The sequence below is a fragment of the Leuciscus leuciscus genome (genome assembly GCF_965113295.1).
Source record: "Leuciscus leuciscus genome assembly, chromosome: 3".
NCBI lineage: Eukaryota > Metazoa > Chordata > Actinopteri > Cypriniformes > Leuciscidae > Leuciscus > Leuciscus leuciscus.
In genome coordinates, this window is record NC_138727.1 from 15,697,963 (window position 1) to 15,986,320 (window position 288,358).

Genomic DNA, 288,358 nt, shown 5'->3' on the forward strand with positions numbered 1-288,358 from the left:
CTGAATCAGTTTAATTTTCCATTTGGGACAACGAACCATTATTAGTACTTTTAAAAAGGTTATTCTTTCAGATCAGTTTTTTTTTTTTTTTTTGAAGGTTGTGCTATTATATTTCTAAACAATCAAACTTATGACTTTTGCCTTGTATTTAATAAAATGGATAAAAAATATATCATAGGAGACTATCGAGCCATATTTATGTACCGGAATATCATATAGATAACACTCTTTGCACACCTCAGTAACCGCATAGCGATCAGAGCATATGAACGGAGTGGAGCGGTGAGAATCTCCGCTCATCGCTCACGGAACTGTTCACCCCTCCGCTCCCCCGCTCAAAGCTACATCAGGCCGCAGTTTGCTTCGCGCTCCACTCAAATCGCCCCCAGCTCGCTCCAAAAAAGGAAAAAAATCTACATGTATATCACTTGTAGCGGTCCCCAACCTTTTTTGCGTCACGGACCGGTTTAATATCAGACAATATTTTCACGGACCGGCCAAGGTGTGGCGGATAAATACAACAAAATAAAATGATACGAACGGCATAAAAAATGGGGTATTTTTTTTAAATAGCCTATAATAATAAACGTGAATCCAATATGTGAAGGCCATACTAGCAACTTTATTAGCAGCGTCCTCTAACATAAAGACAACTGAGAAAGTCTGAACACAAACAAAATGCCCCCAAAAGAAAAAAATCTCCATGTTTTCGGTGCTGATGCGTTCATGTAACATAAGGGTGGCACTGCCAATAACGCACCTAAAAGCTGTCACAACGAGCCGGCAAAATTAATGATTATGTAAAATATAGCAGGAGACATTTTAATTGTTTACTAATAAACCATTTTTTTTATGTCTGTGTCGGCTGGAAAAATACTGACTCGCGATCTTCGCAGTATTGAACGCCCCAGAGAGAAATGCACATTTCATACGGATTACATAAGAGAGCAGTCTGTTTTCTTTCGTTTTGAATTGTTCTATTTAAAAGTAGACATTTCAAGCTTTATATATATGTCCCAGGTCTGTCAGGCAAGTAGGCTATACGCTGAGTTTCGGTTCATTTATGAGACAAACTCCAGGTTCACCCGCCGGCGCCTTCGTGTCGTGATTATCTATTTTGTAATATATTTACTTATTTATTAAATCCAGACAATTGGTTGATGAAACACTGATCAAAATTAAGATACAATTAATACAAAACAAAATTAAATTTAAATACAGGCTTTGTGCTTTCTGTTTGAGGTCTCAGTGAAAGTTTTAAAGCAGTCTTTTAGTGCCGCTGTCAGAGCGCTCACGTCCATAACGGAGAACTGTCCCATCTGTAACATTTTTTTTTTTTTTTTTTTTTTTTGTGAAATAAATTTCTAAATAAATGCGACTTATAGTCCAGTGCGACTTAGGCTATGCCTATATATGTTTTTTCTTCTTCATGGCGCATTTTTTGACTGATGCGGGGCGTGAGCGGAGCGGAATTGGAGCGGGAAATAGGGCGACGCTCCGTCCTTTTGAAATTGCCGCTCTGCTCTCTGTCCAAGATCCGCCCGCTCGCGCTCCCCGCTCGCTCCCGCTCCACTCCGCTCACATGCTCTGATAGCGATGTACTGGCAACATTTTCTTCAGAAAATGTAAATGTCTAGTTAGTAGTGTTGATGTATTCATGTATTTTTATCTATGTTGCTGTATCTTTATCTTTAATATATAAAATGGGAATCACTTTGCAACATGGTTTGTTATTCAGGGAAGAAGGAGGCTGGAACCGGAGAATGTTCATCCTCTTTAACCCTCTGAGGTCTGAGGGGTTTTTGGGGTCCTTGAGATGTTCTGACATGCCCTGACATTTGTGCTTTTTTCAGTTGCTTATAAACATATTAATGGCAAAGGTATAATTACACTCTATTTAGCACAAACAGGGCTACCATAATATGTGAGCAACATGCATGTACATGTTTGTATTTTTGAGAGAATAATGTTTATGCATGGTTATTGAAAAAACTAAAAACTAAAGTTTCTGAAATAAGGCCACAAAACACATACTAAATACGTGTCAATAAGACTTTTGACTAATTGATGTCTTTGCCTAGAGTTTTTTCTTCAAAATGATGTGAAAATCATCCTGCCCTTATCATTCACATAACACAATACATTGATTTAAATCTTGTAAAACACTTTTTGTTTGTAAAGGCAATATGCGCAAGGGGCGTCAACCATTCAACAGCATCATGCATATGTAGTGGTTCACACCTTAGGAGACAATGGGGCCCGCATACTTAATGAGCCATTCATTCAGGTGTGTCACCTATAGCCACAAGAAAGAATGCAAGAGCAATATATATACAGTATATATATATATATATATATATATATATATATATATATATATATATATATATATATATATATATATATTCTACCAAATTGGTTCACAGTTGGAAGCATGTCAATTATTTTTTTTTATATATAAATTTTGCTTGCAAATTGTATAATATCCAAGGAAAACATGTCTGTTAATTGTGCAGTTAATTCTCATACTGTATTTTCAGTTTTGGAATATGTATCCTCTCCCCAAATTTGTCAATAATAAAACACAATAAAAATCATTTAAAGAAAATGCTTATATTTACCTTTTAAAATTTGTTTACATCTACCTTGTAAATATATATTTTTTTATTAAAAAGGTTACAATTACAACAACAATTGAAGTGTAATCTTTCTTTGTAAAAACTAAAGTATACATTTTATCATACATATTTCAAACTTCGAATATAGCCTACATTGACAAAACATACTATATTTAACATATTAGTAAAAATTGGCAAACAAAAGCTTATTTGAGGTGGCAGATATTTTACAGTAAAAATGTGTAATCTATCCAAAACTAATCAACGAAATGTTGTCTTTCATATGTCTGTAACATAGGTCTTTCGTTTTTATTATAAGGAATATAAATGTTAATTTGCAGTTTAATACGTTGCTTATACAAATAGGCCTACATTTTATTTCAACATATTTCAATCGATTTTACTCAGTATAGCAAAATAGTTTGCTAAAAGCAGATAATTTATTCACACACAGAAACGCAATTCAAATTTAAACCGTCTTTTTGCGAGTTGTGGTAAACAGCGCATCTCTGCCGTTCATTCATTCACACAGAAACGCGATTTACTTGAGAATGAAAAAAAAAACTTACTACATTATTCCATCCGTTGCTCCTCGAAATACCAGCACTTCTGAGGTAAGTTTTCCATTATTATTATTCCTCACAGCGCTGCGAGACAGTATAGACAACTACACTTATCTGAATAAACTTGATGTGTTTTCTCGAGCTGATATGTGGGCGTTCACAGTTTGTATGGGATCGTCTCAGTCATTTGCGTTTGAATAGCGCGCGCTCTCCGTGGGCGTGGCCGATTATAACGTAATGAGATGAGATGAGCTCGACTGGAATCGCTCTCTTTTAATACAGATTTCACAAGATGAGAATATTTGTTTTTTATATAAATTACTTCATTTAAAAGAAGAGAATTCAAGCTTCATGCCTGTGTCTCTGTATGCCTGTTTGACTGAGTATTCGCTCAGTTATTGTTCATTTTCGGACGCGTTTCAGAATGGACTTCACTGGCAGAGAGAAGGCAGAACTCGCTTCGTGTTTATTTTTCTTTATTTGGCAAAAAGCACAACACTTTGTTTTTATTGTGAGTATACACAAAAATAATACACATTTAACAGAATCGATTGATGTATGAAACTCCTATGGAAAATCAAAGTCAACGGAGTATTTATGAGTTTCTTTTACATTGATAAAAAAAAAAGCGAGCTGGTATCGCCGGCGATACCGTAGACCTCAGGGGGTCAATAAGCCTATTTCACACTTCCGGGTGTGAAATAAACTTACTTCCGGTGACAACAACAATAGCCGAGTCCAAGAATAAGTGTTGCTGTAGCGTCCCTCAGTGCAGCAATTCTATAGCCTGGTTAAAACCAGACCATTCTCAGTAGTAACTGAGTTATGGTCTGGCAAAGCTCCATAGACAAATAATTTCCAAAGGGCCAACGGACGTCACTCAAATGCCTCTGGGCACAATTGGATAGACCTTTAGACCTCCCAGTTTTATCATCACTGCATTGGTTACCTATAAAGTTCCGTATTAATTACAAGGTATTGCTACTGACTTAGCTCCAGTCTATTTAACGGATCTTCTATCACCCTATAATCCATCGCGCTCTTTAAGATCACTAAATTCAAGGCTTTTGGTCATACCTAGGATATCCAGAACCACCAAAGGAGGGAGAGCATTTTCACATTTGGCTCCAAAACTCTGGAATAGTCTTCCTGATACTGTTCGTTGCTCAGACTCGCTCTCCCAGTTTAAAACTAGATTAAAGTCGCATCTCTTCAGCCAGGCATTCATGTAATCCTACAGATCAAACTACAATCCGTCCTCTAGCTCATAAATGCCAGAGGAGAACTGGCCCCCGACTGAGCCTGGGTTCTCCCAAGGTTTTTTCTCTCCATTAGGTCACCTGATGGAGTTTTAGGACACCATTAGGTGACTTGATGGAGTTTTTCGGTTCCTTGCCACTGTTGCCTTTGGCTTGCTCAGTTGGGGATATTTTGGGGATATTTAATCTGATTTTATCAATCAATAAATTCCTCTTGAAACAAACTTTGTTGTATTATTTTAATTTAATACTGTGAAGCTGCTTTGATACAATCTGTATTGTGAAAAGCGCTATACAAATAAACTTGACTTGACTTGACTTGACCTAAAACTCCAAAAACCAATCAGAGCGATCGTCATGTGTAAAGCCATATGCTGCGTCCCAATTCGCCTATGTTACACTACGCCATAAAAGTACTCTTTTTGTGAAGAAAATGTATTTACTTTTGAATGTGTAGCAAAAAAGTAGGCAACTTTAGGACATACTACTTCGTCATCTTTATCGGACGGATCTGTCGCGTGCATCCCGTCATGTAAACTGCCCTGTCAATCATCTTGTCACAGATAAAATCCTCTATTAAATCTAATTTAATTTCCTACCGTTTCGGAGAGAAATGTAGTAGCATGTTCATCTGCCAGTGGGTCTTTCATGGAGACTGTCCTCATGTGTTTGCAATTTGAATATAATAATGCTGCATTTAAAAGTTGGTGCGCTTCACCAACGGAGTGGACGTCGCTCAAATGCCTCTGGGCACAATTGGATAGGCTAGACCTAAAACCAATCAGAGCGATCGTCATCGTGTAAAGCCCGCCTCAACGTTTCTGATTGGTGCCGCGATTTCCACGGCATGGAAATGGCCTTGAATGAGCTCTTTGCCAGACTTACTTGCAGAGCAAATCTAAATTTGCCGGAAGTTGTCTGGGTTTTCCCAGGCTAGCAATTCTAAGCAAAAACAACCTTATTTAAGTTCCCCTTCGTTACGGGGAACTCCCGCTGCGTCTAATATAAATGCTACGGGGAATGCCTTCGGCATGCGTTATCTGAAGTCACTATACAACTATTCCAATCTGGATTGGTGTGCGTCATCGTGCGTCATGACGTTGCATGTGACGGTGACCCGGACGCTATATAAGGGTCACAGGAACAAGGAAATGACAGCTTCTGTTCTTCAGCAGCGTTCTATGTCAAACTGTACGTCTTATTTGGTGTTGTCTGTCAAATCTACTATGGCGAAGGCAGTGTGCGTCTCCTTGATTTAAGAAAAATTAAAGAAGCAAGGATGGCGCACACTTGCTTTGTGGTGTTGGGTTGTGAGCGGAGCTTGCACGGACAGTTCTCGAGGGCACTGTCTATTTTGTGCAAACTGAAAGGATTCTGTGACTGGGAATCTCGTGTCTGCCGAGGCAGCGCGTAGATTACAGGTCTGCAGGGTGTAGAGTTTACTCTTCCGCTCCCGCCTAAGCCTGTTTAAAGGGGTGGTTTACTGCTTTTTTTCTTTGCATGATTGTGTTTATGGGGTGCAATATGACATGTCTTCGGGTTTTTTTTTTTTTTTTTGTCTTATTTTTCATAAATTTCACCTTTATTGTAAGCTGCTTTCTCCTCTGTCATTTGAACGACCGGTTGACTTCCTGATTCTATGAAACCACTCCCTCAGAAACAGGCAATGGGCTCAGATTGGTTAGTTGGGCCGGTGTGTTGTAATTGGCTAAACTGTGTAGTGCATGTTGTCCGGAAACTTCACGCCCATTACCTTTACGGGCGAAAGTTGCATGTGCTCCGGTCAAATGTAAATAATGGTGTCAATACTGCCGTATCAGTTTGATCAGAATCAGACCCAGAAAGCGGCAATGAAGAGAATCAAGCAACCTCAGCAAACACGGCTCTTACAAAACGTTTCTGAATGGTACATTTTTTATTATTATTATTCTATTCTATTCTATTCTATTCTATTCTAATCTACTATTATTATTTCGATACGCTGTTACTTGAAAATGCTACTGCTGCTTGTTAGCTTTTGAGATACGGTTTTCTCCTGATTAAACATTTAATATAACTGAATAAATGACTGAGTAATACCGTTTTTTAAAGTTATTGTTTTAACTTCAGCAGCTGAAGTTGGCTGTTGCGATTACATATATTTTTTTGAACTTTATACACGTTTGTCTTATACACACAAAATAGCATCGAACTAACTGGCTATAAACAAACAGCGTTGGCATTGGTTTACGTTCTTGATCAAATCGAAAAATTACGTCATAAAATATACATGGAAAATACATTTACAAAATTAGTACATAATTACAAATTCAGGTCCAAAATGTTTGTAAGCGTTTGTACGTGTAAGTGGCTACTAAAGCCAGCGCTGGCATTTGTTTACGTCCTTGATAAAACTAAAACATTAACTTACGTCTGAAATTATACATGCAAACAATATTAAGTCTTACTTACAGGTTGTGGCCCAACAACTGCTGCCTCTGGTTTTAAAGTTGGAACTGCTTCATGTTTTAGTAACAGTTTCTTGTTGAATCCGGCATTGAATTCGTGGAGATTCTGGAAGCTGTCTTCCGTAAAATGCGCAGCACAGAGAGCTATTACGATTGAAATTTTCAGGAACATAATCAAACATAAATTTTAGCCATTGTTGATGAACTACAGCGTCCGTATGAAGCCCGAACACAGAAGACCTGGCAGCTGGGTGAAAATAACACACTTTTGACGGCATGGCTACAGCTCTCCACTATAACTCTTCCTCTTCGACAAAGCCGCAGAAATATGGCCATGCCCCCTTTTTTGCATGGGTTAGTTACGTATAAAACCCGGGAAGTATCTCGTTGTAGTCCCATTCCAGTCGTTTTTGTAGGCATTAAACTTCCTGATTTTTAAAAGACGATATCTCTGCTTACGTTGAACTTTCAGCGCAGCAACTTTGCAGATACTGTTCATGCACCAACAGCAACATTACACACCATTTAAAATGAAAAAAGTGAAATCACAATCAACCACCCCTTTAAAAAGAATAAAATAGGCTTGCGTTCCTAGTGCATCAGCTCGCGTCTGTCGAGGCAGCGCGTTGTCTGTTTGCATTGGGTTCGCACGTGGAGCAGTGTTTACAGGTCTCGCGCACGGTTCGGAAGCCCGCGTCACTGCGGCTTCTTCCGACCGTGTTAAAGACCCGGTGTTTGATTTATCTGATTCTGAGGAGTCAGATACTATCAACACTGAACCACGAATATTCACCACATTATGAGGAGTTGCTGGAGAAAGACTGGGGCTGTAATGAAATTAAATGTTTGGTAATTTAATAAGAAGGAAGCGACTAAAAAGAGTGCCTCCTGCAAACCCAGTCAAAATCCTTGTGTCAGAGTCTTCCTTTTTCAAACGATCTCCATACTGAGGTATTGAGATTGTGGAATAATTGAAGAAGAAAATTAAAGGGGAATTTAATGATGCAGGGGGTAGAATATTTCTCCCAGATATCGTATTACCTCTGATGACTCAGACACATCCCTCCAAAATTAAAGTGGAGCTAATATAAATATTATCTCGAATTTGGTAGGGAAGGCTTATATGGCGGCATGTGAAAAAAAAAAAAAAAATGCATACCTACATATGGTAGTCCAGGTCCCCCGGGGACAGTCACCAGCTCCTCATATTCTGGGAAGTCACCTCTCCCCCTCCCCTTCCCCCTGTACAGGGCTCGGGGTCAGAGGAGACGTTCTCATAAAAAAAAGAAAAAAAAAAAGCCCCGAAGTCAGGTCTGAGGACTGCCTTTCGGGCTAAGAAAAAATAAATAAATAAACTATGAGGTCCTGGCGTAAAAACGCGGACCCTTATGGGCACTTCATATTATTTTCGGTTAGTTCCTGCCGATCTATCGCTTCAGGTCACCGAATCTCAAAACCTGAGGTCAGTCTCGAGGGACTGATCTCCCTATTAGATTATTCATCGGTTACGTCCTGCCAGTAAACTGCTTCAGACCACCGATAAGCACATTATATCACCTGAGACTAACCCAGAGAAATTGATTCCTCTTGTAGATTGTTTAGACGCCTGGTCAGGCCTTCCGAATATATCTAAATGGACCCTGGGTATAGTTAAAGGATATAGAATCCAGTTTAAAGTGAGACCACCCGATTTTAACGGGGTATTTCACACACTGGTTTTCTCACATCAGCGCCAGGTGATGGAAAATGAAGTTGAATCTCTTTTAGCAAAAGCAATAGAAATTGCCCCTAATCAGGAGAGGGATTCAGGTTTTTACAGCCGTTACTTCATTGTTCCGAAAAAGGATGGTGGACTTCATCCTATTGTAGATCTTAGAGTATTGAATAAATCTTTGAGGAGATTTAGTTTCAATATGCTCACTATACCCAGTATCATTCAGCAAATCAGATCTGAAGACTGGTTTGTGGCAATAGATCTCATGGATGCTTATTTTCATAACTTCATCATCCATTATCATAGGAAGTTCCTTAGGTTCGCTTTTGGGGGGGAAAGCTTACCAATATAGGGTTCTTCCTTTCGGCCTAACTCTATCCCCTTGCACTTTCTGTATGGATGCTGCCCTTGCTCCACTGAGACTTCAGGGGAACCGCATCCTAAATTATTAGATGACTGGCTTATTCTGGCAGAACCAGAGACACTAGCAATCCAACATCGAGATGTTGTTTTGCGTCATCTTCAGTGCTTGGGGCTAAGGCTCAATGTCAAGAAAAGTTCTCTGTCTCCTCTTCAAGGAATAAAATTTCTTGGAGCTGAGTGGGACTCGCAATCTATGCAAGTTCACTTGACCCAGCCACGTATTTAAAGTATCGTGGCTGCAGTTAGAGCTATCAGGTTAGGCCAGGCCATCACTGTCAAACATTGAAAAAACAAGGAATTTTGGGCCTTATGGGGCCCTACAGTGGTAGCTCGGGACCAGGGGGTTTCCCCAAGGGGCAACCCCTTCCGTATGATTAGAGTTACGATCAGGTACCTTCGTTCTCTAGTCATATGGAAAGACATACGGTTCCTGTCCCAAGGCCAGGTGCTTGGAGCTTCGTGTCCCAGAAAAATTCTGACCACGGATGCTTCCCGCATGGGCTGGGGTGCGGTCATGGAGGGCCGGTACACCCGCGGGGTCTGGAAGGACCATCACCTCTCATGGCACATCAGTTGCCTGGAGATGCTGGCAGTATTCCTTGCCCTCAGGCATTTCCCTCCAGACCTCAGAGGCCATCAGGTCCTTATTAGGTCTGATAATATATCGGTGGTTTTCTATATCAACCATCAGGGGGGCTTGAGGTCTCGTCCTCTGTGCAAATTGGCCCATCATATTCTATTTTTGTCTAAGGACAAATTTCTCTCTGTGAGGGCTATGTATATACCTGTGGTTGATAATGTGGGAGCAGACACCCTGTCGAGGCAGGGGCTCAGGCCAGGGGAATGGAGGTTCCACCCCGAGGTGGTGGAGCTTATATGGGAGAAGTTCGGCCAGGCGGAGGTAGATTTATTCGCTTCTCATGAGAATTCTCATTGCCCGCTCTGGTTCTCTCTCTCGCATCCAGCCCCGTTGGGTCTGGATGCCATGGTACAGACGTGGCCGAGGCAACGTCTGTACGCCTTTTCCCCCGGTCGCTCTACTCCCTGGAGTTCTGGAGAGGGTCAGAGGATTTTGAGTAGATCTTATTCTCGAAAAACCACACTGGCCTTCTCGAATAGGGTGATCTGGTGGCCGAGGTCATCAGATCAGCTACCTCCAGAACTCCCCGGCTCAGGAAGTTTTAATTGAGTTAGCTGGACCCAGCCTTTTACTGCCCTATGGCTTCAGTACTAGGATTCTTCTATACTCTAATCGGGACCTCTCGTCCACGCTCAGAGCCGCTATGGCGCCTACGGCCTCCGTATGCTCTCAGAGTGGTCCACCCGGGTCGTCCCATGACCTCCATATTTCCCTGTAGCCTTCTAGGATGAATCCTGTTATCCTTGCAGGCTGACAGGTCTGTGGAAAGAAAAGCCCCTGTCGGTTCTGCGGGATACGTGTATATATGTTAGATTAAAAGAAAATCTACATATTTTGGAAATCTGTTAGCTTTCTAGTATGAAATTTCCCCGGTCACCAATAAGGGTACCGGAGGCTATCTTATGATTTCCTCTGGCTCTTCATCCTTCGTTGCTATAAGTGTGACAGGAGAGCCTTCTAGGCTTTTAGGGTTATCCACTAATGGTGCCTTGGAGTCAGTGTCCTGCCTTTTTAGGCATATGTATATATTGGACCTCACTTCTGAGGCTGTTAACTCAGCCTTTTTCTTACACCAAAAAAGACAAGAATAAAATTCTTAGTATAGTGGGTTCTATAAATTCTCCCCTGTCCTTAGCAATGATCCTCACCTTCAGAGTGCTTTCTGCCTCTGTATGCTGCGTCAAAATCTGGATGAACCCTGTCTCTGCAGGCTATCATATTAAATTGCTTCGAGCCTTTATTCGGCTCCGCAGAGTATATCTATATAGGGTATTAAATGGGAGTTTGTTAGCTTTCTTTGAGATATTTCTCCCCGGTAACCAAGGTACCGGAGGCTATTCTAAAAATTCCTCAGGCTCTTCATCCTTCGTTGCATGTGCGGTGTAAGCAAGAGAGCCTCTTAGGCTTCCAGAGATGATCCACTAAAAAGGTGTTAGGAGTTAAGTGTTCTGCCTGTCATTAATCAGGCCTATCTACTTGGACCTTAATATCGAGGTTGTTGATGCAACCTTCCCTTTGTACACCAAACAAGAAAGAATAAAATTCTTAGAACAGTTGGATCTTTCACTCTCCCTTGCTTTAGTGCTCTTGAGTGTGCCAGATGTTTCACACCAGGGGCGCCTGTTCTCGGTGGGGGCTAGCTGGTACTCGTTCCCCGTAGCATTTATATTAGACGCAGCGGGAGTTCCCCGTAACGAAGGGGAACGTCTCGGGTTACTGGATGTAACCCTGGTTCCCCGAGAGAGGGGAACGAGACGCTGCGTCCCCTCTCCCCACCTTCGGGGCGCCCTGAGAACAGCTGCTTTGAACCTTTTTCGAAGCTGTCATTTCCTTGTTCCTGTGACCCTTATATAGCGTCCGGGTCACCGTCACATGCAACGTCATGACGCACGATGACGCACACCAATCCAGATTGGAATAGTTGTATAGTGACTTCAGATAACGCATGCCGAAGGCATTCCCCGTAGCATTTATATTAGACGCAGCGTCTCGTTCCCCTCTCTCGGGGAACCAGGGTTACATCCAGTAACCCGAGACGTTTTCACCGGTATCCTTTGAACAAAGACCAAAAAAAGAAATGGGTCATCGCTATTAGACGGGACGAATGGTCTACGTTCATCATTCGGAGAGGCAGCACGTATGTCTGCAGTCAGCATTTTACCGCTGACGACTACATTCCAGGAAGTTCGCGACTGAAGGTTGGTGCCATTCCCAGTCATTTCCCTTGGAACAATTTCTATGTACTCTGTAGATTTAAAAATCTTGTTTTCCCCTGTTGTTTGATTTCATGGAAACAGACACCAGTGATTTTGCCAAGAGATCTCTTATTTATTTTATATAAGACATAGGAAGAAGAGACAATGGATAAAACGAAGGTCTTGATTCAGCAGCCTTTCCATCTCTTCCTGATTTTCGAACAGAAGGGCTTGGTTTTTATACCATTAGCATCTCTCTGCCATAGACAAAGACTATCAGTTATTGTATATGTTGACCAGAAAACTGCATTATCAGAAAAACACATGATGTGAGACACATGATTATAATGTGACTAAAACAGTACATCACCAGAGAAACATGTGGTTTCCATTAACATATGAATGTATCTCCTTATACTATGCTCGGTGAAAACACTGCACATACATTCCAGTCTAACTTCAACACGCACTCACCCAAAGTCTCTTCTCCATGATTCACAAAATACAATGATTACAAATGATTATAAATGTATATAAAAATTATATCACAGATACATAATACTACTGATTAATAATACTAATAAAAGTAATAATAATACTAAAAACAATATTAGATCAAAATCTTCTTAGATAAAAATTTGAGTCTTCATACTCCCTCAAAGGCTGTCAGCTTTTGAGAGATCTGCCGTTCGACTTGGCGCCGATGTACGTGTTCAGGATCAGCCGGTGGTCTCAGAAGATGCACCCAATGAATCCAGTCATATTGAGGAACATGACTACGCGGCACGCCCACCTGCCAGTAAGCACTTATGTTGACTTTTGCTTGTGTATTTCGGTGATAACAGTGTAGACTGTGCTGTGACGTAAAAAAAAAAAATTGTATAGGTGCATTAGATGAGGCTCTGCTGTACATTGAAGAGCTGGAGGCTAGGCTGCAGAAAATGTCACTAGAGAAACAAACAATAATGAGCAGATTTTGTGTTTCTGATCACACAATCAAATACTATACAAAGTTTCCCTCACAGGAAGTTTTCCAGGTGTTCTGGGAGTCTGTTTGTCCATCTGCCAGCAATCTTGTGTACTGGACTAAAGCACAGATGATGGGACAGGAAGCATCCCCAAGCCCTTGCCCTGCACGGAAGATCCAGCTCATAGATGAACTGTTCATGTATTCCTGTCGGGTAGCTGCTGGACTGAGGGAACAAGTAATCGCTGACATTTTCGGGGAAAGCGTGGCCACGGTGAGTAGGGCCATTATCACCTGGGCTAACTACCTGTTCTTTGTGTTGGGTTCAGTACCCATTTGGATGTCCAGGCAACAAATATGCTTCTCCATGTCAAAGAAGTACAGTTTGTTCTGTCCAAACCTGCGAGTCATCCTGTATTGCACAGAAATCCGCTGTGAGAGCCCCACATCTCTGACACTCCACTCAGAGATCTTCTCCAGCTACAAGAGCACTACAACATTTAAAGGTCTGGTTGGAGTAGCTCCGTGTGGTGGAATGACTTTCATCTCCCAGCTTTACACAGGTTTAATCTCCGAAAAAGAGATCACAAAGAAGTCCGGCATTTTAGACCTGCTTGAACCTGGAGATGAGGTCATGGCAGACAAGGGGTTCACAATCGAGGATATGCTCTCCAGTGTTGGTGCTAGACTGATCATTCTACCTTTCAAACGTGCTAAGCAGTTCAGCAAACAGGACTGTGAAAAACACAGGCCATTGCACACCTCAGAATTCTGGTGGAAAGGGTAATTCGAAGGGTCAAGGAAAACCACATGTGCGATTCTGTTGTGCCACTCACCTTGTCAGGAAGCATCAATCAGATCTGGCATAATTGCTGTTTTATGGTTAATTACCAGGGACCAATGTTTCTTGAGCAGTGAATGTAGGCTATACAAGTAAATATGTATAATATAATAAATATTAGATATTTACACTGACAGTGTGATTGATTTTTACAATAGTAGTGATAGACTTTCTATATTTAACATCATTAAATATATATATTTTTCTTTTTTGTACTGTAACATTTTATCAAATGTATATTGTCATTATTTATACTAAGTTTCCTGAAAATAATTTGACAGACACAATTAAAATAGTTGACAACAAAATGCCTTTTTTAAAAAAAAAAAGAATTAATTAAAAAAGATGTCAACTCAGTTCTGCTGTTCATTGTTATTTCACACAATATAAATACATATACAATTAGTAAATGTGTATGCATACATATAAATATAACACAAGATCAAATTCAAATATAAGCATGTATTCACCATTATGTACATAAATGTGAAGATAAGAATAAATCCAAAGGTCATGTACTATAATTTGAACAGAAACTGCCTATACCACTGAAAGATACACATCCATGTAAACATTACAATAGTACATGTCTAGCTTGTCTTTCATTGATGCTATGAAGGCATCATCTCACCAGATCCTCTGTATTGTGAAATCTGATTTTGTGTCAGTCACAAAGTCACACCACTGTAGACCAGTCACTGCAAGCTGGCATTGAACCTGCCAGTAGGACTTGTGGGTCTCTTTGAGTTTGGCTTGTCCTCTTTGAAGTTTCATAAATGGAACCTGGGCAATGTTATCAACAGATGTGCTTTTTACCTCCACTAGTCCAAATTGGAAGGTTTCAGATGGATCATGCACTCGTCCATCTGGACTGGCTCCTAGACGTGGGACTTCTGGATTTATAATAAAACCATATGGTAGGACACTAACACTGGCTGTCTCAGACTATTTTCTCAAAATATCTGGCTCAAGTTCGAGGCCACGTTTCATAGCACTTGTCTGCCTCGTGCCCTTGATGATTCTTACCTCTAATGACTGACCAGCTGAATCCCCAACTACATGAAAAACCTCCCGGAACCTGCTTGCAGTAACCCTTGATTGCCGCATTTGTCCCCAAGCAGTACATTTTGACTGTAGTCTTGTGGCCTCTTCAATCTGACAAGCGGAACAATGCTAACCTTTATAGACACCAGATGAAGTGATTGATGGTGTGTGGGCACATATTTAAAATTACAGCTAAACTGATAGCCAAGCACAGGTAGTGGGGGGAAATTAACAACAGGAACATCTGCAGCTATAGGGGGACATTGGTATGAAAGTGGACTACCACGAGGTACAGGACCAAACTGTGAGGGGACCAACTCTATTTTTGACATGCCCTCTAGTGTGCGTGCCAGCAAAGGCTGGGGATGGATCTGACTCAGTTTTTTACCAGAAGCCAAGACATCAGGATCTAGAAGGGGACCTAAATAAATGAATACAAACTATTAGTCTTGAACACATTAAGTTGTAGCTGAGGACACGTGTACACATACAGGTTTGTGTATTACCTGTGTAAGCCCTGTATAGGGTAGACTTGACTCCAGTCTTCCCAACTGACTTTGGCTTCTGGACAACAAGTTCACTCACTGCATCTGGATGGACTCCCTTAGTACAAAACAAACAAATGCAGTGTTAAAATATTCTGGAAACACTTTATAATAAGGTTATATACATTGACATTAGTTTATGCATTTAGTCAATATGAAATAATAATGAGTAATAACAGTTAACAGATTGTATTAATATTGGGTGATGTTCATTACTTAATCTGCAATCTTGTGCATTATTAGTCCATAATGCTGTGATGTTAACATGTACTTACTTGTTTGTTTGAGTTGATACTATAGTGTTCTTACCAATTGCAGAAAAGAAAAAAATACATGCCTGTGTTCTTGGACGATGCCATCTGTGTCTCACTTGTACAGGCCAGTGGTGGTGGGACAGACTGTAAATTCAGCTGCACATAGTGGGCCGTCTGATACACAAGTGCTGTCAGATGGTTGCACAACCCTTTACCAGCTGAACAGCTGCACATATAGGCAGAAATACAACAACTTCTGTCTCCAATGACACCTGTTTGAGAAGACAATAGTTTCGCTAATGAATTGTAATTTAATGCTGTGATCTACATTAAAGGGATAGTTCACTTCAAAATGTAAATTAATACCGAAAAAGTTTATGTTGTCCTCATAGTACTTGTTGCCATATTTGTCAACACCCACTAAGGCTCCTGTCTTGATATCATTTACCCTGAGAAAGACATTTCAATTATGTCTTAAATCCCATTGACTTCCATAGTAGAAAAAAAAAAAAATATGGAAGTCAATGGGACCAGTAAACTGTTTGATTACTGTCATTCTTCAAAATCTCTTCCTTTGTGTTCAGCAGAAGAAAGAAATTCATACAGGTTTGAAACAACTTGACGGTGATGATGACAGGATTTTCATTTTGAAGTGAACTATCCCTTTAAGTGTTGTTAATTGAAAGCTGCAAAGAGCAGCAAAAGCAAGAAATAAAGCTGTAGTCTGCAACCGCAGAAGCAATGAAAGAGACATAACTAAAATCCAACAAAGAAAACATTAAGACAGGTGAAACTAAAATAAAGGGAAATAAAAATCTGCAACCGCAGTAACTTGATATCAGAACGATCTGACTAACTCATATAAGCCAACAGGCATATTACATATAACCTCAAGAGTGTGGGGTTCCTCATTTTTCCTCATAGACCGATAACACCTAGCTCTTATTACCACCTTGAGATCAACAACATTAGAGACTGAACACATAAAAAATGGTTAGCAATTAGCATTCATAATGTTGCAAGTGCTAGCGCTAGATAGTTGTCAACTTACCTTGATAATTGTGAATAAATTCCTCAACGAAGAATTTATAGCCCTTGCTCAGCCTTGCTTCTTTAACTGTTCAGTGCCTTCCAACAATTCTGTCAACATCCTCAAATCTGAGTCGTGGCAGTGTCGAGAGAAGTTTTGAAATAACGATCCATGTTCACTCTATATGAATCCACCGTAGCTGTTCAGCTGTGGTGGAAATCTGTTTACCCGACGTGATGTAGTTTCCGGTTGCGTGTAAAAAAGGCGAATTCCAAAATAAACAAACACAAATCGAAAGTAAAGCTTCAAATGAAAAGTCCAGGCCTGGTCCTCTCTCGTCCCTCACTATCCTCGCTCCTTCTTTTATGCTTCCGAAGCTCATCTTTGAGACTCTGTCAATCGTCAGCGCCAGCAGCCTCGCTCCGTTCTCATGGCCCTCGCCCGCACTTTATTAAGGTTCCATTTGTTAACATAAATTACATTAGTTAACAAACGCTAACAATAAAAAGTACTTCCTTAGCATTTATTAATACATTAAAATCAAAAGTTGCATCTGTTATTATTATTTAATGGACCTGAGAACAATGAACAGTTGTATTTTTATTAACTAAACACCAATTAAACAAATGCTGGAACAAATGTATTGCTCATTGTTAGTGTTACTTAATGCATAAATAACTAATGGAACCTTATTGTGAAGTGTTACCAGATTGTTTCTACTGTTTCCCCTGACATTCGATGGAAAGCAAATGGACACTTTTATCTGAATATTTTGCTTTTTAGATTTTTTTTCTCTAGGTCTACTGATTCAGATTGAATTTGATGTTTGTTATTTAGTAGGCTTGATCACAATGTGTTAAAAGGCACTGATCCAAAAAGATTTCCATTATCCAACTGCGAGATGGAACACTGTATGCATCTAACATGTCCCAGATTAGAGCTCAATGGTTCAGGGAGTGTTCATGAACACACAATCTGTCCATCTGAATATTCAGAAAGGTATTAAAATAGTTTTCTGAAAAGCAATCCAAAGCATTTGCCAAGGAGTTTATTAATAACGTATTATAGTGGAAGCCATGGTAAGCAACCACCATACAAATTTATGGAGAAAAGAGATATTTGCTTCAGACATTGACTTTGTAATTGATCCACCCTGATTGAAGCTGAATTATATTAAAATAAAGACAGTTCTAACAGAAAGACTTGGGAGGCAAAATTACGTAACAAAGCATTAATTTATTAACAGACCAGCAAGCAAGTATAATCTTATGAGGTTCTTTGGCGTAGCTGCATTTCCTGCCTGAAGACGAAGGCAGGGGCGCAGCCGACCCCTTGGGAGGTATGGGTAGGGACCATCCTGGTGGTGGTGGGGAGGATGGAGGTGAATGTTGGCATCAGCATCTGTGAACTCAGACATGTGTAAGTACTGATCTTTTATACTGCAAGTATTAAAACACGATTGGTTAGATGTGAAGGTAATAAGTGACGTAACAATTAAGTCTTCCTGGCAGAGCTTACGCTAGAGCTTTCATTTCTGCTCATGTTATGAGTGCGCAGATTCACTAATTTGCATATCATATGTCAAAGATAAAACAAGTTTTTTTGAGTTTGCACAAAGTATTCTGTTTGGATAAAAGATGTCTACTAAGTGAATGCATGTATGAAAAAGTATGCATAACCTCATATTGTTCATGGTTTTGATAGTTTTGATGGAAGTCCATGGTTTTTCCTAAAAAGAAGTTGCCTGGGACCTCATAAATAAAATGATGCGTAGAAACCATCCTACATTTGTGGATCTTACGATAATTTCTAAATTGTGCATACGTGTGATTCAGAGAATGAACGTATACACTAAAAATGTGCGTACACCTCTATTCCAGATGTGAAATCTATTAATCACAAATTATCTTGAAATTGTTCGTAGCCGAGATGGTTTCAGATCTCTGCCTTGTAAATGTCGCCTAATGAATGTCATTAACATATAAAAGAGCACAAGTCAACATCCAAATCCTTTTCTTGAGATTGGTGAGCTGCAAGAATTGCTTAGATTTCCAAATACCAGTGTGGGAAACAATTTCTCAGTTTGTGTAAATCCACTTGGGGTTCAGAGTATTTATTTTTTCCCCCACATTAATTTCCCGAGTCTAGTACAATTATGTCGTTTTGTTTCTTTAATACAGTGTATACTTTTTTTCTTTATTTACCCTGAAAGAATGGAAGTGAAATGTAACAACATGCCCCATGTGGGGCGCTTTGTAACATGTGAGGGGCACATTGTGACATGACCATATGACAGCTTAAATTATTATCTGATCTAATAAAAAAAATTATACAAAAAAATTATACAAACTAAACTTTTGTCAATAAAATACAATTCACTTTTTCATATAAAATAATGGCATTTTTAATGATTAAAAATGAACTTTTGTTTGAGTTGACAATGAACACACCGCAAAACACAACTACACAGCATTGTTTAAAACAATAATAATTAATCATTTCTGCATTGACTCTCATCTTTATTCACCTATTTCTCATGGTTTCTTAATAGAATTCATAAAAGTTGTTAATATGAGTTATATCGCTAACATTATAGAATACCATAGTTCTAGTTACAACGTGCCCCACCTACGAAACTGGGATTTAAATCCGGCTAGTATCTTCTGCTTTCTTGTCATAGTCGCAATGTTGCCCATCACAGTTCGGTACAGGCATCAGAACCGTGTGTCTCCTCGCAGCAGATCTTTGTTTGGGTGAGTGACGGAGGATTTCTGCAGCTGATTTTATTGCTTTACACATTTTATAATGCTTCACAAGTTGGTCAAAACACCATCATATCTATAGCACACAGAACGAGCACCTTTGGCCCAGCATACAGCATTGTTTTGGATGTTCAGTAAGTTCACGAAATATGCATAATAAAAGCTTAGGTTTAATCTTTAGGTTTGGTGTTAAAATGCCCATGTGAACGCTAAGCGGATCAGGACTAAATGGTCAGGACCAAACGAACCAACCAAACTACAAGAGTGAACACACCCTAAGTTTTTTCATCCTGGCATGTATGGAAACTTTTAAACCATGTGGGTTACAACTAGCCTTGCGTTAGGTTGTGCCTCGCTCAACCATACTCCAACTCTGGCACAATGAATAGTGTGTACGTCTGCTAGAACTTGACATGGCGCTAAGCACTTTTCCACGTCAAAGACCGTTTTTATGAACGTTGGCTTGGATTTTAGTACTCATGTACTGCATGCACTTTTATAAATGAGGCCCTTTATGTTCTTGACAAAAACGTAAATCCTATAAATTCTCCCAGCAAGCTCTGCACATTTTAGTCTTTCCCCACAATAACTTTAGGATGTTGAGGTCCAGTTTTGCAACTCACTTAGGACAGCTGAGGACAAGTACACAACATTATACACAACATTCACAAAAGGCTGCAAGCAGTTATTTATGCTAAAGGAGGGAAAATGCAAAATAAGAAAGTTATAAACTAGACAGAATAAATGTGTAAATTAAGTTATTATGACTTATGGAAAATAGATAAATATCTGTTATGTGGCTTATTCGGGGCAGTGAGCATAAAAACATAATTTATTATGTTTTTTTAAAAAGATTTCTTCTTTTCTTAAAAATGCTAAATATCTTACTCAGTAGATCCTGCAGGGGGGGTTATGTAGATGAATGGTCACAACTTTGTATAAGAGGAGTGGTTGTGTGAGAGCCAAGCACTTTTGTTTAACACTTTTTTTTCCTAAAAGCTAAACTGTCATACTCTGCAAATCTCATTACATTAACAAGGGTCAGAGTCTCCTTTTGCTCTCATATTACTCCAGCTTTTCTCAAGTTTGATATGTCATCTCCCTAAGACATAACTACTGTCATTTTGACTCTTTTAATCTGTCAATCACTTCTCGAGGAAGAGAGACAGTGTGTTAGTGTAACTGAACAAGAGACAAAAAGTTGCGTGTTTGCTTCCAGATCCCATCAGACCTCTGGCTGTCTCTCCTTTCCCCATCATCATGTCCATGTCACCCTTACATAATAGCTACACATAATCTCCTGTGAGTATTTATAGTCCATAGAATCTGCCTGTTTGAAGAACCTTTATCTCCACAAATCCTGCTTAAAATTACTTCTAACCAAAAAAAAAGAAAAAAAAAAAAGAAGTATCCTACCCTAATTAGAGACTCTCGGCCCAATTGAAAACAAACTGGATCAGTTTGGTTGTGGTGAGAAACCAATCCAACAAACCATCGAACCAAGATGTATCATAATTCACAATTGGAAATGTGTACATAAAAAGAAGCAGTGTCTGATTCTGTGGATGAGCACATTAGATATCGCAATTAAAAAGCGCCTCTTTATCTTAAAATGTTGTCTAATTGCTCTTCTGCAAAACAGGAGCATTGCAAGAATTCTGTCTTGACATGAATATGAACTGTCTGCTTCACGTTGTGCCGCAACAGCTCAATTGGAATTCAGTCAAGACTTTGACTTGATCCTTCTTTCTCATTAGCCATCTTAGATTTGCTTAAATCCTTTCGGTCATAGGAAGTTGTTGGTCATTGGTTGTTGGAAGACCCATTTTTTGTCCAAGTGGTTTCTGGCAAAAATTAAGGCAGATACTATTTTGGTTCTAGTAGGTTTTTTTCGCCACTAGGGGTCGCTAACCTCTTACAATAACAAAGGTGTAGGTTGATGACGCATAAGCGGAATTATAGAACTTGTCGTCATGCTGATGGATCTAATAATGTTTATGGATGAGTGAAAACATTGATGTTTTTTAACCTGACTGTGGTATGAAGCAGATTGCGATTGCTAATAAGAGACAGATATCAGCGCCACACGCGATTCCCACAGATCTAAAGGAATAAGGACATTTCATTCTACTGAACTACCCACAAGTGCAGAATTACTACTCACATAGGTCAGTTTATTTGACAAATTCAACTTGTGAGGTAATGCAGCACTTTTTCACTTGGTCTACTCTACACTATCACACTAAACTGCATTTGAGTGTGTTGAAAGTTATAATGTTATTATGTGTTAGTTTGTTGGCTGTATGAGACTAGCAGTAAGCTAGATCAACATTAGAATAACATACTGATCATATTCTAACATTTCATCATGTTGAGCTATATAACATTAATTCGTTTTATGTACATTTGCTCACCTGTCAGATAAAGTACATGCAAGAGCATGTCAAGTCGACTCTGTCAAGTCGAAGTTAGTCGTGGACGTGAAGCACTCTGCATCTTGAAAACAACACGCCGATATTGATCCTCGGTTTTAGTTCTCCTTTTGTCCCAAAGTCTGCTTGCCATGGTCCATAATGTTTGAACAAAACCGCATGCCGCTAGACGTAACGCAGTTGTCCACGTCTGTCGCCAAAATATATGACACTGTGCAAGTGATTTTTGGATATTTTATTACATAAATCTTACATATTGTACCTTTAGGGGTCAATACAAGAAAGTTCAGCAAAGTACTAAATGTTAACCCTTTATGCGTATGTCACGGGGTGACTAAAAACGGAACCTTATTTGCGGAAATTGTGTACGGAGAGTGCTTCCGGAGTAACACGAGGCCGGTTCTGGGAAAACAAGGAAGTAGGGAGAAGCAATGAAAGAGAGAGGGCTGACGAGCGCGATTGATGAGTACGATTGCTGTGAGCTGTGCGGCGGGAAAGATCCTGAAGGGGCGATTGGACCATGAGGATATAAAGAGGTTTGTGTTGAGAGGAAGGTGTGTGGTGGGGGAGCGGAGAGCGAGCCGAGGAGACACAGCGGAGTTCGGGTGAAGAGACAGCAAAGAAGTGGCCAGCGGTGGAAAACAAGGGGCTTAAGGAGATAAGTGACGGTCTTCTTTCACTGAATCTATACTGATCCGCTCTGCCTACCAGTCTATGCTGAAGTCAGTGAACCGAGCCACATCTCCGCTGCTGCATCCAGTCCTGTATCCAGGAAGAAAGAGTGAGCATACTGAATTCATACTAATCCACTCTGTTTACCAGTCTATGCTGAAGTCCCGCTGAGCCAGTGAACCGAGCCACATCTCCGCTGCTGCATCCAGTCCTGTATCCAGGAAGAAAGAGTGAGCATACTGAATCTATACTGACCTGCTCTGCCTACCAGTCTATGCTGAAGTCCCGTTGAGCCAGTGAACTGAGCCACATCACCGCTGCTGCATCCAGTCCTGTATCCAAGAAGAAAGAGTGAGCATACTGAATCCATACTAATCCACTCTGTTTACCAGTCTATGCTGAAGTCGAGCTGAGCCAGTGAACCGAGCCCCATCTCCGCTGCTGCATCCAGTCTTGCATCTAGGAAGAAAGAGTGAGCATACTGAACCCATACTGACCCGCTCTGCCTACCAGTCTATGCTGAAGTCTCGCTGATCCAGCGACTCAAGCCTAATTCTTACGGCTGTTGTCCAGTCCTATGTTCAGGAAGAAAGAGTGAGCATACTGAACCCATACTGACCCGCCCTGCTCACCAGTCTATGCTGAAGTCTCGCTGGTCTAGCGACTCGAGTCCAATCCCCACTGCTGTGATCTAGTCCGGACTTGTCGACGCAGGAGGGGCGGTTGGCCTGTTCTTTCTCCTTGAGATTGCCTTTTAATTAAATAAATAAACTTGAGATTCCTTTTATTCTGTTGTCCGTTTTCCTTGAGCTGCGGGGTAGCTCCTCAGGGAGGAGGTACAGTAGAAGGGAGGGAGTGTCGGTTGGCAAGTAACGCCTCCACACCCCCGGCCTGTGACACGTATACATTATTATTAATCACACCTTTCCTACTTGATTTAACTAATGCAAATTGGGGTTCAATTATTTTTTTTATTTTTTTTTCACACATGATTTCTTCCTACAACAGAAAAAGGAAACTGTATGCAGCAGTAGGATGACTATAGGCTATAATTTAGCTATTGAGTCTTTGATTTTACCACATGCTTCCATTTGATAGCACAGACATTATGTACAGAAAAGGCAAAAGGAAAAAAAAAAGGTCAATGGAGGTCAGATAAATTATAATTGAGGAGAATATCAATGATAAACTTCTCACCTTTTTTAATGAAACCTTCTGATGCCCTCCAATATTAGGCGGAATATTGCCCATAACCTATACATTTGCCATTAAGTGAACTGTAAAGGTAATGGCCGTTTTGCCAATGTCATATTTTATTAAGCGCTGCTTCATCCTTGAGTGACACACTTATCCTTTTTGTGCTTCTCAGCCTGAAAGATTAATTTACAAAAAAATGTATTAAAAATGGAGAACCAAGTAACTAGTCTAATGCTGAAACTAATAATAAAATCTCTGCCATTTGCGTTTAAATGTGACCAGTTTCTCATTAATTATTGCGGTTTATTGGCCTTGCAGCAGACCTTGAGAGATCTGTAAGAGATGCTCATTTCCTTTTGAAAATGAACTGAATGTTTTATTTTTCACCACAATAAATATATTTGTTAATCCGTCTCCAACAACTGTTGTTGTTGTTTTTTTAGCGTTATTGGATAATTGTTCCATGACTCTCAGGTAAAGTGGTCCACTCATGCTGACTAGTGTCAGTCTGCTGTTATTGGTGCAAGCGTGTTGTGCTGCTCCATTAGCAAGATACCAAGTGATTAACATGCACAAGGAGTGGCAAGTTGTCAGACTGAGCCGATAGCGGGCTGGAAATGTTGAGGTATGACTAATTAGAGAAACGAGGGACCTGGCATGATGACAGGCCATAGCCTGGGCAAGAAGCTCAGAGAATTTGAACCTTTGAACAGGGATTTCTGAAACCTAGCAGGCCGTGGCAGAGTGTTAATATATTTACCTTCCCAGGGCAAGGATTTTACGCTTGAATATTCCACTCCTGGAAAGTGTGCTTGGAAGTTGTAAGCTTGATTCACCTCAACCTATGTAAATGTGGCATCGAGTAAACTCCAGCTCGCCATGCTAGGATGTACATACTGTCACCCCGTCCTTACTGGATACTGTTACATTCAGGTAGTTGTTAACTTGCTGAAAAAGCAGACCGTAATAATTACAATCACGACATCCATGGTTAGACATCCAGTCGTTTAGAAAACCCAAACTGTCTTGAAAAGGAAATTCACTTGAAAATAAGAACTCATCATCTTGTGTGTCATGCAGTTTCAAGCTGATCCACATACAGCATTGTGTTTAATATAGCCTTGGGTTTGTATGAGTCCTATAATCATCCTTAACCATACTGGGTCGCACAGGCCAGTCTGAAATCCCAACGGTTTAAGCCTCCGCTAGTGGAACTTTAATTGGAAGGTAATGTCTCATCTGGCCTTATACCCTAGGAGTCCATAAGGAATGATCCCTTACAGAATGGTATGATCTGGGATTGTCAGGAGAAAATCCCCACAAGAGCCACAGGCTGTCAGAAGCCTACTTTATACCTTAACTGAACAGGCTAAACACTACATTGATTGGGTGAGTCAGGAAGAGCTGAATGTTTTAATTGTTAATTACGACATAAGCTTCTCGCTCCAGTATATGGGGTACATTTTGGTTATTTTGGCTAAACCTTTTAAAAAGATGCTGAGGAATTATCCACACCACATTACAGACAGTGAAGCCAGTTGAAAATAACAATCCAGAAAATATTGAATATGGATAAGTTTTGGTATTAATAAAGCACTCTTTGTATCAGGGGCGTTTTCTCAGAGGAGTGTCTCCTCAAAAAAACTGGATGAGAAAATAATCAATATTACAAATATAAAACAATGCAAATATTATGAAATGTGACATTAAAAAGTCACTCGTTTTTATAAAGTAATATTGTCCAACAGTGACACCCACAGGTGAAGTTACAGTGGGAGGTACGCCTTCTCTCAGCTCATTGAATTTTAAAAGACCTCCCAAAGGGTGCAGTGGGTTTGATGGGGGGTAACTGAGAATGAATTGGGGAAAGTCACGTGAGAGGAGGCAATAGGCTTGTTCGACTTCATGCAGCTCTGCGTAGACCGATCGGCGGCTGACTTGAAGCAGTGCACGCCGGTTAGAAATTTTGTCTGACTTGATACAGCGCCGACACCACGTGACTGTGACATATGCCATCAAAGTACCACGAGAGCGATTCGAGAGTAGCCGGAGAACTCAGCCAGCACAGCTTCTCAAGAGCGGCTGCACTGGGCTGCACGAGCTCTGATGACGACACAGCTGTTGGCCGGATTCACCGCATGACAACGATCACGTGTTTCATGTTTATTCGAACACCTTTAGTTCCTCTAAAGCTCACAAATCAGTTTTTTTATAACAGTAAACACTCTTTTCATGTAGTTGCAAGATTATATTGTGTCATGTTTATCAAATTAAAACTGATTAAAAAACGTAGACTCCACTTCATTGATAGTAGCTTATGTTGAACTTTATTCTTGTTCAAACAGACGCTGTATGAAGCAGTACATAAAGTATTGAATGGAAATGTCTCTGAAACATCTGTATTATTTGGCAAATATTGCATTTATTTCACTTCAGCTGTGGTAAAGTATGCAAACACCACGTGAGCGGTCACTACGGGAACCAGAAAGTGTCCGACTTCACGTCTCCGTTTGCAGCTCCTCCCTGCCTGCACGCGGCTACTCTCGCCGATCGGTTACATCCAGCCGCTGCCGATATGCCTCCATCGCGCTATGATTGGATATGAGTGGTCCGTGCGATATGTCCCGCCTCTTGTTTTCAAGCACATTCTCGAATCGGACTGAATGAAGACAATGGTGGCATTAATGGAAAGACTATTTAAAAAGTAAGTAAACGACTCACTTATTTTGATATCACCACTTTATGTCACGTCAAAATCAATAATTGAAATGGCCTGAAAACATGACGACTGTGAGGGTTTTTTAGTGAGCAATCAGCTTGGTGAAATTAAAGGTACATTTTCGTGTCTGTGATCAGTGTGTACAAGATGGATAACTAATGATGATCTGAAAATAAGTAGAGCGTTAAAGGAACACTATGTAGCTTTTCAACCTTCATAATATATTTCCAAGACTCTTGTGATGGTACATCGACTTACAATAGGTTGAATGACACGTCTGCCAAAGCCTGACGGGGTCTGTATCGCTTTTACTGGCACCACGTAACTTCAGGGTTCGGGTAGTAACCTGGCACAAAAAGAACTACAAAATTCGACTGCTTTACGGCATACGTCACTTCCCCCACCGTTTATATACTGTCTATGGACGTGAGAGGCCAACCAGCATTTGTTTTCGGCTTTCGTGCGTATGTTTTTGTCATGGGGGCTGTTTACACCAGGCCTTACACGTTTTCTCAGATCGGATAGCTATCTGATCGTGAAAAGACCAGGTGTAAATGCCCTCCGAAACGCATTCAAGACGGATTTGAATCCGACCGCTCAAACCACTTCAGGAGGAGGTCTGAGACGCATTCTAGACGAAACTGGACAAGTGTGCATCTGGTTGTTGAAACCACATATGTAAATTGTACTCCTCCCAAAAATTTTAAAAATAAATACATTTAAAAAACGTGTGAGAGCGTGTTATAGACTATAGGCCTATGTTATTGCCAGATATGATGACGCGCTGGAACACGCATTACCGCAGCTGAGCATCGATTCATCAAGACAACGTGCAAACTATTGCCAATCAAAGTGAAAGTAAGTCGCAGACGCTTATCACACAATCATCATCATTAAAAGTAAAGAAACGAAATGATCTTACCAGGGCTGTTGTCGCTCTCTCTTATTGCTGTCTTTGATTTAGAAATTTTAGCTGATGATCAATAAAATGCAGCTCATATCTGTTGCTTTCGGTGACGTGCACTCCATTAAATCTGCATATAGCGCGAGAATTGAAGATCGGATTTGCCAGCTGAACTCAGGTGTTGTGAGGTGTATTTATCACGTAGTCCTGAGAGATATCAGATGGTGCTGTTGACGTTGATTCTTGCGACTATCATGAGAACAGTTTTCAATATCTCACATAAATATCAAGACATAAATAAGTCTAACGTAGAGGGTGGGGGGGTGGAGGGGTATTTACGACAGTGCTCTAGGGGTCGCTGTTTGACAAAAACACAATTTCTCCACAGTGTGCCTTTAAAAAGAAAAGCTGAACATTACTTTACAAATAATATATTGTTTAAATCGTAAAAACAGTAACTTGATGAAGTTCATACTTGGTTTTAATAAATAGAACATTACATAGTGTAAAAATCTAAAATAGAATTATATATGGTCCCACTTTTGTATGTAGTATTTATTTAACCTTGGAAACCTAACGTTAAGTGTAACAGGGACATACATTTAAATTTGATATGTAAAAAAAAAAATTGCCTCCTCATTTTAAAACACCACCGCACACCACTGCTTTGTATACAGAAAATGAGAAATGAGTGGTTCCCCGTGGTATCAAAAATGCTATCAAATATTGATATTTTTAGAAAGTTAGATATTCGATAAGTTCGAAATTCCAGTATCGTGACAACACTACAAAGTTGGTTCCGATCTATCTGCATGGTCGTCCGCATTTCCAGAATCAGACTTGGGCTCGAAATGGTATGATAATGCCGCGTTCCAGGCAACCTGTAACCCGTGTTTTTCCAACTCGTAACTGGGAGTACATCGATCTAGTACGAGTTCACGGGTGGGAAGTCACGGGTTTGACTGCCGTTCCAGTGCACTTTCACGGGTATAAGGTTGGAAAAACACGGGTTACAGGTTGCCTGGAACGATGTACTCCCAGTTACGAGTTGGAAAAACACGGGTTACAGGTTGCCTGGAACGCAGCATAAAACCAAGGACATTATTAACTGTTTTTGTTTACAATTGCTTTAGAAGTCTTGGAAGCTGAAGCTCACAATTATGTTAAGGCGTGTAAGGTGTTTGGCCAATCACAACGCACTATGTCAGCTGGCTCTGGGCTTTTCGGAAGGAGGTGCTTTGTAGAAACTAGAACTTTTTTTTGTTGTACATTAAAGCATGTAGCAACAATGACATCCGGCCAGCTGCTTTTCACATTAAGTGAATCATGAGGGTGTCGAACACATCTTCTTTGTCCTTAGGAAGACAGCTCTGGTTATTATTATTCCCTACGGGGTAATTCACCAGCGCCAGGGTGACTGGAATCCCCCCCAGTTCAGCGTGAACTCCCCGTGACTTTATAGACTCGTGACATTCCACTCCACACACAAACACTCGTGGACTTTGAAACAGACATTTCCACACATGTGATCCAATAGCAGTGTTTTTGATATGTATTTTTATGTGTGTATAATTGGCCAGATAATGTCTGAGGTATCTATGCAACGTTATTATGTTAATCAAAATCACTATGCTAGTGATTATGAGGGAATTATGTAACCCTGTATTTCTTTCATGCAAAAACGTCATTCGAGGTGTCAATGTAATGGGAAAAACATGTCGGAGTCGAATCTTAACTGCAAAGTACAATAATATGCATTTATTCCAGGAAATACCATATTTCTAAATATGAATGTTATTTTCGATCTCTCACATGACAGTCAAAGTAGGCGTTTCTTCACAAACAAAGAAACCTCTTTCCCGCTTCAGATCAGAAGATCCGATTCGCTGTTGTCCCAAAAAGAGGGCGTAAGCAGATGTCCTAAAAGCAAGAGACCCTCTCACCTTGCTCTCTCTTGCTCTCGCTCTGACCTTCTTCTTCTCCACGCGCAGCGCTTCTCCTCCCAACGGAACCAGCTGGACCAGGCCTTGCCTTGGCTTCTCCTCTGGGACGCATACCCTCGCGTCATGTAGAAGCTGCCGTTCTTTGCAACTAAGTTATATATATTTGCCTCTCCCTTCCCGGGAGATGAATCTTATTTTCTGGTAACGTTACATTCAGTGAGCCTTTTAAGCTTCCCGCGACACCGGAAGACGCAGCACAAACAGGACACCATCCGCGCTTCCTGCCTTTCAGCCACACCCGAACAGAGAACAAACTTGCAAGTATTTTTGATCTCCCTAAAAGCTGATTTCAGGTGTCTAGCTCTTAGGTCTGTGAATTAAGTTACCCTCTTTTCTCTTCTCTCTATTCTTTCTTTCTTTCTTTCATTTCACTTATTCTGATCACGTTTTCTTATGTTTTTGTTTGGTTAAATGTTTGTTTGTTTTATTGTTTGCATTTTTACGTACGTTCATATTTGTAGCTCATATAATCTCTCTAGTTTTGCATTTATTAAAATCCATTTATACTTTATACGTAAATTAATATATATATATATTTATACTTAATAGCAAAGGAAGTGGTAAGAAGCCTTGGTGTCCTAATAGATAATAATCTAAATTTTAATAATCACATAAAAACAATCACAAAATCAGCGTATTTTCATCTTAAAAATATTAATAATTTTTAAAACTAGATTAAAGACCAAACTTTTTTCAGATGCTTTTTACAGTTAATAATAATAATAATTCATTACATTTATATAGCGCTTTTCTCGGCACTCAAAGCGCTTTACATAGAAGGGGGGAATCACCTCAACCACCACCAATGTGCAGCATCCACTTGGATGATGCGACGGCAGCCATACTGCGCCAGAACGCCCACCACACACCAGCTTACTGGTGGAGAGGAGACAGTGATGAAGCCAATCAGTATATGAGGATGATTAGGAGGCCATGATGGACAGAGGCCACTGGGCAAATTTGGCCAGGATGCCGGGGTTACACCCCTACTCTTTCGAAAGACATCCTGGGATTTTTAATGACCACAGAGAGTCAGGACCTCGGTTTAACGTCTCATCCGAAGGACGGTGCTCTTTTGACAGTATAGTGTCCCCATCACTATACTGGGGCATTAGGACCCACACAGACCACAGGGTGAGCGCCCCCTGCTGGCCTCACTAACACCTCTTCCAGCGGCAACCTGGTTTTCTCAGGAGGTCTCCCATCCAGGTACTAACCAGGCTCAGCCCTGCTTAGCTTCAGTGGGCAACCGGTCTTGGGCTACAGGGTGACATGGCTGCTGGTAAAAAAAACATTTATTTATTTATTTGGTTGGTGTCTTATATATTGTAAAATTGTATGTAGTTTCATATTGTTGTTTTTATTTTTTACATTTTTGTGTGAAGCGCATTGCATTGCTGCTGTGTATGAAATGCGCTATACAAATAAATTTGCCTTGCCTTGCCTAAAAACGTAAAACTTTTTATGCAGTTTGGCCGTTCATTTACACGAAAACTACGTTTTGGGTGCAAACTTTTGAAAACGGGTTTCAAAGTGAAACTCTGAAGACGATGACATCATGCACATGCGTATTACCTGTTCAGTCTATTGTGTTTCATCGCCATCTAATGGCCTGGCAGCTCATTGAATTCAGCGTTTTAAGTCATTTTTGCGGATCCGTGTGAATAGAAATCGTTTTGACAATGGTGTCGTCTGTACACAGAAAACAGAAATGAAAAACTTCTCCGTTTTAAGAATATCGTTGTCGTGTAAACGCACCCTTAGTTTCACTTTCTCAGACTTTTAGTTAGTATTCATTGAGTCCAGTTTTCCTTTGTTCTGTTCCTACCACTCGTTTGTCCTCTTGGTTACTAATATGATTTGTCATTTTGTTCAGCTGTGTTCACCTTATCCTCATCAGTGTATAAGTTCTTGTGTTTTCAGTGTCCTTTGTCCAGTCTCATTAATGTCTGAGTTGTGTTTGCTTGCCTGTCTGTATTTGAGTTAACTCAATTGAGTGTGGATTATTAAAGACTTTCTGAACCTATTCTTCTTCTTCATTGTGTGTTCTGCAACCAGGTGTGACATTTTCAAAAATGAAATTTCTGTCATTAATTACTCGCCCTCATTTTTTCTGAATTTCTTTTTTTCTGAACCAGCCATAGGCAGCTCATTATTGGCCAGTTCCTGCGTCAGTATCACACACATACATCGTGGTGCTTACGTTAACAGCGTCTGCCAATAATGAGCCGGCGTTCTGACGTAGAACCTGGAAGCGCTGCACTGTATTTACTATGTGATCAGTGTAGCAGACTGACATGGAGAAGATGAGATTGTTGAATAAAGTCGTTATTTTTGTTAGTTTTTTTTTTGCACACAAAGAGTATTATCGTCGCTTCATAACATTAAGGTTGAACCACTGTAGTCACACAGACTATTTTAACAATGTCTTTACTACCTTTCTGGGCCTTAAAAGCTGCAATGATGTTGCTTCCTATATGGCTGGTTCAGAAACCTCTAAAATGTCATCAAAAATATCTTAATTTGTGTTCTGAAGATGAACAAAGGTCTTACGGGTTTGGAACGACATGAATGACAGAAATTTTATTTTAACTTCTCAGGGAGTGCTTTATGTTATGAGTTTCGGCTGACAAAAAAAGAAAGCAAACTATGCACCCTAGAGAAAATAAATGTAAAAACTTGCACATCTTTTAACAATATCAGTGGAATATTTGCGATCAGACGTTCACGGAGGATGCTCCTTGTGGCAACAATTATGTGGAATATTCAGTGTACCAAGCCATAAAAGTGAAAAGAAACAACATCATGCTAAAAAAATAGCTGAATAAGCCTGTTGTCATAAACTAAAAGTAATACTAATAATTTGTTATATAATGAAAAAGTAGAATCAGACCCAAAGCACGCACATCCAAAGCAAAGCAATATGTTGCTCAAATTGGGTGCTCAACAAGGAAATTAATAAAAAAGGAAAGAAAGTCGGCACACCATGGCTCCAAAAAATTTGAAAAATGTAATGGTAGACTCAAACACAGGTGGTAACGTTTTGAGCAAGGCTCTTCGTCAGACAATTAAAAGTTAAACACACCACGCCTTTATACTCACAGGTGACAAAAAAATTAAATAAAATACATACACATAAATAAATAAAAATAATAATAATACCAATATCACCCAGAAGAACAAAGAAAGGCAAAGGAAAAATACAAAATAATGCATACTAAATGGTAAAGTCAAATTAAACATACAAAATTAATATCAATTTAAGTAATAATACCTGCATAAAGCAAAAAAACAAAATCAAGAGCAAATCTTAAAGAAACGAACGAATATCAAATTTTCCATTTAATCCACTAGGTAGTATCTAATGTGTAAATCCAGAGGGTTTCGCGTTTTAGAAGTAAATTATTGATGTCGCCTCCGCGCCGTGGACACTTCACCAATTCTATACCTAAGGTAGAAACAGAATGTCTAAAAGTAGCAAAATGTTGAGCGACCGGACTTTTAAAATCTCGATTTCTGATAGCGCAACAATGTTCTGAGATGCGGGTTTTTAAAAATCTACTAGTTTTGCCCACATAGCAAAGGCCGCAAGGGCAGCGCAACATGTAAATTACATTAGCCGTTTTGCACGAATTTGTGCCTCTTATACTGTACATTTTTGCAGTGTGAGGATGTTTGAATGTTTTAGTTTTGTAAGTGAAATTACATTTTTGACAATTACCACATCTGTAGTTACTTAAGGGCACCTTGTCTAAAAAATGTGGAGGAGGAGTAACATTATTTTTTTTCTATTATGAACAAACAATAGCATCGCTAGGCTTTCTTTAGGTGCCTCTTGTACAGTTTAGCTCTGGGTAGCTGACCATCAGTATAATGTACAGTACTTCTGAAGCCACTGCAGCCCTCCTCATCCATTCACCCTTGTTTAAATAATTCAGACTGACATATCATTCTGCCTGCTCTGGACTTTAATCTTAATGACATGAGAGGAATGTTAAGTGAAGCGAGGGGAGAGGGAAATGGAGAAGATGAGTAAGACTAAAACAAAAAAGATGGAAAACAGAATAGAGAGGAGTGGGATGGGATGGGATGGGATGGGAAGAACAGAATGGAAAGAAAGGCTTTGGATGGAGATAAAATTGGGTTCCATACTATGGAGCTTATAATATGACAACATGATTTGAATTTGAATTGTGTAAATGTGAATTATTTGCAAGTGTAATCTAACTAAATTGAATTTTAGGTGGTAGTTTAAATAGTTCTGAATTTGATTTTTTTTAAACGAATATTGAACGTTTGAAATTTAACAAATTGAAATGTTTTTATGGCTGAATTTTATAGACATGTATTTTCAAACAGCTAGTTTTTTTGTTCTGAATTCGTATAGTGCAAATATTCAGTTTAAAAAAATACAGATTCAAGTTTTCAAGATGAAGAAATTCGGAACTTCAAATTCAGTTTTCTAAAATTCAAGTTCAAAAATTCAAGTTCAAAAATTCAGATCTTACAGAAAGTAGGTCACAGGTCATCCACAGGGAAGAGTAAAGGATCTCAGATAAGTCGAACAGAGCATTTTGGCTGCACTGCAGTAGTTTTCTGCCGCAAATGCGGTGGTGGTTCAAGAGAATCCGTGTATCTTTCGTTCAGTCGTTTTTTTATTTAATATTAAGAGTAGAAAAATGAGAAAACAGCTTGAGTATTAGATTTCTTCTAATATTCTAGTAATAATAGTCCGCTGCAGCAGTTGCACGGAGCTTACAAAACGCGTGTATTGCAACTATAGGCTACATTTAATTTTCTCATCAAACAACTAGACTAACGAATGGCTCGGCACAACAGAAGAGCTTAGACAGGGCTTTCTCTCTGTGTACACTCTAAAAAATAATTCTGTGGCTTAGTAAATATTACAGAAATATTTAACTTTATTAACTTAAGAAAATCTCTGAATATCGTTTACTTGATTGTTTGAGTTAAACATACCAAAATAATTGAGTAAAAATCCAAAAGGTAATTTTATCTAAAATTTACAGATATATTTAATTTTTTTTCAATAAAATGATTTAGTATTTGACTAACTAATTATTTCTTTATAATACACTTAATATATTTGTGAAATTTCTATACAAATATTTGAGAATGTTGAATTAAACTGATCTGTTTCAAGAAACAAAAATATTACTTAATTTAATATTATTAATATATTTAACACACTCTTAAGATATTTAGTAAGTTTACTTAAAGCCACAATATGTAGCCTAACTTTTTTGCTTAAAAATAGCAAAAATCACTATATCTATGTTATATATATATTTTTAGTTGTGTACTATTATTATTCAGACTGTTTCCAACAACTTTCAAACCAGGAGAAATTTGTAATTTAATTCGAGAAACGTCCCGTTTCTTTATTTCCGTTTTGTCGCCGTCAATGGCGTCATATCCGCGTTGTCCCTGGTTTCCGCTCGTACTGCCATGGCAACCAGAGCTATGAACCAGAGCCCTCTGATAGTAACCAAAGCGACTGACGGTATAGTTCGCAATGTCTATTTGCACGCTGTTGTTGTTTCGTTCAAACATTATGGACCATGGCAAGCAGACTTTGGATACAAAAGGAGAACTAAAACGAGAATCAATATCAGCGCAGTGTTTTCGAGATGCCTAGAGCTCCCATAGACAGTATATAAACGAGAGCTCCACGTCCGAGACTTCGACCGCTTCTACATGTACTTTATTAAACAGGTGAGCACATTTACATAAAACTAATCAATGTTATATAGCTCAACATGATAAAATGTTAGAATATGATCTGTATGTTATTCTAATGTTGATCTAGCTTACTGCTAGTCTCATACAGACAAACTAACACATACATTTCAACACATTCAAATGCAGTTTAGTGTGATAGTGTAATGTTAGACCAAGTGAAACAACGCTGCGTTACCTCACAAGTTTAATTTGTCTAATAAACTGACCTGTGACTGTGAGTAGTAATTCTGCACTCGCGTGTAACGTTAGTTCAGTAGAATGAAATGTCCATATCGCGTCGCGTGTGGAGCTGATAGCTGTCTCTTAGCAATCCCGAACTGCTTCATATCACAGTCATGATAAAAGCATTGATGTATTCAGTCATCCATAAACATTATTTGATCCATAGATTAGATCGGTTGGCTTGACGTTGACGACAAGATCCATAATTCTTAGCAAATGTTGCGTCATCAAACTTTGTTATTGTAAATAGGTTAGCGACCCCTAGTGGCGAAAAATTCCATACTGTACGTTTGATAAAAACAATTCACCCCTCCCCACCTTCTGACGTGACGACAACTCAATACGCTGATTTCACGCAGCCGTTATTTTGAAATCGAAAGCGAGGCTCCGGTGGGAAGAAAACCGGAAGTGTCGCCTTTAATCACAGGAGAGTCGTGAATGCGATGGCGTATTGTTGTGTTTAATGATGTTGTGTCAATTCTAAAAATGTACATACATTTCTTTCATACTTTAGACTATATACAGTGAAATTCATTTATAAATAAAATATTTTTTTTATATATAATTCAGAATGTAAAAAAAGAAGCAGGAATGAACTATATATATATCCTATATTGAATAGTAACATCCAATAGTGTAAATCGCGGCAGCAGCTTCAGGTTGGTAATCCAAGGCATTGTTGTTTATCTTTACTTCCGGGGTTCTTCCCACCGGAGCCCCACTTTCGATTTCAAAATGGCGGCTGCGTGAAATCAGCGTATGGTTTGAGTGAGCGCGGGCTGTTTGAATTCTCTCCAGTCCAGAACAGTTCTTCTCTTCTCAGCGTCGCAGATTTGGTGCATTTCCTCTGTGAAATTCAGGTTTGTGTATATTTTATTTTATCTATAAAATCATTACTGTGCTTTAAATCATTTTATTTAATGCAAAACAACATACAGAGGCGTAATGTGACACCTAAACGCGAGTCACGCCTGTCTTTTCGCGTGATTGAAACGCCTTGCATAAACACACGACTTTATTCCTAATGATAATGAATATAATTAATTTGGATGATAAAATGTCCTCAGAACTGTCATTTTTTGTTTATTGGCAGGGTTATGGAGTCAGTCGCTCGCAGTATCTTTCAGCTGTGAGTGAAATGCAGGACGGCGGTCTAAAGTTCGAAGTTCACCCGCAGAGCGCGAGTCCGTCTCCGGCACGAGAATCAGCGCTGATCTGGTGGATATTGGATAACAGACTGATTGATTAGACTTGAATTGGGCTACCTGAATGTTTAAATGTTTCATTTTTACTTTTAAAATGTTTGTTAAATGAGAAAATGTAGGCAATATTGTATACATGTTAAAAACAGTGTAAAATGTGCTGTATTGCTGTAGGCTACTCAAAGACAATAAAGGCCAATGTCATGTATACTGGTGGTTGTATGGAATAGGCTACTATTTTACAAAGGTTAAGAGAAAATAAAAAAAGATAATATTACCCATAAATAAAAACAGTTAATATTACTCATAAATATATTTTTTAAATGTTAAATTATTTCTACTCAATTTTATTTGTTAATGTACCAGATGCAGTTACTCAGATTTACTTAATTTTTTTACTTGCATTTACTCAATTCATACAGTATATTTCATTGATTTCACAGCTTTAAAATTTACTAAAAAAATTTGTGTAAAAATGTTTCACCCAAAAAATTTAGTAAATAATAGTTAAACTTTTTACAATGTAGCAGGAAGCAGAAAGTGTCCGACTTCATGTCTCTGTAAAAGTCGGATCACCGTTGATCACGTGGCATTTTTACAGCTCAAGTGATTGGCAAAAAAAATGGATGCAAAACTAAGTGCCCTAAACAAAGACAGTAGATTTCAACTCACCAGCTGAGCAATTTATTTTCAAGGTATTATATAGACCTCCTTAGGTCCACAAGTGTGAATTATAGGGATAGTTCACCCAAAAATGAAAATTCTATCATTAATTACTCACCCTCATGTCGTTCTAAACCCGTAAGACTTTCGTTCATCTTCGGAACACAAAATCTTTTGGATGAAATCTGAAAGCTTTCTATCACTCCATTGACAGCTTATGCAACTAATTTGAAGCATTAAAAAGTTCATAAAGAAATCAGAAAACTAATCCATATGAATTGAGTGGTTTAGTCCATATTTTCTGAAGAGACTCAATCGCTTTATATGATGAACAGATTGAATCTAGGCTTTTATTCACGTGTAAACATTCATCAACGCACACATCAGTTATGATAAATGGAAGCTCAAGCATGTTCGCTTGACGTGCGAGAACCAACGAGGTTCATTCTCATGTGTTACACAGCACGTTTGAGCTTCTGCAAGAACCAATGAGGTTTGTGCTTGCGTGTTCGGTTAAGCTTCTGTTTATGTTAGCTGATCAGTGTTTATATGTAAATAAAAGCCTAAATTAAATCTGTTAAGTGATCAAGAAAATTTGGACTAAACCGTTCAATTCATATGGATTAGTTTTACGATCTCTTTATGAACTTTTTGAAGCATCAAAGTGGTAGTTGCGTAGCTGTCTATGGAGGGACAAAAAGCTCTCAGATTTCATCAAAAATATCTTTATTTGTGTTCCAAATATGAACGAAAGTCTTACGGGTTTGGAAAGACATGAGGGTGAGTACATGAGGGAGTAAGAAGGGTGAGTAATTAATGACAGAATTTTCCTTTTTGGGTCAACTATCCCTTTAAGAAGCAGCAAATTGTTGGTTGAGTGATAGACCAATCCGAGCATAACTACACATCTTGTGCCCCAGGTTGTTGTTGTTGTTGTTTTCAACATGAGTTTACTGTACATTTACACAGGGCTATGGTTATCCCTGCATGCTGACATTGGGTTTTTGTGACAGAGTATTTCATTCAAAGGTAAAAGTAGGTTCCGGACCCAATCCTGGGGATGCTGGATTCAGATCCACACAGTTCCAGCACAAATTAAAAGAATTGGAATCTAGACTTGTTGGCTGATATGTAGGCTACCCTTTTTTCTTTTTCTTTTTTCCAGATTACAATGACAAACCTCAAGATACAGATGATTCTCACATTAAGAAAAAAATAATATTTATGTGTTCTTTAGTGGCAATACGCGAAACTAAACCCATACACATACAACTTGGGTTGCTTAGACACAGAATAACAGAAATGGGTCAAATTACTCTATCACAGGTGATTCTTCATTGGAAATGCTTTGCAGTCTAGGAATATTCTTAATCTGTGTCTGGGAAGCCAAGGCCTGCTCATCTGCAAATCACCTCAAATTAAATTGACTATTTTTGAATCAGCTCTGATATCATCATATTACAACAGCCTAAACCCTGATCAGCCTGTGTCCGGCGCTGAAATCTCTGTCTCACGTACAAGAAACAGCAAATCAACACAGATTCATTAAACTTAAAATTGCTGTTCGTACCAAAAAAAAATCCATACACTGTGAATGATAACTTCCACAAAATTGACCACCTATTATGTTCCAACCATAACCACACCTGGACAGGGTCAGAATAAATCACCCCTCCTTCCACATAAAGTGTTCAGTTATTTTTATAAATAGATATGAATCCCTTGGTCGCAGAGGGCGATAAAGGCAGGACAGGTACAGATTAATGCATAATTCTGTTAGAGGGCAGTGTAAATCCTGGCATTTTTATGTTGTTCATTCAGTTGGGTTGGATTACACAGAGTGATGTCACAACAGCATGTTTCTCTCTCTCTTTATCGAGCAACAGTGGTGGGCGTTCAGCTAGAACTATTGCATAAGCTTCAATCTAATACTGTACTTTAATACTTTTATTGGAGTGTTGATGATACTGCCTGCTTTTTGCCCCAGAAAAATATCTGCACCCGTTTTTAAGAAGAAGACATTTTTTTCTTCAAAATGTTAGATTTTATGGTTAGAACAAGATTTGTTTATTTATTTATTTTGCTAATGGTATAAAAGTACACGTTCAGGGTTTATTCTCTGGAATAAAACGTATACAAATGTTATTTTTTAAGCAGCTTTTATCTTGTTTTAGCTGTTTTACTTTTTTTTTTTATATTGTTTTAAGAATGATTAAATCATTTTACTAGAAAATAAATAAAAAATAATAACATCATTCTCACATATTCAAGATATATAAAATTCCATCATTTTATTTTTTATTCATCAAACATTTTTATTTTAACATTTTTATTCAGTTTGCATATAAACTTGTCATTAGATCCATGCATACAAAGAGTGGAGAAGGACAGATAAAAAGAAAAATAGAGGGAGAGAATAAAAGTTTAAAAAGACAAAGACAGATAAAGCAAAAAAAAAAAAAAAGCAAAAATAAAAGTAGCAGGAGGAGAGGACAGAGACCCTAAAGAGTAGGAATCCCATACTTTCATACATATTTGCAGGGGATTGTGGGAAAGCAGCAATCCAGGAGTATTGCTTTCTCAAATGGAGAGTAACAGTGGCAAACCAGGTGAGGTCATTTCAAAGCAGTAAACCTCTTTTGTAGAGTGTTTGTAAAGTTTAGGTCAAATTTGTGACCAGGCATTGTAGAGATATGCTGATGTTCATGGCATAATTTTGACAACGTTGTTATTCATTCTTCACTGAATTATCAACATCAGTGAAACACACTCAATATATATTTATATACAGTAATAGTGCAACAGTGTCCACCCCCGTTTTTAGCGGCGTTGGTTCCAGAAGTATTTTTCCCTTTTATTTTTCCCATTGGGATTTGAAACAATTCTTTGTTAAAGCGTTAAACCATAAACCAAGCCAACCAGCTATTAGATGAATCACAACATTACAAACTTTTATTTACTTGAAAGTACTCAAGTACTTGAAAATCAGACAAAAAGACAATACAAGACGGTGTACTTAACAGCTTTATTGAGGGAAAGAACTACAATCCCATTAAGCATTGCAAATGACATAATCCCTTGGCATGTTTCCCAGCAGAGCTCTTTTGGCACAATTTGATTGCTACAATTTTCTGATTGGTGGAATTTTCTGTATCATCATGGGAAATTGAGTTTTTCACCAGGAATTCAGCTGTTAAACATAATTTTTTTTAATCAGTCAAAATAATAATGCAAGATGGCTTCAGCAAAAGCATATACCATTGCTTACCAACCTCAGAGCTCACAACATGTCTGTATTTAAAAGTTTATATCATTACAAATGCATTTCCCTGGAGAAAATGAATAGAGTTTATACTTTCGGAACCCGACTGTTGCACTTCATATTTATCATTCACACCTTCATATTTTTTTTTCTTTCAGACAAAGATATTGAAATAAAATCATTACACAAAGTATGTTTTATAATATAGATTTGTTGATATAATCACTGTAAATATTAAAACAAGAAATTCATACATACTTACAAGAACTTCTGACCAATGATGAAAAAAGTGCTTTATAAAAGACAATGATAATAATTTCCTGTTTGTTTTAATTGTGTTGAGGCAACAAATCACAGTTTCAGGGCTGCATCTTAACAACATATTTGGTTATCAGGTTTGTTTTTTCTAAATCAAGTTTGCTTAGTTGTGTTCTCTTCACCTCACATGCACTCACGCTGTTCACACAGAGTCCACCTTGACCTGATTGTTGTTGGTCATGAGTGGCGAAGGTTTGCTCTTGAGTCTTTCTTGCGCTTCATTTGAACTTTCCCCAAATAAGATCCTCGCAGTACATACCGACACCACGATGCGCTTATATTCGCGACGGAAGTTCTGGTTCAACACTCCATAGACGATTGCATTGAGGCAACTGTTAAAGTATGCCATGAAATAACTTGCCACAAAGAGCCATTCAGGTATTAAAGGAACCACACGCTCTGGAGAAATCGCTACCGCCAGCCCGATGAAGTTTAATGGTGCCCAGCACACGGCAAAGAGCACAAAAACAACAAACATTGTGACGAAATTTCGTATGTCGTGAGGCGTGAGCTTGGGACGATTGTCAGGCTTGACTCGTCGACGCACCTGTATGACAAGAACCCAAATTCGTAGGTAACAGTAGGTGACGATCATGATAGGAAGGATGAAATGGAAGAAGACAACGGCGATTGTGTACGCCGAGCTCGCTGACTGCTCAAACGTACAGGAATAAACCCGTGGGTCATACTGCAAGGAGCCCACAAACAAGTTGGGCACGATTGCGAGCACCGTCAAAGCCCAGATTAACAGTACGTAGCAGACTGAGTTTTTGTCACTGTAGAGCTTGTCATACTTCAAGCTGTGGCATATATAGCAGTAGCGATTAATTGCGATGCCGGTGATGTTGAAAATGGAGCCGATTACACTGACGCCCATCAGGAAGCCGCTAATTTGGCAGTGCATGTATCCCAGGTTCCAGCCCTGGTTAAATATGGAGGTCAGGACCAGTGGATATGGGTAGATGGCCACCACCAGGTCCGCCACTGCCAAACTCACCACAAAGATGTTACCTGAGGGACAGACAGAAAGAGAGAATAAAGGGTAAGGAGTCGATGACTGCATCCAAAAGCTTAGACAGCTTACAGGTTGACTTGCTGTCTTTACTGTAAAAAAATAAGTTGAGTTACCTTAAGTTAACTTAAAGCAGCCAGCTGCAAACCTTTTTTTGAGATTTTCAACTTAAGTAGTTTTGACTAAACACAGAAAATGTTATTATTCAAGTGCATAAAAAATAAAAGAGTAAAATAGAGTGTCTAACAAAATATAGGTTGGATTTTTTTTACAGTCAGGCAATGACTTTACAGGCAGCGTTTGTGCATTAAGGTTCTTCCTGAATGAAACGGATTTCGGACAGATTTCTGAGGCAGCATAACCGTTTAATGATCTACAGCAGAATAGAGAGCTTTGGTGATTATTGTAATACAACACTAGAAATGACATGAAAAGTGAAAAAAAAATGGTCAAACATTTTCATTTACACAAACTGACCACTAAACGCCATTTACAGATGCCATTTTTATAAATTTTATCGCTTTACTGTCGCAATAATTGAACACACAGAAATGTGGAATATCATAGGCAGTGAAGGATACGTCTATGCTGACTTCAAAAATCAATCAGGATGTGCATTGTTGCCTTCCTACCTCTGTAAAAAATGTTTTAATCAAGTAAACAGAATATGTTTACTAAGTCTTTCAGGAGACCTTTTATTGCCCCATTAACAAATGCATGAGCCGCACTCCAAACATTTGCCTCCTTCGATCCACAGAATGCATTCTCTAAAAAGGAGGGTGCACATGTGTGTTTAATGTGAGAGTGTGCAATTATTAGTTTCCCCCGTTGTGTGGATGGTTAGGCATGGCCTAGAGCTGATGGCTTCATTAGTGAAAGAACATGGTAGGTTTTAATGAATGCACATCTCTTATTGCCGCCAGACACAAGGACTTGACATTGTGTATAAAGCTGAAATAATTAACTGACATCGAAGAGGGAAACACTAAAGGCAGTTACAGCTGAGCTGAGTTGTACTCTGTATTGCTCCCTTCTCTCTGAAGATTGCTTAAGAAAACACATGTGAATGGCAACACAGAGGCTTTATGTCTCATTCATGAACACAATACCATATCTGGAGTTATTGCATTACAATAGCACTGGATTCAATTCACAAAAAGGAAAGAAAAAGCACAAAAGAGAACTCTTTAATATGTAATTTATCTCCCGTAGACAACAATGAAACTATTTGGAAAGCAAAATTTTCCTCAGATTCTTCTACTGAGCTAAAGTCATGAATAGTCTCACATGCTTCATAAGGGACCAGTTTACCAAGATACCAAAGTCTGCCATCATCAACTTGGACCATCTAATGCTTTTCTTCCTGTTCGACAATTGTCTCCTTTGTGTCTATATCCTAATTCAGGGGTTATGAAACTGGGGTCGCCACAAGAGGGTGCAATGGAGTTTGCAGAAGAAAAGCCAATTATTTAGTTTTGAAACAACATTATAATGTCAATATTTTCTCACACAGTATAAATAGATCGTTGTAGATGAATATTTTTTCATGAACATATTTGTACATGCAATTATACATTTTAGGAAGGGGGTTACTCACAAAGAGATCACATTTATTGTAAAAAAAAAAAGAAAAAAAAAAGTGCTACTTAAAAACAACTGAGAATCACTATGTCTCGTAGAGTACTTCAACTCTCATTAGGGGTAACTTCACTAGAGTGCATATCATCTTTAAGGTGGATTTGCAGTGAAAAGGACTTATTTGACTTTGAGACAAACCTTCAACAAACCCGTCCTTGTGTGTCAGCTGTCTTGCAGCCCCCTCGCAACGTCAGCATGTGACAGTAGTGTTGTCAAAGCGTAGAACAGAAGCACTAATTTGCGAGTAGTGGCAGTCGGTCTTGACGATTAGCTTGCAGTGGCCTAAAGCAAAGCTGTCACTCAAACATCCCCTTGAGCACAATGTTGACATGTCATCCACATAGGGGCACATTTCACAAACATTCTCAACATTTGCACAAATATCATCTATGCTTTTCAGGCAAATAACCTTGGCTGTTCTTAAATACCAGACGTCATTTCTTAGAGCATCCTCCTTGGAGGCAGAATACAGCATATCATGTGGCATATAGAGGTTCCGCCTCCATTTATTCTATACTTACAATCTAATGTAAAGCTTAAAGGGATAGTTCACTCATCATGCTCTGTCATTTACTCACCCTCGATCGCGTCGTTCTAAGCTTCAAGATCATAAAGGAAGATATTTTGAAAACATTTATTTTAGTTTTGGCCTAAATTTTTTCTTTTTTTATTCTTTTTTTTATTATAGAGAATGTGAAGCTAATGTCACGCCGTGTTGAGTTCTGGGTAACTGCTTTGCTTATATGTCATATTGGGAGGATTGTGCTGCCTTTCTGCTTGGGACTTTAGGGCAGTATTATGATTTTCTGTCGCCATTGTATACTGTAAAAAAAGTTGCCGCCGTAAATTTTTAAGTACAATCAACTTGGATGCTTAAGTCATTTCAACTTAAATTACATTAAACTGACTAAATACATTAGTTGAATCTTGTATAACTTGTGAAAAAAAGTTGAAAATTGCTTAAGTTATTTTGATTAATTAAAGCAATATAAAAACATGTTGTCATAACTTATTGATCATTTCATTTTTTTTAGAGTCTAGGTCATTCATGCTGCATTGAGAATTGCCATAGTAACTCATATCATCGTTCAGGGAGAAAACTGGACAATGTAATACATTTTTTTCACCTTTTTTTACATTTAAAAACACCAAGGCAGGAAGTGACGCCGGATAGTAAATCTACTAATAATGTCACTGATTAAACCCACTGCCCATCACTCAATAAAATAATCACATTGCTGAGTGTTTTTGAAAGTTTTGTATATTGTTTGGTTTAATAATTAGCATCGCTCAGCTTGTGAATTAGCAGAACTTGCACGCAGACACTTCAAAACTGTTCACAATCTTCTATGGATTTGATTTTGGTTGTCGTTTGTTGAAATAAATACAAAAAAATAGAGTGTGATGGTGTCTGTCCGCTGAATGTGACCCTCTCAGATTCTCCTCCATGGCCCTATATGGGAAAGTGAATATTTACAATGATGACAATAAAACTTTAGTTACATTTACATATTTCCAACAAAGAAGAGCTTGAAACTGCAGTGAATTGTATGTTTAGGTACGGTTTTGTAGTTTTTGAACAAATGTATATAGAGACTTTTTTTTTTTCAAAAGGCATATGTTGTCAAAAAACATCATGTTCCACGGAAGAAAGAACGTCATACAGGTTATGGAATAACATGAAGGAGACTTGATGATCACAGAATTTTCATTTTGAGGTGAACTATCCCTTTAGAGATCTCCTATCTGAATCTAAACATGGAGACATTCAAATGTTCACAAAACAAGTTTGTTTTGAATCTCAATACCTCGAATGGAGCCATTACAGGTTAAGTCTTGATGCACACTGACAGCAGAGGTTACTTGGGTTGTCTCCATGACAACTTCACTGGTGCACTCAGCTTATTTGTGACTAAGAGGGGTAGGCGATGGAGACAAGGCAGCCTTCATTCTTACGGACGGAAGGAGGAATGGAAGAAATCAAAGAATTGCCCTTGACAAAGTCAAACTGTCAAGTCCCAGGGGAATGTAATGCCATCGGCCTGGCTTTTCTTCCATTCCGCAAGTTTGGGTTATCGAAGCGATTAAGGTGCCACTCAAACCATTGTATTTAGCTTAGAGGTTGATAGGACTCTGAACTTGTTCCAGTTGGGTCCCAAACTCTGAAATGTTTTCCCTTGTGGGATTTCAGGATGTGAGTGGTACCCAGACTGACAAGTGACGGAAGAATATTACCGGAAAGATATGAGACTCAGTACTTTTAACGAGCCTGTGACTGCCGTGAAACAAATGGCCCCTGACATTCCCTCTAACCTCTAGACACTTTGTAATCTTCCAGCTTGGGTGAATCACATTAGCATGTACATATCATCTTCTCTTTTCAGCGTCTTCCATCTAACATATGGAATGGCCATTAACGTTAAAAGTCAGGGCCGTGTCAGGCATGGCCCGACTCGTCAGGTGCGGCCAATATCCTTGTGACCACATTGTAATTAGAGCGGGATGCCTTGGGTCAGTGCTCAACAGGAGATAGGTCAGCAGGTCGCAATATCGACAAGGTCAAAACGTCTGGCAGCTTCCTTCCGGCAGGTCATTATGTAAAACCTTCAGGATAATGCATGTTAATATATGTTAAATACCTCACAAATATGACTACATTTCAATATGTCAAGGCATGCCGTTTTAAAGATGCATCAACTGAGGATGACAGCACTGTAATTGCACACATACATTACATTTACACTCGACTATCCTTTACAATTAAAGGGGACATATCAGGCTAAATCCACTTTTTTAGCCCTTAAATGCATTTTGTTGTATATTTGGAGTGTTTAGAAGTACAGAAAAGTTGAAATTATTCTCTTCAGGTGCTTCGTTGATATCTTTATATTCTGTTTTGGTCATATTTTTCAACCTGTTCCGATTTTTCTGTTCTCTATGGCGTTTTTTGAACTATTACGTCACAGTATTTGCAGCGGAACTGCCAAATAAGGACACTAGCAGCGTTTCCACTGTCGGGCCAGGGCCGGGCCGTGCTAGTGCGTGCCAGGGCCAGTCGCGTTTCCACTGTCACTTCCGGGGCTTGATCGGGGCTTACTCGGGGCCAACGAATACCTTGGGCCAGAGCGGGCCAGCTTGGGCTAGAGGAGTGGTTACGAACAGAGGCGGAGTTCACCTGAGTCGGGAGACGGCAGCGCCGGATGATTCGGTCAGCATTAAAGACTTGTAAAATAATTTAACTCCCGTTCATGTTTGAATGCCTTGTGTTTGTGATGCAAAAGACCATTACCATAGTAAACGCTTGAAGATACGCATAGTAAAAAAACATTGAACGCTTGAAGAAATCAGACCAATCATAAAGGCTATCACAGTCATGTTTTTATTTTATCTGTCAGTAGCCTACGTCTCGTCTCTTTATACCGGACTATCATAAAATAAAGCAACTTTTTTTTCGGGAGCTTCCTCTGTTTCTCTGACTGAAAATATCTGTATGGGAGTCGAGAGAGTGCTAAAGCTCCTCAGGTCGTATTTTTGGTTGCATATATTTGTAGAAATTATCATTCTTTCTAAATGTGACGTAAATATGTCCTGTAACTACCAGATAAACAGAAACAGACGCGACTGAAGTAGTAAGTGTGTCCTCTTTCTTTTGGGAAATAGACCTAACGGTAATTTATTTCTGAGTGACTAATGTGCAATTTTGACATAAATTATTCATTATGATCAATCATGTATCACTTTTTATTGTAAACCTGTGGTAAAACATCGATGCTTGGGTTTTAAATATTCAAGTAAACAACAAAAATGCCAGCAAACGGCCGCTTTTATCATGTTTGTTTTCAACGCTGTTTCCAGTGATTTCTGATTAGTTTTCTGATAAAACTTCCATTTGTTGGTGAATGGGTTAGTGTGACGTTGTTCTAGAGAGGCGTGTTACGGGCGTGTTTTAGTGAAGCGCTGTGGAGCTTCTGGCCCGACAGTGGAAACGCAGGCCCGGTGCTATTAGCCCGAGGCTATTAGCCTGGCACGGCCCGTTTAGAGCCCTGGTTCGCACTGGCCCGACAGTGGAAACGCGGCTATTGACTTCCGGCCCACCACTTCGAGCAATCCGCCATTTTTATTTCTCGCTGCAATTTTGTAGTCCAAGCTAAAGGATGCAGAAGTTACGAGAGGGTAAGTTAAAATGTTCGGTTGTTGGATGTAGTAACCCACACGCTTCATTACACCGTCTAATGTAGATGAACTGCCGCGCTTGTGACAGGGCGCATGTTTAACTGAAAGAACGAGCAGAGAGAGAGACCCGGTCGCGCGCGCGCGCACTCTCTCTTCAGAGCCAGGCGAAAGTGTAAACAAGACTTCACCGTCTCCAAACTAGGCGCTGTCTTGCTCTCTCTCCCTGGCACATATTAATCTAAATAAATCGACACGGTGGTAAAAGGTCGGAAGACCAAAGTTTCATGTGTAAATACAGTAACACACCATTGCGATGCATCCATATGAAGACGTTGTTCTGCAGGTTCGTCGTCTTCATTTTCATCTCGCTCCGGCTCCGACTCTGGCTCGAACATGTAAGGCTGGCTGGACAAGTTTTTGTTAATAAAAGGTGGACATTTTGTTAATAACGTGTGAATAAAACGTTTCTGTGCCGCTAGATAATCGTATCTCTGCTATCAAACTACAAAAATGGCCAAACGGGGTGGAACCGAGTGTCCCCGCTACAACCTGGAGAGGGGGCGGGGTATGAAGTGTCTCAATTGTATTTAAAGAGACCGCACCAAAACGAGTTGCTCTCAGATGCACATCAGAAAAGGGGTAGAAAAGGGGCCTGTGGAGCTATAATAATGAGGAATTCAGACCCAAGCATTGCAGTTCCGCTTTATATAGACTACAAATGTATGATTTATATGTAAAAAGGAACGATTTAAAAGCATGAAATGTCTCCTTTAAGATTCTGAAAACTGTTTAAGTGTAGAAATGCATTATTATGAATGTTACTCTACTGTACATATAAGCAATGTTCTAGATCGCTTCCTGGGGTGTTGAAATTTGGAGGTTTTCCAAATTAATTGGGTGAAACATTTTATTTTAGTGGATTCAGTGATATGTACATTTTAGGGATACCAGCATAACTGAATTTCATTCAAAAGTCAAACTATTTTCATGACATTTGGTTCCTTCAATATTTCTGAAATGTCTGCATTCTTCCAGAGATGCAGATGGAACACCATAATAAAATATATGCGATTGGGTATCCAATCCTGCTCCTGGAGGGCCAACAGCCGGCAGAGTTTAGCTCCTACTACAACACATCTGTCAGGAAGTTCCTAATCCAAGGCTTTGTCCGAAATCACCCCCTATACCCTAATTCACTTTTTCCAACATCAGTTCTCTAATATAGTTCACTTGAGGGAGTGAATGAAAACGATTGAACGAATTCGGACACTGAGTGTGCTGGAAGGTCTGCAGCTTTTGAATAGTTTGTGCTTGCAGATTAATAACTTTTTTTATCTTGAACGTTGTCATGAAATATGTATAAACCTTAATTAAACAATATAATAATCAATTAAAAGGGAAGTTATACCTGTATGATATTATGCTGTAGCCACATTGGACCAGCGGTTTAAAAAATGGCCGAAGATTCAGCTGCGGGCGCCACCTTCTGGTCAGACGCGGGAATTAATTTGGCACACAACTCTCAAAGTGCATTATTATGTGTATTCTCTAGCCGTTGAGCGTACATCAGTTGTACACTCATTATTGCGATGCATTGTGGGGTTGAAAAAGTGCACTCGATGACATCCACTATGGTTTCAGACACCACTGCAAATGGCTGTCCCCTCAAATATTGCCCTATTTAAGGGTATAAGGGGCGATTTCGGATACAGCCCAAGTAATCCTGAAGACCTTGATTCATGTGTGTTTACTTGGGGTTTGGAACTAAAGATAGTTGCCCTCCAGGATCAGGATTGGACACCTTGCTGTCATCATGACAACCTGCATATGTCTTATTTTCTGGAAATCAACTGTCAAGTGTGTGATTCATTGCTCACGTCAATTTAAAATAGTGGTAGACCAACATGGGTTTATCAGTGACTGATGTCGCTGAATGAAAGCAGAATGGCTGATATACTGTAATGCTGACTATGCATTTATGTGATAATAAAAAGTAAAAACTAGCCTGGCTAACGTCAGACCTCTTCTCATTGAGACGTGGTCTGGGAACCACATGTTCATTTTCTCGTATTTGAGGCGTGGTTTACCAATGCCCAGAGCCGTTTATTGGGCGCTACGAATGTCTATCAAATGCGCCTGTACGTAGCTCATAGCCAATCGTTTCAATTATACCAGATAACGTATGTAGAGCGACAGAAATTCGACGAGGAAGAAGACGATGGGTTAGAGATTTATGTGTACGCGATGGCGTTCAGCGACTATTGCCGTTTGTGCAAGACAAACATGAGGGTAGAAGGTATATATGGATATAAACAAACTGCTTCGGTGTGTCGCATAGACGTCATCATCGTCTTGCTGCTCCCTCCGCGTTCTGTGATTGGTCCCCTCGCTGAGGCGAAAATCTGGTCCATGGAATCCAGGCTGCCTAGCAGCGTGAATAAAATCGCGCAGCGCGCAAGGCAGCATAGGGAAACCCAGGCTAAGTAAAAACAGTAATATTGCTAAATATTATTGCTATTACTTATATATTATTTAAAATAACTGTTTGCTATTTTAATACTGTATGTTTTTAAATGCAATTTATTCCCAAGCAAAGCCATGAATTTTCAGCAGCCATTACTTTTTCTCAAGAAAAAGGACAAAAACAACTGTAAATGGAATCAGTAATTAACTGGAATCAGAATCATTATGAAATTCTTTATGATTTACTATTCAGTTAGAGGTTATTTTTGCATGAATCACCATCTGTCTTGTGAATGGTCCTCATGCTACAAGCTTTAAGTAACTCTGGAATTCTCTGCATGACATGGCACCGAATGGCACCTTAAATGGGCCTGTGTGAACTCGGTGAATGAGAGAGTTTTTTTTATTTTTTTATAATAATAATAATAATTATTTGTTACATTTATATAGCGCTTTTCTGGGTACTCAAAGCGCTTTACATATGGAGGGGGAAATCTCCTCAACCACCACCAATGTGCAGCATCCACCTGGATGATGTGACGGCAGCCATATTGCGCCCAAACCCCCACCACACACCAGCTTACTGGTGGAGAGGAGACAGAGTGATGAAGGCAATCTGTACATGGGGATGATTAGGAGGCCATGATGGACAGAGGCCAATGGGAAAATTTTGCCAGGATGCCGGGGTTACACCCCTACTCTTTTTCGAAGGACATCATAGGGATTTTTAATGACCTCCGAGAGTCAGGACCTAATTTTAACGTCTCATCCGAAGGACGGTGCTTTTTGACAGTATAGTGTACCCGTCACTATACTGGGGCATTAGGACCCACACAGACCACATTGTGAGCACCCCCTACTGGCCTCACCAACACCTCTTCCAGCAGCAATCTCGTTTTCCCAGGAGGTCTCCCATTCAGGTACTAACCAGGCTCAACCCTGCTTAGCTTCAGTGGGCAACCAGTCTTGGGCTACAGGGTGATATGACTGCTAGCAATAATGTTCTCCAATTATAATGATATCAAGATTTTTACATCAAAAAGAAATCTATATGGAAGTAATAAGCAATTTTCTATCCTGTTTTTGACCCACTCTTTCAAACATTCTGTTTTGATAGGCAGGTCACACTAAAGACTTGGAAGTCAACGGCCACTGCTATGATTGGGTAACAGTTTTGCATATTAAAATAATTTTAAAAGTCCCCGCCATTACATGTGTGCAATTGTTTTGAAAACTTCCGGTGTTTAAAAATATCTCGTTACATAGTTGAAACATTTGCCAATGATGTGAAACATTTTTGCGTATTACATCTGTTTATAAGTCTTGGTTGTGGCAAATAAAGTTTAAGTACTTGTAGTTTCCACAGTTATAAGTGACAAAGGATGACTTGCGGTGTTTTGTGTAAACAGAATAATGAATGAATGTATAGTAGAATAGAATAGTTTAAGTGAAAAATTTATACATTGTCATTTTCAGTGTTGTGTTTTAATAAAATGAAACGTTGTAATGTCTTACTGATGACAAAACAGATGCCGCTCACTGAAGATTTTATTCAGCATTACAGCAAATGGCTTAGATCAAAAAGCAGTAATAACAAAAGCAGCGTTCTCAACGTGCTTTCTTCTGTATCCGATAATCCAATGCATTAACCCCATAAATGCCAAAGCAAATGAAAGAACAGAAAATCACAACTATTTAGTTTGAATGCGGCGCTACAGTATAAATACCGGTACTCAGTACATATCAAACGATCTGTAACAGACAAAGCAATATTGACAGATATTAAAAAATATTGTTACTCACTCATGTGTGTTGCAACATTATTCTCGGATCCAATGTAGTTGGCACTGAATCATCTTTTATTTGCAGTCTCTCTGAAAAGCCTGCATCAAACTGTCTTGTTTAAAAACAAAGGATCAGTGTCTTACCGACGTGATTTGACTGGAACTAAAGTTCATCCATGCTTTCTTAATGTTAGAATCACAAGGATGGCAATCCAAAGACTGTTTTCCACAGGTTGCACTCCCCCCCCAAAAAAGAGCCTTTTTTTAAGATTTACGCATTTCAATTAATAGTAAAATTACATTATACTATGAATAATATGTAACGATTAATCGATTTGAATTAAAGATTGAAAATCATGCTTTTAATGTTGTTTATATGTCTATGTGGTGTTTTTAATATGCTTTAAGACAAACCTTGTGCAAATTCATAAATCAACACCATACATACAGACGGTTGGTCTGGGAACGCCCCCGGGAACGCCCCGTCACGTGATGTGAATTTAGCCCGTGGGGGAAAACATTGCCTTGGCGCTAATTGAAATACACGGGACAATCATGCCGAAGAATTGCTGTGTCGTTTTCTGTACCGCCAATAAACAAACAAATTATGAATTGAAGTTCTACATCCTTCCTAATAAACACACAGAACCGGAAAGGAGGACAAAATGGCTACAAGCAATAAGGCGTGAGGATGATCAAGGGAAGTTGTGGAATCCAAAGACTAATTTTTGAGATTACTGTGTGAGTAGATCCCTGTGTGATATAGTAGTGGGTGTTAAACTCATATTAGGCAGTGGACCAGATTTGTCTACATCCCTTACGAAAAGAACTATAGTAATCCTATAAGATTTCTATAGTAGTGTATAATACTTCTGTGATGTTCTGTAATACCTCTATAGTACTTCTATAGTATGTCCCAAAATACTATAGTATTCCTATAGTATTCCTATAGGATTACTATAATATTTTGTCCCAAAATACTACAAGATTCCTAGTTGTTTTTCATAAGGGATGTCTCATTCACATTACCGTTATCAGCTGAAGGCTCGCTTGATAGGCCAATTGCTACGTAATGACGCAGGCCGTGAACCTATGGAGTAGTTCGAGGTCTACACTCAATACAGACTGCAGTCTGTGATTTAGGGATAACTGTCAGCACAGTCCCTCTGCAACTTCGTACTAATGATCACCGTTTTACAAAAGGATTAATAGTTTGGAGTGAAGCATACGTACAATTGGTAAGTGACAAGGTTTTATGGAGTTATGCAACATATACGAAAGTTGATTGAGTTATAGGCTAATGTTACCGCTACAGCTGCCGCGATGTCTTACCTGGAGATTCAACCAGATAACAAAATATGTCTGGAAACGACACCTCCGGCCATTTGGTTGGGTCATTGACCCAGTTTTTAATTAAATAAGGGCAATCATAACCTATTGCTGTTAATTTTGCAATGTACCGTTGCCGGTCGGCAGGCGTCAATGACTCGCAATACGACATTTTTTGTCATTCAAATACACATGATGTTCGCAGTGTTTTCCCCCCCGCCAACAGACCACGCCCGCCACGCCAGACAACGCCCCCAACTATGACTAGATGCCGACTGTATGTATTGCAGAGTATTTTCTCCTTAAAACTGCAGTGAACCAAAGACAGTCTCAAAATCAGAGCTGTTTTTGGACTAACAAGTAAGTTTTGAGCTCTGGATATTTTTAGTATAACGTATATATAGTATATATATTTAGTACAATGACGTCCTCTTATATATCAAAAGATCGAGGAAAATGTGATTTCTCAATTCATGACACCTTTAACACTTCATTGATAAAGATTAATGCTGCAGTAAAAAAAGAATGGCAATACAGTAAAACTAAATGAATGGCAATGACTGTGAGTGAAAAACTGGTGGCTTTGAATGTAACATTCAAAAAGACTCCAATACAGTCAATAAAATGAAAATGAAAATCTAGGTTTTCAGCTAATTATCCTCCAATTACCCTCTCTTTTCAGCACCCACATACAGTAGTTGGCTATGGTCTTTCTGAGACAAAAATAGGACAGGGAACCTGTGACAGAAATAGTCTCCAGCTTTTTTTCCAAACTGATTACTGTGTCAGCAGAAGCCCTTTCAACCTATGCAGTTTACCATAGCGGGAAGCCTGCATGATGTTATTCGATTTGGGCTGACACTGATATCATGTTTATCAACGAGAAAGGCAGTCAGACAGTAATGATGAGCCTCAATCTCTCCCTCATGCTCTGTATACAGTGATGGGGAATTTTGAGTATGTTTGAAAACAAAAGAACCACCTTGAAGGCTTTATGAATATCAATAGAAGCACCTCAGAAGTTCATACATAGGCTGAAGAGAGGAAAAGAAGCATGACAGGACACTGAATTTTTCTTATGCATCTGAATGGAAATGGTTATCTTTTACGGTCATGGACTCCCCCAAGGGCACACATACAAAGCACGCAGATGTCTTCGATGTCTGCACTCCTAAGATGCATTTATTTATTCACACTGAAGGTGTGCATGTATAGCGCTCAAAAAAAAAAGTTCCTATGTCTTTGTTTAATAGTCATTATTATAACATCATTACACATTTAAAGTTATACATTTTTCATTTTAAATGAAACAAGATAAATAAACATTTGAAACCTATATCACTACAACCAATATAATTTATTTAAAGCAATATGTTTATTTTTTTTCGCTGCTAGGGGTCGCTAACCTCTTACAATAACAAAGGTGTAGGTTGATGACGCAGTGAACAAGCGGAATGATGGGACTTGTCGTCATGCTGATGGATCTAATAATGTTTATGGATGAGTGAAAACATTCATGTTTTTTAACATGACTGTGGTATGAAGCAGGGCACGATTGCTAATGAGAGACAGATATCAGCGAGTTCCGCTGAAATAAAGGAATGAGGACATTTAATTCTACCGAACTACCCACGAGTGCTGAATTAATACTCACACAGGTCAGTTTATTAGACGAATGAAACTTGTGAGGTAACGCAGTGCTTATAAAAAAAAGTTATAATGTTATTCTATGTGTTAGTCTGTCTGTATGAGACTAGGAGTAAGCTAGATCAACATTAGAATAACATACTGATCATATTCTTTCCTGTAGCTTTCCTGTAGCTCAGTGGTAAGAGCATTGCGTTAACAACGCACGGTTGTGGGTTCGATCCCAGGGGATTGCACATACCTATGTATAAATGTATAGGATAATGCAATGTAAGTCGCTTTGGATAAAAGCGTCTGCCAAATGCGTAAATGTAAATATTCTAACATTTCATCATGTTGAGCTAACATCAATTAGTTTTATGTACATTTGCTCACCTGTCTAATAAAGTACATACAAGAGTGTCTCTGTTAAGTCCAAGTTAGTCGCGGACGAGGAGATCTCAGCATCTCGAAAACGCCACTCTGATATTGATTCTCATTTTATTTATCCTTTTGTCCCAAAGTCTGCTTGCCATGGTCCATAATATTTGAACGAAACAACAACAGCGTGAGCGTGCCGCTAGACATCACGCAGTTGTCCACATCTGTCACCATGGTTACCATGGCAGTACGAGCAGAAACCAGGGATAATGCAGATATTACGTCATTGACAGGCGACAAGTGAACAGGGAGTCAGGGATGTGCCATTATTTAAAATGGGAATTTCTCTGAAATTAAAAATCTTTGGGAACTTTTGGGATATAGTAAGTACACAACTGCAGGAAATATATCACACTGTGCAAGTGATTTTTGGATATTTGATTACAAAATTCTTACATATTGTAGCTTTAAAAAAAGCCATCTACATATTAATTAATCGTTTTTTAAATGATAAGATAATAAACCATGACGTACGAGTCATTAGCTTTATATTTATACATTTTGGCAAAAGCTTTCATCCAAAGAAATTTACATTGCATTCGAAGTGGACATTCCATCAATTCATGCATTCCCTGAAAATCAAACCAATGGCTTTCATATATTTAAAAACTATAGAAACTACCGTTAAAAATATATTTAGGTATTTATATTAAAGGTATTTAAAATTATTGTTTTCTTTTTAAATGTATTTTAAAATGTTAATTATTTCCTGTGATGGTATAGCAGACTTTTCAGCATCATTACTCCAGTCTTCATATATATATATATATATATATATATATTGAAGGGGGTGGATTCTGGAGTGATTATAAAAATAGTGATTTTTTATATTTTTCCTTCTAAATATCAAATGAGTTGAATGACTTCTCTAAGCTTATGAGATTTTACTTAGTTAGAAGTTACCAGTGTGATTACTGAAATGTTCCTTTCATGTATTCTCTAATGTCTGTATTTGATATCTGAGAGGTGACTTAAGGGATGGTCCTCGGTCATTTCTGACCGAATAATTTTCTGTTTTGAATTTCTAAAAATCACAGCTTCATCGGAAGGTTATGATACTTGGTGACTTTTCTGGGATTAGGTATGTGAATACAAAAAAATTGAGGTCATGATCCGAGCATGCTAAGTGGTCGTAAAAAAAATAGTCACACTCGTGGTCTTCGGTCAAAAATGGCCGACCCATAGGAAATGAATGGGAAATTTACAAAAACACAAAAATTCTCTGAATTTTTGTCTGTACAATCTACAAATCGGACACGATTCTAAAAAAAAGTACACCGTAGTAAAGGGGTGACACTCTACAACATCAAGAGTGCAAAAAATTCACACCCACCCACACACACACACATACAAACACACGTTTATACACATACACACCAATAAATTCAGATTACAAAAATCTGTTTTGAATTTTTAAAAATCACAGCTTCATCAGAATGTTACGAAACTTGGTGACTTTTCTGGCATTAGGTATGTGAACACACAAAAAAATTGAGTTCATGATCCGAGCATGCTAAGTGGTCGTAAAAAAATTTGTCATGATTTTGGTCTTCGGTCAAAATTACCCCCATAGGAAATGAATGGGAAATTGACAAAAACACAAAAATTCTCTACAAATCAGCCACGATGCAGAAAAAAAGTGCTCAGCAATGAAGGGGTGAAGCTCTAAAACATCAAGAGTGAAAAACATAACATAATTAATAATTATAATTAATATATGTATATATAATTAATATAATAATTATTAAAATTATTAAAATAATAATTAATAAAATGTTATAAACCTTGGCAAAAAGTATTATTTGAGAATTTCTAAAAAAATACATTCAATCCACATCTTAAAAGTAAGTAATTTGGTCCAAAAACAACTAGAATTCACAAACATCTCCATTTAGAGCTATACAGGCATCTAGTGGTAAACCCATGCAATAACATGTTTTATTTAATTTTATGTTTAATAAATTGATTAATTTTATTTATTTTTTTTTTTTTTCTGAAAGCCTAGTCTCTATTTTACCCGAAAATACTGCATAGAATTATTTTTTTTTTTTTAAATCATTATTTCCAATGGCAAAAAATGGACTATGAATATTGCATAAATATTAATAAGTTCAATCAAATTGTCTCAAAATTCTAAATTAAAAAGAATAAATATTATAGAACAAAAATAAATTGCATTGGTTTTTACTGGGATGGAGGAAGTTTCATTTTTAGGTGTCCGGTCATTTATGACCGGGAAGGCCCCCACTGTGACTGCTAAACGAAGACCATCAGAGGTTTAAGTAACCATTTCTTAGTTAAAGCATTTACTTTACTGTTCTATATTAAAGTGTCCTCTCACTGAGAAAAAGAACATGTTCTTTCTGGTTCTGGATGTTTTGGGAAGAGTCTCCTGTTTATAGTTAGAGCCTGACCAAATCCAACCTTGAAGAAGCTGTGTGTCCGTGTGCGTGTTAGTATTCTTGGTTACAGGTTAAGGAACAATTGGCGAAAACATTTTGGAGATTGACTGACTTGTTTTCTTCGACATGCTGGCGCCTAGACACACAATCTTGTGACCTCGGAGGGCCAATCTTACCTAACTCATGGTCCTGGACTCCTGGTGGCAGCTGTACAGACAATGGAGATGTGCTTATCAGTCCATGTGTGGAAATTGACTATGCTTATCTATTCTTTAGCCAATCAGAATCATTCAACCTGAAGTAATGACGTAGCTCAGACATAGTCATGAAGCTGACTTATATATATATATATATATAGTTGTGCTCTTTGATAAATACAGTTCAAAAGAACAGCATCTATTTGTAACAATGTAAAAGCCTTAACTGTCTTTTTTTGGGATCAATTAAATGCATCCATGCCCAATAAAAGTATTAATTTCATTTAAAAAATATTACTGACTACAAACTTTTAAATGGTAGTGTATGTATTAAAGTGCAAATCGAACATTATCATTAGAAATAAAAAGTAAAAACAAAAATTTATAACAGTTTTAAAAACATTTTAAATGTTATTCTACATAAAATTAGTGATGGTAATTTCAAAACACTGCTTCATGAAGCTTCGAAGAGTTTACGAATCTTTTGTTCCGAATCAATGGTTTGTATCAAACTGCCAGAAGTCAAGTGATTTCAGTAAACGAGGCTTCATTACTTCATAACTGTTTTGAAACGTTTCGGAAAACGTAGAAATTTCAATGGTTCACCGCTGGGGGCAATGATCTCTGTCAATGATTATACATTAGTATAATTAAAATGAATAATGGTGGTTAATAGTCTTAATGGCCTGTTTAGCTGTCCATTCATAGAACAAACAAAACAAACCCTGACAATTGATAAAATAACATATACACTTGAGAATCTTATTAGATGATTAGATAATTGCATTTGAAAGATTTTACTTTCAATAAAAAAAAAAAATGCAATAGATTTGTAAAAGGTGTTTTTATGCATGGTTATCCAGGATTTTGTTGAATTTACACTGTTCTGACCCCTAGGGGTCACCGTGGAGACTGGTGTCGGATTGTTTCGAAGCCTCGACACAATACGGCACATTTGCTTCAACTGTTTCAGTGTTCCACGAAGCCTTAATCTGCCCACCACTACATAAAATAGGTGTAACGTTGTCAGTCCAATGATGAAGAAGAAAGGCAGAGAAGATCAAATAGAAGTCCTTTTATATAAATAAAGAAACCAAGGTAGACTCAGATAATCTAAATGTTAGCAATAGCAACGAGACAGCATGTAACACGCAATACACCAACAATACCGGACAACTGAAGTGAGCACACAGAGGAAATTAAATACACAGTTATAATGAGACGATGACAAACAGCTGTGATAATTAATGAGTGTCCATGGAAACTGATGAGTGGCGGGAAACTGAACAAAGGAAACAGGCAACGGATGAATACAAACTAAAAGTCCATGAAAACAAAACTAACGAAACATAATTGTGACAACAGGGTCCTGAGTTTGAATTACAGAGACTTCCTATTGTGATTATTGACTTGCAATAAGTCTAAGTGAAATTACCATTACCATCTGTTACTACACAGAGATGATTCTGAGATGGGATTTTTCTGTAATTCAGCCCAAGTGGACCCAAACCCAGAGTAACATAATGATTTAAAAAATAATAATAAATAAATAAACAAAATCACCAAAATAATGTACATACGTGTATGTATATCAAGAGATTGATTTCCCTGGAATGTATAGTGCCACATAAGTGACAGTTCACTGTGTGCCTAAGAGAATACGGTCATCGCTGATGACAACCACAACATGCACGCTGCAAAACGTTCAAAGCTTCAAATTCAAGCACTGACATCACTAATCGTATAAATCGCAGTAAAATACATCCTCATTGGAGGACCCAGCATAGGTGACATAGCTAACTGCCTAGGGAAGCTTATAGGGTGCTCTCAGATACCTTTTCTAATCTTTTGCACATTCAAAGCAGTTTCGCTAGTTTGCAACCACCACTCACATTGATACATCGGGTAACGTTTGAGTAGCTTATGGGCGTTTTTCAGAAGCAGCTCCCTGTGCTTTACTCCCTCTCTGCTGCCAGAGGTCCCTTCCACCTCTGTCCACAAGTGTCCTCACCTGCTAGGAGCCAAACATGGACAAGCATTCATGTTATAGCACAGGTAATCAAGTCAGTAAAATGCAATTACTTTGTTAGGGTTAAAAATGTAAATTTTTATTTATTTTCAATATTGAATATTTAATTTACAGTCATAAACATTACATATATTAAGATTTTGCAATTTGAAAGTGCTGCCTGTGTCATGTAAAATGGCTATTTAAAGGGTGAGCTCGATGATTTTCAACCAGCTTAGTATTTGTATTTCTCTTGCCTATTTCTCTTGTGTTACTTGCATCGAGATATCTCCACTTATTTGTCAGCAAAAATATGCAGTCGGATGACAAAGCGCACCATCTGACGGACTTTTGACAGCTTCAGGGCTTTTGTGAAAACTACATATAGCATTTCCTCATTCTTGTATCCCTACTCACGGAGTGCAAATGCAATTATACAAGTGCATTTTGGGCATTGAAATATCCCAGCTTTTTCGACACAGCCCTTTTCTCTATTTCCTGTCTAGTCATGTAGCACAGATTTAAAAATATATATATATACTGTGTAGACAGCCAACTTTTATTAAAACCTCATCTTGCCAGTCGTGAATTACCCTTTAGGACATCAAAATAAAGTTGAAAATCAATCAACTATGTAATACAGCTGGGGAGATGGCATTACATGTATGTGATAACTAATATAATGAGAAATTATCCACAGTGAGTTGCCAGAATAGGCAATAGGCAGTTTTTGAGGCCAGAAACATGCAGTATGAAGTTTGAAAAGCCAAAAATAGACTATTCTTTGTTTCCTATCAGGGCACAGGGCCCACCCGTGGGCCTTAGCAAACTTTTAAGGTGGCCACAGAATGACTAAAACATATTTAAATAAATTGTTTTTGACGTATTAAAATAATCTAACTCTAACTATAAATGTATTATTATTATTATATTTCCCCCTCAATTAAATAGAGTTTTTATTTTAAGAATATACAGTTCTTGAAACCAATGGAATCACAAAACAAATCATACTCCCAATTCATGTTACAATTTTTTGTGTGGAAAACAAGCAGTTTTGTCAAATTTACCGCAAAATTGACCAAATATCAGGCATTTTATGTTCAACAGCAGGGGCTCTTTGAATCAAAAACCAGTCAAGAACCACTGCTATATAAAAAACAGTTCAAGGATGCTATCAAGCATTTAAATTTTCAAAAAGACCAGAACAATTCATATCATCTCTGCTCAGTCATGTCCTTATCTTCTCTCTTTTTGTCTCCTGGCATTGCTTGCCTGCTTGAATTAAGGACAGCAAAGATTGCTGGGGTGAACACATTTCTTCATGACGCATGCACAGACATCTCTCTCTCTCTCTTTTTTTTTTTTTTTTTTTTTTTTTTTTGTTGCAGGTCCATTCTCCTTTTACTTTTTCTGTCTGTATGCATATGATGAAACTTCTCATTCAAACGACACTGAAGTAGTCAATTGTGCTGGGGGTGGAAAAAAAGCTCGACCATTTGAACTTTCCAATAACACACTTTCATGCACTCTTATTCTTCATGTACGATCACAACCTCACACCCACACGCTCTCATGGATCGTTTGCGGCCAGTGCGTTACGACCTCGTGTCACGGGTGTTATGCCACAGATTGTGGACGGTGTGACGGTACCTGTCGTACAAGCTCAGCATCTCCCCAGAGCAAATAGGGATGACAAAACACCACAGGTGGTGTCACACTCCATGTCAGGCAAGTTCGGAGCAAAGTTGGCAAGACACGAGGTGACAGATCCGTGCCACAGACTCTGAAACATACACACACGCACATTCACACAAACACAGAAAGAGAGGTGGAGAAATACGCATGGTAGTGAGGCCTTCACCCTGTCAGATGTCAGGTTTGAGCCCAAGTCACCGCACACACACACACACACGCACACTCATATACTCCGGCAGTCCTCATGCTGACAGGACTGTCAGTTCTACTTCTCATCCACCCGAGTGTCAAGCATTAGGCTGTCCTATTCAAACAAGCATGTCCTCCAAGAGCAGTGGCGTGTGATGGTCTTCTGAAATGAGGAGACGATGTTTTATCTCTGCACTTGTTTTTAAGTCCGGTGTAAATTAATGATGTTTTAATGGTTTTATGTGACACATAATGACTGCTGAAAATTCAACTTTGCCATCACAGGAATAAATAGCATTTTAAAATATATTACAATAAAAAGACAGTTTGGTAACACTTTACAATATGTACTCATTTGTTAACATTAGTTAATCCATTAGTTAACATGAAGTAACAATGGGAAATATATTTTTCAAAGCATTTATTAATCGTATTTAACGTCAGTAAGTAAAAATCAAATTGTTCATTGTTTATCTTAGTTCACAGTACATTATCAAATATTAACAAATATAACTTCGTTTTTTTAAAATTGTATTAGTATAAAGTATTGTTAGTTGTTAGTTTATGTTAACTAATATAGTTACCTAATGTTAACAAATGAAACCTAAAAGTGTTAGCAAAAATCTTACCAACCCCAAACTTTTAAATGGTATCAATATTCAAATCACATTTTAATAACATCTGTTTTGTATTATTTTTTGCATTGTTGATTTTTCATCAGAATTTTTAAGGCAATTTAATTCACAGCATGTGGTTGGAAGGGGAGGTTTTACAAGAGCAATAAGTCTTATTTTCTTATATCATATATATATATATATATATATATATATATATATATATAATATATATATATATATATATATATATATATATATATAATATATATAATATATATATATAGACATATATATAGACATATATATATAGACATATATATAGACATATGTCCCGCTCGCACTCGTCCATATAATGGCAGTGAATACCTGCCAGCATAAAGCTTTTTTTTATTAAAAAAATTAAATAAAAATTGTATCACAGAATTATCCCATGCCACACGTGTCGTATTCCAAGTGTTCTGGGGGCATATGAAATTAAATTTAATGTATTATTTAACGAAAATCCTGATCTTGGCCGTTGGTCTGTGTTTGGCTATGCGACGTGCTCGTTCGTGTGACTCTTTTAGCGTCGCAGTTCATTCCGTCTTGCCTAGAAAAAGTTGTGAGAAATCCGTGACACGAAATTCAATGTCTAGAAATCCCAAAAATGCTTCTGTGTACTTTTTGCACTGACCTGATGACATGTGAACAGTGAACACAATAACTTCTTGTAACAACAAATGCAGCGGATATATTCACCTCTAAGTAGAAGGTATAGTGATTGTATTTCTTGTCGCGTTTTTGTTCATTCTTTTGTTAATTATTTTTTTGGCCTGGTTTGAAGTCAGCCGTTACATTTCTCCGCTTATGTCATACAGCCAATTAGCGGGAAAACCAAGACCAGACCATACTGTTAGCTCCTCTTAAACCGATCCCGCTTTCTCTTTGGTTTGCCTAGGGTTATTCTATCAGAGCAGGGTTCCAATTTTAAATCAAAAAGTATTTACACAGATGCTGAATTAATTGGGAGTTAAGCATCAATTGGCGAGTATGTATCATCCAGCGTCTCACAATGCATTAGAAAGATTTCACAGCGACTGGTTGAGATTGGGTGGAAGGTCTACCATTGACGATGTTCGCAATAAGAGAGTTCCCTGCAGCGTTTGACCTCTTTCCATATGAGGTAAGATGAAATCTCGAGGTGTGAGCTTCAGCCTGGCGAGTCTGTACTGGCTCTACTTCCTGTGCCTGGAACAGCCTTGAAAGCGAAGTTTTCTGGCCGTTATGTTGTTGAGAGAAGACTTAGTGATACTAATTACGTTGTTGGCACTCCTGATTGGGGACGTAATAGCAGAGTTTGTCAGGTAAATATGTTGAAGACATACAGTACATCACTCGAAATGTAACTTCAGATGCTCCTGTTGTTAAACCGTTGTCTGCAGCAGTTTTGCTACCTGTTGAATGTCCTAAGGAGGACGGACTGGTTGCAAAAGATGCTCAAACTTTGTGTGCCCACCTGCAGAATTCAGTTATTTTGAGTGATCTGCAATCTTAATGTATCTCTCCCACTTAACTGAAGAACAGAGCAAAGTTAGTGACTTTATTGTTAAATATCCTGACCCGTTTTCTGATGTTCCTTCTCAGACTACATTGATGTGTCATGACAGTGATGTACGGGATACCCAGCCGATTAAACAACACCCGCATTGAATAAATGCAAAGAAAAGGGAAGTCATGAAATCTGAGGTATTGTAACTTCTAGAGCATGGTTTTGCGACTCCTAGTCAAAGTCCATGGAGTTGCAACCCTCATCAGAGCTATGTTGGAGGTGGTTTGGCTGTGTGCATCAGTTTTGAGTTCTCATCTTACAACCCCAACCCCAGAGTTGTATGTTGTATTAATGTAAGTAGTTGTAGGCTTTGTGTACTTTTACCTCATTTGCATTGTGCCTACTGAAGTCGATTTCTTCCCTCTGTCTCTCTGACTACAACCTATTGTTGAGACCTAAAATGGGGTTATATAATGTCTATCTAATTTAATAAAAACATTTGTATTCTGCCTTTCAGCTGATAAAAATTGTGTTCTTTAGTCCCTTCCAGAAAACACCATTACATCACAATGTAACATAACTTTATTTTACATGTCAATGTCATTTAAATTCAACATCACTGAGCCCAAAGGTAGCAGGCATCATGCAGATAACTATTTTTGAAACAGTTCTGACCAAGTCCAACTAAAATCAAACAAAATACACAATGAACAAATAAAATATAAAACAACAAGAAAGATCATTGACAGTCTTATATATTACGAATATATTAAACCAAAAACTTTCATATTTTTAGAAAGGATGTGAATTAAAGTCGACATGAAATCAAAATTGACCCTATTTACTTTGTTAGCGCATATTACTAGTCTTGTGTTGAACAATTAATCCGTGCAAGTTAATACACAGAAAAAAAAATAGCTTGCCGTGGTAATCTTTAATCAAAATCTGAAAAGTTACTTCCGGTCTGGAATGGCGTTCCTTTTCTGATTTATTGACGGCTTGGGTTGAAAACGCTCAACCACTCCCCTCAAACCGTTAGTCTGCTATGAGCAATAGCCTCTGCCTCTGTTCAATATTCCGTTTCACTTGGAAATACGTCACAACACTGGAGAAAAGTTTGCAACTTCCGGTTCACAGGGACTTTAAAACAACTACAGCAGGCAACAAATTGATAAATTCTGTTAAATTAAAAATTGTATTTACCGATTTATCCGTTTGTTTTCTGACAGTGAACACATGGAACGAATCACCACTCCACATTTTGATTGACAGCCGTCACAACATACAAGTGACCGCGTTTACTCCTTTCTTTTCAACCATTGGATAGGATTTAAAAAACGGCTGTAGTATTTGTAGGCTACTTCTGACGAAGCGCTGTTAAATATAGGTGAAAAACTACGCCGCAAAAAGAATAAATAAAATAAAATAAATGCATGCACGTTTTCTTAATGATAATTAAAAACCAACAGACTGCTGAAAATGCGGGACATTTTCTCAATATGCGACGTGCGGGACAAGGGGTGAAAATGCTGTGCGGTAGGCTACAACGCAAAGCGGGACGGGTGGTCACCCTACTGTAGCCTACAGCCTTCCCTATAAATAGCGTAATTGGATTTAACATTAGTTTCTGGAATAGAAGCAGCCCACAGCTTCACTGAGTAACAATTACGAGAGCAGCAGGGAAATGTGTGCAACGTTAAATACAAGCATGAAGCATATACGAAGTAACTGCTGACAGTCGAGCATGGAGAAGTCAAGCATGCCTTTTACACATTTCTCATATTCATTGTGTGAGTGTGTGTGTGGGTGTGTGTGCTTGTGAACTGTTAGGCCGCGGGCTGAAGAGCTGAGTGTATTATGAGGGTCAGGAATACAGCGCTTCTTCATTTCACCTTATCAGCTCTACAGAGAGTAGCCTACCGCACATTGGTATATTAAGTATATTCATCTGATACTAATGAATCTAACGCACATGAGCATACAGACATTTACACAAACACCTGCTTAGAAAATTAGCATAAATTGACAATTATCTTGTTTTAAATAAAGGCACATTACTAGAAAAAAAAAGATATATATATAAACGCATTATATTAATTTTGAGTTATTTTTAACCTTAAATAATACTACCTTGAGAAAAATGAACGCCTATCTTGTGTACCTAATATTTATCCAAATGAGTCAACATTAAATCAAATCACAAGAATTGAATTGAAATCGTGAAATTCGTGTCAAACAATAATTTAAAAAAACTTAGCCTACCAGAAATTGTACCATGTAAACATTGTAACATGTTGTCACTAAACTTAATAAAATTCAGTTTAGTTATGTTTATAAAACCTATATATATATATATATATATATATATATATATATATATATACACACACACTGTATATATATAGGCTATACATTTTTATAATATATTCAACATTATTTATTTATTTAAGAGCATATAAATACATAGACACATCATTTTATAATTTATAACACATCGAGTGGTTAGAATCCACGGTTAATGGTTACTGGAACGCGACAAGGGTCACCATGAACAATATAGTTTCTGTTGCCCTTTTGTGCTGCTGAATAATAGTTATGATTTGAGTTGGAGAGGGTCCTAGAAAAGCATTAAACACATTTATTGAGCATGGACAATAAGAAAGCTTGTTTCCAGAACATTCCATGTTATGATTCCATGATTTCAGGACAATCAACCTTTAAGAGGTGCTCAGTGTCAGCAATTCCCACTCCCAGTGAGAAATGTTACACAGCTCGCTTCAGGAAAAGGTACAGAACATCATAACATGAGCAGTAAAACCCAGTGGTAGATGGGACTTAGAGACTTTTCCAGGCTTTACATTACAATTATGTGTGTGTGTGTGTGTGATAAGATGTAGATCACAGTACCTGCAAAAGACAGAAATACTCTTATTTCTCTTTTTCTTGCTCTCTGTGTGTGTGTGTGTGTGTGTGTGTGTGTGTGTGTGTGTGTGTGTGTGTGTGTGTGTGTGTGTGTGTGTGTGTGTGTGTGTGTGTGTGTGTGTGTGTGTGTGTGTGTGTGTGTGTGTGTGTGTGTGTGTGTGTGTGTGTGTGTGTGTGTGTGTGTGTGTGTGTGTGTGTGTGTGTGTGTGTGTGTGTGTGTGTGTGTGTGTGTGTGTGTGAGAGAGAAGAGTATAACTATAACACAATAGCATGCATGTACTCTGAAACCACAAAGCGAGCTATCAGGCCCATGCTGTATATCCGGAGTGGCAGTTACTTTAACACCTTACATTTGCCATTAGTTTCTCTGGAATCCCCATTAAGAGGCAGATATCAGATGAGACACAGTTCAGGTCTGACACGATCCCCTATATAAGGGCCTGGTCAGCGTTTGTATGTGTGTCTGTGGGAGTGGTTTGGGACCTACAGATGACAGTTTCAGAAATGTTGCCTCCAGACAAAGAAACGTCTTCACAACTGCTAGATCAGGTAGAGTGTTAGGGAAGAAGCTTTGAAACTTTTGCTTTGCAATGTACTATAGCTTAAAGTAACAGTACTCTTAGTTGTGGTTATTTAGAAATATTTAGAATATTTTAAACATTTTATACACTGAATTGGTTTATACATTTTATAGAGTATAAATGGACACATTACTGGAAAGTTCCTCAGAAGAGGATCATCAAGGGACCATGGTATTACTTTTCTTTTTTTTAAATATCTTAAAATCTTTAGACTTTTTCTACAAGCTACTAAAGAAATGTAGTAACTACACTCAAGCCATTTAAGGGGGGAATGTTTTCAAATATATCTCATTTTAGAATTTCTTTCACAAAACAATGAGGTGAATAATTTTAGTGCATTGGTTTGGTCGGGTTTGTAAAATGGATAGATGGATGGTTTGGGCAGTTAACTGAATAAACAAAAAAAAGTATTCAGAAAAAAAAAAGGCTAAATGAACTGACTCACAAAAAAAAAAGCCACATATTGTACAAAAGATAAGGCAGTTCATAAGAGCGCGTTTCCTTATTCCTTTAGTTCATTCAGCTGCAAAGCATGTAACATCTCAGTTACATATGCAAACGCTCGTTCCCCGAAGGAGGGAACAGAGATGTACGTCGTGACTGACTGATAGGGAACACCGTGTCATAAAATATATGCAATTGTAAATGTCACACTAAAATGTAACAATATTACATTGCTACTTGAAAAAGTTTTCCTTTAAAAGCTACACTGACAGTTTAGGAAAAAAAATGTATTTCCCAACACTGATCAGGTAAAGCTATTGACAGTTAACCTGGATTCCCGCAGATTCTCAGATTGTAAACACACACCTGTGACAAAAAAAAAAATAAAATAAAAATAAAAATAAAAAAATAAAAAAAAATAATACATTTTATTTATAGGCGCCTTACATGACACTCAAGGACACCTTACAAACACAATAAAACAATCAACAATAATCAAATACTCATTATTAAACCTTGGATACCAATATTAAAAAAATAAAAATATTTTCACATAAAAGCCTGCCGGAAAAGATGGGTCTTAAGGCGAGATTTAAAAACATGAAGACTTCCACTGTTTCGCACATCCTGTGGCAGCAGGTTCCATAAATAAGGAGCTGCATAACTAAAAGCTCGGGACCCCATAGAAGTAGTGCGAGTTCTAGGGAGAACAAGTGTGAGTGAAGAAGACGATCTTAAAGTCCGAGAGGGAGTATAAATATGAAGAAGGTCTAATAAGTATGAAGGGGCAAGGTTATTGAGTGCTTTGTAAGTAAGAAGAAGAATTTTAAAATTAGTACGATATTTTACCGGGAGCCAATGCAAGTGTTGTAGTACGGGAGTAATGTGTTCAGGTAGTGGAGTTCTGCTGATGATTCGGGCAGCCGAGTTCTGTACTAGTTGGAGTTTGTTGAGTACCTTTGAAGGCAATCCAAAAAAAAGACTGTTGCAAAAATCAATACGGGACGTAACTAGAGCATGGACTAGAATTGCTGTGCTCTTTACTGAGAGAGCCGGACGAAGTCGATTGATATTGCGTATATGAAAATAAGCAGAGCGAATGACACTGTTTATATGTGCTTCAAATGAGAGTACTATCCAAAATGACCCCCAGACTTTTAACTTGTTTAGATATAGAGACTGGTAAATTGTCAATTTTCACAGATGAACATGTAGATTTCGACAAATTGTTTTTTAAGCCAACTAGAAGAATTTCAGTTTTACTGGTGTTAAGTTTAAGAAAATTTGAAGTAAACCATTCTTTAATACAAGCACAGCAGAATAAAGAAATGAATACCACATAGGAAGGTTCCATCATTCAATGCTCAACTATTCAGCACACTCTGACCTTCATTATTGGTGCTTACAAAGCAAAACATTGCTATTTCTACCGCTCCTTGTTCTTCCGAACAAAACTCTGGGCTATGTACATGATTGATACCTTAAATCATGTGGCTTACATAGAAAGCTATGCTATGACAGTTAAAAGCACAACGTAAACCCTATACACAAAAAAAAGGTGGAAAAATGGCACACAAAAAAAATATATACATATACAATGTACTGAGGCCCATGTGGGATCCCTGGAGGCCCTTGCCATATTTCAACAGAATCAGCACCAAAACATCATAGAGACGTAAGGGGTGGCCGGCAGAGAACACAGACAAACATCAACAACCTGGCAGCGAGATCTGAACCCATGCAAGTACCAGCGAAGATCCTTATTTAAACACTATTCAGGTTGAGAATACTGTAATATAGTACAACCCTTTAAGAAATGGCTACACTGTTAAAAAAAATAAATAAATAAAATAAATAAATAAAAAGGGTAATTGACTAAAATATTGCAAAAACGCTAAAGGGAAAAATTGTGAAAGACCTAACTATAGATTTCATACTGTTAAAATAGTTTACTAAAAAACAAACAAAAAAAGGCAAATTAAATTATAATTTAGAGTGAAAAACTGTAAACTGACATTCCCAGAATTCCCTGGTTGACACTTCACATTTGAAAGTATTTCTGTCAGGTTTCGTATAAACGAAGCAGGCAAGATGGTAAGTTTGATATTTTAATAACAGAATGGATCGGACACAGCGTGAAAGGTGAGTAAACAGGAAGTAGATAATTGGATGAAGCTTAACTGAATAACAAAGTCTCTCTTTCTCTTGCAGATGCAGATGATGAAGATTCTCTGAAGATGGACTGAAGATGGGCTGGAACGGTAGGTAATGAAGAGAGTCTGTGTGTCATGGAATGACATGTATAGATGAGACCAGACAAAGAGTGAGTGACTGAATGCTGAATATAAAGGGTGAGCTGGTGATGGGATCCAGGTGGCGGTGATTACTAATTAGGGGAGAGTGAGTGCAGGTGTGCGCCAAGGAGGATTCTGGGGAGTGTAGTGCAGAGACAGATAAGGAAGACAGACGGTGGATGTGACATTACTCCCCCCTCCCGGAAGGCGCGTCCTCGTGCCGCAGATGACCAAGGCGGAGCTGACGGAGGGAGGAGCCATGGAGGAGGAAGGGTTGCAGATTCCAGGGGGATGACAGACGGAGGCGGAGCAGAAGGGAGAGGAGATCCGGGGGGAGCCGGAGAGCCGACGAGCCCAGGCGACGCCGAAGATACAGCTGGACATGGCGGGACCGCCGGCTCTGGTGACTGAAATGCAGACGGGGACACAGAAGGGCACAGTGAAGGCAGAGGGACTGAGGACCAAGGAGGAACTGAAGGGAGTGAGGAGTCCAACAGAGCCGGGGGGACGAAGGGACAAGGCGTAGCCAGAGGAGTGAAGTCTAGAGGTGAGGGAAGGTGGACGAATGACCAAGGTGAATCCAGGGGGACAAGGGAGCCTGGCGGAACTGGTGTACTGATGGGCCACGGAGGAACTGAAGGAGGTAGGAGCCAAGGGGACGGTGATGAACAGATGGGCTGAGGCGGAGTACTGGACACGGAGGTTGGAGGCGAAGAACGGAGATCCACCGACCCAGCTGGCAAAACAGGATGAGAAGGCTCTGGGCTGGACAGGAATTGTGACGAATGCGGCTCTGGGCTGGACAGGACCAGGGGCGAAGAAGTCTCTGGGCTGGACAGAACCAGCGGCGAAGGCGGCAGGATCAGCGATGAAGGCCTTGTGCTGGGCAGGACCAGCGATGAGGGCTTTGTGCTGGGCAGGACCAGCGGTGAAGGCTTTGTGCTGGGCAGGACCAGCGGTGAAGGCTTTGTGCTGGGCAGGACCAGCGGTGAAGAGGGCTCTGAGCTGGACAGGACCAGCGGTGAAGGCTCTGTGCTGGACAGCGATGAGGGCTCTGTGCTGGGCGGAACCAGCGGCGAAGAGGGCTTTGAGCTGGACGGAACCAGCGATGAAGAGGGCTCTGAGCTGGACGGAACCAGCGGTGAAGGCTCTGTGCTGGACGGGACCATCGGTGAAGGCTCTGTGCTGGACGGGACCAGCGGTGAAGGCTCTGTGCTGGACGGGACCAGCGGCGAAGAGGGCTTTGAGCTGGACGGAACCAGCGGCGAAGAGGGCTTTGAGCTGGACGGAACCAGCGATGATGAGGGTGGGCTGGGCGGGACCAGTGGAAAAGGGGGACCGGAGAAATCATCGTAGTGTTGCGTTCTGGATCCGAACTGAAATGCCGGCTCGGCAAGTCTCAAGATCCAGTGGTCCACAAGGAGAAGAACAGCAACCATGTAGCAAAACTTTAGAGTAACCTTCACCCTTTTAAATGATGTACAATGTATGCAGTGGCTCAAAAGGCTTCTTGAAACTCCACACATCATTTCCACTCAATACACGATGCAGTGTTTTGGACAATAGGTGAGATTTCAAGGCCCACTCAATAAGCTTAGACTCAAATGTATATTGAAGTATGTATTTTTATTTTATTTTTATTTTTTCTATTTTTTATTTATACCTATGTTACTTGTCTTGTCACTTTATATTGTATGTGTACTGGAAGCTACTGTCACCAAGACAAATTCCTTGTATGCGCAAGCATACTTGGCAATAAAGCTCTTTCTGATTCTGATTCTGATTCTGATTCTGAAGGCGCTATCGGGGTGTTTTAAGTCCACAAGTCCATGTCTATTCTGACATCCTTATGGATGACTTATGGATGACAATACTTTTATATTAAAGTTGGAAGGACCTTTGTGCTGAAACTGTGCTTCTCTCAAACCATACAGCAAAAATGCTATAAAATTCTATGCGCTCTACTCCCGGGATATTATTATTATTTAAAATTTTTTCAGTGTTGAATTGTTAACCAGATTTTAGGAAATAACTTTCAAAACAATCCAATGTCTCTCTCATATAGAAATTTAAAATAAGAAATAAAGTCACACTGTGAGGTAGGCCTATATATTTGCAATTATGAGAAACAGTTGCAATTGCAAAATATAAAGATGTAATTTAAAGTTGATTTATTTATTTATTCATTTATTTATTATTGCTCTAAGAATAATTTAGGTTTCTGAAGAATAAGGATGTAAAACCTTTATTTCCTGATTATAAGTGAAAGACAATTGTGCTAAAGAACATTTTCAAAATTATCTCACATAAACTCTACACCTGCTATTTAATTTATTTCCCAAAATCAGATTCAACAGAAAAGTATAAAATCCTCCACTCTTCCTAATAGGATCATATCATGATTCATGTACAATGTAATGTTCCTTAATGTTTTGAGATAAAAGAGCTTGGGATTGTAAAACTTCCTCCCCAGTCCAAAAAGACTACTGGAAGTGAGCTGCAAAAATGCAATAACTCATTCTGAACTTATGCGGCACAGATTGTTTTGTGAGACTTGCACAATGTAATGCAAGCTTCTCAAAGTGGCTGTTACTGAAAAATGGGGGAATTAAAAAACAGGTTATTCCGTCTCATCTCAATGGCATTTGCTCAGATGGCACATGATTTTAAAATTCAGCTTTGGAAATGTTTTTGACTCAATCACCAGATACATAAATGCTCTCAATTACTCTTAAGTTGAGGAAAAATTACAGTACGTTATAACAACACTAAATTACTGATGACACCACCCAAACCATTCAACAGCTAAAACTATCCTAAGCCAAAAGAAGTAGACAGGGGAAACGTTTTATTTTATATAAACATCTGACTTCTATACTATAATGAAATCTTGGCAGTATATGTTGCTTGGAAAAAATGGATTTAGTCAGACAACACAGATTTTTGAAGATTGCTCATTAATGTAGAAAGATGCTTTTTAGTCAAGAGTGTCATCTACCTGTATCTACAGCATCTACCAGCATCTTACCTAGCTAAACCTTGTATCCCACTAAAGCTACATGTACATCTTTGCTTCTCTAAAATACAGACACATGAATCCAGGTGTTCATCATATCTTATATGGCTTATATGCAGAGAAAGGATGATTCCTTGCTTTTCCTCTTTCATTCCTTCTCTTCATAAAACCAATTACCAAGGCTTGAGCTTCAATTTGCAATTACTGGGCCATGCAGATTCTTGACAAAGATTGGATTAATCCTATTTCTGACAGCTAGCTTTTCAAGTGCACTCCATATAGGAAGCACTTTATAACAAACCACTTATATCATGTTTCTTAAAGTGGACAAAGTCTCTTAAAACGCCATTAGTATACATATCCAGATTCCATTCAAATTTCCAGTCAGCACAGCAGCTGCTAAGAAATCAAAAAGGCGAGAAATTATACCCACCTTTAAAGAAACTATCTGCCTCTTAAAAATCATTATTATCAGTATCAGCAGTATGGTACTAAAAAGTCTTCCATAATAAATTACTGCTATAGGTTTTATTTGGGAGGAATGAAAAACACCTCATCATCTTCCAGGAAGAGAAATGACCAGATAGCCACTCTATTCCCCACACAGAAAGATGCATTGAACATTGAGACTGAACCCGTAGTCGGCAGGAAAAATTATAGTAACTTCCTTTAAGTTTCTGGAGTCATTACAGGAGGGCAAAACCATTCAGCCACTGTACAAATCTTATTCCCAGGGCAAAATAATTTCAATGATTCAGTGCTCCTGCAGATGGGATTTCTCATGATAGGCAGAAATGTGGAATAAATGAATGCGTGCAATAGAATATGGGAAAAAACAAGATGGAGAAAACAGAAGGAACAAACAAACACATTCTCATTTCCAAAGACAAGAAGCTTTTAGTGTATAATTATGGCTTTGTGATGATACTGATGTGCATTTAACTTGTAAATACCATCATTACGACATGCATTAATCTCTGTATATAGCTAATATTTCATTAGGTGTACAAATTTGTCATTTCTTTCATTCTACATTTAATTGGCCTTCCTCTAGCTAAATCAGTAGAGCATGGCGCTAACAATGCCATGGGTTCAAGGTCATGTGCTCAATTTCCAGAGAAAGCAAGAACTCATTACATTTGTACCTTGAATGCAATGTAAGTTATTTCACACAAAGTGGGGCAGTACAGAACTGCTGACTCGTTACTCTCTGAGGAAGGTGTCAATCTATACCATGTTAGAGCTGATTCCAAAATAATATGTGATGTTCCCATGCATTTTAACAGCATGTTTACCCATATGGATCCTCACTGGCAAACCCTAGACTGATTACATTTTTATCTTTTACTGTGTGTGTGTGTGTGTGTGTGTGTGTGTGTGTGTGTGTGTGTGTGTGTGTGTGTGTGTGTGTGTGTGTGTGTGTGTGTGTGTGTGTGTGTGTGTGTGTGTGTGTGTGTGTGTGTGTGTGTCCTTGCTGAGTTTATCAATACACATCTGACAATGATGAGCAAAACACACACCCACGAATAGACTTTTCCAGATGCATTTCACCCAAATATGCTGTATAATGCATAATACAGCTTGCTTTTATTTGGGCATGTGTGTAAAGTATGCAGGTGATTCAATGTGTCACCTGGACACCCTGAGTCACAGTTATTCATATGCTTTACTCAGATAGAGATGAAAGAAAGCAGTTACTTCTTTAAACACTTGTGACTCATGCACACCAGCACACTTCACCTTATATCCTGTTATTTTAAATCTCTTTGTGGTCCAAACCATGAATATGATTAAGTAAAACATCAATGTGACTCATCCTTCTGAACAGTGAGCATGTGATCAAGGTGTGAAGTGTTTATATGTATTATATGTTTACATGTTTATATGTCAGTAATGCTAAAATTACTGAATTGGAACAGATGGATTAGTGTGACTTTAAAAGGACTTAAACCTGCGATAAACAGATATATAAATAAGACATACAGACAGACAGATATACTGATGGACAGACAGAAAGATGTGTTCATGTGTTCATCTGTCTAGACACATAGATGGACAGGCAGACAGATGCAGGTCTATCTGTCCAGACAGACAGACAGAATGATAAAAAAGCACAACAGACAGTCAGACCACGCGTGCCGCACAAGTCCTGAAAAGTGAAGCCAAAGTGTCTCGATCGCCCCCCGGTGGCTGGTCCCAGTATAGGTCATAAAGCCCGCCTCCCCATGAAGACTAATGAACGCGATGGAAACTAAACAATCAAATTACACTTCAAATAATTATTTTCCAGAGATGTTTTTCTGTCATGTTAGGTAGTTTTTTTTACCGCTGATGTAAATGTAAGTGTTCGTTTTTTTTAAATAAGTTTGTCTTAGTTATTTGATGCTATAAAAACGGGAATGTGACATCATGATTGACAGCTGTGATTGACAGCATTTCTAAACGAGGTAGTCATTGAGGCATGAACTGACTTTTTTGCCGATTTTCGGGAGGAGATTGGAGCTTCAGCTTTAATTTCTACATGTCCATAACTGTTTATTTCACACAGACATAATGAGTTGTTCTGCAGTAAACTGTACTAACAGTTTCTGCGAGAGTGAGGGCGGGACCTTGATATCGCGGCTTTAACTTCCTGCTCACTACTGCGCAAAAGCAGGTCCCAAATCTGTGCAAGATGTCAGCACCATATTAGGACTTTGGCGGCTTCAGTTTTCACCAATGGAGGTTTTCACCATCCATCTTTTTTTACAGTCAGACAGTGACAGAATGATAAAAAAGAACAACAGACAGACATAGTGCCAAACAGAATGATCAAAAAGAACAACAGACAGACATAGTGCCAGACAGAATGATAAAAAAGAACAACAGACAGACATAGTGCCAGACAGAATGATAAAAAGAATGACAGAGAGACAGACAGTGACAGTATGATAAAAAAAAATGCCAGACAGAATGATAAAAAAGAACGATAGAGAGACAGACAGTGACAGAATGATAAAAAAGGCAGACAGAATGATAAAAAAGACAGAGAGACAGATATAGATAAACAATTTTTGAGGTCATTGTTTTCGGCCCAAATGAAAATTCTCAGTGTATAAGCCCTGATTTAGAGAGTCTATCAGCTTTTAAATCCCCAGGAGTGCGGAACTTAGGTGTTCTTGTTGACCAGCCCTTAAAATTTGACAAACACATTTCATCCATAATCAGATCCAGTTTCTACCAACTTCATTTACTGTCTAAAATCAAAGGCTTTCTCACTCCGAAATCTCTGGAAATGGCTGTTCTTGCATTTATAACGTCTCGGCTAGATTACTGCAATTCCTTAAATTGCGGTATATCAAGTTCTCAAATTGCTCGTCTTCAGTTAGTCCAAAATGCTGCGGCCAGACTCATTCATAAGTGTCGCAATTTCGCAAATATGACCACATCTCTCCAATTCTCAAATCTCTACACTGGCTGCCAGTTCGACAGAGAATAGATTTTAAAATAAATTCTACTCTTGTTTTTAAATCTCTACATAACCTAGCTCCTGCCTATCGCTCTGAACTTGTTCATCCTTAAAGTCCATCCAGAAGCCTAAGATCCTATGACCAGGCTCTGCTGGTAGTCCCTCGCGTTAGATTCAAGCGTATAGGGGAGTGTGCATTTGTGGTGGCAGGGCCACGACTCTGGAACACCCTGCCTCTAGAGATTAGAAAGGCCCCTACCCCTACCCTTATATTTGAGTCTGAGACTGTTTCGCTACTCCGGTTTTAAGGTTGCTCTTAGCTTTGCTGCTTTTATTTGTGTTTTATGAGTTGAGTTATGCAGGTATTATTTTCTTATTATTTATCTGATTGTTCTGTAAAGCACTTTGGTCAACCTAGTGGCTGTTGTAAATGTGCTATATGAATAAAGTGAACTTTAACTTGAATTTTTCTGAGATGGTAATGGAAGCCTGCCAGTGATTTGCTGTATTATACTAGAGCCCATCTATTCCTGCAGCTTTGTCCCCAAAGCACATTACAAGGCTTATAGCACAAGGCTCTAAGCACGTCACCCTCTCTCATACATTTATTTCCCTGGTGTCTCCTTATCCCTCTTGCACGCACCTAGATGGATGAACACTGACACACACACACAAATTAATACACAAACACATGCAATTATGCATTTTTTTGTGTGTGTTGGAAAAGAGATTAAAAACAATTCAGAACAATGGTTCTGTCAAATGCAACGCCTTCAAATGGAGAAAAGAACTGGGCCGTAGGCTAGATAATATAAGCTTGTATTAGAGCGTAGTAATAATAATAATAATAATAATAATAGTTTTCGGATAATATACCTTATAATGAAATAGTTTTTTTCTTGTTTTAAGCATACAACTCAATGCATTCTGTTAGATTAATGCAAGAAACATGTGAAAAGAAAATTCTGTTTCAGGCTTGAACAAAAAGATATCAGCATTGAGCAATACTGAATCTTACATTGAACATGAAGGGAAATGGGTGATATCAGAAGTAGGCTCCGATCAGGATTTTTGCAGCCCGATACATACAACCGTTTTCTTATAATCATGAACGGCAGATACCGATACTGATTATACATGGTGATTGTTTTTACGCCATGTTTTGGACAGTTTTTTTTAGGTATCTGCTTGCAGCAGATTATATTTAATATGTACATTGAGCACATTATGGTTTTTTTTTATTTAATGAATGATTTAATGAATGATGCTTCTTCTATATATTGTTTTGTGTTACTCTACGTGAACTCATAAATTGCCCATTGGGGACAAATAACGTGTTTGAATTAAATTGAATCATTCAAGCATTATATAAGTCATATACAAGCTCTGTTGACTGTCACTCTTAACTCCTTTACCCTGAAGGCAGTTTTAATGATTTCACGTCTAAGAGGCATACTTTAAAGTAATGGCTCATAACTTCAAAAAAATACAAAATAAATACAAAATAAATAAAACAAGGTTTCATCAAGTAGACTACATGGTCTCATTTGATATAAAATAGATTTATCATGTTTAGAGGTTCTTATATTACAACACTGCTAAGAAAACCCCATGCAGACAAATTGCAATTTAACTAGATGTACCGCATCGCGGTACAAAATATGACCGCCGCTCAGGCCTGCACTGGCTTTCCACAAAAATAAATGACGTGGAGTAATTTGGCTGTATTGCGTGTTTATGTATATACCTAAAAAAAGTAATAGTATGTGCATGTCTGTCTGTCTGTCTGTCTGTCTGTGTGTGTGTGTGTGTGTGTGTGTGTGTGTGTGTGTGTGTGTGTGTGTGTGTGTGTGTGTGTGTGTGTGTGTGTGTGTGTGTGTGTGTGTGTGTGTGTGTGTGTGTGTGTGTGTGTGTGTGTGTGTGTGTGTGTGTGTGTGTGTGTGCATGTGTGCGCGTGTGTGTTTGTGTGTGTGTCTGTGCATGTGGATTTGTATGTGTGTGTATGGGTGTGTGTCTGTGCGTGTGGATGTCAGTGTGTGTGCATGCTTGCGTTTGTTTGTATTCCTGCATGTGTGTGTGTGACAGTATCATCCTAAACCAGCAACCCTTCGCTCAACAGCACCATCTACAGGCCGATGAGTGTACAGTCACTAAATGTGCACATAAATGAATTTATTTTATACCCCCCCATGGATGAAATTCTACAAAACTTAGCAGAGGATACCCCCAGAGGTTGTCAAGTTAATCATACACATGAAATATGGTGCAGTTCTGAACATCTCCACTGAAGATAGGGGCGATTAAAGCAGAATAATATTGCATTTTCATTTTTTATGGGAGGGGCGCAAATCACAAATGAGTGATTATGGGCTAGGTTGATGTGGGCCCTTAAGAGCAACATACCATAAAAATTTCTTCATCCTCTGTGCCACGGTTCAGGTAGTTATTTAGGAAAAACTGCATTTTTGAGGGTGTGGGGGGGCCCAGCGCGGGGGGGGGAGTGGCCCCCGGGGACCAAACGAAATTTTTCCGTAGAAGTCTAGTGGGGCTACATGCCCACCAAATTTCATGTTCCCCGGTGCTTCGGTGTCCCTGGTATCGTTGACGAAAAAATTACGGGGGCCCCAGCGCGGGGGGGGAAGTGGCCCCCGGGGACCAAACGAAATTTTTCCGTAAAAGTCTAGTAGACCAACATACCATAAAAATTTCTTCATCCTCGGTGCCACGGTTCAGGTAGTTATTTAGGAAAAACTGAATTTTTTTGGGTTTGGGGGGGCCCAGCGTGGGGGGGGGAGTGGCCCCCGGGGACCAAACGAATTTTTTCCTTAGAAGTCTAGTGGGGCTACATGCCCACCAAATTTCATGTTCCCCGGTGTTTCGGTGTCCCTGGTATCGTTGACGAAAAATTTAAGGGGGCCCCAGCGCGGGGGGGGAAGTGGCCCCCGGGGACCAAACGAAATTTTTCCTTAGAAGTCTAGTGGGGCTACATGCCCACCAAATTTCATGTTCCCCGGTGCTTCGGTGTCCCTGGTATCGTTGACGAAAAATTCAGTAAGGTGACAAAAAAAACAACAAAAAAAAACTTTGACAATCCCTATATGACCGCTTTCGCTAGCTACGCTAGCGGCGGTCATAATGATTTATTTCATTATTATTGGTGCTTGACATGATGACCATTAGAAAATATATATGACAGGTCATAAAATTAAGTTTGGGCTTGTTCACAATCATGTCAACTGCATCTGGAACAAATCTTGTGTTGATATCGCAATCAAATCAAAAGTTATGACATTTGGAACTGTGGTAGCCTTTTTAATCAAAGTCTAAAAACCTCCACAAACAAGTGATCTGAGTGTTTTATTGAACATTAGAGCTACTTACATGTGAAACGCCACAAAGCCTAAAAATATTTATAATTACATAGAATAAGTAACAAGTTATAAGGTCCTGGTTGATGAGTGATGATCTTCCAGCACTTTAGCTCATGTGCGCTCATATTCTATGGTGCATGGTAAATCAAGATCTGTCAATCTGAGCGATCAAACCAATCAAAGCGTGCTCCAGTGGTAAAACAGTGTCCGGTTGATCTCTACATATAGTCCCTACCCTAATGATGGGAGAAACAAAGTTTTCAAATCTTCTAATGAATTGCCAATTGCTTCGCAAAATGATTCACTGTTTCGAAGCGTTCAAAACACCACAAGCTGCTGGTCAAAACAGAGTGCAACAAAAACTCAGGCCAAACATGCATAATAACAGCTTTAAAAAACCGAATGCAAATGTTTCATTGAAAGTATAATCTATCAACTGCAATTAACTAATCATCTAATTCCATTAAATATTAAGTGTCTTTATAATATGTGTTTTTTAAAAATAAATTTTCAGGGCTTGTTTTGTGTGTTCTATGGATGGCTCAGCTAAACAGGCCAAAAAGAGACTATTAATGACTATTATTCCTTTTAATTATACAAATGTCTCATTAAAACATCATCAAATGTAAAAAATGTGCATGATTAATGGTTTCACAGAGATCTCCCCCTAGCAGTGAACTATTGAAATTTCAAAACAGTTATAACATAACGAAGCCTCGTTTACTGAAATCAGTAACTTTTACAGTTTGATACACGCTCTGAACAACTGATTCGAAACAAAAGATTCATAAAGGTTTCAAAGCTTCATGAAGCAATGTTTTAAAAGCGCCCATCTCTACCCTATACCCACCATACCCGAGATCTAGTTTCAAACTCACTTTCAAATGACGTTGGAAAGCACTACTCATGGTCATGCATCTCTATTATAGCTACTAGTGGAGGAAAGGGGAGGAAAAAGAGAAGGAGAAGAACTATGCTGAGAATAACATCATCCACAGTCTTTGAGATTCACAGGTAATGCATCAGCTACAGGAATATATGACCTATTACTGACTTCCATTTTGGGCCACTCTCATTATACAGCCTGTGGAAAATAAGCTTCCTCTTCCACTCTCACTCCTTCTCTTTTTCATATACACAACCTCTTCCAAAATGACAGAGAAACAAAATAACAAGAGCACTTGACTTCAAAATGAGACTTTTATGGGAAAAATAGAGCTATTGTCCTTTTAGTTCTTTGAATCTTTATTTGTCATCCCTTTCTCTTCCTTTCAATCTCTCTCTCACTGTCAGTACAGCGTCAGCAGTCAATCCTGCACATGAACATTGGTGCTGTACAGCATGTGCGATGCGTGCGAGATCCTGAGACAGGAAGAGATGGATAAATGATTGGATAAAGGGATAAGGAGTGTTTCCTCAGCACAGTCTGTTCGCAGAGTGGGTGGGCTGGATGAGGGAGCTAAAGAGATTCGCACGTGCAAACATGGGGGTGTTTAATGTGTTCAGAAGCACTTATCCAATATGCTGTATATAGAAATAAACAACTATGTGCATTAATACCTCACTGAGATGGGCTTTGACATTCACACGCAGTCAAATTAGATGAGGTGTGAGTGCTTTTCACAGATCAAGTGAACAAATACGCATGAGAGCGTTCCATCAGGTAGCATATTGAGATGATAGTTAGTACTGCAAATTCTGTAGAAAGACTGGCATCAATACATTTTTGACAGTCTGGAAAAAAAAATGCAGATAAAAATATCCTTAAATAGCATTTAAAATACAAAACTTTAATTTAGGGGTTGTCAACTCTGGCTCTCGAGATCTACTTTCCTCCAGAGTTTAGCTTCAACCCTGATCAGACTCACCTGCCTTTAAAGCAGCACTATGCAGCTTTGCCGATTTCTTCGCTGTTTTCTCGCTTTTTGCTCGCGGGTTTCTCTATAATGCTCCCCCTACAGCTTCGGAATAGATATTTGACAACACTGTCGTCAAAACTCGTTGGCGACTCTCCCCCCTCCCATCTTCTCCCGCTGGTCATGTGCATTTTGTTTTCAAAGAATCCGGCGAACGCATGGAGCCATGTCCACTGAGGTATGTATGATACACAGAAGGCTAGCATATAAATGTTTAGATAGTGTTTGTTCGCAGTGCCGTAAAGCAATTTGTTACATCGCGAGACCTGATATCACGCGATACTTCCTGACGTTGAGGCCGGCGGCCACCATTCAACCCGAAAAAAGTCATACAACTATTCCAATGACTCCGAAGCTGTTCGGTTAAGGTAAAAAAAAAAAAGATACTTAGTTCACCTTTAACTTTCTTGTAATCCAGAAGAACTTTATTAGCTTGTTCAGGTTGTGTTTGGAGCTAAGCTCTGGAGAAAAGTGGATCTCGATCTTGAGTTGAGAACCCCTGCTATAATTGGTAGATTTACATGTTAAAGTTGCATTTAATAGTTTGTTGCTAATTTAAAAAGTTTAACTATTTATTTCTCCATATTCTCCATGTAATTTCAATAGATGAAAGTGCAGTAATCACTTTTTCTATGTAATCAAATTTTGCAGGCAAAAAAGTTGGCAATAGTGCAGCAAAGTGTGAAGCACAGCTTTCACTTTCAAACCAAGCAGCTTTCAACACAAATACATTTACATGACCACCTTGAAACCGGGGCGAAAACTACATGGGGAAAGGCCGTACCTTAACACCATTGTGGTAACAGCACACAAAGAACAGTGTTTTTAAAGTACACAAAGAACAGTGATCTGCCTCCATCCAATCAACAACTGATCGATAGAATCAAATCCATTTTTTTTTTAAAATAATACATTTCACTCTGATGTGCATCACAATACAGAAGAAAAGATCTGTCGCTTTCTTTCATCATGAGTTGTAAAATTTGTCATGATATACTACCATTGTATTGATTTCCCACAATCGGATATTCATTCAATTATCTGCAGGAAAAAAAAAGTCATAATGGCATAGAACTGCATAAGGTTGAATAAATTATGACTATTTTCATTTTAGGTGACCATTGCCTTTAAGATTTCTTGTTCTTCTGATAAGATAGCAGTAAAGTAAATAAAAGGCAGAGAATTAAATTCATTACATTTAAAAAAAATTAAAAGAACTCACCTCTTTTTATATTCAGAACATGTACTGTTGAATCATGCAAAATAAGCCTTTAATATTATTAAACTACTTGCTTGTGTTGATGTGATTGTGTGTGTGTGTGTGTGTGTGTGTGTGTGTGTGTGTGTGTGTGTGTGTGTGTGTGTGTGTGTGTGTGTGTGTGTGTGTGTGTGTGTGTGTGTGTGTGTGTGTGTGTGTGTGTGTGTGTGTGTGTGTGTGTGTGTGTGTGTGTGTGTGTGTGTGTGTGTGTGTGTGTGTGTGTGTGTGTACATTCACTTCCTCCAACAGCAGGGGGCTAAAGACTGAGAGTGATGCACACAGACAAATATGTCACAAAGAATGAGTACACCCCAACCAAAATATGTCAGTGCAAAAGAACAAATGGGAGGGAGAAGGGGGTCACAAAGAGGTAAAACAGAGAAAGAGGCAGATAGAAACAGATGGAAGAGGTGGGGGAATGCAACCCAAAAGACTGAAAGAGGGGTCCTGAGGACAAGTAAACAAGTGTGCATCCAAGAAGCATCTCCGCACAAACACATCGGGTTATGCGTTCCGCGTGTTGTGCCTTTTAAAGAACATGTTTTACGATGCCCACAGCAGGCATGAGTGATTTCAGTGCCTTTCATGTTGACTGCTTTTCGGGTCACTGACTCTAACCTCTAGCAGCAACACATGCACACACACATAACTCCTTTCAGTCATCACACTACACTTCTTCTGCTCTATACACATGTATATACACACAATTCTCAACACACTACCACCTATCCATTAGCACAAACCCACACGCTTGCCATGCTCACAAACTCACACGTACTGCTCTGTTAGCTCAACTCACACCACACCAGAGACACACACTTCATTTATTCACTTCATATGTAGCGGTAAGGAAGTTACCACTTAATCGCAGCAAGCAGAAAGCTTAAATCGCAGCAAGCTGCTAATTGCTCAAAAACAGCATTAATAAGATAACAGGAGAAATTATCACGCTGATCTTACCGATGTGGAGCAGACCGTTAAAAAACTGTATGGGTCAGAGAACCTGACTCTAAAGTTCTATAATTAACTTTCACAAGTTAACATGCTCATTTAATCCTTGAAAGTGGTAAATACATTTGGCCATGAAATATTGGGTGCCTGGATAACAGAAAACATCTTTTGTGAAATAGCAATTTGAGATTTTTTATCGGTTTTCAGCAGCAATGATTCGAAGTAATGAATTACATGTTGACTTTACATCATTACTTTTTAAAACCCCTTATTTTTATTTATTTACTGACAAATTGAATAGAAATTTCATTATTTCACACTTGAAATCAAATACTCTTATTTTTTTTATTGAATATTGCAGTATTTATTATAAATGATTTATCTGTGCACAAATAACTTCTCCCTCCTGCAACATCTTTTCTCTAATGACACATTTACTGGCGCAAGGGTGAGACAGACAACCAGCCACTCACATCGCAGCAATAGCAAAGAACAATCTAGTCTCAGCCTCAGACGTCACACCCACAGACCGTTGGCTGAATGTCTGATGCATATGGCACACTTTTCTGGAAACACTTCAGGAGTTTCAAAGTTGCGATCTGATTGGTTGAATTATACAGGATGTCCGGGAGACGTGCGTGTCGCGCTATTTATCGGTTTATCTTCACCTGGAAAAAAATGCAGTGATGTCAAAACCCCTCGTGGAAGAAGAAAACCATTGTGTTTACAACTGTGACAATGAGCGCTTACCAGGATCAACTAAACGCTGGATTTTCAAAAGTATGTGAATTGCGTGGCTCCATTGTTGCAGTAAACTTGCACAACGTCCTTGAATGAATAATTTATTAGATGCATGCCTGTCTGTTATTGTAGGGACATCGACATTATATTGTCACACCCCTAATCATGACGCAGAACAAAACGAACTGTGATTGGTTGTGTTACACGTCAGTCAAACGTCCTCTTGGGCGGTCCTTAGCAAAGAAAAGCTGCAATAGAGTCCAGAGCGTCAGTCTGAAGGTCTGGCCATGTAAGACTAACAACAATACAATCTATTCCAGACAAACAAAATCAAGTCCCACCCTTAATTTTTTTTTATTATTGTTTTCCTGGACATTCATCACAATGGGGAAGCAAAGACTATCACAACTTACGTTTCATGCGGACTTTAAACTCCACCTAAGCCTACGCTCTACAAGCCAGCAAAATACAACAACTGGATTGTTCCCATTATATAATCAACAAAGCTGTAGACTTTTACACTGCAAGCAATGTGGGATGTATAAAAGAGCATAGTCATTGCAGACGTACTATGTTAAGGAAACAAACAGTTGTCCAGTATAGATATATATACAGTACTGGGCAAAAGTCTTAGGCAAGTTAATACCCCCCATTTCCAAACATTCTTTTTGCCATTAATTGTAATAATCCAGTGAGATTTGTGTATACACAAGGAGTCTGACAACAGCCGGTATGATCTGATCTCACCATCATCGAGTCCGTCTGTGATTACATGAAGAAACAGAAAAAACTGAGACAGACTAAATCCAAAAGAACTGCGGGAACGTCTCCAAGATGTTTGAAGAAACTTTCCTGCAAAGCTACCTGAAAACTATGCGCAAGTGTACCTGGACAAAAGCCGTTTTAAACGCAAAGGGTCGTTACACCATATATTGATTTGAATTAGTTAATAGAAGTTAAATCATAAATAAATTCAATTTATGAATTTATTTTTGAAAGCATTCTCACTTTACAGCATTTTAACACAAGTGGCAGTACTTTTCACAGTACTGTAGCTTTGCTGATAGGTTTCTTCAAGCATCTTGGAGACATTCCCACAGTTCTTCTGGATTTAGTTTGTCTCAGTTTTTTCTGTTTCTTCATGTAATCACAGACGGACTCGATGATGGTGAGATCAGATCATCCTGGCTGTTGTCAGATTCCTTGTGCATACAGAAATCTCACTGGATTATTACAATTATTGACAAAAAGAATGTTTGGAAATGTAAACAGATATATCCTACTGACACACTACTACAACAACTTGCATAAATATAAATAATACCAGTAAAATATTATTAGTGAACTATTTATAATGCATATTGTGTTTTATTGATAATAATCTTTTCTATAATGTCTAATGACTCCTTAGCATATGGATTGCTTTTTGACACAATAATAATTGTTTAATCTGAATATACTTTTCTGGAAGAGAGATCACACAAGTCAGCTGTCGGTGAGAAAAGTAATGCAAAATTAATTAACTACTTTCCATAAAAAGCAACAATGTAACATAAATAATTACATATTTGGGAGTAACATAATAAATGTAACATGACTTTTGAAACAAATGTTCTCCTACACATGCTTTGGGATTCAGTCCCTGAGTGAAAAGCTTGTGATCTTTATTGGAAGCGCTGCTCCAGGTATTGTGTGTTTGGGTGTGTATTCATCTATGTGTGCAAGACTGAGCACCTGAGCTCTACAGGGGGTTACAGATGCAGCCGTGTATACAAACACTAACACTTGAGCACAGCAGGACGTGACAGAACCGAAACACACATCACCAACTTCCTGGAATTTACCAGCCTGTCAGCTTATTATCGCTAACAATGGTGGAAAAGGGCCTGTAAGCACAGGGAAAAAATGCAAACATGTTACCAAAAAGCAGACAAATCAGCAGTGATATGATGGCATTTCAGCACATGGATGTGATTATGATTCCCTCTATGATGTTCATCATGCTGCTAATTAGTAAATGTGTGCATGCTAAGGAAAACCGCATGTAAAAGATGATGATATTACAAGTAATAAAGCAAGATCTGCATTTTTTCCACACCACTACGGAAGTAAAACTTAATTGTTAACTTGATATTTTTGAAAGATTAAATGTGTAAGATCTACCTAGGAAAGCAATAAATGTTTCACAAAGAACAATCAGTCTGTCCACTCCATCCATCTTAGAAATGGATAAAAAATTCAGCTGAACTGAGGTGACTTGAGTTTTCTCTTAAATGCTTAAAGCTACAATATGTAATTTTTTTTCGCTGCTAGGGGTCGCTTACCTCTTACAATAACAAAGGCGTAGGTTGATGAACAGTGAATAAGCGGAATCATGGAACTTGTCGTCATGCCGATGGATCTAAATATGTTTATGGATGAAATAATACATTGATGTTTTTTAACATGACTGTGGTATGAAGCAGGTTGCGATTGCTAATGAGAGACAGATATCAGCGCCACACGCGAGTCCCGCAGATTTAAAGAAATGAGGACATTTAATTCGAACGAACTACACGCAAGTGCTGAATTACTACTCATATGGGTCAGTTTATTTGAAGAATTAAACTTTTGAGGTAACGCAGTGCTGTTTCACTTGGTCTACACACTATCACACTAAACTGCATTTGAGTGTGTTTAAAGTTATAATGTTATCCTATGTGTTAGTTTGTTTGCTATATGAGATAAGCAGCAAGCTAGATCAACATTAGAATAACATACTGATCATATTCTAACATTTCATCATGTTGAGCTATATAACATTGATTTGTTTTATGTACATTTGCTCACCTGTCTTAGCCTGGCAAGCCAGATTCACATCAAGATGTTGGGTCTGGGAACTCACCATTGGCAGGGCTCAATCCGAGGGGCGGGATAAACGGTTGTCTTTCAAATTCCCTCTGCACGCAATAGGATAGCGCTACAACCAACCAGAGCGTTTCCCACCAGCAGAGCTGGTGCTTCCCACCAGCAGAGTTGATAGATTAAACTTTTGCCGTATTTGGTCGGCAAAACTACGAACACATCTTCCTTTTTTAAAAATGACTTAAGTGCCGTTCTTTGTTCTTTTCTCAAAGAAAAGCTTAACTCCAAGTCCTCCAGAGTTGCGGCCAAAGCCGATTCGAAAGACCGCTGTTTGCCAGGAGCAGCAGCAATCTTCTTTTTTTTCAAGTAGCAGGGAATTCACACAACCGTCGCAACTCTGTCGTCATTATGTCAAGCCCGCCCGCCGACTCTATACACGATGTGATTGGCCTGACTAGAGTTTGTTTTTTCCAGCTCGAAAGCCAACAGAGAGTTGCTAGACCACCCTGGCTGCAAAATAAAATTTGCTGCCGCTAGGGTGCGTCTAGATTTCTAGGCTACACATGCAAGGGCGGCGTCCCTGTCAAGTCGTGACTCGTGAAGCTCTGTCAAGTCGAAGTTTGCCGAGAAGCACTCTGCATCTCGAAAACGGCATGCCAATATTGATCCTCGTTTTATTTCTCCTTTTGTCCCAAAGTCTGCTTGCCATGGTCCATAATGTTTGAACGAAACAACAACAGCGTGAGCGTGCTGGTAGACGTAACGCAATTGTCCACATCTGTCGCCATAGTTACTATGGCAGTACAAGCGGAAACCAGGGATAACGCGGATATTACGTCATTGACAGGCGACAAGTGAACAGGGACGGGCACTATTTAAAATTGTGAATTTCTCTGAATGTACAAATTATTGGAAACATTTAGGATAATGTAAGCACACAATTGAAAGAAATATATAACACTGTGCAAGTGGTTTTTGGATATTTTGATACAAAATTCTTATATATGTACCTTTAAGGTTCAAATATGGTTAGTAGGGCACACATTAGACAAGAACAGAAAAGTTTTACCAAAATGTGCAGAGGGGTCAGACTCATGGGGACACAAACTGAGAGGATGTTTGCACAGTAGAGTGCACTCTTACTTTAACTCTCCCTTGAAACACGTTATACGCCTGTAAAAGCTTAACGAGTCAAGATGGGACAGTTACCTTGTTCAGCTTTACAGCCTAATGGATACACATTAGCTCTGATTCCTAGAATCCATGTTATTGAATGTGGATTTTAATAACAACTGACAGATTAATACAGTGGCCCTAAAAAATATTTAGAAAATACTAATGTTTAGATAATTCAGCTCACTTAAAAATGCATGGCACTGCTTTAGATCAAGGTTTTTTTTAGATGTTTTAATTGCAATAAGAACCCCCATCATGAAGGGACCCCCGCTGTACATTTATTTTAAAAAAATGTGTGATGTTATAGACAACAAATTGTTTCCTACAAAAAATAATTGGTTTTATACTGTCATTGTCCTAAAGCATAACAGAAAAGGAATATGTATAAAAGTTATGTGAACCTGTCAATTCCACATATTTTTTTTATTTATTTACTTAATAATTAAGGCAATGGGTTTCCTCACTTTAAAAAAAAAAAAATGTAAGTCAACTGAACACTTACAGTGTTTCAAAACAAAACATTTCCTTCCTCATTAAGTGTGGTCCAAAAACTTATGAGGACCAGTACAAACATGTAAAGTAACCAAGCAATAGTACCTAGCGTACTTCTTTCCATGTAGAGTGTAAAAACCTCTTTCAAATCTCAAATCCCCCAGGTGGTCTTTTTGAAGCCAGTCCCACACATTTCTCCACTGGACAGAGCTTAAAGTTGCAATGAAAAGGAAGTGTTGGGGTCTTTGATTCTTTCCCTCAAACTCAATAGCACACGACCAGTTGTGACCTACCACTGTAAATCCATTTCAATCCACTGAGAACTATAAACACTACATCTGTGAATGAATTCCTTTTAGACTTTGGAAAGTCTTCAGAAAGGATATCATTGGGATCATCTGCACTAATTTCTTGGCTACACTTATTAGAGATGGCAAACTCTTCCCACAATTCACTTACAGTACAGTAAAGGCCTCATCACTCCCCACCCACACATCAAAATAAACAGCAACAGTGAAGTGAATGAATCAATGTTGTGTGTGCATAAACCCAAGCCACAAAATAGCAAAGAGCATAAAACGGAAGGGAAAACAGGTGTCAGCCAATACAAACAGAGAATAATTTGTGACCAGAGGGAAAACACTGCCAACACCTCCAGCAGAAATGAAGCTTACAGTACATTTATCCAATCTACAAAAAACAAACAATAATAATAATAATATATATGTATGTATGTATGAAGACCTCCGATGTAAAAGCCTCTAAAAGCCACCTATGTCAAAAATGAGATAATGATATTGAGTGAATGCTCTCCGTACATAGTACACATTCATCAAATACTTTCACTTCAAACTCACTAAATCCCAGCCTCAGCCCATTCAGAAATGTCGGTAGAAACCTATACATAGGAGCCTGATTAAAAATGTTAATATTAAAGAAAAACGTTAGACGGACTTAGAGGCTTTTGCAGCTGAAGTCTTCATATTAGGTGATTTCCGAAAGTGAATTTTTTATTTATTTTTAATGAAATAACTTTTATTCAATAAGAAATTGATCGAGTGGAAGTTAAGGCATTTAACAACAACAACAAAAAAACTATTTCAAATAAATGCTGTTCTTTTCAACTTTCTAATTACCAGAGTTTCCACAAAAATATTAATCATAATAACAAATGTTCCTTTAGCAGAAAATCGCCATATTAGAATGATTTCTGAAGGGTTGTGTGACACTGAAGACTGGAGTAATGGCTGCTGAAAATTGCTTTGACATAACAGGAATAAATAATATTTTAAAATACATTAATATGAATATAATCATATTTTACAATATTACAGTTTTACTGTATTTTACTGAGCATGAGACTTCTTTCAAAAACATTAAAAAAATCTTACTGACCCCAAATACCATGCCGCATATGTAGTATAGACAAATTACCCCCCCAAAAAAATGTATTTGCTTTCATTAGATTAAGAACACTGAAACTGTTGTAAAAAAAATTTTTTTTTTTTTTTTTTAAATCATCCCCCCATCCAGCTACTACCACACTCCATGTCTTCACTGCACACAACTCTCTTCACCCAACAGAAGTAAAAGTGTGCTTGTGAATAGCAGCACCAATTGTGCAAATACTATAAAACCACTCAAGTTGTAAAGCTGAGCTGTGTGCTAAAGCCTGTGGGTTGCATACAGTAAGAGCTCTCCGTGACTACACACACCACTCACATCCTCCTCTGACCTAAAAACAAGGCTCCGATTGCCCGCTACACGTACAATGATTTGAGAGAGAGACATCCCAGATTATGGGTGAGCACTGCAATCACACAGGCAGCGGCACAGCACTCCTCCCCCATCACACACTGTCACTAGAGGACAGCCATTTGTCCAGGCTGCTTCGATCAATCTGAATTTCAAACAGGGACTTTATGGTAATTGTTCGTCTTATGTGTGTTTTCTGTGCATTTCTTCAGATGTGAAGCGAGCACAGCAGGTCCAGAGTGGCTGGGGGGGGGGGGGGGGGGGGGGGGGGGTCCATAGTAAGTGTTCTCCATGTTTTATCCTGCTCTGCTAGGTTTGCCTCCGGGCTACTGGACAAAATCCAGGTGTGACACCATCATAAAAGTAGCACTGAATGAAAACAGGTGAGGGAAGAGCCATTTTTAAACGTGCTGATTGTGTGATTAATCAGCACAAAAAAAAAAAAGAGTCCTTTTAAAAGGTATAAAAACTGACATAATGCCGCATATGTAGTATAGACAATATGTAGTATAGACCATAGTAAGTGTTCTCCATGTTTTATCCTGCTCTGCTAGGTTTGCCTCCGGGCTACTGGACAAAATCCAGGTGTGACACCATCATAAAAGTAGCACTGAATGAAAACAGGTGAGGGAAGAGCCATTTTTAAACGTGCTGATTGTGTGATTAATCAGCACAAAAAAAAAAAAAGAGTCCTTTTAAAAGGTATAAAAACTGACATAAGCTCTATTTGACAAATTACATTATTTTTCCAAGGACACTAAGTGTTCAAGACAAGTGCTCATCAGTTTAAGATTTGCACCTTAATCTAAGCTTTACATGTTAATGCATGTGTGTGTGGTCCTGGTAAACCATATGTTATGGGGACATGCCCGTGAGGAAAACAGCTTATTTAAGTGTTTGTTTGTTTTTTTGAGAAAATGTAAAAAAAATACTGAAAGTTTTCTGTGATGGGTAGGTTAAGGGGTAGGGGTAGGGGAAGGGGAAGGGGAAGGGGAAGGGGAAGGGGAAGGGGAAGGGGAAGGGGAAGGGGAAGGGGATAGAATATACAATTTGCACAGTATAAAAAATCATTATGGACAATCCCCGTAAAACATGGAAACACAACAATAATGTCAATTTATTTAATTGCAAATTGAAAAGTCAGAGTAAGGTACATTTACACTGCATTTAAAATTATTAATATTTTATAAAGCACTTAAATTATTTTTTTATTTTTTTGGGGTTAATTAGCCGTATAAATTGTTGATAAAAATGGATGAATTTGGATTAAAGACATTTTACAGCATTCATATGGACTATATTGCGTAAGCACGTGTAGGCTATATTTGATTCGTTTGATTCTTGAGGATTAGAAATGAAATAGGGGATTATAATTGTTACCAAATGAATGAAAGTATGAATCACATGTTCCGCTGGTGAAGTACAGACACACATGCTGCAGTGTAATCTCTGTGATAGCGTTGGTCAGCGCAAAGGCGCACGGGAACTGACAGTGTGGAGCGCGTGAACTCGACACTGAAACACCCCCCACCGGCACGCGAGCACAACATAGCCTACTTGTGAGCGCGGATATCCGTCGAGCTTTTTCCATATACTTCTCTTACGTCACAAATATCCGCGCTCTTAAAGGAGACATATCATGCTTTTAAATTGTTCCTTTTTACATATAAATCATACATTTGTAGTCTATATAAAGCGGAACTGCAATGCTTGGGTCTGAATTCCTCATTATTATAGCTCCACAGGCCCCTTTTCTACCCCTTTTCTAATGTGCTTCTGAAAGCAACTCGTTTTGGTGCGGTCTCTTTAAATAATATTGAGACACTTCATACCCCGCCCCCTCTCCAGGTTGTAGCGGTGACACTCGGTTCAACTCCACCCCGTTCGGCCATTTTTGTAGTCTGGTAGCAGAGATAGGATTATCTAGCGCACAGAAACTTTTATACACACGTTATTAACAAAATGTCAACAACGGAAGACTTGTCCAGCCAGCCTTACATGTTCGAGCCAGAGCCGGAGCGAGATGAAAATGAAGACGACGAACCTGCAGAACAACGTCTTCATATGGATGTATCGCAATGGTGTGTACTGTATTTACACATGAAACTTTGGTCTTCCGACCTTTTACCACCGTGTCGATTTATTTTGATTAATATGTCCGAGGGAGAGAGAGCAAGACAGCGTCTAGTTTGGAGACGGTGATGTCTTGTTTACACTTTCGCCTGGCTCTGAAGAGAGAGAGTGAGCGCGCGCGCGACCGGGTCTCTCTCTCTGCTCGTTCTTTCAGTTAAACATGCTCCTGTCACAAGCGCGGCAGTTCATCTAAATTAGACGGTGTAATGAAGCGTGTGGGTTACTACATCCAACAACCGAACATTTTAACTTACCCTCTCGTAACTTCTGCATCCTTTAGCTTGGACTACAAAATTGCAGCGAGAAATAATAATGGCGGATTGCTCGAAGTGTTGGGCCGGAAGTCAATGTCCTTATTTGGCAGTTCCGCTGCAAATACTGTGACGTGATAGTTCAAAAAACGTCATAGATAACAGAAAAATCTGAACCGGTTGAAAAATATGACCAAAACAGAATATAAAGATATCAACGAAGCACCTGAAGAGAATAATTTCATCTTTTCTGTACTTCTAAACACTCCAAATATACAACAAAATGCATTTAAGGGCTAAAAAAGTGCATTTAGCATGATATGTCCCCTTTAACACACATTTAATGAGCGCCTTGAAAAAAAAAAAAAAAAAAAAAAACCTTTCCACAATGTGGGTCAAAGCTTAATTAAATTGAGTCCGATGTTATTCTAACGACTCGAGTCTATATGAGTCACGTTTCCCAGCACTTATCTGCTGATATTACGATTTTGGACAGGTTTCCGTCCGTGTGTTATTTTCCCACTCTATGATTGACATGCCAAGAAATACAATCCCATGGCACTTCATACTGATGTGGTTAGATGAATGCCAAAACAAACTGCCGTATATCCGGCTCAGCATGTCAATCAAATCCAACGAACGAGTTCATTTTCCCTAATAGAGCCAAAAAGCCTCTCTTTAGGTTCAGTCCAGCGTTTAACACTCGGATAGGCTACGTGCCAGCCAGACAATCTCAAAAGATAACACAGCAAAACAGAGGGAAGACCCGACGCACAACTGCTGACAGATACACAGATATGGAGTCCCTAAAATAATTCATTTAACCCGTTCAGACCTGGATAAAAAAATAATAATAAAAAAAAAGTTAAATATTTGTAACAGTTATTCTAATGTCCATTATAATGGAAATTGGTTCTGAACAGTAGTAGCAACTTACAGATATATCTGTATATATGTATTTTTTCTAAATAATGTAGAAGTATAATTATACTTCTACATTATTTAGAAAAAATACATTAACAATCATTGCAGTGTTTTTTTTTTTATCACTGAATTAAAAAACAAACAAATATTAAACAGTCTAATAGCTGGTATTCAGTTAGCCTACTTGTTCTGAATGGTAAAAGATCATCAAAAACAAAATTTAAAATTTAAATCTGCAGCAATTATGTAGACAAGTATACACTTAATGAAGGGAGAATGATGATGGCCCTTGGATCGCCTTCTGTGGGGTTCAAACCTGCAACCTTTCACTGACCAGCTATATATATATAGGCCTATATATATATATTATCACAGTGCCATGCCACCTCCAACTTTGCATCTTACAAAAGAAAAATACTTTAGAAGTTTCGACTAAGCATGAAGAAGATTGATAAAATGGCCTTTTTCTGTTAAAGGCAAATTGTTTTGAAAAAAAAATAGGCTTATATTTATAATAACTTTATATAAGACATGGTCTGAAAGGCACTCAGATTTGATGAAGACTTAACAAAATGTGTAGTAGGATTATTACTGAAATCCCATCTAGCTGTATTGCAATAGCACAAAGTACACATCTTTTGTTTACATTGAGACCACTGTCCATTATAATCGAGATCTCAATCTATGATGATATGATTATGACTAGCTTTACTAATGCCATATTCAGGCTTCATTTTAATATCGTATTATTGATGTAAATTTAATGGCAGAATTCATTCAAAAACATAACGTCCATTGGAATGGACACTGAATGGGTTGAAGCATCTCTAGAGTTACTGCTTTATATTTGATGTACTCCACCAAACATGCATTACAGGGTCCATATTAAATTTAAAGTCATAACATTAACGAAGTGTGTTTTCAATTTTACAAGTAGATATTAAGCAAATGTCGCACATTTGTATGACTCTGTATTTATAATCAATCACATTGTAACATGAACACTGGAATAGCCTAGCGAAATCAACCAAAACATAACGTTTTATTGGCTAAACACTGTCTAGGTGTGAGCACTGGTATTCCTTTTCGACATGATGGCACGTTTGCAAACAGCCATGCGTAAAAACACGCACACATTTGTAGTTTGAAGTACAATTTAGTTGTTTTTTAAACAAAATCTTAAGTATATCAATAATATCAGCGAGCGTTAAGGGCAAACACGAAATGTAGGCTATATCTCGGAATAAAACCGGCGAGTTGATTTGATGGAAAGAAACGTGCGCGCATATCAGAGATGAGTGCGCGCTCATCTTTCTGAATCCTGGCTGTCAGTGGTGTATCCTCTTCTGTCTCCATGATTCGAAACAGCACTTTTAAGCATTTCATGTGAAATAAATGTGACAAGCGTGGCAAACGTGAATGTAGGCTACCTGTGCTGGCTCGCGCGCGCAACTCACCTGCGTTCCGTAGTTTCTTGTTTCTGTAGACGGAGAAAATCACCAGCAGGTTTCCTAAAATATCCACCACTATAGTGAATATGAGGAAACACCCGAGAGTAGTAGTGACCCAGGGTGGACGGTGAAGTGCTTGCTCGCTAGGGTCCAGTGCAGAGCTGTTCAGAGAACTCCCATTTATAAACATTGTATATCTTCATGAAACTTTTTCTCAATCAACAAAATAAACCGTGCCGTTCAGGCGGCGCGCGTCTCTCCGGTGGGATCTCATCTCTTCGTGGGGTTGTGCGCCCCGGACAACTTTCCTCGGTTCTCTCGTCGGGGCTACCGTGTGTCGGGGTCTGCACTTTTATGGCTATGTGTGCACCCATCACAATGTTGGTACATGACATCCACGGGCAACTTCAAAGCTCCAGTGAACATGTGATTAACTGCAGAGTTGTGTGTGTTGCCACCCTGTGGTCGTCAACGGTAATGTTGCTTCATTCACCCATTTCATCTGACTGTAATGAGCCCTCTTTCATCCCCTGATGGCCTGATTCATTATTATTTATCCGCATTAAAAGAAGCTTTATTCCGTTTTTCATTCAGAAAAATGTAGGGTATTCGTGATGGAGACTCCCAGGCAGCTCTCTTAATATAATAATAATAATAATTATAATTATAATAATATTCACACCTGTTTTACAAATAATAATGTATAAAACAATAAAATAATAATTATACAATAGTTAGTTTCCGTCCTCTAATAATTTGATAGCCCAAGCAGCGTAATTATACAAAAATGTGTTCTTCTAATCCTCTCATTTGATTGGCTGAGCGTTCCAGTGAGGTGTTTTAGAGTCAGTGCATTGCTTGGCCACATATAAAGCAGTGGTTTGTTTTCATTGCTAGTGTGTGTGTGTGTGTGTGTGTGTGTGTGTGTGTGTGTGTGTGTGTGTGTGTGTGTGTGTGTGTGTGTGTGTGTGTGTGTGTGTGTGTGTGTGTGTGTGTGTGTGTGTGTGTGTGTGTGTGTGTGTATATATATATATATATATATTAACCTTACATTTTGTTAAAGTATACCTTAAGTTGTCATAAGTAAAACATATGTAGCCTAATGTACAGTAGGTCTAATAGCCTATCCCAGCAAATGTACTAATTCATTTTTTACTAGGGAATCTTTCAAAAGTTATAATAGAAAAGTTTGTAAATTTGCCATGCAGAATATGGATAATATAAATATCACCGTATAATCCAATCTTGCTTCTGTAATAGAATATCTTTTAAAGATAACTTATTGTGAAGTAGGCTATTTTAAAGTGTTGGCTACATCTTTTACTTTGTACTTTTGAAATTAACATTTAGATCTGTATATCCCATTTTTAAGCTGTGATGTATTGAATACTGTTTCTGGGTCCAAGCCTCTACTCTGTTTAAAAAATATATATATCTCAACAGCCATTTATGAGCATTATTCATTTAAGCTAAGCTTTTAAAAACTCACATCACATTACGTTACAATCACCCTTCACCACCAAGTTTTAGATCATTCAAATTATGTAAATGATAACGTTCAATGAATAGGAAAGCCTATTTTCAGACGTATCTACTGTAATCTAGTATCAGACACTGATTTGTCAGGAAATTTTTACTGGGGCACAGCAAAACATTACTGGGGCTCATGCCTCAGAAGAAAAGTGTCTAGCGTCGCCCCTGGTAGGGATTCTATAATGACACTCATACAGTCTAATTCCCTTTTGTGACTGCAACCTAAAAACTTAAAACGTCTCAAGGAGTACATGCTGTCTCCTCGCCTTTAGTTCAAAAACGTGAGCTTGTGATGTCCCATCAGCACTCTACTCCCAGCAGAACTCAGATGTATCCACTGTTCAAGCAGCCTGTCTGCCTCCAGCCATTACGATGCAATTTTAATGCAGTGCCGTGTTCCTAATGGCTCCAGTCGTGAAAGCAGTTAATTACTGTCTCTCATCCGCACGGCCTCTCTTCCAACAGTCTAAAGGGAGACTTAACTGTGAAAGATTTTTACATTTACAATGAATAGACTCATGCTAAACTATATGTGATCCTGTAATGTGGAGCATGAGACTTTCCTGACAAGGGAAAGTAAAGGCGAGGGGAAAGAGAGATGAAATGCTGTTGGGCAATGTAGAGATAAATACATGGAAACGGCATTACTGTTCAAACATTACTGTCCCATTGTACTTTGAGATTGTATGTTTGAAAATGGGAAGAAAGAAAGTCATACAAGTTTTTTTTTAGGGGTTGGGGGGACTGTATCCCCAAAATGGGGGACTGTATCCCCAAATGTACACTTTTAACCTGCAACAATTTTTATGAAATCCTCTATATAAAAACTTAACATTAAATCAAAATTGACGAAACTCAATTGTGTAATTGTTTATAAGGAGCCAAACGTATCAGTGAAGAGACTGAGATGAAAATTTGAATATTTAATTAAATAATTTCCAAACATGCAGAATTAGATTTTCTGGCACAGTTAGATAGTAGAAATCCGAAAAAACTAATGTTGCTAATCTTTCTAGAATATTAGCTTCTGTTATTATTTCTCTGTAATGTGAATGTGTTTAGTGTTGTTTGTAAGAGAGCAATATTTCGATGACTAATGTTGTTTCTATGAATGTCTGTTTTATTTTAATCTCTAAAACAGACCATGTGGAAGACAGCAAGGCAGCACTGTGAACTCAAAAGCCTTCACCCACCTGTCACAGCCACAGGACATCATCACCCATTTGTGCCCGTGTGTGTGTGTGTGTGTGTGTGTGTGTGTGTGTGTGTGTGTGTGTGTGTGTGTGTGTGTGTGTGTGTGTGTGTGTGTGTGTGTGTGTGTGTGTGTGTGTGTGTGTGTGTGTGTGTGTGTGTGTGTGTGTGTGTGTGTGTGTGTGTGTGTGTGTGTGTGTGTGTGTGTGTGTGTGTGTGTGAGACTCCAGGAGGAACACATGAGAGTCACATTAATAAATAATAACATACCTTATGCTCAAAACCACACGACAATAAAATAATCTGATCTTTGCCTCACTCCAGGTTAAATATGAGCTTCAAATCCACATGTGCAAAGTCTGCAAACATCTGAGCCAGTGCCCTTATCAGGAGCTGCTGTTGTTGACCTGACCTCCAATTTAGTTTTGATTATTGTAGCACACTACATTTTGCCATCTACTGGTGAATGACTGGCATAAGAATGCGAACACATTTAGCGCAGTGCCAAATGTAGCCTACTATCAATCAAGACAAAAAAGAAAAAGTGAATATATGTTGTAGCCTATACAATTCAACAAACGATTATTTGATTAAAGAATGACATTTGCAGAAATACATTTTGACAAGAAACTAAAATAGAAAATAACCTTTTCTCTCTACTGCTGTTTTCCACTGCACTTCAAGTTTTGACAACTATGATGCAATGACGCCCTCTGCTGTATATCACATGGCAGTACATCCCCTTCACCTCAGAACGGAAACTGCTTAGACTAGTCTTACAAGTCTTACTATTGAATTTTTTCTTCAAGACTGGTCATTTTATTTATTTACATATTCTTAAAGTCAGGTACATAAAAAAGTTGATTGGGCTAATTTAAATCCGAAATGTAGGACTGATTAGCCCTAACTAATTGCTAATTGGTCAGACTAGTTCTTAAAACGCGTCTTAACATAGCGGCAATGTTTATGCAACTGGTCCCAGGTCAGTGCAGAATGGATCAGGACGCTGTGTTGAATGGGCAGTGTTTCAGCAAAATAGTATTTCATTTGTCAGACAAATAAATGTACACATTTAGGTTTGCAGGGGTCTCAAACTTTTTTTTTTGGTCAGCCAAACAAACCCCTTAGACATAAAATATTTACTTGAAGTACCCCCTGCGATTTTAAGTTCACATTTCAATAATTTAACAAGACATTTACATTTCCATGGCTCTCAGATGTCAGTTAATGGTCACATGACGTGCAAGTAAACCAAAGTTATGCTGTGGTTATTTTGTCATAATATGCCACATATTGGCTATATTATAGCCTATGCTTTTTGAACTCTGATATGATATGATATTTTATTTCATATTAAAAATGTCTTCATATTGCTACTGCTTCTTCATATAGACATGCACAAAGACACACAGAACAAACCTGAAGGATGAACAAAATTATAAACGCAACACTTTTGTTTTTGCCCCCATTTTTCATGAGCTGAACTCAAAGATCTAAGACTTGTTCTATGTACGCAAAAGGCCTATTTCTCTCAAATATTGTTCACAAATCTGTCTAAATCTGTGTTAGTGAGCACTTATCCTTTGCCGAGATAATCCATCCACCTCACAGGTGTGGCATATCAAGATGCTGATTAGACAGTATGATTATTGCACAGGTGTGCCTTAGGCTGGCCACAATAAAAGGCCACTCTAAAATGTGCAGTTTTATCACACAGCACAATGCCACAGATGTCGCAAGTTTTGAGGGGAGGGTGCAATTGGCATGCTGATTGCAGGAATGTCCAACAGAGCTGTTGCCTGTGAATTGAATGTTAATTTCTCTACCACAAGTAGTGGTGGGCAGATCGAGGCTTCGTGAAGCAATGAAACAGTTGAACCAAATGGGCCATATTGTTTCGAGGCTTCGAATCAATCTGACACCCGTCTCAACGGTGACACCTAGTGGTCACTTGCAGGTGTTGATCTGAAACAACCTTGACGAGCCATTAAAAAAATGTGTTGTTTTTTTATTATTGTATTTTTCTAATATGTGAAGCTTGTAACCTATAGGCTCCTCACTGTGCATAATGTTATTTTGGTCCTGCAAAATGAATATAAATAAAAGAAATCAAGCCACAATGTCTCACTTTTTTAGAGATTTTTATTCAAAAATATTAATTTCTCTGCTGTGGAAGGACTTAGCCTACTTCTTTTTTTACAGATAATTTCTCCAGCCTTTGAAAAAATCCTCTCACAAGGGACACTTGTTGCTGGCATGCAAATATATTTTTTAGCTAGGACATACAAATGAGGAAAGATTACTGCTCTCTCTTTCCAGTAAGTTAGTGGATCATGAGTTCTGGGCAAATACGCATTATGTATTTTTTCACTTCCACTGTGGCATCAGCCGTAGCATTGTGTATCATCTGGGTTTGATGGATACGAGTATCAAAAAGTCCCCATAAACTGTCCTGTGTTTCTACTGGTGTTGATGTTGATGGTGATGATGATAATGATGATGATGCTGATGATGATGATGATGATGATGATGGGTCTGATGTTGACACAATATCACAATACACACATCTCACTTTATTTGGGGTTTCTAAATGGAAATGCACCCACACCACAGATGTACGGCATCTCTTCTGGGGAGCCTCCATTTTATCTATCTAGCCTATCCAAATCTATCTATGTATCTATCTATATGAATCTATCTATGTATCTAGATATGTATCTATAATCTATCTATGTATCTATCTATGTATCTAGATATGTAGCCTACCTAGATATGTATCTAGATATAATCTATATATGTATCTATCTATAATCTATCTATGTATTTATATATGTATGATCTATAATCTATATATGTATCTATCTATTAATCTAGCTGTCTATATATTTATATCTATGTATCTATTAATGTGTCACTACTATATGTATACTCTGTCTGTCTCTAGCCTATCAGTCAATGTGTTGTGAAAATTTAAATGTAAGCCTAAATAGCCTATAACTAATCAAATCACACTATGTCACTATATCACCAAAAATCCGCTATCTCAAAATCAAACTCCTCTCACAAAAACCCACGAGGTCAATATGCGTTGATTTCACTTTTATACAGATGTGCAATTGTGTGGTCTGTTCCCAACCGTGTCAATCAAACGCAGGCCACAATCAACAAACTGATCAACTCTATGTGAAGGAGATGTGTTGCACTGCGTGAGGCAAATGGTGGTAGCACCAGATACTAACTGGTTTTCGGACACCCCCGGAGCCCCCGAACACCCCCCCAATACAGTAAAACTGCACATTTTAGAGTGGCCTTTTGTTGTGGCCAGCCTAAGGAACACATGTGCAATAATCATGCTGTCTAATCAGCATCTTGATATGCCACACCTGTGAGGTGGATGGATTATCTCAGCAAAGGAGAAGTGCTCACTAACACAGATTTAGACATTTGTGAACAATATTTGAAATAAATAGGCCTTTTGTGTACATAGAAAAAGTCTTAGATCTTTGAGTTCAGCTCATGAAAAATGGGAGCAAATACAAAAGTGTTGTGTTTAGATCCGTAAACTGTAAACTTCCATCACCACAAATGAAGGCCCACCACTCCATTCATTCGATTGGACAATGGAAAAAAAGGCGAAAGACGTTGGGTGCTTTTCTGCTCAGAGTTTATTTTTATTTTTTTTTTACTTCAGGCGCTCAGATCGCTCCTACAAAACGCGAGGCACAGCAGGCAGCTAAAACGTGAGGCACCCGGGGTGCATAAACTATTTAAAAAAGGCACCTCTCACTGCAAAAAAATGTTTGATAGGATTCTGCCTTAGGATGCCATCTGGGACAGGGCCTAATTCACCCCTCACCGGGAGTTTGATTGACAGATGATCTGACCAATCATAATCTGCTGAATCCGCCATTTTGTCCGACAAAGTAGTCAGGAGAGTTAGTAGATAAAAGTCGGTGGACTTGAACTTTGTGTACACGTTGTGTACTGACGTCTTTCCGCGGTTGAAACAACATTCCTTCTGATGTTCATTCATGTTTATTTGATGCTATAAATGAACTAGAAAGGAAGAAGTGATCGGTTCACAAGCACCTTTAACTGAGGCACTACAGCGATCTGTCACAACTCTTTAAAGAGCCACAAAATGGTATTTATTGTTTACATTTTTTACAGAAAAGACAAAATGTGAAAGTTGAGACTTTGTTTCATATTAAAAGTAACCTGCTCTGTCCTGTCTGTTGGCGCATTGTCAGTGTCCTCTCTGCTCCGTATTTATGTAATTTTCACTGCGTGCACATAATGGCCCTGTCCCAAATGGCACACTTCAGATGCACTTTCGGTCTTGTGGACTTACAATGGCTGCCGCGTACACGTGTCCATTAAGTCCATGAAACTGTAGGGTGTCCCATTTGTCTTTTTAGGTTTCAGAAGGGTGCTCTTGAGCGCCCCCTTTGCGGTTGATATGTGCCCTCGATGTGCTCTTTTGCCAAGCCCGCACTGATGCGAGCTCTGCAGCAGACTTCTACCCGACAGTCAAAGCAGCGTTACGTCACGAAAGTGCGGACTCGTAGGAAGACCGCAAGTACTTAGGGTGATATTTGGGACAGGGCCAATGGCATGAGAGCACCATTGCTTGTCGGATGTTTCAACAGTAGCTAAAGAGGCCGGGTATTTGCGAACTGTCAATTAGAAAAACAGAAGTATGAGCAGCCATATTGTGATTACCCACCACCAGAGGGCATCACTAACCCAAATGACCCGGTTTACAGGAGATAGTGATAGCTGCAGGTCGTAATGGGTGTGCCGAAAGGTAGGGGCGTGTCAAAAGGTGACACACCAGAAATGTACCCCTAACTCTAACCCACACCCTAACAGACAACACAAAGCATATCACTCTATGTAACTGTACAGGAAACAGTAAACATGAACTATACTGCACCATGAACATTTGATTATTAGGATAAATAATCAGATCTAATATATAATATTAAATTCAATATACAAAAAAATTATACAATACTCAACTATACTACTATATTGCACTATACTGTACTAAAATTAAAGGTTTTATACAATGCATCCCAAAAAAAAAAAAAAAAAAAAAAAAAAAGCTTTTTAAAAAATAAGTCCAAAATACATTTTTAAGTCCATTCGCAACCGTAAGAAAACAGTTGTGACGCATGAATTTTATTTCTCAATGTCTATGACCAGCATCCGCTTCACACACAGGAAGACTACAGATAAAAAATTAAAATAATAAAAAAAGAAAAAAAAAATATATATATAGGCTATATATATGTATATGGGACAGGGACTTTTTTTTACAGTATCTCATGAAAGTGAGTACATCCCTCACATTTCAGCAAACATTTTAGTATATCTTCTCAAGGGACAATACTATAGAAATGAAACCCTGATAGATTTTAGAGTAGTCAATCTGCTGCTTGTATAGCATATATGGCACCTCATGGCAAAGAACTCTCTAAGGATTTGAGAATTATAATTGTTGCTCTACACAAAGTTGACCTAGGCTATAAGAAGATTGGTAACACCCAGAAACTAAGTTACAGTACAGGCCAGGGTCATACAGAAGTTTTCCAAGACGGGTTCTACTCGGAACAAGACTCGCAAGGTTCAATCAAAGAAATTGAGTCCCCATGCTGTGCATCAGGTGCAGAAGCTGGCTTCAAAAAACAGACGCATGAGTGCTGCCAGCATTTTGTTGCAGAAGTGTAAGGTCAGCTTGTCAGTGCTCAGACCATATGCCGCACACTGCAACAACTCGATTTGCATGGCCGTCGTCCCAGAAGGAAGCCTCTTCTGAAACTGGCTCACAAGAAAGCCTGCAAACAGTTTGCTGAATGCAACCTGTCCAAGAGTATGAATTACTGGAACCATTGTCCTGTGGTCTGGTGAGACTAAGATAAACTTGTGTGGCTCAGATGGTGTCCAGCATGTGTGGCGACGCACTGGTGAAGAGTACCAAGAAAATTGTGTCTTGCCTAGTCAAGCATGGTGTTGGTAGCATCATGGCCTGGGGCTGCATGAGTGCTGCTGGTACTGGGGAGCTGTGCTTCATTGAGGGAAACATGGATACCAACATGTACTGTGACATTCTGAAGCAAACATGATGCCCTCCCTTCAGAAACTGGGCCGAACGGCTTGATAACGACCCCAAACACACCGCCAAGATGACAACTGCCTTGCTTAGGAAGCTGAAGGTGAAGGTGATGGAGTGGCCAAGTATGTCTCCAGACCTGAACCCTATTGAGCAACTGTGGGGCATCCTCAAGCAGAAGGTGGAGAAGCGCCATGTGTCTAACATCCAGCAGCTCCGTGATGTCATTATGGAGGAGTGGAAGAGGATCCCAGCAGCAACCTGTACAGCTCTGGTGAATTCCATGCCTTAAGGCAATGCTAGATAACAATGGTACTCACACAAAATACGACACTTTGGACACAGTTTTGACATGTTCTGATGTTCACTTAGGGTGTACTCACTTTTGTTGCCAGCTATTTTGACAATAATGGCTGTATGTTGAGTTATTTTCAGAGGACAGTAAATACTGTATACTGCTATAAAAGCAGCACATTGACTACTCTGAAATCTATCAGGGTTTCATTTCTATAGTATTGTCCCTTGAGAAGATATACTAAAATGTTTGCTGAAATGTGAGGGGTGTACTCACTTTCGTGAGATACTGTATACACATTGTTGGGAAGGCTACTTTGGAAATGTAATAGATTACTATTTCAATTACTTTATTAAAGTAATGTAACTGATTACATTTGATTACTTTTCTAATTTCCAGCACTGGTATGCATTTTTATCACTCGCCATGGTGGCAACAGATTGTAGCCTAAAGAACCAATCAAAAGATCAGAATAGCATCGCTTTACTAAATAGGCTTTAAATGACAGGAAGCATCATGCACATCAAAAACAGTTAAAGCAACAAATTAATATTACGACATTCAACATATCCTAGCTCTTTACTATTTAACCTAGCTTTGTAATCATTAACATTTTCATAACTAGCTGTAATTTAATTACAAATTTTTTTCAGTAACTGTAACTGATTCAAGTTACATTTATTTTGTAATTAAATTGCGTAACTCAGTTACGTGTAACTAGCATAGACAGTATATAAACTGGACACAGCGACCCCATAGGTTTCAACGGAGAAAAGTGAAGTCAATTAGAAGCACTCACTTCCTGATGGTCGAGCGTACTGCGCAGACTCAAACTGAGCTTGATGACATAGATGTCACTTGAGCAAACTGTCTGTCTTCTAGTAGCTGTGCCACAAGAAATCTGAATCATTCCCTTCCGAAACTTGCAGAGACGGAGAGTTAGTAGGAGGTGTCCATGAGCTAGGAGCAGGAGCAACTTTTGCTAAGTATTCTGATTAATTACTTTGTCATTTTGCCTCCACGTCCCCCCGATTGCCCGCGAGCTTCTCCTCCTGTCTATACGGTAATTTCTCTACTGTGCGACAGAGTCGCGTGGTTATGACGCAATCGTTAGCCTATTTTTACAAACACTGCATCTACGGGGCCATAACGTAAGATACAAAGTAATGGAGCCTTTTATACATTTTCGTGTTTCTTTAGAAATAAATAATGGACAAATGGAGTCTTTAAACGCCTCAGATGTAAGTGTGCATATCAAGAAGTTATTCGCTGTCAAAGTGACGTCAAAATGAATGGGAGTCAATGGAATGCTAACAGCAGGTGGGGGTCCGCTAATCAATGGCGGCGCCCGGGGAAGCTTCAATGTTTTCCGAAACACTGCCCCTCTGGTAACTAGTTAGCTACTCCCCAACACTGTATATACATGGAGTGGTGGCTATGATGTCACAAGCAATGGCTATCTGCAGTGACGCGTTCTAAAACAGAATCTTCACTTTTGTCCATCATAGAGAAAAGGAGGTTGTGTGTTGCAAAGTGTTGATTTGGGAGAAAGGAGAGAAGGAGAGTGTTTGAGCAACTGTTACTGAGTTGGAGTTTTGATATCATCTTCTGAGAGAGAAACATCCTGCAGCAGTTCAGTATTAACTATAGTAGAATTTTTCTACTTAAGTACAGCTGGAGCCATTTGCCCTGCAATGAAGTTTATGAGGTTTCAACTACCTGAGCAGTCTGCCTTTAGACAGCGCACAGGCAAGGTTTTCTTTGGCCAGACTGCTGCTTTTGGTCAGAATGGTAGGTTAACTGTACACCCATCATCCTCCATTGATGGACTGACCACAGCCTTCCAGAAGATACATTTTGGGAAAGGAACTGAAATTTTTTGAGCAGCATCACCGTTGTACTTCGGATGAGACGTTAAACCGAGGTCCTGACTCTCTGTGGTCATTAAAAATCCCAGGATGTCTTTCGAAAGAGTAGGGGTGTAACCCCGGCATCCTGGCCAAATTTGCCCAGTGGCCTCTGTCCATCATGGCCTCCTAATCATCCTCATATATACTGATTGGCTTCATCACTGTCTCCTCTCCACCAGTAAGTTGGTGTGTGGTGGGCGTTCTGGCGCAATATGGCTGCCGTCGCATCATCCAAGTGGATGCTGCACATTGGTGGTGGTGGAGGAGATCCCCCCTTCCATGTAAAGCGCTTTGAGTGCAGAGAAAAGCGCTATATAAATGTAATGAATTATTATTAATTATTATTATTATTATTATTACTGAAATCCCAGACGTACACCCCAACTGTTAAGCAAACCCCTGCTCATGTTTTTGAGGGTGCTAAGACTGGAGCAAACAGCTTTAGGCGGCCAACTAAAGACCTGTTCATTCCAGCTTATCAGAGAGAGGAGCCAATGGAAGTAGAGGCTTTGTATTCTCCTCCTCTTGAATTACCATCCCTATCCTTGTCTGTATCTCTGCTGATCACGATCCGCTCCCACAAGCGCTCTGCTTCTGACCAAAATATATAGAATATATTCTAAATAAATGTTGTAAATGGAAAAAAACATTCAGCAAAATATGTATATATTTTCTTAAACCTTAAAATGCCATAATATATAAGAAAATGGACTTCAAGAGTACATTTTTTTTCAGTCTTTACATTTGGGATGAATGCAAAATGTTTTTTTGTTGGTTTTTTTTGTTGTTTTGAAAATATAAATGCTTTTTTATTTTACGTAAAAAAATTATTAAAAATGGAAATGGACTTGAAATATTTCAAGTTTATTTGTGCAGCATATTTTGCAATACATATTGTTTCAAAGCAGATTTACAGAAAATGCTTGTTTCAGTGTTACAATTTAGGAAGTAATTATTATCAGCCAGAGATAAGTGTATTAAAGTAATGTCCATATGGCAGTAATATATATCTACAATATAGTGCATGAGCAATGTTTTGAAAGGGCAACAAAGTTTACACTCTTTCACCAGGGACATATACTGCATGTAAATGGCTCACTAAATTATTTTTGCAGGTTAAATTTAGATTTTACCATTACATTCTATAATAAATGACACGCATACTGTGATAAAGGCCTATTCAATCAGGCTTTGTTTGTACCATGACACTGTTCTTCAACTTTCTCTGTCAACTCAGCCTTTTGATCCTTATTTTATGGAGCGCATGCACATGAATACTTCATGGTATAGTATTGGTATTTGATTTCAGTATTATATAGGCCTATTAGAGCACCTGCCAAATGTCTTAAATGTAAATGAGCATTGTGTTTCAGGATCAACACGTAGCAGTAATTTTGAACTATAAACCAAAATAACAAAAATGCAGGAGAATAACAACCGCTAAAGATGAGAACGGACTAATGAGAACACAAACTGAGGGCTATAAATTCACAGAGAAACCAATTGGCATAACAAGGAGAAGCTGATACAAATCAATCAAACAATGATTCCCCATAGAAACAAACGGGAACAAGCTTTAAAACCATGGTTATTCTCAGACGAAGGCTGCATCCTAGTGAGTTTATGTCCTTCCAGTCCTTCAGAGGCTAATATTTGTCTTTGTCTGTGAACTGTAGCAGGGTTACTATAGTCAGGGATATTTACTTCTCTCACCGGGACTAAAGATGTGAGGTTGGTCGATGAGAACACTTCCTGTGGTGATGCAAATTCACATGTCCTCATAATCTTTCATAAAAACAACTTCCCCCTCCCTCTTGCAGCAGAAACTCTTCTCTGATGATGTGATCTCTCACATGAGAGCCATATATATATATATATATATATATATATACATACATACATACAGTATATACATACATATATACATACATAGATATAGATATAGATAGATAGATAGATAGATAGATAGATAGATAGATAGATAGATAGATAGATAGATAGATAGATAGATATCAATATTTTTTATTAATTTTTTTTACTCGGATATAGCCTACGTCACAAAAAAACGGTATTTTTGTTTTTGACCGCAACTTCCATTTGTGTCCACTATAATTAATATAATTAATAAAATAAAATGTGTGAATGTGATTGCATTACATATTATTGACTGAATGCATCAACTTACATATAAATGGGTTAATGTACAATTTGCCCTGAAAATGATTCTGCTTGGTTCATGAATGAGGCACAAAATGAATATATTTTGTAACACCTAATCTGTATGTGAATGAACACACACTTAGCTAAGTTAAAACTATTGCCACTCAGTCAGTGCATTTATGTAGGCTATCTCACAAAATAAATAAAGCCCTTATGATCCGATAAAGATCAAGTAGCCACTAAACAATATATAATTTAATGTTACATTTTCTGGAAAATGCAGTACAGTGTTTTAAAATTGCCATGCAATTCTCTAGAGTGACTACTGAACCTAACTGAATCAACACTGAACTGACTTGAGCTAAATAATGACACTATTGGCTTGTTAGAGCTTTTTTAGAGCAGAATTTGAATTTGTTACTATTGTGAATCTGCTTTGAAACAACCTGTATTGTATAAAACACTATATAAATAAAAGCGACTTGACTTGTATGTATATTCAATATTGTAAACTGTAGTCTACTGTAGAGAATGGTGTTATGCGTACTGCTTGCATCAGACTTGGCCTGAGGATTAGGTATGGGAGTGAATGGTTTCACTTTGTGGGTCTCAAGTACCACTTTGACATTTTTGAAACTGTTATGTCCTGTTTCTAGACCACTAGGGGGCAGTATAAAACGCTATAAAATTTCAGAGGTATACATTTGACAGTGAACTGGGTGTATAAGTAAATTTTAATAAGACACATACCCCAATTACATCAGCTTGATATTACACCGCTTCAGCCGATATCCCTTAACTCTAAACATGAGTCACTATATCTGATTTATCAAAAAATAACATTACTGCCTGATTGTAGCTGCCTGAATCATAAATATGATACTATAGGTGCCAGGCCCTATAGGCTTTCTCCTCCACTCCTCTCTGCCAGTTTGATCTGCCCAATAATAATAATAATATAACAAGAGTGGAAGATACATTTATGGTCTTCTGTTTTGGGTCATCAAGTTGTGGGAAAAAATAATAGTTTTAGCTATTTTTGCCCATAGAATTTAAGTCAATGGGGTTCAAAACTGAAACTCACTGATTTTAATTTAAATGTAAAACAACTAACAACAACAATATACTGTGTATATACACACTGAACAAAATTATAAACGCAACACACTTGTTTTTGCCCCCATCTTTATACAAATTTTGAAACCCCAAAATGTATTGGTGATTGAAAAAGAAAATCCCAATGTTTTTGCCTATATATAATTTCATGTCATTTTATTTTTTAAACAACTGAGTCCTGGTGTCCACTACAGAGGACATAGTATAACATATGAATAAAATATCATTTGTTTCTTATACTCAAAACAATGTGATGACATGAAAAAAAAACAAAAAAAATTCTGGGTTTCAGGGGGATATATATATAAAAAAATTGTTTAGCTTTAATTTATTTCTATTTCAGTTTTAGTTTTATTCATTTAGTAATGGCAACATTTCTCTGTTTTTCATCTAATATTTATTTTTTATATTTTTATTTCTAATATTATTCATATATTTTTAGTTAACAATAACATTGAGTTTTGGAGGGAGTATGATGAAAGTTTTGGGGTGAAATATCCCTTTAAGTCCACCTTAAAAACAATGACTGCACCGAGGGGAATGAGGGATGAATAATTTGAAGTTCAGCTGCGGCACTGACCCATCTTTAACTCTTTTCTTTTTCTAGTCACAGAGTGATGCATGAGGGCATGACCTCAGATGTTTATCAGACCCAATGGTGAAGCTGCCCACCTCTCCCTGTCAGGTCTAATTTAGTTCTTCTGCAACCAGTATCACAGTTAAAATCAATGGGCCGTTGAGCCATTGTCCCAGGAGACCTGCCACACACTAAAGCACAAACACAGGCCAAAATTACATTCTTTTACAGTTTAATAACCAAAAATATTCATAAATCAAACAAGTGTGAAATGTAAGAAAAACAGTTGTGTGGACAGCAATTCATATTACAATAAAAAAATGGTGTGCCTTCCATCATCATACAGGTAGCAAGCTCTGCACAAGTGAGAGACGCATCCATGATCATGACTACAACATATACATAACAATATGCAACAATATGCATAACATTAAGTAGGATTTCCTCGTGAGGTCAGTCAATCTTTTCACTGATACAGCTCCCAATATTTAAGATGCAAAAGATGACAAATACAAAAAACAGTAGTGTATTCAGTGAGAATGTTGCACAATCAGATGTAATGCAGCCTCATGAATATATAAATATTCTAATCATATATATGTGTGTGGGTGTTAAGCCAGAGGTATTTACAATGAAATCAATGGAATTCTCTCACAACGGAATGAAACGGCATCATTTTTTAAAAACAAACTGTTTACATTTTCCATAAGATTGAATTTAACATTTGTATAGAATAAGTATGTGCTCTATGTACACTGTACATGTTCACATGAGATTTTATTTTTATTTTTCTAGATACTGTGGTATCTTCTTATGATATATGTTCCCAATATGTATGGTATCCAAAGCAAATGAAGTATATCTGTGATTAGCCAATCAAACACCTGCTCTGGTGACTTGATTCTTTTAAAATATATTTAACATCAACAAAAAAAAACTACTTAACCTCACAAAGGTTCTGCTTTGGCGGAATATGATTATGCTACAAGATCATATTTTAATATATGATGACCTGTCAATAACAGAACACATATAAAGGGACCATGACACTTTTGAAATATGCAATAAAATATAAATAACTCTGACCGATATGATTTTTATAGCTGTAACGTGGATATTACCCTATCCTGTTCGCTCCCAACAAATCAAACCAATGCAACCCTTCCTTTGGAAGTCTTTCATGTACTCATCTCATATCGCATAAAATATCATAGCTGCACAAGTATGATAAAATAATGTACATATATTACAGCTTAATGAAGAAATATAATAACAACAGCATGATGTAGAAAAAAGACATTACAGCAAACATGGTGTTACAGTTTCTAATATCGACTGAATGAAGAGAATCGAATGTGAATATCCTAAATGGTATGTGGTGATCTCTGATCTCAACTATTCCCTTATTTTGATTCTGTTTCTCTTTATATGCAAATCTGTACACTTCTCGTTCTTCGTTTAAAACACCGAAAAGGATCTTGGGATTTAGAAAACTAGATCAAAATACCAAAACTGCTTTCTCCGACTTCTCAAGCTGCACTTTGTACTCAGTATGGGGTTCAAGAGTGTGCCACTAACAAACACACACGCACAAACACACACACGTACGTTTTATGGGGACATTCCATAGAGACAAATTATTTTTATACTGTCCAGACTGTATTCTGTCCTCTAACCTACCCATCATAGAAAATGTTATGCATTTTCACATTTTCCAAAAATATCACTTAGTATGATTTATAAGCTGTCCCCACAAGGACAAGGATTTTGGATATTGTTCCCATAATGTAGGGTTTACCAGGACCACACACACACACAACACATGATGCTTTCTCTTTTCATATAAGACAAACCCAGAGTTTCACAGGGAGTTACACACACACACACACACACACACACACACACACACACACACACACACACACACACACATGTACACACACCTGACGGAAAAGGAGATAAAAAAATGACCAGACAGGAACAGATACCCTGGAAACCCGACATGCTGTAGTTTTTAAAAACAAACGGGTGCACTGAAGCGATCAAAGGAGTTGGTTTAAAACTCTGCTTTTGAATTCGCTTCTGATTCTGCTTCTAACAGCACAAACACACGCAAACAAAAACAAACATTTTATCTCACCATCAAAGAAAATGCTCTGGGTATACTGCAAAAAAAATTGATTTTCTTAAATCAATATTTTTGTTTTACACCATCCTTTGAACATTCTAAATTTACTTGGGAAGCAAAACAGTCCAATCTATTTTCTTAAACCCATTGGAAAATTGTTGTTCATTGCTTAATGCATAAACCATGCTATAGTTGGCTACATTTACACTTAAAAAAACTGCCAATGGCGTAAGAACCATGACATTTATTCCAGATACATTCTCTGAAAGCAAGCCTTAATTTCTTATACAATTTTGCTTTCCAAATCAAGTTATTATGTAAGAATGTTCAGATATTTTTACTAATAAACAGTGACAAAAATACTGTTTAGGAAAATGATTTTGCAGTGCACATAAGGGAGGAAATGTTAGAAAAATCATTAAATGGGTAAAGATAATATCCCAAGACTGCACTTTAAAAGGTCTCTCAAAACTGAATATTCATGTTTCATCCTGGTTAACTTGATATTTCACAGGTAACTGTGGTGCATTGAAAGATGGAATTTGGGATGTAAATTTAAATCGTGATTAATCTGGTATTTTTGCCTCACCAGCAGAATTTATTTCTATTAAATGGACAGTGACCTAGAATCCATTATTGTGGAGATGAATCACTGTGCAAAAATAGAAATACTATAAATAAAGCATTGTGTAAACCATGAGGAAAAACCCCACAATAACGATTATTTACAAAGATCTTTTTTAATCTTTTGCTAAAGCCTTCCTTTACTCAGCAGGGGAACAGCTATAGAAATCTCAGTTTGTCTGGTTAACTTCCTCCGCTGAGTAATGGGATGCGTTTCTAAATTCAAAAACTAGAAAGAATGATTCAGAGTTCTGAATATGCATTAGACCTTGTTATGATGTTCTTTCTCTGAGCTTGAAGCAAGTTGGGAATAAGGGCACAGTATAATGAAGGATTGTGTTACTCCCTTGTAGGTATAATTACCATATTCGCATGCAATATTGCTGATATGCTCTAACTGTGGGCAGGTGAATTAAATAGAAATAGAAAACATACTCGCTCACAATGGGCTGATAATGTCAAAGTGATCTCCACTCTCAGCATGCGGCCTGATTTCCATCTCTTGTCTTCCTTCCCAATTGTGGTCCTTCTATCCATAGCTTCCTCTCTCTTATCTTTTCTCCTCATACTTTCCATTGTATTTGCCTGTCTAATATAGACACATTTGCTAGATTTAATGTGATTCGATCAGTACTGTTTGATCAAATCTCAATATCTCTTTTCTGCTACAGGACTGTTGTTCTGACCTGTTCTGTCAAAAAAATCAGCATGCTTAGAGAATACAACATCTGATCAAGAACCGCGGTCACCCTTGATTTCACTGTTAAAACAGTAATAATAATGCTTGATTTTAAAATAGATGGAAGGAAATACACACACATACATACATATATACATACATACACAGTACAATCCTTGTCTGGTTCTCTCTCCAGCACTGTTTTTCCCTAGAGACACTTTACTGCACTCTGGCTATTCTTAGACGACAGACCATTTCTACAGAGAAAATATGGCTGTGCACATTACAGTTACGTTTTAATTGACTCTCTCTTAATAATTCTTTATCATTACCACTCTGTTTCTTCTCTTTGATGTATTAAATATTGTAGTTTTAAATCCAGCTGTTAATAAGCCACCAAAGTAACTATCTAGATGTAATAATTAATTGCCGTTCAAAAGTTTGGGATGAGTAAGATTTTGTTTTAAATATTTTTTAAAGAAGTCTTTTATTCTCACCAAGACTGCATTAATTTGATTATTTTTATTTTTTTAAACACCGTAAAAAGAGTGATATTGTAAATATCCTTACAATTTAAAATAACCGTTTTCTATTTGAATATGTTTTAAAGTGTAATTTATTCCTGTGATTTTAGCAGCCAAAACTTCAGTCTTCAGTGTCACATGATCCTTCAGAAATCCCAATATGCTAATTTGCTGCTCAATAAACATTTCTTATTATTATCAATGTTGGAAGCAGTTGTGCTGCTTAATATTTTTGTGGAAATCATGATAAAAAAAAATCTAGATTTTTAGCATTTATTTGAAATAGAAATATGTAACATTTTAAATGTGTCTAATGTCTCTTTTGGTCAATTTGTAGATAAAGTTCACCCAAAAATGAAAATTCTGTCATCATTTACTCACCCCCAAGTTGTTCCAAAATGTCTTTCTTCTGCTGAACAAAAAATTAATTTGAAAGAATATGGGTAACCAAACAGTTGGTGGGCCCCATTGACTTCCATAGTATAGAGAGAGAAAAAACTATGAAAGATAGTATGAGAGTAAATGATGACAGAATTTTAATTTTGGGTGAACTATCCCTTTAATGCATCTTTGCGGAATAAAAGAGAATAAATAAATAAATAAATCTTTTTATATAGCTACATATACTATATAGCTATATTTACTAAATATAGTATAGTAAATGCATACTAGAAGGCATAAAGGAAGACCACAGTTGAGTATTCAGCTGTATGTCAGTAAGTGTGATATTCTCTGCTCTGGTCAGCAGAAGCTCAGATCTGTCTGACTCTGGAAACACTACAACAAGAGCACTGGAGGCTTGTACTGCAGGATGGTCACCATGGAGATGATTGACAGCAGGAGGCATTTCAAAGCTTTACAGCAACCACACAAGCTCCGGCTCGACCCAAACACAACGGCGCCACCTGGAACAAAAACACAAATCCCAATTAGAGAGAATGGATTCGACTTCACAAACGGTCTCTTTGGCGGTGCGTTTATGGGACTGATCTTCTCTCTGTCAACACACACTGCTTTTTTTGCTCCCTCTCCCGCTCACATACACTTATATGTAAACATACATCGTCACACACACACATCCCGAGGCTTGTTTTTTTACAAACGAAACAATATGAACTCTCAGCATGTGGCCGAAGGAAATGTCACCTAAAAACATAATGAGAAATGAAGCCCAAGAGAAATCAGGCGGTTGCTATAGCGCGAGGTAATAACAGACGCTGTGATGCAGAGAAGAGCTGTGCTTCTGTCAAAATGATGGAGGCCCTGCATTTACATAATGAACAAACAGCACCGTAAACAAACAGCGGCAGGAGGAACGAGGCAGAATCAAACCGTAACAGAAAATGGAGCTGTTTCTTGTACGTGCGACATGAAGGGAACAGAAGTTGGATGAATAATGTAAATGTGCATATATTAGAAGAAAGTCAGGCAGATGGACAAACACAAAGTGTTTACCTGCGTCCACTCATTGGTTTGAGGATCGTAGGCTTCCACTGTGTTCAGGTACACCTGCCCATCATAACCACCGACAGCATAAAGACGATCCCCAAGAAGACACACGCCAACAGCGTCTCTGCTGAGGCTCATGGGAGCTACTGCTGTCCACATGTCCGTCTTCGGGTCGTACCTGAAAGAAGTCGTAAAATAGTAATTATATAGACAGGGAAAATCAGCCATGTTGATTTATAAATATATTCTCTAGATTTAAATTTCGCTAGACCTTGCCATCTCTATAATACCTCATGTCAAGTCAAGTCAAGTCAAGTTTAGTCACATTTATTTATTTAGCGCTTTTTACAATACAGATTGTTTCAAAGCAGCTTTACAGAGATAACAGCAAAATAATGCAAAAAAAGTTATAGCATCACAGTCCAGCTTAAGTAAGTTCAGTGATGTTTCATTTTTGTTTTAAAAAAGTTATCAATTTAGTTCATTTATATATATATATATATATATATATATATATATATATATATATATATATATATATATATATAGCCGCTCTGGAGTAAAGCGTGAAGTCATCGTCCAGCTCAGTTCAGTTCTTGTATAATAGAGTCAATGCAGGCAGATCAATATTATTGTTGAATATTAAATTAAATGTTACATTTAATGTCCCCAACTAAGCAAGCCAAGCCAATGGCAACAAAGGTGGGAAAAGGCGACTGTGGCAAGGAACCAAAACTCCATCAGGTTATGGAGTTATGGAGCTCATGTCATATAATTTCTTTTTGTCTCTTTTCTGTCAACAATATAGTCATCAATAAAGTACCCATATTAGACTTGCACACAAATACATTCATATTTCAAATCTTATATTTAAATATAAAAAATCAATCGTAGCTGTGAAGAAATCTTCAAATTGAATTATACAACTAAACCCTGATGTGCCATCATTTTCACCACCCTGAATAATTTTGACCCAATAAAGTATCAAAATTTGTTTAGTTTACCACTTTATTAATCCTACAAGGGGCAATAATAATAGGGCTTAAAACACACATAACAGATTTATCTCAGACATATCCAAACACATAACCATATTAAAACAAATGAACCATATTAAAATATGAATAAATCACAATACGTATTACTTACAACATGCTTCAAAATAAATTATTAAAAAGTTGGGGGAAAAAATCAATTTGGGAATATTTTTATTGTGCGTTATTTACATACAGTCTGTAATGTTCTCACATTATTAATAATATGTGAAAATATTTGTAATTGTATTTAGGATATATAAAATGCTAGTTATGAAAAATTTGCGTTCAGTATTTTCTTTAAATTAAATAATTACATTTATTCAGTAAAATTCAGTTAAAATTATTAACACACCTGCCCCGCCCCAAATCTACGTGTAGTTCATCTTACATTGCATAGTTGATTGGTGACGAACATGAAGCAGGGCAACAACTCACTGCGTGATGTAGCCAATAGAATGATGTTGAATAAAAAAAATCAATTCTAAAGCTGCTTTTTGTAATGTATATTTGATGCTTTTTTTCATTTAACACAATAATGACTTGATCTTTTGGGGGTAATTTCAGAGCCAAATTTGATGTGTGATTAGATTAATTAATCACCACATTGTGTAAAAATATATTACAAAATGTTTATTTCAAATAAATGGTGTTATTTTGAACTTTCTATTCATCAAAAAATCCTGGAAAACAAGCATCACAGTTTCCACAAAAATATTGAGCACATTGAGCACCAATCAGCATATTAGAAATGAGAATAATTTTTGAAGGACCATGTGACACTGAAGACTGGAGTAATGATGCTGAAAATTCAGCTTTGCCATCACAGGAATAAATTACATTTTAAAATATATTAAAATAAATAGTTATTTTAAATTGTATTAATATTTCACAATTGTACTGTTACTACCATATTTTACTGTTATTACTGTATTTGACTAAATAAATACAGCCTTGGTGAGCAATAAGAGACTTCTTTCAAAAACATAAGAAATCTGTAATGAGAAAAACTGTGCAGCTAAACAGGCGAGAAAGATATGCAGGAAGGAAACATGTATCTGTTCAGTCTCCTTTCAGTCAGAAGTCCCGTCGAGCAAACTTTGACTGACAGGGACTGAGAGCAGTCAGGGTGCAAGAAGTGTTCAGCAGACAGACAGCTCTTTTAAACAAAGATGCAACAGGGGCAGAGAGACAGACAGATGAGAGAAGATGAAGAGCACGAGTCAGTCACACTAAAGACCAAATACATTCTAAGTCAACATAGTGTTTCCAAGACATGGCCAAGAGGAAATCACGCTCAGAGGCCACTAACCACCCAGAAAAATCATCCTGGCAGGCTTAAAAGTACATAAAAAGCAGCTCATAAAAACTAAATGTTGTGGAGCATGGTGTTCCTTCTCCTGGAAAAGAGCTTTTATCTGTTCATTTATTTGGAAACTCACTAGGATAAAACAACCCTTTCTTCACAAGGTCATGCATAAATCACAAGTGGGATTTTACCTATGCTCCAGTTCAAATGGATTCTCTCAATTTTTCATTAATACCCAAGCTCCTGTGTCATGTGGTGCTCAGACAGTGATGAAGGAATAAATGGCACTTCCCACATGGGCTTCACTCATCATGAACTTGCTGCTTTCCAAATCAATAGACTCAAACTGGACCAAACATAACAGGCTGGCACATTTCAGAAGTGCAACTTCTAATGACATCCAAACTCAAAAGTAGGACCCAGGCAACATAAGATTTGTTCATATCTATGCCAGTGGTACAGTACATATCCATATTAGTCATTAGAAAGTATGACCTAATGCTTTGATAGATGCTTTTTTTGTCTTTCTAGCTCAAAACACTGAGAAGGAAGCTGTGCTAAAATTGTTGTTTTTTATGACACTTTAAGGACATTTTAATGGTCTCTTAATGATACACACAAAAAAAATAACTCTACAGAGATCATGTGGCAATGAATTTCAGAATACTTTATCAGACTTTGCACATTCCCCGACTTTCAACTATGAAACCATTACAAAGGAAATATCTCATACCCTTCAGTAACCTGCACTACCCTAAGTTTGTACTGTGCTCATTGAGTCAGTTTCTCTTTAGGGACTCATCTGTAGCACTTTGATGTAAACACATTTGTTCTCGGATTGCTACATTGTCTTCTTCATCTTCGCCTTGGGTTTTGAGACCTAACCATAGTATATGACTGTTTGTAGTGACATATACTGGTATTTGCCACCTACACAAGAATGAGAAACTTCTTGTCTTTCTTTGGAGGTCTGCAAAAATCATCAATATTGAGTTTAAGACTAGCAGAGTTTCTCAACTGGTGGGTTTTATTTAGTAAAATATCTCACCATTCACTGATGCGGTCCAGGTCGCACGCAGTCACCATATGTTTGGTCTAAAACACAACTGCTCTCATGTATTGCCGCAGGACAGCAAATGTGAGTAAATTCTGTCATCTTTGCAGGACTGTGATACGAAGAGTGTACAATGTAGAATATTTTTAGCAACAGTGTGAAAGTGAATAGCACATAACAGGCACAATACTGGTATAAACATGAATATCTATTGGTACAATATGCGTAACATGACTAAATTTACGTCATCGTTTTTAAATACCACCGGTTTCACAGTCCATACTACAACGTGAAAACGGCATTTTCAAATGTATCCACTTTGGAGTGCGTTTTCATAAAAGCTTCGTTTTCATTAATAAAAACGCCGTCTCAGTGTGGACGGAAGGCCAAAACGGAGAGAAAAATATATATACGAAAACGTATTAGTGTGGACATGGCCTCATAGGGCTGCACAATTAGCAATTTTTCTGATAAAAATTGTTTTTTAAAATTTTCTAAATAATTTGCATATCATTATTAGTATTAAAGCTACAATATGTAATTTATTTCGCCGCTAGGGGTCGCTAACCTCTTACAATAACCAAGCCGTAGGTTGATGACTCATAAGCAGAATTATGGACCTTGTCGTCATGCTGTTGGATCTAAAAATGTGAATACATTGATGTTTTTAACATGACTGTGGTATGAAGCAGGTTGCGATTGCTAATGAGAGACAGATATCAGCACCACACACGAGTCCCACGGATATAAAAGAATAAGGACATTTCATTCCACCGAACTACCCTCGGTGCAGAATTACTACCAAGTGCAGAATTACTACTCACACAGGTCAGTTTATTAGACGAATGAAACTTGTGAGGTAACGCAGCGCTTTTTCACTTGGTCTACACTATCACACTAAACTGCATTTGAGAGTGTTGAAAGTTATAATGTTATTCTATGTGTTAGTTTGTTGGCTGTATGAGACTAGCAGTAAGCTAGATCAACATTAGAATTACATACTTATCATATTCTAACATTTCATCATGTTGAGCTATATAACATTGATTAGTTTTAAGTACATTTGCTCACCTGTCTAATAAAGTACATGCAAGAGTGGCGTCAAGTCCAAGTTAGTCGCGGACGTGGAGCTCTCAGCATCTCGAAAACGCCATGCTGATATTGATCCTCGTTTTATTTCTCCTTTTGTCCCAAAGTCTGCTTGCCATGGTCCATAATATTTGAACGAAACAACAACAGCGTGAGCTGTTTTTTTTAGACGTAACGCAGTTGTCCACGTCTGTCGCCATGGTTACTGTGACAGTACAAGCAGAAACCAGGGATAACGCGGATATTATGTCATTGACAGGCGACAAGTGAACAGGGACAGGCACTTTTTAAAATTGTGAATTTCTCTGAATTTACAAATTCTTGGAAACATTTAGGATAATGGAAGTACACAATTGAAAGAAATATATAAAACCGTGCAAGTGGTTTTTGGATATTTTGATACAAAATTATTACATATTGTACCTTTAAAGCTTCTCTTTTGTTGACAACATACGGTTTATAAGAACATTGACCCCTCGTTTCTGTCCCTTTGATTTCGGCCCTTTTTACCTTTCGACACAGTCTGACAGTCGAGATGCTAAGCTTGAGGCTGGGGCATCATGTCCACCGATCGCATACAGAAAGCCATTCCACGTCGCTACGCCAACACCGCCTCTGCGTTTGGACATGGGAGCGCAGCTGCTCCATTTGTTGGTGTGAGGATCGAAACACTCCACTGATTTCAGACATGAACTTCCATCCCGGCCACCGACAGCATACAGCCTTAAAAAGAGAGACAGATAATGAGAATTAGAGATTAAACAGACAGACAACTATGGCATACATGGACTCTGTTCAATTAGAAATAAATTGTTTCGCTTTCTATGCTTACTTGCTGTTTAAAACTGCAACTCCCACAGTGCTTCGAGGTGTTGCCATGGATGCAACGAAGCTCCATTGGCGAGCTTGAGGGTCCCAACGTTCCACTGTGCTGAGATAACTCCAACCATCATGACCTCCTACTGCATACATGGGGCCTTCTAACACTGCAACACCTACAAACACATGATCACAGATCGTATAAGCTTTCATTTGGTTTTCAAGCAAAATTCAAGTGTGCAATATGCTTGAAAATATCATGAAGGGTCCAATGATTTCTACAATGCGGAAAACATGGATGGATAGAATTTATGGTATAACATGGAATGTCATGAAATTTGGTCAAATTTGTATGAATAAATCAAAAGTAGGGCTATAGACTTCAAATTGTGATATGGACTAGTGTCTGCGAATAGAAACCACAAAAAGACTGCCATGTCTCCATGTTCTGCACGTCTATGTGTGAATGAACGGCACAGTCTCATCTACTATAAACATACTCAAGCACGTGTGGCGCTTGTGTTGTTTTCATTCAGCGTCTGCAGTCTCACTATATGAGGACATGAACACACAAACTTAATCACCAGAGATGCTGTGGGAGTCACTTCACCAGCATTTCATGATTTCATTTTTATAAAACTATTGTCAAATACACATTAAAACTCAAAGATCTTCACTACAAACTGGCAAACAAAAAGTTCAGTTTAACTTAAAGAAATTATGACAGAAATAGCTCACTATTTTACAGTAGAAAGTACTTATAATAACAACAACAAAATAGTTACAGTTTATTAAAACATTACTTTTAAGGAATCACAGCACTTTGTTCGCCCACAATTGAAAGGTATTGTTCAAATTTCCGTAGATTATACAGGTATTTTAAAGATTTATACACATTTATAAATATTAATTAAATTGTTAACATTTTAGGCATTCATTTGATTACCATCATTTTTTATAACAAATTTTTATTAAATCATAAAACACAGGATCCAGAAAAATTTAAATGGACAGAATTTCTGAAAAAGTCAAACATTTCATAGTAGACTATTATTGATAAAATTGTAATAATTATTAACAAAGAACCGTAAATTTGGTTAAAAAAAGGATTTTATAGGGCCAAAAATTTTGTGTCAAGCAATCAAGAAACATAATTCAAGTGAATGACAATAAAAACTACAATGTCGACACTAAATGGAAATGTTATTCCTCACCTAGGCCGTGTCTATGGGTGGACATGGGGGGCATGACGCTCCAGCTCTTGCTGCGGGGGTTGTAACATTCCACTGTGTTGAGAGTCTTGAGGCCATCTCGTCCTCCAACCACATACAGGCGGTCGTCGAGAACCGCCACGCCGAACTGAAGCCTTCTTCCACTCATAACAGCCACCTGCCGCCATGTGTCCCTCCGCAAACAATACTGCTCAATACTAGTGGCCCCTTTAAAAACAATTACAATCATTTATGAAGACATCTGTACATAAGCAGGGCCCATATGAATTCAGATACCTTCCCTATTGATATAGAGAACGTATGAAGCTCTTTAAAGTCTTGACTGTTACAGATAAGCAGAAATCTGAAAAAAAGGTATGTTAGAAATGAAAGAAAAAAATTACATAATACATTTTTGTGAGGTTTATGCTTAAGTAAAAAATCTGCTAAGATATAAAATACATTTATTAAAGGCAGGGTAGGTGATTTGTTCCAGAAACATTTTTTTGTTATGCTGGTTGAAAGTATCTTCACATCCTGATAGCAATCACTAAGTTAAGTGGTCTAAATGTATTTATATATATACCATCTGTGGGAGGTGTAGGACCATAAAATGTTCATCCAATTATTGCATTCGATCTCCACCTGCCTGTCAACGTATATATTTTATATATTTTCATACCTCAGCGTCAGTCACCGAGCACCGCAGCCAAAAAAGCAGCCACCTTTTACAGTTCCTTATGGACCAAAACAACAAGCTTATGCTGCATTCACGCCATAACTACTGTAATTTGGAAGAGATGGAAACCCGTGACGTTATACTCGGAGCGGTTCTAGACTCAAATTTATGCGTTTTAATGGCAACACTATTAACGCTGAAATGAATCTGCAGCAGTTGTTTATGCTCTTTAAGTTGTTTATGTTCATTATTATTTGTTATGTTATGTGCCTCGAGACATGAGGTAGTTTAACGCCCTCTCTTAAGGCGCTTTTGTTTGCTCCCTGCTGTACGCGTTCATGTGTTTTGAAGGAGATGTGGCTTTGGAGACGCTCTGAAGGGAGGGTAGGGTCTTATGCTTTCAAGGCTACCTCGTTGAAGCAGTTGAGGCATTTTTACTGGGTACAGGGAACACAATGGGAACACAGATGAACCTGTTTTTTAATCATCTCTGAGTTAATAGGCTAAAATAAGAAACAGGAAGTACTGTATAAAGCCCTAAGGACCAAACTGTGGAAGCAGAAGTCACCATGATTCTTTTCTAGACAATTGGCTAGTTGTCTTCTAAAAATGTACAGTAATTGCATGCAATGAGTAATATTCAAAAACTTTGTGAACCTAGTTTTACAGACAGCAAAAACTCCCATTCGTTTTCTCCATAAAGAACTGTTTTTTTTGTTTGTTTGTTTTTTTGTTTTTTTTACCATAAGCTGTGAGGTTAATATATTATAATATATAATATATCATTGTGTTCCATAGAAGCAATAAGTCAATGATACATCAACAGAATTTTAAAATATATATGTTTAATAGCCAAATTCCTGGCAAAGTGTTTTACATTATATGATTATGTAATTTGCGGTGCTTCATGGACTGCGAAGTTCCAATGGACTTCCTCTGATTTTTAAATACGTTTTTGCTTCAGATCCAAGTTTGTAATGTTGTGATTCATCTCAGAGCTGGGTGATCTGGTTAATGCCTTGGAACTCTTTATTGAAAAATATTATGAAATCCCAATAGAGAACATGAATGGAACCAAGTGGGCGGTCACTGTGGCACTCTATACACCACTCATCATTACAAACTATGAATCATGTGAATCACCTATTGACCATGATTCACCATCTCTATGAATTCAGCCAAGACTATTCACCTTCAGCCTCATTAAACATAATACATACTTCAGGTCTTGCTACTGAAAAAGCTTTTCTGCAAGTGTGTAACAGATCAGACCTTTCACCATAAAGAGGACACACCACTAATTTAAATACAAACTTCTGTCTCACTTTTGGCCAATTTAAATGTAAAACACTGACTGTTCAAAGCACCATTAATTCAAATGACTCAACTATCCTGTTAAAATGGAAATGTCTCAGCAGTCTACTGCACTAATGGAGAAAATCTGACAGGTAGAGTGAATGAGGGAGAAATGAAGAGGAGGGGTTACCTTGTTATCAGCCCAGATAACATTTAAAACAAAAGAATTGCAGTAGAAACAACATAAAAATGATAATGAAAAGAATACCTTTTGTGGCATCCATGCCACCCACGGCGAAAAGTGCCCCTACAGTGGCCTTGCGTGGACGTGTTCTCGGGCTCTGGAGGAGAGGCCGTCTCTCTGGCAACAAATGATACTTCATGGCCTCCATCACCAGCCGCTGACACTCCACGCTGTCCCTTAGCAATGGATTCGCCTCCATATCGGCTAAAAACTGCATCAAGAAAAGACAATAACTGTATGACCCAAAAACTACAGATTAAACATATTATAAAATCTATTAGAATTATAATCTATTATAAATAATAAAATCTTTATGTTTAGTGGAGGGGGTTAATACCTTGCAAATAACATGCTATTCCAGTTTTGCAATGTACAAACTGAAGGCTATGACAACAAATGTTTCTATACAATGTGAGCAAAAAATGTCATAAATTAAGCTTTACATTATAAAAACAAATGGCTTGTCTGCAGTTTTGAATCAGAAAGGTGGTTTAATTTACTATATTAAAAACAATAACAAAAAAAAGCAGGAACACAAACTAAGTGTTAACTGGTAAAAAGTAAAACGTACAGCAGGAACATATTCACGAAATGAGTTCTTTTTCACGTCGTATTGCGCTTAAATGGACAAATACACACAGCATTATGTCAAAATGCCTGTCAAGGCGCAGTCGTTTATATCTTAAGTGAACATAAACAGCTGAGAAAGAAATCGGATGTGTATCATTATATTGGATCCGTGCGATAGTTCTTAAAGTGACAGCAGCCTAATAGTGCTCTGTTTTAGCGTTCATCAAACAACTAATGAAAAAGAGAAAATAACTCACTGCTCTTGACTGAATAACTTTTGTAGCTTTAACAAGGATTAATCTACATTTAATTTATACAGTGAAGACTATACATTGTCATTTTACTTTTAATTATTCTATTTATGTACCTGAATACTACTGTCAGACCTAACTGAAAACCTTAAAGCACTGTTTATTTAATTTGTATTACTATTTGTGCTATTACTTGTCATTTGTTTATTTGTTCTTATTTTATAACTGACTGTTCACTTTTCTTTAGTAAAGTTTGAACTTTATATTAGTTAGGCTAGTAGTTTTTGCTGCGGTATCACAATCGGACTCAAGAATTGTGAAATTTCACTGGTATCTAAAATGTAGGTGTAATAATACGCTTATTAATTAAAGTACAAGTTTACGTCATAAGTCTACAAAAAATTACTTTTGGTAACACTTTATAGTAAGTATACAGTAATAAAAGTACTAACAAATAATTTGCAAACTATTAGTTTATAGTTAATTCATAGTTAATACATTAAAACAAATAGTGAGTTTTTTCAAGTAGATAAAATCCCTGGATTTATATCAAATTACATATTACAAATGACCCTTTACAGTCTGCTCTAAAAAAAAACATAACTTATGTTACATGTGGAATTCTAAACGCAAAGACCCAATTAATCATTAATGGATTTTGTTGTTGATTATTTTCAATATCAATCATGAACAATTTTATCAATTAGTTATTGCAACACTAATATTCCCATTAAAAATAAAGTGTGAAAAAAATGACATCCTAAATTCAAAGGCCAAACACTCTGTCTGCCACTGATTGGGTGAAACAGACTCAATCCTCAAATGCCCTGCCCTAAACTCACGTGATTGGTAATGCTAATGTTGCAAAATGTATTATACTTATTTTTTACTTGGTTTCCTTGATTTTATCCCTGCATAATAAACTAGGATAAAATACACTTCAGCTCATTTCAGGGCACCTTGGTGTTTACTGTAAACCCACTGCTGTTCAATTGCTTCTCTACAAACTGAAATCACATCAGTCATGCTGTCATAAAGACCAAGGAGCTGCTTGCCAACTTCAAGATGTTGATTTATGCTGGAGAAGATTAGTTTTAAGATTAGCTAAAAGCTTTAAACCTTCCAGACAGGAAGGGTATTTATAAGAGTGACCAAGACACCAGTCACAACACTGACAGTTTGGAGAGTTCTTTTGTCTGAAATGAACAAAACATCAGAGATTTGGCATCTGCAAGGGAGTGGTAAGAAGAAAACGTCAGTGTAACCATGATAGAAATGATCATCCAAAATCTACCGATCTTTTGGATTTATCTATCCCCCCCCAAAAAAAAAACCTGACATATAGGAACTCTTTATCCAATTAGGTAGAGTTGGGGCAAATTTTCATTAAAAAAAGGTCAAAGATTTCACAAACTTAAGTGCAAAGCTAACTCCAGGCACAGAAAAGACTCAAAAAGAATGAAAATCTAAGGCCTTCATCCTCGATAAATGAATAAAACATTTTTGATAAACAGTATGAATTTATTTTATTTATTGATTTACAAATAAATTATGACAAACGACAAATTATGTTTTCAGATGCTAAATCCATTGTACTTGTAAACACTACCATTCTAAAGATTGGGGTCTGTTGGATTTTACATTTTTGAAAGAAGTCTCTTATGCTCACCAAGGCTGCATTTATTTAACCAAAAATATTTTCATACTGTGAAATATTATTGCAATTTAAATAATTTATCTATTTTAATATATTTTCCAATTGTATCTATTCCGGTGATGGCAAGGTGTCACAAGGATGAAGATGAATACGGACGACAGGATTATAAAACATAAACAAGGTTTTATTAAACTAGAATGTAGCAAATGTAACAGCATATGTAACAGCATGTGTACAATACGCGAACAATAACCGACAACTAAAGACTGAACACAGAGGAACTAAATACACAAAGGTAACAAACTAAATGATGTGCAGCAGTGGTGGAAGATTAGGGTCTATGGGAACAGATGAGTGGTGGGAAACAAAGACAAAGAAACATGTGACTGATGACAACAAACTGAAAGTCCATGAAAATGAAACTAAAAATGAGTTAGTCCAGATATCCGTGACAGAACGCCCCCTCCCAGTAGGCGCGACCTTGCGCTGTAGTAGCAGAGGTGAAGGTGGGATGGATGGGGCTTTGAAGGTGTCCGAGGCAATGACACTGAAGACAGAAGATGATGAGGGGATGGTGCAATACGGACGGCACAGACCCAGAGACGACAGCCAATGGCGGAGTCGAGGGAGGGAGGAGAGAAGGTGACCTGGAGGCTGACGTCAATTGGGGGACGACCGACGGAGGCGATGAATCCCAGGGCGCAGACCAAGGACTGAGGCAATGCCAGTGTGATGTAGGACCGAGGCGTACCCGAAGGGAAGGAGGAGCCTGCTGCAGCCGCAGAGGTGGAGGAACGGAGCGTAGCGGAAGGTCTGCAAGTCTGTGGCGGAGGTGGGGTGATAACTGACCAAGGGGGAGTTGGTGGGTCGAGAGTACCCGGTGGAGCTGTAAGGCTTGAGGGTATCTGCTGGAGCCGAAGGTGGGAGGAGCCATGGTGGAGCTGACAGGTTGACGGGCCGAGATGGAGCGAGACGATCTAAGGCTGGACGTGAGTGCTTGGCATTACAGGAGATAGTGAAGGGCTGCAAACCTCCAGCACAGGCAGGGCTAGAGGACTGGCTGAGCAGGGCGGTGACGGAAGGCAGATGAAGGCTAGACAGGGTTGAAGGTAATAATATTGTTCATGCAGGTGTCTGTGAAACAGTGATGAACGTTCCGATGAAACCAATAAAAAGTCCATAGTGCTGTCCAGAAACAGCGATGAAAAAACAGAAATGGGGTGGGATATGGTGGGAGATGACACCTCCACGCTGAAGTCCATCAGCCAGTCCTCAGTCTCTGCCTCACCACAGATGTCGTGGGCTCACACCCTTGGTCAGACGAGGGTGCGAGGGTCGGCACTGTCCACTTGTCCTCGGGTTCTGGCTGACGCGTCGCAACGGGTGGTAGCTCCCCGTTTGCGGTGGGCTCACACGATTCCTCATTGGTGGATGATTGTGAAACAGGCTCTGGGTCCGGCTGTGTTCTGGACCGGGGGTAGACACTCTCTAAACACCGGATGATAGCGTCCCTCCAGTTTAGTCCAGAGGTGTCTAGGAGGTCTATGGGGTGATGGTAATTCGCCCCAATCAAAAACAATGACTTCAGGGTCTAGTCGTCGAAGGGGCTTGGTAACGGCAAGAAGACAGAAGTTTAAAAAAATCCAGGGTTTCAAGAGCGATCGCAGCGAATTTGGCTGCGTAATCCATTTGGTCAGTTATTCTGTCAAAAGGATGAAGATGAAGACGGATGACAGGATTATAAAACATAAACAAGGTTTTATTAAACTAGAAGGTAGACAGGATTATAAAATATATAAACAAGGTTTTATTAAACTAGAAGGTAGCAAATGTAACAGCATATGTAACAGCATGTGTAACACGCACACACAAATAACCGACAACTAAAGACTGAACACAGAGGAACTAAAAACACAGAGATAACAAACTAAATGATGTGCAGCAGTGGTGGAAGATTAGGGTCCATGGGAACAGATGAGTGGCGGGAAACAAAGACAAAGAAACATGTGACTGATGACAACAAAAACTGAAAGTCCATGAAATTTAAACTAAAGATGAGTGAGTCCAAATAACCGTGACACAAAGCTGAATTTTCAGCAGTCATTGCTCCAGTCTTTACTCCTTGAATGCTAGTGTATATAACATGGAACTGAACGAATGATTATCAATGACACCAAAGTACTGATAGTTTGTTTAAAATTTTTGTGAAATAAAACAAAAAACACAATAGTCACTATAAATGGACAAGTGTCTCCAGATCTCCCATTGTTCACTGACCATCTGATTTCTCAGAAAGTCAAAAGAAAATGTAATTTATGCTTTTTTAAAGCTTAGTTCTGGCATTCAAATAACATAATAAAAAAAAATCTGATTACCTATAATACAAGATTAGATTAGATGCCTTTATTTAAACACCACAGCCACAAAGAGCTACAGAATAGGTTCCAAATTGAACCCTTACCCTCACCCACTTAAAGATACACTTTGATAACCTGACAGTATCCTTCCTAGCTTCTCAGACCTTGAGGGGAGGACTCTGGGGACAGAATGAAGAGAGGAAACAAGCTTCTGATGAAACTTCTGACAAAAGGTCCAACCTACATTCCTTTTTTTAAAAAGAGGGAATCCCAGTGAGAGACAGAGCTAGTGTCCCTCTGGGTCTCTAACAGAGTTCAGATACTCTTATATAGGCAACGACTCCTGAGCAAACAAGCTTTTAAGAAGCTAAAACACACACACACACACACACACACACACAAGCATGCACACACGCACACGCAACCTGTTTCCTGCTGCAGGTTCTAAGAAACTCTAAATCATTACCGGCTCATACATAAACACCACACAGGACATTCTTTATTCTTTTTGCTCTTGTGTCTCTCTTTTTCTCGTAATCCTTTTCAAATTACACCTCTCGTGGCTGTTAACGAGTGTTCGTTCATCACATTCATCCTCTCATCTGCCCTGTTTATCTCATCTCTCAGCTCGGCTAGTGAATAGAGAAGGTTTTAATTAGAGGAGCGTCTTGGATAGTCACAATAATAATACCGGCTTAATGAATTCTGCTGTAGTGATATGGCCCCATAGAGACACTCAATAAGTTCAACATACCCTGGGTCCAAACTTAGCTTCTCACCACACCTGCTAAGGGCAAGAGAATTGGGAAAATTTTGCATACATAATTATTTATTTTTATGTTAGATATAAAAATGTATATATATTATACTTTTTTATATAATATATACATTATATATTTTTTTTTTTTTTTTTTTTTTATGTGACATAATGTGATAAATTCTACGTACTGTATGTGTCATCACACAGAGACAATTTCTTAAGTAGACATTTGTATGTTTTTGATTACAATCGTGCAGGTCAGACAATCATTCTTAGTGATGCACCAAAATTTTGGCAAACAGAAATACTGCATTTTCAGTTGAGGCTGAAATGGTTTTGGAGGGCTGAAATCATTTACTGAAACAGTAGCGCTTCTCTGATGGTGCGTTTTGACTGTGTCATTGTCTGTGCACAAAATGTGGATAAGCTACAACAGGCAAACATGTCAGCCTGTGTTGATGCTAGGGCTGAGTTGACAATATCAATTTAAAAATTTTAATCAATCTCTTTATTTTGATGAACTGAGATCTTTTAGTCTATATTGTTCTCAGTTGAGGCATAAACAAAAATATTGTAGCGTGCATACCATACAATAATCGCAATAAGCTTTTGGCTTTGTTACTTTTTATATAAAACAATTAAAGTAGTTGATGCTCTTTAAGGTGGCGTGATAGATCACTGTAGCCAGCTCACGCACATAAACGGATCATCTCTTCCTCTTCACTAGTTAGTTATAGCACGAAATAAACATGAATGAACATCAGAAGGTACATCAGAAATGTATTGTCTAATGTAATCGCTAATTAGAATTGTTCCCTAACTTTCGCAACTAACTGAAATAAATCAGTTGTAGTTAAAGTAATAAAAGTACTAAAACTGAAATAAAAATAAAGCTGAAGGGAAATATATATATATATATATATATATAAAAAGACCAAAGCACATAAAATGACTCAAATTAAATGGAAAACTGAAAATATATTTTTAAAAATTCGCTTGTAAATTTTTTTTAATTAAATAAATAATAGAACATGAAGAAGTACTAAAATATCACTGGTATATTCATATACAACATTTATACACATACAAATTTGCAAAAACATTAACATGCATACAGTATGCGCGCACCATCAGTCAGTAGTACCATCTCACTGAATCCATAATCACATCCATCACTGCGCTCAGAGTTTTCTTGTTAGAGCTCCAATATCCCACCCATTCAACACCACCTCCACCTCCTCAGTCTCTGCTTTCACCTCCCTCTCACTCTCCATTTATCTCCACTCCACCCTTTCTCTTCTCCTCTTTGTGCTAAAAACAAAAGCTAATCATTTCCACCTCTTTCATAAAAGAGCCTATGTCACATACAGTGAACAATCACATCTGTCATGGAACAAAATCGATCATCTCCACTGAACGTGAATACCGAGGATACGTGTGGAAGAGAAATTAATGTTCTTGAGTTAGGACGGCTGGACGGTGGCTTAGAAATGACTTTTTTTTCTTCACTGGGAAGCACAGAACAACCTGCAATTTACATTTAGATGGAACTGAACGAACTCTGCTCAGCCAGCCACGAGTGGGAGAACGCTCATCTGGAATTATTTAAATATTTCTCTTTTTTCACCTTAGGAAAAAGGGGGGAAGAGAGAAATAGAAAGGTAGAAGGAGAGAAAAAGCGAGAAGAGGGAGTTCAGTGGAATTCATCATGCATTAAGATGAAAAAAGTGAAAAGCTTTGAATCTTGACGAGAAAGAAGGCAAGGTCAATTAAACTGTATATCAATTTAAATAGCATGTTCTGAGGCCACAGACTGAGCACTTGACAATAACATTAAAACCCTGCCGTAGGGCTGCACAATCACATACATAACCAAGATTAAAAATTGTGAAAATGGTCTAGTTCTTTGGCATCAAAATATATATTTACAGTATAATGTGTTTTTAATGACAACCAATGCTATTGCACGGGTTGTAAGTGGTCTAACTCATAAATGTTTGTTTTATTTTACATTTATGCATTTGGCAAAAGCTTTTACCTAAAGCAACTTGCATTCAAGGTATATATTTTTATCAATTTATGCATTCCCTGGGAATTGAACCCATGACCTTAGTGTTGAAAGTGCCATGCCATGTACAGTAGTTGTACTTCTAATTTATGCTTTACTTCTAATAGCTTTACAACCAAAGCAAAAACCATTTATTTGCTAATTATTTGGATTCACTAGAGCATTTGTAGTTTCATTTAAAACATACAAACTACAATATGCACTGCCAGAGAGCAATGCAACAAAACTGCAACTCTCCTAATATAATCACAGTGTAAATAAGGCAAAATATGAATAACATTGTTGTGCAGTAAATTCTGTTAAAGTTGAGCGGTTAACAATTTTCTTGATTTACAGCAATATATAAAAAGCAATTAAGTAATTCAGGAACACAGTTCTCAGCTTTGAGATATATAGCATAAAGAAGGCATGCTAAATAAAACAATGCTCCATACAACATAACACAAATACAAAAAGTATTTCAATTCTATCAATCACAATGAATAATCATGATTAGAATATCAAGGTAAATAATCAACAATTATAATTTGTGCCACACAGCCCTGCACTGCAACATTTAAAAAAAAACACATTTAAATTAATTTGAAGATGTAGAAGGCAACAACAACAAACCATTTCTGTGGAGTGTGTGTACGTGTGTAAGAAGTGAAGAATGTGATAAAGAGAAAAAAAGACACAACAACATCCTCCTTATCAAACTCTCCAGGCTCCAAAAGCATCTCATCATTGTATACAGCCTCATAGCAGAACCAGCTGAACAGCACTGACCTTCACACACACATAAAGACCAGAGATACTATAAGGGCCAAATTGCAATGCTCTAAGCAAACGCATAAATGCAAAGGCTTCTAGCTACACAAGCTCAATTTTACACATTAACACATTTCAAAATGCGTCAGAATGCCACTATGTGCTGGGTTCCATAATAGGAATTGGAGTGATCTGAATTATTAGTAACACTTTGCAATGAGGTTGTTACTTAATGCATTAGTTAACATGAACAAAACCTGAACAACAGCTCTGTTCAGCATTATTTAATCTTTATTAATGTTACATTTTACATATACTATTGCATCTATTGCTGCCTAACATAAGAATGAACCACATTGGTTCCTGCACGTCAAGCGAACATGCTTGAGCTTCCGTTTATCATAACTGATGTGTGAGTTAATGAATGTTTATATGTGAATAAAAGCCTAAATTAAATCTGTTCATCTTTTATAGCGATGGAGTCTTGTCAGAAAATTTGGACTAAACCGCTCCATATGGATTAGATTTACGATCTCTTTATGAACTTTTTGAAGCGTCAAAGTGGTAGTTGCGTAGCTGTCAGTGGAGGGGAAGAAAGCTCTCAGATTTCATCAAAAATATCTTCATTTGTGTTCCGAAGATTAAGGAAAGTTTTACAGGTTTGGAACGACATGAGGTTGAGTAATTAATGAAAGAATTTTAGGATAAACTTTTCTTTTAACATTAGTTAATGCATTAGTTAACATGAACTAACAATGAACAACACCTGTATACAGCATTAGTTAATATTTTTTTAATGTTAACTTGTGCATAGACTAATGCATCTTTACATAAAATGCTTAAATTGTTAACATTAGTGTGCATGATCTTACAATGAACAACACCTCTGTCTTTACTACATTAATTAATCTTGGTTTATGTTCATTTCTACTTTTAGATTTCTTAACATTTAAAGTCGGCATGAAATCAAATTTGACAAATCTTCTTTTTATATGTAATATTGTAGTGTTTATTATAAATGATTTATCTGTGCACTTTATTATTAAAAAAAAATTCATTTACCCTTATAATCTTTAATCAAATACATTACCCTTCCCTCCCCCCTCGAAACGACCTCTCTTCTCTTTCGGTCACGTGCCATGGCGAAAGGGTGCGGCCAGAGCCGATGAGGGTGCGGCTATCGGTGTGTCTGTCTCGTTTTGAGCGTTTTGAGTCAAGTCAAGTTATCAGTCAAGTTCACCCTCGAGAGCATCTCGAAGAGTCCGAATGGTAGGCTATCTATCTTATCTAAATCTAGTTATTTACTTATCGGACACGTCGAGATGCTCTCGATGGTGAACTTGACTGATAACTTGACTTGACTCATCTTGGTTCGCGGCAGGCTCATATAAATATGGGCTGATTCCTGCCTGAAAATGTAGCTGCTCGTCCTCGTTCTCGTCGCCGGGCTCCTCAATAAAAAAAGCCTTCATGGGAGGGTAACGGTGGGGAGTCCGGTGGAGAGAAATCCTCCACAACTGAATGTAAACTGGCATTCAAATCTGCCTCCATTTTGTTTGCAACGCCCAACCTCCAACGATCCAATCAATTCCCGAAGGACGAAATCAAGCCCCGCCCTACATTTTTTTTCTAATTTCAGAAGCCGTTTCACTCGGATATACGTCACAACAAGGAAAAAAATGACAATCTCAACTTCCGTTTCATGCCGACTTTAAGGTGCATGCTACTTAAAGCATTATTTACCACAAACTAACAATGAACAACACTTATGCACAACGCACAGCACTTTATTAAAGTTACTTAAAAACAATAAAGCACTTTTGTGAAGCTCACTGATAAAGTAGAAGCCATTCGAACATCAGTTAATGTGTTTTTAATGTTTGTAGGCTCTTTACTAAAATGATTTATGTTTAATAAAGTATTTATTATGCATTTTTGTAAACCTTATTATCAATTTTGAGAGCCATTGGGGTGGGGTGATACCAAGATGATGGTCACAAAGTGGGCCGACTTGCCTAAAAAAAGGACTTTGCCAAAGCTAAAAGGCTGTTTAGCATTCTACTGCAAAACATCAAGAAGCCTGTGAGCATTAATCACCGTGACTGACCGACTTACTGACTGATCACTCAATTAACTGATTAGCTGATAAATAAATGCAGATTAATGATTTTCTGATGTGGCTTCATGGGTATACTGATCAAGCTGACTGAACAAGTAACAGCACAGCAGAATAAAAGACTGGCTGACTGATGGATGGATGGATGGATGACTGACCTGTGGTTTAAGCAGAGGCAAGCGGATGTGAGCGAGAAGAACAGGAAGCTGTGACTGACGGGTGGTAACGTCATGGCGGACCCAGCTGAGCAGGGCTGTTACCACGGTTTCCTCTTCTGGAACATTCATGTCATCAGAAGCTAAAAGCTTCTCTACCTCACATGCAGGCAAGAGCAGAAACTCCTGATGCCTCATGACCTCCATGAAGTGCTCCTAGGGAGAGAGCGAGAGAGGGAGGGAGAGAGAGAGAGAGAGAGAGAGAGAGAGAGAGAGAGAGAGAGAGAGAGAGAGAGAGAGAGAGAGAGAGAGAGAGAGAGAGAGAGAGAGAGAGAGAGAGAGAGAGAGAGAGAGAGAGGGAGAGGGAGAGGGAGAGGGAGAGGGAGAGAGAGAGAGAGAGAGAGAGAGAGGGAGAGAGGGAGAGAGGGAGAGAGGGAGAAAGAGATTATCTAAATTGGTTGATGGAACCAAGGATGTTGTTGTCACAAAGCAGAGCATCACAGTATGTGTGTGTGTGACTAATGGCCTTTCAGCATAGCAACGTACAAAAAAAAAAGGTGAATGAGCACTCTCCTATAAGTCGATTTGACAGATGCCATCTACCAAGAGAATAAATGGAAATACAAATTTGAATGGTGGATCAGTGGTACGTGATGTTTAGATCAGGTTCGGGATTGTAGATGTTTAGTCACAGCAAAACAATTTTTGCAGTGCAGCCCTGTACAATAACTCAGTCAAAATTATAGACACATGATACAGGCTACATGATGTGTATGTATAAAAACACACACATATACTATATTTACACACATAAAAAAATAATATTAAAAGATTATTACTTTTATTCAGCAAAGATGTAATAATAGCATTTATGATGTAACAAATTGCGATAAATGCTAATTTCTGTTCTTTTTATCAAAACAAGAACAAACAAACAAAGTGTCATGGTTTCCACTAAAATATTAAGCAGCACAACTCTTTTTAACATTGATAATAAATGTTTCTTGAGCATCAAATCAGCATATTAGAACGAATTCTGAAGGATCACTGAAGCCAGGAGCAATGATCACAGAAATAAATCACGTTAAAATATATTAAAATAGAAAAACATTTTAAATTGCAATAATTTTCACAATATTACTGTTTTACTTCTTTTGCTTTTACTGCAGCCTTGGTGAGCACAAACCACCCCTCACACACACACACACACACACATATGCGCAAACACACACACAGATGTTGTGTTTTCATGTTTTATGGGGATTTTCCATAGACATAATGATTTTTTACTGTACAAACTGTATATTATATCCCCTTACACTAACCCTACACCTAAACCTACCAATCACAGAAAACTCTCTGCATTTCTACATTTTCAAAAAAACATCACTTAGTATGATTTATAAGCTGTTGGGGACCAAAACATGTCCCCACAAGGACAATGATTTCAGATACTGCCATCTTTGTGGGCATTTTGTCCCCATAACGTAGGATTTACCAGACCACACACACACACACACACACAAATGTTTATTTATTGTTAATAATCATAACATTTAATCCAAGCTATTATTGATGTTTTAAGCAACTTTATATAACACGGGTATTGTAGATTTGTATATGTGATGTGTATATTTTACTAGCAATTACACAGCACAGACTAGTAGTTATCAACTGGTTTTGCTTCAGGACCCAGACTTTTCAAGTGTATTCTCTTCCCTTTTAAAAGCTGATCATCTTTATTTTGTTATATTTACAATGCATAATTATATTGTTATTTGCATTTTAGTATTTGAATTTGGCATAGATTTCTCTGCTTTTCCTGTAGAACAGACCTGCTACCCAACATGGACATCCCTGGTATTACAAAGTGGACAAGAGAACTGGACATCATCGCATTGTTGGGGAATGGGGGGATCGAATAAAAACAAGGGAAGGAAAGCCAGATAGGAAACAGAGGCACTGATGGAAAATGTAAAACAAGTTTTCACTGCAGTCTCCATGACAACCCCCCCTGTTGTGAACTGTGGGCGGGCTATTATGGGTTATATTTTCTTGAATGAGTTTCCCTCAGGAGCAGTGAAACATCAAACGCTGAGCGGAAAATTTGCGAAGAGGAACAGTAGCATGTCCAATTAAACACACTCGCCTTGTTCAGGGAACTTTTTCGGCACCAGTGCTTCCACGCCTGTTAAAATGGGCTCAATTGCTCACTCATAAACCCACAAAAACGGGCACAGACAGCCAGATGGACACAGACGCCTATAGATGAATACAAATACACACACTCACTGAGGCAGCCGCCCACATAGATGCAATAGAGAACGCTGAAGGACGAACAAAAAAAATACACAGCGTGTCTGTAACTTTAAGCATATCATATGCTGTTGCGTGCACACGCTCGATAGTGTCCTCTAATTCACTTCCAAGTTTTAACTCGGTGAACTGCGGATGATAAATCCTTCAGCATGCGTTTGGTTGGGAGGCGGAAAAACAAAGAAGAATGAAAGAAAAGTGATAAAAGAAGAAAAATGAGGCTGAGAGAGAGGGGTGCTCATTGAAGATAAAAAAACCAAGAGGTTTAGTATCCACTTTCCAGGAGCAGGAACTCCTTTTGACTTTGCCAGCATATCTTTTGCACTGATTAAGTGAGTGTGTAACTCTTCTCAATGTGTGTGTGCTCACCATGGTGTAGTTGTGTGCCACCTTATGGAGGTCCAGGCAGCCCTGAGCATCTGCAAAGGACCGAATGCCCAGACAGTTGGAGGGATGGAGTTGTTTCATTAGATAACTGCAGCAGGCCTGAACCACCGCAGACAGCTGCAGAAGACATGAAGCCGACAACAAACTCTCTATAGTGTCCTCTCTCAACTCCAAACGCCCTGTAGAAAGAAAGACTGAGATTAGGTGTGCAAATCTGTTGATGAGTGCTTATTGGTTTATTTATTTAGTAAGTATACTACCATTCAAAGGTGTGGAGTTTTTTATTTTTTATTTTTTTTTATTTAATACTTTAATTAGCAAGGACACATTCATTTGATCAAAAGAAAATATATTTTTGCAACATGAATATATTTACTATTTCAAACACTTTTTCACAATTTGCTCTTGTTTTGAACATTGGTGATAAGAAATGTTTCTTGAGCACATTATGTATGATACAGAAAGATTTCTGAAGGATATTGTGACACTGAAGACTGGAGTAAAGATTCTGAAAATTCAGCTTTGCCATCACAGGAATAAATTACATGTTAAAATATATTACAATAGAAAACAGTTATTTTGAATTGTAATAATGTCACAATATTTCTATTTTTACTGTAATTTTCATCAAATAAATGCAGCCTTGGTGAGCATAAAGAATCTTACAGACCCCAAACTTTTAAACAGTGGTGTATCAGCTAATATTGGATATATACTGTATAACAGCTGAAATTGAATATTTAATTGCGCATGGTAATTTTCCATGTTTACATTAACACTACATTTGTCTTATAACATTCAAATTAAAACTAATCTTTTAACTTAAAATGTATAATTAATGACAAAATTAATATCAGTCTTTCAGACTTTTCAATGCAAAACATTACACCATTATAAATAAAAGTATTTTATTTTTAGTCCATTTTCTGTTTTGTTTTTGCAGAAAATAGTATAAAATTTGAATATCATCAAAATATTTTGTGACTTATCTGTATCACATAAAAAATTGTATGTGCATCCTTAGTATGTGTGCATGTGAATATATCTAACCAAACATCTCTTCCAGATAAACATATACCTGTGTAAGCGTACTGTACCAAGACCCATAATGCATCTGGGTCCACACCCTCCATTTTGATCTCGTCTTGCTTTGCCTCTCGGACATCACTGGTGAACATGGCCGCAAAGTAATCGGACACTGATGAGAGAACCAGTCTAAGAGAGAAAGACAGAGAGAGAAACTGAGATGACATTATACTCACTGAGTGTCCACATGTTTTACATGCTCTCGTTTTTTCACAGCATAGTATGTCTCCAACACAGAAGCTCGTGGCCTGATTGGAGGTAGCTCGCCAAGATGTACTTTTCATCAGAGTGAGCTAATATAATTTGCGTCCCAATTCAGAGACTTTATCCTTCGAAGGCCGCATTCAAAGGCCGATTGCGTCAGCGCGACACTACGAATCCTGTCCCAATTCGAAGGCTCCTTCAAATGCATTTCCCGGGCAATGAAGTATACAACAGATGGGTCCTTCATGGCCTAGCCTACCACAGAATTTTGGGGTTTTGGGTTTCAACTTACTCAAATAACAATTGATACAAATGTAAAAAATGTAAAAAAGCAGTTATAATGTCTTACTAAGATGCAATTTTAAATAGTTTATACTCTTTATTGTACAGAAATGGACCACTGTGAACATATTTAGACAGCTTGTGAAGTGAACCCTGTTTTGTTTTCAGACAGTTGAATATAACTTTCAAAAAAGTTCAGAACAAACGTTTGTCAGCGACAGTTGTCACAGTTGCTAGGCGACAAGAACAATCCTCCGTAGGCTAGACCGTCCTATTTACCAGAGCTCGGTCCGAATATCTCTGCCTTCGAAGGCGTGGCGAAGGAGTCCTTCGAAGGACGCAGCCTCTGAATTAGGAATGTCTCACCCCCTCCAATGTAAATCAAGTATTTATTTGACATATCGGCATTAAGGTTATTTTTTATTTATTTATGAACATGTAATTATAATATAACAGAATAACAACCAAAAAAAAAAAAAAAAAACTATCATGACGTTGAAGTTTCAGTCAAGCACATCCTCACGCTTTTACAGCTACAAGACAGTATTAGCTAGAAAACCTTGTTTGCATCAGGATGAGTAAAGATAGCATTAAAGCAAAGAAAAGGAAACAAAAACATTATTTTCATGAGGAATTTGAGAGAAATTTACCGTTTCATATTTTAATCATCATTAAAACCGTATTTGATTATTGCGATCTAAAAAACTCACAATATATATTGTCCAGCATTAAGCAAAGTTAGCAACCTTCTCACGCATACAGGCACAGCATGAAGCGTAGGTTTCGCTTTGTGTGAAAACATGACGGAAGGCAGATTGCTGAGAGAAATTATATGAAAGAATGTATGAATGAATGAATGAATGAATAATATTAATGTATCTCAAAGGGGGAACCGACTGTCTTCAAAAAGCCACAAGACCTGCCACAAGACCTCACGCTCGTGTGGCAGTACCGACAAGTCTCGGAAATTATATTAGTTTTGTCCCAAGAAGTTGCTAGATTTGTCACTAGGCGCTTTCTTGGAAAAAAAAAAAGTCACTAAACGGGTCTGAAAAGAGTTGACTACACTGGGGGAAACAGCTCTATTTCTGCTGTTCCATAAGCACTACCTGCCAGTGAGTGGATTTACATTTTCATTCAGCCTATGTCTTTTTCTTTTTTTTTAAACCAATGCAAAAATCTGACCAAATTTGTATTTTTGTAGGTGGAAAATTAGCTAATGTGCATTCTAAAAAATCTCAACACTTCAGATAATAAGGTAGCCTATGTAGAATTGTTTGTGTTTATGAATGGTTTATGGAGCAGATAAAATGCCTATAATTTATCATTTTGATCCATTTCATAAAAATAATTTAAAGGCTGAAATGTGAGGTTTATCATTTAATATATTTTTTGTCAAAACTTTATTTGAACACGCAGTACAGTACGTTAGTAGATAACACGTTATGTTGTAAGGCATCCAATGTTAATATTGTAATGTTTATTCAACCAAAAAGTGCATAGCGCTGCTCATTTTATTTGTTGTTTGTTGGTTTTCGACATAAAAACTTTGTGAAATGATTTCAGTGTGTAGTATCAGTACTTTTTGAACATTTCCAGCACATTCTAACAATACGTGATAACCGTGATCCTTTTAGTCACTTTAATCGTAATATGAAATTTTCATACCGTTTCATCTCTAGTTATGATGCACTATAATAAAAACTTTATTGTATACTGTATTAACTACAGTATAATATGCAAAGTACTATGCAAAGTACTGCTTTCCATAAAGAACTGTATTCTGTGATTCTGTTCTTTTCTCTAACATTAAAGGGTGACGTGTATCACTCTTTCAGGTGTACAGTATATCAGTTTGGATTGTTGTTCGTTTGAGAGTTATGACAGTATTGTATAAAATGAGTAGCTCTCAGCCACTTTCATTTTTAAAAAGTGAAATAAGTTTGGAGACCCCTGTATATAGACACTTGTGTTCTGTATGTTACAGTATGATAAAAAAAGGGGAGGGGAGAGAAAATAGACAGAGAGAGAGTGAGAGAGAGAGATTACTGTAAGAGACCTGAGGATCTGTTAACTGAAGCATGGTAAAATGAGGATTTTCTATTCAAATCCAGCTCTGCAGACAAAGATATTCACAAGCACACACACTCATTCAAAGCTTGCGGCTTTAAATCTATTAGACTCATAGCCAAAATGCTAATTACTATATCAAAGAACAGAGAGAGTGTGCGTGCTTGTATTACAGCTTGAAAGGAAGGCAAACTCTGTGAGGTTTGTTTTTGTTTGCTTTACATATTAAGTTACTAAGCAATTTTATTGTTCTGCTTGCATGAATGCTGGTTGTTTAACCCTTTCACACATAAATTTAAAATATTCTGGCTTTATGTCTGAAACCCCAAATAAACATTGTGTGGTTGAAAACACTGAATAGTTGTGATATATGACAGCTCTGAGCACGCCTGTCTCTGGCTGAGCGCTAGCCTGGTTAAAACCAGACCATTCTCAGTAGTAACTGAGTTATGGTCTGGCAAAGCTTCATTAATAACTCATTTCCAAAGGGGCGTCACCAACGGACGTCGCTCAAATGCCTCTGGGCACAATTGGATAGACCTAAAACCAATCAGAGCGATCGTCATCGTGTAAAGCCATATGCTGCGTCCCAATTCGCCTATGTTACACTACGCCATAAAAGTATGTACTCTTTTTGTAAAGAAAAGGTTTTTACTTTTGAATGTATAGCAAAAAAGTAGGCAAGCTTTGGGACATACTACTTTGTCATCTTTATTGGACGGATCTGTCGCGTGCATCCTGTCTCGTAAAAATCATCTTATCACAGTTAAAATCCTCTATTAAATCTAATTTAATTTCCTACCGTTTCAGAGAGAAATGTAGTAGCACGTTCATCTGCCAGTGGGTCTTTCATGGAGACTGTCCTCATGTGTTTGCAATTTGAATATAATAATGCATTTAAAAGTTGAAAGGACGTCGCTCAAATGCCTCTGGGCTAAAACCAATCAGAGCGGTCGTCATCGTGTAAAGCCCGCCCCAACGTTTCTGATTGGTGCCGCGATTTCGACGGATTAGAAATGGGCTTGAATGAGCTCTTTGCCAGACTACTTGCAGAGCAAATCTAATTTTGCCGGAAGTTGTCTGGGTTTTCCCAGGCTAGCTCAGCGCCAGTCAACGTGCGAAAGCACATTTGAATTTAGCAGTTGATCACGTGATGCACTGACCGTTCTAATCCATAGACAGTGTATGTTCTAATCACACCGGTCGGTGTGATCGTACGCTCCAGGGACCAGCCTAGACTGATCACACCAGTGTGATCGTACGTGCGATTAATAAGATTAATAAATATTTGATGAGTCATTTCCATTATATACACATCAAACCAGATTACCAACTGACAACCACTAAACTTTATAAATGCAACATCAACACTCAACTAAAAATGAATAAAACATGATTATAACAGAACACCACTGATATAATCTAGGGCTGCCCTCTACTAAAGATTTTTCTAGTTGACTATAGTAGTCATTCATTTAAACCATTAGTCGGCTAGCCATAAATCATAATAACGAGCCTTTAATTGCCTATATGTTATAGCCTAATCAGCGCTCAAAAGCAAGTATAAAGCTTGCCACAGCGCACCGACAAATGTAATGATTATGAGTGTGTCGTGAAAAAACAGAAGGAGACTGTCTAAACATTTTAATATATTATTAAATATATTTTTTATTATTATTAAAATATATTATTTTGTGTTCAACAGAGGAAAGAAATTCAAACAGGTTTGCAACAACATAAGGGTGAGTAAATGATGACAGAATTTTCATCTTTGGGTGAACTATCCCTTTAATTACTCACCCGAATGTCACTCCAACCCCGTAAGACTTTCGTTCATCTTTGGAAAACAAATGAAGATCTTTTTGGTGAAATCTAAGAGCTTTCTGTCACTCAGAGACTCGATCGCGGGTCGATGTGGAACAGACTGAATTTACTATAGGCTTTTATTTCACATATAAACATTCATAAACCCATACATCAGTTAAGAAAAACAGAAGCTCAAGCATGTTAGCTTGACGTGAGAAAACCAATGAGATACATTCTCGTGTGTTACGCATCATGTTTGAGCTTCTGAAGGAACCAATGAGGTTTGTTCTCGCGAGTCAAGCAGGTTCAGTTGAGATTCTGTTTATGTTCACTCATCAATGTTTATCTGTGAATAGAAGACTAAATTAAATCTGTTCATCATATAAAGCGATCGCGTCTCTTCAGAAAATTTTGACTAAACCGCTCAATTCATATGGATTAGTTTCACTATCTCTATATGAACTTTTTGAAGCATGAACGTGGTAGTTATGTAGACTTTCAGTGGAGGGACAGAAAGCTCTCAGGTTTCTTTAAAAAAAAGATCTTCATTTATTACGAAGATGAACGAAAGTCTTACGGGTTTGGAACGACATAAGGGCGAGAAATTATTGGTTGATTAATTTTCATTTTTGGGTGAACTATCCCTTAAAGTTGTGTAAATGAAGTGAAGTAATCCTGAAAGATTATTGTGAAAAATATCTGGTTCCATCAAACATTTTTGAAAAATGATTGGAGGGATTAGAACATTATTACTAAGTTACCTGCATTTAAAAATAACGTTTTCAATTTGGAATGGAAAGGGATTTTGTTCCCGATTTCAGTTTTGTGAGGATTTTTATTAGTTATTTTTTTCCAGTCATTTCTAATTGCCATTAGAAATATTCATTATTTTACTAGTTTCCTTTCCAATTAATATGAATGAAATAAGCCATCATCATGTTGTAATGCCAGAAAAAGGCCCTGCCCACAACCCGATCTCAGGAGAAAATGTAATTACTTTACAAGTAGGCAAAATTTTATTTAAATTTATACATCTTAGTTTGTATGGAAACATACAGAAAAAAGGTTAGCATGATGGTCCACACATAAAACTAATATTCAGAGAGGCATATGCAGATTGTACGAAAACGTGAGATGATACGAACTGATATGAATTAGGGCTGCACAATTTTGAAGAACTCGTTAAATAATGTGATATTCGATATGCAATACGATAATGCTTTAAGTGTGTAAAATAAATTTCAATTATATTTAAAAACTGAAAATTATATTACCAACACATTTTCACATTCTTTTAGTGAGAATAATTATGTTTTACTGTAGAAGTAAGTGTCATTTTAACGTCAATGTAAACCAGTGTCTGGGTCGACCTAAAACCTATCTTTTGGAGTATTATTAATATCATGCAGTTATCGCAAGCCATAGCAATATGCATACCACCATATTTACATTTGCGATATTTCGATATATCGTGCAGCCATAATATGAATACATCGAAAAGTAAAATAATTGCCTCGAGAGGGTGTTGCGCCTCACACTTCAAAACTTGCTCCTGCACCACTTTAAGCAACATGCAAACGCAGAGATATGGAAACACATGACGCTGGTAATGATGGATACTCATGCAAGAATTATGAAGAAAGAAAAGTAATGAGGCGAGAGAATAAAAGAGAAAGAAAGGGAACACAAATGAGGCTTCAGGAGTGAAAGTATATTACAGCCTGTGAGACTCATTTAGAAGCAGGAGTAACACTCAGCATTTGCCGGCTGCCACTTTCGCCTAACTAACTGAGCAGACTGCTTTAAAACCTTTCACTTTACACACAATAATCTAGCAGTTCTCTGCTGTTTTTGCTCGTATTAAAGTGTCACTGGATAACCGATTCAGCTTTTTTGAATGCTCTTTCTCATAGCAGCCTGAAAGTCTGTGTGCTAAAGCAAGATTTTAGGCAAGCACTTTAGGTTGCAGATGGCGTTCTAGTTAGAAAAAGTACAAAGGCTATTCACTATACAGTGCATGAGTGTGCATCATTATAAATAAACCACCAGCAAAATCTTCCAGCTGCCTGAGGCAGCCTTGCAATCAGCAGAACTATGCCATCAACAAACATGTGGAAACGACACATGAAGAGGGTAAAATAATGAAGGAGAAAATAGGATGAACAGATTAGAGAAGATTAGAGTGATGGAATGCCAAGGTGCTGCTGTTTAAGGGTGATTCTCCAATTAGAGGAATTTTTGTCCCTTTCTATGATTTTGAAGTAGGGCTGTCAAAGTTAACTTGTTAACACGTGTAAAATTTATACATTTTAAAGCTACAGTATTAATGCATTTATTCAATTTGACAATATAATGGCTACATTTTGTTTCGTGTGTTTTCCAAAATCTGTGTGGATCGGAACTGACGCACACAAGTCCCTATAGCAAAGCATGCATTTAACAGTAAATGATAGAGACAGACCATCTATATGGGTAATTTATTTATAAATCAATCACAAATACGACGTTGGTTTAACAGAGGTAAAGCTATTTGCACTCTTTGTATGGTGGAATTGAATCATCAACAAAGTTCCTCCCACGAGTGAAATACTCTCATGCATAGAGATGTTAATGTGAAAATTAAGTAAAAAAAAAAATGTTGTGGAAGTTGTTTTATTGAATTACAGCAAATTCCATTTCCTGGTTGTTCTGATGCAGATTGAGAAATACAAAATCTGGCATTTTCTGTACGTGCGAAATTTTTTTATTGCAGAATCTAATTATTACATATAGGCTTATTATTTAATTTACTTTGAATCTATTGCATTAACGTGTTAACTAAAAAAAAACTAAAAAAACATAAAGATAAGATAACATTAAGAACTTTTGTCTCTATAATTACATTTTCATAAATCTGCCAATCTGAAATTATGCCAGATATGTGAGTTTGAGGATCGTGTAATTTACTGTAAGAATTTTATATCATGATTTTAGAGTAAGTTTATTGGGTGTCATTATCTAAACCAGTGAGTTTTAATAACTTTGATTCAGAAACAATAATTTCCTTTTTACAAGTTCAGAATTAACTGACAGCAAGCTAACTTGTGTTATGTAGTACTGTAAATACAACGTTTTCACATAAAAACTGAAGCATTTTTATTTAAAATAACAATATAAAAATACATATAAAATAAAAAAATATTTGGGTGTGCATAATTTGTGTATGGAGGAAAGACCTTTGATGTACTTCATGCACTGAAATGACATACTTAAAAAAAAATTACAAACTCTCTAAGCTGGATTTAGACCCTAAGAAACTAAGCTGGAAAAACATTTTGGAAAAATGCAAACACAGCATGAGTGGAAATCTGTGGAACGGCGGGGGGGGGAAGAATACAACAACTGTGTCTGAATCAGTCCGTTTTATTTCACTTTAAAAACAGTTAACAGTATAAAATATTCTCAAATGCAACATTACAATCTTGTAATATAACTTTTGTAATCTATGTTTTGTACGTTCACAATACATTACACAAATACACACACAAATCATTTTATTTCTGTATTATACTTCAGTCATTTGCATTTGTACTCTGCACTGAACATATATGTGAATGCATTTTTGCATTTTTAATAACTTTTGATACTTTTATTCCACAACATTGATGAAAAGCGACACTGTGTAATATTTTAAGTTGATTCTTAGCAAAAAAACACCTTGTTTTTTTTTTAAATGATATGTGCTCATTAATGTGTAATTACTTCTACCAACTAATCAAGTATTCTCGTAAGCATAGAATCTGCCTTTTAGAATACATACGAGCGAGTCGCTCGAATGGCGGCAGCCATGTTGCGCCTCCATCTTGAAAATACATTAGCCAAAGAGGGACATACCTGGAAATTCAAGCTTCGCCTTTCGCGTTTTTACACTCAGTGGCACCGTGACGAATGCGAGGGGGAGATTACTCGCGACTGCCGGCAGATTTGAATAATACGGCCACCGTAGGAGTTAAAATGCCCTTGGAATGGGAGGGGCTAGAAAGTAATATTCAGTTGGTAGTCATAAACAATTTCACCGCTAGATGGGAGAAAATCCTACACAGTGTAGCTTTAACAAATACGTTTAATCAGTCAACACACACACACGCACAGTAAGAATAGATGCAGTTTGTGCCTGAGATTGCGTCTCAAACTAGCCCCAGTCCACCTCTCCATAAATCTAGAAACACTCAGGCCCTGTTTGCATCTGGTATTAAGATGTGTTTTGGTCGACTGGATCACTTTGAAGTAGACAAGGGAGACACATTCCTGTTTACACCTGGTGTTTTATTCTCTCTCTTTTATCCACTTCCAACCACTTCTTCCCTGATTTCTTCGAGGGTGACATGAACGTAATCCGGTCTTAATGCATTTTTGACTACCTCTGGAAGTGCTCAAAAGTGGACAAGCTCAAAAGATTTTAGAGTCCGTTTACACCTGTATTTAGCATCGTCCACTTGTGATCCGATCGACCAAAACTCATCTTAATACCAGGTGTAAACAGGGCCTCACATGATAAATGGTTTTTGAACACCTGTCTCTCCCTATCAGCATCACAGGGGAATCTCACTTGTCAAAGTCCAAAGTCTCATGAATAATATCAAGATCTGATGTATGTGTTCAGTGCAGTCTATCTCTAAAACATGAATGTCACAAACACATGACATCCTCTCAATGTTGATTTCAAACCAAGAAGATGAAAATAGTCCCCCAAAAAAAGAACCCTTAAACTAAACCTTTCCCCTTAAAATTATTTAATTGTTGTAAGATCTCAAAAAAAGATATTATGTAAAGTTAAATTATGTTTTTTGTCCAAGAAACATTGACTAACATTATAAAGAGAGACACTTTATGAATTGGTCAAACCTCGGCCAACATTTACATCCTCATTTTCATGTAGTGTAATATTTGCAATACAATGCAGTTTACAACCGAGAAGACACACATCTACTCAACGCTTCAACTGCCTGCTTAAACTGATCTTGCTTTGAGTTTTGAAAATGTCGATTGTTTTAATTTTGTATTTTGGTTTTCAATTTAGTTAGGTAGTTTAAATTGGGCATAAATAGTGATTTTAGGTATAATTTTAGTTTTCATATGTTGTAATCATACCTTGTTCCATCTCTATAACAGACACTCCACATTATCAGAAGCCATACTCAAAATAATACCATCAGAGTTTTGAAAGTCCAAAGTTGTATTTGTAAAATTCAGAAACTGTAATACTTGCTGACAATGAAATGTGCTATAAATGTGCCACTGCTGCTACGTTCAGCAGTAAAATTTAACTACCATCACTCATCTCCAGCATCTCCAGGGCATTTGTGATTCAGCAGCATGAACTGGATCCACTCAGATCTTGTGTCAGAGGCCCAACACTGGAGAAAAACTTGTCATTGGACTTGCTAAAGTTTGTGCGGTTTAGTTTGAGGCCATTTGGTTCAACATTTGGTTTGGTTGTATAAATCATTTGAATCATGTGTACAGTTTTTTTTGTTACCTGTGTGCCGGTATCCTGCGGTCTCCGGCGAGAAGGACGACATCACAGAGTTTCCTGGTCCTCAGGTAGGCCTCCATGCGTCTGAAGGTGTGTTCAGCGTGACTGTGTGCCTGGAAATGTTCATCTGACACACACGGCTCCATCGACGCACATGAGGACAAAGTCGCACTGCTGTTAGACGTCCTGAAAACACATATGCTCTGTGTTAGAAAATTCAATCAGAATCAGACTTAATGTGTTCATTATAGCATTTGTTCACATATATACATATATATACACACACACATATATATATATATATATATATATATATATATATATAAATATTAAATACAATGACAAAAAATGACAAAAGCACAACGAAATTACAAAAAAATAAAAATAAAAATAAAATATTGAAATAAAAGCGAATTCAAAATATCAATAAAAGTATAATGAAAATATAATAAAAATATGAAAGATTATAAAATCAGTATTTAAACTGGAAATCTAAAATATTGATTGGTCATTTTTGTAATTAATTATTTTTTATTTTGTAACTTTACAGCAGAAATCCCAGAAATATCTAACACTATAATAATTTGAAATATTGTGTTAGACAATAAGGGGCCTTTGAGTAAAAGGTTGAGAACCTTTACAAAAATATTTGAGGACCCCCAAGTCTACCACAGAACAGAAACATATTTCATTTTACAAAAAAAATCTAAATCATTTTAAAAGGAGGCATGAGCTTTCCTTGCAAAATTAATGCTACACGCTTAAAATTACACACACATGCACACGATCAATGGATGGATAAATATAGAGGGCTTTAGAGAGCTGTTAGTAATTAGCTTTGATGATAAAGCTGCCATGAAATACACAAAGCAATTTAGCCGGTTCCCAAACGGCTGTCGTCTCTACTGCCTCTCGCTCTCTCCATTTATCACTCGCTTCCTGTCATTCTTGTCTCTCTCTCTCCATCTCTGCAGATTGCCTTGCAATCCCCATTTCCCATGTTCACACTTATTTTCTCTCCTAATGTTGCTCTTGTGAACACATCTCTATAGTAAAAATTCTGTCCACATTTAAGGCCGCTGAGCTTCTGACTCAACCAGGATCCTTGATAATGAATAGTTCTTGCTGTAATTAATCACAATAGCCAGCAAGTGAGCCTGTGGAGAAGACGATAGTGAACTCTAACTGCTCGTTCTTTTCAATGAATCACAAGTTAACAGGCTAACACTCTCAAGCACTGAAATGCAAGTCATCTTCGGTCATATCCGTTACTGAGAACCAGAACTTCAGGTTTGTGAGAATGATATATCAGCTAAATCATTCTAATAACCCGATGTGTGCTCATATTACAAGTGAAATTAAATTCAAAACAGATCTTTATTGTGATAAAATACATACACTACAGAAAATAGTATTAGTTATTGTTTAACATACTTGATTGAAGGATTTCTCAGTTTGGAAGAAAAGCTGTGTGTGGGTGACATGTTAGAACCATAATTAAACTTTGTTTGTTTGTGATGGTGATTGACATGGTGAAAGGGGGATTATTTGTGAAATGCATCAATTGATATTGGTATAATGACACAAGTTGAATCCATTTCTAGAGTCTTGGTCATGCTATTGGCAAATATCGGTCCAGGGAAGAGCAACGTGTCCCAGTAATGATCTCTGGGGTTTCAATGTTCTCTGCAGCAGGAGATAAAAGCAGTTAGACTACAACCTTTTATAAGCCAAGACCTCTCAGCCTCACAGATCATGATCAAATGGAAAATCTATTTCATTCAAGCAGAAAGTTGAAAACAGAGCTCATTCACACACACAGCTTTCAATCACACCATTTGAAAAGAAGACAGATGGGGAAATGATGAGAAAGAGTATGAGTATATTTGATCTCTCAGCTGCAAATCTCTAAACGCAATTAAAGACTTGCAGTCAGACGAGAGTCAAAACCTAGTCTATCAAGTACCTTAGGGAAAGATTGAGAGAGAGGAGGAAGAAAAATTCATGGAGAAGAAGAGGCTTCATGAAGATTTGAAATTTGCTATATGGCAGAGGGCCAGATTTTTTGATAATTCCTCAAATTTGTCTCTTAAAAGTAACGTATGGTTTCAGAAAATCTGGAACACAGTGATCAAGTTGTATGGACTAATTTGATGGTGCTTTTAGTCCTTTTTGTTCCTGATCACTTCCGTTGTATGGACAAGAGCAGTGTTGTAGTCGAGACCAGCTCATTTAAGTCCAGGTCGAGTCAAGACCAAGACCAAAACAGGGTCAAGTCAAGACAAGTCACAATTCAGACAGTGTAAATATGCTTTCCTTTGCAGCTAATGAAGCCAAATTTCGGGTCAGTGTCACGACATAATAGTATAGAACAGATCATATATGTGCAAGATGGCACAAACCACAAAAAAGTTAAGCAGTGTTGTAGTTCTCAAGAATTACTGCAGATGATTCATGTTAATCAAGCAGTTCGAAAAAAGTTCAATCCACTGATTTACATGAACCATATGACGACCTGAGCATGAAATAGCATTTCGTTTTAGTTAATCAGTTCATTTGGAGAGGTAAATATAGAGTCCAAAACAAGATGGAAAACTAAGGATGCACAATATATCGGTATCGCCCGATATATGTTCATTTTTAATGTCATTGTTATCGGCCCAATTAAAATATTAAAGCAGATAAATAATGGATTATTTACTTCAGCTGAGACACTTCAGATGCTGTTCAGACCCTGTTCGCCATGATGGTTTTGGATTGCTTGAAATATGATTGAAAAAAAGGAAAATACAGTTAAGTGTAACACAAGTCTGTCATATAGGCTATTTAAAATTCTAATGAGAACATAATTATAATTGACCGTTCACAAAGACCCACCCCCTTTAGTTACTGTTGCTATGTCCGACAAGCCATGCCGCTCTCACGCCTCACCATGTTCTCACGCAGTGAAAAATACATCGCGGAGCAGAGAGGACACTGACAACACGCTGACATACAGGACAGACTAGGTTACTTTTGATTTGAAACAAAGTCTCAACTTTCAAATTTGGTCATTTTTTAAAGAAATGTTAACAATTAATAGGCTACCATTTTGTGGCTCTTTAAGGTGTCGTGACAGATCGCTGTGGTGCCTCAGTTAAAGCCTCTCATGAACCAACCCTCTCTTCCTTCTAGTTAATTTATAGCATCAAATAAACATGAATGAACATCAGAAGGAATGTTGTTTTAACCGCGGAAAGACGTCAGTACACTCCGTTTTTCAAGTTCAAATCCTCCAATGTTAATCTACTAACTCTCCTGACTGCTTTGTCGGACAAAAATAGCGGATTCTGCGAATGGTGGATTATGATTAGTCAGATCGCCTGTCAATCAAAGTCCCTGCGAAGGGTCAATTGTGTGCTTGGGACATGGATTTTAAATGGTGAGACTTTTGTTTTTGTAATCAGGCTCTCAAAAATTATATAAAAACTTGGATTTAGATGTATCGGCCAATATATCGGTTATTGGCTTTCAGGTATAAAGAAATATCGGTATCGGCCAAAATTTTCACATCGGTGCATCACAAACGAAAACCATGTAAATAGGTTCTTAGACTCATTTTCAAGACCGGTCTCAAGTACCACAACACTGGACGAGAGCAGTAACAGTTTTCTTTAAAATCCCTCATTCACAGAAGAAAGTAATCCATGTGGGTTTGAATTTTTATGTTTGGGTTAACTGTTCCTTTAAGACAGGGATTTTGAAAGTAAGAGAAGCAGACAGGAAGAAGAGTGCAGATGCCGAGACGAACTGCAGAGATTCTCTCTCTTAAGCGCTTTAGTAAGTTATGGGTAGCAGGTTTTCACCCTCTGGCTCTTCTCAATGCCAAAATTATTTAGTCTCAAATGAAAACAGAGACCAGAGGCAACATAAAACACATACACAAATATACTCACAGCAAACACACAGGCAAACTAACAATCCTCCAAACACGACCTATAAGTAAACATCACACACACCCCTGCATGAGCGCAAACACACAGGAGAGAGGCAGCAAGTTATCTCAAAAAGCCAGATAAACACCTGCCAGTTCCTGAACATCCCCAGTGGACACTCGTCCATTCATATTTGCACTCTTTTTCTTACTCCCTTTTCACAGAACATTCTCCTTATTTCCTGTCTTCCTCCTCTGTTCTTTCTGTCAAACATTGGGGTGTAACAGTAACTGAAAGTAGTGACACTAACATTCAGTATCCTTTACAGTCTCCACAGTAATGATTTTTCAGTAATAAGCTTCTTTTTCTAACAAATAAAAGTGTGAAAACGCTACACTGCTGTTTTTATTTCACATAGTTAGAACATGCAGCACTGCCAACAAAACTAAAGCAATAATTAAACAAGCATTTCTAAGCTTTCCTCACTCTTATATGGCATTGGACGGCGTGAAAAAGGTTAAAAGTTATGAGTAGCATTTAGCTTGGAAATCAACTATTTCAAAGCAGCTTCTCCAACACTGTTGGAGACACTGCTGTCTTTCACTCTTTACTTTCAGTGAACTTAATTTTATACCTTTCAGAATTCCCTCTCTCTCGCCCTTTGGCTCTTTTCCCTAATCACTCAATTTTTTCAGTCTATGCTATTGTTAGTTTCCATTCGGCTACAAGCATAAGGCTCTCTCTCTCTACTCCATCTCCTTCTCATTTTATGAATATTCTGCTCTATTTTTTAAACCTCATGCTGTCAAAAGATCTGACATTCAGTCCTCCAAAATGAAAAGTTAAAATATGCATATTCATGTCTGATCACTTCAGTTGAGGGTAAAGAAAAGTGAGGTGGTTTCCAGGCGATAATGAGCACCATTGATATCTGCTGTCATTTCAGAATGGATTTGAGCTGGGATTACGACACCATTTGGAGATCTGGATCAGATTTAAGCCTCTGTAGGCCAATTCTGAAGGGAATGAGGGAATATATCAGATAGAGAGGGGAAAAAGAGATTTTACATTTTAAAAAATTCTGGTGAACATTATGAAGCATATCAAACAGCATCTTACAAGACTCTGAGTCTTATTCTACAAATGGAAACACATAACCAAACATTCATATATTGACGACTTGTGCAGTTGAGGACACACGCACATAGAAAGCCATAAAAAAAGGAAAGGAAAAGGGTGAAAAAAGAGGAACAGGAAAGAGGAGGAGGAAATGGAACTGAAAGGGGAAAATGGTGTCATGTGGGAAATTAAAGACAAGCAGTCCAAAATATCAATTCAACACTTCCAAAACAGCAAACAAGAAACGAGTTTTAACCTGCCTGATAGAGCAGATATACAAAAATAATCTTTATAAATCCTTCTGGGGACATTCTGCTCTTGATCACTTGACTTTATCCATAAAGCCAGAAGCTCTTTTCTAGCTCTCACAAGAAACTTTTTAAAGTTTAAAACACTGTTTTCAGGGTTCGAATTGAGGGAGGAATAAGGAGTCCAGGACTACGCATTTGAGTTAAAGAAATCTGTTAAATGATTGCCCCTGACATAACATTTGATTGTTTTTCATGTATTACATTTTTAATCAGAGAACTGCAAGTTCTAGACATGCCCAAGTGTGAAGCATTTTATGTTCCGAAGATGATTGAAAGTCTTAAAGGGTTAGGAACAACATGAGGCTGAGTAAAATGATAACAGAATAGCCTAATGTATTAGGTAATAATGTTTTACTTTTCTTTTTATGGAAAAAAAAAGTCTTGAGCACCATTTGATCACTGAAAGTGTTCTCCTGCCCAGGCTTTACTCATCCCTCTAGACATAAAAAAACGTAGCCTACACTATAAATTGAAGACCCAAAATAAAACCCATCTTTCACTAATCCCAGACAAAAAATTGAGAATTTAACCACAAAATAAAGGATTCCTCCCACACTCTCCATTGCTCTAGTTGACTGTAGAGTAAGATCTACGCATGTCCACATAAATGGAAGTGTGAGCCGGAGGCAAAGAGAAAGGAAGAGCTCTGGTTTGAATGCTCAAAGGATATCAGATGCTTTGCCCCACTATCTCAAGATCATAATTGCAGTTTTCAGTCGGCTAGACGGTTTTCTTCATCTTCCTCTCTCTCTCTATCACTCTCTCACTTTTCTGTAAGTCATAAACAGCCCGAGGGCCTGGAGTCATCCTTGAATACCCAAATAGTCATTACTTATTTGTGCTTCTACTATAACAAACCTTGTGTTTGAAAAAACAAAGATGTGGCAGTAAAAGGCACATGCATATGTGGTTTGTGAACCCATATTATGAGGGCCATTTTCACTGAAGTACATTTGGAGGATGGGGGGGAAAAAGAAGAAAAAGAAAAAATATTCACAAACTACGTTAATATGTGCACCAATAATGTGATTATTTCCAACTTAAGATGTTTACATGACACGAACAAACCTCTCCCGTTCACAATACATTTTAATTATTCGCTAAGAATTATGGTTATTTTTACCGCCATTATTCACACACCCCACAGCACAAGTGATGAACAGTGATATAGTATGCGTTACTGGCCATTGTTTTAGTCTATTTATGTCAAATTCAAAACGCATTTCTATTGGCAAAACTTTTTTTTTTTTACCTATTTCGGTGACACGCCTACATGTCTTCATTCATGTCACACAACATTGTCAACATAAACTCAGTTTCTTTAGCAACCCAAAAATGTGATGCCTTCTTCACCGCCATGATTACGAATCTGCGCATGATAGAACAGCACGTGCACACTTTGATCAGAGTGGAATAAATGCAATTTAAGTGTTTACCTACTGTTTTTTTTATTTATTCAATTTGGCATACGCCACATATTTTACACAGATTAATGTTTGCCTTGCTGAAAAATCCAGCACTACTGGTCACCAGAATAAGGCTTTTTTTCTATGCTGGGACAAGCATGGAATACTGATTGCTGGTTTGCTGGTCACCAGCATAGGAAACAGGAGTTTACCAGTTAAATTTTGCTTTAGAACAGCATGACTATGCTGGTCCACCAACTAAACCATTGCCAGCACTATACCAGCTCTAACCAGCATAAACCATCATGGAGCAACGGGGAATTCATGTTGATTTATGCTAGATTTTTCAATTGATTATGAGCTTAATCCCATCAATTTGATCGAAACATTGTTTTTACATGTGGTAAAGTTCAATCCCAATATTGCCTAAATCTTATTATAATTGCATTATGATGGTGCATGTAATTGTGTGCATCTGTATGCATCTGTCATTGGAGGTAAATAGCAAGGTAGTGAGAGTCAGTTCTCACAGTTTTCAGATTCAGTCTCTGACGTGTGTGTTTGTGCGGTTATCTCTTCCTGGTATGAACTCTAAGGAGCAGCAGCAATAGGTTCAATCTACCGTCTCCAAGGTGATGAGTGACTAAGTGCCTTTCAGATACCACACTGACAGACCCACATCCTTTGCTCTCTCATATAAAAAACCCTAGTAAACATACCCACTCACACATGCTAGTACCAAAGTATGAAGTCCACAATACAGTCAAACAAGGAACAAAGCTGATGGCACATATTTATAGGTCATTAATAAGAGACGACCACAGAATGAATCGTCAAACCCAAGAATGGGTATCAGATCAGGAAGACAGACACCCTTGTCCATACAAAACATGTACAGTGACATTCTGCAATCCCATAAAGCATTGTAACGCCTAACATACTGTAGAACTGAAGTCTGTTTTCATCTTTTGAACTCTCGCATAAAAGATTCACAGCTGTTCATCACACTAAGGATCTGTGAGGGAACATTAAGCACAATTTATGTACACATTACTTCCTAACTGAAACAAAAGTGTTTATTGGACGTTAGCCTACATGATATTCACTCTACTACACGCAAATGAGCTAATGCATCAAAGGTGAGATAAGAGCTTTGCATGTCACAAAAGGAGTATACATTTAAAATCTCTTTCTCTCACATCGATAGTTCACCAAACAATGAAAACTATGTCATTATTAGTGAAACCCCATGTTGTTCCAAGGCTTACTTTTTTCTGTGGAACAACAATGAAGAAATTGTCTTTTTCATGAAATAAAACAAAATATGATGACTTATTCTTGTAAATTTCAAGCTTCATAATGGATGAAAAACATTACATGTATTGTATTGTAGTGATTGTGTGAGAAACAGATCCCGACAAACTTGACATCTGTCCTTGTCTACTCTTGTATGTGGCGATCATAAGAGATATGGATGTCTAATTAGTGAACAAATTATGTGTTTCAGTCTAATCTTTTCAATGAATCGGTTGATCTAATTCACAAAACTGCTCTGGGCTGCATTCCTCTAAATCATTGTGAGCTAAGTTAATCATAGAGGCCAGTGATGCCAAGTCTGCAGTTTTCCCACGAAATTGGGCTACTTTTAAGTTGTTGCTTGTTGGGTTAATTTTTTTCCGCCGTGGGTTGATTTCTACCCCTGTATGTACTATTTTGGCGCTCCAACACCCCCCAAAACATCCCCCAGACTTACAAATTCAGAGGAAAATTTGGCCGCCCGACGGAGAAATTTGCATTGGGCTATATTTCAGGCTACTTTGACTGGCCATTGGGCTACTTTTGTTGCAAAGACCTGACAACTATGGTAAAGAGTCCAATGGTGGCAATGGTTCTACAATCTAATTAATCTTACGATTTTCAGAATCGCAGGCCATGGCTGCATTTCCCAAAAGCACTGTAAGCATATTGGTGCCATTGATTTCTATGATCTAGGCTTACGATACTTTTGGGGAAACAGCCCTAAATGATTCATTCATGATTGAAACTGACTGAGTGAATTTAGCTCACTGACTCGATCTGCTGTTAATAACTCACAGGTAAGAAGATTAGCAGTGAATTACAACTTAAATGTGGGTCGTTACTCACAAAATTACTGTATGGCTTCTCAAGGCCTGGAATATAGCACATAACAGTTACACTTTTATGGTACTTTTATATCCTTTTTGAGATTTGACAGTCACTTACTGTCAGTGCATGAAAAAAATATCAAAAATAATATTTGTTGATCTGCAGAGGTCTAACAAAGTCTTATAGGTTTGGAACAACACAATGAGTGAGTAAATGACATGCTGAGGTGAAGTAACACCACACCCAACACATTATAACAGCCATGGAGAACACTTTCGATAAGACATTTGCCAAAATCTATAAAATATGAGACTGCTGTTGTTATTCAACCTTCTAAACAAGAGGTGGGGTGCGGTTCTTCTCATAACTGGTCAAGATTTTTTTTTTTTTCACCATTTCTAATCATCCTTTTTGCCTTGACTAGTTCATTTTAAATGTTCCTGCGGTGTGACAAATTCATTTTTATACACACAAACATTCAATGCTATGTCTCAGTTAACACAAGGTCATAAAAGCATCATGCTTAATAATTTCTAAATGATTATTTCACTGCAGATTCCCAAAAAAATATCAACTTCATATCAACTGCCCAGTTATATCTGCATTAAATAATTTAGTGCATTGTACTCAACATCATCATGACATTAAGGTGTGAATGCATTTTCTTTTCTTTTGACCAACACCAACTATGTTCAGCACAATTGACACATGCAAGACACAGCCCAATATAAATCAATTCCACAAATACACAAAAAGGACGCACCAAAAGAAAATTCCAAAGATTTCATATTTAAGGAAAAATAAATGCAAGCACATTTTACTGTCTGTAAAATGTTTTTGACATCCAGTTAATTATTTGAATATACCATATGCACTATTTATCACACAGAGAAAGTGTGAGGAAACAAAAAGGAGAGCTCGTGGTAACAGTTTAATCTTAATAGAGAACAGCTGGCGATGCATCTGTTGTGAAGTGGTACCAGTTCGGTACAAGCGCCCTGCTGCTGTGCTCGACACCACACCAGTAATACTTCCCATACCTGCACGAGCTGGAGTCAGACTCCACGTTATTATTGTTCTCCTCGTCTCCAGGGCCAGGGGCGTCTGATACACGCGTGGACTGCTGCTTCTGCGGCTTCTGCTTCTGCTGCTGCTGCTGTTGCTGCTTTTGCTGTTGCTGGAGCGGCTCCAGGCTCTCGCTGGAGCGCGAGTGAGCCGGGAAGACCCAAGGCGCCGGCGGGGAGCTCCGGCACTCCTGCTGGCTCATGGACCGAGGACACGCGGAGGCATTAACCACCACTGCCGCCGCTGAGTGCCCGCTGTTTGGACCAGAATCCGCAAACTTTCGATTGTTGTTGATGTTGGAGGAAGAGTTGCCGTTACTCGAGCCGGCACCGGCAACGGCGTTGGGGCTATTGCAGCCGCCGAGGGAGGGCTGATCACCGCCGGATGAGGTCCCCCGGTTGCTACCACCACCGCTGCTGCTGAAGAGATCTCCCGAAGGCTGGTTACCGGGAGAAGGAGGAGATACAGGGTGGCCGAACCATCGCCAGCGGATGCGCAGGATCTGTTTCACGTCAAAGTCTTTCCTGGGATTCGACATGCCCGAGACTCCGGTAACGGGAGACGCGGGGAAGGAAGGACGAGCCTCGTGATCCGTGATTGTCTTGGTAACGGAGCACGCGAGCGCTGCTGGCGAAGATCACGGAGGCGACGTGTAGAGTGAGACTGAGTACGGAGGGGAAAGGAAAATACACACCTCTCTCTCTCTCTCTCTTTCTCTCTCTCTCTCTCTCTCTCTCACGGAAGAGTCAAACACTCGTCTGTGCGGTAAAACCACATGGCACTTTTCAATGACATACGTACTACAGTAGGGTGACCATATTTTAGTTTTCAGAAAACAGGACGGAGGCGTGGTTAAGAGGTGGGGGCGTGGTTGGGGTGAATGCATCAAAAAATACTTGACAAATGCATTCACAACCTTGCAAATATGTTATTGTACTTTAATACATAAAGTAATACATCCTTTCCATTCAATGTTTGGCCCGCAACAATAGAATAGCCTTCTATTAAAAAAAAGTTTAGCTTTCAACACCTTTTACATGACACTTTATTTTCATGGCCATAGCAGGTTAAAAATCTACTACTACAAAAAAAAAAAAAATCTACTACACTATTTCAGTAAAAAAAACTATTTCAATCCTCCTGATGTTCTCTTGTAGCCTATACTTTCTTTTTGTGGGCTTCTTCGCTAGCACCTTTATTTGACACTGACACGTTCCAGCTTTGCAGTTCATGCATTCTGCTTTACACGGATCCCGACCGAAACGAAAAAAACGGGAATTTTCTCTGTAAATTATCTGTGAATTTACATTTGGGCTTTTTTTTTTGCTGTTAGCTACTTACATCTTATCTCGCACTTGACCGTAAACTGAAGCGTCGACCGCCGAGTCCTGGTCGAGTCACGCTGCTAAAATTGAAATTCTGTGTCTGTGAACGTAAAGTTCGCCTACTTTGATTGGTCATTTCAAATATTCTGACATTGACGAGCAGTGTGACAGACCAATGAGGCTGAGATGAACACACACACACACGCACACACAGGCCTCTGTATTCTGACGTGCTCTCTGCTTGCCGCTGCGGATTGAGGAACGCGCTGATGCACTGGCGGAGCTAGGGGGTGGCCGTGGCCACCCTTGGTCTAAGCTTGGCCACCCCTCTCACAACTGCTGTTTCTGTCTCTTTTTTTATTGACAAAAATTGCGTTTTTTTTAAACCACAAAAAACATGAGACTTTTCAGATGCACACTCCAACTTCACCTCAGCGCCAGGCGCAAGTCAAACGAGTGCAGAAATGTGCAAGTGCCGAATGAGCTTCAGCAGAACATCAGACAGTGATATGCACATAGTAAATATAGAGTCAATCTTTCTCAACTGGTGGGTTGCAAGACCGGTTTGAGTAAGTCGAATAGTGTGCAGTCAACAACAAACGTAATTATCTTTTTTTCTGATGCTACTTTTATTTTAGAAGATGTGTGAAAGCTTGTGACACTTCTGTCAGATGCTGAGAAAAGGGCGTTGTCCATATTCTTCTATCTTGCTATCTTCGGTAAGATGAGATGTTGTCAGGCCAAATGTCAGTAAAACTAACTAACTTTTCTGTCATACGGCTGACAGCTGTTGTATTGTGCTTGCGGTAAGCACATCACGCGCAAATGCGGCGTGCTGTAGCCGTAGTTCTGTCGTCAATTAACTCATGTAAGAATCAAAAAGGCGATTAAAGCTGTCAAAACTGCATGCATGTATTTGTTATATATGCATCACATCTGTCTGGATTAAAATATTCTGCTATGTGAGATCACAATATAAGGCACAAACTGATATGTAATGTTTTAATGTCCAAATAAATGTGAGCACTGTGCATTTGTACTAGACGATAGGCATTCATTTTGCGTTAATTTGTAAAGGACAAACAAAAATGGATAATTTTTAAATCCATAAAACAACTAATTTTACATTCTGGCAACATTACATTATGAAAAACATAACATTTTACATTATGTGCTGTTGACTTCCGCCTTGTTCACATTCTTGCACATGGGGATTCAAAAGAGAACTTTTGTTTTCCTTTTTAATTTAGGTATGATAGAACTGTTGCAATTATTTATTTTGACAACTAATATAGAAAGTTTTTTTGTTTGTTTTTTGGACAAACTCAGAGTTGGTTGAAGATTTCATTGATTATATAAAACGCGTTGAAGGTTGAATAATCTTTGGACTACAGTATTTATCTGCATGTTATCTCATCCATGAAGATGCAACAATGTAGAACAAGCTATTGGATATTTTGAGAACCAGAACCAAGCTTACTGAGCAAATTGAACTTTAGCTATAGTGTGTGCCCTTTTATTACTATTTAATTAATTTTAATATGAGGTGGTGGGTAATAATAAAAAAATATAAAATTCGCTCAGTATTCCATGATTCCTAATTCACTATCTCAATTACAATTAAGTACAAATTAACTTTATTCAGTTGTGTAGGCACTAAAACAGTCCAATACATTATAGTCAAATTATTTTTTATGATAAAATAATTAAGATTTCTGTGCCACCCCAGACTGGTTGCTGGCCCTTGCCTGGCCACCCCTATGAAAAAATCCTGGCTCCGCCACTGCTGATGGGGCGAAGCCGAAGCCGGTTTCATATGTTTTGTGTGCAAAGGCAAGCATGTATTTAAAGTACACGCTTAATGGCCCAATGAAAAATAATGAAAACCAGGACATTTTCATCACTTTATAAAATACAGACAGGACGGCCAGGACAGGACGTGAAAACAGTACATGTCCTGGGAAAACAGGACGTTTGGTCACCCTACACTACAGCAATAGAAAGAAAAAATATTCAAGGTAACATCTGTCAGCCAAATGTCAATTCAGTGAACCTTATTGGCATGCCTATTTCATTGGCATGATAAGATCATTATGCGTGATGATGAATTCAGAAAATGACATTTGGAGTCTAATGTTGGAGAATCAATAGCCTTAAAGTAGAGTCAGACCTTAGTTTCAGTAGTCATGTCAAAGCAATAACTAAATCAGCATACTATCATCTAAAAAATATTGCAAGAATTAGATGCTTTGTTTCCAGACAAGACTTAGAGAAACTTGTGCATGCCTTCATCACCAGCAGGGTGGATTATTGTAATGGACTCCTCACTGGCCTTCCCAAAAAGACCATAAGACAGTTGCAGCTCATACAGAACGCTGCCGCTAGGATTCTGAGCAGAACCAGAAAATATGAACATATCACACCAGTCCTCAGGTCTTTACACTGGCTCCCAGTTAGATTTAGGATTGATTTCAAAGTATTATTACTGGTATATAAATCATTCAATGGCCTAGGACCTCAATACATTGCAGACATGCTCACTGAATATAAACCCAACAGATCACTCAGATCATTAGGATCATATCAGCTAGAAATACCAAGGGTTCACTCTAAGCATGGTGAGTCTGCTTTTAGCTATTATGCCAGCCGCAGCTGGAACCAGCTTCCAGAAGAGATCAGATGTGCTCCTACAGTGGTCACATTCAAATCCAGACTCAAAACACTTCTGTTTAGCTATGCATTTACTGAATGAGCACTGTGCCGCTGTTCGTCCGAATGTACTGTACTGTATTTCATTTTATTTTTCTAAACTGTTTTAATTATTCTTATTTCTTTTTATTATTTTAATTTCTTCTATGTAAAGCACTTTGAATTGCCATTGTGTATGAAATGTGCTATATAAATAAACTTGCCTTGCCTTGTCTTGCCTTGCCTTGCCTTGCCTTGCCTTGCCTTAAAGGTGCACTCTATATTATTTTTCTAATTAAAAAGTTTTACAAATAAGTCAATTAAAACCACTTTTGAAAAATATAAATAGTATGGCGTTCTCTCACATGAGATTATTATTCTTTTTTTGGAGAGGAATTCACAAACTATTTTGTCAGCCGAACTCCAGATGTGTCTATTTATTTGAAGTATTCCTTGAGATTTTAAGTTAATATTTCCAACATTTATATATATATAAATATTAGCTTTTCATCAACTCACAAACCCCAATTTGGGAATTATTCTACCCCTATTCTAGAAAAAGCAGTTTTAATTGGAGCAGGTCACCTCATGGGTGGAGCCATGGGTATTTACTGTAGAGGCTGCTCATTGCAGAGCCAGTGGGTGGAGCTTGACATCCAGCTCCCCCTCATTGTATGTAATGGGTGGAGCTAGATGGTCCAACCACACCCATAACCACTACATAACTCCACCCATTAGGTCCACAGAGGTGGATCTGGACTAGGTCAAGCTCCACCCATTACATCCAGAGAGGGGGAGCTGTCGTTTGGGAGCCGTCGTTTGGCTCTGCAGTGAGCACCACTTGATTTGAGGTGTTCACACCATGGCGTAATTACCATCATTTGTGATGACAACACATGACATTCTACCTTGAACTGGGATTTATGCGTTTTTATGGCAACACTATCAACGCCTAAATGAATCTGCAGCTGTCAGGTTGTACAGCTGTCAAGTGGTACAAGAAGGAGCTCTCAGAAAATTCCCAGTTTACCAGTTGTGTTTACGAGAGGACGTGAGCGCTTTTTACAAGCTGGAATCTCGTAATTACGGTAATTACGACATGACGTAAATGCACCTTTTGTTCGGAATCGCATACTCACTTCTCCATGTTAATAGGTACTTAATTCATGACCGTTAAAAAGTAGGTTCTTAATGTGTGTAGTATAATTGTAATCTGGACACATTCGTCATGTTGTCATTGTCCTGTGACCTATCATATTCAGTTGCGCCGTTTCACTGCAATTCACAAATCCTCTCCTGTGGCCTCATGGGATGGTAAAGTGTCCATCGGATGAGCACTTCTGAATATAAGCGGAAGTGGTAGGTCATCTGGGGACTCGCCCAGTATAGGAAAGTATGCATATTTGGATGCAACCAAGCTGTCTTGCTGTAGATCAAGAAAGAACAAGTAAAGGGTTTGATGTACAAAACCGATGGTGCAGTGAACCCTTAAATACCATTTTAAAAAAGTAACACCTAATCTCTGTATGAATGGCAATGTGGGTATTGTATTAGTCATAAAAAAATCCTCATCTAAGGAAATTAATATTTAAGCCTACATTAACCACTACTCAGTCACATCACACCCACACAATCTTTTTTAAGGTAAGCCTAAAACACTGTACCTTTGCACATCAGCAAAGATTCCAGCCAAACCCCTAGAGTCTCAAGGTAACCTTTATTTTCACCACACTTTAAAAATTAGTACCATGACAAATACACCACTTTGCTGTTTTTAGCACAAGCATCCCTCTCAAATTTTACACTTGTTGATTCCTTGACCTTTTCTACTTAGAATTCACTTAGTCAATGGAAATACAAACCAGACAACCACTCTACACAATCAATACCACACATTAAGTTCAATATCGCTTACACACACATTTGTCAATACCACAACAGTACACAGACAAGAAATGCAAAAAGATGATGGGAGAAATTAACGGCAGGAAAATGTGAGAGAAATTAATGCGAACAAGAGAAGCTGAGCTATGAAGTGGGAAAGAGATTTAACAAGTCAATAGATGTTTGTTGTGTTTCATTTTAACAGACAACGATGCAAAAGGAGATGTCCATCTGCCACAAAGAGATAGTCCATAAACGACTGTATTGTTTTCTAAATAAGAAAGAAAGAAAGAAAGAAAGAAAGAAAGAAAGAAAGAAAGAAAGAAAGAAAGAAAGAAAGAAAGAAAGAAAGAAAGAAAGAAAGAAAGAAAGAAAGAAAGAAAGAAAGAAAGAAAGAAAGGGAGTTTTGGTTCTGTAGCTTAAGTATTTTCCTTGCCACAAACCTGTCTTTAATTTATGTTCTGTGCAAGAGTGAATGTGATGCCACCACAGCAAACTGCAGTCTGTGAGAGAGAGAGAGAGAGAGAGAGAGGGAGAGAGAGAGAGAGAGAGAGAGAGAGAGACACACACAAAGGGTAAATCGTTCACAGTAGGATCAGCGGTGAGTTTGGTCTCAATTCTGGCCATGCAAACCACAACAGAGAGCTGGAATTTCTGCCTGCTTTTGTAACATTATTCACAGATGTTGGCTCTAAGGGCGCATTAAATAAACACAGCCAGACCCACGTGCCCCAAGTGCCACTGACAAGCAGCACAACATTAGTATACTAGTGGAATGGAGACCAGGATTCTTTCATTTTATCATCATGTCCCAGAAAATTACTGGTTTAGAGCTGAATCATTCTCATCGGGCAACCAAATACAAACCACATAATGCAAAAGAGGCAGATTTTAGAGCATCTTACCCATAATGCTTCCCAAATATAGCCTATGCCTGAAATAAGCGCTTTCCTTAAAAAATCTGCAGTGCATAGGAATAGATCCCCTAAAAATAAAAATAATGGAAGGGGGAGGGGAGGGGAGGGGGATCTGTCATTATTTACTCATACTCATGTTGTTCTACTTTTTTATGGAAGTCTTTCATAGATGTTTTGAAGAATATTTACACTGCTTTTTTCTATACAGTTAGAGCATGGCCTCCCTTACGAAAAATAAGTATACTTCAAATTCATTTTATTAAGTATCCTTAAGTAACGTTCAAGTTTATTTTTAAGTATACTTTATGTATGTATATTAATATACTTGTAGTCTACAATGTACTTGTAGTAAACTTGTGTAGCCTACCATTTCAATACTACTTGGGACTAAATTGGCCCACTTATTAGTATACACAACTACAATAACTTAATTATACTTTTAAGTATATCTCGATCAAAAGATTGAGTATAGGCCAAATTTACTTACACTTTTCTGTCACTACAAGTCAAGTATACTTGTGCAATTTTAAATATATTTCTGAGAAGTACATAAAGTATATTTCTGAGAAACAAAAAAGTAGACTGAAAGTATACTTTCATATTTTTAGTCTAAAAGAAGTATACTAATAGCACACATGAATAAACGTCTTTTTCGTAAGGGCTGACAAGCTCCAAAAATGACAATAAATCACCTTAAAAGTGATCTATACATATTAATCGCATTGTGAACAACTGTGCATGTTTTTTTGTTTTTTTGTGTGTGTGTGTGTTTTTTGGACCTCGTAATTTTTTTATCAAAATGTCATAACTTGATCTTCTGGTGACATATACCAGACTTAAACCCCGCCCCTTTCTTGAGGATGGTCACATTTACTGTTGTTTGGTGAATTTTCGCAGGCAAAACCCAGTCAATAATAATCCAATTTCAACAAGAATCTAAGCGATAACAAATTTTGTGTGAGGGTGAAGGATCAGTTTCAATTCGAAAGAAAAGATCTTTCACTACAGTTACATCTCATCTCAAATCTCATTCACGCACAATCAATCTTGCTGTGTCACAATCAGTGACATGAGACCATAGGAGACATGAGCGCCAATGGCATTTGACATTTGTTTTGACTGCATGATCGAAAAACTTGACTTTCTGGCTTCAAAAAGGCTTGGAATATTGAACACTAGTCATATTTTATTTAGCTTTATATTTCCTGGTCAATATATGCTTTAGTATGAAAAAAATGCACTATGCATATTCTTCAAAACATCTCCTTTTGTGTTCCAGAGAAGGAAGCAAGGGGTTTACATCAACATGAGAGTGAGAAAATAATGACAGAATTTTAATTATTGGGCGAGCGGTCACTTTAAAGGAATGCATGTGGCAGTTGTGTATGTGGGAGGAGATTAATTCCAAGGAGGAATTTAATGCTGTCCCAGAGTGCTTTGTTCCCTGACAGCAATGCTGCACTCCTGTCAGCTGGAACGGAGACTGCAGTGCGTGAAAACACAGGTCTCAGGCCAGTAGTCATACTAGCTTCGAGGAGAGAGTCAATGGTGACCCTGTGATGGTCAAAGCTTTATTTCACACTGATTCAGGTCTGGAGGAAGCAAGCCTGACAGGAGTGTTAACCTCTGTATGTGTGATCATAAATACGCACGCACACACACACACACACACACACACACACACTCACATTCATTCATACATACACGCTGTTGTCACAAAGCTTTATGGCTAGCGCGACTGCACGAAACATCATTGAGTGATTGGAAGGATGATTAAGCAATTTATTCTTTATGGCCCCTACTTATTTTCTCAAGGTTAATCCAATCTGTCTCTCCTTCTCTCCCTCTCCTTCTTTCCACCCCTTGATTTCATTTTTCATCTTTCCTGCATGTAAATCAAAACCGTCCAGCAAATATATCACACAAATGGGCATATGGAGGAGACGCTGGGGAGACTAATTAAACTATCGCATGATTCAGCATTTCTTGTGTTGTGAAAAGGAGGATTGCTGTAGGACTACAAACCTGCACACATGCAACATACACACGTGAGATAGGCTATGTGCGGTAAACAAAAACTATGTTTCTCTGTATAGCAAAGCAGTTGTTTTCAAACTTTTTAACAGAATATTATATTAAATGAATTAACTATGATTCATTGTGTGATGAAGAACTGTGTTCTTAAAAAGCTATTGATAAAATCTAAAAAGAAATATGATTTCAGTTTACATCCTTGGTTGTGTGTTATTTTTAAGCGTTTTAGATCATTTTAATTTATTAATAATAATTTATTAAATTGAAATACTTTTGTTTCCCAGCTCCCTATTTGAGAACCACTGCTAGAACATTGTTTCTAATTACAACTAAACATTTTAAAATTGTCACATAAATGTAATGTAAATGTAAACATAATTGTTTTCTGGCAACTCTAAACTTCATTTTTAAAACTTTTGAAGTTAATTACATTGTATGTCATGGGAGGAACTGCATTGTTTTCATTTGTTTGTTGCATACAAGCAACATTTATGCAGTAGTGAATGGATATGTCCGGATATAAATGGATGCAATGAATACAGCCACTACAGAGAATATATTACAGTTACGGTATCATATGTTTTATATATATTTTATATATATTTATAACATTTAGAAAGTGAATTCAATAAATTAATAGAATTGGCTCCTAGGTTAAATATATTCAGTGTCATATAGCTGCTTTTGTAGCCTCATCCCTGAATATACTGTTTTGTTTTTGTTTTTTTATGTAATCAAATGTCCATCCTATAAAAGAAACAAAACTGAATTAATTATATTTTCAACACTGCGTTCATAACATGTCCAATAGATGGTTAAACAGTGAGACTGCAAACGTGTGTATGGAGAAAAGACAGAAGGGCTGGGTTTTACAGCAGAGTCCTCATTTCCTGTCTTTCACACACACACACACACACACACACACACACACACACACACACACACACACACACACACACACACACACACACACACACACACACACACACACACACACACACACACACTGTAATGTCTGTATTGTCACATCAGGTTATGCTATACAGATTTCCACACTTCAGTTCAGCTGTATCCATCATTAAAGTTACACACTCAAACACACACACACACACACACACACACACACACAGCAATGTCTGTATTGTCTCATCAGGTTATGCTATACAGATTTCCACACTTCAGTTCAGCTGCATCCATCATTAAAGTCACACACTCAACACACACACACACACACACACACACACACACACACACACACACACACACACACACACACACACACCACCTACTTGTAATCACATACAATGTAATCTCATCCCTGAAACCCCAAGCTGAACCGGGCTGAGAGGTTAGAAATCTAATTTCTTTGATTCATGTCTGCAACAGTCGTGGGAGGAAATATGTTTCATTCCTTAAGAGAAAAGAACTACACACATCTGACACACATTTCCCTGAAACTATGGGTATATATATAGTCATACAACAGTATGCATTACTCACAGCATGACGATAATGTGTGCACATTTCTGTTTTACAAAAAGCCACACATATACGCACAAACATCTTACTATTCAGAGTGTGTTCATTTCCAAATAGTATTCTTCCTGCTCTGGTGCATTCATATTTCCTCTACTGCCAATGGATGAAATTATAAGACAGATCCGGATGCCCACACAAACACACACACACACACACACACACACACACACACACACACACACACACACACACAGTCTCTCTCTCTCTATTCACTCCAAACTCATCAGCCAGGCCATATCTCCAGGCCCATTTAGCACATAGCAATGACATTTTCATCCTTCCTTTTACTGATTCTCATATAGGTCTCCTTAAGCTGAGCAGAAAGCAGTGCGGGAATTGAATGCAGATGGAGGTGATACAGGGGCAAGCCAGCAGGGTTTAGATGCCAGAGGAGATGGACGGAGGAATGGATTTTTAAAAAAAGAAAAAGAATTTCCTTCTGAAAAAAAACATTGCAGGCCCGTGGTTAAGAGAAACGAACACATCTGGCTGGCAGACCACCTCCAGAAACAATATCCCTCTTCTTTTCCTTTATATACTGAAGAGCCTGAAAATCCTCAGGATGTCTGTTGTAACTCCAGTCCAGGACGTACATATAAAGACACACTAAAACATTCAGCCCTACATGCTGCTGACAAAAATCTACCATGAAATGACCATAGTTTCTTGGAAATACCTTGTTTTTTTCAGACCTGTACCAAGTTAAAAAATATAATATTCATGGTATTCTATCACCATGGTACATTAAATTGTCATTCAGAGATGTTCCCGTGACAATACCATGTTTTTCTGCAAATGTACCATGGTAATACAGTACTATGGTATTCCCAGTCAGAGTATCATTATTGCTTTTTGGACATGTTCAATGATACTACCATGGTTTCTGGGCAAATACCATGTTTTTAGGCATACCTGTTTCATCATATGGTATTTTACCTAAGAGTTAATACCATACATGTAATATGGTAATGGATCAATGACAAATAATTTTTCAGCATCATTACTCCAGTCTTCAGTGTCACATGATCCTCCAGAAATCATTCTATTATGTTGATTTGGTGCTCAAGAAACTTTTCTTATAATCAATATTGAAAACAGTTGTGCTGCTAAATAGTTTTGTGGAAACTGCAATGCTTTTTCAGAATTCTTTGATTAATAGAATGTCTAAAAGAACAGCATTCATTTGAAATAGAAATCTTTTGTAAAATTATCCATAAATGTCTTTACTGCCACCTTTGATCAATTTGATGTGTCTTTGCTGATAAAATTATTCATTTATTTTCAACTTTTGAACAGTAGCGTACCATAGTAACACCTTTCTCTATGCTTAGTATTTATACCATTCTACCTAAAAATAAATGCCTGATACATTGAATATGGTAATGCAGACATGTTACCATAGTAACATCATAATTATGTGGATATACAGTATGTCTACAAAACCATGATGTTACAGTGGTACATGTATCATGGAAAAATAATGATATTCTTGTTATTTATGGTATTTGATCTTGGAATAAATAGCATTGTATATGAAATATAGTAATGCAGTATATCATATATCTATGGTATAACCATCTGATGCGATTAGTACTGCCACAGTACACTTTTGTAAGGTGTGAACAGTGTGTTTGAGTGTACAAGTATGTGTTTGTGTTTGCTAGGCATATTATGTTTTCTAGGAGACAGATTTGTCCTCGATGAGACTCATAATATTTCATAGCTTATTTTTATGGTGTTGATAAACCGTACAGCAGCAAAGCTGAACAGACACAGACTGAGACCCTAGAGATAAGTGCTGAAGACCAGGAGATCTTGACACCGTTTGCTTTCCATCAAAGAGGGAATAAACAGAAAGGTCTTAAAATGAAATTAATACCCAAGCTTAAAACCTCTAGACCCTAAAGATCTAGAGCATCTTCAAGAGCTCATAAAGCACATACTGAATTATTGAACTCCTACAACGCCTCACTCTCTCTTTCTTTCTCTCTCTCTCTCTCAAACATAAACAAAGAAATAAATATTCCTGTCCCTAGTCTTGCTTTACTTGAGTCAAGCCCCACTCACTCACACACAAACACACACATCTCCTTTACGAGTCTCCCGAAGGCTTATCGTTTAAGGATCATAAATACTGCTGCAACCTCACACTGTAAATACAGATCATTTAGGTTTCCCCTCTTCTACCGGCCACGAGGGAAACACACGTGCACATGCAGGAGAGCTAGAACGAGATTGTGAACACCTGGGGTCTGACCTGCATAAACACACTGAACACACTGATGCGGCACTATAACGCTGAGCACAAATGATCTGTGTGAGAGAGAGAGAAGAGAGAGAAAGAGGGAGAGACAGTCAGGTAAGTGCTGATTTAGCAGTTCACTTTCTCGGCTCTCATTTCCATTGCTCACTGTCTTCAACTTGTTCTATTCATCTCTATCTATTGCTCTTTCAGTCTGTATGGCTGCAGATTATTTAAATCCATTCTTATGCATTTCTTTATAGCATGTATATTTAGCAAATTATAGCAAATTTATATATAAAACATTTCTGAAAATTCTAATCTTAGAACAACTAAAAAAAGTTAGAATGTTATAATTTATTATAAATTATCATTTCAAAATTAGCGCTGGGCAACGATTAATCGCAATTAACCGTATCCAAAATAAAAGTTTGTGTTTACATATGTGTCTTGTGTTTAGTTATTTTGTATATATAAATACACACATATGCATGTATATATTTGAGAAAAATGTGTTATTTATATTTATTACATGGCTTGGTTGAATTCTAATGTAGAATGCGGTCTGTTATTTCTTGATAACAGATCGCTGCTGAGTATAACACACCGTTGCCATGAAAAACAGAGCGTTGCTATGGACGCAGGATTCTAACCGTAGAGATGGAGCGTACTATTTTCTTTAGCGGAAGCAATACAATCGTTTTTAAATCAATAAACTCCTTTTTAAATCAATATTTCGTGTCAAATGATTGATTTATTTTTTAGGTAGCCATGTAATAAGCGGGATAATGTAGAGCGAGGCGGTTGTTATAGCGAATAACAACCCCTTCAGACTGATTCAAGATCCTGATCAGCCTGTCGGGTTGTCTTCGCTATAACAACCGCCTCGCTCTACATTATCCCTTACATAAAATATTTATATTTGTATATATTTGTGTATATATTATAAAGATATATACAGTACATACATGTAAATATTTCTTAAATATATACATGGATGTGTGTTTATTTATATACAAATAATTATAGACAGTACACACACATACATATTATGTAAACACAAAATTTATTTTGGATACAATTAATCGTGATTAATCATTGCCCAGCACTATTAAAAATGTTAGGATATTACTAGCAGTTTAACATTTTATTGTCAAAGGCCACATATTACTTGCATTTGGTGCCCAGCAAGTGTTCATTTTAATGCGGTATCATAAATGTACTTGCACATTAATCAAAATAACTAGGAAAAATTCATTACATGCTCAAAAGCTAATTATCAAACAGCATATCAAACTAAATTAAAGTATTCATAAAACAGTAGCAAGTAACCAGATGTCCTATTACTTTTCTCTGAGACTACGAAGTGCACATTTGATTAACACTTTACTATCCCATGAGGCCACAGGAGTGTTGTCACAACTGACGCCATACGTCCCATGAAAAATGACAACATGCGGGATGTAGACAGAACAGATTTTCCCATTAAAGTAACAGATGTAGAAAATGTCTAAATAGTTTGGTCAAAAATGTACCTGCTAAATTACTGTAAGACTTAATTCAGCAGAAGCTGATTTTTTAGTTGACACCTGAATATATAGATATAAATCACCATCCATGTTCACACTCAAGTCAAGTTTGTCTTCATCAAGATTAATGACCATAGTGGTAGTCATTCATCCTTGACTGATCCAAATGACTTGCCTCAATAAGGCATACAAAAATATTTTAATAAGGACAGATTTATACCACAATGACCATAGAAATATATACTTTGTGCAATCTAAATGAACTAAAACTATTTTAATTGAGTAAAACAAAATTAATTTACTTAAAGGGTTAGTTCACCCAAAAATGAAAGTTCTGTCAGTAATTACTCACCCTCATGTTGTTCCAACCCTGTAAGACTTTTGTTCATCTTCGGAACACAAACTAAGATATTTTTGATGAAATCTGAGTGCTGGATAGCGTAGCGCGTCTGTGCTGCACGTCACTACGTATCACACACATGACTAACGTCACCCAATAGTGACCCTACGTGGTGACGTGCAACACAGACGCGCTACGCAGTTATACTACGTGAAAAGACTCGAGGCCCAGAGAGAAGGAAATGAAAAGTGGAATAAAGTTGTTATTTTTGTTTGTTTTTGCGCACAAAAAGTATTCTCGTCGCTTTATAAACTTAAGATTGAGCCACTGGAGTCACTTGGACTATTAACAATGTCTTTAATACATTTTCTGGGCCAGCAAGTTATAGTGTCCATAAGCCTGTGGAGGAGTGATCCAGCACTATATCTTAAAAATATAAAAATACCTTAATTTGTGTTCCAAAGATGAACGAAAGTCTTACGGGGTTGGAACAACATGAGGGTGAGTAATTACTGACAGAATTTTCATTTTTGGGTGAACTAACCCTTTAAGTATATGAAGTACTTATACTTTAGCCCCATGATAATAGTGTCAGCTGGGACGTCACGTCTCTCTGCTGGGATTAATTTTTTTTTATAAAAATAGTGTAAGAGTGCAAAAATAGTGTAAAAAAAAACCAGTGTCATCTACAAATCTGAGACAAGGCCTTCATGTGCTCACCCTGTGCGTGTGTGCGTGTGTATTCATGCTCTGCTCCCTCTCAATATGTTCACATGCAGAATGCAGTGACAGCGTCAGCACTTTTTCCAAACATACTCAGAGGGTCAAAATTTTGTAGTGCGAGGTCGTCTTACATGACAGTACAGGAGTAATTTTGACAGGCACTTACGTAACTCCCACTCGATAACAAGATTAGCTAACTAACATTTACTGGCAAACAAGGGAGGAGAGAGAAAGGAGGGGCAAAATTCAACGGTGTACCAAAAACTTTTGGACTGTGTGTGTGTGTGTGTGTGTGTGTGTGTGTGTGTGTGTGTGTGTGTGTGTGTGTGTGTGTGTGTGTGTGTGTGTGTGTGTGTGTGTGTGTGTGTGTGTGTGTGTGTGTGTGTGTGTGTGTGTGTGTGTGTGTGTGTGTGTGTGTGTGTGTGTGTGTGTGTGTGTGTGTGTGTGTGTGTGTGTGTGTGTGTGTGTGTGTGTGTGTGTGTGTGTGTGTGTGTGTGTGTGTGTGTGTGTGTGTGTGTGTGTGTGTGTGTAGACTGAGCCTTAGACCATCTGTGAGTCTGAGAAGCCAATTTTCCGCCCATGGACCTTCACAACCAGCAAAGAGAGAGCTCTGCCAAGAAAAGAAAGATCTTAATGCCAAGAAACTCCCTTTCCTCTTTCAGTCTGCCATTCAGCCTCCATCTGCGCTGACAGGGACTGGTGTGTTTAGACAGCTCCCTGCCATCTTTCATCATCTGTCTCTTGTCTGCGTTTCAGTCCACAATCCACTGAGACGTGGCAATTAACAAATGAACACACCAACCACAATATTATGATTCGTAAATCGTAATACTGGAATTACTGAACTCGGTGAGCCTTTATTTAGGTACATGCAAGGAACTCTAAAACATGCCATATGCTGGATGTGGTGCTGGAAAATGGCTTTCATGTGTAAATATATATTGACTTTCATGTAAAGTCATTTTGACAAAGCATATGTTTTCTTTTTGTTTGTGGTCTTTCTGCCACAATTTAGTCACAGGTTTCAAACACATAAGCACCACAGTTCAATGTGTCGGAGCCTTTTTGCCACAGTATGTGAAGAGAGGACAGGAAATGACACGAAAAGAGAAGTGGGGGGTGGATGATAATGGAAACTGTGTAGGGCTGCCCGATTGAGCAATTTTTCTGTTAAAAGTGACTGCAAATTAAAATAAAATAAAACCTCCTGGGGCCTCATTTATAAAGATGTGTATAATGATCCTAAATGTGAATGCACAAAATGTTCCTAGAATTTATAAAATGTCCATATGCACAAAAGCATCCCTAAATGCATGCCTCTTTGAAAATTGCAATTCATCTTAAATTCAAGCGCAATGTGTACAAGTGCATTAACTACATTTTTATAATTGTGTGGTAGACATATGTTATTATTTTCAGGAATTCATTAATACAATTGAATTAATTTTGGTGATAAAATTTTCACAAGAGCAGTTATACTCATATAATTATATTAATACATATTGTGAAAGTGATAGCTTATTTATCTTTATTTTCATAAACTATGCTGAATTAATTAAATTACTTGTATATGAGTGCCAAAATGTTTGTATGCATGCTCTTTGATTGGCGAAGCCGGCATAATAACATTTGCACATCAGTTTCTGCCTTTATAAATCCCCAATTTGTTCATCACTTTTGACATCGTATAGCATGCGTATATGTTGTGAAGCATCAGAGTCAGAGAGATCCATTTGCAGCTTAATTTATTGAGCAGAGTAGTCAAACAGGCAAGGGTCAGAACCAGCAGATACAGCAGTGAAGACAGGGCTAAAACGTAGTACAATACCAGGCAGAAGATCAAGGCAGGCAGCAAACAGTCAGAGTCAGAGAACAAAGCAGAGGTAACGTAGGCAGGCAGCAGACAGGGAGATATCCAAAACGGGTAGGGTCACAAACCGATCAGGCAGTCACAGGAATAAACGCTCAGAAATCTTCACAGTAGCAACACATACAAAACTTTGCAGTGAGTGAACGAGTGAACATGGTATAAATAGGCTGAGACTAACAGGGTAATGAGACACAGGTGAACGCAATCAGTGATGATGAGTCCGGGCAGTGAGTTATGGGAAATGTAGTTTGTGAGGGAGTGATAATAGTCTGGTGTGGAGTGCCCTCTGGTGGCTCTCAAGGGCACTCCAGCTGGTGACCGTTACAGTATAAATGAGGTCCCTGAATTGTTTGTAGGGCTGCGCAATTTGGCCAAAAATGTTATCAATATGACTATAAAATAATAATAATAATAATAACAAGTGAAAGAATAATAAAAAGAATATTTCATTGTAAAATATAATGCTGTAAAATGATAAAACTAATCAATTTATTTTCAAACGTTATACCAATGAGCTTTTATTTTGGTAGAAAGCTTCTCTGTTGTTGACAACAGCCGGACAAGTGCTTCTCATTTCAAGTTTGGGAAGACGGTTGGTGCATAGTGTTCCCAAATGCACATTAAAAGGGACACAAACTCACAGCACTGCAGAGACAGAGTTCGCATGGAGCAGCATTCACTGAGAATGGAGTTACTCTGAGAAACTGAAAACAACTGATCATGCATGAGCTGCAGAACACAGTGACGTTTCACTCTGAAACATGCAGCTCATCGCAGCCTTTAGCCATATGATAACGCAATTTCAGTATTATCTCGACTGATTGTGCAGCCCTATGTACAAGCCAGATCTGAACCCATATTGCTCACATGAGAACCAAAGCTCAATGAGTACATGAGTACATGCACTTACTGCCAAATCAACACTTTTATGTACTAATGTGTACTAACCACAAGGCCACAGTTCTAAAAAAACAAAACAAACAGATTTCTTTGTTTGCATAGCAATAATCAGGCTGAGTTTTTAGACAAAAACCTGACAAGGAAAAAATCCATAAGGATATTTCATAAAGAAAGCCACAGTCCCAGATTACCCTGTGAAATACAATGCAAAGAGGGTCTATTGAGCGACTGTCTGCTTTATTGAACCACCTTTTTGATGACTGAACAAATGCAGAGGGCCAAACACACCGACATTCCCTCACAAAGGTCACCTTAAATCCTGCTGAATTGATCAGAAAGAGAGAGAGAATGTGTGAGGGAGAGAGAGAATCTGACTCCAGAGGACGAAGTACATGTCATCTACTGCTGCAGTGACCTACTGAATAAAACCACTCAAGCAAATGATGATGTGCATGGGGTAAAAACTGCATTACAAACCACTTTCCACTTCTAAGATGGGAGCGAAACTTTAGGGAACAATACCTTAACTTACCAAAATACTAGCATGAACGCTGTATCTAAACAACAAGCACTGAAACAGGCAGTTGTGCCAAGTAATGATGCATACATTATCGTTTTGTATATAACATGGTGCAAAGCAGTCCCTGCTGGGACAGATTAGTCATGATTCCCGGAGCTGTCATGGAGGAAAACATGAACCATAATGGCTGCACATCTGTCCAGTGTTAGCAACAGCGGTACTGGAGACAGGGTTAACAGTAAACTAGAAGAGCAATGATAGTTTGAGTTATGATACTGTCTGTGGGGTGGGGTGGGGCAGTATCATAATTCATCTTCATCAAAAGTATTCATAATTCATCAAAAGTATTCATCTTTTCCTTTGTCAATTCCGCAAAGCTTATGCATGCAGTGTGAATGCTGTAACCTGTTAATGTGGGTGACAAAATACATATACCTTAAAAAGTCATTTCTGAAATTAATAAATACATTACCGTTCAAAAGAAATCAATAGTTTTATTTAGCAAGTATTCATTAAATTGATCAAAAGTGACAGTAAAGACATTTATAAAGTTACAAAAGTTTAATTTTTTAAGTTACTATTTAACTTTCTATTCATCAAGGAATCCTGAAAAAAAGTATTGTAATTGTGAAATAAAGTGATGATAATAATAATAATAATAATAATACATGTTACTTTGAGCACCAAATTAGCATATTCAAATGACTTCTTAGAGATCATGAGACATTGAAGGCTGGAGTAATGGCTGCTAAAAATTCAGCTTTGCCATCACAGGAATAAATTACATTTTAAATATATATAAAAAAAAGAATATATATATATATATATATATATATATACACACTGTAAAAAAATTCTAACCTTGAAATTATTGCAAATAATAATTGCACAATATTACTGTTTTTACTGTATTTCTAATAAAATAAATGCAGCCTTAGTGAGAAAGAGACTTCTTTAAAAAAAAATAAATAAATATATATATATATATATATATATATATATATATATATATATATATATATATATATATATATATATATGCACCGACCTCAAACTTTGCACATTTCAAGATATTTGGATGACAAATTAAAATACTCAAAACATACAGGCAGATTAAACTGCATTGTGATCACAGACTTATGATTCTTAGAAGCATTCTGAGCTATATTTTTAATTTGATAGTAGAGATGCACCGATGTATGAAGATAATATAAAATCTATTATTGTCACTTTTGTCGATTTAAAAACAGCCGATTATATCCTGTCAATCAAAAGGGTGCGTAAAAACGTGTCAAACAATAAATGGAGTTTTGACGCTCTTAAATGTGACGTGACAGATCGCTGTAGCGCCTCAAGCGGCAGTGCGGAGCGCAAGTCTTTTCTTTCACTTTAATTCAAGTTATATCATGAAAGTCGTTCATGGATAGCAGAAGGTATCTTACAGAAGGAAACTTACCGAAATCCATATCATGTCTCATAATCACTCAATCTGTTTCACAAAGATGTTAATAAAACATCTTGAGAATAATATGTCACTTAACATTGCATTTACCAGGAAAGCTATCCGATGTTCACTGTTTGTTAGTTAGCTATAAAAAACGAAACAAAAAACACTAGAGGAGCTTATTTACTCTTAATCATTATGTTTGAATAAATTTGCCATGAAGACAATTGCTTATAAAAACTACCCTATATGTTTAACTGAGATGTATACAAACATTAAATTTTTTTTATATGAGTGCAATTATCTGAAAATAAATAGCAGTTAAATATAATACCTCTTTATATTATTTGTATTATATAATATTATTTGTACTGTAAGAATTGATAAATTAGGAAATTCCAGACAGTCTGTTTCAGGGGGTGACCAGACCCTGAAAGGACAAAAGGACCTCTCTGGAGATTACCATTTGAATGGCTCTCATGCACCATCAAGACGAAAGTCTCACCTCCGAGTCATCCGAATCTACATCTCTTTCCCTCTCCCCTCACCCCCTCTCTCTCATGCTCAGATGATCACCTGAACTCACACAAGAACATGGTTTAATGTGAATATTTAACATTGACTTATGTTTTTGGTGTCATTTGAAATGTCTCAAAGTGAGTGGTACAGATATCTCATATCCAGATAGATAAAATAAAAGGTAATAAGGTTTATAGAGGTTTAGAGAAAACTGGTTAAGCCATTTGATGGTGGTCTCCCCCATCCCCCATGTCACCTGGTCAGGAGGATAAAGGAAGGTGTGCTCGGGCTCTCTGGGGCTTCTTGGCTGGACGTGGAATTGAATAGGAGGTCTCTCTCTCTCTCTCTCTCTCTCTCTCTCTCTCTCTCTCTGTCTCTCTCTCTCTGTCTCTCTCTCTCTGTCTCTCAGGTAGGCTACAAGCTGGGTAAGATTATTTGGTGTAACCAATGTATAACCATGTTCTAGATATTTGAATTGATTGTGGAATTGATCTCTGATATCTGAAATATTAAATTATTACATGTGATTATTCTAACTGATTTTGACATTGTTCATTTAATGGTTAAAAGGAATAGTCATACATTCGCTCACTTTTAGTGAGGCACAGATGTTATTAAAACCTTTCATTTATGGAGTCAGATGAAGTAACGAGTAAATACATATGATCAATGTATTACAAATTTAACCAACCAATACTTTGCATGAGTGAGGACAGAACACATGATACCTTCCCCGTGTATTGGCGAACCGGCAATTGGACCAATATAGCGGGCCTTACAGTACCTAATGAGATGGTTCCCTGTATAGTTTGCAGCATTTTTTGTGAAAAAATATTTTCCTTAAAAAAAAAAATCTAATAATCAGCTATCGTTATCGGCAGAGAAATTTAGGGTGTATTCACACCTGCCTTGTTTGGTTCGATTGAATCGAACTCTAGTTCATTTCCACCCTTGGTGCGGACCTTTTGGGCAGGTGTGAATACAGCAATCGAACTCGGGTGCGGACCAAACAATCGAACCGAGACCCAGCTGAAGAGGTGTTCTCGGTACGGTTCCAAACGAACTCTGGTACGGTTCGTTTACGATGTGAACATGAACCGACCCAATTGCAAGAAAGCACTGCGCCTTTACGTTCATTTAATTATTTGACTGCTCTTATGCTCTTATGAGGATACTTAACACAACGGACATTTTGGCATAATGGTTTGTGTTATTGTTCGTTCAAGTGCGAAAGAGAATTCCATTCCGGCGCGCTGTCTGGCCACACGATACTGTTGCGCGTCTTTCTGCGCGTCGTGTGTGCATCATTGGAATGGAATGAATGAATGAGTGTGTGCATCAGGACATTCACATACAGAGCGTTCTCTTTAGTCTAATCGCGCAAAAATGCTTGACGGAACCGTCTTGCAGCACATTGTCGTCTTCTCAATCCGAATTACAACATCGTATAGAATGATGACATTGTATCATATGATACTCATTAGTTTCTTCATATTGCGTTTGTAGAGCATAACACAAAATCAGTAAGAGAACAAATATTGCAGTACGAAATATCTCCATGCTGAGCCTTTTTTTTGCACTTCCTGATTTCCCTACTTGAGAATCCTTGTCCAATGAATGGACGACCTTAGCACACGTGTGGTTTTGTTTACAAATTTTGGTTCACTTGCAAAAAGAGCAGTGTGACAGCAAACCGTACCAAACCAAAAAAAAAAAAAAACATTTTATTTGATCCGGACTAAAGCAAGTGAACTATCGGACTTTCCTGGTGTGAATACACAAGTTTCGGTGCATCATAATACCTTTTTTTTATGTCCCCACATGCCATTTAGACTTCAAATATTTGTCCATGTCCACATATTTTTTCATGTTCATGTGTTCTAAAATCACATATCACAATGATATAATCCAGCAGTCCATCCATTATATAAACTTCCCAGGCTGAATTCACTTCAATCCATAATTCATCTGCTATGACTTATTAATGTCTCTTTTCACAGAGAGAGACAGAGAGAAATCAACAAATCCTGAGGAGCTCAGAGCAGAGGATGGATAAAAGAACAGTTTTTGAAAAGACATTGATTAGATTAACACCCTATATAGCTAAAAGTAGGCCTATGTGAACACCCGAGCACTGTGTCCACATGCTTGACATTTCATTTTAAAAACACTGGCATTGATATGAAGTTCTCTCTTCCTTTGCTGTTACAGCTCCCACTCTTCTGGGAAGGCTTTCCACAATGTTGGAACACGGCAGCTGGGATTTGCTCCCATTCAGACACGGTAAAGTCAGGCACTGATGTTGGGTGATGGGCCTTGGCTTGCAGTCTGCATTCCAATTAATCTCAAAGGTGTTCAGTGAGGTCCAGGTCTGGGCATTGTGAGGACTAGTCAAGCTTCTACTTCAGATTCAGTAAACCATTTCTGTATACTCGTCTCCACCAGACAGTAAAAAAAACGGCTAATGCCTGGTTCAAATTACATGATGTTAGCCCGATTTTGGCACGATCCGTTTTACGTAGGGTGTCGTGGGGATTCGTAAACGACAACGGGCGTCGGGACGCAAGATTCGATCGTTTCATCTCATATAGTGTGTCACGACATCACGCTAAAAAAACAAGCATATGTTATGCTACATGCAGTGGCGGAGCCAGGATTTTTTCATAGGGGTGGCCAGGCAAGGGCCAGCAACCAGTCTGTGGTGGCACAGAAATCTGAATTATTTTATCATAAAAAAATTATTTGATAATGTATTGGACTGTTTTAGTGCCTACACAACTGAATAAAGTTCATTTGTACTTAATTGTAATTGAGATAGTAGTGTATTAGGAATCATGGAATACTGAGTGAATTTTATATTTTTTTTATTATTACCCACAACCTCATATTAAAATTAATTAAATAGTAATAAAAGGGCACACACTATAGCTAAAGTTCAACTTGCTCAGTTAGCTTGGTTCTGGTTCTCAAAATCTCCAATAGCTTGTTCTACATTGTTGCATCTTCATGGATGAGATAACATGCAGATAAATACTGTAGTCCAAAGATTATTCAACCTTCAATGCGTTTTATATAATCAATGAACTCTTCAACCAATTCTGAGTTTGTCAAAAAAAAGTTTAACTTTCTATATTAGTTGTCAAAATAAATAATTGCAACAGTTCTATCATACCTAAATTAAAAAGGAAAACAAAAGTTCTCTTTTGAATCCCCATGTGCAAGAATGTGAACAAGGCGTAAGTCAACAGTTAATGTAATGTTGCCAGAATGTAAAATTAGTTATTTTATTGATTTAAAAATTATCCATTTTTGTTAGTCCTTTACAAATTAACGCAAAATGAATTCCTAGTATGCACAGTGCTCACATTTATTTGGACTTTAAAACATTACATATCAGTTTGTGCCTTATATTGTGATCTCAAATAGCAGAATATTTTAATCCAGACACATGTGACTCATATATAACAAATACATGCATGCAGTTTTGACAGCTTTAATCGCCTTTTTGATTCTTACATGAGTTAATTGACGACAGAACTACGGCTACAACACGCCGCATTTGCGCGCGAGCACAGTACAACGGCTGTCAGCCGTATGACAGAAAAGTTAGTTCGTTTTACTGACATTTGGCCTGACAACATCTCATCTTACCGAAGATAGCCAACTGAATAAGGACAATGCCCTTTTCTCAGCATCGGACAGAAGTGGGACAAGCTTTCACACACATCTTCTAAAATAAAAGTAGCATCAGAAAAAAAGAGAATCACGTTTGTGGTTGACTGCACACTATTCGACTTACTCAAAACGTTCTTGCAACCCACCAGTTGAGAAAGATTGACTCTATATTTACTATGTGCATATCACTGTCTGATGTTCTGCTGAAGCTCATTCGGCACTTGCACATTTCCGCACTCGTTTGACTTGCGCCTGGCGCTGAGGAAAAGTTGGAGTGTGCATCTGAAAAGTCTCACGTTTTTTGTGGTCTTAAAGAGATGGTTCAGCGTTTTAAAAAACGCAATTTTTGTCAATAAAAAAAGAGACAGAAACAGCAGTTGTGAGAGGGGTGGCCAAGCTTAGTCCAAGGGTGGCCACGGCAACCCCTGGCCACCCCTAGCTCCGCCAGTGGCTACATGTCATTTTTTTTCCGGTCCTCCACGACGGGTTCCATCAAGAGAGAGTGAGTGAATGAGTGAGTGAGCGATAGTGAGTGAGAGTGTGTGTGCGCGAGTGAGTGAGTGAGCGAGAGTGTGAGTATCGTATGTGAGTGAGTGCGTGTTCATGGGTTTCATCAGGTCCCTTTCCACAGGTGTATAAAATCAAGCACCTAGATTATGAATGCAGACTGCATTGTGCTTGATTAATACACCTGTGGAAAGGGACCTGATGAAACCCATGAATATGTGTGTGTGTGTGTGTGTGTGTGTGTGTGTGTGTGTGTGTGTGTGTGTGTGTGTGTGTGTGTGTGTGTGTGTGAGACGGCACATGATGACTGGTCGGAAAGCAATTGTGCAGTCTGACATAGTTCTTGTCCACAACACGACAAGATTTTAGGAGTCAAAATCATGTAATCTGACACAGTGACTATCGTAACAGACAAAAAAAATTGTGTAATCTGAACCAGGCATAGCAGACAAATGGCTAGTAGGCTAGTGATAGCAGCGGCAATCCACCTTTCACTCAAGTGGCCACATCCTTAATTATACAGAACTTTAAGACTTAATATAATTTAAACGGATAGTACCAGGCTGTTAACATATTTTTTTACTGCTGTAAAGTTGGGCATTTTAGCACGGGATTGACTCTCTTTTGGAGCATGTCTCTAGCGGCCAGTCGATGAATTGCAGTTAAGTCACTTCCGTGTTGGATTCAAGAGAGAGACGGGATCCCGGTTGCCGCTTGGTCTCCACCTATTGGCCAGAGCCATAGAGAGAAAGAGTTCCGACACTCTTTGATGTCGCCGCTATGGCTGTCACGTGGTTCATGTAAGCCCCAATAGTTCCAAAACATACGCTGGCTGTCATGTTCTTCTATGGGACAGACAGCAGCGATTGCATTATTGAACGGTAAATATAAAATAAAACACACACCCAAGTACTTTTTCAGCTGTTATTGCATTATTGCATTTTGTTAATGTCAGTTTTGCATTTGGAGAGGCAACATTTCACTAGAATGTACATTTCCTGAAGAAAATGTGGGTGGTGCTTGCAGTGGCAAAACTCGCCAATCGGTTGCTAGAGTGTGGTACATGATTGCATACGAGCCAACAAACATGTCTGTACGGTGTTCTGGTACAAATGAAGACCAGTATAAGCATTGCAAAGGGCCTCTGATACAATATAGACGGCTGAGTTTGAGTGGTGAATTCTGCGCGTCGAGTTGTTCCAGAGGTGACGTAAGTTTCTGAAATATCGACCTCTTTTGAATTGTCAACATGTCATTTGTACATCCACAGTGTAATTATTTATATTTTATGTTGGTTTCAACCAATTTTCAAGCACTGCCTGCTAGCTAGTTAGCTAGCGCCAACTCAGCCAACACGTCACATAATGAAAAATTAGTATCCCAAAAATTCAATTAAATAAAAATTGCTATACAGGTGGTAGCGATTCATTACCGAACTAAAATGCTACCTTCACAGCTAGCGAAGTCGCGCTAGCTAACTAGCAAGCAGGCAATGCTAGAAAATTGTTTGAAACAACCAAGATAAAATATAAATAATTACGCTGTGCATATACAAATGAAGACCAGTATAAGCATCGCAAAGGGCCTCTGATACAGACAGTTGACAATTCAAAAGAGGTCGATATTTCAGCAACTTACCTCTGGAACAACTCGACGCGCAGCAATGTAAGTGAATGGGGTCCAATGCCCAAATGACAGTGTTTGGAACTAATCCGATCTTCAAATCCCAGAAGTAGGCGGTTAAAAGCGCTGCCATTTTTTACAACGGAGGTCTATGGGAGTGTCGCAACTCTTTAGGCTTGTTCGACTTCATGCAGCTCTGCGCAGAGCGATCGGCGGCTGACTTGAAGCAGTGCATGCTGGTTAGAAATTTTGTCCGACTTGATACAGCGCTGACGCCACGTGACTGTGACGTATGCCATCAAAGTACCGCGAGAGCGATTCGAGAGTAGCCGGAGAACTCAGCCAGCGCAGCTACTCAAGAGCGGCTGCACTGGGCTGCAGGAGGGCTGATGACGACACAGCTGTTCCACGATTGGCCGGATTCACCGCATGACAACGATCACGTGTGTTTCGTGTTTATTTTAACACCTTTAGTTCATCTAAAGCTCACAAATCAGTTTTTTATAACAGTAAACACTCTTTTCATGTCGTTGCAATGTTATATTGTGTCATGTTTATCAAATTAAAACTGATTAAAAAACGTATAGACTCCACTTCATTGAAAGTAGCTTACCGGTATGTTGAACTTTATTCTTGTTCAAACAGACGCTGTATGAAGCAGTACATAAAGTAGGCCTATTGAATGAAAATGTCTCTGAAACATCTGTGTATTATTTGGCAAATATTACATTTATTTCACTTCAGCTGTGGTAAAGTACGCGAACACCACGTGAGCGGTCACTACGGGAACCAGAAAGTGTCCGACTTCACGTCTCCGTTTGCAGCTCCTCCCCAAGCGGGAAGGAAGTCGACCGGAAGTTGAAGCCGGCCGCGTGCCACCATCTTGTAGCAGAACTTCACTTGCGTTAGCATTCCATTGACTCCCATTCATTTTGCCGTCACTTTGACAGCGAATAACTTTACATCTGAGGCGTTTGAAGACTCCATTTGTCCATTATTTATTTCTAAAGAAACACGACAATGTATAAAATGCTCCATTACCTTGTAGCTTATGTTATGGCCCCGTAGAAGTAGTTTTTGTAAAAGTAGGCTAACGATTGCGTCATAACCACGCGACTCTCTGTCGCACAGTAGAGAGATTACCGTATGGACAGGAAGAGAAGCTCGCGGGCAATCGGGGAGACGTGGAGGCAAAATTACAAAATAATTAATCAGAATACCTAGCAAAAGTTTCTCCTGCTTCTAGCTAATGGACAGCTCATACTCACACTCTCCGTCTCTGCAAGTTTCAGAAGGGAATGATTCAGATTTCTCATGCCACAGCTACTAGAAGACAGACGGGTTGCTCACGTCACATCTACGTTGTCAAGCTCTGTTTGAGTCGGTTTGAGTATGCGCGTCAGGAACGGAAGTCCTAAAAAAATCGCTAAAAATGGGCTTCACTTGTCTCAATTGAGTTCCAATGAGATGGCTCTGTCCACTTCTTATGCTGTCTATCCTCCCCGCCTGCACGCGGCTACTCTCGCCGATCGGTTACATCCAGCCGCAGCCGATGTCGAACACACCTACTCTCTCTATGGCTCTGCTATTGGCGTACCGATGTAGGCAGAGAAGTCATCAAGTGGCATCACTGGGGGAGGGGAATTGTCTATTTTGATTTCATGGTGACTTTAAGCTAAATCCCCACCACTGATGTGTAAACAAGCTCAAACTAATTTGTTTGTTTACTCACAACGCACATGGATGAAACAGGAGACAATTCATTACTGCTTTAACAAGAGGCACAAAAAAGGACAGAACACGAATGCTGGGACATGCTGCACATCTCCCTTCTCGTTGTTTCTCTGTTCTATATTTAGTGATGGGTCATAGTCAGACACTAATTAAAAATACAACAAGGAGGATGCATGGGCATGAGTAGGTAGGTGTATCTTGAAAGCATCTCTTCCTTTTGACTCCGGCTAGAATCAATCCTAAAATCAGAATCAGAATCAGAATCAGAATCAGAATCAGAAAGAGCTTTATTGCCAAGTATGCTTGCGCATACGAGGAATTTGTCTTGGTGACAGTAGCTTCCAGTACACATACAATATAAAGTGACAAGACAAGTGACAAGTAACATAGGTATAAATAAATAAAAAAATAGAAAAAATAAAAATAAAATAAAAATAAAAGATTATAAATTATAAATATATATAAAGTTATAAGGTGCTATAATGAAATGTCTGAGGGAATGCAACATCTGCCCAAAATGACACTTCTTATTGACAAATACCCGAGACGTTTTGCCTCTAAAACATCTCTATTTATAACATCTACAAGCTAGAAAAATCTTCCCAATAACCCAGATCTTAACAAACGGCACAGCAGAAGATTTGCCTTATGTCTTAACGACTCCATGGATTTAGATTAACAGACTGCATGTTCCCCCTTTTCAGAAACATTTCTATGAAATTCTAAAATCTTTATTTCAACTACTGTTGACGTTTCATTACTGACGTAGCTTATGTGCATGGAGTTGTGCTCCACGCTCTGCACTGGAGATAAATGAGTTTGCCTGACATTGTAAGCATACCTGCGCGAGACCGTTTACGATCAAATCAGATTAATATATTTTCCAATGACATAGCCACATTCTTTCCCAGAGCAAAACACTTTCGTTTCCTGTTGGGAATATCAACAAAATCCACCAATCTGCACTTCCTTTGTCAGAAGAGCTAACCCAAGCTGGAAATCTCGTGCATATGAAACAACTTTTAGTTCGAGAATAGATCTTCCGTCTATCAAAACTATCGGAACTCACAGGCCAGTCTGAACCCCGTGCTTTCCTGCTGAATGAGTCCGCACATTAAAAGCGTTTATGGGCTTATTCATTTCCCTTTTACCGCATAACTATCTGCGAACTTGTAGCTGCACGTATTTCTAATGGGCTTCAGCTGTCAACCAAAATAACTCCACATTAACGCGTGAAATAAGTTATCTTACCTGGCGGGTTAATAGCTGATGTTATCGCTTGCTTCGGATGTAATTTGCACATTTAGTAGTTGAACAGAGACCGGACCTTTAAACTCTGGTTATAATCGCATGATTCACTTTTCAGGTGAAAAGGCGTGGAGTTGGAGGAGGCTATGACTAGCCCTAAAACTGAAGCAGAGGTAGCCAAATCAAAGTATTGTTTCCCCTTGATATAGCCTATACACACACACACACAAATCTCCACTCTCACTTGAAATCGTGGACTTTCACTGAAGTTACATTGTAACTTTACTTAATGAGGAGTTAGTTATTTTATGGGTTTACTTATGATTGTCCTTTTAAAAGGCCTACAAAATCTGCACGTATTATTGTGTGACAGCACAGTTCATAAATAATGTAGTGATGTTCTCGGGGGGCTTATGAATGTTCATTATCATACCAATAATCGATCTTCCGGGGGAGCAGTGTCTCCACCTAGTGGGTATTGCACAGATGAGCACGAAGATTGACAGTTGACAAGGTCTAGGCTATAGTTTTAATACAGTAGCTTTAAATATTTTTATTATAACTGTTGTAAATGTAAAAACGAAAAAAATCCAAATCCTCACACAATAAATTAGGTAGAAAGTGAGAAACTGGTAACATTAAGAATTGTGACTTTTTTTTATTTTCAAATTATTCCTCACATGCATAATACATTCTTAGATGCAGCGGTCAAGATGAAACACCATTAGATGGGTGATAGAGAGAGTATTGTCATCTTGAAAGTAAAGTGAAAGCAAATATATTATGATTAAAGTCATGATCCTTCGTGAAACCAAATTACACAGATTTCTCTTATATATGACCTACATATGCCAACTTATATTTCATTGAGTTAGTTCAGTTATAACTCTTGAGTGTCAGATTTAAAACACTTTATTACACCGCTAGCCAAATGGGAGGAAAGGACATTTTGAGATTTGGTTAGGCCACCTTTTCTAGGACCTTCTAGTGCAGAGCAAGTAGTGCTATCCCTAAGGAAAGCTGAATTATATGTATTATTATTATATATTATCTGCATATTTATTACATATTAGCCTAGCACTCATCTCCATGAAACTTTACGAAATAATTTAGATTGTTGAAATATCTAATTTACAAACATTACCCATCATAAACATCTTAAAGATAATTCATAAATGTCTGTAACAAACAGCAAAGTTCTTAATACGTATTGTAAATGAGAAAATTCTGAAAATCATGCACATCATAGATGTCTATACTGTATGTGTGGTGTGCTATATTAATCTGTCTATTCTATTTATCTTTCTTTATTGAGTTGAGTTGTTCGCTCGTGGGCCAGGGAAAGGTTATCAAAAACACTTTTAAATGACCTATACCATCGGCATTAAGAGCCACTGCAACTTCATCCCATGTTTTTTCCTTTGCCTGCAAGTCTTTTTAAAGCACAATTATGTGGATCATAAATAACTTTATGCTTCTCAACCTCCATGAGTGTCGTCCATTATTGTCGTCTTTTCAGGTGCACTCTGAAAACAACCGCCTGTGACCCCACGTGCTTTTGTTTACGATTGTCAGCATGATGTCAGCATGACATCTGTTCTTATTCCAATATATATATATATATATATATATGCTACACACATAATTCAATTAATCTGTAACTTAAGCTAAATTGGCAGCATAAATTATTTAAACTTGTTTTTGTAGTTCAGGCAAAAAGTTTGTTTTTGGACATTTGTTTTCTTTTTAAATTGTTTAAAACACAATAGATATAATCAATGCACTTTTGGGGTAAAACTGCTGTGTATTTTGGCCACAAACTATGCATTGTCACTTTAAAGGTGCTCTAAGCGATATCACGAGTTTTTTAGGCCAAACATTTTTTTGTCACATACAGCAAACATCTCCTCACTATCCGCTAGCTGCCTGTCCCCTGAACACACTGTAAAAAAAACACAATCTCTGTAGACAACCCAGGCTCCACAAACAGCAAGAAAAACAAACTGGCCCAGCCTGGACCACGAAACATAACGAACAGTGTTCCAGCCAATAACCGACAAGAATGATTTGGGTTTGGGTTTGGGGGTGGGGGTTGGGGGGTTAGTGCGTGTGCACATGAAGGGGGGTGTGGGGAGTGGAGGAAAGAGAAGCATAAAGAGCGAAGTTAGCTAGAGCAGTGGTTCCCAACCTTTTTTTGTCTGAGACCCCCTTTTTCCCAAGAAAATATTTTAGGGCCCCCCTTCACATTTAATGATATTTTCGCTCTTGTAAGCTTGCAGCAAGGATGACAAAATATGTTGTTTTCAAACAAACGGTATGTTTACTATAAACAGATATGTTTATGCACAAATAATAGCCTATAATATTGAAAATACAATAACAAAAACATTAGTAGGCCCTTTGTAATTTAAAAATGTAAGCCTAGGAGTAGCCTATAAATTTGCCCTATTTAAATGCAATAAAAAAAATATCAGTATTCACACTTGTGTGTAGGTAAAAAAAGAATGAATATAGGCTATTACTAAATGACTACTGTCTGGGACCTCAATACTTGCATGTTATTTGTGAGGCTTTATCAATGTGAGGCTTTATTTTTTAGGCTTTTGGCGCTATAGCGAGCGATAAAAACGTTTATTAACAGAATAATGCGTCTTTCGGAAGAACATTGTAGCCGGAACTACTTCTCTCTCTGTGTGCGTCTATGACGAGTCACGCAGGTACTGGGCTACTCCGCAGCGGCAGCGATCCGAACCAGGGTAAAATAGTCCCAAATGTAATCACTTATTATAGGTGTACCATAGTGATTCAGGATAAGACAAAAACACGGTTTGGAAAAAACATGGATTCATGATGAACTCGCTCATTATAAACATTTTGAACAGAAAAAAGTTAAGGACTTTTATTTAATGCAAATTGCTCAAAACTTTTCAAATATGACGCAACCCCCCACAGAGCTCACTGAGGCCCCCTTGTGGGCCGCGACCCCCCTATTGGGAACCGATGAGCTAGAGGAGAGATGTCCTAGACAACGACAACGACTAACGTTAAAAAATTATATTCTTGAAAATTTTGATATGGCCGACACACGACCAAAGAGACGACATTCCGATGAACAAAGAAGAGGGAAAAGGAGAAGGAATGCGCGAAGTCCCGAATTTACATCGGAAAAGCGTTCAAAAGGTGGTGAGACCTCCGCCTGCAGAAGGGCTTCCAATCTGAAATTCAGGTGGCTCTGTTTTTGCTGGACAAATGGGTAAATCCAGTTTGGTTTTTCTAAATGGTTCATGACTGTTTCAGGAAGCAGAGAAGGGAGGGGGAGGGGACGGGATGAGGAGGAGGAGGGAGGGCCGAGCTAGCGGCAAGAAGTGACTTCACCCAACATCGCTTAGAGCACCTTTAATTCAGCGTAAGCGGCGCAGCAAATATAGACTTGGCGCCGAAACGATCGCGGCACTGCTGCTTCTGCTCTGCTCCTGCTACGCGCTGCCGCGTCGCCCCTGCGTGCGGTGTGAATGCTCTTATTTGTTATCACGGGCGCCAAAAAAAATACGCGCTGCTTACGCATTGCTTAAAGCTGCGTTCACACTACAAGCGACTTTGTCGCTACATGTCGCCAGTGGCTGGCGGTGAGGTCGCTAGTGGGTGTTCCCACTACTGGTTGCCTAGTAATGTTTGTGAGTGACATTCACGGATGTTACTCCATGTTGTAGACAACAAATCTATTTTCTTGCCGCTACAAGCTAACATTTTGGAAGGAAAAGTCTAAATATAAATGGAATCAGTACATAAAATGCATAATATTAAAGATGAATGAAGAAACAGCGAGTGCTCTTTGCTATCGCAGCTATTTAACTGCAGCCAATGGGCAAATACTGGTCTTTCTGAGTTCACGAAATCATTCAGGCTCAGAGTCAGCACGGTGAGTACCACTGTATGTACACAAAAACATATAATAAATTATTGGATAGTTTCTGACTGCTAAAATAAACTTCTCATTCATCTTGCCTCGGTCGGACTCGGCACTGAAGAGTGACGGATCACGTGTACTCCACTGACTTCACTCCTATTGGTTGTCGCTCCCGAAAGTCGCTCTTCATTTGCATAAAGTTGAACAGATCTCAACTTTGTCGCCTCGCTGGACACGCCCCATCCAGTCGCCAACGGTCACTGTCGCGCGTGTCGCCGGAAGTCGCCCGCTCCCCATTGAAATGAATGGTATCGTGACGCTTTGTCGCTTCTAGTGTGAACGGGGCTTTATGGTGTGTTCACACCAAACGCGAAATGTATATGGGTGGTTGACATATTTTCCTAAAAAAAAGTCTCAAATGTAAGTCATGGAACTCATTGGGTTATATTCTACCAACTCTTATATTTCCAAATATATATTGTGGTCTTGTAGATTTTGTCCTGAAATTTACATTTATTCACTAGTTTACTGTCTTAGTGACTAAAATTGTCATATGGTGTGACATGAATGTTATTGTGTATTAAATTAAAAAGGGGTATAATGTGATAATGTAAGTCAATTTATCCTGATTCTTTATCATTACTATATAAAAGTATAGCATTTCTTATGTGCAAATATGTTACATTTTGCATTATTTTACTTTATCAACACTCATAGAAAGACATTTACTCGTAATCTTTCAATATACTTCAAATTAATTTGTCAATACCTTGTTATAAAAGTACCAAAATGCTTGTAACCTTTGCTGGCACTACTCCCCATCTGTCACATTGATGATTTTATGATTAATAACCAAAAAGCCTTAATTTCTTTCAAAATTCTGAATGTTTGACATGGTGTCACGCCATATGATGTCACACCACACAACAATCTGTAAGCAAGAATCTATATTAGCTGCATTTAACAAACAACCAAACTTAGTTTGACAAGTTTGGTTGTTTCAGTTACAGCAAAAATCATTGTTTCAGTTACAGCAAAAATCACAAAATTGTTTAAAACACTGAGTTCTACTCAAAGTAGCAAAGAATCATATGTTTATAACACATTCATTAATCCACTTACTGTATTCATTTGATGTTACACTTTTTATTTTAATCTGCTGAATATTACATGAATTCTAATAATCTTTAGTAAATCATTGAATTTTTTATTTATTTAATGCATAAATTCATTTCAAAATGAGGATGAGTAAAACATGCAATGACCGAACAGCAAGCTGATGATGTATAATTTCCTTGTTCTTTCTGTATTCGCCATATCTCGCCATCTACTGAAATCTACCTCAAACTGAAAAAAAATAAAAAAAAATAAATGAAAAAAAAATAAAGGGAAACATTTGAGTGACAAAATGCTGTAGTTTAACATGGATTCAGCTTGAAAATGGGATAGGGAAGTAGGGATTCACCAAATTGAGTTGGTGTATAGATATTAAATGTGTGAATAGGCTAGTATAGTATCAAAATGTGTTAAAAGGATGAAATATTTAATAAACTTAACTATTAGCTACACACTAAAAAAAAAGGTTCTTCAGGGGTTCTTTGCGGTGGTTAAGGTGCTATATAGCACCACTACCATTTAAAGAACCTGTTAAGCCCAGTTTGGTTCTTCAGCGGTTCTTTAGCGGTTCTTTGGGGTGGTTAAGGTGCTATATGGCACCATTACCATACAAAAAACCTGTTAAGCACCTACAGTTATTTAAAGGCTCTCTTAGTCTCTTAGTTTAGTTGGTGATAGGATTTGAAAAACGACATTAAAATATAGTGATTTTCCTGAATACAAGTCCCGCCTATATATATTCCAGGGCCCCCACACAAGACTTGTTGACCACAGAACATTTTTTTACAGGATTTTGAATCTTTTAAGCCACGATTTGGTAAGAAATTAATTATCCATCTTGTAAGTAATTGTCATTTAGGAGCATATTGACTCATCAATTGTAGTATCTGGCATGATAATGGGCCCTACTACCTCAAATGTAAAAAAAACTAAAAACGTAAATGGTTCTATATAGCACCATTTGACAAATGTGCTATAAAGCTTCTTAAGTGCCATATAGTACCAAAAGAGGTTCCCCTATTATTACGAGCCAAAGAACCACTGTTGGGTACTGTTGAGCACCATTTTTGTTGAAGCAATTATAAACAACCAAGGTGCTATATGGCACCTCTTATGGTTCTACATAGCACCATTTGACAAAGGTGCTGTATAGCACCTTTAAAGATAGGTGCTATATGGCACTTAAAGTGGTTCCCCTATGATTACAAGCCAATGAACCACTTTTAGTGCTATTTAGCACCATTTTTGTTTAGAGTGTATAAAATATGTATCTAAGAGCATTATTGATGTATTTAAATGGAAGACGCGATTGAGGCGAATATCGAGCGTTCGCGGCAAACGCGTCACCCAATTCACGTCATTCGCGCCGCCAGATAAGTATTTCTGATTAAATGTATCCTTGGTGAGCATTGAGATACTTTTTTCAAAAACATTAAAACTAGGGTAGCCTACAATATAGACAATATATCAGCCATATCGGTATCGGCTGATATAGGCTAATGTTTAATGTCCCCATGATAGGCTCGAGGCTCGATTAGAAAATTTGGCCTATATATTAAAGCCAATAAATAATGGATTATTTCCTTCAGCTGAGACACTTCAGATGAGCACTTTTGGTCATGATGGTTTTGAATTGTTTGAAATATGATTGAAATCACTTAAAAAAATTAAAATAGAGTGTCATATAGGCTACATAAAATTATAATAAGAACATTATAATTGTGTGCATGGGACATGGCTTTTGTCTTTGTAATCAGGTTCTCAAAATTAATTTAAAAATTTGAATTAAGTTTTATCGGCCAATATATCGGTTATCGGCTTTCAAATATAAAGAATGATCAGTTATTGTATTGGCCACATTTTTCATATCAGTGCATCCCTATTAAAAACTCAAACTTTTAAATGGTATAGTGTTAACTGATATTTTGGTGTGACAGCAGACAGCTCAAAGGGTTTAAATGCAGCAGTAGTCCTCTCACTGGATGATGCTGATAAGGTGCTTGGTGCTGAGAGCTCTCCTAATCCCAGTGTGGGTCCTGATGAGAACCTTCCTCCTGCCCAGCCATGATAACCAAATGCTCCCTGTTCAAAAAAGAAAAAAGAAACGACAACCTTAAGGAAATAAAAAATTATAACGTGAAAAAATTATAATATTATGTAGATATTTTAATAATAATATGCAAGAGATGACTGGCTATTTGTTTCAAATTACACTTATATAATTCATAATATATAATATTATATTACCATAAGTGTGTGTGTTGTATTGTTGTTAAGAAAAATAGTGAAATATAAGTCACAAATACAGAAATCTCCCTCTGTGTAGTGTCTTTACATATATACGTGTAATATAAATATATATAAATAAAATAATTAAACACAAAGAGAAACAACTAACTGAAAGGAAGCTACTTGGTGAGTTTGATTATCACCCATTGTTTTTTTGTTTTTGTTTTTTTAAGTGCATGCATCATTTTAATTATGGCCACTTTAAAATAATGATAATGCTACATGAAATCAGGCATACATTTTTTAAATAATTTTTTTACATAACCCTTCGGCCAAATTTGATGTCAATAAAAACAGTAATTTAGCCCCACTGATGAAGAAGTATGGGTGCATTAAACAAAACAGGTTGGTAAACACTAATATATCTCTAAATTAATTATTTGAATCCTTGTGAGACAAGCAAATACATTACCTAAAATGTCTTTCTTTCTTTTTTTTCTGTTTCAAAATTGCACAAAACAGGAAGACAAGTAGGAAGTGGTAAAACGTTTCATCTATGTAATCAAGACAGCGTTATGGAGACATGCTGAAAATATCTGTTGGTTAAGTACGTAGGATTATTTAAAACTAAATGTGGGACTAGATAAGATAATGGGTGAGATGTGAGAGTGTGTGAGATTTCCAATGTATGGTCAACAAGTTGAGAGGTTGGCGACCTTACAGTGGCGCAGTCATCACCGTCTTTTACCATGACGAGATCAGGTGCTTTCAAACTCTGCATCGTCTTCTTTCTCACCTTCATCTTGTGCCTACCAGAGTTTTTTCAAAGTAAGTAAAAATAGCAAAGGAATATGTTTTGGTGTCCTCGAGCAGGCGTGAGTGAGGGAAATGTGGCAGTGGTGTGGGTTTTGTGAGCATGTGTGTTTCAGAGAAAAGTGTGGTCCGAAAGAAAATGTTTGTATGATTGACAGCATGAGTAAACTTCAGTATTGTCCATGTCTTTTAGAAATAAGGTGCATTGTTCAGAACCTTCTGTATGTCTAAATTTGAGTAGAATTAAACTTTAAAACAGTTGGCTCTCTGTCACATGTTATTACACCACTCTGGTCTGGACATGTGCTGTTTTTAAAAACCACTGTTTGCACGTGTATGACACGTGTATGTGTGTGAGGTCAAACTTTGGATTCTAACTGTAACAGTAACAATACACATTTGTTTTTTATGGTTTTAGACACTGTCTCTGAGCACAAAACTGTTGGTCGGTATGGTTTGTTAGGTTTCTAACTTTTAGACAGGAAGTGTCATGCACTCTAACCTGTCAACAGAAACAGAAAACCACGCTGGTGTTTGAGAAAATAGGAAGAACAACTTCTCAAAACATTGCAGTTTACATGATAAAGGTGTCAGATGAAGAGTACTAAAATGAGCAAATGATAATAGCTTACATTTTTGCTGTAACATAAAAAACTATTCTGTTAGTGTTTGTGGAGTTTAAGTAACGCTTTATTGTGAATACTGGTGTGTGTGTGATTGGTGTAATTTTCTGTACAGCATCATGGGTAATATAGTTTTTCGCAAGGAATTCCACAGTTAAACATGATTATTAAACTGAGCTAAACGATGACATCACTGTTTTTCTGCAGAACTGCTTTATAGATTAAATGAACTAATTTAATAATTGATGATCTTGTTTGATGCCCTTTTTTCTTTTAGAGAAATTAACTCTATTTGCATCTTTGAATCATTTTCCTGTTATCACTGTAAAGCTGCTTTGAAACAATCTGTATTGGATAAAACGTTATATAAATAATAAGTGGAATGCCACAATAGGGCTATAGACTATAGCAAAGTCCTCACTGTATCAAATGTAAATTTAGGTCTGTTACACTTAATTTTCCTGGTTAAATAAACATTACATAAAAAGAGAGACCAAATACAATTCTATTTTGTATTTTTTGCAATAACTAATGTTCTATTTATTAAAACCAAGTTTAAATTTCATCAAGTTAGTGGAATCAGTGAGTGGAATCCCAGAGTCAAATTCCAGAGTCTGTTCCAGTGAGATAAATTCCCAAGCCTGTTCCAGTAAGTGAAATTCCAGAGCCCGCTCCAGAGGAAGCAGTTCCAGAGCCGTCTCTTCCTGTCAGTTCTGGTGTCATCGAAGAGATGGTCCTTTCCTGGGCCACACACACATCTACATCAGCCCCTGAGCACAGTCCAGTGTCTGCTCCAGCCCCTGAGTACGCTCCAGCATTGGGTTCAGCCCCTGAGTCCGCAAAGCTGACCATGATGGTCATGGCTATCTTGTGTGTGTGGTTGGCACACACCCCCAAGGCTCCTCCCAAGAATGTTTTTTTTGGGGGTGGGCGATAATAATTCATTACATTTATATAGCGCTTTTCTCAGCACTCAAAGCGCTTTACATAGAAGGGGGGAATCTCCTCAACCACCACCAATGTGCAGCATCCACCTGGATGATGCGACGGCAGCCATATTGCGCCAGAACGCCCACCACACACCAGCTTACTGGTGGAGAGGAGACAGTGATGAAGCCAATCAGTATATGGGGATGATTAGGAGGCCATGATGGACAGAGGCCACTGGGCAAATTTGGCCAGGATGCCGGGGTTACACCCCTACTCTTTCGAAAGACATCCTGGGATGTACCAGAGCCGTCCGCTGTCTCAGACACTGTCACAGAGGCCGTCTCTGAGATACCCGCTCTCCCACACACGGCCATGGAGGCCGACCCTGCACTGCCGGTACCACCCTGGCTTCCTGAACTGCCGGCATCTCCCTGGCTTACTGTATTGCCGGCACCGCCCAGGAGGCTTCCTGTCCCGCCTACGCCACCTTTTGTAATGTGTAGTTTTATATTTCTCCTTTGTTTTTAATTTGATTGGGCTGTTCGCAATGCTTCATGGGATGAGCCGTTAAGTTCACAGTCTGAGTACCTTTGTCTTTTTATCAGATTTTCCAAATCAAAGTTTGTAATGTTGTGATTCACCTTGTAGCTGGTTGGCTTGGGTCATAATGTTTTAACAAAGACTCTTTTTAAATCCCTATGGGGAAACGAATGGGAAAAAAAAATACTTCCAGCAACAGCGCTACTGAAAAAAGGGCACAGTTGCACTCTATTGCTATGATCTCATGTGAGTGACAGGTTGTCCCACTCTCCCACCGGGAAACACATCATCAGAGAAGAGATGTTGCTGCAAGAGGGAGGGGAAGTTATTTTGACTAAAGATTACAAGAGCACAAATAAATTATTTATAATAAATACTGCAATATTCCATATAAAATAATCATTTTGATTTCATGGTGACTAAGTAAATAAAAAACATTACATAAAAAAAATCTTAATATGCTATAAAACCAACATAAATACAAAGAAAACTTTTTTAAGAACAACTGGCACATGGGTTTAAACTTCACTGAATGTGGGTATTGCACATGACTTAAAATCTGAAGTAAGAGAGTTATCTTCTTTTTTTTCTTTTTTTTTTGGGTTCACAGATGTATCACAAATTCAGTTTTGCTGTGAGCCTTTTGACCCTTGCAGACCTGAAAATGATGCAAAGTTTTGTGGTCAGGATGACCCTCCGTGTGTGACAGAACTTATAAATGCCAGCAGTCAACACAGACGTGATGAGGGATGGTATCTGTGTAAGGCTGAAATTGATCTGCGACTTCTCCACAACAATACCTCACAGTCAGGTGGGATATTGTTTTATTATTATTTTATTTGTGAAATTTACTGCTGCTTGTTGTTTATTGTCTACAATAATAACCAATAATAATAACTTTGTGCATGTTGTACATTTCATAGTAGGGGATGTGATGGTGCTTCTGACAATGAAGGCAGGCAATCTCACTGGATGGAACATTAGCGTATTTGCGTTTCTCAACAAGACTGAACTATACACTGGACCCCAAAATGACCAGACACTATTCTACTGCTACCTCCCACCAGACAACAGCAAATGTCCAGATCTGAACATGTCCACTGAAGAACCCACACAACAAAACACCAGTCATCCAAGACAAAACACCTCCATTTTAAAAACCACTTCTTCTGCCAAACCAATCACCTCTCCGCTTAAAACAACTACAATATCTTTGCAAGTAACAGCTTCTACACATGAGCTTAAGTGTCAAACGACTAGCAGCAGTTTCCTCTTTTACTACCAGGAGCACAATGAAACAGCAAGATCTGCTGTGTTACCAGTTACGCAAACAAAAAAAGGTGAGAAACCGTCAGAAACCGTTATCTTTCACAATGCCATGCTATGCACAAAACAAACGATAATAAACCAGATTTTAAGAGGCCAATATAATTAAAGTCCTCCTGTAGTCAATAATTATATTCCATTAAAACTCATCTTTGATCACCATATTTAAATGTTTTGTTTTTCTTTCTTGAAAATAATTATACATGCCTTAAAATAGCTTGAATGTAACTCTACCCCCTTGCCTGATTTAGTATATGCGGTTCTATGAATATGCCCTTATGAATTTGCCCCGCCTCCACTCACTCACACCAGTTCAGAGATCCACTTGTTAATGATCATAAGTTGACATGATTGGTTACAAGGTAGTTTGTGACGTCAGGAACACCAGCGATTTCAAACCGCGTTTTTGAGACAGTCTTTGATTCACTGCAGTTTTAGGGACAAAATACTCCGCAATGGTGTTGACTTATGAATTTGCACATGGTTTGTCTTAAAGCATATTAAAAACACCACATAGGTCGGCGCCGATAGCCTTGTGGGCAAGTGCGCCGACATGTAGTGCCGTTGTGCTTTGGGCGATCCGTGTTCGAGTCCTGGCTCGTGGACCTTTCCTGTTCCCGTTTCCCCTCTCTCTCCCACCTCACTTCCTGTCTAGTTACTGTCCTATCCTAATAAAAGGCAAAAATGGCAAAACATACCACATAGACATATAAACAACATTAAACGCTTGTTTTTCACCACAGGGGGGACTTTAGAACTACATTTCGTGAAACAACAACGGTTGTCTTTTAAAAAAATATATGGTGGATTTGCTTGACCGCTATGACAGTCGGCGCAAGTGGAGTGATACAAACGGTGAAACGGTTAGAGTGCTGTTACTGGGTGAATATCGCGCAGCTGAAAAAGGCTCTCAGCCAATCAGATTCGAGAACCAGAAAGAACTGTTGTGTATATACAGTATATATATATATATATACTGTAAATGTATATGTATGTATGTATGTATGAGTGTGTGTGTGTGTGTGTGTGTGTGTGTGTGTGTGTGTGTGTGTGTGTGTGTGTGTGTGTGTGTGTGTGTGTGTGTGTGTGTGTGTGTGTGTGTGTGTGTGTGTGTGATTTCTGAGCAAAAAGAGAAATTAGTTGATTTGTACCAAACTTTGGACTTTTTAGCACATTTTTAAAATAAAATACAAATAATTCAGCATATATATTTCTTTCAGCCATGCTGATTACATCATATCAAATATGTTTTTACAAATACACAGTGAATCGTTCTCACCCAAGCATCTCTACCTCTCTCATAAATTCCCTCTGAAGGAGAGCTGAGACTCTTTTATCCTGTCTATTGATTCGGGCATGGAAGGAGACAGCAGGACTTCATAATTCAACCTAACTTTTGATAAATATATTATAGCAATATATCAACCAGTCTATTCAGTGTTTGACTCGTCCAAAACCACAAATCCTTTCAGACAGTGCATTGCCAGACTCACACGAGGTCATTTGGGTTAATGTAAGTGTAAAATGAACTTGGTAAGACTTTTAAAGACAAGGGCATTGTAAACTTGGAGCTTCTGATGTTTAAGCATTGATATATTATATGCTGTTTTGTTTTTCATGTTTCATTCATGTATTATGCTTCGCTGTACTCTTGTTAAAGTTTCTGTTGCTATACTTCATTTCCTTGTTCCTAGAGGGCTGGGGTGTGATCACTTCAGTGTGGTTGGCACTGGTACTGACTGTGGTTGTGGTAGCTCTATTGAGTGTGGGATGCCTGATCATCAAGAGCAAACATAGTGAGTATCACTTCTACAAGTCAATCAACAGCCCTTTGACACTGGGGTGTTTTCAGTTTGGGATCCATAATGATAATATAATTGACAAAATGAACATCACATTGGATAAATCTTTTTGGATCAATCTTGTTTTTGGTCTTTTCACTTTAGGAAAGTCCCAGTTGTTAACAGTTTTGCCGGTTTCAGCCAGCCGACATCAGCTCAGCAAGCCAACAGAAAATTGTGAGTGACACTAACAAGTTTATAAAGTCGCAAAGCTTTTCTATGATTGTGCTAATTGCAATTTTCAGGGTAGCATGAAACAAAAACTTGAGGACAGGCAGCATTTACGCACAGGTTCCTCACAAAACTGATTTCGGACTGACTTCTGAGGCAGTGTTACGGTTTAATGATCTACAGCAAAATAGAGAGAGCTTTGGTGAAAACTAAGTGAATAATTTAATGACTACAATAGTGATTTTTTGCTATATGACATAAGTGGAAAATATTGATAAAAAATTTACATTTACATACAAATTGATGACCAGCCGCAACTTTCAGACGCTATCTAGCTCAAATGTCACAGAATGGAAAGCACAGGATTGTGGGATATCAAAGGCAGCTAAGGATACATCTATGCTGCCTTCAAAAATCGATCGGATGAAGGTATCTCAGGAAACAGGAAGTGAAACTAACATTGCATTCGGACGTTCCTTGATGCCTTCCTACCTTGGAATGCATCCTCCAAAGTCGGCATGTATCAGTTTTCGGACGCAGCCAAAGACTGAACCCAAAACAGCGATATAAATACACTGGGACTAAACAAGATAAAAAATCATGGCAACAAAATAGCATGAACAAAGAAAACAAAGGAAACTGAACCGAGAACCGAAAACGAACTGAAATCAGAAAATTTTGTATGCGTTTTGGCCATTTATTTACATGACAATGGCGTTTTGGGGGCCTGAAAAAGCAAGCTTTTGAAGATGGGTTTCAAAGTTCAGGGTTTTGAAAACTATGCCTTTACCGCCTCCACGTAAACAGCAAAAACCAGACATGGGGACTTGTGACTTGGTGACTTGGACTCGAGTCGACTCGAGTCACTATTTTTATGACTTGTGACTTGACAAAAAATAAAATAGGCCTACTTGAGACTTGACTCGGACTTGGAAGTTAAAGACTCGGGACTTGACTTGACTTGAGACACGATGACTTGAATGACTTGAGTGTTAATCACATCATGTTTTCAGTTTGAATATAAAATATATAAATTATTTTTAAAAATCAAGTTGATTACCCAGCTGGAGCGCAGGCTGAGAATAGCGTTGTCATGACTGGATCATGAAACTATCATCAGTCATGCCCTCTCGTACCTTACGCACACCACGCCCACTTAGATCAGATATCACATCAACAGGTCAGCCGGAGGGGTACCGAGGGTCATCGCTTTCGGCTTCAAGAATTATTCACAAGATGGCAAAAGACGAACAGCGCTTTGCAAGACATGCAACATTAACAGCCATTCTGCCCAACTAGTGCTTGTCAATTTGTTAATGTTATCTGGTTAGTTGGTAGTTAGCTAATGTAATAATAGCTAAAGTAGCCATTAAGGTTTTATCATCGATTTCAGGCCCAAAAAAGGCCCAAATATAAATGATCACATTCATCTAATCTTTCCTAACGATCCGCTAGCTGCCCGCCCCATAAGCAGGCGGTCAAAAAAACGCGTCTCTGTAGGCCCGCGTAAAAAATAAAAAAAACGCGCGTGTGTGTGTATGTGAGAGAGAGAGAGAGAGAGAGAGAGAGAGAGAGAGAGAGAGAGAGAGAGAGAGAGAGAGAGAGAGAGAGAGAGAGAATGAGTGAGTGAGTGAGTGAGTGAGTGAGTGTGTGTGTGTGTGTGTGTGTGTGTGTGTGTGTGTGTGTGTGTGTGTGTGTGTGTGTGTGTGTGTGTGTGTGTGTGTGTGAGTGAGTGAGTGTGTGTGTGTGTGTGTGTGTGTGTGTGTGTGCGTGTGTGAGAGAGAGAGAGAGAGAGAGAGAGAGAGAGAGAGAGAGAGAGAGAGAGAGTGTGTGAGAGTGAGTGTGAGAGAGAGAGAGGAGAAATGTAACAAAGTTTAATGTTGTACGTAAACTGTGTTTGAGAGAGAGTGAGGGAGGTGTTCAGAGAGGAGTCTGTTGGATGTTAAGCTGTTTATTTGTTTTATGGACTCAATGTTGACAATTTAAAACATTTAAAACACTGTTGGCAGAAGTGAAAAATAAATAATTTTATGAAGTTACAATTTTGTTTGATTCCATGATGTATTTTACTGAACATGAGTATTTACAATGCAAATCCAAATTATTGTGATTTACTGACAGTTAGGCTACTTATATCTTGTCTTTTCACTTTATTAAGATCAGATTCTGCAGGTCAAATTACAATAATAAGGTGACTTGACTTGGACTTGACTTGACCTACTACAGGACTTGACTTGACTTGACATAGCCTGTGACTTGACTTGACTTGACTTGACTTGACTTGACTTGACTTGACTTGACTTGCCCAAGAAAAAAATACTTGGGACTTACTTGAGACTTGAAGGTTAAAAGAAGTGTGGAAATACAGCCATCTGTATGACTCCTTCAGTCGGCTTTTTTTTTTTTTTTTTTTTTTTTTCTTCAGTCGCCATTGCTCGTAGAAACCTAGGGTGCTTTTCAATATCCCTCCTCGTCTCCTCTCTCCTCCGTCCTCCATCCTATGACCCGGAAACCGATCGAGCTCAGCCATCTTGAAGGACATCTCAATTCTCTAATTGCACCGCGAGGAGTCGAGGATCGAGGAGTTAGGAGGCTTTCTGAGGAGTCATGAGCGAGGATACACAGGTGTATCCTATGCGGAAGAGTTTTATCGACTTAAACGTGACGCACGTCTAAATTCTCCTCCCTCTTCACATTGGTCACAATCATTTAAATTTATACTTTACCTTTGCAGTTTATATAAACCACACATCTCACATATTTCAACAGGGTATCTTGCTTTATTATTATTTATTATGAATAAACAAACTTCAACAACATAAGGGCAGATCCTTTGAGCGCTGCTGATGACGCGATGAAGTGACGCTTGAGTGATCAAGTATTCCAATGTTTAAAAAAAAGTTACATTCGATTCCTCCGTCCTCGCGTCTTTTCCTTGCAGCCTTCCCTCGCATCCTACAGGGGGCGGAGCTGAGACGCGAGGAAAGGAAGCGAGGAAAGGAAACGAGGATGCACAAATAAGAAATGAGAAGCACCCCTAAACTCATAACAGCCGCGAGGAATGTAAACACAGTGGAACATTAAAACCCACCCGCGCCAATTAGCGTTTCGGCGGTGTAACTGCAGAGCAACACAGACATTCGCAGAAGTATAAATGCTCACGACGGCGTCGCCTACGTGCGTAGCCTACGACGTACACTACGGCGAACACTCGACGCAGAAGTATAAATTGGCCTTAAGACTTGAGACTTAGGCTGCGTTCCAGTCCACTTTTAGACACGCACTTGCGAACTTCCCTAAGCACTTCCCCTTGGGGGAATCCCTGCCGCCATTTTGAAGTGCGTTCCACTTCGTGAAGTGGACGAGGGAAGTTTATATGGACAGACCCTCGTTCCCTCGATTTTGACCGAGGGAGCGAGTCGGCTTCAAATGTACACTTCAGGCACCTATATGTCCCACAATGCAGTACGATACTACGATTGTGACGTCACCACATATCTCATCTAATCACCACCTCAACAGACAACTCTATGATATATTAATAATATATATATTTAATTTAAAACAACCCAAACACACCTATAAACATTTGGATGCTGCATTAAACAAATTCTTAAAGGGAAAAAAAAAGTAAATAATAAATCAACTCCACAGCTGATTCCAAGTGATCAAGGGCTTAGGACGTTCCAATTCAGCCCATTGCAGTTTCCGGCAGTAGTGAGCACTCGCAATGACGTACATCCGAGTGAACGAGACGGAGGGAAGTTAGCGAGTGAAGGGCATGACAATTTTGGACTGGAATGCAGCCCCACTTGAGACTTGCACATGTGTGACTTGGTCCCATCTCTGGCAAAAACGTATTACATGTTCACGCATGCATATTATGTGTTCGCTGGATATTGACAAGTCCTGTTTGACAAAGTGACATCGCCAACTACTGTCCTGACATTCATAATACAGCCTTAATTGTCATTTTTGCAGATCCGTGTGAACGGGGATCATTTTGAAAATGTTGTCTTCTTTTTTTAGTACATTGTTGTTGTGTAAAAACATATCCTTACTGAAAGTCCATCTCAAGCAAAACACAAACACAGATCAGATGTGACAACTAATTCATTTTCAAATTTTTGCTTTCAGTGATGAGCAATGTCCCTGATGTGTCCATAGAAATGTACAGCATGGGTGGTAAGCAAGTGTTTGTCTTGTGATTGTTTGGCTAAAGTGTCCTTGTTAAATTTGTGTAAATAAACCATGGCAGTACCATGGTACTGGTATCAGTGGTATTTGAAATATACTGTGATATTCATAATGACATTTGATATGTACATGCTCCTCTTAGGAAGAATACCATGATATTACCATTGGCATAGGCATAATTAAAATAGGGTAATACCATATTTTAAAAAAGTAGGCCAATGCATACATTTTCTTGTAAAATAATTATTTGTTTGTATTATTTTTAGTTTTAGTAATAAAGAAATTATGTCAAATAAGTGTTAAAGGTCTTAGTATATTTACAAGGCACTATAAATGGAGAGATTGCTAATAGACTTGTGTGTCCTATTTTTATATAGTTTTATATGATTACATTTACATTTAAAGTCCCCCTGTGGTGAAAATCAAGTTTTTAATGTTTATATGTCTATGTGGTGTTTTTAATATGCCCTTAAAGTTCCCCTATGGTCCCCCTTTTAATGTGCTTTAAAGGGGTGGCATAATGCCCTTTTCACAAGATGTAAAATATGTCTTTGATGTCCCCAGAGTGAGTATGTGTAAAGTTTTAGCTCAAAATACCCCACAGATATTTATGACCGCCGCTAGCGTAGCTAGCGAAAGCGGTCATATAGGGATTGTCAAAGTTTTTTTTTTTTTTTTTTGTCACCTTACTGAATTTTTCGTCAACGATACCAGGGACACCGAAGCACCGGGGAACATGAAATTTGGTGGGCATGTAGCCCCACTAGACTTCTAAGGAAAAATTTCGTTTGGTCCCCGGGGGCCACTCCCCCCCCGCGCTGGGCCCCCCCAAACCCCCAAAAATGCAGTTTTTCCTAAATAACTACCTGAACCGTGGCACCGAGGATGAAGACATTTTTATGGTATGTTGGTCTACTAGACTTTTACGGAAAAATTTCGTTTGGTCCCCGGGGGCCACTTCCCCCCCGCGCTGGGGCCCCCTTAAATTTTTCGTCAACGATACCAGGGACACCGAAACACCGGGGAACATGAAATTTGGTGGGCATGTAGCCCCACTAGACTTCTAAGGAAAAATTTCGTTTGGTCCCCGGGGGCCACTCCCCCCCCCGCGCTGGGCCCCCCCAAACCCCCAAAAATTCAGTTTTTCCTAAATAACTACCTGAACCGTGGCACCGAGGATGAAGACATTTTTATGGTATGTTGGTCTACTAGACTTTTACGGAAAAATTTCGTTTGGTCCGCGGGGGCCACTTCCCCCCCCGCGCTGGGGCCCCCGTAAATGTTTCGTCAACGATACCAGGGACACCGAAACACCGGGGAACATGAAATTTGGTGGGCATGTAGCCCCACTACACTTCTACGGAAAAATTTCGTTTGGTCCCCGGGGGCCACTCCCCCCCCCGCGCTGGGCCCCCCCAAACCCCAAAAAATGCAGTTTTTCCTAAATAACTACCTGAACCGTGGCACCGAGGATGAAGAAATTTTTATGGTATGTTGGTCTACTAGACTTTTACGGAAAAATTTCGTTTGGTCCCCGGGGGCCACTTCCCCCCCCCCCGCGCTGGGGCCCCCGTAAATTTTTCGTCAACGATACCAGGGACACCGAAACACCGGGGAACATGAAATTTGGTGGGCATGTAGCCCCACTAGACTTCTACGGAAAAATTTCGTTTGGTCCCCGGGGGCCACTCCCCCCCCCCCCCCCCCCCCCCCGCACTGGGCCCCCCCAAACCCCAAAAAATGCAGTTTTTCCTAAATAACTACCTGAACCGTGGCACCGAGGATGAAGACATTTTTATGGTATGTTGCTCTTAAGGGCCCACATCAACCTAGCCCATAATCACTCATTTGTGATTTGCGCCCCTCCCATAAAAAATGAAAATGCAATATTATTCTGCTTTAATCGCCCCTATCTTCAGTGGAGATATTCAGAACTGCACCATATTTCATGTGTATGATTAACTTGACATCCTCTGGGGGTATCCTCTGCTAAGTTTTGTAGAATTTCATCCATGGGGGGGTATAAAATAAATTCATTTATGTGCACATTTAGTGACTGTACACTCATCGGCCTGTAGATGGTGCTGTTGAGCGAAGGGTTGCTGGTTTAGGATGATACTGTCACACACACACATGCAGGAATACAAACAAACGCAAGCATGCACACACACTGACATCCACACGCACAGACACACACCCATACACACACATACAAATCCACATGCACAGACACACACACACAAACACACACAAACACACATGTACGCACACATACATACACGCACAGACACACACACACACACACACACACAGACACACACATACACAAACACACACACATACACACACACACACACACACACACACACAGACAGACATGCACATACTATTACTTTTTTTAGGTATATACATAAACACGCAATACAGCCAAATTACTCCACGTCATTTATTTTTGTGGAAAGCCAGTGCAGGCCTGAGCGGCGGTCATATTTTGTACCGCGATGTGGTACATCTAGTTTTATATAGCATGCAAAAACGCACCTTTTTGTGTCTGTTCCTTTAAATGCAAATGAGCTGCTGCTCCCAGCACAGAGGGCGGAGCTTCAACAGCTTGTGTCCTTTTACCCATAGACAGTATAAGAAGTGGACAGAGCCATCTCATTGGAACTCAATTGAGACAAGTGAAGCCCATTTTTAGCGATTTTTTAGGACTTCCGTTCCTGACGCGCAGACTCAAACCGACTCAAACTGAGCTTGACGACGTAGATGTGACGTGAGCAACCCGTCTGTCTTCTAGTGGCTGTGGCATGAGAAATCTGAATCATTCCCTTCCGAAACTTGCAGAGACGGAGAGTGTGAGTAGGAGGTGTCCATGAGCTTAGAGCAGGAGCAACTTTTGCTAGGTATTCTGATTAATTACTTTGTCATTTTGCCTCCACGTCCCCCCGATTGCCCGCGAGCTTCTCTTCCTGTCCATACGGTAATCTCTCTACTGTGCGACAGAGAGTCGCGTGGTTATGACGCAATCGTTAGCCTACTTTTACAAAAACTGCTTCTACGGGCCCATAACATAAGCTACAAGGTAATGGAGCATTTTATACATTGTCGTGTTTCTTTAGAAATAAATAATGGACAAATAGAGTCTTCAAACGCCTCAGATGTAAAGTTATTCGCTGTCAAAGTGACGCCAAAATGAATGGGAGTCAATGGAATGCTAACGCAAGTGAAGTTCTGCTACAAGATGGTGGCACGCGGCCGGCTTCAATTTCCGGTCGACTTCCTTCCCGCTTGCTTTTACCTCACACAGACATGCACTGAAAATTACAAAAACTTTTAGCCTTTTATGTTCAAACCAGAGTCAGGCAATGATGGAGAGACTAGAAGAAGTGACAACATGTAGAATGCAACAGGACATTTCTGAATGGTTAGTTGATGAATTTATGTGGCTTATGTGTAGTTATCTTCTAGTCATTGATTAGCATATTCTGTCTTGATAATCTATAAATCGTGTTCTGGGGGCGGAGTTTATGTAAATTCTAGGGTTGGTGATGTCACTAACCCGGGAGGAATGTTGTGTAGTTCCTACCAGCCGTTTGTTGTAGTGCTTAAAGGGATACTTCACCGTTTTTTCATATTAAACTATGTTATTCCCTTAACTAAGACGAGTTGATACATACCTCTCTTGTCTTAGTGCGTACACTTAATCGATCTGGTGCGCGGCGACACTTTGATAGCACAGCTTTGCCCAGTTCATTCATTAGGACCCAAACAGAGATGAAGCTAGAAGCGACCAAACACCTCCACATTTTCCCTATTTAAATACAGTTATAGGAGTAGTTACACGACCAAGTATGGTGACACAAAATAAAACGTGGCACTTTTCTAAGCGGGTAAAAAGGATAACTATAATGTATGGCGGAATAGCACTTGGGAGCACTTCGTAGTAAAAAGTCACGTTGGTTCTAATGACAGAAGTGAGAGGGAGAGGGGGAGAGGATTTTTCAGGAGTGACTTTTTACTGCGCCGAGTCGAAGTGCTCCCAAGTGCTATTCCACCATTCATTATAGTTATCCTTTTTAAAAACGGTGAAGTATCCCTTTAAAAAGCAATTTCTTTAAAAGCAAATATCTTCCTTTGCTTTGAACTTTGAGCAGCATTGTAACTTTGCAGATTGTAACTTTGTAACTTAAGCTCAAACAGCAACATTTCACACTAACTAAAGTTAGAAAAGTGAAATCATGATCAACCAGCCCTTTAAGACAAAGCATGTGCAAATTCACAAGTCAACACCATTGCTGAGTATTTTCTCCTTAAAACTGCAGTGAAAAAAAGACAGCCTCAAAAACTGTTTTTCTGGTGTTTCTGACGTCACAAACTACCTTGCCTAACCAATTACGTCAACGTGTGATCGTCAACGAGTGGATCTCTGAGCTGGTGTGAGTGAGTGGGGACGGGGCCAATTTGCATATTCATAGAACCGCGTATACTAAATTAAGTGAGGGTGTATAGTTACATTCAAGCTATTTGGAGCTATAAGGAAAAACTATTTTAAAATGTGTCATTTTGGTGATCAAAGGTAAGTTTTAAGTGATATAATTATTGACTACAGGGGGGAAATCATTTAGCAGACGCTTTTATCCAAAGCAACTCACAAATGTGGAGAGCAATAGAAGCAATCAAACCAACAACAGGGCAACAATATGCAAGTGCCGTGCCCGTGACCAGTCCGTTATACAGCAGTACACGCAGCAAGGTTGTTTTGTTTTATATATAATTTATACTTGCATCATTGTTAGTTATTAAAGGTTGATGTATTTCTGTTTCTCTATATAGATGATGATGTATTCTTTGAGATCTCTTCAACTGTGAACAGAACCGAAGGTAAACAAACATCCTGCTCTAAGAGATTTGTGCTTTATCAAAATGCTGTAAAGTAACCTTGTATGTTTTTACCAGCACTGACTAACTCCAAACCAACCTAACTCTCAATTTATACTTTCACAGAAAACCTGCTCAGGGTAGCTGACCGTATTTACAAGAAAAGTAAGTGATTGTTTGGATATTTCTTTTTATGCAGAGAGAGGCATAAGTTGTCTCCCAAATGACACACTATACACTATGCACTCACACAATGTACTCAGCCATGTAGAGTATGACTTTTATACAGTTATGTCACTCAACATCTGTGTCTGATAGTCCCTCCCCCTCCATTATGTAAATAAAGTTGTGACAGTTGAGTGCATGAAGTGTCCAGGATTCCACACTTCGTTTTTCGGATAATTAAGGGCATCATCTGGGAATTTAAAGTGCATTTTTTCAGTGTGAACACACTAATTACACTGTTTAAACTACAAAATGGCACAGAATAGTGGATAAGTACGCAAATTGGGACGCACCTATAGGGTACAGTAATTACAACAGAAATGTCCTTGGAGCAATTTAAGGGACACTAATGATTATAATTCTGTCATCATTTACTCCCCTCAAGTTGTTAGAAACCCATATGACAGAGAGAGCATATTCTTTTGTGGAACATCAGTTTTGAGAATGTTCACGTTGCTCATTACCATATAGTGGATGGGGACCAGAAAACGCCAAGTTCCAAAAAGGACATAAAAGCACCATGGTAAAAGCACCATGGTCGCATATGCACCATATGCATATGCGACTCTTCCAAATCTTCTGAAAGCTTTGTATGCCATTTTGTGAGCTGAAGTCACCATCTACTTTTATAGCATTCTTCTACAGTATATTACTCCTTTTGTTCCCGGGAAGAATGAAACTCATTTAAAATTTCATTTTGGATGGGTTATTCCTTAAAACCTGCAGGAGTATGCTACTGTAAAGCCTACATCAATCAAAATGTGTGTGTGTGTGTGTGTGTGTGTGTGTGTGTGTGTGTGTGTGTGTGTGTGTGTGTGTGTGTGTGTGGATGACAACCACATCCTATATATATATATATATATATATATATATATATAAAAGGGTTGTATACTGTATTGAGGAACTGGTCTCCTGTACAGTGTATTTATGTATTCCTATTAATGGTGGCTGTGTGTTTATTTTTTTATAATGGTCTCTCATGTTTTAGGATTGTCACCAATCTTTGAGATTACAGGTATGAATGAGACATTTAACACATTTACATATTCTTTCAAGAAACACATTAAAAAAACACAGTAGCATTGAATAGCATTAAATACACAGACCTATAGAATATGCATATCACATAAATAGCATAACTGAAACAACTGCGTGATTCTTTATATTGTCACAAAATGTAAACTATATTATCACCCAGCAATATTATATTTAAAATTGGATATATAGTACATCCAACCTTATCAGCAATATGTACTGTATAGCAAATCTCAATGCTTGATTGTTTGCAAAATATTAAATATATTATTGCCCAGCTCGGCTAAATGCAACTACAAGTCATGAAGACAATAGAGGGGTCGTATTCTGCTTTCTTACATGTTCAACTTTCTTTAGTGTGTAATGTTGACGTTCGAGCAGGAAAGAGGTCTGCAAAGTTACAAAGCACAAGATTCCACTCTAAAGGGAGTTATTCCCGATATGAGTAAGCACTGTTTCTGAACTCCCTGAAACATCTCGTTTTCTTCCGGGAACATACGTCACTATATCCCTTTAAATAATTAATGTACATAAAAAGGGACAAGGCCTGGATGAGTTTCATCCGAAAGCTTAAAAATGCTGCCTTTGGAGGATGCATTCCAAGGTAGGAAGGCATCAGGGCACGTCCGAATCCAATGTTAGCCTCACTTCCTGTCTCTTTAGATACCTTCATCTGATACATTTTTGAAGGCAGCATAGATGTATCCTTAGCTGCCTTTGATTATCCCACAATCCTGTGCTTTCCATTCCGTGACAATTAAGAAAAAAAAAAAAAGCTGCTTTGATTGAAACAATGTGTATTGTGAAAATACCTTTTTTTTTCTATTTATAAAACTGACTTCAAAATTGACTTGATTCCAGATGAAAATGAGGAAGAGGAGCAATGTAATGCCCCAGAAACAAAGGAAGGTAAATATAAATGGATGAGGATGAGTCTAGCTTTTCTCTGTATAATAGAGATCATTTATAGTTTGGATTTAAAAATGCCTCAAAAGTCCAAACCCTCAAGCATTTCATGTGTTTGGAATATTAAACAGCATTTGTATGCTTTAAATTCAATCTAAGTGGAGACTTTACAAAGCAGATTAATACTTCAAAAAGATGTCCACATTAATTTCCTCATCCATCAGCTGATGTAAAACAGTCTGCTGTCTGATGATGGTATACTCTCTTGTCACTACTAGTTCCTATCCAGTATAGCCTGAAACAGTGTTTTACACTCTTTGAATCTTGCATAATGTCTCATCCGGTCACAGTGATGATGACACAAGCTAATGATCGGTAGATCTTTGATGCCAGTATGTTGCTTGGGGCAAAATAAATTGCACTACAGATGGACTCCTGGCAAGGCTAATGTTGAATTCTACAAGACACATTTTTAATAAATATTGTTCTTTTTACAGAGTTTAAAAAATCACATCAGCTCCAACATCTGGCAGCACAAGGCAACTGTGAACCATCAAGTAAGTGACGTTTCCAGCCTCTCAATCTTCATTAACCATCAAGAAGCAGAATTATTCATTTGATATATCTGTCATTTTACACCTTCTCCATTCTCTCTTTTTCCATCTCCAGCTTCCCTGCATCATCGAAACAACTTTTCTTGTTCCAGTCATAAGAAAATGGGGAGCTTTAACCCTTTAAATCAACGAGAAACAGCAGAGGCACTTTTTTAAATTGGTTGAAAGTTTATTTATTTAACTAACGAACAATATGTGACGTACTGAGAACAGTGAGAACTGGACATTTTCACACGCTAAAAAAAACCATTACTGTATTTATAATTTCAGTCTTTAGTTTCATATAATTTATATTACAGATTATGTTCTTGGTAAATTTTATTCAAAATAAAAACTGGTAATTGTGTAACTGTTCATTATTTTAAGCGAATGTCGGTTGGACCTCCAAATCTGCTCAGACAATGCAACACATGATTAATAATCTTCATTTTTAGTAAAGTCACTTAAAAAAAGAACAAACATATATTTAAAGTGGACAAGCAGCTTTCTAAATAAGTTAGGAGTTTCAATCTCATTTGATTAATTATGTCTTTGTAAGAGTCTATATATAGACTAGAATTGCACTTTTTTGGTTTAAGCTCTCATATTGAAGCAACATACCTAAACACAATACACAGAATGAGGGCACTATTCTTTGGATGCTGGTTCAGGGACTGGCTTGACTGTGGTTCTGCTGGTCTGAATATGTGAGACCTGAAGAACAGGCAACAGCAGCTGGAATGCATTATGGATGTAAGTAGTGCTATTACAACCCTGGGGAAACAAGACACAGTGCAGTGATGAAGGGTCGTCATTATCATAACTAGTCATTCTAATCATCATCATCAAAACCCCTATAGCCGTCTCCTCATTTGTTAGCTGTGCATTATGAAAATTATCATATTTTACCTCCAGCATCACACTGTCCACTAGAGGATTTAGTTCTTCTGCCTTTCTCTGATTCTATAGGGACAAAAATAGAGAGACAAAAAACAGCAGGATGTTCATTTTAAACTTCAGGAGATATAAATAGTTTTATTTAACAATAACAACACTGACATGCAAGAGCATATGCAACCTGTTTTACTTCCATAATGTGACGCATTTCAAAGTGATACAGTGGCCCACAGAGCATCACCACAAAATCACAGGGCAACACTGGGAAATCAAGACTATTCATGGGTTTCATCCGGTCCCTTTCCACAGGTGTATAAAATCAAGCACCTAGATTATGAATGCAGACTGCATTGTGCTTGATTAATACACCTGTGGAAAGGGACCGGATGAAATCCATGAATACAAATTCTTTCTAGCATTAAATAACAAAATATTCTCAATGTGAGTAAAACGAACGTGTTATAAATGTAAGTTTATGTGCTGGAAACACATGCAGATACGACTGTCCAATTTTGAGGAGCAACTGCTCCTACAGTGTTGTGACTTAATTCCGTTGCTTTGCTACAAAATTTTGTTTGCTCTTTAAATTTAGCTGTGCTGTGCCACAGTAGAAAAAAACAGGAACTGATTGGATCATGAAATATGTGATTGGAAGGGAGGGGCTGAAAAATAAGAGGGCATCAACTGAAGGAAACCAAACCGAAGTCAAACTGAAAAGGGAAGTCACTTCAGAGGTGGAGGTATTAGTTATAATATTTGAAAGTTTTTAGAAATAACATCCACTGATAAATAGTTCAAAATAAGACCAGGAACATACGTTAGGGTCAGTCAGACTCACCCCTACAGCCAGTAATGTGTCCGAGAACTTTCGGGCCAGGCATCCGACCTCCTTACACATGGCACTGGTTAACCTGGACATACACAACAGTCACTATACAGCTGATAAAAGGACTTGTCCAATACTGTCTTATGGAAACAGCTGAGGAACTCACCTGACCAGTATACTGGCCTGTTGGCAGGCTGGCTTCTCCAGCTCTTGTCCATGTAAAATCAGCTCAGCCACTTTGTGTAGCTGTTCTATACTACGAGCGGTCACCTCAGCAAGACTGCCCACTGATGACAGATACACCTTCTACATTCACAAACGTACACATTCAAATAAAGGTTATACATATTGTTTGTTTTTTTAAAGAAAGCAATACTTTTATTCGGCAAGGAAGCATTACATTGATCAAAAGTGACAGTAAAGACACTTATAATGCTACAAAAGATTTATATTTTAAATAAATGCTATTCAAAATTCAAGAAATCCTGAAAAAAAAAAAAAAAATCCACAAAAATTGTATAGGGATAGCTCACCCAAAAATATGTTATCATTTACTCACCCTCATGTTGTTACAAACATGTATGAGTTTCTTTTTTCTGTTGAACACAAAAGAAGATATTTTAAAGAATCTTGGTAATCAAACTGTTGACGAAAGCCATTGACTTACATAGTAGAAAAAAAAATAATCTATTGAAGTCAATGGCTACCGTCAACTGTCTGATAACCAACATTCTTTAAAATATCTTCTTTTGTGTTCAACAGAAGAAAGAAAATTTGCAACAGCATGAGGGTGAGTAAATGATGACAAACAATTTTAGGGGAACTATTTCTTTAAATAGACACTAGTAACTGGAGTTAACTGAAGGCTTTGCCATCACAGGAATAAATGACCAAAATATATTAACCATTTTTTCAAATAAATACAGCCTAAGGGCCGGTTCACACAGAATGTGTTTTTGCAGTTAAAAACGTGAGACGCAGGTCCGTGGAACAACAAAAAAACCAACAACAAAAAAACAACAAGGTCTAGAGACGCATTTTTTAAAAGTTGAACTTCTTTAAACTTGAGCGTCGTGAGAAAATCGACATGGCATGAGAGTTGGCAGCCTTGCTTATTCTAATCTCACATACTATTTAGGATGGATAGTATGCACATTGCGACGACAGTCTACAGTATAAGTAAAACAATGGAAAAATAGTGCAGAACACATTCTATGTGTACAGAGAATAAGAAACTTAATATACAGTACATATAGTTCAGACTCAACGACACACTCAAAACATTTCTCACCTCAACATCATCCGAGTTTCCGTCTTTTGTATTATTTGTATCGTTTTTTCCTTCTTCTCCCTTTTCTTCTTCTTTTTGTTCCCCCTTTTCTGGATCGGGGCAAGGGGCGGAGCACTCTTCCTTTAATTCCTCTGTTACATTCTTGACAACTTCCCGGGATTGCTCCACTTCTCGCACCCAATCATGAGCTTTTATTCGGGCCTGCAGGGCACACGGTTTGATTAGTATTTGTGAATAACGTGTGTGTGTGTGTGTGTGTCTGTGTGTCTGTGTGTGGCTGTACTTTGCTCAGTTTGTCTGGAGTTGCTGCAACATGGAGCTCAAAGAGTAGCTCAGTAAGAACACTGACAAACTCCTCTCCATCAGCAGCTGAAACACAGATCACATAAATGTTATACCCATGGGCAGAAATGAGGAGGACTGAAATATTTATAGTGCTCTGACTGAGTCACCTGTCATATCAAATCAATGTCTGTTCATTGAGATTTGCTAATACTGGGTTTTCCAATACTTGTGGTATGGTGATTTCAACCAGAATTATAAATTATAATAATTTCACAGCCTTCATAATTATGTAGATTACATAACTAATCATTTTAACTCTAAATCTTTGATTAGATTAGATTTAAAATTTAAAAGTGTGAACTTGACCATTTAACCTGATTAATATCCATTAATGCAGAAATTGAATAAAGATTTATCCCTCACAGGATCTTGATTGTGGTCTTGGATTTGTTCACACCAGATTGTGATCTGGATTTGACTAATTATGTTTTAGCAATTAAAGACTCACAGAGAGGAGTGGAACACTGAATTTGGGAATTAAGATCACCGTTTTCCCCAGAGGCGGTATCAGCTTCCTCCTCCTCACGAGTGATGAAGATCTCTTTAATCGCAATCAGCTCCTTCTTCAAAACTTCCAAATCTTCCTCTTCCAAAGAGGACAAGAACTCCTGCACCTGAAATAGAGAGAAACACAATGAAAAGAGGAAAATATAAGGACTTTTTTTGTATGACACAGCTCATTTCAGCTTGTTTTTGGATAGTAACAGGTACTATATGGGTGAATGTACAGTATGTAGTGAGTGTTACTAACCCTTCCTTCACTCTCATTGGAAAGAATCTCCAGTGCCTCGAGATGAGACAAGCCTTGGTAATCATCAAACAAGATCCCATAGTGGGCGGCTGGTTCTGAAACCATCTGACTGCTCAGTCTCTCTCTCTCCTTTTCCTTTGCTTCTTTTAACATCTGCAGACAGAATCAACATAAGGACATACATCAGGCAAGTATCAGACAAACCTACTGAAAATATGGCAGGATTTTCCCACAAAACCACTGTTAAAATCAATAATGCAATAATCTTCTACTGTATGACAGTTGTAGGACTTTATACTACAGGGCCGTTGAATGCTTGAATCTGATTGGTTGACGAACGTTCTAAGGTGTGCATTATTTTCAGGGAAACGCACGGCTAAAGTAGTTCCAGGCAGGTCTTGACCGCATTACAGTTCCATATCACTTCGCGTAGTCAACTGTAATAACGGAAAATAGGATACAATTCATAACAAGTAAAAGCATTTTGCCCCATGCGCTTGATCTGCAATTTTCAATGTCTAGCTTCACAATCAATAGAAACATGCAGTTTAATTTGAATAAATAAACTATAAAGTCCTATCTAATCAATAGAAAATTAAACTGAATATAGGCTAAATAAATGGATAGTCCTGCAGCACGGATTTTTATTGCAGATAATTTAACAAATAAATAATTATTGATAGGCCTACTTGTTAAAAGGGCTTTGGGTTTCATTTATTTGGCTAGTCTACTGTCATCTGTCAATAATAGAAAAAAAAAAGAATGAACGAATTAATTAAAACGAATTGAATTAATTAATAAATAATAATATTGACGCACATGCTTTTCTGTCTCATTATTGCAACATCTCTCTCTAATAACTGCATAAATAACTGCATAAAGCCGGGAACACACTTTAAGGCCGGTTATGAATGTAATTTGATACTTATGACTGATCATGCCCAAACGCGTGTTCAGCGCGTTCAGTCTGTGTTCAAAGTCGGTGTTTAAAATCTGCTGCAGTCGATGAAAACAGTCAGAGAATGTGTCAGCGAGTCGTGTGTCCCCAGCATTTAGTCTGCTATCAGTGGCTCAAACCTCCGTTACTAACTCTGAAATGACGTTTTGGAATTAGCAACGGAGGCATGGGATTAGATGCGTAAGAAATTAGTCCTACATACAAGAGCGTTTTAATGACAAAAACTTTACAAACGTCTTGAAATACATAATCTGAACAATGTTTCGAGGTGTGGTAACTGTAGTATAAGCGGAATAATTAACTTCAGGCCGTTGAATTATTAGAAAAATAATGCACACCCGAGGTGTAACGGCCACTCCGCTTCGCGTCGTGACCGCATTACCACCTCGGGTGTGCATTATTTTTCTAATAATTCAACGGCCTGTCGTCAATTATTCCTTACATATTCACAATATAGCATAGCCTCTGTACTGTACCCTTAGTGTAAAGTAACAGTAGGCTAGGGTTTTACATCATGTAAGAAAGATTTGAAGCATTTGTTGACCATCTTACCTGAGATAGAGACACAGTTCTCTGCATCAGTATTTTAGTCTTTTTAAAGCCTGGATCACTCTCTGCCAAGACAATCATGGTCTTCTTTCCAATGAACTCCAAAGCATCCAGACCTCCTGTTATTACTGACTTTCCCTGCGAGAGGGAGAAAAAATGGTGCATGAAAATGTGTCCAAGATGGAGGGACAAGAAAGATTAATTCATCTTGGGTGATTCAATCACAAGTTGTCAGCCGAAACTCGTGCTCTCTTAAATGCACCATCAAGTGTAGGTTCTGTGATCATGGTAAGTCATGTTAAAACTAATGAAGTGTGTTATATCCTTGCACTGACTCACAGTGTTCTGAACAGCGCTGCTGATGGTTGACAGTACTCCTCTGTGCACCTCCTCGGAATGAACGTGTTCTGCCATCTCTGTCCCGGAATGCTCATGGGCCTCTTCTGCCTCCTCACACGATGAGCTCTGACGCATTCGGAGCGCCACACCTGCTTTCTCTTTTACAGAGCTTAACCCTTGACCTAAGGAAAATCAAAAGATTGAAGAATATTATTAAACTTTAGGGCTGAATTGACTCTGCAAGGCCTGATGCATAGAACAGATATTGACAAATAATCTGATTTATTTTTTCAAAAGTTTACATTCACACAACTGTGTTTACTATAATACCTGATTACCTACTAAGACCCATTAGGCTAAGATCTAAAGATTTTTTAGTATTATGTCTCACATTTGCATATAGACTGGGCACTTACGTGTGATTGGTTGATGTTAAAAAGTTATTAAGTGCAATAAACTGCAGAAAACAACTCACTGCGGTTCTCGTGCTGTCTGACACACACACAGAAAGCCGCCTCTCGGACATTCAATTCTCTTTCACGGCATATTGCACTCGAATGGTCAAATACACACAGTTATGTCAAAATGCCTGTCTTGGCGAATATTCACATAAACACAGTCGGTTATGTCTTAAGTGAAAGTAAACAGTTGGGAAAGAAATCGGATGCATGTCAATAGGATCCGTGCGTTAGGTCTTAAAGCGATAGCAGCCTAAAAAACTATACCTGCTGCTGTCTGTCAAACAACAAAAGAAAAAGAGAAAATCACTCACTGCTCTTGACTGAATACATTTTTTCTAGCTTCAATATGAATCAATGTATGTTTAATTAATGTGAAGGCTACGCAGTGTTTTATTTTTACATTTGATTATTCAGGTCTAATGTATTGTATTTGTACTATTGTTTGCAATTTGCCTCTTTGTTTTTTATTTATAATAACAGAGATAAAATAAAATAAAATAACAATAGAATAACTAATCGTCCACCCCTAGTTTCAGGTATTTCTGTTTACCTGGATGCTCTCGATGTCAGGTTTTCATGTTTATATAACTATATATTACCAAGTTGAGTTGTTGGTATTTAAATCGTTTTTGTTTGTTTACATTGATGATGATCAAATTTAAGAGAAAATAATAGAATGTGAAACATATATTGGTTAAATCATTTTAGGTTTTTAAATATATTTAAATATGATTTCAATCATATTTTACACACTTAAAGCATTATCATATCATGCAGCCCTTCTCATATGTATAATTTGCTATTGTGACTGTGTTATCTAACAGTTAACTGTGGAAGGATCTACTGTAAGGTTAACTATGGCAATCTCGCTGTAGTGACAGGTTGCTATGGTGACTTACCCACAGTGGATGTAGCAGTGGTCAGAAGTGACTTCCCCCAGGAGCCCCAACTACTCCAGCCTTTCGATTTAGACTCATCCAGGGGCTGATAGCATGCATCAGCACAGCCGAAGGATACAGTCACAAAATATACACAAAAAATTGTGTTATGGATTTACTATCATGGCTCAAAATATTATTTTGACCAAACTCAGCTCAGCACTATTGAATGTACCTCTGTTCCCTCTGCTTCTTCCTGCGTAACATCTGGGTCTAAGCTCACTGACTCCACACATTCAGTCACCTGACCCTCAGGTTTTTCTTCTGATTGGTGTACCTGCTTCTCTTCAGTAGCTTTGGGTGTACCGTGCTCTTCCGCTACCACATTAGTTGGGTCAGGGGTCGATTTGCCAAGTGAAAGTTGTGATAAAGATGGGACCTCATCTGTGTTGACGGCAGCTATGGGGCCAGTTTCATCAGAGGCAGTCGGGTGGAGGGAAGGGGGAGATTTTGCAGTGAGGTCATCCACGTTCTCATCTTGCGACATGGTGCTCTGATAAAAACAGATCAACAAACAAAGTGTAATGAGAGGCCATGTGCAGCAGGCCATGATTACACACACTAACTTCCGGCTTGGCGCTGAGACAGCTGAGCTCTGACTAAGGTTTGCAAAATAACTACTATTAATAAGCAGTAGCAGTTTATTGAAGCAAAAGTCATGGTTAATAGTTAGTTAAAAATGAGATTTAGACCCTAATCTAAAGTGTGACTATCTTTTTTTAAATCTTTTTTATCTAATTATGTCAGCAGGTTTGTGTTATGGTTAGGTCCTGAATTTAGAATTTGGGTTTAGCATCTATCTTCATTTCTGTATAAAAAGTACTATATTATTGATATTATTATTATTACTATTATCATTATTATTGTGAAACCAATATGTATGTGTAGGTTTGTGTGAAAAGAAAAGCATTCACACAGAACTGCATTCACACACAGTACTGTCCCTGAATGGTGCCGCACTGTCAAGCGCCTTTGTTTGATGCGGATTGCGGCGCCATCTAGCGGTTGTTTTTTGCACGTACAAGCAACATTCAAACATTACTTTGTAAATATACGTTCAGTAAATGACTAAGCAACATTCAAACATTAGTTTGTACACAAACGTTCAGAAAATGAATACACAGACTGTATATAAGGCCGTTTATAAACTACAGGTTACAAGTTACAGTTTTTATACAAAAATATGCATGCATATTTATGATACCCCCAAGGCTCCATTTCTACTAGCTGAAATCAAACGTCTATGTTTGACCATAAATCATTTATTCGTTTCCCTATTATTTGCATGTTTTATTGTCTCTTCTTTATGTAATGAAAGTTAAAGTATTTCCAATATTCTGCGAACACATCAAAAGCGAACGCAGAAGCGAATTTAACTTAAATATCATCCATAAGAATAACAACAAACGCGACATATGGAAGTAGGCTACTCTATGGAGAAGAGCATAGCGCTAAAACGCAAGATACATATATGCAAAATTAACATTTGTAGTACTATTTCTTCTGAAGTAAAGTTAAATTATGGAGTCATCCCTTCTTACCAGTTCTGCTGACAGTCGCGCTCGCGCAACCCTTCCGCTCGAGCTCGCGCCACGTCGGCAGCGGGGTCGCGTGCGGCTGTGGCCGGTGACGTCACCTGAACTTTTGGCACTCTGTTGATAGGGAAATAGATAAGAGACAAACTATCACATCTTGCGTAAACATTTTAGTAAAATGTTGCGTAGTACTCACTCCTGTTTGGGACTGACAGAGTGAGGTATTAATCTGTTCGATCTCGGCTTTTAAGATGGCGATGCGTTTCAGAGTTGGTTTTGGGAATGGGAAAACTGGGAATGTGAAGTAATGAGATAACTGAATCATTATAAAATTAGAAAAACACATTTTTCTATCACTAAGAAAATACATAAGTCACTGTAAATCTGTTTATAATGATAGACAAAATTAAAGAGTAAATTAGCGTTCTATCTTAAACTTTGGTGAATTGTCATATGACTCGTTGTTTTAAGTCTGGCTCGTTGGTCTAGGGGTATGATTCTCGCTTAGGGTGCGAGAGGTCCCGGGTTCAAATCCCGGACGAGCCCTATCTTTTGACAAATGCAACAGGCAGGAAATTATAAACCACAGGTTACACATTATAGTTTCTATACAAAAATATGCATGCATGCATGCAGTTTAGTGATTCCTCCAATGCTGCATTTCTTCTGAAATCATGTTCAAAACATCAATATTTGATTATAAATAGTTTATTTGCAGCAATTATTATTTTTTTGCATATTACATTTATTTATTAAATTTATTCAATCATTTATTACTGTAAATAGAAATCTTCTGTAACATTAAAAGTGTCTCCACTGTCACTTTTGATCAATTTAATGCATGCTTGATGAATAAAAGTGTTAATTTCTCTCTCTTTTTTAATCGTACCACACGTTTGAATGGTATCATGGTTTCCACAAAAATATGAAGCAACAGCACAACTGTTTTCAACATAGATAATAATAATAAATGTTTCTTGAACGGCAAATCAGCATTAGGATGATTTCTGAAGGATCATGTGACACTGAAGACTGGAGTCATATAAATAAACAGGAGTAAATAAATTAAATTTGACAATATATTCACATAGAAAATGGCTATTTAAATTGTAACATATTTCACAATATTGCTGTTTTTGCTGCATTTTAAAAAAAAATAAAAGCAGCATTTGTGAGCAGAAGAGACTTATTTCAAAAACATTAAACAATTGTAAGCTAATGTTTCACTGTATATTTTCTGTCTTGTTCGGTGGTAGTTTTTTATTTATTTAATTTTTTACATTGTATAAAATACATGAGGACTTAATGCACAAGTGTTTGTAATTCATAAACCAATCATAAAATTGTCATCAAATATAGGGGAAAAATATTATAGATAATAGTGGTTATTGTTTAGTAGTGTATTTGATATCTTACCAAATCAAAATCAAGAGTTGGGATAAAAAATCTGTCAATTAGACAAAGGTCAGATAAACGCTAGTATTAGACCTGACATTTCTGAAATGATGGCTACGCCCCTGAAATCAAACACAAAGACAACACATTTATACAAAATATTCACCATAAAAAGTTTATTGAATGATACATATTTAAATCTACATATTAATACAAAAAAAGTTTCTGAACAATTTGTATTTAAATTCACAGTTTGATAAAATGACACAGCATAATATTCCCCTTGAACTGTGAAAAATAAAAGTAAATAAAAAAAGACAGAAGATTCACATCTTTTTAAAAATGTATAATATTTGTTTTGGATTAAAAATACATCATAATCATGCTTTCTATAAATTGCCCATTCAGTCATATTATTGCTTTAAAAATATACACTATATATATATTAATATTTCCATTATCCTATCTGATTAGTTCATTTCTGTGAAGTGTATATTAATTTTATATTACAGTTTATATTAGACCGAGAAACAGACGCTTCGTCCTTTTTCTCTGTAATTCTTTTTTTCGTCTCATTAAGGACTTTTTCCTTTCTTATGTAAGTGCCCCCTTGTTCTTTTCCTCCTTCGAAATGTCAAAAATGTCCTTCAGTTGATAAAAGAAATCAGAAAACTGGTCTATTACAAACTGTCAAACTACTATAAGAAAGAGAAAAACAAGGAGATGTAGCCCAAAGCTTCAAACTATTCATAACCCCCCGTTTATAGATATTTGCCATTTCAAATCTATTTTTAAAGTGCACTGTTTCTGTTTACACATTGCCCTTTACAAACATTTGTTCACGTAAAAATGATTCGCAAAACCTACAAACAGAAAAACGAGAGTAGGCTACACTCATCCCTGCATGTATCCATGACTGTCTCACGCGTTAAACATATCTCTCACAAACACATTTTTAGCAGTAAGACAATCTCACCCATAACCTAGATGAACTCACTCTATAAAATAATGCCCTTTATTGAATGGTTCACATTTATCAAACTTCTCCACCTAAACACCCCTCAGTGAAATAAAGATTTTACCCTTTTGCGCCTCAGACACTGGATTTGATAAAACACAAGACGAAACAAAATATTTAGGATTATATGAATATTCATGATTACAGAAATTATTCAAATATGAATAACGGTGAGATTAAGCAAACAGAAGCATTCTATAAGTCCTTGCAACTAATATGTACGTGTTGGAGGATCAAGCGAGCCTATTCGCGGTTAAGTCACTATTTTGACCTCTCAAACATAATTACCTGTATTTTTAGAATGTATGTGGGGTAAAATCATAACTATAATTTCTTTACTAAATCTCAGATTGTGCATGTTGCACACAGTACATAGTACTTACAGTAATAAACTACAGTATTAATTCATGATTACAATGAATAAAACATGTCACTGTTTTACTAGGTTAGTAATAGGTCAGGTGCTCGGAAGCTACTTTTGGGACCAAAAACTATTTCTTTGTCAAAACTTAACTCTTAAGAGTCAGAGTATAATGACTGACAGACCCAATCAAATAGTCAATCAGCTTTGGTCCTTTTCATGGAAACATGAAACACACATGCTGAATACATATACAGGATCTGCGTATACACATTCATTTACCAAGTAATATCTAAAAATTGAAAATTAAAATAAAAAGAGAAAAATTCACATTGTGCAGGTTTGACCCGAGTTGCAACCTAAAACAACATTATAAGTGAAACGGTGTGAAACTGTCTGAGTTGTGTGTGTGACTGGCTACTGACATACTGCATGTGCATTTGCTTGTTTGTGTAGTGCTGTAACTGGCACAATGGGCCCTCTGACCTGCAGAGGGCAAAACAAAACGAGAAAGAGGCGTGTATAGAGAGATAAGGGAGAGAGAGAGTGCTTGGTATCAAGAAAAAGACTTAAAGGTGCCTACAGCTTTGAATTTAAATGCCATTTGATTTTGTATAGATAAGGGTCATATCCACAGAACTATCAGCGTTTCTCCATATCCATAGTAACGCTGAACCTGGACAATAATTATTTTCCTGTAGTAAGAGCTAGCATGGTATAATCCATCAGTTCCACTCTTTCTGCCAATATGCATCGTTTCCAGGACAGGGAGTAGACGGGATACACAAAACGGCCCTTAACATCACGAAGATGAAACTCCTGTTGAGCAGCGGCTTAAAAGAAGGTGCGAGTTCTGCTCCGTTCACGTGTTGCAGTACTGAGCTCACACCAGCAGGTGGCGCTTCTTGTGCAGAGCGAGGTGATCGGAGCGAGAGAAGGTGCGATCACAGTCAGGGCACTGGAATGGCTTTACTCCCGTGTGCTTCCGAAAGTGACGGGTCAGCTCATCAGAGCGGGCGAACTTCCACGTACAGCCTTCCCACATGCACTTGTAGGGCTTCTCTCCTAAACGGCCACACAAAGAGATTGGGAAAGAACGTTCAGAAGAGCATTTATTCATCCGTATGAATAGTATCAGTGTAAGAGTAAATTAGTATTTTTATCTGTATATGGGTCTCTAATAATCTCTAAGATTATAAAAAAAAAAGAATTTGATGATTAAAAAATAGGTGTGTAAGTCTTTGCAATTGTTTTGGTTTCATGCATTTATGAAAAATATTGATACCATTTTCTACAAAAAGATTCTAAAAATGTGAAGAGTTTTAACCATTAAGTCTAAATAAGTATTTTTTGCACCTTGAATAGATGAGTGTAAACAAGTGTAATAAATAATATATATTTTTTAATTCAAACATTGGATGGATGGATGGATGGATGGATGGATGGATGGATGGATGGATGGATGGATGGATGGATGGATGGATGGATAGATGGATGGATGGATGGATGGATGGATGGATGGATGGATGGATGGATAGATGTGCATATATATTTACCTGTATGTGTACGTCTATGAGCTTTCAGGTGGGAGCTTTTGGTATAAACTTTATTGCAGCCGTTGAAGTCACAGCGATGAATTCGACGCTTCTTCGATGGATCTGGAGATTCTACCTTTCGACGTACAATCACAGAGTGTGTGTTTACCCTGTTAAAGACAAAAAAGAAGAATGTATTTATTACTGTAATGGTCTTTGTTTGGAGTGCAGCTCTTTCTTTAACCACCAGGGGTCAGAGTCATAACATTCAGTCGACCTCAAAGCATTGAGTATTGTATGTATTGATGACCTTTGCTCTACATTAGATTTAGTTTAATTACAGTATATGATTTTTGGTGCTGTTATGTACTTCCTTCGTGATTTTTATTAGTAGTGCATGGCTTGCTAAACCAAGACTCATTGCTACTGCTCACACTTAGGCCTTAACCACAAGGCACTTAAGCACGTAACTCGTTCTGAACCATATGTGCTTCAGACATGTTGTGCAACTTGTTAAGGAAAGACTGTGACTGGACTTACAATTTCTGACTGGAAGACAATAAACCAGTTTACATTTTTTTTGTGCATTTTCTTAACAGAAATACCTCTTACTGTAAGTTCTGCCTAAATACGCCCTGTAATTAAATACATCCTGCTTCTCTCTCTCGTCTCTCCATACACCTTACCCTCCCTGTCGGGTTAAGCTACATCGTCTACAGTACACCACTTATTCTCCCACTTACTGACATTTGTTCCTAAAAGTAGTTGTTTTTTGGCTCCGTATCCATTATAAACTTATCACTCCACCTTACTCCTCCCTTCCTCTCTCCATCAAGTGCTCTCTCCACCCTTCCTCGTAAACATTGCTCCATTTTCTTTATTTCACCACTTATTTTTCTTTCAGTCGCACAGTATGTGTCCATAACTGATGATAACACCACACCCATTAGAAGACATCACACATACACATCCACTGTAAAAGTGCACTTATACACACGCACAAAAAAAGAAAAAAGAAAAACTGTCTACACACGTTGTACACGTTCACGTACAGATACGTTCCCACCCCATGTGGGTTTGAAGAATACTTGGAGACACACTGTCTGAAGTGCATGCTTGGGGGATTTTATCAGACCCACAGCAAGAAATATGAGATATAGAAACACACATGCTTTCAGGATTGAAAGAGAATTGTAGGCCAAACCCACTATAAATGAGATCCCATTTTTTAAAAGGTCATGCAGTTTCTTCCTGTATTTAAATGCAGAGAAGAAATGTTTATACTTCTACTGTATAGATAGATAGATAGATAGATAGATAGATAGATAGATAGATAGATAGATAGATAGATAGATAGATAGATAGATAGATAGATAGATAGATAGATAGATAGATAGATAGATAGATAGATAGATAGATAGATAGATAGATAGATAGATAGATAGATAGATAGATAGATAGATAGATAGTGTTTGAGGACTCAGCACTCACTCATTATAACTTGTTGGGCCAGTAATGACGGATGAGGTTATTTCCTGGCTGCTGGGATCCTGAGCGTGTTCAGAGTGGGGCTCAGATTTGATTGGCTTGAGGAGCTCATGGTTGTTTGGGGAATTCTCTGACTTCATTACATGGACTGAAGACAAGACACAAGAGAGAAATCAATCAAACACACCAAAAATATGTAAGGCTATATTAATACAACTGTCACCCATTACAACTCATGATTGTTTGCTTAAGAATCAAATGTGATTATGCCTGTGTGTGATACTGTATGTCAGCCCCTTACACTGTTTGTGGTGAGCAGGATCCTCAGGTGTGATGGGTGAAATCATGATGGAGGGAGGCAGGTGTAGGGAGGGGTAGAGCACAGATAAGGACTGCAGCATTGGAATTACTGGAATGATGCCAGGACTCGATACAATGGGTGTCAAGACCTGCGTCAACAGTAAACCAGAAAACCCAGACGGATAAATGTATGACATCAGATATGTCTGTTAGCCTCTAAGTTTTAGACAAGAAGCCACAAAGACTATTTCATAGTTGATGATATGCCATCATTAATTGTAAATACATGGGTCAGTTGAGCATTACAGGGGTCCTCTCTATGATATACAATAAAGTTCAAAAGTTTTTTGTTTTTTTTAGCAAGGATGCATTAAACTGTTCAAAACCTAAAAAAAAAGATCAGTTTCAACAAAAATATTAAGCAGCACAACTGTTTTCAACATAGAAATGAAGACGAAATATTTCTTAAGCACTAAATCACCATATTAGAATGATTTCTGAAGGATCATGTGACACTGATGATGCTGAAAATTCAGCTTTGCCATCAGGAATGAATTACATTTTAAAATATATTAAAATAGAAAACCATTATTAATTAATTGTTCAGCCTTGGTGAGAATAAGAGACAAAAACATTTTTAAAAAATCATTTTAATTGTAATGACCCCAACTTTTTTATTTGTATGCATGTTTTTCTACATAGTCACAACACTAAACCTTTATTTGGTGGATAATAGGCAGTGAAGCAGTTTTGTTAAGATATTAAATAATAATAATAACATCTATTTTAAATCAGACATTAAGAACATGCTTAGAAGATGTGTATTCAAGTAAATGTATGTATGAATTGCATATCATGTGAACTAGCCAATAAAATCAGACATTTATAGACTGTTTTCATGTATGGTAATACCATGTTTTTTTTACACATGTTGTATTATCATGTAAATACAATGGCATGTGAATACGGTTTTCATTCAGCACCATGGCACCAACGGTAAAGCATCACCCCTATTCTTACCGCAGGCATGGAAAGGGCCAGTGGTGGGGACAGCTGCCTTGTCTGAGATGACCCGCAAGTGCTTCCTGTTCCAGAGCCGGAGCTGAAGAGAGGATGTGTGACTGGACTGCCGCGCTCATAAAAGGATGGAGGAGTGGCTCTAGGTGATGACGATGCCAGAGATGAGGAAGGCGACGAAACGGAGGATCTTTTGCTGACGGTTAAGTCGACAGGTTCGTTCTGGGAGTAATGGACATCCTGGGACTGAGGGTGCGTGTGAGAGGGGCTCCCGTAGGTGTAGTGCTGATAGCTGGGGAAGAAAGGATGGTACAGCTGGGCTGCGGAATTGACCACGGATGATACGACTCCAAATGCCTCAGATGGGGGTTTAATCTGGTATAATGACTGCGAGAGAAAGAGAAAGAGAGACTTTCAACACGCTGTGAACTTGCTAGCATATTTACACATTCACATGTACATAATTACACAAGCACTCATAAAAAGCAGCTGTGCTGAGCAGCAGTTGAGTCTGGGGACTATAAACTGACAAAAAAGACTACTTTGAATGACTGAGTATGAGCCAAATTCAACTTCCCACCCCATATAAACTCCTAACCTAATAAGAAAGGAATGCATGTCCATCTGCAGTTACAGAAAAAGAGAGAAAATGAGAAAGTAAGCAAGTACGAGATGAGTTTTAGAGATACATTTTGAATAATATCTTAAAATAATATACTCATGCAATTCAACAATATCCTTTTAAGTCTCTATAAATGAGTCTCGTGCTATTACCCAGAATTCAAAGATTGCGTGGGGATTCTGCACTTGAACAAACACTCCGATGTCCCAAGACCAGGGTGTTCAGATGGCCATGTGCCAGGCAGCCCATTGTGCGTTAGTTGGTAAGGCAGGTTTGTTATTGGAAACGGAAAGGGACGCATTGTTTTCTTTAAAATCACGTAAACCGGATGCAAAGAACTAGACAAGCATCAGGAAGTGAAGAAACGTTTCAGATCAGTAAAAAAAAAAAAACGTATTTTGTCTAATACACAGAAAAAAAAATTGGTTTCTATAGAAACAAGTGTCACTCAGAAATAAGTAAATTTTACACTTTGAATTAAACGTGACATTTTGGAGTCATTTTCAAGTAGTTTCCTTGTCAAACATACTCCAGTATGTTCCTTTTTAACACTGTAGAAGAGACCTCTATAAAACTTCTGAGAAATTCTTAGTACGATACCAACCATTTCTTTACAACTAATTTATTTACGGATATTTACCCTAACAACTGTACTCACCATGTCTGTATTTATTGAGTCACACATGAGCATGGCTGCTGCCACTGGAATTCTGGGAAATACAGAAAACAAACATTAGTATATCAGTTAGTGGCAAAAGAATCCTGCATCAGAGACGTGTCGTGAGCCATCAGGAAATAATTCTTCATTCCAAGCACACGGAAGCAGAGAAGCATGAGAGAAGTGCTGAAACACTAATCACTTAAAGTACAGGGGAAGTTCAAATGCCCGGGGCAATGAACACTGTTTGTGTGTGGTTGTACATAAGATTGCAACACTATTAGACAGCTTTTTCCACCTGACCCACTTACCCAGTATGGTCTTGGGGAACAGAGATGCCACATCATAGAATTGCTACTAAATGCCACTATTTCATCCTTAGATAATGATTCATTCCCTGATCTTACCACATCTTAGGGTGTTTCTTCAACTTCAGGGTCTTTGTTTTGAATGAACTAATTCAAAAAGTTCAACTAATTCAACTAATTCTAACTTTTTCCCCCTTTGTGTTACATAAGGTTTGCATTAAAACTGTTTTGAAAGCTTTGTTTTTTATTATGTCTTTAGGTATTTTATGGAGATACTAATGTATCAGACCCAGATTTTCAGTCTTGAAATATGATCATTCATCATAAAGATATTAATAATAAACTTTAGCCTAAATATACACTACTGTTCAAAAGTTTGGGGTCAGCAAGATATTAATGTTTTTGGAAGAAATCTCTTACGCTCAACAGTGCTGCTTTTATTTGATAAAAAATACAGTAAAAACAGTAATATGGGGAAATATTATTACAAATTAAAATCACTGGTTTTTATTTTAATATATTTTAAAATGTAATTTATACCTGTAATGGCAAAGCTGAATTTTCAGCACACATTACATAGTGTCACATGATCCTTCAGATATTTATTTGCATTTATTTAAAATAGAAATCTTTTAGGACATTATAAATGTCTTTACTGACACTTTTAATACACACTTTCACTCTCTCTCAAAAAAAGGAAAAATCTTACTTTGACCGCAAAATTTTTATAGTGTATATAAATAAATAAATAAATAATAAAAAAAATCACATAAATAAAATATAAATTAATTAATTGTAAACTATACGATAACTTGATCAAAATGTTTAATATTAATATTACTATAATTTGTGAAAATATATCAATTTTACAAATGAATCAGATAAAATAAAAATATTTACACAACATATTACTGTCTTTCGGTTCATCATTTCCACCACAATCTGCAGTTAAGTTTATTCAAAGCATGGTTGAAATTAAATATGAGGCATGAAAAAAGATAAAGACATCTCTTGAATTAATCTTAGCAAGACAAAAGAGTCTATTTTGACTATTTTATTCAAAATATGTTAAAATGTCATTTCCACCACAGAACGCTATTAAATAAGATAGGCCTACATGTTTTGAGATGTGATAGAAAAGATTAAAAAAAAAAATGATGTGATGCCTGATTTGATGTTGTAAGCTGAAATTAAATGAACTAGTGAGAGTGTGAAAAGTGTATTTTAAGAAAGTTTATTTTGTAAAAGTCCACAGGATCAAAAGTGCCCATACTGTAGTAGAATAGAAATAAAGCTAACAAGTCTACAATGCACAAAGGAAAGAGATGAAAGGTCTACAGCAGCACCAGTACATCAAGCATCTTACATATGAGCATGAGTTCTTGTGAACACAAAAGAGACAAATATATTTAGCTGAACTTTCAGTGCGTTTTGTCTGAGCGCACAAAGACCGACACAAAAATGCAGGTGCTAAAGTCTACAGGTAGGTACTGGCTACCATTTCTATTTCCAAAAGTTAAAGTAAAATGACCCACAGGACTTGTTTTCATTGGAATTCAGTGGAGTGCGTGGACTCAGTAAGGCAGAAACGGGATGTGGGACACTTCATCAGTGAGCCGTGAGACTGGCTTAATGATATGTGAGTGCTTTTACAGTCCAAAGTCTGAGAGAGAGAGAGAGAGAGAGAGAGAGGAAGAGAGAGAGAGAGGGGTGAATGTAAAGTCTCTTTTTACAATCATTAACCCAGGGTGGTGCTGGTAACACACATGCACATGCACGCACACACACGCAGAACAATTCGGATCTACTGAAGGTCTACTGAGTTCAGATACACTCCCAGCAAATTCAGTCTTTCTGAGATTTCAGACACACATATACCTGTAAACAGGACTACTATTGCAAGAGACAGTGGCGCTCACACACGTGCACAGGCTTGGGAAGCACTCCCAATGGCCCCAGGGTCAGGTGTGGGTTAAGAAAACAACATACAGTACTAGAACATACACACAAATACAGACATACTCATCCAAACCTCAAATCAACAGTATATAGCTAAAGAGATACCAAAACAAAAGACAAGACACAAAAGATGACTTAAACTTAAACGCTATATTCAAAACATCAGTTTGAATACTTTACTAAGCAGACGATTTTGTAACTAGACACTGTTGTGTTTTAAATTAATAGATCAGCCAATAATGAAAGTTCTGCCATTATTGATTCACTCTCATGTTAAAGCCTGTATGGCTTTCTTTCTTCCATTAGACACAGTAGAACAATGTACTGTTCTTTTCCATACAATGAAAGTGAATGGGGACAGATGCTACCAAGCTGCAAAAATGACAAAAAAGCATTACACTCCTCTCATATTTCATTTGTAATTCCGCATACTGTATGTGACCCTATAGGACGTCACGTATATACCCGCGACCCTACACAGGACAACCGGTTTGAAAAATGGATGGATGGATCGATGGGGGAAAAACTAAAGTTACATATAGGTTTTGCCAAAATAATTGGTTCAACTAACCTCACATTTATAAAACTGCATGAGCAGAACCATCTTTAGGAATTTGATGTTAGTCAAGCTCCTGTAAGAAAGAACTGTTTGAAAGTTTGGGTTCAGTAAGATTTGTTAAAGTCTCTTATGCTCATCAAAGGTGCATTTATTTGACCAAAACCATAAAAACAGTAAAATTCAGAAAATATTATTACAATTTAATTTTCTATATTCATTTCTTTTCAAATGTAATTTATTCCTGTGATGGGAAAGCTGAAATTTAGCAGCCAGTGTTCAGTGTCACATGATCCTGAATAAATCATTCTAATACGCTGATTTAGCTGCTCAAGAAAGATTTCTTATTATTATCAATGTTGAAAACAGTTGTGCTGCTTAATATTTTTGTGGAAACCGTGAGACATTTTTTTTTCAGCATTATTTGATGAAAAGAACATTAAAAAAGAACAGCATTTATTGGAAATAATGTCAAATGTCTTTACTATCACTTGATCGACTCAATGCATTTCATTCAATGCAATGAAAAAAAGTATTAATTTCCTTTTTTTAAAAAGCCATCTTATTGAACCCACGATATATAAACGATATTGTACACTTATCAAAGCACTGCTTTTCTTTTCAACTTGTCTGCAGAAGCATCAAAGCCTGCTAAGCTCATTCTTAAGAAATCTTAGTCAAACAAACAGTCCTTTTCCAAATAAGAGAAACCGTTTTTATATCACCATCGTTGTTGAACGGGGACAGTTTTTATGTATGAGTTTTTCTATATGAATTTTGTTGTGTTTTTCTCAAAGGGGTGAAGAAGTTCTTTATAAGACAATGATAAAGTGAGGTAGAGAGAGAGCTGTCACAACCACAATGTCCTCCAGGCTTGGCAGAGTTTAAGTGAACCCGTTACACTGCTAACAACAATACACACACACAGATAAACTCACGCAACCGGCAATTAAACTTAACAGACTCATAAAATGCAGAGGTTGGTACACGCTCCAATAGATGCAGTTAATACGGTGTGCCAACTTGCGCAAGACTTCATAACACATCAAATACCAATAATTATAATTCTCTACAACCCATTAAATTAAGTTGTTTAAATACTTAATTTTACTATAATTATAGTTTTTGTAAGTTTATAACTCAATCTGTTTCTACCCTCTGCTCTGTCATGTCACATTATCACTTTAACTTCACATTTCCAATCTCTTTAGAGTTTAGTGTGACTATTAATTCTTTTTCTTGACCTCAGGCGGTGTGAATGAGTAGTTCAGACTGTTCGACTCTCTCTGTCAAATCTACCATGTGTGATACTTTATAAATCACACACGCTCTTCACTCAACATTGCAGACCAGTGAAAAGTAGGCAAATCCATTAAGGCACACACACACTCAAAACCACAAAACGGCAGTGTTACGCTCTAATGCAGTTTCCTAGTGGTGAGGAATGGTCCAGCTTGCTGACATGGAGAAAATACGAAAACCAAAATTACAAAGTGCAGAATCTAATAGCAAGCCCATGTAAAACCCAAAACCGAACTAAACAGCACTGGTTCAATGCACACAACCCGTCAATAACCACCGCTCTCAGATAACAGATAGCTTTTTCTGCCAGGTGTCTGAGAAATGCTTGCCCAGCTAACAGGGAATGTTCTCAGAACTTTTGGACGTTCTGGCAAGGTTCTCTCAAAGTTATGAACAAACTTTCCTCCAGTAATGTTAACAGAACGCTCTTTCAAAGTTATCTGGTCTTTAAAGGGGCTATATGTAAGATTTTCATGTATTAATAGCTTTTTTTATTGCCAGTAAACAGCTTGTAATGAAACTTAAAAAGTGAGACCTTCCCCAACTTCCTAGGTTTTCTATTAAACTGATTTTTATGTGAAGGACTCGGGACGCTTTTGCCGGGAAAATCAAAACGATGTGATGTTCACGTGAGCTCAAGAGAGCCTCTCTTCCAGTGTTGCCAAGTTCGCTTGCCAAGAGCCAACACTAACTATTGTAAGTTGTTGCTGAGGGTTGATCTTTTTCTGCGGGTTAAACTTCAGTCTCTTGTAAGTTGCAGTTCACTTAACGGCCAACGGTGTCGCTAATAATAAGGGTTTCTGAAAACATGGAATTTAAAGAACATTCAAAAATAATGTTTTTATAACTTAATGGAAATGTGAGTAAAACATTCTTAGAACATTTTTGTAAGATAAGATCTGAGATTGAAAGAGATCCCAATGTGGAAAACTTTATAGGGCAGGCTTCTATTTGACTAAAAGATTAGATCAGATTAGACTAAAATTTAGACCGAAGACCAAATTTAGCAAGAAGGCCACAGTGTGTCTGTTATTGTTTCCATAGTGAGATTAACACATAGAGGAGCTCTGCTACATGGGGGCCATATTTTCCTTTCTTGCCTTTTCTCAAACTAAAGAAAAAGAGAAAGAGACATGGGGAGAGAGAGAGAGAGAGAGAGAGAGAGAGAGAGAGAGAGAGAGAGAGAGAGAGAGCATTTTAACAATGGAATGCGGCTCTGAAAACGATCCTCTTTTGTAGTGGATTGTTTGTGTGTGCATTGCGATAACATCAGAGTATTGATCTAAGGAAAGAGTCGTGTAAGTGGGTGGAGGTTCCAGTCGTGTGTGTGTTAGTGTGTGAGTGTGTGTGTTCACTCCCCCTAGGCAGCCTCCCCTCAAATGCTGAAAACAGGAAAAGAGGCTCCATATGCCAGATGGAATGTCTGACGCAAACCTCAGCCTTGAAACAAAGCTCAGAATACAGCTGACCATGGGACTTGGACTATGTCTATGAGTTTTATTGTATTTGATTTTTACACCTAAAATGTTATGTCAACCATGCACATACAGTGCACCTAATCTTCATACAGTCCAAATTGTGGATGCAGGCTGGCCTATTATGAATAGCTGAACATACACACACACTCTAAATATAGCCCAAGCTGATCAAAACCAAAATTAATTACCGCATAAGCCAGAATGGGGCTTGAAGCCATGGTAAATCATATTTTTGACTTTAATAAAGTTGGATGGTACCACATTAAGACCTGTGAATGTATATTCAACAAAAATCTTGCCAAATGAATTGAGAGCATATTCAAAAATCTATATATACTGTAGGTCTAATAAAACATATGAATCAAGGTGTCATGAGTCATGACATGTACATAAACTGAAGACCTGACAAGTATTAATGCAATACTGTTATTGTTAATATTTAAACTTATTATAAGGAGTCGCAGATAAATTCTCTTAACTTCCTAACACAGAAATGTGACAAAATAAATGTTTAATAAAAAAATGCAACTGAGCAAAAGTCGCACATCAACATGATCCTGCACACAAGTTGCTATGGCTGTACAGTGCATTTAATTTGCCTGAATATTACATTTGCATACCGCTCTGGCACTGATCATAAATGGACTGTGTTAATTAATTTTGCTGATACAAGATTAAAGTCCAGCCAAGAACACAGTCTCAGTACAACTACATCAGTGGCAGTAGGTACAGCTTGGTTTGAGCAATAAAACAATAAGTGCCAAAAAAGCAATATTATAACTCACAATAATCAAAACAAACACATGAGATGCCTACATGTCAATGACTTGGCCCTCATTATTTTGAAGTTGTTCAAAAATGCAATTCCTACAATAAAAATGTAAATGACTTCTTTGCCGGACAAATTCTCAATTCAAGTAATTTTGACTTTGTGATATTGTTAAAGTAAAAATGTTTAGGTGGGGTAACTGTCCGAAGATTGTAAAAAGAAAAGTATAGCCTGCAGTAAAATAGAAAGGACCCCTTTCTTGATCATTAAATGTTTAAAAATATCACATATTTTAACGTTTTACAAATATTATTATGTTGTTGGGTCAAATGGAGTAGCCCCAATTCAACTTCTTACTATTAAAGACTTAATGTCAGAATGTTTATAAAACGTTTATTGAATAATGCTAAAGTTGTGTACACACGTTTTTTCAAGGGAAAAAACAATGTTTTGATATTTTTTTTACACGACATTTTAGAGTAATTAAATTATTATTATATTATTATTATTATTATGACAATTTGTGTGTGTGCGTGTGTGTAGAAAATTGTCTAAAAAAATTCTCCATCCAAACATGAAAACAAAGATGACATTTCTGAGAGATTGGCACATACCCTGTAAAAAATGTGGCTGCGACTAGTTATAACAACTTAAAATGTGTTGAGATAACTTAAATATCCAACTTAACTAAAGTTAACTAAACTTAATATTTTAAGTCAAGCATGAACACATACTTTTTAAAGTTGAAACAATATTGGATTTTAAGTTGTGATAAATAATCACAGCAATTTGTTTTTTACAGTCTATGTAAAACAAAGATTTCTCGTTGCCATCATCTCGGACATCCTTATTTCACATTGACCCATTTGTCAGAACTATCGTAGAAAAGTCCACTTTCTATAAAAGGGCAGAAGACATGTAGGTCTGTTTTACTTATACACACGTGTGTAAGTAGCTAGGCTATTTTGTTTTAATTTATTAAATATTAATTTATTTAAAAAATAAGAGTTTAAAATGGAGTGAAATGTTAGTTTACAACAGCAGGAGCAGGAGAATGGTTTGTTTCTACTTATCTGAAGACAGTCAATGTTATTTAATAAAGATATAGTAACATAGCCTTACTTACATGTCAGTAAATATTCCTCAAGTTAAAAGTGCGCCGTTATGAAAGACCACAGACGACAGACGACCCGAATCACGATAGCATGAAACACATCCAAATGACACACTTGCATTAAGGCAGAGGCCGAAAACTTTCCAGAGTGTTACGAAACAACTTCTTCTCCAAGCGTTTAAAGTGTCCTGAGTGAATTTAGCGTCTATCACATGATTAAGGCCGGGCGGGAGGGCGCTCGCGGGAGGTGAGGGTGGGGCGCGCTCACGGGCGCGCTCTTGGCTTCAGATACGCTTAGCACGGAGACAGGAGGGGCAGAAGAGAAAGGGCTGGGTGTATGTGTGTGTGTGTGTGTGTGTGTGTGTGTGTGTGTGTGTGTGTGTGTGTGTGTGTGTGTGTGTGTGTGTGTGTGTGTGTGTGTGTGTGTGTGTGTGTGTGTGTGTGTGTGTGCCTGCCTCTCCCTCTCCGCCCTTTCCTTCCTTCTATGTTTGTCTCTCTCTATCTCTCCTCTTTCCCTTCCTGACAAGACACGCCTCACAGAGTTTCAAAGATCTAACGAGCATGGATAAAGGTCGCCTGGTTCTGCAACAATGAAAGAATACAAATGACTTACATAATTTACTAATTATACACTCTTTATTGTAAAATGTTTGATCATGTTAATAAAAGGTGCATAAAGAACGCAGGGGGCCAGGTTCAAGTTCATCACTCACTCACTCACTCACACACACACATGCATTTTCATGTTTTATGGGGACTTTATAGACAAAATGATTTTTACACTGTACAAACTGTATATTCTATCCCCTACACTAACTCTACACCTAAACCTACCCATCACATAAAACTTTCTGCATTTTTACATTTTCAAAAAAACATTATTTAGTTAATTATAAGCTGTTTTCCTCATTTTGGACCAAAAAAAATTTCCTCATTTTGGACCAAAACTTGGATAGTGTGATCTTTGTGGGGACATTTTGTCCCCATAATGTAGGGTTCACCAGGCCGCACACCGACATACAGACACACACACACACAAATACTGTATATAATACCATAATATAGTGAAAGTAGCCTATACTAACACACATTAAGATTACTGAACCTGTCAGTCAATCAAAGGTGTGTATAGTTATTAAAGATAATATGGACTGGAGTTATGCCAAGTCATCATCAACAATAGCATACCTGATGACGCCAGTGCACATAAACCCAACCTGTGTCTATTACCCGTAATAATAAAGCAAACATTTCAGATTACCAGACCTTTGCCAGAATTACTCTCGTCCCCAACACTCTCACCTTCTCACCCACCCACATCTCTCTCTATGTGTTTTTCGCAAACACCTGCCATAACAACACTGCACAACTATGAATTTATTTTATTTTTTATTTTGACAGTTAGGGGTGTGGAAGTGGAACTGGCAAAACTCCAAGCAAACAAGTTTGTTTGTACGCATGTAGCTATTCATTATTGTACAAAAGTCTGTGCTTTTGCCTACTTTCATCTAATTCAAGGGTGTGAAATGATTATGAAATGTGTGTGTGTGTGTGTGTGTACTCGTGTCATGAGGAAACAAGCTTATAAATCATACAGAATGGGGGGGGGGGGTTAGTGTAAGGGCAGATAATGTTTGTACAGTATAAAAACCATTACGTCTATGGAGAAGCTACAGCTATAGGCAGGATTGTCATTGATATTTGTGTGACAGCCTGTTTTTCAATTATTAATTAGTGAAACAATGGCGAATGGCGTCATTTTTCTTTGTAAACACCTTGCCCAAAATATTTTCAGGTTAGTCGAGTTGGGCAAAAATCTGTAATAGAAAAGATGCTCCGGAAACTCTGTGCTTTCATCTGGTTTACACCATCAAATAAATGTTATAAAGTAAAAGTTAAACACTCTTGAAATGAGTTAGCTAATAACTTTACAACTTCTGTGAGCCTAAAATAGAATGCTAAAATATTTTTAGACTGTTATTTGAAGTATGATCTCATAAAGGACATGATGTCATAGACTCATTTCTTCCAGCCAATGATAATTTATCTCATGGTGTCATGGAGGATGGAACATTTACACTTATCTTATCTCACTCAGGGCTTTGTGAACAATAAAACTGGCCTTCTCAATAGCCAATAACAATACAATAAAATGCCTTCAACAAAAAAGATTCAAACGATTTTCAATAATCAATTTTTTTCCTGTAGTGTCAATTTACAGAGCTGTTTTCTGAGGAATCGGAGGAAGCTCAGATTGTAATTGAACATATAGACATATCCGAACACAAGTTAATCCACAAGCACATACACGTTTAGCATATATATACAGTGTGAAACCAAACACCCACATTATTTTCTCTGTAAAACATGCACACAATGGAATGTTCTGTTGAAACTTACAAAACCCCCACGGCTGAGATGATGTTGGAAAAAAAAAAAAAGACGAAAATGAGATGGTGACCAAAAATGCAAATATCTGAAACGTGACCGTGAGCCAGTTAACAGTGTAGTTTTTACTTTGTATTATTATGATTGCTGTTTTCTGTTTGATCGTTAATAGTTAAGTCAAATTTATTTGTATAAATGTTTCAAAGAGCTTTACAGAAAGTACTTGACTGGATTTGTTTAAACATTATAGCGTTTTAATTAGAAAAGGAAATGGATGAATTGTTGACAATAAAATGAATAGATTTGAAACAACACATTAACAATCAATGGAAAGTTCACAATGTACAGCCAATGAATGTTTTCATGGATTCTAATGTAGTTTACGAAGACCACAAGTGATTGGAGAAAATAAGTATAACAGTTGAATCACAATGTGTCAAACAAAAGCTAGTTCTGTCTTACAAAACAATGGGCAAAAAGTATTTGGCAGTGATGCTTGGTTAAGGGAAATGTTTTTCTTCTTTTGGTTCTCTGCTGTGAGACAATGCAAGATTCACTTTATGCTTAACAAGTTGCTGTATTCTTCTGCACATTCTACAGTTGTGCTGGCAAAAACTATCACTTACTTTCACAGGGCAAGAAAGTTTGAAGAATAATATCTATGAATATGACTGCATCATTTAACTCAAATAGATGTCAAATAGTGTTTCCCATGAGGAAAACAGCTTATAAATAATACTAAGTGATGTTTTTTGAAAATGTAAAGATGCAGAACGTTTTCTGTGATGGTTATAGGGTTAGGGTTAGAGGATAGAATACAGTTTGTATAGTATACAAATCATTATGTCTATGGAAAGTCCCCATAAAACATGAAACTCAAAATGCACGTGTGTGGTCCTCCCTACAGATAATAAAACCTGCATTTTTATTTATTTATTTTTTGAGTGAAAATTGTTTCAAAGTAAATCGTACACTTTTTTTCAGTGTTTAAACACTTTAGTTTCTGAATGGAAACTTTCAAATAGCATATGTAACCATATATAGGCTATGTTTGGTTTACAGTAGATAAGAGATATCAACTGTTCTAATTTAATGGAATTAAATGGATTAGTCTGCACCTCTAGCATCAAACCCTTTACAGTGACTTGATAGTTATTCCACAGCAACACATGGTTTATTACAATGATTAATTGCACACATTACTGTCACATAAGAGGGTTGGGTGGCAAAGTGTTGCCCCCAGGAGAGAACGACATTGTTTAGAGTTTGTTTATAAACCCTCATGACATGAAACTTAATCTTACCTCTGCATTTTAGTTTGCCTGCAGTGAGAATTCATGCAAATCATTAACGATTTATGTCATACAAATGGAATTAAATACAAAATGCTTTCAGTTGTCCTCATTTGATTCAGAGATTCAGGTCAGAGTGAGGGAATTAACTCTGGTTGGGTGTGCTGTTTTGTGTAAATATGTAAGTAAATAAATAAATATATTTTTTTTTTTCTGACAGTTTCCGTGTTCCAGCAAACATTAAACAAGTGCTTTACAAACTCTCCTCCTGGTTTAACATGTTCTGCAAGTATTCTATAAATCAGGGCCGGCCCTGACCAATTTGCTGCCCTAGGCAAGATTTTACCTGGCGCCCCATGCATCACAGCCCATTTCACCCCGTCATTGTGTTCATGATTTAGCATATATATATATATATATAGGCCTATACACACACACACACACACACACACACACACACATTACAGCCTAAACACAAATACCAAGAGCATTACATAGCATTCAAGTCAAGTCCCCATTATCTTTTATAGCACGATTTACAATAAAGATTTAATGTGAACTTTTCTATTTTGAATAAACCTGTAAATAAATATCATTACTATGCCATAAAATGTACAGGCCAAAAGTTTGGAAACATTACTATTTTTAATGTTTTTGAAAGAAATTTCTTCTGCTCATCAAGCCTGCATTTATTTGATAAAAAATACAGAAAAAAATTTAATATTGTGATATATTATTACAATTTAAAATAATTGGTTTTCAATTTATTATACTTTAAATTATCATTTATTTCTGTGATGCAAAGCTGAATTTTCAGCATCATTACTCCAGTCTTCAGTGTCACATGTGACATCCGGTCTATCACATGATCCTTTAGAAATCATTCTAATATGATGATTCATTATCAAAGTTGGAAACAGTTCTGCTGCTTAATATTTTTTCATAACCTGTGATACTTTTTTAGGATACTTTGATAAATAAATAGTAAAAAAAATTTTTTTTAAATGTTTTAAAAATAGAAATCTTTTGTAACAACAATATACACTACAAAATCAATACTTTTATTCAGCAAGGATGTGTTAAATTGATAAAAAGTGATCGTAAAGATGATTTATATTAGAAAATATTTTTTTTTTATTTTAAATAAATGCAGTTCTTTTTAACATTTTATTCATCAAATATATTAGGCAGCAGAACTGTTTCCAACACTCATAATAAATCAGAATATTAAAATGATTTCTAAAGGATCATGCGATAGACTGGATGTCACATGTGACACTGAAGACTGGAGTAATGATGCTGAAAATTCAGCTTTGCATCACAGAAATAAATGATAATTTAAAGTATAATAAATTGAAAACCAATTATTTTAAATTGTAATAATATATCACAATATTTATAATTTTTTCTGTATTTTTGATCAAATAAATGCAGGCTTGATGAGCAGAAGAAACTTTTTTCAAAAACATTAAAAATAGTAATGTTTCCAAACTTTTGGCCTGTACTGTATCCCCACAACTGCACAACTGTAGAGTAAAACATTCATAAAAAAGTGATAATAAAAAATGCGTCTTAAAACTGACATGATTGTTACAAAACCACACAGTCTGGGGACTCTGGAGAACTCAGAACAACTGCTAACATTAAGTTTAAGGTAAAAATAACTGCCATGAAATTATAGTATCTTACTCCTATGCCATAAATTGTTCATTCACTACATCACTTTACCTCTGTCTTTATCCCCTTTTATCCTCTTCTCTTCTTTTTGGCACTGTATCTATCGCAGACTATGCTCATTTATAATGTGTCATGTAAATTCGGCCTTCCGTCACAATCAGGAAACTTTCACCGCGTCTAGAACTGGCGCGAGCTGCCAGGCCCGTTTCTACGAGCTGTGTGTTAACAAAAGCAATGCAATCTACATTGGATGCGGCGTCGCGCACGCAACACAACAAATTACCAACAACTGATCGCGCGCGCGCTCTGTTTCTGACGCACTTCAAGCACTCGATGGGCGGGGGACGATTGGTGAGCCGGACTTTTTTTTTTTTTTTTTTGGTAGTATTTCGAATTAATGGTTTTAAAATAGTATTATATATAAAAAAAAAAAAATAATTCACTCGTTCACTCATTCTGGCGCCCCTATGGATGAGTGGCGCCCCTAGCATTTGCCTATACCGCCTATGCCGCGGGCCGGCCCTGCTATAAATTCTGCTGAACTTTCTGTTCACAGGTTCTCCTCGGGACAGATACAACTTCAGAGGGTCGCTCTTGGCGAAATGCAGGTGAAAAAGTGATATCTGTCACATGCAAGTACATACACAAAAGGTTAAACAGGCTGTTATGATAAAGTGAGCATTGGGAATGACAGCTGAAATGTATTATGTTGAAATATTTCATAAAGACAGATGTGATTTCATGTATATTGCTACGCGTGGCCAAGACCTGACCAAAACCCATCCCTTAAGCAATACTTACCCTTTAAAAGGTTATTGAAGACAGCTATGATAAAGCCTGGACCACACCCAAAACCGTTTCTGAAGAATAAGAACCTCCTGGGAAGAGAAGAGGAGGTCTCAATTGCCTCTGTAAATATGAGCTCCTGCTTAACATATTTTAGGATTGCCTGACAAACACATTGAAATTGATTTGTCACTCAACATACAGGGATGAAAAGGCATGAATCATTCCATGAAACCAAATCATCACCAAAATATGCTTCGATAGAATTGTTTCGATTAATCGCATTTATAAAAACATTCATTTTAATTAAGGATGATTTATCTCTCTATCCGACTCCTTATCCATCTCAAAATAATAGTGAACTTTCACTTTAAATTATATAATCAATAAGTGACATCATTTGACATCAATTCCTTGAACCATTTATCACTTTTTTTTTGTATTGCAAATTTTAACAAACATAAGATACAAAGAAAGACAACCTTTCAAACAATAAACAAGTTATAGTTCAATGGTCAACAAGAAAAGAATACAAAGAAGCCTAATTTATCTATTGAAAATGATTTGCCAGGAGATGTAAAGGAAAGAAAAGAAGAAGAAAAATACAAGAGGGGGCACAAAAATGAATAAAAGCATATTATGAAAGAATATTAAACATGGCACACCATTTATCACTTACTATTTGTTTTTGTTTGTTTTTCCCGTGTTTATCTAACTTTATTTATTATTTTTAATATTATTGACTCCTCAGTAGGGTAAACTGAGTAGCCTACAGTAGGCTAGAGACACAATTCTTTTTTCATCACTACACAACAACTAGATGTTGAAACGAAGTGATTTTTCACATATTTCCTTTGATTGTGTCCTTAAATATCACAAATCAATAATATCCATAAGTAGTTTATATTTTCCACAACACCCCAACACCTATTCTTAATGCTCTTAAGCTGGCTAACCGTTTATTGCAAATGTAATTAACTTTTAAAAATGGCAAGTTGTTTCAGTCAGATACAAATACAACAAAAACAGAAGAAAAAAACGACCATTCAGTGGTCACTCAAAGTTGTGGCATAGGCCTATGTGGCTGTGGCCACAATGAGTAAGTTACATTGTGTCTCAACCGTCCCACGCTGGCCTACTCACTCATTTCTCTAAATTATGTAATGACCATCCATGACACAACAATGTCATATGTCTGTTTTTAGAGCATACGTTTGCAATGGTAGAAGTTAGCTTAACAGTCATAAAATGATAATAAGCTATTTATTGTGGAAGGGACATGGTGAAGTGAACACCTGACCTTGAAAAAAATTAAAAAATAAAATTTGGCCGATATCTTCGGAACGTGGAGACTCTTCCAAGTTTTTCACTATCGGGCCTGTTTACACCTGTCCACTTCATGAGTTTTCTGCAATCAGATAGCATTCCGACCGTGAAAAGACCATGTGTAGCCTAATTGCCGCACTCAAACCACTTCAGGAGGTGATCTGGAACGCATTCCAGACGAAACTGAACATGTGTTTGTTAAAACCATATATGTAAATTTTACTCCCCCCAACTATGCTAAAAAAATGAAAAAAATAAAAAACGTGTGAGAGCGTGTTGTAGGCTATAAGACATGTTATAGACATGACAGCGCTACTGCAACACATCAACCCAGATGAGCAAGTCAATGCGCAAACTATGCTAAGGCAAATTAAACTGAAAGTAAGTCGCAGATGCTCAACACACAACCATCTTTATTTAAAGTATAGAAACTAAATGATCTTACCAGTGTTACTGCACTCTCTCCTATTGCGGTCCTAGATTTTGAAATTAGCTAATCAATAAAATGCAGCTCACATAGCCTATCTGTTGCTTTCGGTGACGTGACCTCACTTCTTGAACTTAGTAGGCCTAGCCTAAACCAGCATATAGCGCACATGTGACCATGTGTAAAAAGAATTGTTTTGATTAATCATATAGCTATCTGATCAGTAAAAACACGTGAATACGCATCTGCGGAGCAAATATCACGGCTCATTTACAGAATCCATTTACAGAACCCATTTACATTTTGAATATTATTTATGTTGGGTGTATCAGTTCAAAGAGGATGATAAAGTCAGTTCAAAACCTGGGTTTAGCATAACATTTAAGGTAGATATTGCATTGTGTATTTGCATAGCATGAACACACACACCCACACACACGCACACGTAGGTTTTCCATTTTTTATGGGGACTTCCATAGACATAATGATTTTTTATACAAACTGTAGCCTATGTTCTATCCCCTAACCCTAAGCATACCATCACAGAAAACTTTCAGAATTTTTACATTTAACAAAAAATCTAAACAAAAAAAAAATCACTTAATATGATTTATAAGCTGTTTTCCTCACGGGGACCAAAATATGTCCAAACAAGGTCAAGGATTTCAGATATTGCCATCTTTGTGGGGACATTTTGTCCCCCTAATGTTCACCAGGACCACACACACACACACACACACACACACACACACACACACACACACACACACACACACACACACACACGTGCATGTGTTTTACAAGGACTTTCCATGGATGATATTTTTTATAGCCCACTGAACTTTAAGCAAAATGTATTATCTCCTAAACATAAACTCACAGAAATCTTTTGGCATTAAAAAAAAACAAACAAAAAAAACACTATTTGGCATATTTTAAGTCATTTTACGAGAACACGGGAAGTTCCATAACCAGTTGTGTGTGTCAGCTTAATTGATAGCCTGAAGGACCAGTCATAACATGCCATTCATGTGTCATTATCATGTGTGTACAGTAGCCAATGTGATATTTTACTTCATCTTCTCCAAAACATTTTATCTTTTGCAGTAAATTTAGTTTTATATTTACAATATTTATTCTTTACAAAGCCGATCAGCCCTATTAACACACACTACGCAAGTTGCGTAGGGCCCCTAAAAAAATCGATGGGAAAATTAAGCGGAACTATCCTTCTGCCACGAAAAGAGAGAGAAAAACACCATGAGAGTGAAATGCGGGAACAGCTATCAGGTAGACATGTGTTCTCCTCTCCAAGTTTGATGTCAGCAAATAATAGTAAAGTTAAGTTGATGTGTAGGCTATCTCTCTCTAGTTTGTCAGTCTGTCTCTCACCCAGCGGGGCAGTGCATCTTTTGGTAGGCTATTTCTGTCTTGCTTGCTAATGCCGGCCACTTCCAGGGCTTCTGTGACTTTGTGCCTGACAAAAAAAGTGAAAGTGAAATACAACTATGTAGGCCTATAAACGACAAAGGGTAACGGTGTTTGTTTATAAACTGCAGCTCGGAAACCGCGTCGCGCGTTAACATGCGTTCATATGCGCGTGCACGAAATGAAACGCGCACTTTCCAGCAACACGTCTGTGGGGACCAGTACAATATGGGCGTGATGCCACTCCTCATTATAGGCGTACATACTTTTAAAACAAGGCAATGATTATCTAGTCTCCAAGTCAGTTTAGTTACAATAAAGCAAAATGGAAAGCAATATATTGACAATGACTATTGATTTATAGGCTATATTGCATTTAAAATGTTGATAGGCTGGACATAGGCCTACTGGTCAATATGGATGCACATCCCTCAGTAAATAATAACCATGAAGTATTGCTTTTATCATTTAAAACACAGTGACATGCTATGACAAGCCATTTTAGCTTTTATTCATTCACAGTATGCATTTTTTATATCAATAATTAAATTTGTACTATTTAAAATGTGAATTCTTGATATTACAGTTTTTCTCGATTGTTTACACACATTTTCTGAAAGCATGCCTCATATTCTCAGAACTCTACACACAAATCCAAAAAAACACACACAATGGGCAAAACCCCTCAATTCTCCTGCAAAATGAAACTTTACATTCAAAACAATGTTATTTCTTCTCAAAATGGTATTTTGTTTTCAAATGACACACACAAACCATCATATGAATAGACATTTATAAGAACCAGTTGAACACTGATGTGCTCAATGTAAAACACTATGATGAATGGAAAACACTTCTTCTCCATTCATCATAATGACTTTTTTTTTGTTCAGTGTTCACTTGCTACAGACAGTACATACATAAGTGTGCTGTAAAATATTGGAGAATATTGTTTTTACTCAGAACACACAAATACATGGTAAAAAATATATTAAATTTTTCCCACAAAAACAATGTACACAGTGTACATCCCAACCAACACAAAGTTGTTCATACAGTGGTCTACATACAAAACAACAGAAGAATTGAATGTATACAGTTACAGTAAAAAAAAAAAAAAAATCCAATGTTGGCATCCATTGCACCATTGAAGAGCTGACCTGTTGCCCTTTTATGCTAAAGCTCTGATTGCTAATTGTAAAACTGTGTGACGGGTGTTTGCCCATGTGAAGAGTCAGTGTGCATATTTGAATGGCAGTGTGTTCCTTGTGAAAACAAGAGATTTTCTGCATGAAAATTGTGCCAAAAGCAGAGAATTGTGTGTAGTGTTTTGAAAAAAGTGTGTTTTAGAACTGCAGTTTGAGTGTAAAGCAGGAATTGTGCTTGTAGTTCAGCAGAATTGGTTCATGGGGTTGGTGAATGAGTTACATGTTGTGGTCATTGTGTCTCAAGTACCAGAAAATGTGTGTAAACAATCGAGAAAAACTGTAAGAATGCACTTTTTCTAGTAAAAATGTCTATTTCTGATATCAGGAATTGCATTTTCATTAGTACTAGTTAAAGGAGGGAGGATTGTAGTGGGAGCACTGGGGTGTCAGGTGTGACTGTGTGGCAATGGCAAATGGTTGACATGGCTCACGGGTCAGGGAGGGCCCCTTAACAGAATTTTGCTTAGGGCCCCAGGAAGGTCAGGATCGGCTCAATTTACAAAACATACTTTGGCGAAATCTATGGAGACATGCCAAAACAAAGAAACAAAATGAATTAATTAGTGAAGAAAGAACGTGTTGACAGTAATGAGTTATAATCACCTTGGTGATGATGTGATATAAACAGATGTGAAAAAAGGTGTGACTTCCAGAGAAAGTATCAATAGGTTTGTTTGTGTGTGTGTGTGTGGGGGGGTGTGTGTGTGTGTGTGTGTGTGTGTGTGTGTGGGTGGGTGTAGGCCTATCTGTTTGTGTGTGTGTGTGTGTGTGTGTGTGTGTGTGTGTGTGTGTGTGTGTGTGTGTGTGTGTGTGTGTGTGTGTGTGTGTGTGTGTGTGTGTGTGTGTGTGTGTGTGTGTGTGTGTGTGTGTGTGTGTGTGTGTGTGTGTGTGTGTGTGTGTGTGTGTGAACTTCAGAGTTTGTCTTTGCCCCTTACATCAGCTCACGTTTAGTTCAACTCTCCAATATTTCACTTATTTTTAATATGTTTTAGGGTGTGCATTATCAAAGATTTTTGGCCGTATGGTTAAAACATTGTCTTTATTAGTATGCCATTATAGTTGCATTAATTTTGACCTCATCAAGCACATCATCGGTTATACTTAGTCTATTTTGAATGTAACAGGGCTGAAAAGTTGTTGCATTAAAGGGATACTCCACTTTAAAATGAAAATTCTGTCATCATATACTCACCCTCATGTTGTTTCAATCCTTTATGAATTTCTTTCCTCTGCTGAACAGAAAGGAAGATATTTAGAAGAATGTCAGTAACCAGACAGTTTCTGGTCTCATTGACTTCCATAGTATATTTTTTTCCTACTATGGAAGTCAATGAGACCAGAAACTGTACCATGCATGCTGATTTCCAAAAGCAGATTATGCCAGTTTTACTATAAATACGGGCATATGCCTGCATTCTTGAGAATTTTGAGTAATGTAAGCACCTCATTTGGAATATCCACTACTTATGGTTTTATTATTCAACTCATTTCTGGTTGAGTGAATCCTTCAGTTCAATCAAGGCATGAAGGTTACTATGGGCACGAATGTGTACTAAACAAAGTGAATCAGTTGATTCAGGGAGGTCTTACATTGATTGCTAATGGGAAAAAAAGGTGTGTGTGTGTGTGTGTGTGTGTGTGTGTGTGTGTGTGTGTGTGTGTGTGTGTGTGTGTGTGTGTGTGTGTGTGTGTGTGTGTGTGTGTGTGTGTGTGTGTGTGTGTGTGTGTGTGTGTGTGTGTGTGTGTGTGTGTGTGTGTGTGTGTGCATCTACTTAATAAAGGTACAATGGTGGCTCATCCAAAATTAAATAACATACAATGAATTCAATTAAATTCAGTTTCACATTAATTTGTATAGCACTTTTCACAATATTGTTTAAAAGCAGCTTTACAGAAAACTACATTTAAATTACATTACTATTTAGAGTAATCTGTTATCAGAGGTGACTGTGTCCATGTGTCAGAAATGTACATTTCTAAGATAATACAAATGCAGTTAGCGAACATCATTTATTCATTAAGGCATGAAACAATGATCTCATTAAAGCAATTATTACATGTTGTGATCGTAATGATTGCAATGTAAAATTTGTCAGTTGTGTTTGTTGAGTCAGAGTTGGTGTCATTTCTTCACAGGTCTTGGGGTCATCTAAAGTCTTCCTAAGAGGCTGGATCCAAACTGGAGCTGACGTCATCTTGGATGCCCATCCCGAGGTAGAAACAGAAAGAAAATAGAAAATAATTAGCGTTGCTGCGGTTCGTAATATTCAAGCAATAGATCGTCATTCGCAATTGATCAGATATAATTGGAGTGAAAGGTTATGAGATGCATTATGAGATGCTTGGCTAAAGAGATGTGTCTTTAGTCTAGATTTAAACTGGGAGAGAGTGTCTAAGCCTCAAACATTATCAGGAAGGCTATTCCAGAGTTTAGGAGCTAACTGTGAAAACACTCTCCCTCCTTTAGTGGACTTAGATGTCCTAGGTACAACCAAGAGTCCAGAGTTTGGAGACCTTAAAGGGATAGTTCACCCAAAAATTTACATTTTGTCATCATTTACTCACCCTCATGTTGTTCCAAACCGGTATGAGTTTCTTTCTTCTGTTGAATGCAATTGCAAAATAAGATATTTTAAAGAATGTTGGTAATCAAACAGACAGTTGACAGACTTCCATATAGGAAAAAATACTATGCAAGTCAATGGCTACCATCAACTGTCTGGTTACCAGCATTCTGCAAAATATCTTCTTTTGTGTTCAACTTGGAACCCAAGTTGGAACAACTTTAGGGTGAGTAAATGATGACAGAATTTTCATTTTTGTGTGAACTATCCCTTTATTGTGCTGGATTGTAGCGTGATAGAAGATCAGTCAAATACACAGGAGCTGAACCTAGGGCTTTATTGGCCAGTAGCAATACTTTGTAATCAATAATTTAATAGCTAACCAGTTTAGAGATGATAAAATTGGAGTTATATGGTGCTATTTTCTTGACCTGGTGAGAACTCTAGTAGCTGCATTATCTATTTAAAATAAAGAAATAAGAAATAAAAAATACACTACCATTGGAGAGTTTGGGGTCAGTTTGTAATTTTTTTTATTATTTTTTTTAAAGTAATGTATAGCCTACTTTCATTCAGCAAGTATGCGTTAAATTAATGATCAAAAAGCGACAGTAAAAAAACAGTATCGTTTTTTTATTTTATTTTTTTACATATTTTTAAATAAATGCTGTTCTTTTGAGCTTTTTCTTCATTAAAAAAAACAAACAAAAAAAACATTGATGATAATAATAAATGTTTCTTGATTTCTGAAGGATCGTGTGACACTGAAGACTGAAAATGTAAAATGAAAACTGTAATGGTGCTGAAAATGCAGTTTTGTCATCACAGGAATATATTCCTTTTTAAAATATAAAAAACAGTTTTATAACATAGCATCATAACATGGTTTTGGTGTACATGTTTTAGTAAGTGTCTGGAGGAAGAACATGCCTCTCATGTCTTCACAGGTCCTGTTACTTTCCAGCTGCAACTCCACCCATCTGCCTAACTTGCATATTAGAGAAGAGAATGTATGGTGTCATGCAGAAACCTCGAGAATAGCAGTTATATAAACACATGGCATCTGTCCAGTTAAGACAGGTAATTTATTCCGTTTGCACTTGCCTGTCATTTATCTTATCTGTGTTATGTGCTTAAAGGCTTATTCAGTATTAGATTAAGAGGTCTTATCAAAACACAATGTAAGTTTTTTTTTGTTTTTTTATACATAACAAGCCAGATAAAAATATAAATCACAGCCAGTATTGATCTGTTCTAGTTTCAGGATTTTCATGGTTGTAACTTGTGACAAGAAATTCTACATTCCAGTAACACAAAGATAAAAAAAAAAAAAAAGAACACGTGCCAATTTCCTACGAAAATTGTTCTTCTCAATTTGAGAAACTTGAGTTCTTCTCAGAGACGGTTTCAGATTCTGCTTCACCGAGTGAGTCACATAGTCACTCAGTTTAGCTGGCTCAACCGAGAGCATTCATTAGGTCTCTGTTAACCAAATCATCACTCTGAAATCATAAATCACAAATGACACAAAGCATTCATTAAAACGAACATAATGGAATGTGCTGAACAAAGACTTCCTCAAAAAAATTTTTATCGAAGGTGTCAATCTGTAATTGTTGCGAATGATGTTTTCAAATAGTAAAAAAAAAAAAAGAAAGAAAGCACAGTCTATGGTCTAATTTGTCGCAATGGAACCTGCCATTTTATTTATTTTTATTATATGTGTTGGTAAACAATTTTATTTATGAAGCAGCAAAAATGTAAAACATAACATTCAAAAATATTAAATCATCATTTTGGCCAACACACAATGTATATACACACACAATGTACTGTATGTATATGTATGTGTGTATATATGTGTGTATATATGTGTGTGTGTGTGTGTGTGTGTGTGTGTGTGTGTGTGTGTGTGTGTGTGTGTGTGTGTGTGTGCGTTTGATTTATATTACATTGTGGGAACCAAATGTCCCCACAAGGATAGTAAAACCTGAGATCACCTCCATTGTGGGGACCAGCCAGCGGTCCCCATGAGGGGAATGGGTAAATAAACATACTAAATTGTATTTTTTTGAAAATGTAAAAATGCAGAAAGTGTTCTGTGATGGGTAGGTTTAGGGGTAGGGTTAGTGTAAGGGGACAGAATATACAGTTTGCACTGTATAAAAACCATTAAGTCTATGGAGAGTCCCCACAAAGATAGTGGACCAGACATGTGTGTGTGTGTGTGTGTGTGTGTGTGTGTGTGTGTGTGTGTGTGTGTGTGTGTGTGTGTGTGTGTGTGTGTGTGTGTGTGTGTGTGTGTGTGTGTGTGTGTGTGTGTGTGTGTGTGTGTGTGCATGTGCGTGTGTGTGTGTGTATGTATATATATATATATATATATATATATATATATCTCTAAACAAAAATGTGGTTCATTAAAAGTGGTTCATTGGCTTGTAATCATAGGGGAACCACTTTAAGTGCCATATAGCACCTACCTTTGTCAAATGGTGCTATGTAGAACCATAAGAGGTGCCATATAGCACCTTAACCACCCCAAAGAACCGCTAAAGAACCGCTGAAGAACCAAACTGGGCTTAACAGGTTCTTTAAATGGTAGTGGTGCTATATAGCACCTTACCACCGCAAAGAACCCCTGAAGAACCGCTGAAGAACCATTTTTTTTTAGTGTGTATGGTATTGGTGTGATAGATAGATAGATAGATAGATAGATAGATAGATAGATAGATAGATAGATAGATAGATAGATAGATAGATAGATAGATAGATAGAAGATAAAACTCTAAATAATTAATAAAATGTATCCCATGTCTATCCAAGCGCAAACAGTCATTTACTAAATGTAACTTTTGTCTTTGAAATGTGTTTTTACTGAGAAATTTTCCCCAGAACTACTTTTGTCAGATGAGGTTTAGAAACATTTATCTTGATCAAAACCCAAATGCAAAGCAATTTTCTTTTGAATAGAAAGGAATCAAATGAAACTTGATTATCAGTCTCTGCTGTGACGCCACACCCTGAGATATTTGCATAAACTAGGTGTGGTGCTTAATAACATAAGAAATATAGCAACTCATTTAGGCCAACAAACTGAAGCGATGTACACTAACTAGTTCTGAACACATTCCATACAACTCCCACAATTGAAAGACATTTGCCTGTGCTCGTTTTACTATGTATACTTGCACTTTCAGTTTTTGGGATAATATAAGCTCTATACAAAAAGATGACTTAAAGAAGCTTTTAAGGATGAACAACCTATACATTGAGTGAAAAGATTAATGAGGCTTTTCAAGCAGTATGTATAGAAGTGGTGAAATATTTGCATATGACTTTCATCCGTCTTTTGCCAGGAACCTTTTGTATCAGTGTTGCAGTAGAAACAACAGATGAACATGAACATTTGGGGTTGGAACCAATGAACATTGCATTGCATCAGACACAGGAGAATAGAAAAAAGAAGGAAAGGGAGAAAGAAAAGGGAGGGATGGGTCACCAAATGGGTCATTTGCCACATTTTCGGATGTGACCTCAATGTCCTGAACCGCCATACAGTGTTTTTCACTACAGGGCCTTCTCAGGATAGGCTGAAATAAGACCAGGGAGGTTTGGGTGTGTCTCTAAGAGCAAAGTTGGTGTGTGTGTGTGTGTGTGTGTTGTGTATGTTTTCAGATGCTGTCCTGGGCTACATTTCCTCTGTGCACATGAAGCTTATAGGCAGGGCAGATTGTTTCCTGACCATCCCATATGAGTGTACGTGTTCCTCTGCCCTCTGCATGTGCTCCTAAGATAAACTTGTCTAGTAGTTTTTACACTTTTAATGCATTTCTTTTAAGCAGAAAACAAAATATAAAGACATTAGATAGTTAGTGGTGCTTGCTAAGGCATGTTTTTCTATTACTATCCTCTTTAAACAAGCCCTTTACATTGTTTTTTAAACGCACCCTAAATTATAAAGATTAAATGTTGCTGTATAACACATCATATATACGTCAAATCAACCATGTATGATAAAATATTAAATGTATAGCAGTAATATATTATGTAGAAAAACCCATTTATACTCTGTGTAAAAAATGTGATGTAATATTGTAAAGACAAGTTAATTAAATTCAAAATATAGAAGTGTGTAGCGGCCCACTTCGAGCACAGCCCATCGTCCAAGTCACACTTTATTTTACAATGTCATTGTTACTTGTAGTTACAAGTAATAACTATAAACTATGCATAATAACATACAACCAACCCTATAGTTACTTAATATTACTCAGTAGTTAAATGTATAATTACTGTGCAAAGACACCTTAAGATAAAGTGTTACCAAATAAAGTGTAACCGAAATCTTACGCAACCAGAGTAACTGTTGATATGCTGTGCCGTTCCAAACTGCTAACAGACAGTGTGGTGTGGCTGAAGCACGACGGGTGTAGCAAAACCACAAGTTGGCAAAAACTACAAATCACTCTAGTGTTGCCAAGTTGTAGAATAGGTGAGAAAGGTATACGTGAATGAAAGCTGAGGAGGAAGCAGAACAACGGAACGGTATTTTCACCAGCAACTATTTCGACGCCTCTTTTGCGAAAAGATTTGTTGATTAAAAAAAACTAAACATTTAAGCTATTGTTAAGGGGCCCTCCCTGACCCGTGAGCCATGTCAACCATTAGAGTTCAAAGGTACAGCACGCACATCCAAAGCCATAAAACTGGGTGCTGGACAGACAGGTGATTGCAAAGATAAACAATGAGTCCGCACACCAGAAAATGCTCCTTAGCAATTTTAATGGTTGCTCACCACGTGCAACGTTTCGGGCCCAAGCCCTTCATCAGACATCAACCATTTGCCATTGCCACACAGTCACACCTGACACCCCAGTGCAATGAAAATGTAATTCCTGATATCAGAAATAGACATTGATACTAGAAAAAGTAGGCTACATTCTTAATATCAAGAGTTCACATTTTAAATTGTACAATTTGAATTATTAATATAAAAAAATGCATCCTGTGAATGAATAAAAGCTAAAATGGCGTACCACAGCATGTCACTGTGTTTAAATGATAAAAGCAATACTTGATGGTTATTATTTAGTGCGGGATGTGCATCCATATTGACCAGTAGGCCTATGTCCAGCCTATCAACATTTTAAATGCAATATAGCCTATAAATCAATAGTCAATGTCAATACATTGCTCTCCATTTTGCTTTATTGCAGAGTTGTAACTAAACTGACTTGGAGACTAGATAATTAATTGTCTTGTTTTAAAAGTATGTGCGCTTATAATGAGGAGTGGCATCACGCCCATATTGTACTGGTCCCCACAGACGTGTTGCTGGAAAGTGCGCGTTTCATTTCGTGCACGCGCATATTAACGCATGTTAACGCGCGACGCGGTTTCCGAGCTGCAGTTTATAAACAAACACCGTTGCACTTTGTCGTTTATCAAACGTAATATTTCACTCTCACTTTTTTTTGTCAGGCACAAAGTCACAGAAATAGCTACCAAAAGATGCACTGCCCAGGTGGGTGAGAGATATACAGACAGACTAGAGAGAGATGCACATCAACTTAACTTTATTGTTCTTTGCTGACATCAAACTTGGAGAGGAGTCTCCTGACAGCTGTATGCGCAATTCACTCTCATGGTGTTTTTTTCTCTCTTTTCGTGACCAGAAGGATAGTTCCGCTTAATTGTCTCATCGATTTTTTAAACTTTGATTGATGGCTTTGACGTGAGGGGAAGTCGGGGCCTTGAGTAATTTGCGGTGCCCTACGCAACTTGCGTAGTGTGTGTATTGAGCTGATCGGCTCTGATTACACAAAACAACAGAGCTAGATTTAAGTGAAATTAAAGATGGGTGAGAAAATGAGTGGGAGGATGTGTGTGTGCTAGTGCATTTTGTTCTATAGCTGGTTAAAACTGAGCTTAACTGGCACTTACCTGGAATATTTGGGCACTCACAAACACAGTTCATTTGATGTACACATCACACAGTTTGTGAAACATGACAGCTGAGGAACAGGCTCTACAGCACGTAATCAGAGAAAGTCTTTGTTCTAGTGAACATGACTGTGGAAAATAAAGTTATATTGCTACATTTATTATCACACACAAAAGGTTAGTTTAGTCATAAATCAACTTAGAAAACGGCTCAGATAAGTAGCTTCCTCCTATCTAAACACCCACCTGTTATTAATTAATGTGTATGTCTGCTGTCGTTTGACTTTGATCATTGGTTTTGAAAGTTGTGGGCTATTACACATCACACAGATTCCACTGATTCCAGGGCTTAAGTTAAAACACACTGTTTGCTCGTGGTTTAAGAAATGTTTGATGAGCACTGATGAATGTTGTGTAGCAGTTAGGCAATCAATAAGACCAACACATGGCGACATCATTCACATCCAAAACAAACACATGATGAAAGCACTTTCTTAGGTTTTAAGTTATTAATGGCCTATAACAGGATTCTGAAACTTCTTTTGGCTCAGGACTCAAATAAGAGCCAATATACTATATTTGTTAAATCTTCCAATTTATCTTATGTTTACAGACGTTGCACTTTATACAGATTAATATGATTAATCTGTTTTCATTTATATTATACAGATTTAATTTGAATTACAATTAAACACATGAACATCAGAAACAAGCACACAATGATATCCAGGGGTTTGAAGTGAAATCATATCACTTTGTTTTCTGCTTATCCTCAATGTTAATATTACATCAATTCCTAACTATTTTCATACTGAAAATTTCACTAAAGAATGATTAAATACTTTTAGAAACACTAATCTATAGTGATCACTGATGTACAGAGGCGGACAGAGTACACAGCTTAATTACTTGAGTAAAAGTACAGATACCCCTTGCTAAATTTTACTCAAGTACAAGTAAAAGTACTACAGTCAGATGTCTACTTAAGTAAAAGTACTAAAGTACTTGTTTTTAAAAGTACTTGAGTATCAAGAGTACAAGAGTACATTTTCTAAATATTGCATTACTACTGCCACAGTGCTTACATACATTGGTAAACACAGCAAACACTTGAAGCGAAAACTATCATTAACTTGTTCAGAAAATTGAAATAATCTGGCGAGGTGGGGCACAGGTTGGCACATTTCCGGGATGTGATATTTTTTTTCCCAGGATGGTAGGGGAAGACTCATGAATATTCATTAGGGAAGTCATCCCTGATTGGTCTGATGACCTAACCCCACCCCTAAACCTACCCGTCACTGGGGGTCTTATGACCTCCCTAACCCCACCCCTAAACCTACCCGTCACTGGGGGTCTTATGACCTCCATAACCCCGCCCCTAAACCTACCCGTCACTGGGGGTCTTATGACCTCCATAACCCCGCCCCTAAACCTACCCGTCACTGGGGTTAAGACCAATCAGGGATGACTTCCCTAATGAATATTCATCAGTCTTCCCCTACCATCTTGAAAAAAAAAAAATATCGCTCCCGGGATGGACCTGCTGCGTCTTCATCCCTTGTTTCGTCCATGGTTTCGTCTCTTATCTAAATCTGACCATGGAGTTGACTTTGGCGGAAAGCTGAAGGTGATTGCTGATAGGCTGTCCCAATCAGTGGCGCCTGCACAATCCAATCACATTTGAGAGGGAAACAACAAATTGAGGGTTTCCGAGATGTTTCTTTTTTCCTTTTTTTTTAGAAGAAGTAACGGGTACTCACAGTTATGGATAGAAATGTAGTGGAGTAAAGAGTACAATATTTGCCTTTCAAATGTACTTGAGTAAAGTCATGAGTACTCCCCAAAAATGATACTCGAGTAAAGTACAGATCCCTCAAAATTGTACTTAAGTACTGTACTCAAGTAAATGTACTCCGTTACTGTCCGGCTCTGCTGATGTAGCAGTTTATTGTTGACAATACTGATATAATGTATTACTTGTCAACATAATAATAAAATGTTCTAAAAATATATTAATTAGAATTTTATATTCATTCAAACAGTAGAGCATGGCACAAGAAACAACAAGGTTGGGTTTAATTGGCAGAGAATGCATTAAAAAATGGATAAAAAGCATCTGTCAAAATGCATAAATGTAAACATAAATCCTTAAATAATTTGAATAAATATTAACACCATTCAATATGATCATATATATATTTATTTTGATAAAGATGGTGATGTCTTCGGTGCAGAGACTGAAGCTTGATGATCAATGGACGGATCAGCCATCCCAAAGAACACATCCAAATCTACTGAAGCTTGGATCAGATTTCAGTCTTACAATTTTCTTGAGTGGCCTTCAGATTTAAATGTCATTGTAAATATTTGGTGGAATTTGAAGAAAGCAGTGGTTAACGTTAAAACCAAAGATTATCAGTGACCTGGAAGCTTTTTCAAGTGAGGAATTGGGCAAGATTGCAGCAGAGAGGTGACAGAAACTTCCAAGCTCTTACAGGAAGAATTTATAGGAGGTTATAAAGAATAAAAGATTCTGCACAAAATTTACCTTTTGGGTGTTGAATAATTTTGTACATGAATGCTTAGAATCAATTTTATTTTTTTCATCAACTTTACATTCTCAGAATCACTCAAATTTGCATGAATAAACCTTTTATAATAGTTTCCCGATTCCTTTAATTGTTTTCATAAAGTTTTGTTCTCTGCAGCAAAATGTGTTCCAGGCCGAGGGGGTTGAATAATTTTGATTGCAACTATGTATATATACACACACATACACAAACTCACCTCTTCAAGTGTCTTACAGGCATTGAAAGAAATCCAGCTTAGCCGAACTGTAAACTTGACCTCACTTTAACAAGTCAAAGCATGTGGAGTATTTTATTTACAGAAAAGCTTCTACAGTTGCTTTCCTGAAGAAATGCATCTCAGTATTCACTGTAGATCATTAAAACCAGGTGCAATGTTGTTTAATGAAATGATTCAACAGAATATCCGATTCAAAGTATTACATGGAATTGCTCTTTGGAGCGAGAAACGCACACACAACCGAAATGAAACCAAAGCTGTATATCAAATAAATCAACGCAACTCACATCAAACTATTTAAAATGTATTTAATGCATATAATAAGAATAATACTCTCAATAAAAACCAATAAAAATAAAGCACTTCATCAAGAATGATGTTTTAACAGTGTCCCTGTCTTTCCAACACTGAGAAAAACGAATGGAATTCTCCAGAAAAGCACAAGAGGTCAAAGGGTAAGGGCATATTGTCACGCGAATGAATCAAGATTATCTGTTTTCTTTCCTCATTCACTCACAACCCTTTTTCCAATGTATTTCCTACTGCCAAAATATATCACGCTACAATACAGAGGTGACAAATCGTTTAAAACAGACACTTGCGTACAGTGTGCTCAGACAAACACACTCACAAATAAAAGCACCTGAAGGTTTTTTTTTAGTTGAGAAAGTGTTAAAATACTTTCCGCCAAGTAGCTAAAAACGCCATCACTGGAAACCTCAAAATCCAAATGATCCAAAAGACACGTAGAAATTGATCGATACTGAGTTTATGTGTGAAGTTTGTGAGTAATAATGAAAGGAACCGTATGTTGCTTAAATGGTTTTAATCTTATTTTGGCAAATGTGTCAGTCAGGATTTTCTGTTGAGTGTAAGTGATTTCTGGGTAATCTGAGTAAATCCGCAGCGTTCGGTCTGAGCCTCAGAAAAAAAGAAGAAAAAAAAGGGAAAAAAAAGACATTTTTCTTTTTATGGAAGTGCACTCAGATTTTGAAGCTCCTCTTTGGTTTCTGTAAGAACAGAAGATTGTGCAGGTTTAGAGTGTTCTAGAGGGTTTTCTTTTTTTAGTTTATATTGCACTGGAATATAATGGTTGATTGCCACATCCACACATGCTCACACACAAACACAAACAATCACACGAAATGAGAACGGTGCAAAATTACACTGCACAGCGAGAGTGCATTTATCCATAGCCTTTCAGAGGGCTGTTCAGTGCTTTCTTGGGAACTGTCAATCTAATGCATGAATGCCAATCAAATCTGCCATGGAGAGGCTTTGTTGGGGTCATTGCCATGTTAAAAACACAGAAACAACAGCAGGGAGTGTCTATTAAAAAAAATAATGATCCAAACCCTCTCTGTCCATAAAGTAAAAGCCAGTCACGAAAGCTGTAAGAACCAGAAAGAGAGGCATCTCAGCTATTTTGAGCTGTTAAATGCTTTGATCTTTTACGTTGTTTGATCAGTTCTGGCGAGAAAGACCCAGATAAGATCTCCAAGATCATCTCAGTTGAAGGAACGTCAGTGCCCTGAAAACCCTCCACTAAGATGGCTTGTTTAAAGAACGACAGAGCCAATAGGATTATGACAGTTGTGATATTTACAAGAGGAGCTTGATAGCAGAACTGGTGATGACAGTTGAGTGTTTATAAAGACTTGACTCTGTATCCTCACTGGCACAGTTATTGGTTGTTGCTTGTGTTGGTGAGGTTGTCCTGCTCAGGAGAGGGGCTGTTTATACCCAGACTCCTGAGGAGATCTCTGAGATTGGATACAGTCTGCTGCTGCTCTGTCTGTTCCTGCTGGAGAGTCTTTACCTCCGACTGTAGCTCTGACTCTCGATTCATCAGGCCGTCCACACGAGTCTCCAGCCACCTGATCTTAGCGTGGGCAACCTGATGGAAGACGATAATATCAGTCAAATGCAATGTAAAAAAAGAAATAAATAAAATTATAAAAGTAAAAAATATTCAGTAAAAAATATTTTTGCAGGGAAACTATTCACACAACATCTGATGCTAAATTAAAACAGCTGGATAAATAATACTAATGAAAAAATATCCATTCTAATTTGAAATGTTGTTAATGTTGAAAATTAAGATTACATGTGAATAAGCCTGTAATCTATCTAAATGCATATATTAAAAAAGGATTCTGCTTGTGTTAAAATGAGCCACCTGTAGCTCCTCTAGGAGGTCTAAGTTTTGCTGTCGGAGGCTTCCATTGGTCTTCTCCAACTGGGCCACTCGCTGTGATTGGCTGAGAGTGGAGGGACCATCCAAGAGCTCGTCCTGAAGAACATGATACTCCACCTCATAGGCCTGCAGCTGCTTACTGATATCCATCTCAGACACCTACATGGAGACATGTACAAATATACAAGATGAGCATGTCAAAGATGGGCAAGTCAAAGCATGTTTCTTTGTGTGTGTGTCCATGTCAAACTTCAGTTATATGATGAGGGGGGTCTAAATAACTCAATCCAACATCCAAAAACAACTAAATGAAAAAAATACATCCTGTGTATGTTTTCATTTAGTTGTTTTTGTGTATGAGTGTGTGTGCGCGCGTGCACACGCACTCTTCACAACTGCCATTTTAGTGTCTCATAAATTCCTAAAAGTGTAGGGTGCTCATACACACTTCCTTGACATCAAACAGAGACATCTTCAATGAAATTGTTATCCTGGTGATCCTATAATAGAGTCATGTTTATGGCAGTGGAACTACATGCACAAATACTACTTTTTATATTGATATCATTTAAAAAGAGTAGACATTTTAAATATCAAGCAAATAGAAAAATTGTAACATGTTTAAAAAGATTCTCATTCTAGACTGTCCAATAAATTGATTAGATACGATTAAAATTCATCATCAAAATCATCATTTATCATTATCCTACATCACTGTCTACTTGAAAGGAAACGATATTCATTGGATAAAGGTGTACATTTTAGTCTGTTCCTCACACAGCAATCATATGGCTTTGAAAGACGTAATACATAGGTCACATTAACCACTTTTACAGATTTTTCATTTATATGCGTCTACTACTCTAAAATGTATTTACCAATCCCAAGAACTCCCAAAAATGTAAAAATGTGCTTAATTTTCTTGCTGCTATATCTATTCATTGTGAGTGGTTGGGCATCATTTAAAATATTCAAGAGAAAGAAGAGTGCTCTTGGTAATAGTCTTGCATGAAACACTTTTTCATGCAAGAATCATTTGAGACACACACACACACACACACACACACACACACACACACACACACACACACACAGAGCAACACCCATACTTTACTAACTCCATCTATTATTTGTGCAGAGTTCATGATGAAACTAGTACTTATACGAAACCACATTTGAAGATGAACACGGGACACACCCAAGCACGAGTATGCGTTGATTGTGTAGGGAAAGACACATATATTGGTGTCACCACAAAAACACAAAAAGAATCCACACCCAAATGTGCCACTGCCTTGACACTTAGCGAAAGTAATTGTGTATGTGTTAATGTGAGTCGTACGTCTATTTGGAATGCAGGTTAACTCAGACACATATTACCTGATTGATTGTTTTTTCCATTTGCACAAGGCCCAGATTGGGTAAGGTTGTTTTGATGAACTCGACAATTGTCTCTAAATTGTCATGCTGGAGAATCAGAGGCTTGTGGCTACCAAGTAGACTCAAGGCCACCTTGAAGATGACCTCTGATCCCTGAAGGAACAGCATGTCTGGAAGATATAAAATCAATAAATACTGTTCAGTTTACATCAAGGAATCCATTTGAAGGCATCCATGTAATATAATATAATATATGCTCACAACTGAAGTCTATTAGCAGCATGCCTGATAATAAATATATTAGGGACTAGAGCTGCACGATTAATCGTTAAAAGATCGCAATCTCGATTCAACCCCCCACGCGATCTTAATCCTGCATTTCTACGATTCTGCCAATGATATTCGAGATAACGCGCTAGGGGTGGAACGGATCGCACTAGATTTGGTTCGGCACGCATGTGATTCGCGGATTGACTGCTAAATTTAACCATCATAGAGTGAAAGTTCATAATTTGGACGTGTATTGGCTTGCCAATTTACACATTCAAACAATTTTAATCGCGGAAGAAGAACCGAAAACCGGGACTCGCGCGTTATCTGTGCGCACAGCCACACACACTCGAAGCGGAGAGAGAGAGAGAGAGAGAGAGAGAGAGAGAGAGAGAGAGAGAGAGAGAGAGAGAGAGAGAGAGAGAGAGAGAGAGAGAGAGAGCGCGTTTCAGACAGCGCTCGAATGGAGAATTGGTTCCTCTTTCGCGTTTCCTTGAACGGACACATAAACACAAAATTGTCAAAATACCGGTCTCGACATGTATTCTCTCGTTTATGTCATATGTGAACAGCTGTCAGTTTTTTTCGGTCCATGCAGTCGGTCTTAAAGTGACAGCACACACTTAAAATATATATATATATATATATATATATATATATATATATATATATATATATATATATATATATATATATATATATATATACACACACATACTGTTTTCTGTGTCATTGATATAAATAAAACAATAAAATACAGCTTTAACAAAGATTAAACTATATTTAATTTATAAAGTGACAAATAGTGTTATTTTACATTTAGGCTTAATGATCAATTTCTGTACCTTAATATACTGTTAGACTTTGTAAACTTTGTTATTTAGTATTCATCTCTGCTTGTAATTTGTGTATTTGTTCTTATTTTATTACTGTTCACTTGTTTTAAATAATGTGTGAACTTTATCAGTTAGGCTAGTAGTTTTTAATGTAGTAGCTATCGAAAAACTTCAACTGAGCTTTAAGTAATAAATGAAAAGCAAAGTTATTATAAACTTATCTCAATTAAACACTTATCTTAAACTACAGTATGAGATGGTTAAAAACAAAACTGCTCAATCACAAAGTACCAGCGGCCGGACGAAACAAACGTCTATAAAAGCAACGCTATTCAACGCAACACCATACCCAAAAATGTTGATAGTGTTTCTTGCTAAGAATCTTTAATAGGTCTAGCCTGGCGTAATATTTGAATGTTTAATTGTCATTTTTTATTTATTTAAATATTACATTATTTTTGATTACTGCATTTATTTAAATTTGACTGATCTTTAAAATAATAAAGCTTTTCAGAATCGTGAGAGAATCGTGATCTTTATTCCAAGCAAAAAAAAAATCATGATTCTCATTTTAGCCAGAATCGTGCAGCTCTATTAGGGACGCACCAATACCAAAATTATTTATCATTTTGTAAAATAATAATAATAATAATAATAATAATAATAATAATAATAAATAAATAAAAAACGTAAAAAAAAATAGAGAATTGCTAAACAGTTTTATAAAATTATTTGCATTTATAAACTAACTTAAAGTGAGTGTTAAAGGGCAACGGTAAAATAAAACAGAAAATAAGCATATCAAATTAAATATCCAATATGCAGAGGGCAATGTTTTGCCTCAACATCATTCATTAAAATAGTTTAATGCACACCTTGCTGTGGATTATTCCTTGCATATAGGATATTTAATTTACTAATTAGTACTGCCCTGAATACGCTATGTTTATTAGTCCCTTGTTTGCATCTCATGACTACACATCTACACAAAATATACAATATAGTCGTTGATCATCTAGTTAATGACAGTATTAAGAATGTGTATGTGTATGTAAAGTTTTGAATTAGGCCGTTTGTGTAAATTCCATAATTATTTTGTCATGCGGACTATATGTAAACATCTGTTATGTGAAATAGCTTATTAAGAAAAAAAACATCATGCAGTTTTTTTGTACCCTCTTATTTTGTTAAAATGATCAGTGTGTTTAAAAACTAAATATATGAAAACTTATTACCATAACGTTTCATATATAACATTATTTTTATATTACATTTTCCTTTATTACATCCACTTCAATACACGTTTTGCCTAAGACTAGAAAAAAAAAAAAATCTGCAACTGAAAATCTCCAGTGGATTTGTTGAGAGTTGTGCTTTTGCATTGTATGTGTAAGTTAGTGTGAGATGAGTATAAGATGAGAGGTTCCAAGATGGTTCAACTGATTAACCTTGGAAAGAGTCATGCAAGTTTGTGTGTCACAAGGTCAATGATATTCAACCTTATAATCACACCACACACACTGTCACGGAACCGTGGTTAGGCAAAACAAAGTTAGCGCCAGTCGCCATGCATCAGCGATTGTGATTATCATGCATAATTAGCTTCAGCGTTCCCATAGAAGATAAGAGAGATTGCAAAGTAGGATAAAGAGAGGCAATGAAGGCAGCTCTCTAAAAATGATAAATGGAGAAGGCCAGATTGTCAGTTGATGCCTCAGAATAATTTTATTCAGCAACAAATGTATATATAAAAAACTCTTACTAGTAACACTTTACCATTTTTAGACCAGGCGTTCTCAACTCTGGCCCTCAATATCCACTTTTCTGCTGAGTTTTGCCCCAACCCTAATCAAACACACCTGAACAAGTTAATCAAGGTCTTTAGGATTACTAGAAATTTACAGGCAGGATAGATTGATCAAGGTTGAAGCTAAACTCTGCAGGAAAGTGAGAACCCCTGATGTAGACTGTAATTTTACTATAGCAAAACAGTTTTTCACTGTTCTAAAACTATATTTTAGATTTTTTGGAACTTTTGGATTAAATCTCATTTTTCAATCAGCAAATTATACAGTGGGAATAAAAACAAATATACAGTTTTTTTCTGTTCAGATTCCGGTTGCCTTTTCAAATGTAAAGTATCAAAATTCATCATAAAAACTAATTATTACATGGTTAAAACTGTGATAAATGTAAATAGGTAGTTAAATAAATGTTTTAAATGTTGTTGTATTGTTGTTTTAGTTAACAATAAAATAGTGAAAAATCGCAACCGTGATTCCGAACATAAATGCACAATAAGCCGCAAGATTTAAAATATCATCCATGTCTGTAACACAAACAGTGCAGAGCGTGTTATGCAACGAAGTTTAATACTAAGATATATGGGTTTTGAGAAAGTATGTGCAATAGCAGGCACCACTTAAAAGAGACAAGTAACAAAGAAAGCGAAAAACCCAGATGCAAAAATTCTTCCCCAACCTGTAAAACCACCCCGGCACCTGGTGCAAGCTTGCAACATTTCGTTAATATCTCTGCAGTCAGGGTGTGTTTGTGTATATGCAGATATGTGTGTGCCCCTGAATGTATTTGGTAACGACAAAAGAGAGAATGCGCTGTTGTGTACAGTATGTGTTCCACAGAATCCTACGAGACAACAAAAGTATGGCAAACATGCAGGCCATCTTCATAAACACTTCTATGGAAATTGAGAGAATCGCTATCTGACTTGCCTGCTCATATCTCCTAACATGCTTTCGTTTTTACTTCAATAAAAGATGCCTTTTATCTCTGGCTGGTGTGGCTTGGTGGTTAAACATCTGAGCTGGTAACAAAACCCTTAGGATTGTAGGTTGTATGCAATTCATGAACTACAACCATAGTGCCCTTGAGCAAGGAACTCGTCCAAAGGGACTGTCCCTGTTTTTAAATAAATACTTCTGCTAAATGTATAATTGTAAAAAGCACTGTGGTACTGGGTAATCTCAGGAACTCATTTAGACTTGGAAAGTCTGTATTGCGAGTGTGTGTGCGTATGAAAGTGCGAGTGAGGGTGTGTGCATTCACCGAACACTCGCGCCACGAATCCAAGTGGGAAATGTGAGGCAAAGGCAGTGAGGAACCAAGGAGCGGCGTACAGACTGGGGCCGATCTCGTACTGCTCCAGATGAGTGTACAGCTCTCTGTGATAGTCGTGCAACAGACGAGACAGCTGATACATCTGAATCTGAGAAAGAGAGAATACACAAGACAGAAGTCAGCAAGTCCGATTATCATGGATAAAGAGTTCTGGTATACATTAAACTGTGTTATAAAACATATAAGATATAAAACATATCTCTCATCTGATGAACATTAAAAAAAATGTGATGGTTACTTGTGGAGCATCTCTTACAGTTATCTGATCAAATTCTTCTTACGTGCTTAGCTGTGGAATTTTATTTTTATTTTAGTTTGGGGGGGGGGGGGGGGGGGACTTGTATCTGGGCTGTCAAAGTTTATACATTATGCGATTAATTATGTTAAATGTTTATTTGATTTGTGATTTTTAAATGCAGTAAAAATAAATGCAACCCATTACTTAAAAGGAAGTGAACAGAACCATTTAAATTATTATAATAATGAGATCACGCTAAAGTTAAGATTTCATAAATAATCTATCCCATAAACTCTTTAACAAGAGGAATCCTTTTGTACAAAGCCAAACGCAGTAGCAACTTTTTTAGGAAAAGTTATGACTGAAATTGGGTCAATGGGACAATGATCTGTCCTCTATATGGGTTTGTCTCAGCTATGTTCAGACCTAAACTGCATTTCGTTGCCTTGTACCTGTACTTGTGTAATGACAATAAAGTTGAATCTAATCTAATCTAATCTAATATGAAAAACAGAGTGTGAAAACCCATTTGGCTGGACAATCAATATAAATGTCTTAACTGTCATGTTTGATCAATTTAATACATTTCATTAAAAAAAAAACTTTTGAACAGTAGTGTACAAAAACTTGAGTAACATCTAATTGTCTAAGGAATTCACCATTTATCCAATCACAGATCAACTCATTTAAATGCCTACAAGAAAATGTGATTTAAAAAGACTTTATCCTGTCATCATTTATTCGACATGTTGTTACACATCGTCTGACTGACTTTCTTCCATGAAAAATAAAAAGAGACAGAAAAATAATGTACTGCTTGCTACTACTTGGCTGGTCATGTGATTAAACACTGCAGCCACTGTGAAGGAAATAGAGACCAATGATATGTAGAATTAAAGACCGCTGTTATGACTGCAGTCTTCAGCTCATGTGAGTGTACATCATTTTAAACATGTCAAAAAGCACTATTTAGGTGTAAAAAATAAGTGGGAAAAAATACCATTTGATGATATATTTGTTAGCATGTGAATGTTACTGTACCTGCAGTATGATCATATCAGGTCTGTACTGTTTCCGTAGCCCCATGTCGTACATGAGGAATCTGAGCATGTGGAATGCGTCCTCCTCACTCATATGGAGCAGCAACACGCCGGCCACAAAACTCAAGCCCTGGCAGTAACCCACCTCTGGGTCCAGTAGAGAATATGCCTTCAGTAGATTATAGAGGGACAGCTGGCCAGCTCCCAGCTGAGCGCTGAAATACGGATGAGTGGGAAATGTACGTCCTGGGAGAGGAAGAGGAATAATCATTCAAGTATTCGTTTTTTTCAGTGCAGTTTGAGTGAAACAATGCTGCTGCTGTTGTTGATGTTGGCAGCATATGACCCAAAATCATGACAAAATCTCACTTTCTGTTTAAATGTATACAACTGTAGATTTTAACTGTAGTGAAGTTCCAAAAGTTTACTAATTTGCTTTTGGAAATAATGGCATAAGATGAAATAAAAATGGCCATGGCAAATGGTGTCACTCACTTTAATAACACAATAATCTTACTAGATCTTCGACTACCTCGAATGGTTGGAAATGTTTAGAACATGAATTATGCAAGCATCTTGCAATATAGGAATTCGCAGTACTGCATAGAATAAACTGCGTTTATATGATCCCGTCTCCCTAGAAACAATATACATTCCTATAAGATTAGGTGTCTTCCTGTGTTGTAAAGATATACATCTCTCTTTCTTCCTGCTGTCACTGTGCTGAGAGCCAGTGACACCTCCCTTTCTTTGTCTGAGCCTCCCCATTAATCTCTCCATCTTCACATCTGTCTATCTCAGTTAGTGTCTCAACCATTCATTCAGCCTGAGGTTCTGCAGAAGTTGTTCTCTATAATAACTGAAGTACTGATCATTTTGCAAAGAATGGAGACTTTTGTGTAAACTCAAATGACAATTTTTGAAAACATTCCAGGGCAAGAATGAACAAGTTAGTGTGTTTTTAAGACAGAACAGCAGAATAGTTGTTTTTCGGCATGCTAGAGCATAACAGTAAGCAAGCCCAACAATTAACTGTTGAGCTATCTAATCAAATGGACAAGTTTCTATCTTTCTCAAGACATTTCTGAGAGGCAAAACATCTTGAGCAACAGCAAAACACATCCAGTTGACTAGAATAAATCTGATAGACATTCAACAAAGACCTGGATAACTGACGACCTTCAAAGGCAACAAACAACTACAGACTATACAAAAGGTTAACAGTAACTCTGTTCCAAAACCTAGGGAACTGCCTACCAAGACAGCATTTTAAGAGCATTTGACATTATTGAAAACAATAATATCACACATTGTGAAAATTAATAGGGACTTTAAGTGGTTAATTTGATCAAACCATTGCAAAAGTTTGGGGTCAGTAAGATCTTTTGATGTTTTTGAAAGAAGTCTATTATGCTCACCAAGGCTGCATTTATTTGATCAAAAATACAGTAAAATATACAGTACAATAGTATTGCGACTTAAAATAACTGTTTCTATTTTAATACATTTAAAATGTAATTTATTCCTGTGATGGTAAAGCTTCATTTTTAGCATCATTACTCCATCATTACTCCATGATCCTTCATAAATCATTCTGATTTGCTGCTCACAAAACATTTCTTATTATTTGAAGGCCCTCCTTCTTAAGCTGTTATAATAAAAACAAATAAACAAACAAAAACTCAAAAAAAATACCAGTTTAATTATGTACATCTTTATTTTAGCATCTAAATAAAGATTGTTAATATAACTAAATATAAATAATTTAAATAATTGTAAATCTTATTGTGGCCCCACTGTAAGTTTGCAGAGGCCCCTAATGGATACCGGCTCCCTGGTTGAGAACCACTGTTTAAAAAAAAAATACTGCATTGTTAGCATAGCAACATGCTAATGTATAATTCTATCAGAATCAGTTGTGGGCCCAGTCTCCTGTGTGCTTCATGAGAGAAGCATTATTTGTGCATCAAGCACAGTTGTTACCCATCAAAAATGTCCCAAATTGGTCACTTATGAGGTTCCATTTTAGTTAGATGATGCCTATGTAAGCTGTAGGCAGCAATGCAGTTCACTAGGTTTTAGCACAGGCCCATAGTGTTTGTAATACTAACCCAAGTCTATTAGGATGGCATGCTGTTGAGATGTGAGCTGCTTTAGAAGCTCTTTGTAAGGAGCGTTATTGTTAGGAGGTTTGGCGCTGGGCCCCTCCTTCCTCAGCAAATACTGCTCTGAAAGCAACTTCCAGATCTCTCCTCGATGCTGACGAGGAACGCCTGAGAGAGAGAAAAACAGGGCGAAGAGGAGAAAGAGTTTAATTGATGGAGCTTTGAATGTTTACATGCCTTGAGCAGAACACCACAGTTTGTGAGTGTTTTCTTCAGTAATGTGTGATCTCATCTGACATGTAGATGGAAGTCCATTCAATCACTTTAAGAGGACAAAGTCAACATTGACAAGGACTGACGTAAAACGGCAACACGCATCCCCATTCACACGCATCAGAAAATGACATTTACAAACATCACAAATCCAAAAACCAACTACAAGCTTAACACATGGTTCCTCGTGAAAAGTCTGTCCCACTAGCGTGACCAAAAAGAATTGCAAAAACTCGTCATTTTGTCTCCACTGCAGTATATCATACATAAATTAGTATATGATTAATCACTGTGTAAAGAACTACACCAGATCTATCGTGATAGCATAGTAAACTACGAGTAACATTTTTTGTATGTGTAGGTGTACGTGAACATTTAATGTGAATGCCACAGTTCCACTGAACTTGAACAGGGTGTGTGTGTGTGTGTGTGTGTGTGTGTGTGTGTGTGTGTGTGTGTGTGTGTGCGCGCGCGTTAGTGCATGCAAGCTCACCATTCACAATACTGTTCTGCAGCATTGACTCTTTACATTTTATAGTGGTAGAGAAACTACCACTATAAAAAGCTGACTATCAACGAGACAGCTCTTCTATCTATGCAAATCAAACACTCCCGCACATATTTGGCATACACCAAATATGAAAAAAAATAAACTTTTTTTTTTTTTTTTTTCAGGAAAAGTCAATTAAAGGCTTCAAAATAAGAAATGCAGAGTTATCACAATGTACACTTCTCTAAACTGAAAACTGATACATAAACTGTCTAAAACATCATATTACATACTCCTCACTCAATGATCAGTTTTAGTTCAGATAATCCAGGTGTCAAAATATTCATTGAATAGGCTGATGCCAAACCTCAAATCAACTTCAACATTCTTATGTCTCCGTGTGTGTGTGTGTGTGTGTGTGTGTGTGTGTGTGTGTGTGTGTGAATGCATTTTAGTTACCTTGTCCCACAGCTGTGTGGATCTCCTCAGTGTCGAATCTGACCTTTGACCTCCCAGTTGTGCTGAGCATTCTCTCCCAGACCAAAGTGACATCTTTCAGACATGGAGTGATCTCTTCATAGTCCAGCTTCAGTCGTCTGCACTGCAGATCACTCTCTGATGCTGTACACACATCGAGTAAAAAGTTAAGAAACTGAATTATGTGCAGAATAAAGATAGTCGAGTTAAAGAATAGCACATTAACAACGCCATGACACCACTGACCATTTAATTTAATTACTTTTTCAGTACCTTTTATGGACTCTGATGTGATAAACTAAGCTTAAGTCACATTGCCCAAAACCAACAAGAAAATAAATTTGAAACATTTATATCTAAAAACAATAGGATTTGTTGCAATTATGAAATGATTATTTATGAGATACATTACATTTTTATTGCCATAATCAAGCTGTTTATTTCTCCATCAAAAATTACTATAATTAAAAATTGGTTTTACATATTGGTTATCAAACACAAACATATATACTACTGTTTAAAAGTTTGGGGTCTGTAAGATTTTATAATATTTTTGAAGTCTCTTATGCTAAGTCTTTTTGATCTTAATATTTTTTGTTTAAACTGATACTTCAAAAAAAAAAGAGAAATATTTTGCAACATTATACATGTTTTTACTATCACTTTTGATTTAATGAATGAATGAATGAACTTAATGAATGAAAAAAACAAATCTTACTAACTCCATACTTTTGAACATTAACGTCCATATTAAAAGTTTGAACTAGTCGTATAACCCATTGTCATGAAATTCTGCTCCTAGTGCTACACAGAATTGGGAAAAAGTATATATATATAGTGTGAAGTCCATATATGTTATCGTTTACATTTATTCATTTACCAGACGCTTTTATCCAAAGCAACTTACAAAATAAGGAATACAACAACAGTTCATCATATAGAGTCAATAAACACAAGAAGTGCAGGTAATGCAAAGTTTCAGGCATCGTTTAGAATAGTACAAGCTAAAACAGGGAGAGATTAAAGAATAGTTAAAGCACAGTTGAAGATTTTTTTTCAGCGGGATGCAGTCAAGTGCTGCTGGAATTCAGGGATTCTGCGTTCCGGGTAGCGTTGCAAAGATCATTCCACCAGCAAGGAACCTTGTACAAAAACATCCTGGAAAGTGATTTTGTGCCTCTCAATGAAGGTACCACGAGGCGTCGTTGCTCGCTTACTGACCTCAGGCTTCTGGAGGGGGATGTAGATTCATAAGAGCGAGTGGAGGTAGGCGGGTGTTTTGAAGACCAGTCATGCTGCTGCGTTCAGGATCAATTGTAGAGGTTTGGGTTGCACATGATGGAAGTCCAGCCAGAACATTGCAATAGTCCAGCCTAGAAATGACAAGGGCCTGGACCAGAATTTGTGGAGGATGCTCTGTTAGGAAGGGCCTGTTCTTCCTGATGTTGTGCAGTGCAAACCTGCATGATTGTGCTGTCCTTGCAATGTGGTCTTTGATTTGTATCTGTTTTATCGTCGTTTGTTGTTATGTTAATAAAAGCTAGCTGTAGTAAGCCTAGTAAGTCTAATCACACTTATTGCACCAGTGAGAATTCTCATTCAGACACACACACAAACACAGGAAGAGACATAACAGCAAGAAGGGAAATTTCAGGAACAGGAGAATAATACCCTCCCCTCCCCACCCATCCTTACCCATGGGAAAAAAATAAACCATAAAAAAAGAAAGAAAGAAACAGAAATAGAAGTCTCCAAAGTGTCGCACATCAAATGTCTTGTGATTGAGAAGAAACGTGGTAATAAAAACAGGCAAGAAGTAGGGCAGACAATCTTCCCAATACACTCCTTCTGACCCACTTTTATATGCACACACCCTATTCAATAGGTCTGGCTGCTTTCTTTTCAAGCTTCTGTTCTTTCTTTTCAGGTAATAAAGAAGCATGACTGAGCATGGCATGGCAGGACGTGACAATCTGCCAATCATGAACACGCCCAAATCAGAACGCATCTGTGCCAGAAAACTTATTTAACTTTCATGATCATCTCATAACCTGCAGCAGGGACTTCCAGGTAAGGCTGCGCATGGGTGCGCCAGGTTTTGCAGATGTGTGTGTGCTACTATTTATGGAAGATGCTTTTGTGTATGCCGGCTGACTGTAAACCAGACAAATAATCCATCTAACAGCAACCTAAATGCCTAAATGCTTTTAATGCTGAATACCATTAATTGAATAAATCAATAATTGATAATTGATTTCATTTTTGTTAATTGAGTCTGCAAAAGGCATCCTAATGTTAGATGGATTACTTGGCCATTTGTATGCTGAATGAAAGTGTTCACAATGATAAGAGTCACTGCATATGTGTTTGTGTTTTACCTTGTAGTTTCTGATTCTCTTTCTCCATCCGCAGGAGGAGGATCTGTTGAAGAATGGCTTTTCTCCATAACTCTCTTAGCTCCGCCCCACTCGTCTTTCTCCTCTCCTCTGGCACCGCCCCCAGGGTGCTGTCCCCGCCCCCCAATGCCATTCTGCTGCCAACCTCTAAAGCGGATTCTGAAAAATAAAGAAAAATGTAAACAGATTGTCATAAGACAAAAATCAACCTGCATGAACTACCAACGTTTGCCTAGATCAATTTCTAGCTACCAACATCATCTACATGTAACATCTACATAAACTACCAATATCATCATGTCGACGTTTGTCATTATATCATCATTTCATCAGTTAATACCAAAAACAATGAAGATTCTGCATTCTGGTATGCAGTCGGTAAAAGACTGTAAAATGCTACAGTAAAAAGCACAGTCTATGATTATTGGCCATATTTTATGATCAATTATCAGTATTTTTTGTTACTGTGCATGTCTCCAAGTAAATATTATTGCAAGGTATTAAATAAACTGTAATAAAATAAAGACAGACAGAAATTACAAATAAGACAAATAATATGAGAAAAGCTATATAGAAGGATCAAGTTTTCAAGTAAACACTCAAAACATAAGTAATAAAAGGTAAAAAAATAAAATAATACTACTTACATTTAAATATCGGTTAAAAACTTTTTACAGCTGTTTACAATCATTTAAGACAAACATGATTGTGTTTACTTTAATGTCTTGCCAAGACAAGCAATTTCACCTAGAGTAGCTACCAATTCAAAAAAAAAAAAAAAAAGGCAACTGTCATCTCTCTAAATCAACACCTATTTCAATTGCCAACATCACCATCACTTATCACCTATATAAAATCTAAAATCAGAAAAGCATTCATGTATTTTCAAAATTACTCAGATAGGTTAATAAGCCTACACAAAATAAATGTTTAAATTCATGTCTAACTACTAAAACCATGCACAACTAACAGTCACAGTAAGCAGCTCAAAAGGTGATACTAAAAGAACCTGAAAACAGTTTGTAATTCACCAAATTTTAATAAACGGCAGGTGTATTGATAACACAGGTTCTCCTTAAGATTTTGTAGTTTCCCCTCATGTTTGTAAAAAATAACACTTGACAAAAGAGCAAACCACAAAACACACACAGAAAGACAAACTCGCATCACACTCATATACACGAGTCCATGCGTACAGGCAGAGGTGTAAAACGCCACCCAAACTATAGGGTGGATCCGAGACCTCAAAATACCTCTTCTGTTTACAAAGTGAGAAAATGTGAAAAAAAAAAAAAAAAGTACTGTTATTCATGGTATAAACATAATGTGAGATCCCCTTATATAGAGGTGCATATTACAGGGGGAAGAAAAATCAAATCAGTGTTGAAATAAAACGACATTCAGCAACACACTGTACACATGTTTCTTTCATCTCACTCCTGTAATATATGCAACTAGATCTTGTCTAAACCTGCTGTAGTTTAGCTGTCTTCCCACCCAGTAAAAAAAAAAAAAAAAAAAAAAAAAAGATAACTATAGACTGGATTTAAATGTACAGTTCAGACAGCACCAGCAATAAGGCTTATTTGCATAAATACAAATGTTGCAGAAAGGTCTATTGCAGTGTGAAGAGCTTTTAAGGCTCATAAGATTACAGGATTTTCAAACCCCTGTGTTCGATTTTCAAAATGTAAGGCACTTTTTTCCCCCACTCTCTTTATTCCAGTGGTCACAAAACACTTAAGATTCACTGAATTATTGTGACATTTTGTAATTCCAAATATTTATGGCTGTATATATTAGCAACAGACAGCGAATGTAACTGTAAATGTCATGTGTACTCATCATTATCATTGCAAAATTGGACAGGAAACCTACCATAACGTTGGAAACTAAAAATCTTAACTGTTCACCAAACAACAACTGAGTAAAGAGAAAGTTTACAGTTTAGTAAAAAAAAAAAAAAAAAAAAAGAAAAGTCCACTTGCAAAGAGAACTAGGTTCTTTCTTTGTCATTAAAAAGTTCACACGTAAATAAATAAATAAATAGAACAAAGTAAAAAACTTTAAAAATATGTTACACTGATATGATTGTAGACTCCAGTCAAACAGTATCAGTAGAATAAAAGCAGTTTTATTTCACATGGAGCAGGTCGCTGCATGGGGGCCGCCATCTTGAGATCATATGACCAGCCAAATACTGCTTAATCTTTTTTGGATACATTCACTTAGAATAAATAACTCTCCATTACACTGTGCCTCGTTTACAAAACAATCTGCGGTCAAATTCGCTGAATAAACATAATCCTCCGACGCGATCCAGGGTGCCATTAAAAATAAACCATCCCATTGTTCCTGAAAAAAACATCCAACTGCCAGCCTGCATGGAGAGGGTTTTGAGACTCCAGAGACACCAGCAGCTTCAAATACCTGTTTGCTGCTCAACAGTGGCTTTTTTATAACTGACCTTCTAATACAATTCATTTGTTTGACAGAAACTTTCCTTAAGCCTTTACCTGACCGAGTTCTTCTGTGTTTTAAATCACTCACAAATCTTTTGTTAATTCGCTAATCTCTATTCAGTTTTCACAAAATATTAGTTGTTTCCGTGCAAGACATTGCACCATATCATGCTTTCCATCTTCAGAAAGATCTTTCTTCCTCCTCATATTGCATGAGAACCGCAAATTGTTTAATAATGTGGAACAACCTCTTTATAGTAAATAGGTTTTCCATTTACCTAAAAAGACCAGGCAAACTACTTAACAAACCTGTCTGAGATTGATACCAGTTATCTAAAAAGATATGAGTAATCAAACAAACAAAAACCACTTTGTTTGAAAAATTTAAATCTGAATGTTTATATACTGATATGTCACTTGCATAATAATTTGGAACACTATATATATATATATATAAAATTATAGTAAAATTAGCGGGTGGACAAAGAACTTAATTCCCACCCAATCCTTGATTCCTGCATACACACAGTAACATACTGTATATACAAGTCAAGTGCGCTATGAACAAACTTCTCAAGACACTGAGAGAACTGAAGTGCCTCCATACACACAAAATCACATTTGGTCTTGGTCAGTCAATGTCTCTACATCACATAATTCATATCTTTTAGCAGAAGGGCCATAAAACTTCTGTCAAAACAGCAATTTCTTATGTGAAGAATCATACGCACACACATCTGACCCAGTTCCAGTGGGGTGGAGTAGCACATGTGTGAGTGTATGTGTGGAGATTTCTACAGCGGACACTGACGCACTCGGACATTTGGGCGCCGGTCACTCCCTCTGCAAACACACACGCGTGCACACACACACACACTGGCCACACCCTCTGCAAATAAGTGGTGTTTCTGCCCAGACCAACGCCTTGCGAGTGTGCAAACACACATATGTAAGTGGGTCAATAAGGCCGGTACTTTCCTGTAGATGTCTGTCAACATGACCTCCTGCAAAACACCACACCCAACTCACACACACACACACATATATATTACCTAATTAACACGAACATTACTTCATTCAGCACAGACACACACTTGTCAAGACACACCCAAATATACTAAAGAAACACACACATACAACAGCAGCTCTCTTGGCACGCATTTTACTTTAAGGAAGTGTACTCATATTACTGCCCTTACATCAACACACACTTTTCTGTAAATGACAGTATTTAAAAGCCGTCCAGTTCCCCAGAATCAGATACTAAAAACCTTTTAAATGAGCACACAAACACAGTCGACATAACTATGGATTAAGTCGATGTACGTCCGATGTAGACATGTGTAAGATGGGGGTGGACCCAAGATTGGGAACCACTGCCATTTTGGGCTCACCAAACCGGGGCCACAATAATGAATCCATTGTTTCAAGTTTGAATATGCAGGAGTGTATTTGAGATTTCAGAGCTATGGTGAAGGAGAAGGACATTTTTGGACCTTGTCAGCATCCAAAGAACCTCAATCACTTTTATTGTATGGAAAAAAGCAGCTTGAAGTGTCATGAGGACCTCTTTAAAAGGGATAGTTCGTCCAAAAATGAAAATAATATATCTTTCATTCATACATACAGTACACCCAATAAATAGAGAACATAATAAACGGCAGCTCAAATGTGTTTGTTACAAAAGCAAGAACCAATTAAGCTTTTCTGGCACATTAAGTAAGCTCGGTTGAGCTTGTTTACCATATTTGATGCGATCAATGCAAATATGTGAATAAAAGCCTAAATCTGTTCATCATACTTTGGTTCACCTAAACACTGGTGTAGCATTTACTTTGAAACAATTTTCCATAACAATTGCTAGTAAATTTTACAAATGAACTTTACATGACATTTTGAAGTAGAAAGACTGAAATAGTATCTTTCACATATCTATCAATCCATCTATCTATAATCTGGATATTTATACTATTTTTACAGTGTATAAAGTGATTTTGTCTCCTCAGACCTGAATAAAACTGATCGATTCATATGGATTCCTTTTCCAATGTTTTAATGTAGGGTGGATATAAAAAGTCTACACACTACTGTTAAAACAGCTGTTTTGGTTCAGCTGTTCAAAGATAATTAACAAAGTTTAATGTAAACATAACAACCTATGCAATGCCCCTTAAACCTTAAAGATAAAAATAAAAAACTTGAAATAACTGCATGAAGCCACGTTCACACTGTTTGATTTTGTCCACGATTTGGCCGTCTAAGAATTTTTTTGTGAATCCTAAAAGATTCCTCGGATCCTAGGCAAAAATCTGAAGTCTTTGATCGTTAGTTTGACATGTTCACCAACAACCGATTAATGACCATTGCGATCAAATTTTATTCTGGAAGTGTCCGAAGATTTGACGCAGTCCTGCAGTGTGGCTTCTCCTATGACAACGTTAAATAAAAAACAATAGGAGCGCAGGACCTGATGCCACCACTTGCTCACCACACATAGTACTCATTTTTATTTAATTTTTTCAGATTTCTTTTTAAGAGAAGCCATGATCAAAATTAATGCTAGTCTTCTAGCCACCATTTCTAAACCACATATAAAAGTGCAGCTCACGTAACTGAACGGGTCACGGATTGAAAAGTCTTATTTAACGGCCTTGCCTTGACTGCCTGACATTAATGACAACCGAGATCGCAGTGTGACATGGCTTACATTTTTGTACAGTCTGACAAGCAACAGTTGTAAAGGACTATTATAAATCGAACAGCGTGTACCCAGCTTCAATGTTCACACCCTTTTATAAATAGTTATGTGTCTGTGTTCAGAATTAATAAATCATCAAGCTCATGTGAAATAGTACACACCAGCCTTCACCTGAAGTGACACTGATTAGCCATGAGCCACAAAGAGCTTATAAAGCATATCATTGTTGAAAGATTGGAAAAAAAATATTTAAAAAAGCATTAGATGAAGCCTTTTCTGACTAAAAAACAGAACATCCAAGCCCGGCTAAACTTTGCAAAAACATATCCAATCTCCCCAAACCATTTGGAAAAATGAGACCAAGATTGAACTTTTTGGACAAAATTTTGAAAGTATGTTAGCCGTAAAAACGAGACAGCACCTCCATGGTGTAGCAGTCTCATTTTTTGGCTGCTCTTCTTCAGCTGGAAATGGGGCTTTAGTGAAGGTAATCACTTTCAGCATGACAATGATCCAAAACACACATCTAAATCAACAAAAGAATGGCTTCCGCAAAGAAAGAATAATGTTTTGGCATGGCCCAGCCAGAGCTCAGACCTGAATCCAGACCTGAATCCTATAGAAAATCTGTGGGGGGACCTGAAGCGGGCCGTGCACAAGAAATGATCTTGCAATTTAACAGATATGAAAAAAAAAAAAAAAAATGTGCAAAGAAGATTGGGAAAATATTCCCAACTCAAGATGTGCCAAGCTGATAGGCTCCTATCCAAACAAACTGAGTGCTATAATACAAGCAAAGGGTGCTTCAATAAAGTAGTAGTTCAGGTGTGTGCATCCTTATGCAGTTACTTATTCCAAGTTTTTATTTTTATTTTTTTATTTTTTATGGGTCACTCTGAAATGGTATTGCATAGATTATAATTGTTACAATAAACATGCAAATGTTCTGAAATTATTTATCTGGTATGATTTATCTTATCTAATATTATTTAACTTGTATACATTTTAGGCAGTTCAAATTAATTATTACATGAAGTTAGCTAACTGTGTGATTTGTATATGTACATTTCTGAAATATATTACTTGGTCACAGTCACCTCTGATAACAGATTACTCTAAATTATAATGTAGACGCATGCATTTTCTGTAAAGCTGCTTTGAAATAGTATGTATTGTGAAAAGTGCAATACAAATGTAATTTTTGTTTACATTTTTTTTACATCACAAAAATCTGCTGTTTTCACAGGGGTGTGTAGATTTTTTATATCCACTTTACTTGTTAATTACATACACTTTTAAAAGATGGACAAAAATGATGAGAGAATACTAAATAGCTTTATTTTTGTTCCAAAGATGAACAAAAGTCTTATGGCTTTGGAACAATATGAAGGTGAGTAAATGATGACAGAATTTTGTATTTGGATAAGCTATTTCTTTAAGGGCGTTTTCACACCTTTAGATCGTTTGTTTTGTTCAGAAACGGAGACTTAATTCATTACAATGTTTCATTTTCACAAGGCAACCTTTCAAAGCATACCAAAATGTGTCCACGCAAGTCACATGCAAGTACAAGTGTCCTCTTATTGGTCAGAGTTTCCTCTGCGTCATCCAGCAAGATGATTGACGACAAGTTTGTTCTACAAGCTTATTGTGGCTTTATCTGTAACTCTCAAGACACACGCAAACACTATACAAATGTAGCCGTCATTCTCGCCTTTAAATTATATAATACATTTGTATTAATACTGCAGAAAATTCAAACGCGCTCTCTCTTGATCTCCCAGCACTGTCTAGAGGTCAAGAAGACACAGACAAACACTACACTGAATATTTATATATATATTTTAAGTATTAATTTTGTAGTGGTGTGTTTGTTGTTTTGAATGAGGTGATTATTGTTATTGCTTTGTCTAGTTAATAGTTTTGTGTTATCTAATTTGTGTGTGAAAAAAAAATGAATAAATGTAAATGTAAATGTGTGTATTAGGACCTCCTTGAAAACGAGATGATGCATCTCAAGGGGTTTATTCTGAAGAAAACTTTTGTTACTACTATTGCTTTATTAGCTGGTTGTCCTGCATCCTCAATAAACAAGCTACAGTTAGTCCAAAATGCCGCCGCTAGAGTTCTTACGAGATCAAGAAAATATGATCATATAACACCGATTTTATCATCACTGCATTGGTTACCTATAAAGTTCCGTATTAATTATAAGGTATTGCTACTGATTTATAAAGCCCTAAACGGCTTAGCTCCAGTCTATTTAACGGATCTTCTATCGCCCTATAATCCATCGCGCTCTTTAAGATCACTAAATTCAAGGCTTTTGGTCATACCTAGGATATCCAGAACCACCAAAGGAGGGAGAGCATTTTCACATTTGGCTCCAAAACTCTGGAATAGTCTTCCTGATACTGTTCGTTGCTCAGACTCGCTCTCCCAGTTTAAAACTAGATTAAAGTTGCATCTCTTCAGCCAGGCATTCATATAATCCTATAGTTCAAACTACAATCCGGCCTCTAGCTCATAAATGCCAGAGGAGAACTGGCCCCCAACTGAGCCTGGGTTCTCCCAAGGTTTTTTTTCTCCATTAGGTCACCTGATGGAGTTTTAGGACACCATTAGGTCACTTGATGGAGTTTTTCGGTTCCTTGCCACTGTTGCCTTTGGCTTGCTCAGTTGGGGATATTTTGGGGATATTTTATTTAATTTTATCAATCTTTGTTGTATTATTTTAATTTAATACTGTGAAGCTGCTTTGATACAATCTGTATTGTGAAAAGCGCTATACAAATAAACTTGACTTGACTATTACACGAATGTTATAATGCAGCAGGAGCAGGACTCAAGGCTTCATTGGGACAGCATTCTCGCACGGAGAAGTGCAATTACACAACATTTTAAGATTAAGAGGTGCTCTTTTGGTTTTCAACTGTTGTAACTAATGTGCTCACTCACAGAATCATACACTACTGCTATTTATATAGCACATTTCCCATTATGAATTATAATACTATTTGGTTCATTGGTCCGTTGGGTCGGATTGCTTTCATGCTTCAAGCGAACCGTCCCAGTGTTCATTTGCAATCCGTCCGAGACCACCTCGTTCAGGCGTTTTTGGAGCGATTGTTTTGGTGCGGATCCGAGCATGATTGCCTTGTTCACATGCCTAAATGAACCGAACCAAGGGAGAAAACGCACTAGTTTCCGAAACAAACACTTTGGTGTAAAAGCACCCTAAGATATCCCCATTAAGTTCTACACTGATGTCCATTCAAACAGATGGGTCATTTTGCACAGAAATAACACACTTGGCCTTTTTTAGCAAAAGCACTGAGTTTTAACAACTGTTAAACCCGTGGTTTACATCACCATAACTTGCAGGCATTTAATGTTTTGGGCCTAAGATGAACAGCAACAGTGTTTAATGATCGTTTCTCTCATTCACACTCACACAGACCTGAGGGGTGTTTTGACATCCGTATCAACATTTACTGTGAAGTACTGCCAAGTGTAACGAGCTACCAACTTCATAATAGCAGACTCGATATGCTGTTTTGGCAGTTAAAGAATGACAAAACAGGTCAAGAAAAGAAGAAAAGCGAGACACTGACAGAGTCATGTCTGAGTGGGGGGGGGGGGGGAATTAACAGAGTCATAATCAATGTAATTCTGTTTCTCTGCCAAAAGAAACATCAAGTCCAAGAAGGCTGTCAGCTGTCAAACTCACCCAATTAGTTCTTTATCGAGTCGTTAAGAGCAAGAGCGCCACCTGGAGGACACCTACTGTAACCGCAGCATGTAGAGGCCCTTAATGCACTGTACACTGTTAAGAGTTGATATAGGTGATGTTTTGTATTGATGTAACCTACATGATGTACATAAGTAGGGTATTACCTTTGGTGTCTGAGCCCTTCTGTGGTGTGGCGACTCTTAAGAAAATCTGTTGTCTCCAGGAGTGTCTCCGGCTACGTAATGGACTGTCATCCCCAACAACATACACCGCACCAGGACTGGACAGGGCTGCCACGTCACTACACACACACATAGAAATACATAAGCATAGGCATTCGTTCACAAATATACACAAACACTGACAGACAGCAGTAAAAGGAGTCACAGACTTCTGTCAGAGTAGACACAGCATATTTAATTTGATACGAAAGCCCCCTTCACAAGACCAGTCATAGGCATTTTGAGCAATTTTGTAATTCTTGTCTTTAAAAAAAAAACTATATACATTAACAAAAACTTAGTTGCAGAACAAGTATTCGATTAGTTGATTTCCTGTGCACATCCTGATTTATTATAAGAAAATGTATTCACTCCCATGAGTCTTTATTCACGTCTGCCTCTGTGGCAGGTGCTGAAAAAGAAGAGAGATGGAAGACAGAAAAATGGAAAGATGGATTGGCAGAATGTGAAAAAGAAACAGAATACCTCTTCCTCTGAGAGTCACAGGTATCATCACTCTCCACTACAGGGGCCAGAAATTTGAGGAAATTTGGAACAGAGGAGGAGGAGTGTAATCTCGCTCTAAAGCCACTCAGCCCTGATGGACTGAGAGATAGAGCGTGAGAAAGAGAGAGAGAGGCCACAGAGTAAAGGAGTGAGACATAGAGAGTCACTGAAACCAGGACAAAACCGAACTCTAGCATGCACTTGTTGGAGCAGAATTGAGAACACAGTGGGGTTATTTCACATTTGTGCTTAATGTGTGGGCAAAACCCTGTGGTTTATTCATATAATAATTAATTAATTATTATAATAATATAATATACTTCTGTAATAATGCTGAAAATTGTTATTGTTAACTACAACTAAAAACTGTTCGATAATTAAAATAAAGTTGAAATAAAATAAAATTAATATTATATGAGAAACTTAAATGAGAAATTCTGCTATGGCAACTAAATGAAATGAGTTTAAATAAATTAAAGCTAAAAAGAAAGCTAAAAACAAATAGTAGTAAAAATACACACAAAATTACAAAAAGGAAAAAAAAGTGAAAAATAAATATAAAAGCAAAATACAAAATAGCAATAAATACTATAAAAGTATATAAATAATACTAAAATAAGGCTGTAATAATACTGTTTTTGAATTAAAAATTATATTCCCAGTACTGGGCTTTGATTTCATTCACCAGGAATTTGTGTGTTTTAATTTTATGTTTAGACAAAATAGAATCACATTCCTTGCTCTATGCACCAGATTCAGAAACAACAGCATTTTTTTGCACATCATGGTAGTCTCCTGCGTCCTCAATAACTCAGCACTCAAAACCAGCCTGTTAGTGCATTTCATTTTGAGTGAAATTCCCCATTGTGCTTTCACAAACTTTTACACAAAAAGAACAGAAAATTCAGAGAAAGACAATTTTATGGGGAAAAAAGTACCCTGACCTGTTTGTGAATGACAGTAGAGATGACACAGACACACACACACACACACACACACACACACACACACACACACACCTCACCTCCGCTTGAGGGGCCGGGTGGAAAGATCATGAACAAAAGTATGAGGCCTCAATGGCCGTTGACACACGGGAGAGGAAGAAGCCGGAGGGGAGGAAGGACTGATGAAAATACAAAAAGGATGGAAAAGATAAAGGAATACAGAAGCAGAGAAGCACAGAGTGAAAAAAGTGGAGCACAGTGAACTGAATTCACATTACAGACTAAGAAATGTGATGTAAAAATAGGAAACTTCCACATACCCCCCTCCAAAAATACCACCCACAGTAATTGATTGACAAAAGTCTGTCACTGTGATGAACAAACAAACAGACTTTGAATTTAACAAATGTTGTACATACCTGTACATTAAAAAAAATTCAAATATTCAACTTTTAATTCTGTTTGAATTATGTCACAGATTGGATGCACAACTAGAAAACACAACTTAAAGTTGGCTGGGATAAAGTCTATGCTTCATTTAAAAAAATATCATAATATAGATCACACTTTAGGTTTGCAATGTTTTTTTGGTCCTGTTTACACTTGGTCACCATGTATTTTTACCGATTGAATAGCCATCCGTTTTGTTAAATCTCTTCCATTTACACTTGACCACATAAATGTGTCTCCGCACAACAAACATAAATCCGATCTTCAATTCCTGCAGTATATGCGAATTTCGACGATGCAAGTTCACGTCAACGAAAGCAACAAATATGTGCTTTCATTTATTTATCATCAGCTAATTTCAAGATCAAAGACCGCAATACGAGAGAAAGCTGCATCAGCACTGGTAAGATAATTTAGTCTCACTACTTTTAATGAAGACGATTGTTTGTTGAGCTCCAGGACACAACGCTGAACTGTCATTTTTATTTGCGGCAGTTTGTGCGTCGTCTTGCTGAAGAGAGTCCAATTCTTCTCACTATTAACTAGTTGCTTATTAGCATGCCGATTACTAGGATATTGGCCGTTTCTTAGTACTTATAAAGCACATATTAATGCCTTATTCTGAATGACCATATTCTACATCCCCAATCCTTCCCAATACCTAAACATAACAACTACCTTATTTACTATTAATAAGTAGTAATTAGGATTTTATTGAGGCACAAGTCGTAGTTAATAGTGAGAATTGGACCCTAAACTAAAGTGTGACCGAGATAGGCTACTCATCTGCAGCGGGTCATATTGCTGTACATGTGTCCAAATTTTTATCTTAACCGTTCTATTTCATCAGATACGATCTGTAAACAGGGCTTTAAGTGTAAAATTCCGAACTTGTCCTTTAAATAATTTTGGGAGGAGTAAAATTTACATATGTGGCATCAATAACCAGATGCATTTACACTTGTCCAGTTTCGTCTGGAATGCGTATAAAACCACCTTCTAAAATGGTTTGAGTGATCAGATTTAAATCAGTCTCGAATGCGTTTTAGGGGGCATTTACACCTGGTCTTTTTACGAAGAGACCAGGTGTAAACAGGCCTACTGATGACAGTCTATTCATTCCCGAAGGGAACTTTTGTCTGTATGGTGATTAGATTTACTGTTTGTGCTGCCGCCTTGACCAAAGAGTACAGAATGACGCATCAAGTGTGTGACACCAGTGATTTGTCATGGCGCTCGGAATAGAGTAAAATAATAGCAAGTTAAAAAGCATGGTATAATACAAACTTTTTAATGAAAAAAATCAGCTCTGCATTAACACTAGCAGCTGTTCTTCCACATGAATCACTGCCTATTCCCCTCATTAAAGTTCAACGGGCAATATTGTCAGATATCAACAGCATAAAATAAGCAATCCCCCAAACCAACTGTCTCACTTGCTCTGGTGTGGGGAGTCTGTGCTGACGGAGTAGTGTCGGACCAGTTTGGGCTTGGTGGCGGCAGTTGGTTGTAGAGGGGGGAGACTTGGCTCAGAGGACGACAGCATGGGAGAGTGACTAATCGTGCTTGCGCGTCTCCTGAAACCCTGCGGCGGGCTCTCAGGATCCTCCTGACATCTCGCTGAGCTTTCTAGATGCTTCAGATCCCCTGTGGAATTGTGAGAGCGGAGTGGACTGGAGGTTAGGAGAGAGCAGAGGGGCTCCTCCAGTGATGTTTCCTTAAAAAACAAAATAGAAAATGTCAACAACTCTAATGGAATAAATCATTCTTGAAACAAAAAAGCTTGTAAAGACGATTTTTTAAAGGCAGTAAGTTCATGCAAGTGATTATAACTGTTAGAGGAAAAGACATCTTATATGACAGATACATCTTGCTCTAAAATCACTGAAATACAATGGTAAACAGCTAACAGCAATATGATTTATAAGTGCTAATAATCACAATAAGCATTATTATTTATTAGCGTAATAAATAACAATGCTTATTGTGATTATTAACACTTATAAATCATATTGCTGTTGATACCATTATATAAAAGCATTAAGTTCCTTGAGATGACCATGGATAAAGGAATAGTCCACCTAAAAATTCTGTCATAATTTACCCACCTTCAAAACTGTATGCATTTTTTTTTCTGCTGGACACAAAAGATTATATTTTTGTCTATGCAATGGAGGTCAACGGGAAACAAAACTGTTAAGTTATCAACATACTTCAAAATATCTTCTCTTGTAT

At 37.7% G+C, this 288,358-nt stretch overlaps 6 protein-coding genes and 2 long non-coding RNA genes across 15 annotated transcripts in view; 2 read left to right on the forward strand and 6 right to left on the reverse strand.

The window, feature by feature from the left end:
* Nucleotides 1-4,196: 4,196 nt before the first annotated feature.
* On the reverse strand, nucleotides 4,197-165,226 carry LOC309494947. The gene is made up of 3 exons (XR_014204490.1): nucleotides 163,335-165,226; nucleotides 161,317-162,534; nucleotides 4,197-4,764 (listed from the first exon to the last, which is right to left on the reverse strand). It is a non-coding gene; the product is annotated as an uncharacterized lncRNA (long non-coding RNA).
* On the reverse strand, nucleotides 39,372-96,114 carry mtnr1aa (melatonin receptor 1A a). The gene is made up of 2 exons (XM_082164440.1): nucleotides 95,736-96,114; nucleotides 39,372-41,670 (listed from the first exon to the last, which is right to left on the reverse strand). The coding sequence occupies exons 1-2, from the start codon at nucleotides 95,917-95,919 to the stop codon at nucleotides 40,802-40,804; spliced, it is 1,053 nt and encodes a 350-aa protein (XP_082020566.1). The 5' UTR covers nucleotides 95,920-96,114; the 3' UTR covers nucleotides 39,372-40,801.
* Nucleotides 110,842-188,554, reverse strand: klhl5 (kelch-like family member 5). 2 transcript variants are annotated; one of them, XM_082164424.1, is made up of 11 exons: nucleotides 188,322-188,554; nucleotides 149,119-149,301; nucleotides 139,231-139,367; nucleotides 138,135-138,331; nucleotides 135,453-135,665; nucleotides 124,790-124,976; nucleotides 122,550-122,774; nucleotides 121,349-121,511; nucleotides 121,027-121,239; nucleotides 116,037-116,208; nucleotides 110,842-115,486 (listed from the first exon to the last, which is right to left on the reverse strand). In XM_082164424.1, the coding sequence occupies exons 2-11, from the start codon at nucleotides 149,259-149,261 to the stop codon at nucleotides 115,430-115,432; spliced, it is 1,707 nt and encodes a 568-aa protein (XP_082020550.1). In that variant the 5' UTR covers nucleotides 149,262-149,301; nucleotides 188,322-188,554; the 3' UTR covers nucleotides 110,842-115,429. The 2 variants fall into 2 exon arrangements, with proteins under 2 accessions (XP_082020550.1, XP_082020549.1); XM_082164423.1 differs by lacking the exon at nucleotides 188,322-188,554 and adding an exon at nucleotides 159,033-159,827.
* Nucleotides 188,555-196,114: 7,560 nt separating this feature from the next.
* Nucleotides 196,115-214,018, forward strand: LOC309494941 (uncharacterized protein). 2 transcript variants are annotated; one of them, XM_082164432.1, is made up of 12 exons: nucleotides 196,115-196,398; nucleotides 199,087-199,287; nucleotides 199,400-199,816; nucleotides 201,497-201,598; nucleotides 201,749-201,820; nucleotides 205,952-205,999; nucleotides 210,845-210,892; nucleotides 211,016-211,054; nucleotides 212,103-212,129; nucleotides 213,011-213,058; nucleotides 213,553-213,612; nucleotides 213,725-214,018. In XM_082164432.1, exons 1-12 carry the CDS (start codon nucleotides 196,320-196,322, stop codon nucleotides 213,823-213,825), a joined length of 1,242 nt encoding a protein of 413 aa, XP_082020558.1. In that variant the 5' UTR covers nucleotides 196,115-196,319; the 3' UTR covers nucleotides 213,826-214,018. The 2 variants fall into 2 exon arrangements, with proteins under 2 accessions (XP_082020558.1, XP_082020559.1); XM_082164433.1 differs by having other exon boundaries at nucleotides 196,116-196,398; nucleotides 199,164-199,287.
* fam114a1 (family with sequence similarity 114 member A1) lies at nucleotides 213,815-222,878 on the reverse strand. 3 transcript variants are annotated; one of them, XM_082164428.1, is made up of 14 exons: nucleotides 222,735-222,878; nucleotides 222,545-222,655; nucleotides 221,179-221,496; nucleotides 220,965-221,049; nucleotides 219,605-219,786; nucleotides 219,269-219,403; nucleotides 217,759-217,911; nucleotides 217,495-217,621; nucleotides 216,946-217,031; nucleotides 216,663-216,863; nucleotides 215,538-215,677; nucleotides 215,384-215,456; nucleotides 214,558-214,611; nucleotides 213,815-214,422 (listed from the first exon to the last, which is right to left on the reverse strand). In XM_082164428.1, exons 1-14 carry the CDS (start codon nucleotides 222,861-222,863, stop codon nucleotides 214,297-214,299), a joined length of 1,920 nt encoding a protein of 639 aa, XP_082020554.1. In that variant the 5' UTR covers nucleotides 222,864-222,878; the 3' UTR covers nucleotides 213,815-214,296. The 3 variants fall into 3 exon arrangements, with proteins under 3 accessions (XP_082020554.1, XP_082020553.1, XP_082020555.1); XM_082164427.1 differs by having other exon boundaries at nucleotides 217,456-217,621; XM_082164429.1 differs by lacking the exon at nucleotides 222,735-222,878 and having other exon boundaries at nucleotides 217,456-217,621; nucleotides 222,545-222,672.
* Nucleotides 222,879-224,094: 1,216 nt separating this feature from the next.
* klf3 (Kruppel like factor 3 (basic)) lies at nucleotides 224,095-238,659 on the reverse strand. The gene is made up of 7 exons (XM_082164441.1): nucleotides 238,431-238,659; nucleotides 230,933-230,984; nucleotides 229,656-230,039; nucleotides 228,637-228,784; nucleotides 228,339-228,483; nucleotides 226,869-227,017; nucleotides 224,095-226,377 (listed from the first exon to the last, which is right to left on the reverse strand). Exons 2-7 carry the CDS (start codon nucleotides 230,963-230,965, stop codon nucleotides 226,196-226,198), a joined length of 1,041 nt encoding a protein of 346 aa, XP_082020567.1. The 5' UTR covers nucleotides 230,966-230,984; nucleotides 238,431-238,659; the 3' UTR covers nucleotides 224,095-226,195.
* Nucleotides 238,660-247,517: 8,858 nt separating this feature from the next.
* LOC309494950 lies at nucleotides 247,518-252,848 on the forward strand. The gene is made up of 3 exons (XR_014204493.1): nucleotides 247,518-247,604; nucleotides 251,087-251,164; nucleotides 252,462-252,848. It is a non-coding gene; the product is annotated as an uncharacterized lncRNA (long non-coding RNA).
* A 7,711-nt stretch (nucleotides 252,849-260,559) lies between these two features.
* tbc1d1 (TBC1 (tre-2/USP6, BUB2, cdc16) domain family, member 1) overlaps nucleotides 260,560-288,358 on the reverse strand; it is a 67,461-nt gene continuing 39,662 nt past the window's right edge. For all 4 annotated transcript variants that reach the window (XM_082164417.1, XM_082164416.1, XM_082164418.1 and 1 more), the window contains 10 exons: nucleotides 287,560-287,840; nucleotides 284,166-284,302; nucleotides 275,091-275,267; nucleotides 272,695-272,856; nucleotides 271,479-271,640; nucleotides 269,369-269,613; nucleotides 268,018-268,177; nucleotides 263,846-264,015; nucleotides 262,448-262,624; nucleotides 260,560-262,165 (listed from right to left, as the gene is read on the reverse strand). In XM_082164417.1, the coding sequence (XP_082020543.1) occupies nucleotides 261,953-262,165; nucleotides 262,448-262,624; nucleotides 263,846-264,015; nucleotides 268,018-268,177; nucleotides 269,369-269,613; nucleotides 271,479-271,640; nucleotides 272,695-272,856; nucleotides 275,091-275,267; nucleotides 284,166-284,302; nucleotides 287,560-287,840 (1,884 nt within the window). In that variant the 3' untranslated portion in view covers nucleotides 260,560-261,952. The remainder of the gene's footprint in view (nucleotides 262,166-262,447; nucleotides 262,625-263,845; nucleotides 264,016-268,017; nucleotides 268,178-269,368; nucleotides 269,614-271,478; nucleotides 271,641-272,694; nucleotides 272,857-275,090; nucleotides 275,268-284,165; nucleotides 284,303-287,559; nucleotides 287,841-288,358) is intronic.

What these genes read in the sequence shown, in the direction of transcription:
- mtnr1aa (XM_082164440.1), bottom strand. Translation starts at nt 95,919, where the DNA reads ATGTTTATAAATGGGAGTTCTCTGAACAGCTCTGCACTGGACCCTAGC. An exon ending in CAAGAAACTACGGAACGCAG is followed by an intron (nt 41,671 to 95,735) that starts GTGAGTTGCGCG and finishes TCTGTCCCTCAG; the next exon opens with GTAACATCTTTGTGGTGAGT.
- klhl5 (XM_082164423.1), bottom strand. Translation starts at nt 159,595, where the DNA reads ATGTCGAATCCCAGGAAAGACTTTGACGTGAAACAGATCCTGCGCATC. An exon ending in TCTGACTCCAGCTCGTGCAG is followed by an intron (nt 149,302 to 159,032) that starts GTATGGGAAGTA and finishes ATGTGTTTTCAG; the next exon opens with GACGTCTAACAGCAGTGCGA. An exon ending in GGTACAGTACGCTTACACAG is followed by an intron (nt 138,332 to 139,230) that starts GTATATGTTTAT and finishes TTCTTTCTACAG; the next exon opens with GGCGTTTGGAGTTGAGAGAG.
- LOC309494941 (XM_082164432.1), top strand. Translation starts at nt 196,320, where the DNA reads ATGACGAGATCAGGTGCTTTCAAACTCTGCATCGTCTTCTTTCTCACC. An exon ending in AGAAATGTACAGCATGGGTG is followed by an intron (nt 206,000 to 210,844) that starts GTAAGCAAGTGT and finishes TTCTCTATATAG; the next exon opens with ATGATGATGTATTCTTTGAG. An exon ending in TGACCGTATTTACAAGAAAA is followed by an intron (nt 211,055 to 212,102) that starts GTAAGTGATTGT and finishes CTCATGTTTTAG; the next exon opens with GATTGTCACCAATCTTTGAG.
- fam114a1 (XM_082164427.1), bottom strand. Translation starts at nt 222,863, where the DNA reads ATGATTCAGTTATCTCATTACTTCACATTCCCAGTTTTCCCATTCCCA. An exon ending in CACTGCTACATCCACTGTGG is followed by an intron (nt 219,787 to 220,964) that starts GTAAGTCACCAT and finishes GATTTTCCTTAG; the next exon opens with GTCAAGGGTTAAGCTCTGTA. An exon ending in GAACTGTGTCTCTATCTCAG is followed by an intron (nt 217,912 to 219,268) that starts GTAAGATGGTCA and finishes TTCTGTCTGCAG; the next exon opens with ATGTTAAAAGAAGCAAAGGA.
- klf3 (XM_082164441.1), bottom strand. Translation starts at nt 230,965, where the DNA reads ATGCTCATGTGTGACTCAATAAATACAGACATG. An exon ending in ACTCAATAAATACAGACATG is followed by an intron (nt 230,040 to 230,932) that starts GTGAGTACAGTT and finishes TTTCTCTCGCAG; the next exon opens with TCATTATACCAGATTAAACC. An exon ending in TCCTGCTCACCACAAACAGT is followed by an intron (nt 228,484 to 228,636) that starts GTAAGGGGCTGA and finishes TCTTGTCTTCAG; the next exon opens with TCCATGTAATGAAGTCAGAG.